A 288,358-nucleotide genomic window follows, 5' to 3' on the forward strand; every position below is an offset into this window, starting at 1 on the left:
GCTTCTTTCCCCTCCTCGTCCTGGAAGTTATGATGTCTCCCTGGAGTTGCCTTTTAAAATCCTTTGAATTTATAGTATCATGCTGACTGACCCTTTTCACAATAAAGCACTGCCTTGTATAAGATATTGCATCAGTCAAAATATGGGAGAAATGATAAGTTCTCATGGTCTGGTTAATTGCTGATTAAGTTACTTTTGGCTAGACACGAAAGATGTTCTTAAAGTCCCAAGTCTCCATTTTATATATTCTTACAAGCATACACGTTATTCACTTTATCTGAGCCTAAATAAACTGCTTACAAAAGTTAAAGGAACAATTTTTAATCAGAGTATAGCATCAAGTTAGTGAAGCGTCTGGGCTGTTGGTCTGGTTGGTTAAGTAGCAGAGGGGCTTCTTCAGTTTCAGCTGCTTTGATGCACTAGAGGGGCAACAAGGAGACGACCCCCCAAAACAGGAATGAATGGTTTAACAGGTGGAGGGAGGCCACTAACGTTTTTCCATCCTCATCTGTTTCTTCACTCGTTTTGCATTTGGCTACGGTCAGTGTCACTACTGGTAGCATGAGGCCATACCTGGACCCTACAGAGCTGGCACAGGTAGTCCAACTTCTCCAGAATGGTTGGTATATCAATACATGCCATTGCCAGAAGGTTTGCTGTGTCTCCCACCACAGTCTCAAAGGCATGGAGGAGATTTCAGGAGACAGGCAGTTACTCTAGGAGAGCTGCACATGGCCTCTTGTAGTAAGTCCTTAACCCATCAGCAGGACCCACCGCTATCTGCTCCTTTGGGCAAGGAGGAACAAGATGAGCACTGCCAGAGCCTACAAAGTGACCTCCAGCAGGCAGGCCACTGGTGTGAATGTCTCCAACCAAGCAATCAGAAACAGACTTCATGAGGGTGGCCTGAGTCCGACGTCCCCTTGTGAGCCCTGTGCTCACTGCCCGGCACCATGGAGCTCGACTGGCATTTGGCATAGAATACCAGAATTGGCAGGTCCACCACTGGCGCCCTGTGCTTTTCACAGATGAGTGCAGATTCACCCTGAGCACATGTGACAGACGGGAAAGGGTCTGGAGAAGCCGTGGACAACATTATGCTGCCTGTAAGATCGTTCAGCATGACCGGTTTGGTGGTGGGTCAGTGATGATCTGGGGAGGTGTATCTTTGACTGCCATTAGTATTGGGATGAAATCCTTGGACCTATTGTCAGACCCTATGCTGGTGTAGTGGGTCCTGGGTTCGTCCTGCTGCACGACAATGCCCAGCCTCATGTGGCGAGAGTATGCAGGCAGTTCCTGGAGGATGAAGGAATTGATACCATCAACTGGCCTCCACGCTCACTCGCCTGACCTAAATCCAATAGAATACCTCTGGGTGTGACATTATGTTTCGGTACATCTGACGTCGCCAAGTTGTACCACAGACTGTCCATAAGATCAGTAATGCCCTGGTCCAGGTCTGGGAGAAGATCCCCCATGACACCATCTGTCGTTTCATTAGGAGCATGCCCTAACCAGACATTGACAGGCAGGCATACAAGCACGTGGGGGCCATACAAACTACTGACTACGATTTGGATTTGCTGCAATGAAATTTTGGCAAAAAGGACTAGTGTCCTTAAATTCAGCTCTCTGTAGGTTGATAATTTTTATTTCCATCAAACGATGTGGCATCCATTTGTTCCTAACACATTACCATATCAGGCCATATCAGTAGAGATAGCCAACTGGATTTTTCCTCCCATTGAGATATGATGTGTTTTCAAAGTGTTCCTTTAATTTTTTTGAGCGGTTTATATGCATTCTCATAAACAATGACACTAAATGGTGCGACTCAAACCACTTACACCTGAACACCAGCAAGACCAAGGAATTAGTGGTGGATTTTAGGAGGCCCAGGCCCCTCCTGGACCCCGTGATCATCAGAGGTGACTGTGCAGAGAGTGCAGACCTATAAATACCTGGGAGTGCAGCTGGATGACAAATTGGACTGGACTGCCAATACTGATGCTCTGTGCAAGAGAGGACAGAGACGACTATACTTCATTAGAAGGCTGGCGTCCTTCAACATCTGTAATAAGATGCTGCAGATGTTCTACCTGACGGTTGTGGCGAGTGCCCTCTTCTACACAGTGGTGTGCTGGGGAGGCAGCATAAAGAAGAAGGACGCCTCACGCCTGGACAAACTGGTGAGGAAGGCAGGCTCTACTGTAGGCATGGAACTGAACAGTTTAACATCTGTGGCAGAGCGACGGGCGCTGAGCAGACTCCTGTCAATCATGGAGAATCCACTGAACAAGATCATCTCCAGACAGAGGAGCAGCTTCAGGGACAGACTGCTGTCACCGTCCTGCTCCACTGACAGACTGAGGAGACCCCACACTATGTGACTCTTCAGTTCCACCCGGGGGGTAAATGCTAACATTATTCAAAGTTATTGTCTGTTTTTACCTGCACTTTTATCCATCCATCCATCCTCTTCCACTTATCCAAGGTCGGGTCGCGGGGGCAGCAGCTTAAGCAGAGATGCCCAGACTTCCCTCTCCCCGGCCACTTCTTCCAGCTCTTCCGGGAGAATCCCATGCTCCCAGGCCAGCCGGGAGACATAGTCCCTCAAGCGTGTCCTGGGTCTTCCCCGGGGCCTCCTACCGTTGGACGTGCCCGAACACCTCACCAGGGAGGCGTCCAGGAGGCATCCTGATCAGATGCCCGAGCCACCTCATCTGACTCCTCTCTACTCTGAGCTCCTACCGGATGACTGAGCTTCTCACCTTATCTTTAAGGGAAAGCCCAGACACCCTGCGGAGGAAACTCATTTCAGCCGCTTGTATTCGCGATCTCATTCTTTCGGTCACTACCCATAGCTCATGACCATAGGTGAGGGTAGGAGCGTAGATCGACTGGTAAATTGAGAGCTTTGCCTTTCGGCTCAGCTCCTTTTTCACCACGACAGACCGATGCAGAGCCCGCATCACTGTGGACGCCGCACCGATCCGCCTGTTGATCTCACGCTCCATTCTTCCCTCACTCGTGAACAAGACCCCGAGATACTTGAACTCCTCCACTTGGGGCAGGATCTCTCCCAACCCTGAGAGGGCAATGCACCCTTTTCCGGCTGAGGACCATGCTCTCAGATTTGGAGGTGCTGATTCTCATCCCAGCCGCTTCACACTCAGCTGCAAACCGATCCAGAGAGAGCTGAAGATCACGGCCTGATGAAGCAAACAGGACAACATCATCTGCAAAAAGCAGTGATCCAATCCTGAGTCCACCAAACCGGACCCCTTCAACACCCTGGCTGCGCCTAGAAATTCTATCCATAAAAGTTATGAACAGAATCGGTGACAAAGGGCACTTTTATTACTCTTTAATTTAATATTGTTTTTTGTATCAGTATGCTGTTGCTGGATTATGTGAATTTCCTTCTGGGATTAATCTATCTATCTATCTATCTATCTATCTATCTATCTATCTATCTATCTTTAACAAGTTATACTTATTTTCCCAGAATTCCTGTCTCTTTTTTGCATACACCCCCAGAATTTGTATCTGCTTCTAAAATTTGACACTCCTGGAGAACTACCTCATGAATATTAATGAGCTAATGAGGTCATTTGTGCCTGTTTGCTATTTCAGTTACAGAACATTCTGATTACAGAATGCCAGTTTATGAGCTCTGAGGCATAATCTTGGTCCCACAGTTTAAGAGCCATTAAATAAATAATTCTAAAATAAAAACATTTTAGTAAAAGACACAAATTAAATATTACAAGTCATATTTAGCATACTTGTAAAAGGGCAATTTTCTAACAGCGTTACAAGTAGCATCTTGAAACTTGAAGGGCTGTATGTGCCCATAGAACAATGAACACAGATTGGATCTTGAGTGTCTAGAGATCAGGGGTTCTCAAACGCAGTCCAGGGAACCCTCTGTGGTTTCAGGCTTTCGTTCCAACCAGATTCACAATCAAGTGATAATAACTGATCTAATTTAATTGGCTGATCTTATTTATCTTCTTGTATTCTACATTCAGAGAAGCACAATACATTTTTATATTTATATAAAATATTTTGAATGATTTCTATTTTTTCAACTAGGTGCTTTGCCTCCTGCTCGCTTCCTTTGCCAACCCCTAACACCAGCACTACGCACCGTTGTGAATAAGGGGGCTGAATGCACCCCAAGGAGACTTAGTCGCTCCTCCAAACCTACAATAGGAAACAAAAATATTTTTTTTTTCACCTCCTCTTTGCTCGATCAGCTGCTGCCTTGCTGCTGCTGCCATGCCACATGATCTGCATCTCACACAGCACTTAAAAGCCTGTACAGTACCCGTCCCTTTGTCTCACGGCCTTGTCTCTCTTGTCCCCCAGACATCCTCAAACACTAGGCGATCTCTTTTCGCTGTTCCGGTATTTCACCGAGTAATATTTTCAGTTTGTTTGCGTTGATCTTTACTCTCATTTTTTTGAGAATTTCGAATTTTCATACTTCTATTATCTCTAACCTGCTCTGCATGTGTATCACGGGACTTGCTTCCAAAGGTTGTAAGTATGACGTAACTTGTCCGTCTCGCAGGACGTGAAAGTGTCTCTCTGTCTCTCTTAAAAAGATCATGTATTGTCGCAAGATTTGTTTTTATAATAGAGAGATATCTAAATGCTTTTTTTTTTTTTACTATTATTTTGACCTTTTTCTGTGTAGTTTGCTTCTTTCGATGTATCCTAATAATGACAATTAGAAAGAAGCAGAGCAGACACCAAGGAAATGGACTCCTTTGGTACTGTGTCTCTTCAGAGAATCCTTGGGTACCTCTGGTTTGACTTTGTGTTGCTCATGGAGTCCTGACAAAGGCACATTTCCTGCATTGTGAGGGAGCGTCAGTGATGGCACTACTGCCATGTGGCGCGATTCCCAGAGGGTGATCCAGCTCACAGGATTCTCATTGTTAAGGATCTGAGTGGCTGGACCAGGCCAAGGGGATGCCCACTTAACACCTGGCAGATAGAGGGTCATTTCCGAAGGGTGGGACTGGACCACATGTCTGCCTAGGGGGTTGCCAACCAGGATCCCCAGCTGTTTCGTCGTTTGGTGGGTGAGGCAATGCACTGTACCAGTGTAGGCTCCCGAACCTGACCTGAGAGCAGACAGCTGGGAGAACAACACTGCAAGCATCAGACTCTCTCATTAGTAAATAATGGATTAAATGAACAGGAAACCTGGAAAAGAACAATGAAAATCAGGATGAAAATATTGTTAAAAAGTAAAAAAAATACATTTCCCATATAACTGCTTAGTACATTTTAATAAAAATGTACCAAACTTAGTTTTGTAATTTTCACATCCATCCATCCATTTTCCAACCCGCTGAATCCGAATACAGGGTCACGGGGGTCTGCTGGAGCCAATCCCAGCCATTTTTACATTGACTCCAAAACACAGAAACTTGGTAATAAAAGATCACTTCATTAGGCTAGCAGTCCAGTTAAAAACCTGTAGCCACAGTGGGTCACCTGGACAGAGATTGAGAATCACTGGTCTAGATAAAAAGGTCCATCTTTATACAATACTTTCATAACCAGTTTTTTGTTCTCCTGGGAGTTTATTGGCAACCACCTGGCCGATTATACCCGAGGCTCTCTGGGCTATTTTTTTTATCTCCTTGGCATTAACACCAAACATGATTTGGGCTCAGAATTCTATGTAAATACGGTTAAGCCCGAGTCAGACTCAGCGTGACATATAATGATCTACTTTACAGTGTTAAGCCCACATTACTCTCTGCAGAGTATACAGCTGCCATCTAGTGAATGAAATAACATCATGCTACAATCAATCATGAATATTTCTCTGCTAACTCATCAATATTCATGAGTGTGGCACTGCATTTAACCAAAAACACAATAGCAAACAAACCTGTAAAGCTAATGTTAGAACAAACTGCAACCAAACCATAACTTGAACTGAGTGATGGGGAAGAAGATGTGAAGATGTTGACACAGGCAGAGAAACTGACATGTGTTTGGTAGATTCCTACCTGCCAATAATAATAATAATTATTATTATTATTATTCTTTGCATTTATATAGCGCTTTTCTCACTACTCAAAGCGCTCCAAGTATCAATGATGTTTGGGTTTAGAGTGCTGCTGACAATCCTGCACCTTCTCCTTACCTATTTAAGGGTAACCCTGTTGGTCATGATTATGTGGACTATTTACTCTTTGTTGATGATAATCTCGTGGAGAAAATAGCTGCTGACATTAACTGCTATGCTGAGCCGTGTCAGAAATGTCACAATAAACCATTTGCTTGTCACAGTTGCAGGAAGCCTGTCACTGCAGGTGACATATTGGTTTTATTCAGTCTCCTGATAATTCAGAGCATATCCAGAGGTGGATAGACCAGTTGTTGCAGATACCCATTTTCAGCAAAGTTATGAGTGAGTGACATTTTTTTATTCATTATGAAATACCTCTATTTTGTATAACAATGACTATGATGAAGCCAATCACCTAGCAACAAAACTATACAAATTATGGGATGTTTATCAGGTGATCATCAAACATCTACAGAAGGTGCATGTTCCCGATAGTGACATAAGTATTGATAGGTTACAAGGGAAGGCTGTCATTGATACAGTACATTGCACCCAAATGAGAACAATTTGGTATCAAGTTTTACAGTAAGTGCAAAGTCAACTCTGGGTACATCTGGACCAAGTGGGATAACAAGTACGGTCAATGCAGCGCCTTTACATCATCTGTGCTGTCACTGGTAGACCTGATTTGAGATCAGGCTTAAGCAATAGAAAAAATATTATTAAAAAAAATCAGTTTTAATGTCACTACACTGGTTACCTGTGTCATTCAGGATTGACTTTAAAATTCTGCTTATGGTTTATAAAGCCTTAAATAATCTCGCCCCATCTTATATATCGGAATGTCTGACACCTTATATTCCAAATCGTAACCTCAGATCCTCAAATGAGTGTCTCCTTAGAATTCCAAGAACAAAACTTAAAAGAAGTGGTGAGGCGGGCGGCCATCTGCTGCTATGCACCTAAAATCTGGAATAGCCTGCCAATAGGAATTCGCCAGGCTGATACAGTAGAGCAGTTTAAAACACGGCTGAAAACACATTACTTTAACACGGCCTTTTTATAACTTCATTTTAATCGTAATTTAACTTAATCCTGATACTCTGTATGTTCAATTTGTTCATAACAACTATTCATGGTGGCTCTAAAATCGGTACTGACCCCTACTCTCTTTTCTGTTTCTTTTTCCGGTTTCTTTGTGGTGGTGGCCTGCGCCACCTCCACCTACTCAAAGCTTCATGATGCTCAAACAATGATGGACGGATTAAAAGGCAGAAGTCTACGTGACCATCATCATCATCAAGCCCTTCCGTGAGAACCCTAAATCCAAAAGAGGACTGTTTCATTTATGTTAGGTAGAATGCCCAGAGGGGACTGGGCGGTCTCATGGTCTGGAATCCCTACAGATTTTATTTTTTCTCCAGCCGTCTGGAGTTTTTTGTTTTTTCTGTCCCCCCTGGCCATTGAACCTTACTCTTATTCGATGTTAATGTTGATTTATTTTGTTTTATAATTGTGTCTTTCATTTTTCTATTCTTTAATATGTAAAGCACTTTGAGCTACTGTTTGTATGAAAATGTGCTATATAAATAAATGTTGTTGTTGTTGTTGTTATTCAACATCTGCTCGAACAGTGCCTATATGTTTTGGTGACTTTTTCAAAGTATGTCACAGAAAGGACTTGCTCAAGCAGTGGACACTAGACAGTGTCGTGCATGAACGAGTTCAAAAGAGGGCGTTCATTGAACAAGCTCATCTTTCTAAGACTGCGGTGGGTTGGCGCCCTGCCCAGGATTGGTTCCTGCCTTGTGCCCTGTGTTGGCTGGGATTGGCTCCAGCAGACCCCCGTGACCCTATTCGGATTCAGCGGGTTAGAAAATGGATGGATGGATCTTTCTAAGAACGGTGAACTTGACGTAACGTATTTTCAAGTGAGCTCGTTCAGTTTTATGTGACATTCCAGATCTGGTTTAGGTTCAGATTAAACGTTTTGTCTTTCCCTGTGATGTAGGGGTGGAGCCGAATCCGAATACGGTATTCAGATAAGCACAAATAGTGGATTTTTATGAATATTTATTTCGTGCGAATTTTTTGCCATTTATTTGGATTCGGAAAAAATAACGTCAAAGCAAATAGGCCTTGTCTGTGTCTGCCTGCTTGAGCTTAAGCTGCACCTCCGCTGACTCGAGCACGCGGTGAAGCTCCGCTTTTAGGAAAACGTTGGACCTCGCAATGCATTTTAATATTTTTCCCCGTTGGACATGCTATATGTGACGCGAATTTTGACCGGCAGAGTAATAAGTTAGTTCACCTACACGCTGGTTTCACAGTCACCATTTGTGTTACACGGTTGGAAACAGAGCGGTAATTTATATACTTGCATCTATCTAATTTCTTTTTTGACCGGGAGGATATTACCATATATGGTTATAGGTGTTTGTTGCTGGGTATAACTCAATAAAGTGTATTTAAATTTTAAAAAGTCTTCATAATTATTGTATTTTATTCAAGAACGCTGTAATAGTCTAATATAAGGCATGCAAAATTAAAAAAAAATCAACTCATGGGTCATTTATTCGCACTCCTTAAAAAATACAAGATGAATTGAACATGAACTAGTTCAAAATTGAAATGGTGAACTATGAACGTGAATGTATTCATTTTAATCTGTGTGAAGTGAACGCTGAGCGACTTCTTGTGAGGTGTGGACTTGCACAACACTGACACTAGACATACCCTTCCTACTGTGATTATATTGATGTTTTGGCATATTTCTTTTACACGTAATAACATTTTTTGTTGTGAAAAGAAATTCAGTGCTTTTATCAATTTTTTTTTCGAGACGGACCCACAGACAGGCACACAGAGACTTACATTAATATTAAGGTGGATTCATGCATCATATTCATTTTGTACAAATGTACGGATCTGAATAACTGTCCTAAGATTCTCAGAACAAGAATGGGTGACTCTGATCTTTAATAATGACTTGTACAAAAACGCCCCATTTATTTAGTGTATTTCCTTACACAACAATTCTTTGCAAAAGTTGATTTGTTTCCAAGTGTAAGCTTGGGTGACCTAAGGGATCTCAGAGACCCCAATAGCCACCTGTCCCTGTTCCCTTCCCGATGGGTCATCTGAGGACATGCCCAGCCACTCCCTGATTACCACAACTCTGCCAAGTCAATAAGCCTCACACTTTGCATGCCAACAGGTGCTGGAGAAGAATAGGGGGCTCAGCCATCCCAAAGGAGAGAACAGGTCGCATAGGTGGGAAAGCGCCACGCTGCTCCCAGTTCCCTTGTAACCAGAGCCTGGAGGTCAACATAGGCAGCAGATCCAGTTTCTTTTCAGAGTGTAATGCAACGCGAGAGCTTTTGTTTAAAGTCGCCGGCTCCGAGTGCCGCCGTGTTGAATCTTTAAAGCCGGAAGCTACGCAGCCGCCTGTGCCAATTCTGACGTGGATGACCAAAAAAAAAACAGGTCACATCAGATTGACACCCCACCACACTGAAACTTTAAAGGTGCAAATTTAACTTCCAGTAGTGATTCTAACACTAACCCAACACCTTTACAAAGTCACACGTTTACTTTTAGGCTACCTGTTACTGCTCCGTTCTGAAACCAGTAAACAGCACCACCTGCTGGTGGCAGTAGGTAATGGCTAGCAGTAAGCGTCAGCCTTTCATTTGATGGCTTGTTTGAAGTACCAGCTCACTGAATGACCCAGACTGGGTCACTTCTTGCCATGGTTCCAACTAGAGTAATGTGAAGACCAGCTGTACTAAAGCATGGGGCAAGTTTACAAGAGAAAGGTGCTACATGTAATAAAATGCTTGCTTAGCACCAACAACTAACTGATCGCATGGCCCTGACTGAGTCAGTTCTTGTCTTGGCTCCAAACAGAGTAATATGGAAGACAGTCATACTAAAACATATTTACAATATGAAGACATTGTATGAAATTAGAACATTTATTCAACACCAATAACTGACTGACTGTATGACTCTGATTTAGTCGCTTTCTGCCATTCCCTGAGGGTGATCCAGCTTGCAGGATCCACATTGTTGAGGACCCAAGTGGCCGGACCACGCCAAGGGGATGCCCACGTAACATCTGGCTGTGGCAGATAGATGGTGGGACTGGACCTCGTGTCTGGCTAGGGGGTTGCCAACCAGAATCCCGAGCTGTTTCATCATGTGGTGGGTGCGGCATAGCGCGGTACCAGTGCCTGCTCCCCGACCTGACCTGACCTGCCATGGTTCCAGACAGAGGAATGTGGGACCTGGTTATACTAAAATATGTGTGTGTTAAGGATGTGGTCACCATTGAAAGGTGTTATATTGAATCAAATGTTCATCACTGACCACTGACTGAGTGAATGATTCTGACTGAGTCACTTCTTCCCACAGCTGCAAATACAGTAATAATGAAAATAGCTATACAATGGAGGATGGCACGGTGGCACAGTGGTAGCGCCGCTGCCTCGTAGTAAGGAGACCTGGGTTTGCTTCCCGGGTCCTCCCTGCGTGGAGTTTGCATGTTCTCCCCGTGTCTGCGTGGGTTTCCTCCCACAGTCCAAAAACATGCAGGTTAGGTGCATTGGCGATCCTAAATTGTGGGTGTGTGTGCCCTGCAGTGAGCTGGCGCCCTGCCTGGGTTTGTTTCTGCCTTGCACCCTGTGTTGGCTGGGATTGGCTCCAGCAGACCCCCGTGACCCTGTGTTAGGATATAGCGGGACTGACTGACTGGCTATACAATGCTTTGAGGCAGGGTCACCATGGAAAGGCACTATATAGCAGCTCCATATACGACTTTATCAGTATACTGCTGCTGGATTATGTGAATTTCCCCTTGGGATTAATAAAGTATCTATCTATCTATCTATCTATCTATATAGAATAAATGATTGTTTAATACCAATGACTGACTGTGACAACCTGACTTTATGCCATGCCTCCAAAGAGAGTAATACTGAAGCTGGTAATAATATGTGGGGGTCACCATAGAAAGGCACTTTATACAATGAATGAATATTCAATAACAATGACTAAGTGACTGTGCCATTCTGACTTTCTTTATGCCTTGACTCCAAATAGAGTAATATACAATTTGCCAATACTACAATGTGTGTGGGGTGATTGGGGGAGTCACCACGGAAAGTTATTACACACAGGGCTGTTTTAATGTATGGGTACACTGGGCAGTTGCCCGGTGGCCCCATGAACAGAGGGTCCCCATGCTAATCTATGTATGTTTTGACTTGCCGAGTGGTTGTGTAGGTAGGGGCACTGCTTTGCCCCGGGGCTTATAATGCTGTTAAGACGATCCTAATTACACAGATTGAAATCCTTGGTCAGCATCAACCACTCCCTTTACTGTATTAACATCACCTGCCATAGACCCAAATAAAGTCATATCTGGTTTCACTAAAACGGGGTGATGGGCCTCATGGAAAGACACTTTATAGAATAAAATAGTTGTTCATCATCAACAACTTTCTGACCGTGTGATGCTAATTAGATCACATATGCAAACCAGTTCTACTATGAAATGCAGAGGGTCACTGTGAAAAGGTGCTATATAGAATTATATGCTTCTTCAACACCAGCAACTTACCCGCTGTTGTTGCCCTGACGGATTCCCGTCACCTGCCAAGGCTTTAAGTAGAGGGATATAGAAACTAGTTACTGTTCAATAGTAACTTGGAGGAGAATTCACTCTGAAAATGTGTTTTATATTTAAAAAAAAAAGAACTAAGTTATCCGGTGCAAGCAGACCCGATCACATCCTGTTTAACCCTGTAAGTCACTTCATTAGTCAGGAGTTCAGTAGTAGACGTGTTTCCTCGCAGGACCACGTTCTATTCTATTATTTTCTTGTCGGAACGTTTCTTCGTGCGTTGGGGCTTCCACTCGGCGTTCTTTTACCGCCGCACTCGAGTCTTCGGTAGCTAATGAAAAAGAAAGAGGAGAATAAAAGAAGAACCGAAAGGGGAATATAGCAATCTTTTTTTGTATTTTTTTTTTTTGTTATTCCCCGATATAAGACGATGTGTCATTTGTTCAAACAGTAGGCACAGTGATTCGGTAAGCAGGACGTGTATGGCGCGAGCCTCGAGAAGTGTCACTTGTTGTGACGGTGGGAGGGGGGCGGTGGACAAAGTGGTCTCGAACGCGGTGCCGGGGACATTTCGCCGGTTTATTGTTTCCCGTCGTGATACGAGACTGGGCGTTACATTCAATGTGCTCAACTGTTTTTTTAAACACAAGGACAGTAGACACCCGATCGGTGTGGCCGATTTGAAGAAATTCGTTGACGATTGCGCCTGTAGTAAGAGTAACGAGAGGGATTTTCAAACCGAGGCGGCTCGAGCAGTTTTGCTACCCTGGGCAAAGCAGTAAAAGCAGGAACAATACCAGAACAGGTCACCAATCCACCATAAGGTGAAAACATACATACACACACACAGCTCTCACTCACTCACACTCGGGCACTATTGAAAAATTCAACTGATGTCAGCCTAAAAATCATGTAGTTGCCCAAACGTAGACACAGCAGAAAGTGGAAGGCATCATCAAGAGTGATGGATTAGGTACATACCATTTGGAGCTCCACTGCGTGGACATGAGTGCTGCTCCCTCATAGATTTGAGAATAGTACTGGGTGATCCAGATCTAATTATGCTGATCCAGATCGTTTGGATGATTTTGATTTATGCGGGGACGATTCCATTTCGGCGTGAAAAACGATTCTTCATGTTGTCAGTTCGCACACTTCTCGATGGTCCGGTGATTTTCTATGTAATAAAGTTAGTAAGTTATAGCGTAATGAAAATTGCATAACTAGATCTGGACCACCCTATACAATGGGTATATACTGTCCCAAAACAAGAGAGATTTTTGAACGATAAAGTACGTATACAAGCACGAATAGCAGGGGTAGGGGTGCTGGATGGATGAAAAACATGGAAGACAGGGCATTTATAAAATTGCAATAATACCGCATTGATTTTTATAAAGTAGTCCAAAAAAACCCAAACCCATGAAAGGTTACTTTTTCTCCTGTGGGTGCTGATCCAAAATATCCCGATTGACGCCTGACAGCACTGCTTATTGTGCCCGTCTTTGAACCCTCGTGAGCACAGGGAGAACAGAGAAACTCCACACAGGAAAGGGAACCCTGGTCTCCTTGTTGTGAAGCACCACTGCTCCTTTCTGCCACCCTTTTGTTTAGCACACGCAAAGTAACAGTTTCACTGGACTCTGTATCGGTGCATGCGCCCCATCCTGTACACAGGACAATAATTGACTCTAAAAGTGTAAAATCAGGGTTTGTGCGAATCCTGGAAAACCTGGAAGGTCGTGGAAAACTGAGTACTGTACTGTAAAGTCCTTGAAATTCTAACAAAAATGTAAATGAAAGGATAAGTTTGGTATCTCTCAACTCAAAGTTATTTCTTCACAAATGTAATATATATGCATTTGCCATACTAAATTGTGTTTAAAAGATGGCACTTTCTATAAATTTTTAAAATTTTCTCGCCGCTTTACAATGAAGGGTATGGGGCACAGAGGAAGAGCGTAAAAACGTACCTAATATGTCAAATTTTCAAGCCAAGACGCTTGTCAAGTATTAATTCACATCGTGCAATTACTTGCACATTGTAAAAGTTTATAAATGTCATTTTTTTGTGCAAAAAATACCAATATGATAAAAATCAGCCATTTTTAAAATGTAATTTAACAATTTGAGAATATTGAGGGAGGCGTGTGATTACTTACAGCAACATCTGTTTACAAAATTGTCTTAGGGAAAATACACTCTTAAGGGGTTCGATTTCAGAAAACACGTAGGAACTGGGCCGTATTAGCAGGCTTTTTTTTTATTTCTTGACTTTTGTGCATTTAATACTCCTGTAAAGAAAACAAAAAACACATCACTTAAACTAAAGCTGACCTCTGTAGGTTCCTATTTAAACCACCAGATGAACATGTACCTTACGGTGATGTTGACAGACTAGTTATAATTTTATCAAGCCTACTCCATAACATAGACGCTTCATTTAAATTTATAAAATACATATTGTGTTGTTCACCACCATCTATGACCTTCATTCCTGGCACGCTGAAAAAGTTCTCCACAGTTCGTCCCTCACTGGACTCCCCGAGGTTGTGTGCATCGCTTGGATGTTTTTTTTGCATTATTTGCGTACATGAGGTTGCGGTAAATAGGAATCATGGGTAAATGTTTAAAGATAGTTATACGTCCGTTTCATTGAGTTTTGTGATTATAGCATGTTCATCAATTTATGTTCTAAATCAGGGGTGTCAAACTCCTGTCCTGGAGGGCCGCAGTGGCTGCAGGTTTTCATTCTAACCATCTTCTTAATTAGTGACCAGTTTCTGCTGCTAATTACTTTTAATTAACTTGACTCAGGCCATTTAGTTCTTTCTTTTTTCCTTAATTAGCAGCCAACTAATAATGAGACACAAAACAAGCCGCTACATCACACAATATCTGAAAATAATGAAAGGTGAAGGTCTCGGTAAGGTTGATCTCTCAACTCACCAAAACACTTTGACGATGTTCTTATAAAAACAAAAAATCAACAGTTCTGGAAATGTCAGCTGTGGCAGAACGAGAGCACCAGCAAGCCGTGGAATTAAATAACGAGTTTAATTAACAGCAGGAATTGGCTTCTCATTAAGAAACTGGTTGGAGTTTGAAGCCCCAGTTTAGCTGGTCATCTGTTGGCTCGTTTCACGTCTCATTTCTGTTTGGCTGCATTTTAATGAGGAAAACGAATCAATTCAGAGGACTGAATCCTTCTAACAGGGTTACTAAAATGTGAATTAGCAGTGAAAACAGGTCACTGATTAGGAAAAGGGTTAGAATGAAAACCTGTAGCTGCTGTGGCCCTCCAGGCCCGGAGTTCGACACCCGTGTTCTAAATCATCTTACAGTACTTCATTTCAGTATCACATGGCGGCAAAACTCATCTTCATTCAGTCTCTGTTTCCTGGAGCTGTGAAGCAGCATTGCCAATCTCTGTGTCACCACCCTGCATAAAAGAGGAACTGTTGTCCATACATAGTCTGAATGTGCTGCTTGTCCTCTGGAAGTGAAGCCCACCTTGACAACTTTGGGCAGTGGCAGAAATAAAAGATTGGGTCACAGATCACATCCACACTGGGTTAGTTTAGAGGTGGACATCTTTGTGATGCTAAGAAAAAACTCTCAGACAAAGAAAGAATGGGTAAACTCGACGCATATATTGACAGGACTGGGACTGAAACCCAGTCTTCTGGAGCAATGAGGTGGCATTCATATCCTCTATGCACTGTACTGCATAGAAACAGCTATCGTCTATTCATTTTCTGAATCTGTCAGGGTCAAATGGATCCAAAGCCTGTCTTGAGTACAATAGGCAACATTAAGCAGGAATCAACCCCTGACCAGATGCCAGCCCCTCATGTTCGCTCACACCAGGCCAGCATAGAAGCACATTTCTTTGGGAAGGGATGAAAGCCCACACTGACACAGGGATTCGAACGTGCAGATTCAACACAGATGGTGACCAGGATTGGGTTCAACCACTGACTGTCTCTTGGAGCTGTGAGCCAGCATTTCTGATCACTGCATATAATCCAAACCGTCCATCCATTCATTCTGTGTATCTGTTTATTCTCTTTCCATCTTCACAGCAGCAGCCAGGAGGCAGAAAGCAGCCCAGTGTGGGATGCCAGTTCTTGTACCGCTCATTCATGCTTACACTCACAAATACCAACGAGTTAACTTTTCTTGAACATTTTGTATAATTTGGGAGAAAAATCCATACAGACATGGGCAGAAGATGTTATTGACACACGGATGATGACTGGGCTGTGATTCAAGCCCTGTTTTGTGGAGCTGGAAGATTGCAGCTTCTTTTAAAACCCGTTGGCTTTGTGTTTGTCTGGTGCTTTCCAGCTTGTTTTGTGTGCCTGTATATTTTGATACTTTAGTCCAGATTTTCTTTTTTTTTTTTTTTAAACATTTATAGTTGAGGTAAGTGAAACAGGTCCAGATTCATGTACTTGAGTTCACCCTATACACTTCTTCTTTCATTCCTTTAGGGGCCAGGAATGCTATCCAAGCTAGTGAACGGAGAGGATTGTGCAGTGTGGCCATACCTATGTTGATGATCAGGTGAGCCCTGGATGGTGAAAGGTCCGTCAGCAGCCACATTTGCTTAATACTGACGTTCTGTGGGTCTGGGACCACCAAACATAATGAGCGTTCTGACATTTAGAGTTCACGGTAAAGGTATAGGACAAAATGCTACCAGGGAAGGTAATCCTCCATCCGTTTTCTGAACCGGTTTTAACCATTTTAGAATTCTGGTGCCAGAACTCATTCCAGTAGCAGTTGACAAAAGGCAGTAACTAACGGAAAGAATGTAACTTTCTCAGAGGGCACGTTACTTCATCATCTAGTTCATCTCTGGTCTTTTCTTTCAACATATCACATCATATTCACCATCTTTTCCAAAGTGATCACTGCACCCATTCTCACTCACCCCGGGCCTCTTTATGGTGTACTTAGAAAATCCACTCTGAGCTGGCCAGCGTGTTTCCTGGACTTCTCCAGTTCAACTGGAAAACAAGATTAGAGTGAGAAATTAGTTCTGGTTCATGGACATAATTAATCTTCTTTGTTACTGGTATTTTTCTGCCCATGTTCATGCCCTCTTGATCCTGTTCAGGTTTATGTTGGTCTGAAGAATACTCTTAACAGCACACAGCTGCAACTTTGGATAAGGTGTCAGTCCATCACAGGGCATTCTTGCATACACATCAGCATTCAGTCAAACAGATCTTCATTAGAATTGCCAAAAAAAACGACAACACGTGTCTTTTTGAGATATGGGAGAAGTTGGGGCAGCAAAAGAATCCATGCAGAGATTGACAAGCTTTTGGGATGAATGGCTTATTCTCATTATAACTGCTGTAATTTAAAGACCAGGTTCAGTAATGACAGGCAAAATAATACTATAGATGGGCAAAAGCACATCTCAGCAGGACCAAAATCGTTACACAGCCCTGACCATGGTGCGTATTCATTGTAAGGCAGGGATCTCAATCTCCAGTCCTGTTGGGTCACAGTGGCTGCAGATTTTCATTCTAACCCTTTTCTTAATTAGTGACCTGTGTTTGCTGCAAATTAACTTCTTTTGAATTCAGTCAGTCAGTCATCATCCAACCTGTTATATCATAACACAGGGGTCCACTGGAGCCAATCCCAGCCAACACAGGGCACAAGGCAGGAACAAACCCCAGGCAGGGCGCCAACCCACCGCAGGGCACACACACACACACCAAGCACAATTTAGAATCGCCATTAATCACCGAACCTGCATGTCTTTGGACAGTGGGAGGAAACCCACGCAGACACGGGGAGAACATGCAAACACCAGGCAGGGAGGACCCGGGAAGCGAACTGTCCATTGTGCCGCCCCTTCTTTTGAATTCATTTTATTTGATTTGCTTTTGAAGACTCAGACCCCTTCATTGTTTCTTTTTCCTCAATTAGCAGCCAAACAAAATGAGATACGAAATGAACCAAACTGTGACCATCACACAATATCTGAAAATAAAAAGGTTGGAGGTCTCAGGAATGTTGATTTGCTCAGCTCCCCAAAACATTTTAACATTGCTCTTAGAAAAGTGAAGACAAAATCAGCAATTTTGAAAATGTCTGCTATTGCACAATGAGAACAGCAACAAGCCATGGAATTAAAGAACAAGTTTAATTAACAACAAGACTCGGTGCCTAATGAAGCAACTGGTTCGAGTGAAATTGGTTGGAGTTTGAGGCCCTGACTTTGTTGCTCTTCTGTCAGCTCACTCACTTCACATTTCATTTCTGTTTTAGAAAAGAAGTTGAAGCAATTCAGAAGAACAATGAAGAAATTCTGGGGAACAAATCTTAAAAAAACAAGTCAATTAAAATTAATTCAAAAGAATTTAATTATCAGCAAAAACAGGTCACTAATTAAGAAAATGGTTAGAATGAAAACCTGCAGCCAGGACTGGAGTTTGAGGTCCTTGTTGTAAGGCATGCTAACTGACACACGCACATTTACTCATAGATGTCAGTTTACTTTTAACAGCTAAAACGCACATCTCTAAAATATATAAATAACCCATACTACCTGACTATGCTGCAAATACACACAATGGTAAAATGAACTCGGAGTTTTACAGAGGCTAAAGCATATCTCAAATGAACCAAATTTTTCCTCACACTGAATAGTGTGCCATGCCATTGCACTCACTTTTACTCACACGGGTTCACTTTAGGTTTGCCTGTTAGCCAATGAGAAAACCAAAGTACCTGAATATGGAGAGAGCACATAAACTCTACGAGGTGTGACAGTTTAGTTCCTGTAACAGCCATGTATTGTCACCCCATGCTACAAACTATAGCCAAAACATTGGAGCTGTTGAAGAAGTCAAGTGTCTTTGAGTGGTATAAGAGGTTCAAGGAGGGATGAGAAGATGTGAATGCCAACGGCAGAAGTGGGTCAATGCTGCATGTCGTAATGCGCTCAGTGTTGGCAACTTCTTGTGTAAGAAATGATTACCAAATTGAATCATCTGCCCTGTTCATCTGACTTAGCCCCTTGCTTGTCTGGCGTTTCCCAAACATTAAAAAACTTCCATGAAAGGTCAGTTATTTCCAGACTTTTCTGACATCCAGCATAACGTGATAAGGAAGGGTATTTCAAAAATCGAGTTCCAGGTACGTTTCCAGTGATGTCAACATCGTCCAACCAAGTGCATAGCTGCACAAGGAGATTACCGTGAAGATGACAGTAGCTTTTCGTGCACAGATAGGCACACATTTTTTCTACAGGTTCATTCCAGGAATTAAATTGTCACAACTTGTACTTAGATGGAAACCAAGCCATAATGTGTACTTGGATCTCTGTAGATGTAAGGCTATTCTTTCCCATAGAAATTCTGCATGCAGTTGCTTTTGGGGGAAAAAAGTGTACCAGTTGGTCAGAGATGTATAGATATATGGGAAACAACTACACATACACAGCTTGTGTATTTCTCTCTGTGAATGTGTATGCTATTTATTCTCTTACAGCATACATCACAGTGTCAAAAACATTTCTGTCATAAAAGAAAATATGTAAGTTCAAGTTTTTGCAAAGAATTAAAATGCAGTTTTGCTCGTAAACTACAGCACAATAGAAATGAATGAACTTGGATAATGAAAGTGGCATAGAGGGATGCCTTTCTGATGCCACTATAGCTATCAGAAGTCATAAGTTCAGAATAAGTATGAATGCTTCCATTGGCCAGCCATCTTCCTACTATTTATATGAGAAAGTGTGCTCTTGCTAGTATCTTTAGTAACTGATTTACTTATTATAGATTGTGGATACTGAAATAAAGACAGAATAACACATCAGAAACAGTTGGGATACCCTGCTGACACTTATTTTATTTCAAGACAAAAAAAAAGTAAACAATTGGGGAAAAAAGTCTGCTTTTTTTAGTTATATATAGTTGTCTCTTACCTCATTGCTGATCACAGATGATTTCAAGCTTGGTATTTAAAAAGCTTATCTGACCAGATAAGGTGAGACTAGAGGTTGGGCTTGGCAGCTTCATGTCTCTTCAGACTGGTTGTAATCACAGGGAACCATTAACTCGCTGTGTTGCCATCAATGTTTTCCTTGGCTTATCCCTGTAGTCAGATTGTGAAAAACAAAGGTTATTCCATGGTATGTGACAATATATTGTCATTGTCACAGGGTTCACATGTGTCCCATGTGGTTAATTAGTTGTTTTCTCCCCAGTTTCATGTGTGTGTACATGCATGTGTATATCCATCCATCCATTTCCTAACCCGCTGAATCCGAACACAGGGTCACGGGGATCTGCTGGAGCCAATCCCAGCCAACACAGGGCACAAGGCAGGAACCAATCCTGGGCAGGGTGCCAACCCACCGCAGGACACACACACCAAGCACACACTAGGGCCAATTCAGAATCGCCAATCCACCTAACCTGCATGTCTTTGGATTGTGGGAGGAAACCGGAGCGCCCGGAGGAAACCCACACAGACACGGGAGAACATGCAAACTCCACGCAGGGAGGACCCGGGAAGCGAACCCGGGTCTCCTAACTGCGAGGTAGCAGCGCTACCACTGCGCCACCGTGCCGCCCATGCATGTGTATATACATACACTATATGTATACATTTGTATATACACTCTATATGTACGTGTAAAAATTAAACTTCTTTTTGTGTTCATAAGAATGACTAATGGACACATTGAAATCATTTCACTGCTTTTTGTCTGGCACCTCCTGATTCACTGCTACAAAAAAGCTGTTCAACTTGACTTGAAGTCTAATTATGCAAGACATCAAGCGTTTTGGGGTTCCCCGTATTTTTGGCCCTCTAGACCCCAAAATATCCTATTTGTAAGTCATTTTGGACCATATTTTGTGCACACAATCACGCCCTTATGATAAAGAGTAAACCAATAAGTGTCTTCTGCAAAGACATGCCACGTGAACCAACCCCATAGGTTCACCCCCTGATGCGATAACAAGAGGTCAAAGTTACTCCTTTTCACAAAACTTTGAAAAAACAGGGATCTTTAATATAAGCATATAGAATGTTTTTAGGTTATTTCAAGGTTGCTGATCATGATTATGACAATAGTTTTTTTTTTTTATATTTGATTCTTTTCTGGTGGTGCTAGCCCTCTAAGAGTCACTTGCAGAAGGTTAAAAATGTCAATTTTCAAAAATAAACTTGTAGGCTTTCACTTTAGATTATTTCAAGGAATGTATTATTTTTGTTTTTTGATCCTTTACTAGAGTTCTAACCCTCTATAGACCTCTATCAAGAGGGTGAAAAATGACAAATTTCTATGACAATACCAGAATAATTAGTTTTTAAACATTTAAATTAAAGCACACATTTTAAATATTCTGACATAACTATTATTATTTATTATGTACTTCAGCCTCATGAAGTAAATAATTACATTTCTTATGAACATCACAAATTAGGGCGGCTTACACTAATTCAGATTGTTCTTTTTTGCATTCTGTGCCAGCAACACTGGATGTAAGTGGGATCTCACCCTGTATTGGGTCCCATTCCCTCACAGTGCACACTCACTCCCACTTATATGAGTCCATTAACTTCAAAGTGCTTAGGACTGTTAATTATGTTGCTGTCACTTCTAATAAAATTTGCTAAATGTTTAATGCAGTCTGTATCACATTCTTTGTGGACACCAAAGCATATAACTGAAGGAGAACATGCTAGGTGCTAAAAATTAAAGGAAGTGCTTACACATATAGTTCTTTTTGTGGATTTCCCCTTGGGATTAATAAAGTATCTATCTATCTATCTATCTATCTATCTATCTATCTATCTATCTATCTATCTATCTGTTATATAGTGCCTTTCATATCTATCTATCTATCTATCTATCATCTCTCAATTGAATCATTTTTTTTAAGACAGTAGTTGTTAAGTATCTTTTAATATATTTGTTTTTTTCCCTTCCATAGTCCGAGGATGGCATCAGGAAGTCAAGAGAAGCTGTACGGCCCATCACTGTTGAATTTTTTTATCTACAATCCAAAGTTTGGACCCAGGGAAGGCGAGGTAAGATGACTTTTTTCCCATATGTTTGAGAGAAGTGTGAGTTGGCCTTACAGTGTAGCATGTGGTGTAGAGAAACTGCAGAACCAGTGTGTTTTAGATTGCATTGTAGTGCACACGTCCAGAAAGCAGTTTTTACAATAAAACAGTCCAGGTAAACCCACATTAGCCACTTTCAAATCTGTTTCCTTCTACTCTCTGCAGTCCTGGGCATTCTTTAGAATGAGACTCATTCCACTCTTATCATCCGCCAGCCATGTCCAACCACATCCTTTTCAACCTTCCCACCTCTGTGTACCTGCTCATTTAATCATCTAAGTGAAATTTGTGATCAGAGTGTTTTATAAGAAGAATCAAGAAAATTCACAGACTTTTATCATCCAATTAAATGATAGCAAGCACATTTTGTATATAAAGCTGTAGCAGCAGATCCATATTTTTTATAGTTTGGAATTTAAAAGAGGAATCAAGTAGAAATATTGTGTATTTTTAATCACCAGTTGTGCTGTATTTTGGTCATGCATGTGCAAAAAATGCAAAATCACAATTTCTGTATACCAACATTTAGTGGATCAACAAATAGGCATCTATCATTTTATAATTCTAATAACTGTGCCACTCTGAAAGTGGTTAACTTTGTTTAAAGATCCATCCATCCATCCATCCATTGTCTAACCCGCTGAATCCGAATACAGGGTCACGGGGGTCTGCTGGAGCCAATCCCAGCCAACACAGGGCACAAGGCAGGAACCAATCCTGGGCAGGGTGCCAACCCACCGCAGGACACACACAAACACACCCACACACCAAGCACACACTAGGGCCAATTTAGAATCGCCAATCCACCTAACCTGCATGTCTTTGGATTGTGGGAGGAAACCGGAGCGCCCGGAGGAAACCCACGCAGACACGGGAGAACATGCAAACTCCACCAGGGAGGACCCGGGAAGCGAACCCGGGTCTCCTAACTGCGAGGCAGCAGCGCTACCACTGCGCCACCGTGCCGCCCTTTTGTTTAAAGATGAAAACATAAAACTTTAAATTTTTATCCATCATATATACTGCATAAAATACAGACTCTGGAGATACAAGGATAGTAAAAAAAATATAGAAGTCTCCATTTGACTGTGCAGATTCTAGATCAAAAGTAATTTATAAGGAGGGGGTACTTAGAGTAAGTGGGTCCTTCAGTAAATTAGGAAAGCATTCAATTAATTTAGTTCAAGGAATTCTACGATATAATAAAATGGTAAGGTGCTTTTATGTGCCCTGTCCCTCAGAGCAATCTGATTGGTCAGTTTAGCTTTAGCGTGATTGGTCAGTTTGGCTTTGGCGGTGTAATTGAACCCGGAAGTGCAATTGAGTGAGACGCACACGGAGCAACAAAGGTGTAGGAGGCGAGCAAGGCACCTTGAAAATAATGACAGAGTTGTCGAACGCGATTCAAGAGAGGTTCAGACACATGCAGATACCATAAAAAGGTGCTGAAGCTACACATATGACAAGAGATAGCAAGCATTTTTAAATTTATTATATTAACTGTCGACATGGTTAGTATTGTATAAATTGAAGTATAAGGGGAAATCAAAAAAGTAAAGGGAATTTGAATATTATGGATGTTCGCAACAACTTATGGGTAGTTTGAACACACATAGTACAGCGTGTTGATGCCAAGGTTAACTGAACATGGATGCTCTGCTGCGGGATTGCACTATTGTTGTACAACACGCCATAGTGAGACTTCTTTGGGCAGAGGGAGTGAAGCCTACTGTATTTTACCAGCTGTCAATGCTAAATTAATAGACCATGCCATTCATACTGGGTTTTGAAAGTACAGGTGTTGGTTTTAGAAGAACAATTTAAAAATGGAAAATTTTAAAATGTTAATATTTCTTATTAAGTGTACAGACAGTTTTACCAATGAAAACTTTTTCATAGATAGATAGATAGATAGATACTTTATTAATCCCAAGGGGAAATTCACATAATCCAGCAGCAGTATACTGATACAAAGAAACAATATTAAATTAAATAGTAATAAAAATGAAAAAAATTCAAATAAATTTAATGTTCGCATTTACTCCTCCGGGTGGAATTGAAGAGTCGCATAGTGTGGGGGAGGAACGATCTCCTCAGTCTGTCAGTGGAGCAGGACAGTGACAAAAGTCTGTCACTGAAGCTACTCCTCTGCCTGGAGATGACACTGTTCAGTGGATGCAGTGGATTATTCGTGATTGACAGGAGTTTGCTTAATGCCCGTCGCTCTGCCACAGATGTTAAACTGTCCAACTTTAATCCTACAATGGAGCCTGCCTTCTTAACAAGTTTGTCCAGGCGTGAGGCGTCTTTCATCTTTATGCTGCCACCCCAGCACACCACCGCGTAGAAGAGGGCACTCGCCACAACCGTCTGGTAGAACATCTGCAGCATCTTACTGCAGATGTTGAAGGATGCCAACCTTCTCAGAAAGTATAGTCTGCTCTGACCTTTCTTACATAGAGCATCAGTATTGGCAGTCCAGTCCAATTTGTCATCCAGCTGCACTCCCAGATATTTAAAGGTCTGCACCCTCTGCACAGTCACCTCTGATGATCACAGGGTCCATGAGGGACCTGGGCCTCCTAAAATCCACCACCAGCTCCTTGGTCTTGCTGGTGTTAAGGTGTAAGTGGTTTGGGTCGCACCATTTAACAAAGATTTAACAAATTTAACAAATTTCTTAAAGAGTTGCCCCAATTGTTATTTATTTATTTACCTGAGACACCAATTTCTTAACTGAAATGGTATGTGATTGGAACCATAGATAAATTACCAAGCAGTGTGGCGGAGAATTGGACTTTAGGGACCCTCAAAACTCAACTTGGTGTTATTTTGGAGAAATTAAGTGAAAAGCAAGTTTGTTGGACGAAATGTTCCTGTCAAAAATGTTCTGATGTTCTAATTATTTGCCATATTTCTGGAATGGGTGCACTATTAGGTGAACTGACTCTCTTTGTGCCACAGGATGAGTCAGTGGTCGGGTGCATACTTTTAGGGTCCTCTTTGGTAACCCAATGCATTGATAATTTTGTTATTCAAGGTTTACACCAAAATGTTTCTCTTGCTACTTTATTTTTAAGGAAGAAAAGAAAATTCTCTTCTATCATCCCAGTGAGTTGGAGAAGAATGAAAAAATCCGCAATGTTGGGCTCTGTGAGGCTATTGTACAGTTTACAAGGTAAAGCATAGAGAATGCAGAGAGCAGACTGCTGAGCTTTTTTTTTTTTGATGACTTTTTACTTGTAGATGTTTCACACCACTAAACCTTCCTAGATGGCAATGGTAGCAGTATTAGTATTATTATTATGCCTGCAGTGCTAGAAGGAATGCTTTCTTGTTGGGCCCTTTAGCAAGGCCCATAACCTGCAGTTGCTCCTGGAGCGTTGTACAAAAATAGCAGACCCTGCACTCTGACCCCAAGCCTTTCTCTCTCTAAGTTGGGGTATGCAAAAAATGCCAAATTCCTAATGCAAGAAATTGCATATGACAAAGAAGGTAAAATTAGTATCACAAAAGGTATTTTGGAGATTGGGTAATTTTGTTGTTAAGCCTAAAATGTGCTAATTTTGTATCTGATATTTCTAAATGAATCTTTCTTTTTCCCACACAGGACTTTCTGCCCTACAAAACCTGCCAAATCCTTACACACCCAGAAAAACAGGCAGTTCTTTTTCGAGCCAGAAGAACACTTTTGGATGGTCATGGTATATATATTTTATATATTTTTAATTGATTTCGTTTTCCTAAGAAGACACTTGAATTTAATCTGGCGAGTTGCGCGGAGGCTGCTCCTGTTGAAAACCTTTACCATAAGCTTATACAGTCTTCCAAGTCTGTACATTTCTATTGTAGCGAAATAGATATGCAGCAATTTTACTGGAATGGCTTGCTTCCCATTTACCAGCATTTTCATTATAGCAGGTAAAAAGATTCTAGTCATGTATGTTCTTTTGCCTATATAGTTCAGTTATTTTCAACCCAGCAATTGTGGCTTTTATTTGCATTATAACCAGTTCCTTTTCTGATGCTCTATCATACACGAATAGGACAGTTGTTTCTACCTTTGTCCAGTTTGAACTTTAACAGGCTAAAATCGTTCTGGATTATATATTGTGTCAGTGGTTGAACTGACCTTGTAGCTCTTAGATATATTGCTCAACACTGTAGCTGCTTTTCACACATAATGCTGTTTATTGTGATCAGCCACATACAGGTGCCGTCCTCCCACATGTTTCCTTATTTACTGTTGATGTACAGTATATGTTTGATGGTTAAGTTACCACAAGTAAAAAAGCCAGCTTATCTAAGAAAATGCTTAAACTATATTATGCAATTTTATAAGATAAAATTAAAGATCATGCTAAACTAGGCAGACCTCACTAAGCAATATGTATTTCTACTGACTGGGCAACAGTCAAGCAGGAAACCTAAGCTTCATCTTTATCTGTTTAATTAACATTTTCCAAGTTTACCCAGGTTGGCAATTGCTTGAGAAATCTTTTTCCCTCCAATCTCTTCAGCCCTGGGTACCCCTAGAAAGAAAATTAAGTTCATTTGGTATCTAAAACAACTGCCTCTGTCACCCTCCAGAACAGGATTGAAAGGATTTAAATGAATTTCCTACAATGCTGAAAACACTTGTGCCAATAATTAATTCCAGCAAAATAAATTATTTCACGGAATGATACAACTGCTTCAGCTATGAGCTATTGGCTAAATTCATTGCAGGCCAGGTGGTGCACCTTAATCGCTTTTTGGTTATCATTAAGCCTCCTGAGAGGTGTTGGGTATGTACATGTTGTTCATTGTGCTTTCTTTCAATAAAGAATTCTGCAGGCTGAATCCCCCTGCCCTGCTCTGGTCAGGTATTGTCTGTCCATTGTGACTCTTGACATTCTGCTCACTGTCCCGCAGTTGGTGTTTTATAATAGGCACTGCTTATCCAGTCATTGCTATGACCCACTTTTTCTACAAAACATTGGCAGAGAATCCCCCAAAGTATTTCTGTACACAATTGATATAATTATAACTAAGATCTGATTTATCTGCTAATCTGGACAGGATTAAGCAGGCTTAGAAAATGATATGGTACGGAAAAAAGTTTCAATGTTTGTTTAGGAAATTGAGGGATGTCATTCAGTCAATCAGTCAGTCATTTTCCAACCCGCTATATCCTAACACAGGGTCACAGGGGTCTGCTCGAGCCAATCCCAGCTAGCACAGGGCTCAAGGCAGGAACAAACCCCCGGGCGGGGCACCAGCCCACCACAGTTCACACACACACACACACCAAGCACACACAATTTAGAATTGCCAATGCACCTAACCTGCATGTCTTTGGACTGTAGGAGGAAACCCACGCAGACACGGGAGAACATGCAAACTCCACCCAGGGAGAATGAAGGGAGCAAACCCACAGGTCTCCTTACTGCAAGGCAGCAGCGCTACCATTGCGCCACCGTGCCGCCCATTGAGGGATGTACTATACAGTGGGTATGGAAAGTATTCAGACCCCCTTCAATTTTTCACTCTTTGTTATATTGCAGCCATTTGCTAAAATCATTTAAATTATTTTTTTTCCTCATTAATGTACACACAGCACCTAAGTATTCAGACCCTTTGCTCAGTATTTAGTAGAAGCCCCCTTTTGAGCTCATACAGCCAGGAGTCTTCTTGGGAAAGATGCAACAAGTTTTTCACACCTGGATTTGGGGATCCTCATCCATTCCACCTTGCAGATCCTCTCCAGTTCTGTCAGGTTGGATGGTAAACGTTGGTGGACAGCCATTTTTAGGTCTCTCCAGAGATGCTCAATTTGGTTTAAGTCTGGGCTCTGACTGGGTCATTCAAGAACAGTCACAGAGTTGTTGTGAAGCCACTCCTTCGTTATTTTAGCTGTGTGCTTAGGGCCATTGTCTTGTTGGAAGGTAAACCTTCGGCCCAGTCTGAGGTCTTTAGCACTCTGGAGAAGGTTTTTGTCCAGGATATCCCTGTACTTGGCCGCATTCATGTTTCCCTCGATTGCAACCAGTCGTCCTGTCCCTGCAGCTGAAAAACACCCCCACAGCATGATGCTGCCACCGCCATGCTTCACTGTGGGGACTGTATTGGACAAGTGATGAGCAGGGCCTGGTTGTCTCCACACATACCGCTTAGAATTAAGGCCAAAAAGTTCTATCTTGGTCTCATCAGACCAGAGAATCTTATTTCTCACCATCTCAGAGTCCTTCAGGTGTCTTTTAGCAAACTCCATGTGGGCTGTCATGCATCTTGCCTCACCTCAGTGTGTGGAGACAACCAGGCACTGCTCATCACTTGTCCAATACAGTCCCCAGGAGGAGGAAGACAGACGCGCATTTCCTTGTCGATCATTTGAAGTCTCTCGCGTTTCTTAGACTTCATTTCCGTAAGTGTTCCGTTATCTGTTTTTCTAACATAAAATATATTTTTTTAAATATTATCTTTTTAATCAACCAAAAGTTCAAAAAAAACTACCAATTTTAAATATTTTACAAAAGTTTTCGCGGTGCCCCTAGAAAAGCGCACCGGTTGCCTGACAATGCACTACTAGGTATCTATTTTTCTTTTTTTATGTTATATTTCTAGTTTAAAAACATGCCCCTAAATGTAATATGGGCTTCTCCTCAGGTGTATTTTTGTTTTCCAGGTTGTGAAAAATCCCATGATAGAAAGACCCAGCAAGGGTGGAAAGCCAGTTCTGGAGTATCAAGAGGAAGAAATGCTGGTGAGCTGAACATTAATTTGTTTACTGTGTTTAGCAGGCCTAATTTTAGGCAGAATGCTTCTTTGATTATTTAAAGTTCACAGTCTTGCTCGCCATTAAGGGAGATTTACTGTCTACATTGTAAATATATGTTAAAGAGGTTCACAATGAAACAGGCAGTTATGAATAAAGTAGATAATGAGTTTTGAAAGGAAGAATGGGTGTACGTGAGATTCAAGATAGAATGGGAAGTATTGAATTAGATGTTTGAAGAATAAAAGTTTCAGAGAAGCCATTGAGAAATTCATGATGGTTGTCAGAATATAGGAAAAAGGTATGAAATTCAATGATACTATGTTGATGCAGTGTGAGCTTGATTTTTAGATTTGTCATTGTCTTTTGGAATTAGGCCATTCTGACATGTCTTAGAAGGCTTTTCTGTTCACAGCATCTTCCCTCACATATCACCATGATGAGAAATGCTGGATTAACTGGTGACTATAAACTAGATGAGTATCCATTAGTGTGAGAGTACCCTACAATGGTGATAAACTAGTGTCACATTCAGGGTTGGCTCCTGCTTTATTCCAGTTCCTTTTCTAACGCCAATTGTGTATTTAACCTAAAAAAGTGGATTTAAAAAATGAATTACTGAAACTTTTAATGCTTTTTGACTTTGGTATCGATACCAGATATTGAAGTGTAATGTGCTGTGGCTGTTATTATAATTTAGTTAGAATGTCTGTGTGTAAAATGAAAGCAGATATGGTACATTACAAGAGGCCTAAGGCTTTTAATGAAGTTTCTTCCATAGCATGTGTAATTTTGAATCATTTCAGACATAAACTGGTTCCACTGTGACTGAGTGAAAAGCATCCAAGAGAATATAACCACCATCTTTATGGTTACCCACTTTATTATCAATGATATCTTTTTGATTAATTATATATTTTATTTAAATGTAAAATCAACATATAAAAACCTTCTTGCACTGTGAATCAATATGACTATGCTGATGTCTCCTTGGTTTATTTGTCTCCAGGACTCAGTATATGGGGCTGTGCTGCAGCAGTGCTATAACATGTACAAGGTAAGCTCAGGCACATGTGTCAATTTTTATCTTCAAGCAAAAATAACTAGACTTAATTTATTGTTAATTGTTACCCTTGTTGCCTAAATCATTGGGCCTAAAGGTTTTGTATATTTCTGTGTACTGTATGCCTTAAAATCTTCAGAGTTGGCCTGCTGACTCTTGAATGTCTCACTACACCACTCTCAGTTAATTACTCAAATACTTGACTCTGTGGTTTCCTATCTCAATTACCCTTTCCTAGTGCTTGCTCATGGGATTGCGTTAGATTTTTATTTTAAAACCATAATAACATTCCTTCCTTTCTTTATTGATTATATTGTCACTCCTAATCTGTTTTTGGCCATATATTATTCTTTCTTTTGCAGGTTGGAGCTATTGTGCAGCATGCATTCTCTTCTTTGTAATGTATTTATTCCAGTAATTAGAATGATAGTTACTGGAGGCATTTGTTTTTGTATAACATGTCCTTAAAGGAAAGTTAATCCTTATTGAAATACTGGCAAATTTCTGTTTCTTTATACTGAAGGATAAATTCATGAAGTGGCAGAGAGAGAAAGCAGGTGTTATTTTCACCCTGCAGAAATGTATTCTTTGCCAAACCCCTTTGGCATACATTTAATACACATACTGCTTCTTGTGAATGCAATAGTACTTACAAATAAAGTCTCTGCAATTTTATTTTCAGATGACTTTAGGTTTCAAAGTTAAGTTATATAAATCTTTTAACATTTTGAATTGTCAGGAGTAATGAAATATCATTATGCAGTCTTAAATGTAAAGCCCACCATAGTATAAAATGTGTAGTCAAAATATAACATAAAAATTGCATTTGACAAAAACAGACTGTACTGAACACACACAAAAGCAACACACATATACACACACACACACACACACACACACACACACACACACACACACACACTAGAGGGCTCTGCCTCTTGCTCACCCACCCCCGGGTTTGGTTTACTGTTATTTTCATGGGAATTGTTACATATGCATTATTTTCACTTTTACTTTAAAACTTTTGTAAAAACAATACTTGTCCAGCCCCGGGTGTGGTTAATTCTCTTTCTCGCAGGACGTATAATGTTGCTTGCGTTGTGAAGAGGGGGTGGGTTTTCTGAACGCACGCTAAGGAGATGCTGTCAGATCAGCTGCTGGCGGGCTGTGTGTTCTGCTTGTCGCGCAGCGCGTTGATCATTTAAAATCCTGTACGGTACCTGTACAGAAGCAGTCGGATCATCTGCTGGCTTGCTGCTGCTGGCGAGCTGCGTATTCTGCTTGTTCTGCTTGTCGCGCAGCTCGTTGATCATTTAAAATCCGGTACAGTTTCTGTACAGAAGCAGTCGAATCATCTGCTGGCTTGCTGCGTCTTCTGCTTGTTGCTTGTCGTTGTTTTAAGAGCTGGGAGCGCATGAAGCGTGTCTGCCAAAAGCATTCCATCAACTGCTAGGTTAGATGTCCGTGAAGTTGTTTTAAATGTTGTCTCACTGCCTTGTCTCGCGTGACGTTAAAGTGTCTCTCGTGGGGCATCAAATTGTCTTCCGAGAAGATCATGTTTTGTCGCCCTCGTCTCCCTCTCAAGATTTTTTTTATAATAAAGATATATATGTGGACTTTTCTGAAGGCAGAATGGGGTTCTACCCAGTACTAGATAGATGGACCTAATAAAGTGGTTACTGAATGTACGTGCACATACATATCTATGTCTTCTTTTTTTTTTTTTTTAAATAGTAATCATTCTCTTAAAATATCAATTTGAACTGTTTTGGGTTATCAGGCTCACGATGTTTCTGGTGGAATACCACAAAGGTTAACAGTCTGTTCTTCATTAGCAGCATCCTGTCTATTCTCTCTCCAAGAGCAGGAGAGATATAATAAAAATAATTACCACAATTAATAAAATGTAATACGAGCAGCCACAGCTGCAGTTGAAACAAGGTTATGCTGTGCTAAAATCTTAAGTCTTAACTTAAGTGCTGGAGCAGGGGAGGAATCCAGACTGTATCTAAAAGGCTCTGCTGTGTGCACACTTGCACAATCATTCTATCAAAAAGTGCTGCTTCCTTCTCTATTACTCCCCAAAAAACTCTGGTGTAATAAAGAACAGCAAATGTTCTGAATAAACCTCTTCACCACAATCTGCATATAATAAAATGTAGCTTCGAAAAAAAAAAATGCACGCAGTTACCTACCAGCAAAAGAGAACACAGCGTTAATATATAGAAACATTTTAGCTGTGCGTTCCATCCATTATGCATTATGCTGTGGTGGGGCCTTTCCTAACAGGGCAGCTATAAACCATTAACAAGTGTGCTAGTGAAACTGACTTCAGAGTAACTGTTGAAACATGGGCTACTTGGTAAGCATTGCAACATTTTTGGGTGAGTAATTATTTGAGTTACAGCAATTACAGTCTAAAAATTAACTTATTTTCATTGTAATATACAGTCAGTTCTCAACTTTTGCAAAAATTATGTTTCTAGGAATTGATGTGAAAGTCAAAGATTCTAATGTTAATAAATTGAATCTATGGATGATGGGGCTTAGGTTCCTATAACTACCAAAAACTGAAATCTTGCTCAAAATGCACTTTTTTCCGTAAAATTATTTTTAATACGCACTTTTCAAAACACAGTAACCACAAAATAACCCATAAAATGCAGTGCAGAAAATACAGTTGGAAACATGCAAAATATTTTTTTTCTCACTAGTTGTCTAGAATTCTGTGAGTATTTGTGTTAACATCTCAATTGGGAAAAAAAAAAAACTTGTTTAGGTCGCAGCTGTCAGAAGACGCCTACTTGTAAGGTCGCAACATCACCTCCGGCACTGTCCTTTACAACTGGCTGATGGCATTGGAGATACTGAGGGAGGCACTGGCTTGAAATACTACATTAGCAATGTCTTCTTTGTGTGCCTCTTAAGATTCTTAAGGTGTCAGGTTACGGCAGCATGACAGAGGCAAGTTGATATTTAACCTTCAGGCTGCAATTGATGAGGGGATCAGCCAACATTTCAGCATGAAGTTTATCGAACACCTTCATTTTCTTACTAAGCTCCGTCACTGACCCTGCATGCTTGGGCTTAGAGCCTGAAGGAGTTGCACTACGCTTTGGGGTAATAATTTCAAGACAAAACAAATGCACGGGGAGCACTTTACTCTATAACAGTAGGGTGAACAAGACTGGTGTAACACCTTGTGCATCGCGCCTCTCATTTTTTTTCTGTACTGTGCATAGTCGCAAATCCCACAAATGTATGAGGTTGCCAACGCAAAAGTAAAAATGAGGTTACAAATAAAATTGCACAGATGCACAAAAGTTAAGCACATGAATGCTAAAGACGGACTGTATATAATTGCTTCATCTAGCACATTTTGTTATCCTCACTGTAATTGCACCCTTATTAACTAATGAAATTAATGATCATTTGATCTAAGTTTAACCTCACTTTCTGAGCAATATTCCAAAGAGAAATGCCTATCATATGAGTGGAACAAATGTGGACTGTAGGGTGGCTAGTAGTGCTGCATCTAATGATTATTTTGATAGTCAACTAATCGTTCAATTTTTTTAATTAGTCATGATTATTTCATGCTTGACTATTTGATGCCTGCGACCTATGGTTGCACATCCTTATTTGTCAGTACTTGGCGTCCAGGGGTGCATTAACCCCCAAGTATGTGTGAGTTTAACGGTTAACTATCATTGTCAACGATTTTTTGTAGTCTACGTCATCGATTACGTCGACTAATTGTTGCAGCCCTACTAGCTAGGCCATGTCATCAGGCTTTTCACACACTAACCCCATCTCAGTTCCTTTGCTTTACTTCATTCTTAGTTGTTCAACGGGAGATTCTCAAAAGCAATGGATGAAGGTGGTGTGGCTCTTCTCAGGGAGCGGCTGGAGAAGTTCTTCTACAGAGTGAGTCCTTGCTTATCTCTATTATCTGACTTTCAGGTCTTCTCATAACTGTTCTTGGCACTTGGGTCCTCAGATGGAAGTGTGTTTGGCAGAGTGCAAAGTATTAAAATAAAAAAGATGTTCATTAGCTTTGTTTTGTATGCACAATATTTACAGTGTTGCACAAAATACTATACAAATCATGCTTTTTTTGATTGTCAGTGTTCTTCAAAATTCACTATCTGTGCAAGAAAGGTTAAAGAGATTATTCATGAAAAGTATGGAGGGGAACACGGGCAACACAAACCAACAAGAGCAGTAGGAATTGTTTACCTCTCAGAGTTTAGTGCAGCAGGCAGCGTCGCATTACGTTGTAACTTTATTCACCTCATGAAGGAAAGCTGACCACATAATTACGGTTTTAAATAATTCAAATCCCAATAAAGGGAAATCCCCTGTCAGTCACTACTCAGTCCTACATCTTTTTCTATACATTTTCCAGTAGTCTATTGCTTTGAATTAGGGTGTTGCCAGCCTGCCTTATGTGAGTGAGAATGGACTACTTGTCACAAGCAGGCGCTCTGGTTGAAAGATAAAAAAACAAAATGTACAGATCATAGGTTTTACAAAGGAGAAGAATCTGGATACAATGAAACTGTTTTATTTGCTTAATGGTACACCGTTCAGATGGATACCATTTATCAGCTCTTTCTTTCCTTCATGCTTGAATGCTTGAGAAATGTATGATACTGTGAAGGTGGTTATGGTTCATTTATTTAGATTTCTATGATTTTTTTGTTTTTTGGCAGATGTGTAAAGCCATACTCTCTTTGTCTGTTTTTTAAAGAAACACCCAAAAATGATAATATACACTTTTATCTGTTACTTGCCTTGTGTTGTTTGTGGTGATGGCAGAGACAAATGTAATCTCATGTTTTCATGGAGAACAGAGATCACAAAGCTTATGATACAAGAGTCATTAGTAGGGGGCTGATACTAAACAATATTAAAATGTTTATGATGAAAATCTCAAGTTACTATTGCCACATAATCTATACATAAGATATCTAGTCATATACTCAAAATGTCTAAAATGCATGCACTTTTCACTAAAATGTTGTTACTTCTGGGAAAATCAAAGCCATGCATGAATAAGAAGCTTGTTCAAACAGGATCAAACGTTTAAAATGTAGACAGGGCTCTTGACCAATAAATGAGGATGAGAAGCAGATCTTCAGTTCAAAAGCATCAATGCTTCTGATTTTCCAGAACTATTTATTTAACCATACCTAAGCAAAAAATTAGTTTGCTTTGGACTTTACGAGAACATGACTGGAGAACTCACATGCGGATTATGCAACACGAGTAACTAGATATATTTTTTTCATGTACGTTTTAACATTGTTTGCTCTTGTTCAGTATTGGAATTGAAGCCCATTGTAACATAAGCTTTGTGATCTCTGTTCTCAGTGAGAACGAGACAACAAAATTTTTTCTTGAACACAAACACAATACGTAAAATAGATAAAAAAATATATATGTAATTTGTGGAGGGCATATTCCTTTAACTAGACATTTGTTGAGCCCATAATTCTTCTAGACTTGATTAGTTTGATCATTTATGGGTTTCTGTGCCTGGGCAATTCCCTATATCTTTCACATAATCCATTTTGTGGTATTGAGTGAACCCTGAGTCTCTGTGAATCCCCAGATCCATTGCTTTTGAAAAATAATATATTAAAAAGTTTTATGGTGTGTATAAGTAGTTGTGATTGTCACTTTCAGTTAATTCATTCTTCTGTTTACTTTTTTGCCCAGTACTTGCAAGCTCTACATTTAGGATCATGTGACCTCCTGGATGTGTTTGGTGGCATCAGCTTTTTCCCTTTGGATAAGATGACCTACTTGAAGATCCAGTCCTTTGTAAATCAGATGGAGCAAAGCCTGAACTTGGTCAAATACACTGCCTTCCTGTACAACGATCAGCTAATCTGGTAAATGGAGGGGGTGGGTTTTTTGTATCTGCACTCCGACTATACCTGTTACCACTACTGCATGAGTGAGCTGGGTGTGAGTAGTGATTACATTTTCTGTTTTCGGAGGGGTTCACAGTAACCATAGCAAGATACAAAGTGCACTCTCTGTGCTTATTCATTTATTTAATTGTGTGGGTATTGCCAAGTATTTGGACATTTAGTCCTTTAATCTTTATGCGATATGCCAAACCTCTCCTCAGAATTAAATAAAAAAAACTTCTTCCAGAGATGATCTAATGGATACTTTATAGCTCAGTATTTTGATTTCAAGCATCAGCTTTATATTTTGGATTACCCTGTAAATTATATGAAGAGGTGGTACTGACTTTACTAAAGCAACACTATTTACACACAGATCCGCAGCAGGACTGGTAGACTAGACTTTTAGACCAGTCCGCATTCCACATAACTGGTGTGTAAATTCAGGTCTGATTGTGAGAGTATAGGGTGGTCCAGATCTTATTATGCAATTTTTTTATTATGCTATAACTTAAGTTTATTACATAGAAGATCACCCAAAAAATCACAGACCATTGGGAAATTTGCGAATTGACAACATGAAGAATTGCCTTCGCGCCGAACTGGAATCGTCCCCACATAAATCAAAGTCATCCAGATGATCCGGATCTGCATAATTAGATCTTGACCACCCTGTACTGTATGTGTATGACCCATTGTTCAAGCCTGAATGTACACGTGACCAAATACTAGTGTTTAACAGTATACAGAATTACATTTAGTGTATTAATTATTTACTTGACACTTCTATCCAATGTGAGACACAAATAAAAATGTATCAGCATTTCACAACCTCTGGGCTGTGTAGGCATTGCAAGTGGGCCACAGCCGACCCCTGACAAAACTCCTGAACCATGTTAAGGGAGACCGTATTATTGATGAGGCTCTCTGGCTTATATTTGAATAATCATGGAAGTTTTAGATCACTCTTTGTCTGCCCACTCCTTTAAATAATTTTTCTACGTTGGAACCTGCCACGAAAAAATAGTTCAAAGGATAACTGAGGCCCACAAGCCCCTCCAACAAAGCCGAAGGCCTTCAAGGTGGCTTAATGTTTGTTGGCTGGCCTTTGAGGAGACACATCTGTTGGGAAAACAAAAAAGTTGCTTGCCTTATTTTCCCATAAACCACCATGCCTCTTGCCAGAGCAATGTACCGAAGAAGATGATAAGGAATATGCAATAAGTCTTTGTAATATATTGATAATTAAATGCAGTTTGTCAGAAACAGGAAGCCAACAAATAACTGTCTTTCTTGTGTTAGCATCTCCTCCATATTATTTTTCACAGAAAACCCATGGTCACATGACTAAACTTGAAAAATAAAATGAGCATTCAACACAGCTGGCTGCATTTGGACTGCTCAATTAAGTGATTTGTCCGCAAGTGTGACCAAAGGAAGGAATCAAATGAGTTAAAATCGTTTGAAAATCCTGTAAGTCTTTCGGTGGCTGTGTTTGTTTACGTGTGCAGATTTTCCTCCATGCTGAAAACACATTCTTTCAAGATGACTGACATTTCTAAATTTGGATATTCATGTGGGTGGCCTGAAGTTCCAAGCAGCGGGGAGTCTGGCTCTGGCCTTGCACTTCTACTTGGTTCATGGCATGTCTGTGTGTCACAGGTCACTCATGGCTACCTGTATTTAGCAGCTACATGCCATACAGATAGTCTTCTTGTAATTCTAGACTTCATGAGTTCAGTTTTAAGCAGTCGTACCACTTCAAGCTTTAAGGGTTTTGTGAAGTGTGCATGGCCCTCGTTGAAAAGTTAAAGCTATGATGTCCAAACTTCACGCCGCAGATAAAAACAAAATTTGAAAAATCATCCTTCACCATTAACTAATGGAAGGCTGCCTTAGTAATAATTAGAAATGGTGACTATTTTGCGTTTGTATGTCCAGTAGATTTATACAGTATATATATTTTTTCTTCCCCATCTCCTCCAGGCCTGGGAGTGCTGCTTAGGGACTGCAGGGATGACTTTGTGCCATTGTCCTTAATGCTCATCCTTATTCCAGACAGTAAGGGTCTTAATTGCTGTTTGTAGAGAGTTCATTTGAGGGTTAAACCAGGCAAATGGTTCTGCGTTCTGCTGTTTAACAATTTGCACATGGTTATTTTTATATTTTTTAATTCTGATGTGTCCGGCACATGGTGCGATTTTATCAGTAAAATATTTTAGCCCAGTACTGTTAAAATAATGTGTACTGCCCTTATTTATATGAATTGTATTTGGGGCACAGTTAAATGATTACTGTTTTAAATAAATATAAACCTTTTAATATACATATACAGATCCAGCAACTGTGCCAAATTTCATTCAGTTTGAGCAATTCATTTTTGAAATAGATTTGTTATCTGTTAAAGAGAGGTAATAGAATAAACTTAAAAATATTTGATATCTCTTATCCTATGTGTACCTTCAGCGTTCCTCCTACACCTTTCCTTGGTATCCTTGTGTGTCTTCTCGATTGCATTCCTGTAACACCTCCTTCTCCGACTCTGTCATTTCAGGGTTCCTTGTTCACTTTCCTATCCACCTTATGACAGCCACCAATGGCAGACAGGTCCCTATTACCCCCTGCAAAAACATCCTCTAAATTCTTCTTAAACACTTCCCATCTTTGGTGTGGCGACTTGGAATGCACTTTATTAGTGTTTAGTAGTACCTTACTCGTTTTGTTGTTGTTTGAATGCTCCCTTTTTGTAAAAAAAAAAAAAAAGAAAAATTGCAATCAGGAACTGAACTTTGCACCCCTAATGTGTTGTGGCATCACCCCTACAACTGACCATTCAGGCTAAAGCTAAGCTGACCGATCAGATTGTTCTGATTGACTGGACAGACACACACCCAAACACAGAAAGTATTGTTTTATTATATAGTATGTTATCATGTCCACAGTGTTTGGGCACAAACTTGCTGTAACACAAAATCAATATCTATGTAGAGCAGAAACTGCTATTTGACTTATTTCTCAAAATAAGCAGGTTTGTATCAACTTGATTTTAGTAATAACTGTGCCAACGGTAATTTAGATTGAGTGATTTTTTATTTTTTTTTTTGAGTTTGTGTTCACTCGCTCATATTCTCACACACAGACATCACTTCCAAAAGTGGACAAGCCATGGTCAGGGATGCCTTGTGAACTTGCTCATTACTTTACATTCCCTGCATGTATATAGTGTATTGTAAAGAGTAGACACAACAACTTTAAAGAGTTGGGGCACCACCTTGGTTACCCAATATAATTATAAGGACTGAAAACACAAAAATACACAAAACAGGCTGCGGATGCATCTTTTCAGATGAGAGCTCAAAAAAGAACTGAAGCCAACATAGCCGGGTTCCGGGTTATGTGGTGACTTGGCAGGAAAGCGTGGGTCCAGGAGGGAGGAAAACGGAAGTGATGTCTTCAGGGGAGAGGCAGTCTTCTGTTCTGTGGAGGGAGAAAAAGAGGAGAAGGTATTAGTCCATAGCACTAACCCCTACTTCAGTGGTTGACTACCATCACCAGAGACCTTAAGCTGCCTCCCATGTACACATGTGTGACAATCTATATATATAAAATTCTTTTTGCCTTTGAAACGGAAATTACGTATGACCACAGAACATATTATAATACAGGAACTAATCACTTTGTTTGTGAACGCCATTTTTACATCATCTTTACGAATTGTTATTATTTGTGTGAGAGTTATTTTACTGATATTGAAAAGAAGTAAACACAAACTTGCCGATCTATCCCATAGAAGTGCGCCCTGCATCGCCCTCTCCCAGGCCACCTCTCTGGACTCCAGCACTGAGCCGTCTGCCGCCAGGCGCGTTCTGACAGAGAAGTTTTATTTATTCGTCCAAGTGACTGTTGCAGAAACTGCCATATTCTAACTTTTTTTTTAATTGGCTGTACTTGATAGTAGAAGAGGTGAAGAAAACAGCTTTGTGACTTTGTACTTTTTAACTGCACCGAGCTGCAGAAGACCGCCTTCAGCGGCGAGGGGTCGTGACAACAAAGTGGACGTTGGAAGGTGCGGAATGTCGGGCTGCTCTGCCGGGTCGACAGCTTCGCAGTTTCGGGCAGCGTCCTCTCTTTTCGCACCGTTTGTGACACTTCAGGTGCCGTGTCAGCTCCTTGAACAGTGGAAATCTTTGTGAATGAGTATAATTGGCACCATCGAAGCGTGACTCTCTTGGTAAATTGCGGCGCACGGCTACTTACTGTCACTTATGGTAAGTTCGGGTCACTAAAACCCCGCAACATTCAAGGTTGCTTTTGTGATGAATTCTTTTAAGAAGATGGAGGGTTTACACCTAAGAATATGTACCGACCTCTTCATGTAAAGTATTGGACTTGGGAATTGTTTGGACCTTCTGCCCGTTAAGCACGGAAGGGCAGCGTCCACATTTCTCAGAATAATTTTTCTCTTAAATCACAGGCACGTAGTACAAGGTTGTCAAGCACTGCAGTAGTACTCAATGCATCTTTACTTCTTAAATGTTAATATTTCACTGTTTAATAATTTATACACTTCTTATATATCATTCAAATTCTCTTATGGAAATGTTTTACTGTTTAATAATTTATACACTTCTTATATATTCTTTAAATTCTTTTATCAAAATGTTTTACTACTTAATAACTTATTTAATAAATACTACATTTTATTTTTTTCTCTATATATACTGTATATACACTAACACATACACTATGTGTGTGTCATATATATATATATATAGTGTGTGTGTATATATATATATATATATATATATATATATATATATATATATATGACACACACACACAGTGTATGCGTTAGTGTGTGTGTATCTACAGTATATGCAATGAGTGTGTATATACTACTACTACTTCTTTATGCACAGCTGTGTTTTTTGAGCCACAGACTTAAAATTTGAAATACAGCTTTTAGCTGAGGCAGGGACAGCTCTGATCGAAGGAAGTGGCTGTTACTCCACAGGTCACTCAAATCTCACAAAGAATTGGGATCACCAATCAAATTAAGTCTATAGACAATAATTTTTTCCACACACAGCAAAATTTGTAAATAATACCTGGGCAAAGATGGTAAACAGAAGCAAATTAGCAAGTTGTAAATATATAATGCTACTTTTGCAATTTTAGATTCTTTCATCCAGAAGGTAAATCTGGAAGTACTGAATTCAAAGAGGGATAAGGGTAATGAACTTTGGTAATATATAATTGGTAATTACTTTTTAACCTATTTAGTTTTCAGTGTTCTCATGTATTCAATGCTAGGTAATTCAGTGAATATATACCGTATGTATATAGGCCTACCTACAGTATTTGTAGGGAAAGTAAAATATGACAAAGTAACATTCCTCCTGCCTCTGTTCAGCCATTCAGAGATTCTTGCACCGCTATACATTACTGATCTATCCATTGTCTAAACTTTCTTGATCTGTTCATAGAGGGGAGCTGGGGTCTATCATGGCAGCTTAAGGCCTAAGGAAATAAAATAATTCAACTCTGTTGGTGTTCCAGTTCACTGTACATACTCATATTGAGCCAGTATGGAGTCTCCATTCAACTTTAATGTGCACATCTTTGGAAGTGGGAGGAAGACCCCATGCAGACACAGTGGGAACATATAGTGCCACACAAACAGTTTGCAGATCTGCAATTTGAACTTTGGACTCTGTAACTGTGGGACAGTAAAACTGAAAATGATGCCAATATACTTCTGCATATATTATTATTATAAAACAATAAAATTCTGAAACAAACTAGCTTTGCCTCCCATCTATGACAGGATGAAATCTAAGTATTCAACAAAGATCTTGACATTAACAATTGCAGTGCACCTGCAATACCTCTGTTATATGCCATTTGGTATGGGGTTCATAAAAACAGGGTTTGTGATGTGCCTACTGGAATGACAAATGCAGTGTATTTTATTACTAAAAATTCCTGTGATGCGCCATCTGTTGGAATCACAGAGACATAGCAGCCAGACAGACACACAAACACTTATCCTTTTATTAAGGTGTATGTTCTTTGATGAACTTGTGTCTTGCCCAAGGTTGTTTCCTGCCTTACATCCAGTGCTGCAAGAAATGAGCCTGACTTCATGTGAGCCTAAATAGGATTAAGTGGGTTTAAGAAGAACATTGACTGGTCAGCATTTAAGTGCACCTCTCACCACTAATTTGTAAAGTGCTTTCAGTTTATGTACAGTATACAAAATTCTTCTCAGACTTCGCAGGTCCATCAGACATAAGCACCTCACTTGTAGTGACCCAGACTTTGTAGTCAGCTGATTTTGTTCCCAAGTCCCATAAAAAGAATTTGGGATTCCAAACAGTCGGCCTGAAGCTTTTTGCCCCGTTGTCTGTGTCAAGCTTATGTACACTATGCTGCCGGGCACATCTCCTTGGGCATGCTGTGAGTCATGTTACTCACACCAGAAAAACAGCCGAATTGCTGTAATTCAAACCTGGTGGTGGCGGAGGGGCTTCTCAGCTGTGTTTGATTGTTAGGTGCGTTTATTGACAGGCCACAGCTGTCTGTCGGGTCCAGTATCTCTCAGCCACAGGGTGTCATTTTAAAGTCACTAAAACTACTTCCTTCTTCTTATGTGTGTGGCAGGCAAGGCACCACTGTGTAGTCAGCAGTGCCATCTTTATTACAGAAGTGCTGGGAGTGGACAGAAGCATCAGTAGTTGTGTATGGTGTGTATGTGGCAACTTTTGTTCGTCAGATGCTTCTAAACCTTTTATTGTGTGCGTAAAAGTATTCATTGAATAACCAGCTCAGTCTGCCTTCTCAAAATGTTTAATTCATAAATACTAAAAGAAAGCATTTCAATGTGACTTTTTTCCAAATTGTTTTAGACTGGAAAAAGACTATTTGGCACATGTTTGTATTACCCTGCTGAAAACGGGTGAGGGAATAAAGGCATTAATATTTTCAGAGTGTTGGCATATGGATCCACTTTCCCATCCCGACATATTAAGAGTCTCTCTCTCTTCCTCTCTTTAAGTCAGTCTCTCTCTCTCTATATATATATATATATATATATATATATATATATCTTTTCTCTCTCTCTCTCTCTCTCTCTCTCTCTCTCTCTCTCTCGTTCCAACTGATTTCCCAATCAGTGAGTCATTTTAATTGTAGTTTGTCTCATTGTTTAATTCAAGGGGCTTTTTTTCAGCTCTTATTTCCGCATTTAGAAAGAGCCATAGTGTGAGATTTGCATTCTTAAGAAAAATAGAAATATTTGCATTTTTTAAAGTTTTTGTTTAGCACATGCCTATTAATTTACTTTTTTCTTTTTAAGTTTTCTCCCTCACTGTGTCCTGATAGTGACAGTTAACAATGAGTGGAGTAGACACAGGTGCAAATCACTCTGGATGTTGAGAAGTGGCAGCCACACTGTTTGACCTGAAGTTTGTTGATACCTGGCCATCACTCCTATATGAGCTTTATGGACATTCCATTCCAAATTTATGCCCATTAATATGGAGTTGGTCACCTCCTTTGCAGCTACACTCTTCTGGGATACATAGCCACAAGATTTTAAAGTGTGTGAATGTGTGGAAATATGTGCCCATTCAACCAAAAGTGTATTTGTAAGGTCAGGTACTGATGTTGGATGAAAAGATCTAGCTCACAATCTGAGTTCCAATTCATCCCAAAGGTGGTCAGTAGGGTTGAAGTCAGGGTTCTGAACAGGCCAATCAAGTTCCATTGTGTCTTTATAGACCGGGCCTTCAACGCAGGGGCACAGCCATGCTGGAGCAGAAAAGGGCCTTCGGCAAACTTGACAAAAGGTTGGAAGCACACAGTTGTCTCAAATGTCTGTGTATGCTGTAGCATTAACAATACCTTTCGCTAGAACCAAGGGGCCTACCCCAGTCCCCATTAGCCCTTCTCCACCAAAGTTTACAGTGGGCACTGTGCAGTCTTAAAGGTAGCATCTAAACCCAGATTCATCCATCAAAGTGGCAGATAGTTAAGTGTAATTTATCACTCTAGAGAACGCATTTCAGTTACTCCGGAGTCCAAAGGCTTGCATACTGCTGATTGGCCATGGAAACCCATTTCGTGAAGCTCCCAACATACAGTTCTTGTGCTGATGTTGCTTCCACTGGTAGTTTGAAACTCAGTTTTGAGGGATGAAACAGAGTACAGAGTAAAGGTGATTTATACTCACTATGCACTTCACCACTTGGCGGCCCTGTTCTGTGAGTTTGCATGATCTACCACTTGGTGGGTGAGATGTTGCTAGTAGGCAATTCCACTTCATCATAACAGCACTTACAGTTGACCAGGGCAGATCTAGCAGAAGAGAAGAGAACATTGGCATTCTGACTTGTAGCAAAGGTGGCATTCTATGGCAATGCCATGTTTAAAGGCACTGAGCTCTTCAGCTGAAACACCTGAACTCAATCATTGTGAGGGCAGGAGGTGTCTTCATGCTTGTGACCATATAGTGTACTTCAGGGTCATAGCTTCTAACTTGGTCATAATAACCAGAACACCAGGAAAAGCTGAATGAAGATTAGATTAGATTAGATTAGATTCAACTTTATTTTCATTGTACGGGTACAATGAAATGCAGTTTAGCATCCTACCATAAAATGCAAATAGTACAGTAAGGTGCAATATACAGTGGGTAGTACATTAAAGTGGAATAGACAGTAAGGTGCAATAAGGCAGCATTAAAATGAGAATATATATCTATATGATATTGAATTTACAGGTAGTAGTATATACAAGGAAGAGTAAATAGATATGATAATAGATAGAAATATTTTTATATGCAGACTGTATATATTTAAATTGTGGAAAATATACATAGAGTGCAGACAGATGCTATTGATATTTAGAAAGGTCAGCTATTGAATGGTAACGGTTGAGAGTTCAGAATCATGATGGTCTTGTGAAAGAAACTGTTTCTGAGCCTGGTGGTGCAGAACTGAAGGTTCCTGTAGCGTGTCTCTGATGAAATGAGGGCAAACAGTCCATAGTCTGGGTGTGAGGCATCTTTAATGATGCTGCAAGCCTATCGCAGACACTGTGTATGCTACAGGTTAGCAATAGTCGGCATAATGACGGTGATGATGAAAATCTGAACACTAAGGTAAAAAACACTAAATTATTTGGGCATGTCATATAGAAATCCTTGTTACATTTTCATCAAATTTAGCAGACCCAATTTTTAAATTTCTTGGTATCGAGGCTTTCATCATTTTGTGTCTACTCTGTACATTGTTAATTGTCATTATTAGGATACAGTTACGGGCGCAAACTCCACCGGAAAAGATTAATCAATTGGAAAATTACGAACACATAATATGGCAAAAACACAGTATTTCTAAATTTCCAATGTACAGTATATACTGATAATCTCGTGCTAAAAGGTAATTTCTAAATACAGAATAAGAGAAGGAAAAAAATTATTTTAATAATAAGATCGTTTAGAGGGAAAATGAGTATCTGATTTGGAAACTGGTTGGGAGAAAGAACAATTTGGAAACTACTGCTCTATAGACTTTCATTTTCTAAGGCAGACATTGCCCATGGTTATTACAACCAGCCAGCTGGGTTTTATATTTCTCATTATTTCTTGTCAACAGGAGTGGACTGGAACAAGATGACATGAGAATCCTGTACAAATACTTGACAACGTCCCTTTTCCCACGGCATTCTGAGCCTGAGGTAGGGGTGCACTGTTGTGGGCCTTGATGCTCATACACCAAGTTGTAATAAGAAGTCAATTTTAAAAAATATATATATATATCAATGTTCCATCTTCTCTCAGTTGGCAGGACGGGATTCTCCAATGCGATCAGAAATGTCAGGGAATCTTCTTCACTATGGAAGGTAAGGAAGAGGCGTATCATTTTTATCTGCTTTTTGGCATTCTGCTAGTCAGTTATGGATCAGCTTCCCTTCAGACGTTTCTTGTGGCCTGTTTTCTTACACTGGATTAGTTGTCAGTTTTGCCTGCAATGCATTTTCTCCTGATACCAATTAAATCTAATTTGTAAGTGCTTCCTCTTTGTTTTCCTGAAAAGCTGGCTGGAGGGTATCTGGTGGATATTTCATTCATTGTTTGCCATTAACGTTTATACTTTACTGCTGTAACAGCATTAGTTGCATTTAATTTCATCAGGTAAAGCCCATGCAAATGAAACATTGATAGAAACAACCAATATATCAAATCTACTCTCTCTCTCTCTCTCTCTCTCTCTCTATATATATATATATATATATATATATCCTAAGCCTAAAAGTGCAACGATTTTATGTCACTTTTTTTGGCACGCTTTAGATCAGGCTTATTTTAAAACCTACATATATATGTTTGGTATCATTCTTTTCAGAATTTATCGAACTTTAATGTGATGTTGTTAGATTCTCAGATTCTTATTCCGTTTTTAAATTATATACTAAAATATCAAAAAAGTCGTGCATCGAGCATAGTGGACCTCAGTTTAACAGGAATACTCCAATCGGTAAGAGAGTAAATATTTTATTCTCACTTCATGATTTTTACTCTTTTAAATAATAATTAATTTTTCATGATTTCGTGATTTTGACTCAGATAAATAAAAATATTTATTTTGTACATTTACACATTTTACTAATATTCTGGCCACAACTCGGGGTTGACCCCGCTAGTACCAATATAAAACATACAACAATAATTATCAGTTCCCAACAGCCTGCAATACACACTAGACATATTCAGCATATTGGCATAATCTAGGTAGTTTGGTTAAGATATAACTCAAATCCACATTGTCCTGCATCCCCGTGAATTAATAAGTACAAATCATAAATGTATCTCCTGTAGCCGTGGTGTCTTAACTCTTTTAGGGCTGATGTCGACTTTTGTCAACAAGAGGGGTTGAGGTTGGTGATCAACTGTAAACGGTGACAAAACCCACCATTATGTTTTAGTTTGACTCTCTTTGCTAGAAGAAAAGTTAGCTTGGTTGGTCTGACTGAGATTCCCTGTGCTTGCATGAGTAGTGAAGAGCAAACAACAGCAAAAATGGTATCGTCATTTGGCAAGAGAACAAAATGAAAATACTCAGTGGATGACGTTTTGTAAATTAAAGAGAACAAAATGAAAATACTCAGTGGATGACGTTTTGTAAATTATCACTGAATTGGACTCTGACTTGTTGGACTCCAATTTTGATGCAAGTGATCTGGAGATGGAGATCAAAAATGAAAGTGAGGTATCCGCATCAGCTGACCGGTCCCCAGCTGATTGTGGTGCTCAGCACATACCTGTAGCTGATACACCTATGGCAACGTTTGCCTGGGTAGACCGTCACTTATAGGGTAGACTGGGTAGACCGTCTTGTTTATTGACAAGAGGTACAAACCAGATTGCATTGCACTGCGACTGTGACTTCCGCTACCACCCCTGCCATGCAAAGTCAACTTGGCAGCCAGCCATGAGTGGCTCAAGCCACAAGAAACAGCAAACTGGTGGCCATTGCACACAGCAACAGACATTTTATATTGATTTACATGTGAAACTGTTGCTTTGTGTGCTTTTCAGAAAACTGCATTTCTTGGAAAAAAATATTCAGCCCTCAAAGAGTTAAGAGTCAGCTCGATAATTTCTTTCATTCCACTTAAGCCGATGTCACATTGCACAACTTTTCTTGTAGGACATGTGATTTTTGCCAATGGTAGTGGCTGATCGAATTGATTCATCACATCAGATCACGTGACTGAAAATCACAGCACATGTCACATTTACCAACTAGGTGCTGATCTTCCAGCGCTGTCATCCTCGCCTCTTTTTCTGACAGCCAATAGCTTTTTGCCTGACAGAACAGCACTTCACAAAGGGTTAACAGATGCAGCGACTACAACAGCAATCTCTGCCCTTTAATTATTTTTTTCCGTTCTATCATGGTATGTAAAATCAGACAGGTCAGCTTATCCTCTGTTTGTGTGGCTCAAAACACACATAGTCTTTACCTCGCTACTACATTCTAAGCAATGTACTTCCGGATGAGTATTCATTGGTTCATCTGGTTGTCATTTCTCTTGCGTACACAGCCCTCCCTTTCCGACTAATGAGAATATCAAACAGGTTTGATTTTATCCTATCTAGTCACAGATTAGTTGGTCTCTGTCTTTAGGCACATTACACTAGGAATTGTCTTCACAGGAGTGCGCCGACGACCGGGTAAGATTATGTAAATGAAGACTAAGACTGAAAATTGCTGGAAAAGTCATCTTAAAACTGAGTGAAGAGATGTAATTCACAGCTGGGGTGCCATTACGGCAATGTGATTAGCATTGCTACCCAACTCCTGGCTGGCCTGGGAATGCCTCGGGGTCCTCCAAGAGGAGCTGGAGGAGGTGGCTGGGGAAAGTGAGGTCTGGGCTTCCCTGCTTAGGCTGCTGCCCCCGCGACCCGACCTTGGATAAGCGGTGGATAATGGATGGATGGACCCAACAGATGCAGTGCCCTGGATTTGATTTACTTGCTCTATAGTCGTCTATGTAGAGTTTTCATGTTCTCCCTGTGTCTGTATGTTTTTTTTGTTTTTTTTTTTCTATGGGTACATCGATTTTACTCCCACATCCTCAAAGATGTCTAGATTAGGTTAATTGTCAACTTCAGACTGGTCCTATATGAGTATGAGTATGAGTGCATATGAATCAGCCACATGAGTGATTGTCACTAGTGCAGTTTCCAGACTCAGAACTCCACAATACTGAATTAGATTAAGTAGGGTCTGAGATTGCTATCTTATGATTAGAACACTTTTTATGTTTCTTCTACTCGCAGCCAGACTGAATTCAAATTAAATTTGTAAATGCAAAATCTGTTCTGGTAGTGTTGATTGAGGTGTCGTTTAAATGCATCCCCCTCTTTGTCCCATGCACTTAACAGTGTTCTTCCTCCCTTATAATTAACCTGACCCTAACGTGTTTATGCCTTCTCCTGTTTCACTCGTACTGTATTTGAGAAGAACGGTGTGGCAGAAATGTGTTCTCGGGATCCCCCAAACACTTTGATTACAGTAAACGTATTTAGAGGGACAATACAAACAAGTTGGTGTTTTTTTACAAACTTGCGTTAAAGAAAGTATACGCTTAGAGAAGTCAGCATTAAAAATATATGTGTTTTTCAGGTAGCATCTGAAATCCTTCTGGCGTAATTGTTCATAAAACAATAGGAAATGAGTAGCACTTAAAAAATCCACAGAAACACCAACAGCATCCGCTCAGGGCTTTAGGCATTTAAGTTGTCCATTGAATGGGAATAAGCAAAATAAGGAGGTGAGTAACAGACAAATAAATTAAGCCTGTGCATAGCTGGGAAAAAAAGTCAGCCATCAGAATATTCTTCTAAAAAAAGATGTCACAGGGTCACGAAAGAAAGAGTGAAAGGTGTGTGGTGAGTTTAGAAGGGGAAGGCAAGCGAATATCATGTCTGAAATGAATATTTGGAGTCTTGATTATTTTACCTGGAGCAGCGGAGGCTAATACTGTTGTCAACTTTGTAAGACGGCAGAACTAACAGAGGCTTTGTGTTTGCATATAATCAGGTTTCTCACGGGACCGACAAACCTGAAAGATCCAGAAGCAAAATTTAGGTTTCCAAAAATCTATGTGAACACAGAGAATGGTTATGAGGAGCTCCACTTGATTGTCTACAAGGTGAGTGACCATTACATGTACATTAAGTTTGAGCGAGACTGTGACTTTAAAATGAGTTCAGCAAGAACACAGGGACACAGTTGGAAACTTGTTAAGGGTAAATTTCGCACAAATATTGGGAGGTTTTTCTTCACACAGAATCTGTGGTTGACACATGGAACAAGTTTCCAAGGTCCATCAGGTTTTAGTTTAGGTAGCGACTTTCACAGCTCCATCTTAGAGTACTTTACAGAATTAAGCAGAGTTCTGCACAAAGCAATATGTGGAGTGTAATACTATTGTATAATAGTGCAATGTAGAGATTCTGGGTAGAGCCCATGGATGTCAAGATGCTGAATTAGTCTAAAAATGCAATTAACAGAGAGTGCATTGCGGTCACTTGGCTGTAAGGACTGAAAAACGACATAGCAGGATGCCTGATTGCAAATCAGTCGCCTTTAAAAGAATTAAAAAGGTCAGGAGCTCTGGAAATTCTTCACTTTTAACTCTTTGAACCTGGCAGGCTGATTTTTGGGCCACCAGAATAGCAGTATATACCTGATATAGCCCACCTATCTACAGTCATAGCCCCGCTTGGCTTGAATAATGGCCTGCGCATATCTGTTACGCTTACGCCATTCTGCTCTCTAAATCTTGCAGTCTGCTGCCATAGAGACATATTCCTTAAAGGATACTGTACCTCTCTGCCATCATAACTATGTTAGACTATGCACATAATATACCTCTTACTAGTTATGCTGTTACACTACTAATGCTAGTTACACTGCTGTTCGTTTGGGTGCAGGTCAGCTTTGTTTTTTCTCATAGGTTTTGATGAAGAAAACTGAAAAGATTTCAGCTGTACTTTAGCATGAGGGCAACCTAAAACAATAGTTTCTTAGAGTGCGCGGAGATGTATGAAGCAGGCAAACAGAGCTTTTGCCCTTCTTCTCCATTCCTCCCTGAGTTCGCCTTAGGACACATCTGCGTTACTGTGTGACAGGTGTACCACCCCAGTCAAAATCCATGGAGCGGGCTGCTCTTGCGCCCGAGGAAGTTCATGTGATTAACGCCAGAAACGAGTGCCCTGCAGGGAAGGGGAGACAAGTGCTGATTGATTGGAAGATATTGAAAATCATGTGACGTGTTCTTGTTCATTGCTAAAAATCATTCTGAAGCACATCACTCAATAGTGCAGCTTTGGAATTAGGGCCGAACAGTGGACCGTAGAAATTGATGAGCACTCCGAGACTGAAAGTGATACAGCTTGTTCTATAGTATCAATCTGTTGTTATAACATCGTGACTTATCATCATAGATTAAAATTTGACTTTTATAAACCAAAATTTTTGGTGTATAAAATTATTGAAAATGGCTGTAGAGGAGGCTATGGTTATAGTGTCATAACTCTGGGGAAGACCGAGTTCAAAGGGTTAATATGTTGTATTGATTTTAAGTACTATTTTACGATGAATAAATTAGAAACATGATGCAGTACTACAACTTATTCACATCAGATCAGCTTTGAAGTTTATGACTAAAGTAGTCTCAAAGACAGACCGAGATAGGAATTAGTGAGTTTGGACAATGAAGAGATGAATGGATAAATAATTAAAGACACCGCTATCAGCCCAGTAATTTCTTCCCCATTCGGGTGGTGATTAAATGTCTGTGACATGCGGCTTCTTCATTTACCTGCTGTTGTTCATAGAGAGCTATTTATGAATACACAAATGTACTGCACTGGGTTGGCATCCCCTCCAGAGTGGGTACCTGCTGCTGGGTTAGGCCTGGCTCCTTATGACTTTGACTATAAAAACAGCAAGCTTATTAAGGGATGAATATTAAAAAGACTGCTTGACTTGAGCTGCATCTGATGTTATTGAAAACATTTAGAAAATTTGAAATATTAAGAGCACATATATTGATGTATGTGTGAAACTAATTTCCATTATTATTTTTAAAAAAATGAATACTTAAAATAGTTGCTTTTAATATAAAAACAATAGAATGAATATTTTGCCATTTCAGAAATTATACCCGCAATATTTGTTCTTTTGAGATGTACTGTACATATGTATCCTGATATGTCTTCCTTATTTGCCTGAACAAGTTTTAGCGTGCACACCGTATATAATTTCTGTGACTCATTAATACTCCGTCTCCCATGTCTCTTCCAGGCAATGAGCGCTGCTGTGTGTTTTATGATCAACGGTAAGTTTACACAACAGGTGTTAATATTTTATCAGCTGCCACATCGAAACAGAAGCTGTGGGTGTGCCATCGCACTCAGTTTACCTCCAGAGGTGTTGACTTCTTTTTAATTTTGCCCAGCTTCCACATCAGGTATCATAAGAACACATCTTTTTTGGCAGATGATAGGGGATTTATATCTGAAAATGGCGAAGATTGTGCAGGTCATGTTGTCTACTGTTGATGCAAACAACTTGGATGATTTTCTCTAAAACAGAAAAAGGCTACAAACTCTGGTTGTTCCTGATCATTGCAGAGAATCAGTTACACATCACCTAACAGAATAATGTAGTGTAGGGGTGCAGTCCCGGGTCTCCGTGACCCATTACATTATTGTGTGTCCACTGGTGCTTTAAGTTACTAGTCTCCATCTTCATTGAGTCCCCATATCTCTTCACATATTCAGTATATGTAAGTAATGGGCTCTTGGTTTCTATGACTTAACACGTTACAGAGTTTTTAAAAATAAAAAAAAAAAAAGTGTGATACAACAACCCCCCAAGGTGACGTTTCATATTATTGTTTTGTAAAATTATAGGGCATCCAGTCACAGTGGCCCCTCACGTTATTAAGTTGTATAGAATCCTCATTTTTAGTGACTTTTTACATCAAAAAGTATTCAAATTTGGTTCTATCCACAGTCTTTGATCCGTCATGTTATTTTTGAAATGCCAAAGGATGGCCACTTCCTGTTAACTTTTCAAAATACAATGCCGAGAAGCAAAAGGCCTTAAGTGCCTTTGACTCTTCACATTACTTGAATATAAAAGTACAAAGCTGTTCAGTCCCGGTGACACTTAAAAGTTTTTTTTAGCAACACCCAAACCCAACCCCATGTGACCCGTCATATAACTGAGATAAAGACTCCTAGTCCTTTTGACAATTCACATTAAAAAGGATGGAAGAAGTGTTGTCCTGCCCAAGATTCTCTGAGACCTTTTGCATTATTAGTCTGCAGATATTGGGTCCTTAATCATTTAGAATCTTCATCTTATTTTACTATACGAGTACAGCACCCCAGCTCCTGGGACCCTTCATATTACTTGTCCAAAGAAGCATTTGGTGGATTTATCCTGTGAGACTTCACATTATTGACACAGAGACTCCCAGTTCATGTGACCCTTCACCATTCCAAAGTATACAAGTGTGGTCACACTCCAGGGTCCTCTGTAACCTTTTGTATTATTAGTCGATAGATACAGTAATGAGCCTTGGTATTTTTGACTCTTCACATTCTATGACCATACTGTGCTAAGTACTGTGCCTCAGTTCAGGTGACTCTTCATGTTACTGGTCCATAAGCAAAGGATGCTTGGGCTGTGTGAGACACCATATTATTAAAATATAGAAATAGAGGACTGCCCAGTTCCTATGACCGTTTTCCTGAAGAGTGTATGAAAGTGAATTCTCTCCCCTCACATTCCATCTGTCTCTTCACATTACAGAGTCCCTCCTGGTAGGACCCACTTCTGCCCTGTTGAGAGACTAAGTGTCATCATTCTCTGTTTTAGCCACAGCCGAGCTGACGCGGGAGTTCTGTGAGCAGCTTGACAACCTGGTTGGGCCCCGACTTACCCTGCTGGCCTCTGATATCTGTGAGCATCACAACATCAACAGGAGGACACCTGGGTCAGTGTCTCTTACAATTTTTTTTTATTGTAGCTTCCCCATTGCTTTAGGTATCCATTCTACAAGTGGTTCACTGAAGTATTTGTTCTTGTATTTTCATCTGCATATAAGGAACGCCACGAACAAAAGAAGACCATTCTGTCCATCAAGCTTGGGTGGTTAGTTGCCCCAGTGTCTTTTTAAATGTTGTCAGGGTTACTACCTTAACACGTGACTTGGTAGTTTGTTCTAGATTCCCATGATCCTTTGTGTGAGGAAGTGCTTCCTGGATTCCCTGTGAGAGCAATTCTCTTTCATCTCCACTAAGTGTCCGAAAATCTATTTTTTAATTAAACCCTTCTGCTGGATCAGATCAACTGATCCTTTCAAGAACATAGATGACCTGAATTAAGTCAATATGGAGAGAGCTAATGGGTTGAATTCCCTTAGTCTGTCAGAGGAAGACATGTGCTTTAGTTTAAGTCAGTTCTGACAAGAACCAGCCATTCAACTCAATAAACATCATCAACCCCACCTAATTTATCCAAAATAATATCGACTTGAGTTTTGAAGGTCGCTAAAGTCCTACTATTTGCTAACGTGTTACATATATCTCTGGTTTACTGTGGGAAGTAAATCTTTATTAGAAAGTTTATGAAAAATGTCCCCTTATCAAATTTCCATTTTGTATTTTTGTTGAAGAAATTGCTTTGAAGTAACTGCCCAGATTCACTTTACTAATTCCCTTCACAATTTTAAATACTGTAATTATGAATCTCTTAATCTCCATTTGCTTAAACTGAGAAGATTCAACACCTTCAGTTGTTCCTCCTCACTCTCTACCCTCAGTTTGTGAATCAGCCTAGTTGCTCTTTTCTGGGCTTTCTGTTACTGCTGTTGTGTCTCCTTATTTTTTATTTGAACCCCTAAGCTCCACATAGTTTTCCATGTGAAGTTTCACTAGTGTGTCATATACCAGGGGTCGCCAACTCCAGTCCTGGAAGACCACCATGGCTGCAGGTTTTTATTCTAACCCTTTTTTTAATGAGTGCCCTGTTTGTGCTGCTAATTAACCTCTTGTGAATTTATTTTAATTGACTTCTCTTTTAAGATTTGTTCCTCTGAATTGCTTCATTCCTTTCCTTAAATGGCACCCAAAGAGAAATGAAATGTGAAGTGAGGGAGCCAAGAGAAGACCAACTAAGTCAGGGCTTCAAACTCCAACCAATTTCACTCCAACCTATTGCTTAATTAGGCTATGATTGTTGTCGTTAATTAATCCCAATTTTTTATTTCTGTGGCTAGTTGTTGCTGTCATGGTGGATTAGCAGGCATTTACAAAACTGTTGATTTTCTCTTTTCTAGCATTGATAAAATGTTTTGTGGACCTGAGCAGATCGACATTCCTGAGACCTTCACCTTTCTTTATTTTCAGATATTGTATGATGGACACCAGTTGGTTTGGCGCATTTTGTATCTCATTATTGTTTGGCTGCTAAGTAAGGGAAAAGAAACAATTAAGGGGTCGGAGTCAATTCAAATTAGTTCAAAAGAAGTTAATTAGGAGCAAAAACAGGTCAATAATGAAGAAGTTGGTTAGAATGAAAACCTGCAGCCACAGTGGTCCTCCAGGACTGGAGCTGGCGACTCCTGTCATATACCATAGTTCATAATCTTCCTGAGTTGTATCTCACAAATCAGGGATTAGATAGATAGATAGATAGATAGATAGATAGATAGATAGATAGATAGATAGATAGATAGATAGATAGATAGATAGATAGATAGATAGATAGATAGATAGATAGATAGATAGATAGATAGATAGATAGATAGATAGATAGATATACATACATACATACATACATACATACATTATTAATCCCAAGGGGAAATTCACATAATCCAGCAGCAGTATACTGATACAAAGAAACAATATTAAATGAAATAGTAATAAAAATGAAAAAAATTCAAATAAAATTAATGTTAGCATTTACTCCTCCGGGTGGAATTGAAGAGTCGCATAGTGTGGGGGAGGAACGATCTCCTCAGTCTGTCAGTGGAGCAGGACGGTGACAAAAGTCTGTCACTGAAGCTACTCCTCTGCCTGGAGATGATCCTGTTCAGTGGATGCAGTGGATTCTTCATGATTGACAGGAGTTTGCTTAGTGCCCGTCGCTCTGCCACATATGTTAAACTGTCCAACTTTAATCCTACAATGGAGCCTGCCTTCTTAACAAGTTTGTCCAGGCGTGAGGCGTCTTTCATCTTTATGCTGCCACCCCAGCACACCACCGCGTAGAAGAGGGCACTCGCCACAACCGTCTGGTAGAACATCTGCAGCATCTTACTGCAGATGTTGAAGGATGCCAACCTTCTCAGAAAGTATATTCTGCTCTGAGCTTTCTTACATAGAGCATCAGTATTGGCAGTCCAGTCCAATTTGTTATCCAGCTGCACTCCCAGATATTTATAGGTATGCACCCTCTGCACAGTCACCTCTGATGATCACAGGGTCCATGAGGGGCCTGGGCCTCCTAAAATCCACCACCAGCTCCTTGGTCTTATATAAACCTAGCATCAGTTAGCTTTTCCATGGATTTCTCTTTCAGTAAACACTGAAATGATTCCATCTAAGTTTCATTTTTACAGCAGATCTGCAGTAGCACAGCAAGAGAAAATGGGCTCTGCTTGGCTGAACTAACTAGACTGAGGCTACGTCCACACTACTTCAGTTTCATTTAAAAATGGCATCTCTAAAACGAAAGCGATCACTGTCCACACTAGCTTTGTCATCTCATTTACCAAAGTATCTCTGTCCACGCTCGAATGTCAATAGACGTTCGCCAACAGTGGATGTGCACGCATTGGTAGAAATGTCCTTGAAAGGATGGTAACAAGATGTATTGCAAAACTGTAACAACTGGTAAATTATTTGAGCTTATGCTTGTATGCAGCATTCAAACTGTACAAAAAAGCAATTTAGATGTCAGCAGCCATACCCACCTGCACTTCAGTACAGGACATCCACCTAAAACTAAGTTTGTACTTGGATAGGAGACCGTTTAGGAGAAGCTTGGTTTGCTGCTGGATGGGGTGTTACCCTGTGGTCTGAATGTGGACCACAATGCAGTGCTGTAAAGATGTCATCGTCCTTTGGATAAGACTTAAAACCGAGGTCCTGACTCTCCATAGTCATTAAAGATAACTGAGCATCTTACAAAAAGTGTAGGGTTTATCCCAATGTCCTGGCCCATCACAGCCTCGTCCATTATGCCCCCCTAATCATCCCCGGTCCCCAACTGTCTCTCTCAATCCCTTCACCGCCTAATACTAATGGATGGTGAGCATACTGGTATAATAATGGCTGCCTTCGCATCATCTGGGTGGGTGCTACACATTAGTGTGTTACTCTCTGTCTGTATATCACATTGAGTAGTGAGAAAAGCTTTATATAAATGTAATAAATTATTATTATTATACAGGAAAACAATACAACAGGCTCCATAAAAAGCAACTCCTATTTGTCTACTACATTGGAGTATTGTTTTCTTCTGTGATAGTGACCCGTCTGGGAATTAGACGACATAATGAGCAGTATCCAATCAGGGAACTGTCACATAATCATCCATCCATCCAACCATTTTCCAACCCGCTGAATCCGAACACAGGGTCACGGGGGTCTGCTGGAGCCAATCCCAGCCAACACAGGGCACAAGGCAGGAACCAATCCTGGGCAGGGTACCAACCCACCGCAGGTCACATAATCAGTACAAATAAATAAGAGTGTCATTAGAGACTGCATTTTTAAAACTTTACTTTTCCGCATTGCAACGCCAAGCCGTTGCTTTCAGAAGCGTTTTCAAAAGCCTCAGTGTTCAGGGCTTAAAAAACACTGGGGTAGTGCATTTGTAAATGAAAACATAGTGTGAATGTAGCCTAATAAATTCCTGTGCTTATAAACACATATGTAGATACATTATGAGGGCCACAAGCCACTGAGTAAAGTAGTAATTGACAAAGAGGCACCATTTTGGTGAAAAGGTTATGTTGGTGTGTATAAGAGCTAGTCAGTCTGGTTGAAGTGCGCATGTTTCTTTAATAATTACACTACGTTGATTGACTGGTAAAAGAAAAAAAAAATGATATTGTAAAATAAAATTCCTAACGTGTTCACGTTCATAAAATGTGGGTGAAAATGTCTGAAACCCAATGGTAACAGGAAGAGTGTGGCTTGTAGTAAACTCGCTCCTACTTTGTACGTTACCGTCCCCCTCGCACTAAAGGTATCCTCGTCCTTGACATTTCCCTTCCCCTTCATACAGGACTTCACATGTCCCCTCCAAGAATAAGCCTGGCCCCAGCTAAGGTCACCTAAGCCCAAACTGACCTGAAACCATCAAACTGTTTTTCAATCCCACCAGGTCTGTGTTTGGGAAGCCAGGCTTTGCAAAAGTGGGTGAAACTGCCGCCATGGCTTTTTGAGTCTTGAGTCTTAGTGAAGTGCTGGGTAGGAACATGCAGTGTCCCCATGGGATTCTTTGAGGGGTCAGACAAGAGGAAGGTGTGTGAAAATCACAGGGCAGCAGACCAACAGCAATGAGGCCACACTTCAGATCTCAAGATTCTGTAATTTGAGTACCTTCCTTGGGTGGACGGATGGGCGTCTCGGGCTGAATAAGTAATGTCACCTAAGGCCCCTTTTGTGTGCTATACAGATCAGTGGGACGGTGCAGCCTGGGCCCCAGTGCCATGTATTAGTTCCAGCTGACTGATTTATTAATGGCTTTGTGTCTCTCGCTAAAATGAGAGGCGCGGCTCATCTTACTGATTAACTCGCACTCAAATTTTAATGCTGGCTGACGTTGATGAGCCCCTCCGTGGGGGAGGTGACACGTGCCTTATCTTTTGTTCAGTTCTATCAATTTATTTATGGACCCAGTTTAATTTTTGTTTGTTTTTGTTTTCTTCTTTTTTTTTTTTATTCCTCCCATCAGGCTAGAAAAGGAGCCCCATTTTAAATTCATCTACTTCAACCATATGAACCTGGCAGAGAAAAGTACCATCCACATGCGCAAGACGGCCAGCGTCTCACTGACTTCTGTTCACCCGGATCTGATGAAGATCCTCGGAGATATTAACAGCGACTTCTCCAGGTCAGCATTCTTCTTGCTGTTGATCCATATTATGATGATTTTTAATAGGCTACCACACCTCACACCTTCCTCAATCAAGACAAACCTGTGCCTGCCAAAACCACCACAGAGCGAGTTACACTGCTGCTCTGTATCCCATGAAGCACTTCAATTTTTTAACACTGTTGAAGAGCACAACTTCCCTTGCTAACATGGTATAAAATACAAGCCTGATGGTGCAGTGGATGAGCATTGTTGCCTCACTGATTCAGTGCCCTGGGTTCAAGTCCAGCACTCAGTGTTGTATCTGTGTGGAGTCTGCCTGTTCTTCTGTGAGTATGTGTAGATGTTCCTCTAGTTCCCCAAACCCATACACATGCACTTTATATTGACTGGTATTTCCATATTGGCACTCTGTGAGTGTGTGGACAAATGAGCCTTTTAATGGACTGACACCCCATCTGATGCTGCTAGGTTAACCTCCACAGGTTTGAGAGTGTTAGAAGATGAATTAGAGTGGTGAGCTGGGCCATTTGGACATCACTCTTCTGGGCATTTAAAGTTTGTAGCGTTTAGGGAGGCAATAACTGTTACCCTGGGCTTGTCTTCTGACCTGTTTGACTGATAACCCCATCTGGGGATGGTTGTTGCACCCATATCTGTTGTTCCTGAAGAGTAACAGTGGTGTTTGCAGATTCACTCTGCACCTGCATGGGTTTTTCTTCGGGGTTCCCTTTCCATGTCCAAAAATGTGCAGGTTTGGTTGTTTTGTGATTCAGATTGGGACCCTGTATGGGTGGGAGTGAGTTGGCCCTGTGATAGACCAGCATTCTGTTCCCTGCACATAGTGATGTCACAAGACCCTGTGACCCTGATTTGGATGGAGCGATTTGAGAAGGATAACCAATCCCCCCCCAATATTGGTAAGAGGCCATATCACATACAATTGTTTTGGTTGGTCCTAATTGATTTGTCGTGAACTCGCACCATGAAGAATCTCAGATCGGAGATTTGTGCTGTAGTAGTTAATGCCAGTGGCCAGTTAGGAACCATGCAACATCTGGCTGAGATGAAGTCTTCCTAAATGGAAAGCTGCTGTAGTCAGCTGTGCAGAGACCATTGCTGAACTCTGCAAGTGGGTGTGCTTCCTGGTGGCATCAGCAGGTCTTGCTCTCTTTCAGCCCTTTCACCTTTACTACACAGCGTCACCACTACACTCCACCCATCCACAGTGCAAATCTTTGTACTCAGATGCTTCATGATGCGAGTCCACAGCAGTCCACTTGGTGTTGAGGAGGGGATATACTCGAACTTTTGGTGGGATGGAAGCACTGCTAGGGTTGTCACCTGTGGTACACGCACAAGACCAGTGCACCAGTGGGGACAAGTTCTGCTGAGACGTTAAACCTCAACATTGATGAGCAAACAACTCTAGAGGTGGACCATAGAGGAAGAATGATGAGGGAAGCAGAGCAGTGATGTCTCTCCTGTTGGACAAGAAGACACTTGGTGTCTCTTGGTGCTGATGCCAGTCAATATTGGTAAAGGCTGATGGCAGTCAGTGTTACACCACGGGTGGAAAAACAACAAAGTCGAACCCAAATGTGCAAAGAGTGGTTAGTTTGTTAGCCATTTATGCAGGGGCACATATGCACTCACAGTGACAGAGGTGGTTGGCACTGGCACCTGTTTAATGTTACCATCCACATTTTTGAAGTTTATTGTAGAGCTGCATGTGCTTTGATGAATAGTTAGGGACAATTAACAGACAGACTGGCACATACAGATACATTCGCTGGGGGTCCTGCACCCCTAAACCCTGCGAATCGTCAGGGTTAACTAATTATTAGCATTCTGGTAAAACATTTTTTTTTTATTAATTCAGTACTGATAGAATAAATTTTACCTGGTGAATCAGATAACCAGTATGTCGCCTACTCCAATACTGACTGGGCTTAATTTGGAAGGTGGCTTATTCAGCCCAGAAACAACTAGAAAGTGTCTACATAGAGATGGTCTTCTCTGTCTTCACTCATCACTGCTACACTACATATTTTTCTTTTCTTTATTCTTACTCATCTTACCAGGGTTGATGATGACGAGGAAATAATTGTCAAGACGATGACCGATTACTGGGTGGTTGGAAAGAAGTCTGATCAAAGAGAACTGTACGTTATTCTGAATCAGAAGAACGCCAACTTGATCGAAGTAAACGGTAAGCAGCCAGTCCGTCAGACCGCACAGTATTTTCATTTCCCATCAGCCTGAGCACATCCCCAGATCAGCTCTTATTCTGAATGCAGACTTGTGTGCCAGCCAAATACTGGCAGGCCAGACACATCAGGAAATCAACACCAGTGTTTGACACGGCAGGCATAGCCAGCGCACAGTTTATTGTCCGGGCCATTCTATTATTTGGCTGCAAAACTTTAAATAGAGGAAGTCACCTCTGCATCTTTAGGTTATAAAGAGATGGAGGGCATGACCAGTAATTGTTTAATAAATTCTTTTAAACATTGTGCAGCATAATGTTGGAGGCACCTGGGCTTCAGTTTTTCTACTAATATTAGTGTTTAGCAAGGGTGTCCCGGTCATGCAGTCATCACCTCACAGATCCAGAATCCTGGGTTCAGACTCCACACCCTGATGGTGTCTGCCTGGAGTTTCTGTGTATATCCTGTGCCTGCATGGATAATGCATAATAATAAAAAAAAAAAGGGGTTTGCAAATTGGATCCATTGTGTGTTGTCAAATGGACCCTGCAGTGGACTGGCACTCCATTTAAGGTGCCCAATGATGCCAGGTTAGGCTCCAGCCACTCTCGTCCCCTGAACTGAATTAAACCTTTCCAGAATGTAGCATTTATTTTAGCTGTTCAAGCATCCCTCACATACAGTTAGCTCCATAAGTATTTTGGACAGTAATATCATTTTCATAATTTGCACCACCACAATGCATTTGAAATGAAGCAATCAAGATGTGATTAAAGTGTACACTTACAGTTTTAATTTAAGGTGCTTTACAGAAATATTGTTTGAGCCATTTAGAAAAGGCCGCCATTTTTATACATGGTTCCCCCATTTTGAGGGGATCAAAACATATTTGGACAAACAAACATCATCATAAATATAACAATCATTTTGAATACTCGGTTGAAAATCCTTTGCAGTTGATGACTGCCTGAAGTCTGGAACCCATGGCCTTCTCCCACTGCTGGGTGTCCACCTTACTGATGCTTTCTTTGCTAGGCCTTTTACTTCAGGTGCTGCTTGTTCGTTGGACTTCCTGCCATCAGTTTTGTCTTCAGTAATGTGTGTCCAGTTGGGTTGAGGTCGCTTGATTGACTTGGCCATTGAAGAATATTCCACTGCTTTGCCTCGGTTTGCTGCCGCAGTGTGTTTTGGCTCGGTGTCCATCTCTACTGTGAAGTGTCGTCCTGTCGGTTTGCAGCATTTGGCTAAATCTGAGCAGACAGTACAGCGCCCTCTGCACTTCAGAATTCATCCTGCAACTTCTGCAAATATTCACATCGTCAATAAACACCAGTGACCAACTTCCTTTGGCAGTCATGCATGCCTATGACTTAACACGGCCTCTACCATGTTTCACAGATAATATGGTGTGCTAAAGATCATGAGCCATTCCTTCTCTTCTCCAGAACTTCCAAAACTGGAACTGTTTTTTAAAAATATGTTCTAGCAAAGTCTAATCTGTTCTTCCTCTACTTGAGGCTTACCAGGCGTTTGCACCTTCTGGTAAACCCCCTGTCTTTACTTTCATGAAGTCTTCTGTTGATTGTAGGCTTTGTCTATGATAGGTCCAACTCCCAGAGAACATTGGTTCGGCTAAATGTTGTGAAGGGGTTCATTCTTCACCAAGGAAGGAATTCTGCAGTTGTCTTCTGTTGTCTTCTAGACCTTCTGGTATTACTGAGCTCACTAGTGTGCTCCTTCTTTTTAAGAATCTACTAAATAGTTGACTTGACCACTCCTGGTGTTTCTATGTGTATTGACTCAGGCACCGCAGGGAGTGGCAGCCTTTCCAGCAGCTCCGTGTACGACTTTATCTTTCTGCCTTTTTCTGTATTTCACTGATCACTCCTATTACTTTCTTTCATGAGGACTCGTTCCCTGGACACTTTTTACTACATGTGAATTTCCCCTTGGGATTAATAAAGTATCTATCTATCTATCTGTCTATCTATCATATAGTGCCTTTCACATCTATCTATCTATCTATTATATAGTGCCTGCCTATCTATCTATCTATCTATCTATCTATCTATCTATCTATCTATCATATAGTGCCTTTCACATCTATCTATCTATCTATTATATAGTGCCTTTCATATCTATCTATCTATTATATAGTGCCTTTCACATCTATCTATCTATCAATCATATAATGCCTTTCACATCTATCTATCTAATTATATAGTGCCTTTCACATCTATCTATCATATAGTGCCTTTCACTCTGTCTATCAATCATATAATGCCTTTCACATCTATCTATCTATTATATAGTGCCTTTCACATCTATCTATCTATCATATAGTGCCTTTCACATCTATCTATCTATCTATCTATCTATCTATCATATAGTGCCTTTCACTCTATCTATCATATAGTGCCTTTCCTATCTATCATCTCTCTAAAAGGGTTTGTTGTGTTTTCTCTGCCTAATGATGGCCTGTTTTTACTTGCATGGACAGCTCTTTGGACCTCATATTGAGAGTTCAGAGCGACAGCTTCGAAATGCAAATTCATCACTTGGAATAGAATACAATTTATTTTTCTATAGTCCGAAATCACACAAGAAGTGAAGTGCTGCAATGGACTTTAACAGGCCCTGCCTCTTGACAGCCCCCCGCCCCCAGCCTTGACTCTCTAAGAAGACAAGGAAAAACTCCCAAAAAACCTTGCAGGGGCAGTTCAAAGGGAAGACCCCTTTCCAGGTTGGTTGGGCGTGCCGTGGGTGTCAAAAAGAAAAAGGGGGTCAATACAATACAATACACTACGATACACAGAGCAGAACAAATCAACTGCAGACTTTGTACCTGCTTCATAGTTCATGAAAGGATGAGGGACCTGCTGACACCTGGCTATGGAACAGCCGGTCCGTCAAATGTCCAGACAATGAGGAGACCATGTATTAAAAATGGCTGTCATTCCTAAATGGCTCATACGATATTCCTGTTAACCCCTTTGACTTAATGCTGTAAGCCTACACTTCAATCATGTGATGATTTCTTCATTTCAAAGCCATTGTGGTGGCTTAGAGAGCCAAATAATGAAAATTGTGTCCCTGTCCAAATACTTCTGGACCCGACTGCAGGTGAGCACTGGTGCGCTCCGCATACAGCCATTTTTTTATCCGTTTTTCTTTTTCTTTTTTGCTTTGTTTTACAGAGGAAGTGAAGAAACTTTGTGTGACACAGTTCAATAACATTTTCTTTTTGGACTAAGGACCACGACCGAGCGTAACTGAGCTAACACTTTGACGTCTGTCAAGGCGGCCCTTACTTATTCGCCTCTTGCAATGCAATAATTTACACAAAAGGCCGCTGCAAGCTGCACTCATTTTGCATTTTTCTTTTTTTTTTCCCACTACCTTCTAATAATAATAAATTGAAATATTTTCATTTCATAGAAACAAATTCTTTTTCTAAATTATGTATGTAAATATTTATCAAAATCCAGTAACTGTTACAAAGAAATGTTTGAGTAGATTTTTCTAAACAGATTAAAAAAAAAAATCAGGTAAATTGGTTGAAGAGAATCGGAAGATCAACTTTGTAAGTTTACTGTATTTATTAAATTAAAGCCTCATGTCGTCATTATTGGATTTTTTTACATTACTGAAAATAAAAACATCTTATGATGGACTCGTCATTTCTGCCAAACGATAGCAGGTCGGCGGTCTGAGAGCTTTTTTTACTTTCCTTACATACAGTAGACACCCGCGGTACGTGTAGGAAGAGACGGTGGGTTTTCAATGAGTTCAGAAATTTTACACACCCCTGAACACAGTTGGACCGCTTTTGAAGGGACATCAGGAGGTAAGACTTTGAGCATCATAACTCCGAAACAAATCGCTCAATCCAGATGAAGCCTGCAATCGCTGTTAGCTCCATAAAATACTAGACGCCCACAGCAAAAGGTCTAGAAACAAAAAAGCCGATTTCTGTCTCTCTGGCAGGTCCACACTGTTCAGCGCGTTCATTGTCACCATTTACAGTGCGCCATCTGTTGGAATGTATTTTGTAATGCATGTAGTCATAAAATTCATTGTTATTTTTCATTCCAACAGATGGCGCACTGCTGTTGATTCTGAATAAAATGGCTCCAGTAGGTGTGAATTGTATTTTTTTGTTTTTTTTACACATTTGTGCCCCCACTTTTTTTGAATAGAGTTGACCCTACTGTTTTAAACCACCTAAATTGGTTTTACGAAAAGAAAGTCAGATATATCTTTTTTTGTTTGTTTTTTTTTAATGGCGTACCACATTTACAGGTCGATTCAGGTTGGTCGCTCTGGCTGGTCCACGTCGTTCAGCGTGTTCATTGTCACCATTTACGGCGCACCATCTGTTGGAATGTATTTTGTAATGCATGTAGTGATAAAATGCAGTTATTTTTTATTCCAACAGATGGCGCACCTCACACATTAGCACTGCTGTTGATTCTGAATAAAATGGCTCCAGTAGGTGTGAATTGTGTTTTTTTTTTTACACACTTGTGCCCCCACTTTTTTGAATAGAGTCGACCCCGCTGTTTTAAACCACCTAAATTGGTTTTACAAAAAGAAAGTCAGATACGTTTTTTTTTTTGTCTGTTTTTTTAATGGCGTACCACATTTACAGGTCGATTCAGGTTGGCCGCTTTTGATTGGTTATCATAATGGCAACACATGGCAAACAAAGGAGGTGGAAGGTGGGCTGAAAATAAAACCACAAATCCTCCAGTACTGACGTACTCCGGCTGTTTCAAGGTTGCATTTCTGCCCGCGGCCGCTCTCCTCTGCCATGTGTCACAGTTAAATAAAATGGTCAGCCACCAAAGCACTTTATTCTTTTAACCCCCCACCCATATATATATATATATATATAAAAAATAAACTTCTAAGCCATGATGGCCCCCCAGTCCCACCCTCACAAAATACAGTCCTAAACTGCAGTGTTAGTGAAAGGCTGACAGTCTTCAGAGGTTTCTGATCACGTCAAGATGGATGGACAGACTGACAAGCCCTCACTTTTATATAAAATATGGACCCTCTTTTTTTTCGTGCAGTTGTTCGCCACAGACAGGTTTGGCTTGTAGTCCTGCTGCGCAGAGCCGCCGCTTATTTTTTCTTTTTCTTCCCACCAGGTGGGCTCTTGGTGTGGGTGAATGACGAGCTGCCGCTCGAGTCGCCTTCTTTAATGGTGTCTGAATTGGACTTGAGTGCCTCTTCAGGGACCTCGGAGACGGGGGCTTGAGTGTCCTGAGTGGATTCTTCCGCCGCCTCCTGACTGAGATTTTGCTTCTCCTCCTCTTCGGTGGCTACCGCCGCCATTGCCGCCTCTTCCTCCTCCTCTGCTGCCGCCGCCGCTTCCTCCGCCTCCTTCAGCGCTTTCTCACTGCCCAGGGGGAAATAGACAAAGAAAACCGTCAAGCGCCGGGCACAAGGAGCGATGCCCAGACATTGGTGCTGTTTGGTACTGAAGGAGAGCCAATGCAAAATTAGGGGGTCTGCAAGTGGGCTGTGGCCCGGTTTGTGAAAGGTGCTACAGTGGGTTCAGTTCAGACCCCTCGTCTTACCACACACTTGCTCGTGGTGTAGATTTTAAATGTATAAATTTGACATTTTTGCCCGTCAATCTACACTTGGTAACAGCAGGTTTTCAGAAAGATTTGCAGATTTATTAAAAAATCCAAAACTGAAATCTCTCCTTCATAGAAAAGTATTTAGAGCCTTAACTCGGTACTTTGTAGAAGCCCCCCATTTCCAGCTTTTAGTCCTCTACAAGCTTTGCACCCCTGCAGTTAAGCACTTTTAGCACATTCTGCCCGGCAGATCCCCCTCAGACTCCGTTGGACTGAATGGCAAGCGTCTGTGAACTGCCATCTTCAGGACTCTCCACGTCCGTTCTGTGGGGTTTGGGTGGGCCACTCCAGCGTTGTCTTAGCCGTTTGCTTTGGGCCATTGAACCGTGTCCTCGGTGAGGTGGCATGGACTCTGACGCAGGTCTACTTCAAGTCCCTCTCTGTATTCCTCTCAATTCTGAGCGGCCGCCCTCTCCCCTGCACCCCCATAGCACGATGCTGCCACCACCATACTTCCCCGTAAGGGTGGGATTATGCAGGTGTTGAGCAGAGTGCCTGGTCTTCTCCAGACGCAGTGCTTGGAGTTCAATTTTATACCAATCAAGCCATATGCCTTTTCACTCAAGGATGGCTTCTGTCTGGCCAGTCTACCATAAATGGCTGACTGATGGGACTGTTTCTGCCAGGGGTTGTCCTTCCATCAGGTTCTCCCATATCAGCACAGGACTTCTGAAGCTCTGTCAGAATGACTATGGGGTTCCCGGTCACCTCCCAGACAAGGCCCTTCTTATCCTGTTACTAAATTTGGTCAGTTGGCCAACTGTGCTAAGAGTCCTGGTCATGTCAGACGTCTACCATTATCCCGATTATCGAGGCCACTGTGTTCCTAGGGACGCTCAGAGCATTAGGAGTGGTTGGTTGCCCTTGCCCTGATCTGTGCCTCACCATCAGTTTGATGACGGGGGTCTGCGGAGAGTTCCTTGGACTTCATGGCTTGCTTGTTGTCCTGACATGCAGGCGTGACATGTGGGACCTTCTATACACAGGGGCACACGCCTGGTTTTCTAAAGGATGTGTGCCTCAGGTGGGCTCCATTCAAGTTCTAGAAACATCTCAAGGGAGAATTAAAGGAGACAGGATGGACCTGAGCACAAGGTGGAGTGCCACTTCTAGGAAGGAGAGACTTCAGTTTTGTATTTTCTTAATAAATTTGCAGACCCTTTGGTAAACATGTCACTTTGTCATGATGGGTAATTGAGTGTTGACTGATGGGTAAAAATGGCACATTTCTCCTTTTAAAATGAAATCTTCAACAGAGTAAAGTGTGCAGAAAGCGGAGGGGTCTGAAGACTTTGTCTACCCACTGTATATAAAGTAAGATTTGTTTGCCACCAGCCCCCCGTTTTTTGTTTTTTTTTTATCATGCAAGTGATTTGAAAGACCCAATCATTGTCTTAAGTTGGGGAAGCAAAGACCGCTTACCCAGGTGGTCCTGGCCAGCCAGGGGGAGTTGGTGTCCCACCTACCGTGCTTCCATCTCTGCTTTTTCCTCGGCTATCCTATCGAGGGCCTCCTGCCTTAACCGGCTCTCCTCCGCCTCCCGTTTTAGAAGCTGGAAGTAGTCGAAAGTTGGGAAGAGCTTCTTAATAAAGAAGTCGTAGGTCTGACGATACCAGCAGTCCAACTCGCTCTCCTGCGTCTCTGAGGTCTCTTCAGCTGCGTCGAGAAAAAAATAAAAGAACTGCAGCGGCAACCAAACTGCCGGCTCGCGTTTTACCTCGACACTTTAACCAGTTAGACCAGGGGTCTCCAACTCCAGTACTGGAGGACCACCGAGGCTGCAGGTTTTCATTCTAACCCTTTTCTTAATGAGTAGCCTGCTAATTGACTTGTTCTTGAAGACTCGGACCCCTTAATTAGCAGCCAAACAATAATGAGATACGAAATGGAGCCAAAACAACGGGTGTCCATCATACAATATCTGAAAATAAAGAACGAGGAAGGTCTCAGGAGTGTCGATCTGCTCAGGTCCACAAAACATTTTGATAGAAAAGAGAAAATCCACAATTTCAGAAATGTCTGCGAACGCAACACGAGAGCAGCGACAAGCCACAGAATTAAAGAGCGAGTTTAATGGACGACGAGAATCGGCACCTCATTAGGCAGCTGGTTGGCGTTTGAGGCCCTGACTTAGTTGGTCTTCTGTCGGCTCCCTCACTTCACATTTCATTTCTGTTTGGGTGCCATTTAAGGAAAGAAAGAAATGAAGCAAATCAGAGGAACAAATCTTAAGAGAGAAGTCAATTAAAGTGAATTCACAAGAAGTTTAAACGGGGCACTCATTAAAAAAAGGGTTTAGAATGAAAACCTGCAGCCACGGTGGTCCTCCAGCACTGCACCAGGGGTCTCCAACTCCAGTCCTGGAGAGCTACTGTGGCTGCAAGTTTTCATTCTAACTCTTTTCTTAATTAGTGACCACTTGTTGCTGCTAATTAACCATTTCCCTTGAATTGAATGGACTTTTCTTGAGACTCTGACCGCTCAATTGAGTCTTTTTTCCTTAAAACATAAATTTGATGTGACGTGAGCCAATAGATGACTAACTAAGGTTGGGGCCTCAAACTCCAACCAACTTCACGTCATTCAGTTTCTAAATTTGCTAGTTAAACCCGTCATTTAATTCCATGGCAGTCATTTCCAAAACTGTTGATTTTCTTTCTTAAGAGCGCTGGCTGTCAAAATGTTTTGTGGACCTGAGCGGATCAACATTACTGAGGCCTTCACCTTTCTTTATTTTCAGTTCTTGTGTGATGGACGCAGGTTGTGGTTTATGTGTTGGTTCATTTTGTGTCTTAACATTGCTTGGTTGCTAATTAAGGGGCCCGAGTCTTAAGATGTGCATCAATTAAAATTAAGGCAAATTACCAGCAAAATCTGGTCACTAATTAAGAAACGGGTTAGGATGAAAACCTGCAGCCATAGCAGCTCTCCGGGCCTGGAGATGGAGACCCCTGGATTAGACTTTCCTCGAGTACATTTACAGTTCGGATTGGTTTCAGTTCCACTGTCATTTCCCAGCTCCATTAGAGAATAGAGAACAGAATCGCGGTATGTATCACCCAGAAAAAAGAGCAAGGGCGGTTAAAAAAAAAAAAAGTTTAATGTTAACCTTCTTGAGATTGGCGGTTACTTTAAATTAAAAAAAAGACAAAAGTTTCAATGCTGGACATTCAGAAGGACAATCCTGACCTTCCAAACCTGCTGGGATGTTTTGTGTGAGGTGACCAGCGGGCGTGGGCCGTTTCGTGACGGCATACTGCCATCTGGTGGGCACTGCTGAAAAGGCGTATCGGTGAACTTCTTTCTGTCTCCACTGTTCTTTCTTTCATATACAGTAATCCCTCGCTATATCGCGCTTCGACTTTCGCGGCTTCACTCTATCGCGGATTTTAAATGTAAGCACATCTAAATATATATCACGGATTTTTCGCTGGTTCGCCGCTTTCTGCGGACAATGGGTCTTTTAATTTATGCTACATGCTTCCTCAGTTTGATTGCCCAGTTGATTTCATACAAGGGATGCTATTGGCGGATGGCTTAGAAGCTACCCAATCAGAGCATGTGTTACATATTAACTAAAACTCCTCAATGCTATAAGATGATTCCCGCGTGGCGCTTGTTTGCTTCTCTCTATCTTTCTCACTCTCTCTGCCTGACGGAGGGAGTGTGAGCAGAGGGGCTGTTTGCACAGAGGACACGGACGCTCCTCTACAAAATGCCGCTTTATCGCGGTGCTTCTGTATACTTAAAAGCATGTATTGATTTTTTGATTGTTTGCTTTCCCCTCTCTCTCTCTCTCTCTCTCTCTCTCTCTCTGTCTGACATTCTCTGCTCCTGATGGCGCTCTTTTGAAGATAAGATATGTTTGCATTCTTTTAATTGTGAGAAAGAACTGTCATCTCTGTCTTGTCATGGAGCACAGTTTAAACGTTTGGCTAAAGGGTGTTATTTCATGTCTAGAGGGCTCTAATAATGTTAACAGGGTGGGAGAGTTTATAAGGGCTTAAAATATATAAAAATAACCATACAAACATATGGTTTCTACTTCGCGGATTTTCACCTATCGCTGGGGCTGGAATGCAACCCCCGCGATCGAGTAGGGATTACTGTACTTTATTAATTCATTCATGACATTTATACAGGATAGTGCAGGGAAACGGGAAATTTTGGAACGAGGTATTGGAGACCCTGGGGTGTCGGCAGCTGTTTGGGACCAACACGACCTCGTTTAGGACCCCTCGCCATTGGCAGTGGCGTAGCTCGAGTTCATGCCACTCGGGGCGGGGCTTCAATTTGCCGCCATCTAACATATCTGAACATGTTAATCAATTTAAATAGAAAATTAAAATGACGTCAAGGACTTAGACTCCATCTCTACAATACAATATAAAATCATTTTACAATCCCTCCCTTTCAAAGATCCAAGAGGACACTGGGAAAAAGATCTCTCAATTAATATATCAGAAAAGGAGTGGAAAGTAGCAATGCAGAGAATTCACTCGAGCTCCATATGCGCAAAGCATACAATTATACAACTTAAAATTATATATCGAGCACATCTGTCTCGACTAAAACTCTCCAAAATGTTTCCAGGGCGAGATCCAACCTGCGAACGTTGCAACCAAGTCCCAGCCTCACTGGGTCACATGTTCTGGGCCACGTACACCAAATTAACATTATTCTGGACAAAAATTTTTAATTACCTTTCAGACAGCCTTGGACTCACAATCCCTCCTAACCCATTAACAGCTAGATAGATAGATAGATACTTTATTAATCCCAAGGGGAAATTCACATAATCCAGCAGCAGTATACTGATACAAAGAAACAACATTAAATTAAATAGTAATAAAAATGAAAAAAATTTAAATAAAATTAATGTTAGCAGCTGTGTTTGGGGGTCTTCCAGAGGGGCTTAAAGTGGAGAAAGACAAACAAATTGTGATTGCATTCACTACACTCTTGGCACGCAGACTTATTCTCATAAACTGGAAGAACCCAAACTCTCCTCTTTTAAGTCAGTGGGAAACTGATGTGTTATATTATTTGAAATGGGAAAAAATCAAATACTCAGATAGAGGATCCGTACAGACTTTTTTCAAAACATGGCAGGATCTGATCAGTAATATTTTAAAATAAGTTCATCAAGCACAGAGAATTTATTAATTTAGGTATGTTTACAAGCCTTAAATTTAACGCCGTTTGGCTTGCTCTCTCTCTCTCAGGGGTGGGGATCGATCTGTTCTTAACTCAATTCTTCATTTTATAAAAACTTGATTGCTTTGTATGGATTGTAATAAAATTAATAAAAAATAAAAAAAAAGTGACGTATAGAAAAAAATGAAGCTACATTTTGCATAGATTTGTAAATATATAGAGAAACAGCAGAGAAAAGCCAAACAAAATGACCCCTTTTATTGGCGAACTAAAAAGATTACAATATGCAGGCTTTTGAGGCAACTCGGGCCCCTTCGTCAGGCGAGATGTAATTCAGAGACTGGAGTCCCCTGAGTTTATATGCACACAACTAGGACAAGAAACAACATTTTCTCAACGTTCATAATGGCTAACAGGGTACGACACTCTAGTACTATAGAGAAACGGTAATAATTTATCACATGTAATTATTTAGGGGTGGCACGGTGGCGCAGTGGTAGCGCTGCTGCCTCGCAGTTAGGAGACCCGGGTTCGCTTCCCGGGTCCTCCCTGCGTAGACTTTACATGTTCTCCCCGTGTCTGCGTGGGTTTCCTCCCACAGTCCAAAGACATGCAGGTTAGGTGGATTGGCGATTCTAAATTGTCCCTAGTGTGTGTTTGGTGTGTGTGTGTGTGTGTGTATGCACGCCCTGCGGTGGGCTAGCGCCCTGCCTGGGGTTTGTTTCCTGCCATGAGCCCTGTGTTGGCTGGGATTGGCTCCAGTAGACCCCCCCATGACCCTGTAGTTAGGATATAGCGGGTTGGATAAAGGATGGATGGGTAATGACACCACACGCATTCTTGTCAAAATGCACCTATGAACTGTAGTTGAGGCTGAAATGAATTATTAAATAACTGCAAAAAGTGCTCCCATAATAAAATAAATTTGAATTTATGGAGGGCCTTTCACGAACCCAAGGTCGCCTTACATCCATCCATCCATCCTCTTCTGCTTATCCAGGGTCCTCCCACAGTCCAAAGACATGCAGGTTAGGTGGATTGGCGATTCTAAATTGGCCCTAGTGTGTGCTTGGTGTGTGGGTGTGTTTGTGTGTGTCCTGCGGTGGGTTAGCACCCTGCCCAGAGCCCTGTGTTGGCTGGGATTGGCTCCAGCAGACCCCCGTGACCCTGTGTTCGGATTCAGCGGGTTAGAAAATGGATGGATGTGTGTAATTATTTATAAGCATCCACTAGACAAGACTATCGTATAGACGCTGCACTGAGAAGCCGTGTTCTGATTATCAGTTTCATAAATTTCCGCTGCGAAAACCAGAAGCAGTGGTGTGCACAAGTGGCAGGTGGGGATGTTTTCTGCACAGAGCAAGAACGCATTCGGATTGACGACGAAACGAAATACTAAATTGTAAATTCATTGTTTATCTTGCTAGAAATTCTTATCGGTGTTTATGCTCGTTTCTGTTGTCACCTCATAAATGTCAACTGCTGTGTCTGATGCCATCTCAGAAGGACAGCCTGAAATTCATTTTTGAAGCATTTGTGGATAAAAATCAGAGACTCTGACTTTCTTCATACATGAGTGATATTTTTCCGAACCCTGCTGCTTACACACGAATTGCGCTGAGCCTTTTGGCCAATAAGGCCGTTCCCAAACATGTGCCGCCCTGCGCTTCACAAGTTGTAATTCATGTTTTATATTAAGATCTTTAACATGGCCAACAGCCCAAACCCTACCTGTACTCGGACACGGGACCTCAGGCGCCTGGCCTTCCCCCAGTGCGGGCATCGACTGCACCAGGACGTCAGCACCTCTGTCTTCCGGTTGGCCACTGGCAGACTCTGTGCCCACAGAAGCAGACTGGCATCCGCTGCTCCGGCCTGAAGGCGAGAGTGCAATGAGGTGTGTGAGTACTTACATGAAATGATCTGCCATGCTCCAGCCTCGCTTGTCCCCGCTCTCCCCCAAGTGCGTCCCCCACCCCAGCCACACTGTGGCCCTCCTCTCGCCTGTTGTTGCCGAGTCTGGACTGTGAAGGTCCTTCAGCTCCTAATCTTCTCCACTGAGGTCTGCTGGCCTCTTTTCTTTATTTAATTTAACCTTCACTGTGGCCGTTTGGCTTCCAGTGTAAGTGACAGCTATTGGTGCCACTGCCGTTCCTCATTTACACTCTTCAGCGGGGTCAGTGTCTCAATTGTATTTGTAGGCAATGTGAAAGGCGCTATATATAAAAACACAGTAACTGGCTGCCCAGGCAGGCTCAACAGTAACCTCATCCCCTCTCCACCCGAGCCAGACGTGACACTTACGTTCGTTGGACTCCATTTTCTCTCTCCTGGACGATCGGACATGTGGATGAGTACCGGCAGTTTTTTCAGGTGTAGAAGCACTAGGCAGACGGGACTGAAAAAACACACACACAAAAAAAAAGAAAAGTTAGAATTGAATTTTGGGCTGCAGACACGCAGAAGAGCTGACCAAACTGCGAGGGCCTGGCCTATAAATCAGGTGCCAAGGGTAAAAATGGCCGCTCCAGACCAGTAAGAGTAAAACTGACCCGACTGGCAGAGACGACCAGTATTTGGACGAAGGACCATCAACAGGTGGCACCACTGACTGCCCTTGCAGGAAATTACAACCCACAATACCCCATGAATTTCTTCCCCTGTTTGCACATGTGGCACACTCCTTCAAAGATCAAACTATGCAAATGACCCACGTGGTCCTCCACGGCCAGCAAAACAAGAAAGGGTCCCGCAAACCTGCGGCAAGCCTCCATCTTCCAGTAAAGCCCAGACAGAGAGAGCCTGAGTGTACACCACGCCATTTTCAGGAGCTGCAGAGGTGGCCAAGGCCAATCCTAGCAGCACTGGCACGCAATGGGACCATTTAGACCCGTCTTGGGGTTGGCCTTGAAGCTGGCATCACCCTACACAACTTTTCAATGCAGCATTTAGGGTGGGCAAGCACTACGCGAGTTTATGACATCAGGGGTTTGGTTGCCTTCTCACACACTCGCTGACTTGTTGGTACTGACAGCAGTCCTACCTTATATGGTTTTATGGGCTCACGAAAGACCTTCTGAGCAAATTCTTGAATGGCGAGACTGAGGGTGCCCACACAATTTGACGCTGTGGAGAACGATGCGATGTTTCATCCACATAGTGACTTTTGTTTTGTACAGTAGGCTGAACACAGCTGAGCTCGCTATCAGCACTAATCTGAATCTCTCGTGGCTTGCCGACTACGCTACTTATGGTAGAAACGCAAATTCACAGGGCCCTTATTGTCACGTGTACAAAATCCAGTGAAGTTCTTACTTGTGCGTGCTACACAAGACCGCTCTCCAGCTCCGTGTTTTAGGGTCAGCAGTGGACTTTCTTTTTCACATGACTGTAAATATGGCCTGATGTTTGTTACATTATATCACTTTTATCTAAAGACGAACATCAAATCTCGATACAGTATGTCCACAAATGTTAGCAGAGAAAAAAAAAAAGACATATCATGGGGTGCACTTACTTTTTCACAAGACAGTTTCTTAAGTAGGAGACACTTTATCACATATTCCAGAACACCAGAGTAACATTTAGGTGCTCACCGGCTACTGAGCAGTTACCTGACCGCCTGACATCTTACATCCCATTGGAAATTCCGTCATTTAAGGTGTCATAAAGGAAACCATCAGTGACGCGTGGCATTGGTGGAAGTATGGACTGTGCTGCCCCCTTGTGGGGAAACCAAGCCTCACAAGAGGTCTAATGCACCGACCAGCATGCATGCCTAAGCAGTAACTACAGCACACGTACTGGAGATGAAATGTGCAGAACACAGCTATGGGTGGGCGGTGGGCTGGCATACAAACTGTGCCCCTCAGTACTTCAGGGACTTTTCTGTTTTTTTGTGTTTCAATATGGCAGTCCAATGAGACGGTGGTGCAGTAAACCCAAGATGGTGGGGCTGTGTGCCGGTGTTTCTGGCTTCTTCGGCTCCCTACACGCCCCCTATTGGCTGATGGGGGTCCTTTAGGGCAGGCAGTGCTTCTGGTGTCGTGACCCACTTTTTCCCACTTAAGTTCATTCACAACCGCCCCGTTTGGACCCTCCTTGGACACAACCAATCCCGTTTGTGTATCAAGCATAATTTTCGGGGGTTGCCTTTGTTAAATCGAATGCAATTGGGGGTGGCACTGAGCACAATTGTCAGAGCAGCAGCCCACCACCACCCACTACCATTATCCCCAATCGCAACTTGTGAATTATTATGGGCTGTCTTGTCTTTCACGCTAAGCCAGCACTTCTGCTATTGGTCCAGAATACCCGCCAGCCCCCATGGTGCCTTTGCTGAACGTACCCCGAATACCTGCTCGCTCAGGATGCTATGGCCAGTTTCGGGGGGCTCCGGCCCCTCGCAGGTTTTCTCCTCTGTGGTGACTGCGGTCGTCATACTGCTGCCAGCACTCCCGAGTGCCTCCAGCTTTCCAGTGCTCGGAGCGCGGACCTCGGCGCACACCAGCAAAGTCTCGAAGAATCCCAGAAAAGTGACCTGAAGAATAAAAAACAAGCAGGGGGATTAGATTAGCGCACTTGACATGTGTACGGACCCCGGACCGAGAGGAGCATCTCTCTCCGACTTTGGTGGGCAAATCTGCCATATCACAGGTGAGGATTCTGGGTGTAAAAGGCCCAGGTGGTCACTATCAATAATGGACACTAATATTGTGGCAGGTGACTTGTGGAGCAGTGGTGTCAGTCCAGGGCACTGGAGGATGATGGGAAGCGTGACTGAAGTCCCCCATGCCTGTAGGGGGCAGCAGAAACACTTGTCATCTAATGTTTGTGTAAAGTGACAGACAGTAGACATCAGGACTGCCAGCTCTGCCGGGAGATGGAAAGTCCCCTTTAGCTTAGCTGGGTGAGCTGCCACTTCAGATTTGGTGGCCCCGGGTTCAAGACGAGACTGTCCATGTGAGGACGTAAGATTGACTGAGGCGAGACCCTGCTTTCCAATATGGGATGTCGGTGGCCTGGCCCCTTACGGCAGAAGTCCCAGCTTACAGAGATGCATGGGGTCACTGGAGGAGTTCTTAACACCCAGGACTTGGTGCAGCTCCATGCAGGAACTTCAAAGGTCCATTTGTGTGTGACAAGCGTACAACTGGCAGGAGGAGGAGGAGGAGGAGGAGAAGTGGTAGCCAAAGAGCAAAGGACCAGAATAGAAGTGGTGAGCAGGGCAAGGCGGTCAAGTGGGCTGTCCAGATGGCCTACCTGGTGAACCACGAGTGACCTTTGGTTAGGTGGTCCCAGAGGGCTCTATGACTTTTTTAATAATTTTGTTCTAAATATTTTCACACTCTCATCCCCTAAACTGCAATACCTTTCTGTTTATTACATTTCTGCTCTCATAAAACCTTTTGTTTTTTACACTCGCTGGCCAATTTATCAGGTACACCTCTTCAATTGCTTGTTAAAGCAAATATTTAATCAGCCAATCACGTGGCAGCAACTCAATGCGTTTCAGCCTGTAGACCTCGTCAAGACCACCTGCTGAAGTTCAAACCGAGCAACAGAATGGGGGAGAACGGCGACTGAAGTGACTTTGAACGTGACGTGGCTGCTGCTGCCAGATGGGCTGCTCTGAGTATTTAAGAAGTTGCTGGTCTACTGGGATTTCCACACACAACCATCTCCAGGGATTACAGAGAGTGGTCCAAAAAAGGGAAAACACCCAGTGAGGGGCAGGTCTCTGGTGAAAATGACAGAGGAGAATGGCCAGACTGGTTTAAGCTGACAGAAAGACCACAGGAACTGAGGTGTGCAGAAGAGCATCTCTGAACACACAACAAACATATCAAGCCTTAGAGCAGGTGGGCTACGGCAGCAGGAGACCACAGTGGGTGACACTCCTGTCAGCTAAGAACAGGCCACTGAGGAGACAATTCACACGGGCTCACCAAAATTGGACAACAGAAGATCAGAGAAACGTTGCCTGGTTGTCTCGATTTCTGCTGCAACATTCAGATGGTGGGGTCAACAACGTGAAAGCAGGGATCCATCCTGCCTTGTACCAACAGTTCAGGCTGGTGCTTGTGATGCTGTGGGGGTATTTTCTTGGCACACATTGGCCCCTCAGTACCAATTGAGCCTCGTATAAATGCCACAGCCTATCTGAGTATTGTTGCTGACCATGTCCATCCCTTTATGTCCCCATTTTCTGATGCCTACGTCCAGCAGGGTAACGCGCCATGTCACAAAGCTCAGATCATCTCAAACTGATGGCTTGAGCATGACAACGAGTTCACTGGACTCAAATGGCCTCCACAGTCACCAGATCTCAATTCAGTAGACCACCGATGGGATGTGGTGGAACGGGAGATTCACATCATGGACAAATCGGCAGCAACTGCGTGATGCCATCATGTCGATATGGACCACAAACCCTGAGGAGGTTTTCCAGCACTTTGATGAATCGGTGCCATGAAGAATGACGGCAGTTTTGAAGACAACGGGGGAGACCAACTGGGTACTAGCGAGATGTACCTAATAAAGTGGCCGGGGAGCGTGTTTGGCCAACTTGGCTTTCATTTGAGTCGCGGGTCCCAGCAGGCCACACCGTCCACCCAGTCTTTGGCTTTTACTGCCAGAGTCCGGACAGACAGAGGAATGAGCCCAGCAGGGGGCACCACGTCATCCCCCCACACTCACTTAGAGTCACTTTTTTGCCATCATCTGCTACTATAAGTGGCCATAACTTCATTGTACAGTCGATCCTCAGCATTTGTACGTTTAAAATTTCGACTCGATTTTATCGATGTCCTCAACTTTACTTTTGCATTGGCAGCCGCACACGCCTGCGTTTTCTGTTCTGCCGTTGGCTCGCTCGGTCGCAGTCTTTGCCATCCTAAAAAAACGAGGAGCTGCGGCTTCCTTATCAACGTCTCGGGGTCCGCAGGCAGTCGAAGGCCCGGGCACAACCGGGGAACTCGAGGAGCTGACTGGTGAACGACCCGCCTGTCATTCTGATTTACAAACAAGCGGGTCGTCCAATAGGTGACAAGTGTGGGCCGGCACTCTAGTCATGTGACATTCAGATTGGCCAATCCTGGTCAGAGAACGTTGAATGGGGCTGTCGTTAAATGGCCTGCCTGTCAAGTTTCACACGACTGAGTCTTTACAAACCGCAAGAAATAAAAACACTGTGGTGGGCTGGCACCCTGCCCGGGGTTTGGTTTGTTTCCTGCCTTGTGCCCTGTATTGGCTCCAGCAGACCCCCGTGACCCTGTAGTTAGGATATAGCAGGTTGGATAATGGATGGATGGAAGAAAGAAAAACATCAGAACTTCGTACGGGGCATGCAACGTGGCACATAAGCGCCGAAATGCTGAACTTTAATTGCTGTGGTAAATGAAGGAATGATGTTCTGCAGGTTTTGAATTTTGACTTATAGGTTGGCACTGGGGGGACCCACACACATGGGGGCCGAGCTTAAAGAAGGAAATCCAACAGTCAGTCTAAAATGATGGCATGCGGACATGGGGAGAACATGCAAACCCCACACCGCCGGCAAAGCAGCCGAGAATGGAGCCGGAGTCCGAGTGCTGTGCCGCCTTGCTGCCCTCACATGGACGTGCATTGAATTATCGGCCACGTTTCAGATACAGAATGCCAACTCCAGACGTGGCTTGGCCGCAGTTTAATGCAGCGCCACCATCGGTGAACACGAAGATCCCATCACTCGCTTGTTATGGAGCGTAAGTCCTACCTCAGCCTCCAGATTGCTGTACTCTCCATTATAAACGCTGGGGATGTCTTCAACGATGATTTCCACAAATCTCTTGGGCGTCAGCTCTGGTGTGAATAAATCGAGGTCCTGCGAGAGGAGAACAGCAAAGCGGACTGGTGAAGAATGGAAGGCAAAGACACTGCTGCCCTCGCTCTTAAAAAGCAAAGATTTGATGACGTTTGTTAATACGAATAACACAGCATATTGAGAGGGGCGAAGTGCTCATCAGCACAACTGTATATGAGACACTAAAGCAATAATCTCCTAAAAGTTAGGGAGTGCAGACTACAAACAACAAACAGCCCAGGATGGGGTGCCCTGCCAGGCGGTTACGGGACCCGCTCACTCGGGCCAATCACCAGTTCACACAACTTGCACGTGTCTGGGGATGGGACAGGCGAACCAAAGTACCACCACAAGCACAACGAGGGCATGATGCCCTCATAAAGACAGGACTTGATCCACGAGGCACTGATGCTTACTGCTGCTCCATTGTGCCAGTCGGGTATAACTTACTGGGAGCCGCTGAAATGATCTGTCAGACACGTTAAATTAAAAAATGACACTGCCCTCTAGTGGAGAAAAAAAGAAGCTCCTCCATTGGACCAGGCTGTTACATTAAGGAGAGTTGAAATTAAAAACCCGTTACTGCCCTCTAGTGGAGAAGAGGAAACATCTGGTAGATTTCATTCATTCTGCTGGACTAAAAATGCAATATTTTAAATTAAAAAATGATACTGCCATCTAGTGGAAGAAGAAACATCTCGTAGATTTCTATCACCCTGTTTGACTAAAAATGAGGTATTTTTAAAATTAAATTTAAAAATAAGTTGCATCTTTGCCTGAAGAAGGGCCCTGAGTTGCCTCAAAAGCTTGCATATTGTAATCTTTTTTGTTAGCCAATAAAAGGGGTCATTTTACTCGACTTCTCGCTACAATCATAATGGCTAACACGGTAGAACACCCTAGTCTTTAAAATTTTTTAAAATGCTACCACCATCCAGAGCAAAAAAGAAGCTCCTCCATCGTGCCAGTCTGTTACACTAAGAACAGTTGAAAGTAAAAAACACGTTACTGCTGTCTAGTGAAAGAAGAAACATCTGGTAGATTTCTTTCGCCTCTTTTGACTAACAACGCTTTATTTTAAATTCAAAAACTTGTTACTGCCATCTAGTGGACAAATAAAAGCCATGCACAATATTTTGCTCCCATTACAGCATTCCAATTTACAGTTCAAAAACATGTCTCATCCACCTTGTGGAAAAAGAAAGATAGGATTTTTTTTTTCCTTTTAAGACAAAACATATTTGAAGTTCACAGATGTGTTAATACCACCAACACAAAAAATAAATAGAAAATCCGGTCAACCTGCTCCCATTTAACTGACTGTGCTGTATTTAAAATTCAAACACGTTACTGCCATCTAGTGGTCAAGCAATGATCAGGTACAGTACCACAGTAGTTCTATGTTGGTTTAATCAGGATGCTAAATTGGCCTTGATATGTTTGTAGGTGTGGGTGTGGATGTTGGGGAGGGGGGGGTTTCATCATATGATGGACTGGCGCACCCCCACCCCCAAACCCGAGACTATTCCTGCCTTGTACCCGATGCTTGCTGGGTTAGGCTTCAGATGTCCTGCAGGCCTGCTTTGGACAACCAGGCTTAAGAAGATGGATGGATATTTCAAACACATTACTGCCATCTAGTGGACAAACAAAGATCAGGTAATTCCCCCATTCTCAACCTCCCCAATTACACTAACACAGTAGTTCTAGGATGTGTGAACTGGTGATGCTAACCTGGCCCTGACGTGTGTGTGTGTGCTCACCCTGACATGGACTGGTTTCCTGTCTATGGGTGGTCCCTGCCTTGTCCCTACCGATAATCACTCAGAAAAGCTCCAGCTGCAGATAATTCCCCCGTTCCTAACCTCCCCAAATACACTAACACCGTAGTTCTATGATGTGTGAACTGGTGATGCTAACCTGGCCCTGATGTGTGTCTGCGAGTTCACCCAGAGATGGACTGGCGTCCTGTCCAGGTGTCATTCCTGCCTGATGAATACTCAGATAGGCTCCAGCTGCCCCACAGCCCTGCTCTGGATTAAGAGGGTCTGGAAGATGGATGGATATTTCAAACACGTGTTACTGCCATCTAGTGGAAGAAGAAAAATCTGGTAGATTTTCTTTCACCAGTTTGACTACAAATACATGCTATTGCCATCTAGTGGACAAATAAATACTAGGTACATTTTTTTCCCTCCAATAAACTAATTGCTGCGGTGGGCTGGCGCCCTGCCCAGGGTTTGTTTCCTGCCTTGTGCCCTGTGTTGGCTCCAGCAGACCCCCGTGACCCTGTAGTTAGGATATAGCGGATTGGATAATGGATGGATGGATAAACTAATTGAGTTTATAGTTCAAAAGCATGTTACTGCCATCCAGTGGAAAAAGAAAGCTAGGGATTTCTTTTCTTTTTCCATGATAACAGGCAGGTTCATTTTTAGGATGATTCTAAGTTGGTCCTGATGTGTGTGTGTCTGTGTGTGTGTGTGTGTGTGCTCACCCTGATATGGACTGGTGTCCTGTCTATGGGTGGTCCCTGCCTTGTGCCCACCAATGATCACTCAGAAAGGCTCCAGCTGCTCCACAGCCCTGCTCTAGATACGCGGGGTAGGAAGATGGATGGCTATTTCAAACACATTACTGCCATCTAGTGGTCAAACAAAGATCAGGTACTTTATTCTCTCACCACTCAACTAATAGAGCAGTTCTAGTTCCAGAATGTATTACTGCCACCTAGTGGAGAACGATCCATCCATCAGTTTTCTTCACCCATTCATTCCATTACGTTGTCACGGGGTGCCGTGCCAGCGCACATCTTTGCAGTGTCAGATACAGGACATGCAGCAGTCCTAGATATGGACACCGGGGTCACTTTGGAGTCATTGAGCCGATTCAGGTGGATGCCCTGCTGCCATCTAGTGGCGAAGCAGTGAAGGACAGATGCTATCTCCAGTGATCAGCCCAAAGACAAAATATTCTTTGCAGTTTTAGGGTCAAAAATGGAATTTTAGTGCATTAAATGAATAGAAGAGTAGGTGACACTCACCCTGAGCAGCCACATGAAGTCCCTGATGCGTATGGAGTCCTTCCTCCACGTCGTGGAGCTCTGCTCACACCAGGCCCTGTAGATCTCCCAGCACTTTTCAATGTAGTTGACAGCAATGACGGTGTGCTGGTGATTTTTAAAAAAGCTGCCTGTGGCAGAAACAGAAAAGAGCAGCCAGGAGAAGACTAGGGAAGTGGCTGCCACCAGGATGCCCACGTATTCCCCACACGTCCCACTACTCACCTTCTACATGCTTTGCTTTCGGAAGGACGTTGTCCTCCATTAGTTTAGAGAAACAGGAAGCTAAAACGGCACTGGGACCGCTGCAATGAGACAAAAGGTGACAGTCACGATTCTCGGCAGCGGAGCAGCAAAGCACCGAGTCCTAGGTGACAACGGGGTGGCAGCAGCAAATGACCTCCGCACTAGAGCCAGTGGAACTTTGAGAGCTCTGTGAACCATCTTCAAATGGAACGTGGCTCAGTGGCTTTGTGTGACCTCAACACTGTAACCAAAGTGACCTCAGAACTGTGGCCTGGCAGCACAATGTGCCCTCTGCAGTGTAGTCCAATGCTGGCAACCTGACCAGGGTACCATAGTCTGATGTCTTTATGTGAAGTCATCCCCGTGGCTTGATGGCAGCGTGTCACCTCAGCACTGTGGCCCGATGACCCCGCAGTCAGACAGCAGTGTGCCACCCCCTCACTGTGGCATCGACGGGGTGGTTTGCGACGTGCTGTACTGAAATGGCAGCGTGGGACCTAACGTAAGCGCCACACCTCACAGACTCAGCAGCCTTGTGTGATTTCTGTGCCAGCCACTCGCTGTAGCACTGCCACCTAACCTGTGTGTGTTGCATTGTGTCTTGTCTGTCTTTTGTGTGCTTTTCGTCACTGCCTGGGGGGCTTCCTCTCAGATTCGGGTCAGGCTGTGATTGTTGGCATTGGGTGGGATCTGGAAGGCCGACAAAAACACAGCCAATGAAGGGTCGGAGCGGAGAATTTAAAATCGGCGAGAAGGAAATGACCGGGAGAAGGAATAGTCATCGTGCGTTGCAAGGGAAAATAGAACGGACACTATCGGCGCAGAGGGAAAAAAAGTAGAAACGTCTCGCCCGGAACGCTGGGACGACGTTAGTGAGGTGGCCACCTGTGCGCCTTGTTTCTTTCTTCCTTAAGACTGTCCTTAGGCTTGGATTGCCGATTTCGGAGGGTGAGATCTGTGACGTTTTTTTTAGCGCCGTCATCCATCTTCCCTCGATCCCTTCCCAATCTGATTGCCCTCATCACACAGTTCTCCTTCCTTCATGGATGATAACCCTTTGGACTGGATTTGTGTAAATATATAGATATATAAACTGCTCAAAAAAATTAAAGGCACACTTTGAAAACACATCAGATCTCAATATGGAAAAAAAAAAATCCTGCTGGCTATCTCTACTGATTTGGACTGATATGGTGATGTGTGAGGAACGAAAGGATGGAAATGAAAATGATCAACGAACAGAGGGACACCCCGAAAATCAAAGGGAAAAAATGATGGGGCAGGCAGGCAGGCAGGCGAGTCAATTTCATGGCAGCAACTCCAAATCGTACTCAGTAGTTTGTATGCCCGACAATGTCCTAATGAGATGGTGTCCTGGGGGATCTCCTCCCAGATCTGGACCAGGGCATCACGGAGCTCCTGGACAGTCTGAGGTACAACCTGGTGGCGTCGGATGGACCGAAACATAATGTCTCACCCAGAGGTGTTCTGTTGGATTGAGGTCAGGCGAACGGTGGGGCCAGTCAATGGTGTCAATGCCTTCATCCTCTCGCAAACACAAGAGGTCGGCCATTGTCGTTTACCAGGAGGAACCCAGGAGCCACTGCACCAGCATAGGCTCCGACAATGGGTCCAAGGATTTCCTCCCTATACCTAATGGCAGTCAAGGTGCCATTGTCTAGCCTGTAGAGGTCTGTGCGTCCCTCCATGGATATGCTTCTCCAGATATACCATCACTGACCCACCACCAAACCGGTCACGCTGAACGATGTCACAAACAGCATAATGTTCTCCAGGCCTCTCCAGACGCTTTCAGGGTGAACCTGCTCTCATCTGCAAAAAGCACAGGGCGTCTGCCAATTCTGGTATTCTATGGCAAATGCCAATCGAGCTCCACGGTGCCCACTAGAGGACGTTGGGCCCTCAGGCCACCCTCATAAAGTCTGTTTCTGATTGTTTGGTCAGAGACATTCACACCAGTGGCCTGCCTGCTGGAGGTCATTTTGTAGGCTCTGCCAGTGCTCATCCTGTTCCTCTGGTGGGTCCTGGTGAAGGGTTAAGGACCTTCTACGAGGGGCCCTGTCCAGCTCTCCTAGAGTAACTGCCCATCTCCTTGCATCTCCTCCATGCCCTCGAGACTGTGCTGGGAGACACACAGAAAACCTTCTGGCAATGGGAGTCACATATTGGAGAAGTTGGACTACCTGTGCCAGCTCTGTAGGGTCCAGGTATGGCCTCATGCTACCAGTAGTGACACTGACCGTAGCCAAATGCAAAACGAGTGAAGAAACAGATGAGGAGGGGAAAATGTCAGTGGCCCCCCTCCACCTATTAACCCATTCATTCCTGTTTTGGGGGTCGTCTCATTGTTGCCCCCTCTAGTGCACCAAATCAGCTGAAACCGACGAACAGGCCCCTCTGCTACTTCACTGAGCCGATCAACAGCCCAGAAGGTCCATTGACTTGATGCTATGCTCTCATTCAAAATGGCTCCTTTCATTTTATTGAGCAGTTTATATGTGCCAATCCTGAACAGGGGCGTCTTTTGTATATTTTGTATATTTTGTATATATAAGTCACATTGAGAGCTTTTGTGTATATTTATGAGGGGTTTTCAGGGACAAAAAGGGGGAATTTGGTGTGTTTTAGGGGAGCGTCTATGTTACGGGATGGACAGTTGCTTAAGAGACAGTTAAAGGGGACTTTATTGTGTTTTTACTGCTGTAGTGAGTAAAAAGTGTGCCACTGTTCAGTTAAAATATATCAATGTTTGTGAAATGTTCTCTTCTGTTGTTCCATCAATGTTTCCTTTTGGTTTTGTCATTGCTAAGCTTTGAGGGCAGAACTGGCAGAACGGTCAGGTCCAGCGTGTTAATAAGAGTGTAGCGTTGCCCTCTTTGAGCCCAGCGTAATTGTTACAACGTGTCCACCCTTTCTCTGCCCGTGTGAGCTGTGCCCGCTTCCCTCTCACCTGACTACTTTGTGATGGAGGTGGTAAGCCAACACCACTATGTGGCTCAGAAACGTCCTAAACAGCATGGGATCAAAGGGCGAATGCGTCTCGTCCACTGTCTGGTCATCTGTTAGAATGAAAAAGAAAAACAAAATGAAAAGCAGGTGGCAGTGGACAGCGGTGGCAGTCTGACCTCCCGCACATGGCGGACATCGCACCATAGAGTAGCCTGTCGAGCTCCTGAACAGTCAAGCCCAGGCGGTGGATCCCACAGTCTTTGAGGAACCTCCAGAACTGCAGCCTGATCAGCAGGAAGGTGTTATCCGGGGAATGTTCGTAGCCCAGCCTGCTGTAGACGCCGTAGATCTGCCGCAGGTCTGTGATGTGCCTCAGAACAGCAAACTCAACCTGGAAGGGTAAAGGAAAGGGACAGGCGTCCAAGTGGGCAAGGGGAGCGGGTCATCTCTGCTGTGAATGCCAGGAATAGAGGGGGTCTGCTGGTCACCTGTTTCATCTCCTCTCCCAATCTGTCATCAGGCAGGGCTTTGAGCAGCCCAGATATCTCCAAAGCAATGTCGGACCCCAGGAGCGAGGGCCTGTCCATTATCCTTGGCGTTTTCTGGGTGGCTTTCTCTGAAAGCATCAATGAGGACCCCAATACATTTTCACCTGTGCCAAAGATGGACAGTTTGAGAATGATGTGTCTCACGAGTCATCCCTACTGAAATGAACTCTCCAGGAGGGCTCCTGTGATTTAATGACCTGTGGTGGCTGCCACCATTAATGCCACAGAGCCCGCAGAATTTCCTCTTAGCCTCCCAGCTGCTGGCAGCCCACTGACTGATAGTAGAGAGGTCACCATAGCCGCTATAGAGAGCGTTACATTTTTTATGTACACATACCATCTTCTACTGGTGATCTGGTGCGTATGCCACTGATATCCGGGGTGTTTATCCCATCGATAGAAAAGTTGGGGAATTCAAGCATGCGGTCTTCAACAAATTCACCCTCAAATAGTCGGCCATTTTTGAAGACAAATTTTCCCTAAAATTTGGAAAAAAAAAAAAAAATGAGTCACCATCCATCCATTATCCAACCCGTTATATCGTCATTACAGGGTAACGTGAGTCAGTTGGAGCCAATCCCAGCCAACACAGGGCACAAGGCAGGAAACAAAACCCGGGCAGGGCGCCAGCCCACCGCAACCAATTTGTAGCAAGGCCAGATAACTTCTGGACTGTCGGTCATTTTATAATGTGGCCGGGAGGGTGTCCATAAATAGCCCTTCAGGCACCTTTGAGGACTACCCACTGCTGGGAGGATCCCGTCTGGTAAATATTCCAGCTGCCAGCGTCATGTTACCATAACAACCAAGCGGGATTTTGGCAGGAAATTTTTCTTTTTAAGGGGAAAGGCCGAGAGAGGAAAGGAGGAAAAAAAAAAAAAAGAAGGAAGGAAAAGGCTGAAGGCAGGGAGGCAACTATCTACACTTTAAGAATCGCCAGGATCTGACGTCACCCAGGGACATCTGCCATTTGTGGGTGGCCACCCCCAGGGTCGGCTTTAGGCTCGTGGCGACCCTGGGCAGAGAAAGAATCGGTGGCCCCTTCGCCCGCCAATGTCAATATGGTATCTTATGCACGGCGGATGGCCAAGTCCATTGCAGACACTGCATAGTCGCCTCGTGCTCTTGACACAAGCGTTTAACTTATGATAAAGTTCATGATGGCTCCTTCCCGTGACGCAATGAAAGCTCCTGAGCCGCCTTTCTCTTTCGTTTCGAATAACCAGATTCGTGTACTCGAAATCTCTTCATTTTGCTTAGAATGGGTATGCGAATGTCTTGTGTCCCCTATCCGAGTTCCGACCAGATATTCACTATGACTGTTGCGCCAACACTAATACTTTATTAAAACTCGGTGAAACATTAACTTGTAAGACGACTCGCCCACTGGCACTAACTTCGCTTCAGCTGTCAGCTGTGTCGTTATTTTCTCTTTCTGTTTTATATTCAATACATATTGGCGTGGCGGCCCTGTGCAGGTGCCTGTGCCCCTGCCACCCCGAAGTAATAATTAGTGTGACGAATCCCCAAGAAGGGCGGCACGGTGGCGCAGTGGTAGCGCTGCTGCCTCGCAGTTAGGAGACCCGGGTTCACTTCCCGGGTCCTCCCTGCGTGGAGTTTGCATGTTCTCCCTGTGTCTGCGTGGGTTTCCTCCCACAATCCAAAGACATGCAGGTTAGGTGGATTGGCCCTAGTGTGTGCTGGGTGTGTTTGTGTGTGTCCTGCAGTGGGTTGGCACCCTGCCCAGGATTGGTTCCTGCCTTGTGCCCTGTGTTGGCTGGGATTGGCTCCAGCAGACCCCCGTGACCCTGTCTTCGGATTCAGCGGGTTAGAAAATGGATGGATGGAATCCCCAAGAAGAGGCTCCCGTTTGGCGAGTCGGACTCGTGATTGAGTTTCTTCGTGACAGCCAGCGGGGAAGCCTCACGCTTCCTCACGCCATCCTACAGTAGGAACTGAACTGCAGATTTCTTCTCCGTATATATGGACTACGTCAAATCTTTCTTTTTCTTTTCTCTGAGAACAATTCTTTTTTTTATTTTTCTTTATGTCAGTGTCAAACTGGGGGTTAGGATTTGGCCGCTGGGGAGAGCGTCTGGGGAAGGGGGTTCACAAATGAGCACTCAAGTAAATGTAATCAGTGGATTTCTAGATATTAACCAGTTCCACTTTCTTCAGATTTTTTTTTTTTTTGTCAGATATTTAAGGGCGCACGTAGGGGACAAGAGGGGCCGAGGACCGAATATGGTAATGCTATTTAATCCTTCAAATACCGTCTCGGGTGGTGAAGTGTAGAAATCGTGTTCCTGTATTGGGCGACTGCTACAAATGAACCCGACTGGCCTGTATGGGAAGTGAAAGGAGCATCCAGAAGAGCAAACCACACATACAGTTACTCCCCTTTTGCCCTCCTGAGATCTCTTGGAGTAGTGAGAGAGCACCGTTACCACCATGCTGCCCACCTGCATACGGTCATTTCTTACACATTTGTAAAGTGAAGCCAAAAGCCTTCTGTTCCATTTACCTGGCCGTGCTTTTTGTTGTAACGCCACTCCCCGTCGTAGAGCGTCCCGTTGGCGTAGTAGAACTTGCCGAAGCCGTGCCGAAGGCCTTGCACAAACTCGCCCACGTACGCATTCCGCATTGGGTACAAGGAGTCAGGCGTCCGCACCAAGAACCACATGTGAGTCCCCTGGCCGTGCTGCGACCCAGAAAAGAAAGAATGAAATAAGCAGGCACCTGGGACCGAACACTAGGGGTCAGCACAGCTTGTCGTACCTGGATGCCGTTGTCCCACTGCCCACTATACTGGTCATGCGTTGCCAGCCACTTCATCGTCCCCTCCCCATGGCGCACATTGTTTTGCCATTGTCCTTCATAGATGCTTCCAGACTGATACCTTGAGAGAAGAGAACAAGATGATGTTAAACGTTTTTATTAAAAAAGGTCACAGCTGACCAGGGTGCTTCATCGGTAGAGCTGCTGGTTGAGAAGGGGGACGAATCTGAGCCAAAAGAAACATCTCCTCGTACCGTCTGGTGCCCCAGCCCTCCTTGATGTTGTTCACCCAGTCTCCTTGGTACCAAGAGGTCTTCTCACGGTTATAGTACATGGTGCCCTGAAAACAAAGAAGAGTGACGTGAGGGCCCCAGAAAAAAAAAAGGAGGAAGTCACACAAGGCGGACAGAAAACATTCCCAAGGAACAGCAGGCTGAAGTGGCAAACAGGTCACAATTCACAATACATTTATTGATTTCCATATTTGTTTATTCTGTACGAAATATTCCTCCATATCCATCGGACTGACAGCAAACGATTTCCATGGTGCTAAAACTTAAATTTTGAAGTTTTTGTTTTCTGGCACAATTAAGCAGAAGCCTGAATAGCTTTAAGGGGCTTCGCCTGCCCATTGTTATCTGATTAACTCGGCACATTGATACTCGATATTGAAGGACACGATATCCGGAAACTTGGACGAGGACAGGTGTCACATGCCAATCTACACCCCTCTTAAATAGTTCCTAGTTGATGATGATGCACACAGTGAACACATGGGGGCAATGCCAACCCATTAAGGCAATATAACCAAGTGAAGCCAGCGACAAACTGGCAACAAAGGCGATACAAAACAAAGCATGAAACGTGCCAGACACGAAGAGCGGCTGGAAATTATGAGAAAAGCTGGGGGACTGTAATACCAGTGTGGAATGAGAAAAGATTTTAATGGGCAAACTGGGAGAAAGAAACAAAACATCGAAACCGAGAGATCAAACAGAATTGTAGCCAAAGCTCAGGACTAAAATCGAAGAAAGTCAGAAACCATTTTTTTAACAAAAGGTTTGTTATTTAATCGTAACGATGAGCTCCCGGGTCACGAACATGAGGGACATGCCCACTAGCGATGGGGAAAAGCCAGCCAAGCAACAGGAGCAAAACTGCAGCAACCCACAAGCACATAAGAGAGCCAGCGGAACGAAATAAAATTGAACAAATGACAATAGTGACAGACGAGGGTGAGACGCAGCTACTAACTTCTCTTCGTCTCCCAGCGACAGATTGGAGGAGGACCCTCTTAAGTTGAGTGACACCCCCTCCACTTTGTCACGGAAGTCCCGCCCCTGCTGTAAAAGAAGTAACGCAACCGGAAGTCGGTGTTCATTCAACACACTGCGGCCATTAAAATAACAATCATTAACAATCAGTGATTCTTTAACGTGGTGTTGTCGCTGTTACACACGACCCCGTACTGCCTCTTTTTTCCTCAGAACAATAAATTAATAAAATGACGTTCAAACTAAAAGAAACATGAGAGACTGTCTTCCTCAGTAGAGTCAAAAACACTCAAACTATGAAACATTCCTTTCCAGTGTTTGTGCCTTTTATTGTTTTTGAATTATTTTTCAGGTTTTTATGACATTTCTGTTGTGCTTGTTTATGAGTTAGTAATTGTGTCCTGTAACTTTCAATGTTCTGATACTCTTTGTACTTTGTGGGTGGAGCCACCCTGACATCACCACTCCCGAGCCATTTCTTGTTCTATGTGGGTGGAGACTCAAGAGGTGGCCACACCCTGATGTCATCATTCTTAAGTAATTCCTCCTACTTTATAGGTGGAGCCACTCTGAGTCACCCCTCTTGAATCATTCCTTGTCTTTTGTGAGTGGAAACCCAAGAGGTGGGACCACTGTGACAAAAGCACTTGAGTAATTCCTTGTTTATTATGGGTGGAGCCACCCTGATGTCACTACTCCCAAGATGGTCCTTGTTTTTGGTGGGTGGAGACCCAAGAGGTAGGGCCACCCTGATGTCACCACTCCCAAGATGGTCCTTGTTTTTGGTGGGTGGAGACCCAAGAGGTAGGGCCACCCTGATGTCACCACTCCCAAGATGGTCCTTGTTCTTGGTGGGTGGAGACCCAAGAGGTAGGGCCACCCTGATGTCACCACTCCCGAGATGGTCCTTGTTCTTGATGGGTGGAGACCCAAGAGGTAGGGCCACCCTGATGTCACCACTCCCAAGCTCTCCCTCTTGTTATTTAAGTCTGCTGAGAAGGCTCAGGAGCAGGAGATCATTGGGTTTGTGTGGAGTGTTTAGAAGTACTGGAAGTTTGTTGGATTCTCTGGTTTTTAATTACTTTCTGCTTTTGGATTTTGTTTTTTGAAACTTATTCACTTAGAACTGCCTAATACGGAAGAAACTTTTGAGTATGTTGCTGTTGTTTTCTATATTGTTAAAGACAGTAAATCCTCACTATCATCAGATTCCGTTCCCATAGAAGCATTTATCCGCTGTTATAATAGTGTAAACTATTTTGCAACACCAGTGGTCTAATCGCACTTATACGTACAGAAGATCCTTGCAGCAGGCCGTGTGATGTGGCAGAGATGGCCACAAGGGTGTTGTATTCAAGGCCAAGTGTAACAAAATAACATTCTGAGAGGCCTATCCTGCATAAGCGATGCACGAGACTGAGCAGTAAGAGGTCTGTGATGACCTTAGATGTCCTGGGCTGTATGCTTTCCACACTGAATGGATCAATGCGTGTCTGTCCTGCACCACAAAGCCTGGATAAGCCGTTCAACCCCACACATGATGGTTGTAATGGTTTACCATGATTGAGGAATTCCCAGCAAGCGTGGGTCATAAGCTCTCATTGATTAAGTCCCTGCCCTTTGTACACACCTCTCATTGCTACTACTGGCTGGAGGTCCTTGGATCGGCCCCTAATGCAATCGATTGATGGCCTCTGGCGGAGCACTGAGAAGACAATCAAACTGCACTATCTAGAGCAAGTAAAGGTCGTAACAACGTGTCGATAGATAAACCTGCAGAAGAATCATCACTGAGTCCATTTTACCCATAGGATCAATGCTTCTGTATCACCTGTTGGGGGGGGGTACAAAAATGTAACCCCTGCTGATAAATTTACAGTCAGTTCTCATTAAAGATTCTTTCTTTGCCCTTTTGTGCACAAGCCAGGGGTTTATGGTAATCCCCCTTTTCCACAACAGGTTGAAGCCTGCAGGTAGATTTTCAGGGCAAGCTGACTCTGAAGTGAGATGTTTCAGGTGCTACATGACAGGACTTCAGTTTGGGATCACTGTACCAATGGGCAGCTCCACTCCGAGGCTGCTAGGAGAAAGAAGACGAGACGCTGGATGTAAAAGCGTGGCAGGAGATCGTGATCGTCTATCGTGTGTGTTATTACATGGCTTTCAGTGCAACAACAAAACCATTCATTTGGAGTACAGCTACCCGTATCCTGGAGGACAGCAGTTTCTCCTGGGTTGGTGTCGTGTCCAATGCCAGCTTGTTCGTGTGGTTTTGTCAGGTCTGGAAGCTGGCAGCATCCACAGAGCGAACTCCAAACATTTGTAAATCATCAACACCCTTGATGGACTGTCCAGAGAAGATCCTGGCCTTCTTGAAGACCACTTGCATGATGTTTGTCACTCCTAATTGTGACAGGCACAAACCAGTTGCTGCTCGTGCGATTTAGTGGTATATCTCGAAGCCTTAGATTTCAATAAAACTGTTGAAGAAGGGTCACTGAAATGTTGCATGCAGGGTCCTCCACATCCAGAACAGTCTGACACACATAGGAGGTGCTGTTGCAAGGAGGGCACCGACTATAAAAGTCCTCCTATGCTTTTGATTTTATTATGTTTTGACTATAAATGGTGGCACTTCACAGGCAGCTTAGCCCCAACCCATCTGTTTTTTTTTTTTGTCCATTTCTCTTATTGCTTACCTTTCCGTGCCGTTTGCCACAAACCCAATTGCCGATGTATGAGACTGGCTTTATGCCCCCAGTGTACGTCCCCAGTCCGTGGCGCATTCCATCCTTCACCTCCCCATCGTAGATACTGCCGTCCAGCCAGCTGTAGATACCCTGTCCCATCGGGACGTTCATCACAAAGTCACCCTGTAGGGCACACAAAGGCCAAATTGGTCAAAGGGTTCCTGTATTGCAAGTGGTGGTCCAAATTGGAAAAAGAGAATCATGTGTTAAGTTAAAGAGGGTCAGTACCCTGCTCTCCTGACCTCTGACCTCTAAAAACAGAACTGGGAAACCCTACCATTCGAGAAGAGAAAGAGATGGCACAGAATAAGCGGTGTGCAGCACTGAGCCGAGGTGCCACCTCTGTGTGGAAAATAGAAAATACATTTATAAACATGGATCCAGCACTAAGGGGACTGTCCTGTTGCGAGTTAAACCCTCGTCAGTCGGGGGAAGAGGCGGCTGTCTGGTGACCAAATTCAGGTCTTCAGATTTCTCAAAAGCATCCATAAAGTCGATCCATCAGAAACCGCTCAATAAAATAGTGAATTGGGTACTTGGCGACACCTAGTGGAGAAGGGGAATCCACCCAGCTCCTCCTCATACAAAAGATTGTCAGTCATTACCCAACCCGCTATATCCTAACACAGGGTCACGGGGGTCTCCTGGAGCCAATCCCAGCCAACACAGGGGGCAAGGCAGGAACAAATCCCCGGGCAGGGTGCCAGCCCACTGCAGGGCACACACTAGGGACAATTTAGAATCACCAATGCACAATGGGAGGAAACCCACGCAGACAAGGGTAGAACATGCAAACTCCACGCAGGGAGGACCCGGGAAGCGAACCCAGGGCTCCTTACTGCGAGGCAGCAGCGCTACCCACTGCGCCACCATGCCACCCACAAAAGATTGTGAAAATCTGAAATAATCAACCAACTCATGGAGACCTCAATAGGCTTAAAAAAGCATTGAGATGGGATCAGCTGAGCAACTGGCCAGCCTGATGGAGAGAAAAGGTAAGTGAAGTTACAAGAAGTGGGACCAAAAAGAGGCTGTTTTTTTCTTTGTATTTTACTGGGCTTTCATAAAGTCTTAATGTCTTTATGTTGTGTCTTTCAGACCTATCCATCCATCCATCCATCTATTATATAATGCCTTTCATGTCTAACGATCTATCAGTTTCATATAGTGCCTTTCATTCCTATCTATCTACTTTATATGGAGCCTTTTGCATCAATTTATGTCTATCAATCTCATATAGAGCCTGTCATCTATCAATCTATCCCTCCATCCATTATCCAAACCGCTATATCCTAACTACAGGGTCACGGGGGTCTGCTGGAGCCAATCCCAGCCAACACAGGGCGCAAGGCAGGAAACAAACCCCGGGCAGGGCGCCAGCCCACCACAATCTATCAATCTATGTACTTCATATAGTGACTTTTATGCTTATCTATTTTTGTATTGCATTTCACATCTGTCTATCCATTCCACTTAGTGCATTTCAAACCTATCTACCTATTTCATAAAGTGCCTTTCATGCTCATCACCTATCCCAAATTGTACTTTTCATTCCTATCTATTTCATACAGTGCCTTTCACATCTATCTACCTATTTCATATAACGCCTTTCATATTCATCTACTTATTTCATAGAGTGCCTTTTATGCTTATCTGTATCTATTTTGTATATTGCCTTTCACACCTATCTGTCTTTTTCATTTAATACCTTTCATGCACATCTATTTCATATAGATCCTTCCATGCCTATATCTTTGTAATATAGTGCCTTTCATACCTATCCATCTAAAATCAATATTCAATTACAAAGAAATTAATATATCTATTCTTAAACACCTGTTAATTTCATATAGTGTCTTTCACATCTCTTTATGTCTGTCTGTCTGTCTCATACAGTCCCTTTCATGCCTATCTATCAATCTATTTCATATAGTGATTTTTATGCTTCTCTGTCTAATTCTTGTAGTGTCTTTTACATCTGTCTAGCTATTTCATATAGCACCTTTTATGTTCATCTATCTATTTCATATAATGTCTTCCATTCTTGTCTATTTATTTCATATAGATCCTTCCCACACAGATACCTTTGACACCTATATATGTCATATAGTGCATTTCATGCCTATCCAACTATCTAATCATCTACTGTATATATAAATCAAACTATATCATTCAAGTTCATTTCGTGCTCATCCATCTTTTTCATATAGTTTCTTTTATGTTCATCTGTTTATTTCATGGGCGGCACGGTGGTTCGCTTCCGTTCTCCCCGTGTCTGCGTGGGTTTCCTCCGGGCGCTCCGGTTTCCTCCCACATGCAGGTTAGGTGGATTGGCGATTCTAAATTGGCCCTAGTGTGTGCTTGGTGTGTGGGTGTGTTTGTGTGTGTCCTGCGGTGGGTTGGCACCCTGCCCGGGATTGGTTCCTGCCTTGTGCCCTGTGTTGGCTGGGATTGGCTCCAGCAGACCCTGTGTTCGGATTCAGCGGGTTAGAAAATGGATGGATGTAATTATTTATAAGCATCCACTAGACAAGAATATCGTATAGACGCTGCACTGAGAAGCCGTGTTCTGATTATCAGTTTCATATATTTCCGCTGCGAAAACCAGAAGCAGTGGTGTGCACAAGTGGCAGGTGGGGATGTTTTCTGCACAGAGCAAGAACGCATTCGGATTGACGACGAAACGAAATACTAAATTGTAAATTCATTGTTTATCTTCCTAGAAATTCTTATTCTTGTGCCCTGTGTTGGCTGGGATGGGCTCCAGCAGACCCCCGTGACCCTGTATTCGGATTCAGCGGGTTAGACAATGGATGGATGGATGGATGTTTATTTCATACAATGCCGTTCATGCCTATCTATTAATTTTATACAGTGCCTTTCAAACGTATCTATTTCATATCATATGTGCCATTCATGCTCATCTACTTCATATATTGGTTTTCATACCTTCTATTTATTTATTTCAGATTGAGCTTTTCATGTGTGATAGCGGCCCATGTTAGGCTCTGAGCAGAAGGTGAGCCCCCTGGGTGTTGAGGGCGCAAACTGCACGTGTGAAGTGAGGCAGGCAGCGCGGCTTAGGAGTATCGAAACACGGAAACCACGTCTGTAAAGTGCCCTCAAACTGTTATATCAATCACAAAAGCAGATGACGTCCACTTTTTACTCCTCTTCTTCATCTGCCTGCTCTTTTTCTTCTTCCTCAGCGCCCAGCGCTCGCAGTAGTGAAAGCGTGTGAGTGCTACGCCCCCTCGTGGCCGGAGTTGTAACTAAAGACAACATGACTTGAGAGATTCCCTTCACTTTCCAGAGCTCATATTGTAAATCCAGAAATAACTGTAGTAAAACTACGAAAAGGCACTCTATAAAATAAAGTCGGTGCAACTAATAGAGACTATTGATACACCCATCTCACCCCCAGATAATATTTAGGCAAAATTATGTAAACCTGAGCAACCCCATCTGACTGGCCTTGCACACAGCCGCTCTGCTCATTGACCCATCACCTCATATTTTGTCCCATCACTCCAGGTGAAGGAGCCTCTTCCGTGCATCAGACCCCCAGCTAACGTCCCCTAAAAGGCAAGCACAGAGGAACAGGTGAACAAGGCGTGTCCTACTGGAGGGTCACCAACACACGTCTTTATGGAGAGCAAATCCCACCTGGTATGTGTGGCCACCCTGGAACCAGGCCGTTCCTTCCCCCTCATACAGTCCACGTGATATCCCGCCATCGTAGCTGCAAAAGGCAAAGGGAATTACATAAACTTGTATAGTATCCATCATGAAAGGCGCTATATAAAACAGTGTAATTGATACTTTGAGAGTGTATACTGGGAAATGTCCGTCCATCCTTCCATTTCCTAACCTTCATGTCTCTGTTCAAAGCAGGAACCAAACCTGGACTAGATGTCAGTCCATCTTAAGACAGACTCCAGTCCACATCCACGCTTGATGTAACAATTAACCCACATCAGTGGCTTGAAAATGAATGAAGATCCACACTGACACAGTGTAAAAGTGGGAACACCGGAAACATGAAGGCAGCGTTAACCGCTGCACCGCCCATGTGAAATGCAGTCCCCAAAAGGTACAGGCATTCCAATTCAGGACGTAAAAAGAAATGCTAGAGGACCCAATCAGGGGCAAGAGGCTTACCGCTCCACGATGAGCTGGGAGAGAAGGGGTTCCTCCGAGAGCTCCCGTGGCGGTTCTACCGGAGGCGGCACAACATCTGGCGGGGACTCTGCAGGGCCGACCGCAGGCTCCTCCTCCTCTGGGACGGACGGCGTCAGCGGGAGCCCCGACTCCGACGTCACGCTGACGCTGCTGTCCAGAGCTTTGCCGAGTGGTACCTCTGGGCTTTTGTCCTGTTTCTTCTTCTTGGCTCCTTTTGCCATCTTCTCTAGACGTTAAGGATGGATGCGAGTCGGCAGTGATCGTCTAGATAGTTCTTCTTCAAGTCTGTTGAAAGACTGAAACGAGGACAAAGGTAAAACGTAAAGAAATGAGAAACGAAGACCTAAACAGCACGTTTTAAGAGGGAGTGGGAAAGGACGGCATGAAGAGTTCTTCCTAGGTGGGAAAAAACAGAACTGGATAATCAAGCACCCAGATCAATGCCAGCAGGAGTGCATACCAACCGAAATCTGGCATACGACTATGAAAACTCCACGGTTACAGAATACGAGAACAATAAAGGGATCGAGCGAGTCACCAGCAGAACTACATCGTGTCAGGACCTTCCCTCACATCTATGATGCTGACAGCGATGTTGACCACCACCATGGCACCGCTTTCCCAGCTGGTACCTCTGTTGGACAGCAGCTTTCCAGTTCACATTTGCGCATGCACTAACTTGGCTGTGGCCCCAGAAGACCGGACACAAATCGTGGCGGCTTGTTGACTTGAAAGAATAGCGTTATTGGTAGTAAATGATTGCTAAATGTTTTAAATATCCATTCTTTTACACACCTGTCTGGAATCGAACGATTTAGCTCGCAAAGGCGTGAAAATGCACTGTCAGTTTTTATGCAGTTCAGTCTGGAAATAAGCTGCCAGGAAAACGTGAAGCCGCACATCAGTCCGCTCTCTCGCAATAGCGACACAGCAACAGCTCCGTTGCCAAGGAAGCCCAAACAGGGCTCGAGTAAGAGGCGTCCAGAGGGACAAACTGCACGTGAACGCGTTTTCCGCTGTTTACACTTTCATTATTTTGGTATAAAGCAAACAATCTAAAATGGCAGCTTACGATTTCTAAATTATTTTATTCCGTGTCACGTATTTCCCAACGGCACATCGTATCGTACTTGTGTGCCTTTGAGCCCCTTTTATGCACTCAAAAACTGTGCGCGACAAGGACCAAAATCAGGAAGAACGCGTTTTCTTGGTATTGCGTATTTCAAATTGAAATTTTATAATTATAATAGAGTATAATATTTTTATAACATTATAATTTACCGGTAATTATTCCCAAGCTATATTTGATAAATCTATTAAATTTTTTTATAGAAATCCAGAAATTTAATTGATAATTAAACCTACTGAAACCTATTCCAGTGCAGTTCAAGAACTAGGATTGCGTTGCGTTGTGGTTAAGGCTTTGGACTTCAAACCCTCACGTTGTGGGTTCAAATGACAGTGTGTGACCATGAACAAGTCACTTCACCTGCCTGTGCTCCACCTGGAAATGTGGAACAAATTGCATCTCAAATGTTCTAATTAAATGTAAACTAACTGGAACAGGACATAATTTCATACAACGCACGCGTCACATGTCCACCTGAACCGCCAGTGAGGAATATTCACTAAACATTGGACTACATCTCTTTTAACTCTGAGGGAATGAAAATTGAATGCCAGTGGTGAACAGCCAGACCCCACACAGAAAATGTACGTAGTGACCAAGCCATCATGAGGAAACACAATGCCAACTGCATGTTACGCTTTCACATAAATGATAATTAACTGCACCTCCCAAATGGCATTCTGTGTTATATCTGATGAAAATGCACATATTTTTTTTACTTTATGGATTAAATTAGCGAAAGCAGATACTGCTTTAAATGGTAGCACAGTGGCACCGAGTTTAGCTAAATGCCCCACAGGTCCTGTGGTAGAGTCCCATATTGCTTCACCTTTCAACATGACAATGCCCTGAAGCACACAGCCAAGACAATGCTGGAGTGTCCTTGAGTGGCCAAACCAAAGCCCAGACTTGAATCCCGTAGAGCATGTGAGGAGACGCCTGGAGATGGCAGCTTACAGATGCTTCCCTTCCAATCTAATGGAGTTTCAGAGGATCTGACAGGACGAATGAGACACACTGTCCAAATTCAGGTGTGCAAAGCTTGTAGGGACTCACCTGAGACGAGTCAAAGCTGCCAAAGGGACTTTTACAAAATACTGAATTAAGGGTCTGAATACTTCTACTGTATGAATGAGAGAACTTTCTGAAAACATGCATTCACTTTGTAATTATGTGTTAATAAGTGTAGATTGATGGGCAAAAACAACAGGTTTATCTATTTAAAATTAAATCTACACCATAAAAAGTGTGCAGAAAGTGAAGGGGGTCTGAGTACTTTTGAATGCATTGTAAAGAATGAAGAAGGTAAAATGAAGAGCAACAACATCTGCTGAGCGTCAGGCGCATCACCAATTAATACAGGATCCAGAAAACACAAACAAGAACAAAAGAGAGATTTGTATTGACTAGCACTACCCTTGGAAAGTTACATCTCCAATGTGATCGCCATGAAGCTTTAATTTTTCATGGCAAAAACAATGCACTGTCTTGCCAAAACAGAAAAGTTCGGCTTGCTCTGTATGAACCCACCATGTGTATTTGAGGTTCAGAGGTCCACATGTTTCCTGATAGTTATAAAAAACTGATAAAACACGAAAATCTACAATTACAGAGTTACCAGGGAGCTCAAGAAGATGGCACAACACGACGCCCAAAGAACGCTGAGTAGGTATTGAGGCGAAGGTATCGAGGTGTGTAAATCGCCACCGAGTCCCACAGTCTGCCAGACCTCACGCTCTAGAATATGTGTGTGGCAGTATTAACCAAGTGCATGCTGGGACTAAAGGGCCTGATCTCCTCTGAGAGCCTCGGCTGACTAATGAGGAGTCAATTCTCTTTTTTCTCTGTCAGTCAGAGAGCCATGTGGCCCACGTAACTGGCTTATTGGAGAAGAGCATCAGACACCAAGCTAGACTCGCTGGCAGTCTTTTTTTATACTTAGCATGTTAATAAGCAGAATAAAAAAAGCTTAACTTCTTTAAATCAAATCGTAACTTAAGAGAAACCAAAGGTTCAAGTTAAATAAGGAAGCCTGTTTTGTACCTTGTAACCCAGCACAGAACTAGCTGATCATAGCTAAAGTGTCGGTGTAAGCACCTCTTAATAGTTGTAGGTGCCAGGGAGGAAGGACAGGCATCCTGTCTGGAATAAAGAATGGATTCTTACCCGGGCATGAGGCCATGATGGATGAACTGAACAAAAGGGCATGCCAGGAGCAGTTCATTTCCACAAATGATAGGTGGCAGTGTTCCTCATTGCTAAACTCGATTAACTCGATGCATGGAAGTTGCAGTCTGCAAGTGGAGACGCTCACAAAAAAGAACTGCTTCAGAAAGTGGCAAGAACAATGGGCTATGTGTGTTCAAAGAGATGGGGAGTAATTTGAGGGGAGGGGGGATTAACAGCAACGTGTCTTTTACTGTAACACATTTTGTTTTATTTGAATATTCACCATATTTATTTTTTTTTATCACACCTCGTAATTTTGTATTTTGTTTTTCAAATGCAGTTGGTCACTGATGGTGAAAATGAAATTATTTCCATAAAGATAACACCAAATCTTCAAATCGCACTTCAAACTACCTTAAACTGAAAAGTTGCTCCAGGGGGCGCTGGTCAATGCCTGACCCTGCATTCTGACCCCCATAGGTCATGCAAATAGACAATCTGCCCACCCCACCCCAGATTAACAAAGTATATCAGAGCAAAAAAGTAATACCTGATTGTACGATGTTCCTTCTTCTCTCTTTTCCATAGACGCTATTTTGCAAATTAACAGGAGTTAAAGATTATTTAAAAGCTTGCCATGAACAGAAGTGAGGCAGACAAAGGTTCAGAATAACAGTACAAGACACAAAATAACCGTCTCTCATACAGAATTATGAAATAAATTAATTCAAAAATGAAGAAGGCAGGCTCAATTATGGGGTGCTGGTGGTAGTGGCATAGGACAGAATGACAGCCATTATGAACAACGCTGCACATCTTCCCTCTGACACAACAGCACGGAGGACTTTCAGCACCTATGGCCAGAGGCCTTTATAGCGCCTCACTGGGGCTGCTCTCCTGTCTTAATTCAAGTCACAAGTTTTTTTCTTTTAGTCATTCTGCTGTGTATACGAGGGTTGTTGTTGCTCTTATATTACTTAAGTTTCAGTAAATGATATTTTTCCCCATTGAACTGGGGTCCCCAACCTGAGGAACTTCAGAGGGTGCAACCAAGAGGAAGGCTGTATCATGATTTGCCAAAATTGAGTGACGTGCGTTGCCTGACTTTATTGCCGTGCAATCGGTGTCTTGCAGCGTGCTGTCATTTATTAGTTAGTGTTCCTATTCTGTGATATGAAAAGAATAAAGCATTGCATGTGCAACTGTCACCTGGGAATCAGCCACAGAAATGGCTGGTTTATGCTGTGACAGAAGCATTTGTAAAGAAGAATAACTTTTTTTTTTGTTAAGAGAACAGATTTTTTGGAGTTTGCAGTGATCCAAGAACTTGGTCTAGTTTCGGTTTCGGTGCAAGCCCTGATCGTGAAACGTCACTGATTTCAAGATTTGGTTGACAGTTTGGACGGGTTAAACAAGGGGGACAGAATTGAATGCAACACCTGCTGCTGATTGCTCAGCTCAACCTGTCCTGCTGGCGGTCCTGGTAGCAGTGCAGCAATTTTAACTTTGTGGCACATCTGCTTGCCAACCATTCTTGGTGCACAGGTCAGACTCCTGAAAACCTGCTACAGCACAGGAACAACACGCCATTTGCTAAAGGAAGTTCATTAATTAAAACTCAACAAATGTACATTTTGTTTTTGCCCATCATTTGAACAGGTTTTTACTAGTCACTGTGTAACATTCTAGTCAATTAAGACGTTTCCTTTGTTTTACTGTATTAACATACTAACGGATGAACCCAAACACATTTTAATGACAAGTCATTTATTGTAAAATGTAAGTTGTAATAAAACAAAAGGACACCTTCAAACTCTGCTTTGTGCTCTTTAGCGTCCAGTGGCAATGAATCATTTTGTTTCAAACCAGTCATTTCCAACCAGCAAAATAAAGAATGCAAATTTAAAATCCAAAAAACTGGACTAAAGAGCTTCTTCCCCCAGAAAAACCCTGAAGGATGCCAAAATGTCTATCAAGGCCTACTGTTTGCTAAAAAGAATGAAAAAGAAACGCTCATTTATGAGGAAGCCGGATGGCTTCACAAAGCAAACGAGCAGCTTCATTCCACCTGGTTCACTCCGTGCAGATCATGTCGAGGTTGGCTAGATGTCTCATGGTGGGTCGCCCATGGGGGCAGTTCCAGGGATGTTCGATTTCCCCCATGTGTGTCACCAGTTTCTTCATCTCGCTGGCACTGAGTGCAGTTCCAATCATCACCTGGCAACAATGGAGGGAGAAATGGGACTCAACAATCAGAAATTCTCTAAAGAGAACATTCAACAAGGATCGGCTGTTGGGCACAAATTTCTGAGAAATGATTTCTGGTGGTTTGTCTTAATGAAGGCACAAGTCCTAGCAATCATCTGAAAATTAGTTTTACATTTAAGTTTACACAAGTCAAATGAGACCAAGTTCAACAGGTTGAATATTTTTAATTGCCTGTGGGTGAAAACATGAAGCAGCCCACCAGTCTTGAAAATCACCTCCAATTACAATTAACTGACCAGTCATTTCAACATGAGGCCACACACAAGCACACCCTCCCTCAGAGTCAAGGACCCCTCTCAAAGGCATACTGAACCAAACTGAGATTACAATTACAAACCGGATTCCAAAAAAGTTGGGACACTAAACAAATTGTGAATAAAAACTGAATGCAATGATGTGGAGATGGCAAATGTCAATATTTTATTTGTAATAGAACGTAGATGACAGATCAAACGTTTAATCCGAGTAAATGTATCATTTTAAAGGAAAAATATGTTGATTCAAAATTTCACGGTGTCAACAAATCCCAAAAAAGCTGGGACAAGTAGCAATAAGAGGCTGGAAAAAGTAAATTTGAGCATAACGAAGAGCTGGAAGACCAATAAACACTAATTAGGTCAATTGGCAACATGATTGGGTATAAAAAGAGCTTCTCAGAGTGGCAGTGTCTCTCAGAAGCCAAGATGGGTAGAGGATCACCAATTCCCACAATGTTGCGCAGAAAGATAGTGGAGCAATATCAGAAAGGTGTTACCCAGCAAAAATTGCAAAGACTTTGCATCTATCATCATCAACTGTGCATAACATCATCCGAAGATTCAGAGAATCTGGAACAATCTCTGTGCGTAAGGGTCAAGGCCGTAAAACCATACTGGATGCCCGTGATCTCCGGCCCTTAAACGACACTGCACCACAAACAGGAATGCTACTGTAAAGGAAATCACAGAATGGGCTCAGGAATACTTCCAGAAACCATTGTCAGTGAACACAATCCACCGTGCCATCCGCGTTGCCAGCTGAAACTCTACAGTGCAAAGAAGAAGCCATTTCTAAGCAAGATCCACAAGCTCAGGCGTTGTCACTGGGCCAGGGATCATTTAAAATGGAGTGTGGCAAAATGGAAGACTGTTCTGTGGTCAGACGAGTCACGATTCAAGTTCTTTTGGAAATCTGGGACGCCATGTCATCCGGACCAAAGAGGACAAGGACAACCCAAGTTGTTATCAACGCTCAGTTCAGAAGCCTGCATCTCTGATGGTATGGGGTTGCATGAGTGCGTGTGGCATGGGCAGCTTGCATGTCTGGAAAGGCACCATCAATGCAGAAAAATATATTCAGGTTCTAGAACAACATATGCTCCCATCCAGACGTCATCTCTTTCAGGGAAGACCCTGCATTTTTCAACAAGATAATGCCAGACCACATTCTGCATCAATCACAACATCATGGCTGCGTAGGAGAAGGATCCGGGTACTGAAATGGCCAGTCTGCAGTCCAGATCTTTCACCTATAGAGAACATTTGGCGCATCATAAAGAGGAAGGTGCGACAAAGAAGGCCCAAGACGATTGAACAGTTAGAGGCCTGTATTAGACAAGAATGGGAGAGCATTCCTATTTCTAAACTTGAGAAACTGGTCTCCTCGGTCCCCAGACGTCTGTTGAGTGTTGTAAGAAGAAGGGGAGATGCCACACAGTGGTGAAAATGGCCTTGTCCCAACTTTTTGGGATTTGTTGACACCATGAAATTCTGAATCAACATATTTTTCCCTTAAAATGATACATTTTCTCAGTTTAAACTTTTGTTCCGTGATTTATGTTCTATTCTGAATAAAATATTAGAAGTTGGCACCTCCACGTCATTGCATTCAGTTTTTATTCACGATTTGTATAGTGTCCCAACTTTTTTGGAGTCCGGTTTGTATAATAAATCATGCTTTATAATCTTCACCACCCAATTCTATGACTTCAGTTTAGTTTGTTCGTTACTTTAAGTGGCACTGTGTGCTGTTGTGCCACTGGACCAGTGTGCTCTGCTCAAATCCTGCACCTGCTAGCTCTCCCAACACTGACATAAATTCTCGAGTTTTCTTCCAAAATCCCCAAACAGGTTCATGTCAATGTGGGTGTGTGACTGAACCTTGTGTTGGACTGGCACCCCATCTAAAGCTGGTTACAGTTCTATACCCATTGCATCTAGGACAGATCACATGTGCCATATCCCCCATCTTTGAACAGTGCATTATTTTCTATATGTTACATTTGAAGGGTGGCACGGTGTTATAATAAGTTTGTTATAATATTAAGAATTGTGTCACTGTATCTGTTTTAGATCTTTGTCAATGTATTTTTCATTATTCTCTGTGTAACATGCCATGAAGAGCTGAGCCAGGTTTAGCATAGAGTGTCAGCATTCAGAAGTGCTGGGCCAAGCAAAGCATAAAGACAGACAGGGACAGCTGGAAGACTGAGTTGTAAGCCCTAAAAAGGACTGAGTGTTATTTGAACCGACTGTTTGATGTTCAGCACAAGTTTGTCTGCCTTGTTTGGCCACGTAATGGGGGTTTGGTCGTGTGCAAACAATATAAAAGACGCTGGAACTTTGCCAACGTTGAGAAACTGAGTGAGTGGAAGCAATTGACTCAAAAGCCACCTCCGTTGTGACAAAAAAAAGCAGTTTCTACACGACCGAATCCCCGAGAAAAAAAGAATTCTTCGGTGAAATGAAGCTGACTGGTTTCTCCTGTCTGTACAGCAACGTAAGCCGCATTAAACAAGCTAAGTATATTCTGTCTTTTCTGTGACTTTGTCGCCGCCTATCGCTGAAAAGAGGGATATCGCCGTTATTATTTATAAGTATTTAAATAAAGGTTTATTAAAACGCCGCAATATAAAAGAACATATTTCCAAGGAGCTAACACTCCCATCGGAAACACACAGTGGCACAGTGGTAGCGCTGCTGCCTTGCAGTAAGGAGTCCTGGGTTCGGAGTTTGCATGTTCTCCCCATGTCTGCGTGGGTTTCCACCGGGTACTCCAGTTTACTCCCACAGTCCAAAGACATGCAGGTGAGGTGCATTGGCGATCCTAAATTGTGCTTTGTGTGTGGGTGTGTGTGTGCCTTGCGGTGGGCTGGCACCCTGCCTGGGGTTTGTTTCCTGCCTTGTGCCCTGTGATGGCTGGGATTGGCTCGAGCAGACCACCGTGACCCTGTAATTAGGATACAGAGGGCTGGATAATGGATGGATGGATGTTATATTTGGTTAAGTGTCACATGGCTGAACGAGTATTGGAATTCAGCCAGGAAGATAAATACATCCAGTACACGGCACAATGAATCACAACAGGGCAATTCATTTTTTCCATTCAATTTGGGCACAGGTGTCTGGACTGAGAAAAACACCAACATGTTAAGTGCAAGTGCCAATTTCACACCCTCCTTGAATTCAGACAGTCGCCTGATTCCACTCATTTTTTTTGCCTTAAGGATGCCATGGGTGTCTTGATGCTGCTCAGCATTTGGAACAAATAGCCTGCCATCATTTCAGAGGCGAACAGACTAAGTACCCAGATGGCTTTAATATTTATGAGTAGGAGGAGCCTATTTAGCCCGTCTCATTCCTTTCTTAACTTCTTTCTGTTCTTGAAGGTTACACTATGACAGATGAAAAGGAACTCTAAATTGTTAGAAAGGAAAGAAAAGGAAATCAAGTCCACTCTTTGAATGCAGCTAACAGATAAAAAGAAACGGGTGATCCTTGGTGAATTTCAGTGATCGTCTGAGAAAGTGTGCGTGTCAACTCCACCTATCTAACCGGATACCCACTGAATCGTATTATAGGGTGGGAAGCTGTTGGAGCGGACCCCAGAATCATCAGGAACAAGGCCATTCCATCTTAAACCACATTCATGCATACGTCCACACTCGCTCATAGGGTGGCCAGTATTAACGCAAACATGTTTGTGGTTTGAGAAGGAAAAACCCGTACAGACATGGGGAGAGCTTGCAAATTACACACAGATGGGTACTGAGTGAGAATTTGAACCCGGATGGTTATGCCAGAGTATAAGCTGAGGGACAATTCCACCCTATACGTACCGACTTGCGGCAAGCTCTGGAGGCAAACATCTGCCGCACTCGAGATGGTCGGCACATCACGCCAGGGCAGTCACTCAACATGAAGATCAGTTCTTCAATGTCTGAAGGGCCAAACGTCCAGTTCTTGCTGGTAGGAAGGCGTGTTAACTTCACTCTTTCCATGACAGGAGCTTAAAGAGAAAACAGTGAATATTTGTACTGACGCTTTGTAAATTCAGGAATTTCGGTTTTCAAGTGGCTACAGATTCAGTTATGAAAAGAAACCGACACAGTCACTGGATCACACAGGAAGGCCAGCACTGAGCCGAGGAAGGAAATGGACACCTTCTGATTTTTTTTAACCTGTAAGTCACCGGGCCACAGGGTTACTTTATGGGACATACTGGGATTCAAAAGCCAAACTGGCAGCTGCCAGGAATCAATGTCCTAAACTTATGGTGCACATGACCACCTCGTAGGAAGGTATGGAGACAAAAGAATATCAGCTAAGCGCCCAAGATGTTGATGGTGACATGGGAGTCTGCTTGTTGTACAGGTGCATCTCAATAAATTAGTATATCATCGAAAAGTTAATTTATTCCAGTAATTCAATTCAAAGAGTGAAACTCATATATTATTATAGATTCATTACACACAGAGTGATACATTTCTTTTCATTTTGCTGATTATGGGTTACAGGTAATGAAAACTCAAAATTCAGTAACTCAGAAAATTAAAATATTACTTAAGACCAATACAAAAAAAAAGATTTTTAATACAGAAATGTTGGCCCACTGAAGAGTCTGTCCATGAACACACTCAATACTCGGTCGGGGCTCCTTTTGCATGATGTGGAGTGGCATGGAGGCGATCAGCCTGTGGCACTGCTGAGGTGTTATGGAAGCCCAGGATGCTTTGATAGCGAGAGGCCTTCAGCTCGTCTGCATTGTTGGCTCTGGTGTCTGTCATCTTCCTCTTGACACTACCCCTTTAGGTCGGGCGAGCTTGCTGGCCAATCAAGCACAGTAACACCACGGCATTGTGAGCAGGTGCCAAGTCCTGCTGGAAAATGAAATCAGCATCTCCATATAGATGGTCAGCAGAGAGAAGCATGAAGTCCTCTCTACAATGTCCTGGTAGATGGCTGGCTGTGCTAACTTTGGACTTGATAAAACACAGCGGACCGACACCAGCAGATGACAGGGCTCCCCAAATCATCACTGACTGTGGAAACTTCACACTGGACTTCAAGCAACTTGGACTCTGTGCCTCTCCACTCTTCCTCCAGACTGTAGGACCTTGATTTCCAAATGAAATGCAAAATTTACTTACATCTGAAAAACAGGACTTTGGGCCACTGTGTTTTATCAAGTCCAAAGTCAGCACAGCTGTCTTCCAGCACATTTTATAGCACTTCACGCTTCCATCTGCTGACAAGCTTTATGGAGAAGATGATTTCATTTTCCAGCAGGACTTGGCACCTGCCCACACTGGGGTATGGAAAGTATTCAGACCCCTTCAATTTTTCACTCTTTGTTATATTGCAGCCATTTGCTAAAATCATTTAAATTAATTTTTTCCTCATTAATGTACACACAGCACCCCATATTGACAGACAAAAAAGAATTTTTGAAATTGTTGCAGATTTATTAAAAAGAAAACTGAAATATCACATGGTCCTAAGTATTCAGACCCTTTGCTGTGACACTCATATATTTAACTCAGGTGCTTTCCATTTCTTCTGATCATCCTTGAGATCACCTTCATTTGAGTCCAGCTGTGTTTGATTATACTGATTGGACTTGATTAGGAAAGCCACACACCTGTCTATATAAGACCTTACAGCTCACAATGCATGTCAGAGCAAATGAGAATCATGAGGTCAAAGGAACTGCCTGAAGAGCTCAGAGACAGAATTGTGGCAAGGCACAGATCTGGCCAAGGTTACAAAAAAATTTCTGCTGCACTTAAGGTTCCCAAGAGCACAGTGGCCTCCATAATCCTTAAATGGAAGACGCGTTTGGGACGACCAGAACCCTTCCTAGAGCTGGCCGTCCGCCAAGCTGAGCTACCAGGGGAGAAGAGCCTTGGTGAGAGAGGTAAAGAAGAACCCAAAGATCACTTTGGCTGAGCTCCAGAGATGCAGTCAGGAGATGGGAGAAAGTTGTAGAAAGTCAACCATCACTGCAGCCCTCCACCAGTCAGGGCTTTATGGCAGAGTGGCCTGTCGGAAGCCTCTCCTCAGTGCAAGACACATGACAGCCCGCATGGAGTTTGCTAAAAGACACCTGAAGGACTCTGAGATGGTGAGAAATAAGATTCTCTGGTCTGATGAGACCAAGATAGAACTTTTGGCCTTAATTCTAAGCGGTATGTGTGGAGACAACCAGGCACTGCTCATCACTTGTCCAATACAGTCCCCACAGTGAAGCATGGCGGTGGCAGCATCATGCTGTGGGGTGTTTTTCAGCTGCAGGGACAGGACGACTGGTTGCAATCGAGGGAAAGATGAATGCGCCAAGTACAGGGATATCCTGGACAAAAACCTTCTCCAGAGTGCTAAGGACCTCAGACTGGGCCAAGGTTTACCTTCCAACAAGACAATGACCCTAAGCACACAGCTAAAATAACGAAGGAGTGGCTTCACAACAACTCTGTGACTGTTCTTGAATGGCCCAGCCAGAGCCCTGACTTAAACCCAATTGAGCATCTCTGAGAGACCTAAAATGGCTGTCCACCAACGTTTACCATCCAACCTGACAGAACTGGAGAGGATCTGCAAGGAGGAATGGCAGAGGATCCCCAAATCCAGGTGTGAAAAACTTGTTGCATCTTTCCCAAGAAGACTCATGGCTGTATTAGCTCAAAAGGGTGCTTCTACTAAATACTGAGCAAAGGGTCTGAATACTTAGGACCATGTGATATTTCAGTTTTTCTTTTTTAATAAATCTGCAACAATTTCAAAAATTCTTTTTTTGTCTGTCAATATGGGGTGCTGTGTGTACATTAATGAGGAAAAAATTAATTTAAATGATTTTAGCAAATGGCTGCAATATAACAAAGAGTGAAAAATTGAAGGGGTCTGAATACTTTCCGTACTCCACTGTACTGAGATGAAGGACTCAAGGCCTGGCTGTCTCATGTATACTTATCTATTCATAAGCTTTGTGTATTTAAATAAAATATAATAAAGAAACATAATGGTGAGATGGCTTCTTGTTGGGATGCTTAACCTTTTCAACAACTAATTCATTGGCATGCATGGCTACCTCTAACAGACATAACAGCTGGCCTGGCACAGGGAAACACTTATAAGACAGTAGTGAGCTGGGAACTCCCAGGTGTTGGCCTCTTTACTCAGTGGCCTGCGCAGGTTCTACTGACTAGTGGCTGACTGCTCTTCTCCAGTAAAGCTGTTACACTGATCACCCTCATATTGACTTTTGACAGTTTAAAAAAGGTGAATTGTCTCCACATCTCCCATGCCATAATGTATCCACCCAGACACTAACTGAAAGGCTCAGGGATTAGTGACTTTTGATCAAGCTGAGCATTTCTAAGCATTCTAGAAAAGACAGCGCTTCTCTACTTACCATCCTCTTCAATCACAAAATCAAATCCATTCTTTCTGAAGATTTCCAGGTTATCGATCAGTACATTTTCATTGATGGCAGTCAGCTGTAGTTTCTGAGGCCTATACAAAACAAAACAGTATTAAAACATCTGCAGCAGCCCTGGCATCACTACTCTTTTATGCACCCAACAAATATGCAGTCCACAAAGGGCAAAAGTGTCCATCATTTGAGATAGTCAATGCCAGGGGTTATTGTACTGGAAGTTACAAATCAAAACAGATGGAGTCACTTATGCTGTTTGCTCATGGGCACCTGATTCACTTACACTGACCTTGTCATTCAGTCTTTATCTCATATAGCAGTGGTCATAACATTTTCTCTTTTCTCCAACAACCCAATTTTGCTTATTGCATGTCTTTATGACCCGTAATCACTGCGGAACAGCAGATGATCATTATCCTATTCCTGCTTGTGGTGGGTTTCTCACCTTGAAGAGTCACGGCCAATCGTTGGTGCCCTGTTGGCTCCCCATGGAGAGATCTTCGACTGGTGTCCCTTGGAGAATCACAAGGCTTTTCTCAAATCGTTCATGACCTTTAACATTCAGTACCAGTAAAAGTCACAACTCAGTGCGACCAAATTTCAGACATGACGATTTTGAGTCGCAACCCATAGTTTAAGAAACACTGCCATACAGTAAATGTTACAGTAAATTCATCCCAAGACACCTTAGGTATTAACTCTTTCAGGGCTGATGTCAACTTTTGTCAAAATTTAGGAATAGAGAACGGTAATCAGCTGTAAACTGCAACAAAACTCACCCTTACATTTTAGTTTGACTCTCTTTGCTAGAAGGAAAGTTACATAGGTTTGTTGATTTAACCTCGATTCCCTACGCATGCATGAGTAGCGAAGAGCAAACAACCTCTAAACTGGCACCAACATCTGTCGAGAGACCAAAGTGAATGTGCAAAGCAAAATACTCCATGGACCTTTTACGTAATTTCGTTGAATAGGACTCTGACTTGTCGGACTCCGAGTTTGATGCAAGTGATCTGGAGATGGATATCAAAAACAAAAGTGAGATACAAGCATCATCTGATCGTCTCCAGCTGATCGTGGCATTGAACATTTTTGTGCAGCTGATGTGCCTACAGAAGCGTCTGCCTGGTAGGACCACCACTTCTGATGTCAAAAGGTACAAACCAGATTGTGTCACACTGCAACGCCCACCACCCCCACCTGCTGTGTGAAGACAGCCAGGCAGCTAGCCCACTGTGCATTCCTGCTGACCATCGAGGTGCCCCCATGCAGCCACTGCTGCCAGAGATGCCGAACATATGCCAACAGCAGCCACAGCACATAGCAACAGACGTTTTATGTTGACTTATGTGTGAAACCATTGCTATGTGTGCTTTCAGAAAACTTTCAGAAAGAGTTTTTTGGAAAACATATTCAGCCCTCAAAGAGTTAAGAGGTGTTCACAGTTGAGTGCATTGTCAAAACTCTGTACTCATGAGAGGGGGATATGGGTGACTCAGTCTCAGCCTATCAAACAGCTTTTTTACTCACGCGATGAGCCTCTGGCCCTGAAGAACAGTGTGCTGCTGAAGCATCTCAAAGTTATACTTTTCATCTGTGGCATGCTGGTCAATCATGAAGATATCCGAATTCAGCTTGGTGACAATGAAACCCAGGTTAAACTGTCCGATGATCTCCATCTTTTCAAACATGTCTTTGCTGTGGGCAAGTAAAGGAAAGACAAAAAAAAAAAAGGAAGGTTTAAAGAAGCTTGTTACCAGAAATGGAAAACTCCACTGCCACCTAATAATCCCATACTGCTCATAAATTTAAATCATGGATTTAAATGAATATGGTGGCCTTGATTGTCTCATCTGTGCCTTTGTATCCATACAGTCAACCCTCACTTCAATTGTGAAATTCATACAACTTACACTAATGGTGCCATCTCCAATCATGCATTTCCCAGCAAGTTCAAACGTTTGACCATCTGTGGTTGTTTGCTACACTGCTAGCAGCCATACCTCCTGCACTTCAGAGCAGGTGAGCCTCCTGAAGATAAGTAGCATTTGGCTGGGAGACCATATAAGAAAATTTTGGTTTGCTGGTAGAAGAGGTGTTGGTGAGGTCATCAGGAAGCGCTTACCCTGAAGTCCATGTATGGATTCCAACGTCCCAGTGTAGTAACAGGGATGCTGTGCTGTAAAAAAAAATTGCCGCTGTCCTTTGGATAAGACATAAAGCCAAGGTCCTAACTTGCTGTGGTCATAAAAAAGACCTGGGAATTCTTTGGAAAAGAATGTCCTGTCTAAGTTGCCCACCACAATTAGTCATGCTGGCCCCCTAATCGTCTCTCTCAGCCCTTCACCACCTAATAGATAGTGTGTGGTGAGCAAACTGGCACAAGAATGGCTGCCATCTTATTATCTGAGTATAGATGCTACACATTGGTGGTGGTTAAAATGGTTCCCCCCTGTCTATTCTATGTAAAGCACTTTGAGTAGGTTAGAGAAGTTCTACATTCATGTCATTAATTATTATCATTACTCTTTTACTGTTTCGTCTGAACACAAGCCACCAGAGGAACCAGAAAATACGAAAACATAACTCCAGTTCTCAAGTCCTTACACTGGCTCTCAGTTGGGCTTAGGGCCGATTCTCAAAACCCTCCTTTTAACTTATAAAGCCTTAATTGGCCAAGGACCTGATTACTTACCCGAACTTATCATTACTTACAAACCAGGGCAAACATTGAGATCTCAAGATGCTGGCCTGCTTGAGATTCCAAGGGTTGATAAAAGTAACAGTGGGAGGTCGGCGTTTTAGTTGCAGGGCCCTGAAGTTGTGGAATGGCCTACCTGCTAATATTTATATATTAAGAGATTCCTCTTCAGTCTAAGCTTTTAAATCCAGGCTGAATGTTAGTCATTCATACAGAAATATAAGTCATACGATATTTTTAAACCGTTACTAACCCTGCTCAATTCTGTTTCTCCTCTTGATATCTGGATGTGGCACTTCTCTACTGCCAGGCTGCTTTCCTAGTTATGGAAAAGTCATCCTGGATAAAGAAGCGTTGGAATCAAGAGATGGAAAGAGTCTCCCATCAGATTGGACGGTCAGTACATAGTCCACTATAGAAAACCCAGGAGGGGGTTGGCGGGCCAGTTGATCACGGACTCCCAGACAGTGACTTTGTTTTTGACCTTCTCTTTTAAAACATCAGTTCTGGAGGGTGCAACTGCCTACTAATGTTGTGATGGTGTTGTGTATCGTATATTGTGTTGTTTAATTGTATTTACCTTGTTATGATTATGGATGGAACACCAAGAGAAATTCCTACCAACTATGATGCTTGGGAATAAATTTCAAGTTCAGTTGAATTCATTCTGAGACAAAAACAAAATGGCTTGCAGAACATAAGCCTTAATATTAATAGTGCACATTAATAGATACATTTCTATTATTTGTGGCCAAGTCATGTTGTAGCTCACCTGATCTCCTTCTTCAGCTCCTCCTCAGCAGTCTGGTTCTCTGAAGGATTGATCTTGGCCCTGAAACGTCTATACATCTGTTTCTCTTCTATGTTGTCCTTCTGCTGTTGCTGAAGCTTCCTCACCCTTGCCATCAGTTGTGAGAATGAAAAGTGCAAGGGGACCACCTTCTTTCTCACGTTCACTGGCTCATCCACTTTCAGCTCCATCTCACCCGGAGAAATCTGTTGATTTCCACCACAATGAATGTCTATTGCACACTCCGGTTCAGGAGAGAGCTGCTCATGCTTGGCTCGTTTAGCCTGAGGACTTTCACAGCCCCTTTGGGGTGAATAAGAGATTATCCATCCATCATCACCATCTCTTGTATTGTGTGTTTGAGGAACATGTATTTCTGGAGAGTGTGTAAACGGAGGTTCTTCTTTCATCTGTAAGCTATCTTTGGATGAGGTCTCTTTAATGCAGACCAGCTCCTCCTTGTTCAACAATTCAACCTTACCGGTACAAAATTCAGAAGTGCTCCAGTCTTTAGTAGGATCTGTAACAGCAGCAAGATTCAGTACCTCCAGCTGCTTTTCTGGCTCTGTCCTGACTTCTTGATCTTTTAAAGTACTTTGGACACCTGACAGGATAGGACTTGAGGTCCGTGAGCGCACAGATGCCTGGAAGAAAGAAAGTAGCTTCTTCTGCTGATCAGACTTCTTTGCCAGTGTGGCCCCGGCACGGTTTTCCACAGGAGCCTGATGAAGTGAGAATTCTGCTCTCAGTCTGGCAACGCTCATCAGCCTCTGCTTTTCTGCTGGAGACCTGGGGGCTGATTCAGCTGGTCGTGGTCCAAAATCTTCAAGCTCTTCAGACCCCAGCTCTTCAGAAGCCACTCTCTTGCTAAATGCTAAAAGGACAAAAGGAAAGTAAATCAAAAAATGCCCCATTTAATAAGAGGATTCAAATGGCAAAGTGTGCTGCCAGCAATCCATGAAGGTAATGGAGATAAAACTTTAAGATCAAGAGAGTGAGACCAGCAAACCCAAGACAGGCCCCATGGAGCATCCTTGCTAATTGAGGTCAAACCTTATGACACTTGCACTTTAGGATTTGCCCAAATCCTTCTCAGCTTCTTTCAATTGCTGCTCTTTATTCTCACCACCCTTTTTCATCACCACTACCAGGGAAGTCAAAAGGTGCCTCCATCTTGATCTTCTCTATATTTATCATGTTAACTCCGGAATGAACCCACCCCATTCCTTCAGCGTGATTGCACTTAATCTGGAAAGTTTATCTAATTTAAAACTGAGAAATCGTATGCCATGAGGTCTTCACATAAACGCTTTTCTCTCAGTCCCATAAAAGACAAACCTCTAAATTTTGGCAGCCCCAGGATTAACAATCCCTACCATTTAAAATATAATATTTGACTACTAGCAGGACAGCTGTACCTGGTCCATCCATATTGAGACTAATCTTGTTAACACCAGCCTCATAGATGGCAACTAGGGACGTCTTCAGCGTTGCCAGCAGCAGCTTCTCCTCCTGCAGCAAGATCTGTCGCTTGTCTGGAGTGACGTTCACATCCACACAGTCTGAAAGTGGCATAAAGTACAAGCAGGGTTTGTTCAGCAGCTAGACACGACAACAAGAAGGCACAAACACACCTCTGACTCATATTTTTTCTCTTACCTGAGGCCACCGATACATTGAGAACTACAAAAGGGTATTGGTGACGGTTGTACATGTGGTAAACCTCATTGACTATTTTGGCCACCTGTGGAACACAGGAGTAAGATGTACGTAAGGTTGAGAAATCATGTCTTGCACCAGGACAACAAAAGGGAAGCACAAAGTTAGATTTTCATTACCATTTCTTAATTACAGGCTTCTTTGTGTACCTTTTATCTCCATCGCTTTATTTCAAACAGAGATCACCGCAAGGTGCTACGTGTCACTTAATTAAACTTAACTTATCCCAGCCAGGTGATTCAAATACAACACATCTTATGGACAACTTAGCTGATTATTCCCCATTACTGGCGCTTGGCTTTTAAAAGTAGTGATGTAGTAACATGCTCTGCATAGACGGAGAACCCAATATAAGCACTAAAATCTCATTGCAGTTCTGACACAAGCCACAAGCAACAGCCTTTGGTAGGCAGTGGGGTGAAGCAGCTAAGGCAGTGGAGTTTAAATGGCAAGGCTGCCTGTTCAATTCCCAACTTTGTCTCACTATGCAGCCCTTAGCAAGTCATTTAAGGCATTTGTGTAGTCACATGCATGGGGACAGAGCCTCTTGAACAGGATGCCAGACCAATATAGGGCACACACCCCATTCAGACTCAGACATTAGGGCCAATTCAGACTCATCAATTAGCAAAATCACTTATTAACAACTTTGGAGGAGAACGTGGGCTCAGAGACAGAGCTTAAAAGCCTCTTATTGGCCACAGCGCTTTTGTCAAATAAAAGCTTTTAAATATTAGGGCAGAAAATTAACGACTAATTATACCTTCTACAAAATAACTGGTACCTGAATGCATTTTACACATGAAATGTGCCATTTTGCAAAAAGGGTGAAGTTAGTGTATAGTATATTTCAGAAGAAAAATTGAGAAAACCTGTAATAAAGTGCACAAGATGCCATAATCACAGGCACTGCCCTGTTCCTGCTTCAAACACAATCAATTCCGGTCTACTCACCTCTCATTACGCAACATTCCCTCATCCACCAACATACAAGTTACCTTATTTTTCAGTTTAAAACACTAAGTTACAATATGGTGGTGCAAAATCACACCACGGGGCGGCACAGTGGCACAGTGGGTAGCGCTGCTGCCTCGCAGTTAGGGGACCTGGGTTTGCTTCCCGGGTTCTCCCTGCATAGAGTTTGCATGTTCTCCCCGTGTCTAAGTGGGTTTCCTCTGGGTTCTCCGGTTTCCTCCCACAGTCCAAAGACATGCAGGTTAGGTGCATTGGCAATCCTAAATTGTCCCTAGTGTGTGCTTGGTGTGTGTGTGTGTGTGTGTATGCACACCCTGCGGTGGGCTAGTGCCCTGCCTGGGGTTTGTTTCCTGCCATGAGCCCTGTGTTGGCTGGGATTGGCTCCAGCAGACCCCCCATGACCCTGTAGTTAGGATATAGCAGGTTGGATAAAGGATGGATGGGTAATGACACCACATGCATTCTTGTCAAAATGCACCTATGAACTGTAGTTGAGGCTGAAATGAATTATTAAATAACTGCAAAAAGTGCTCCCATAATAAAATAATTTTGAATTTATGGAGGGCCTTTCACAAACCCAAGGTCGCCTTACATCCATCCATCCATCCTCTTCTGCTTATCCAGGGTCGGGTCGGGTCGCGGGGGCAGCAGCTTGAGCAGAGAGGCCCAGACTTCTCTCTCCCTGGCCATTTCTTCTAGCCCTTCCGGGAGAATCCCAAGGCATTCCCAGGCCAGTCAGGAGACATAGTCCGTCCAGCGTGTCCTGGGTCTTCCCCGGGGCCTCCTTCTGGTTAGACATGCCCGGAACACCTCACCAGAAAGGCGTCCTGATCAGATGCCCGAGCCACCTCATCTGACTCCTCTCGATGCAGAGGAATAGCGGCTCTACTCTGAGCCTCTCCCGGATGACTGAGCTTCTCACCCAATCTTTAAGGGAAAGCCCAGACACCCTGCGGAGGAAACTCATTTCGGCCGCTTGTATTCGCGATCTTGTTCTTTCGGTCACTACCCATAGCTCATGACCATAAATGAGGGTAGGAACGTAGATCGACTGGTAAATTGAGAGCTTTGCCTTATGGCTCAGCTGTTTTTTCACCACGACAGACCGATGAAGAGCCGATGCCTTACATACAGAGTAAAAAAAAAAAAATTACACAGAAGACAAAAGTTCATAGAAGAGGAAAGTTTCAGCTGAGATTTAAAAGTGGAAAAAGAGAAGCAAACTCGGAGAGACCAAGGAAGAGAGTTCTAGAATTGAGGGGCCATAACACTGAAAGAGCTGCCTCCCAGGGTGAAGAGTCTGGTGCATGGAACAATATGGAGAACCTGAGCGAGCGACAAGAAGCGTAAGGAGCTAGTAGCTGAGTGAGATTATGTACGGCTTTGAAGGTGAGAAGCAGAATCTTGAATTTAATCCTTGATGGAACCAGTAACCAGTGAAGCTGGGAGAGAACAGGAGAAATGTGAGGGTGAGGACTCTGGCTGTGGAGTTCTGAATGTACTGTGGCTTCTGTGTAGAGTTTACAGGGAGGCAGAGGCGGGCAATGATGCGGAGATGATAGAATTACATTTTTGGACAGAGTCCTAATGTGTAACTCAAAGTTAAGTGAATCAAACAAAAGGCCAAGATTTCTGACAACAGGAGCAGGTCTGACAAGTGCACCATCAATAGAAACAGAGAAGTTGGCTGTCTTAGAAAGTCAGCAGTTTGGACCTAACAGTAACACTTTTAACATTTTTATTGGCAATAAGTTTGAGAAAGCTATTTTTCATCCATAACTTAAGATCAGTGATGCAGTCAGTGAGTATGCTGGGAGGTGAATCTGTGTATCGTCTGCATAACAGTGGAAGTTATGACCATGTCTGCAAATAATCTGACCCAAAGGAAGCATATAAAGTAGAAAAAGTAATGGCCCAAGGAGTGAAACCTGAAGGACACCACACGACACAGACTTATATCGGCCGAGTGTGACAAACTGTTGCCTATTACAAAGATATGATGTGAGCCATTGAAGGGCTAAGTCAGAGATCCCTACAGCAGAGAGACGTGACAGGAGGATTTCATGATTAACAGTGTCAAATGCCGCACTTAATCTGCAGACCGGAGAAGATCATTAACTACACAGAGAAGAGCTGTCTCAGTGCTGTGCTGTGTGCGAAAGCCAGACTGAAAAGGCTCGTGGAGTGTATTGTCTAGAAGAAAGGCATGGAGCTGTGTAGCAACCACGTGTTCTATCACCATAGCCAAAAAAGGGAGATTAGAGATAGGCCTGTAACTGGAGAGAGAAGAAGAATCCAGGTCAGGTTTTTGAAGGATTGGGGTAACTGCAGAAGTTGTTAGGGCAGTAGGGACAGAACCCGAAACGAAACATGCATTTTGTCAATGAGGCAACAGGAATGCTAATTATGAATGAGCGTGTCTTAAGCAAAGAAGTGGGGGGCAGGATCAAGCAGACAAGAGGAGGAATTAGACATATTAATAAGTTCAGAGATGGTGAGAGAGTCAAAAGGCGAGAAACAAGCAAGTCTTGATGATGGAGATGGCAGATCAGAATGAGTGAGTGAATGAGGTGTGGAGGGGAAACTGATTGACTTGATCAATTTTGGTATCAAAGAAATGTAATTGCCATCCTCTCTGACCTTGACATCACTGGGACTGCTCTCAGATCCTATTGTGTGTCACAGCGAGGAGAGATGTCAAGGGTGCATCAAGCAAGCACGGGTGGCCCTAGGATGAGTGTTTTGCCTTGTTCTCTTCTCTCTATACACCTTCTCACTAGGCCCCACCACCATGTACCAGGGTTTCTCTAATCAGTGCTATGCCGATGATATGTATTAAGTTCAGATCCATAATGGTTGCCTATCGAGTGGAAAATGGGTCAGCAACTCCATACATGTGGACGCTTGTGGGTTCTATGACCCTTCTTATCCACTTAAGTCTGCTGAGGAATGATGTCTGGTGATGCCAACTCTGTGTGGTATCAAATCTTAATCCAGAGTATTTTCATTTGTAGCTCCTTGCTAGTGGAATGAGCTGCCCACCTCCATTTAAACTGTTGACTGCCTCAGTGTGTTTAACAAGTGTTTGAAGACTTTTGTTCTGTGAATTTCCGTCTAAATGAGAATGGCTTCGATAGGTTCTTGTAAACTAGTTTGTAAATTGTTCGGAGCTCTCCACTTGAGGTGATCAATTGTGTAAGCTTATATTGTAACACTTCTTCCAGAACAGTCCATCACACTGATGGTTTACTCGATTATGTTGACCCGTTTTCAAAATCAGCTTCTAAAAATGTCTGATAAGCAAATAAATGTAAAAGTAGTTGAAGATACAGATGTGGGATAGTCTAGACATGATCCAATAAAACAAAAAATGACTGATAATTGCCTATCCCACAGATTAATGATCTACCTTAGAGGGGTCACAAGGACGCTGGTTAATAAAGAAGAACTGTCTGTCTGTTGTGCTTCTTCCCACACCATGCTCCACCCGAGAGACAAAACCTGAAATGCTGACAAATATAAAAAGTCTTTTGATTACAAGGCATCTTCTCAGATTAAATAATCATAAAAAGGGTGCAGTGTAAGATATGAACACTAACCTGTACAGATTCTCTGGGATGGCACTTGGGTCGAGCCCATAATCTTCACAAACAGACTCACTTGGTGGCAGCTGGTGAAATGGTATGATGCTCTGTAGCTGAAACACCACAAGAGTTCAGATGACACAGTCCTGAAAGGACCCGACTATTATTAAAGCCGAGTGAAAAATAAAAATGTGTTGAACATTACCTGTTTGGGACCAAACACTGCACTGATGTTGTCCTTCAGGTGTGGGCTCCCACTCGTACACAGCACCATGTTCTTCTTACCAGCACCCACCTGGTTTGTACAGCTGATGCGCACATTTGTGGAGATGATACAGTAAGCCTGCAGTACTTGAACCATCTTGGCATATTCCTGACGGAGACATAAAAGTGGGCTTTAAAATAATACAACATCTCATCTTCTCATATATATCTACAACATTTTACAAAATTAAATATGGCAGGCATAAAGTCACTTCCAGGCATAGGAATAATTTCTGTCCATTTATCATCACTTATGACTATCTGTCTTTGGGTGCAAGTCGACTTATGACTACAAATGGAGAAATAAATCATACTGACAAAACGGTTAATTGATGGATTCATTCCTATAACAACAGCTAGAGAATCAAAAACTAGTAGAGGTAGGTAACATTTGTGATAAATAACTTAAAAAAAATGAAAATAGGTAAGCACTCTGTGAAAACAAACAAGTCATTCAGGTTAGGTTGGGGAGCATGCACTGCTACAGCACATCGCTGCACCCACCACATGATGTAACACCTTGGGATCCCGGTTGGCAACCCTCAGGCAGACACACGGTCCAGTCCATCATTCGGAAATGACCATCTATCTGCCACAGCCAGGTGTTACATTGGTGTCCCCTTGGCCTGTTCAGATGCTTGGGTCCTCAACAATGAGGGTCCTTGTGAGTCGGATCACCCTATGGGAATCACGGCACATGGGCGTAGTCCCGTAACTGACGCTCCCTCACAATGCAGGTAATGTGCCTCATTCGGGACTCTGTGAATGACACAAAGTCAAACCAGTGGTACCCAAGGATTCTCCAAGGAGGCACAGCACCAAAGGAGTCCAGTCTTCGTCTCAGGTCACTGGATAGCATCCATGTCTCGTAACCATATAGCAAGACAGGAAGCACCAAGACTTGGATCTTCATCCTTTTGGAAAGATATCGGGAGCGCCACACACCCCTTTCCAGCAAACAACAAACACCCCAAACATAAAATAACAAAAGCAATTAACAACCACTAAGCAAAGATGTACATCAAAAGAATTCCAAAAAACAGAAGAAATACTAAAAACTGTACAAGGAACTTACTGTAAGCTTGAAGTCACTGAAGACCATGGGCCGACAAGACCATTTAAAATAAAAACAATTGAATGAAACAACCTCATGGGATAGCTGTATAATTACAGTTGTCAGGTGAGAACACAGAAGACACGGTTAGTGTGGAGGCAGTTCACCTCTCTTAGCGAACTAGAATGAATTTGTAGTTAATCAATAATAACAGCTTATTGGAGAAAAGCATCAAGGAACTATGGATTACCAACAAGGATTTCTGATCAGTTTATCAGAGATACTTTCTTTTTAAAAATGACAATAATAATAATAGTAAATAATAATAATACATTTTATTCATATAGCACCTTTCCCATGCTCAATGTCCAGCTTTGACAAAAAAATTAAAAAAAAAAACTTAAATTCCCTAAAATCTCCAGAGACATTACTTGTTTCTCTAAAATGTCCAGCAGATTAAAGAACTTAATTGTTTGCAACATAACCTTCCTCTCGCCTAATGAACTATTCTTTTCTTATCAGACATTAGTGTAAGCACTGTTAAAATGAGGAATCCCAGAAAGCACTGCATAGTTAATATAATGTTCCTGACATAACTTTAGTCGGCTTCTAAAGAAATGCACATAGGCCCAAAAGCCTTGCAATAATAGTAATAATAATAATACAATTTCTCTCACACTGGTGATGGACAGGAAATGCAAGGTATGGCCATAGCCATAGCGAAAGGTGTGTCAAACATACCTCTTAATCTCTGCTCTCCACTCATAGAGATGAAAATTGGACCGATAAAGTTTTACAGTTGAGGTAGACTATTTTCTTCAAGGTCCTAGTGCCTCTTAAATCCTTATACAGCTGTGCTTCAGGTTACGGCAAATACACAGATATGAACAAGCACATAAAACACATACATTTTTTTCTTTTTAACTGCCTTTCAAAATAATTTTCATGTAATACCTTATAAAAAAGGCAAACAAGCTTTGACACAGATGAATACATACCAGTCGTCACTAACAGTGAGGAGTAGAACTGAATATTGTGGACTTTGTCAACATTTGGAGTCATTTTGTGTTTTTGTGCACATGTCATTGCGTGAAACCAGCAGCACACACAGCCTCACAGTAGACTGTCACAGGAAAGCATCTCAACTGGCAGCTGGCTGATTTACTGAGCAGTACAAACCACTCCCTGGAATCACTGATGTCCCAGTTACGCATCATCTCAGGGAATACAGCTGCTTGGGGGGTGAGGTGACCCAGTAGGCAATCCCTCACTAAAGACAGTACATGTCGCTGACACTGATGTAGCCAGTAATACAGTGGTGTGAAAAACTTTTTGCCCCCTTCCTGATTTCTTATTCTTTTGCATGTTTGTCACACAAAATGTTTCTGATCATCAAACACATTTAACCATTAGTCAAATATAACACAAGTAAACACAAAATGCAGTTTTTAAATGATGGTTTTTATTATTTAGGGAGAAAAAAATCCAAACCTACATGGCCCTGTGTGAAAAAGTAATTGCCCCCTTGTTCAAAACTAACCTAACTGTGGTGTATCACACCTGAGTTCAATTTCCATAGCCACCCCCAGGCCTGATTACTGCCACACCTGTTTCAATCAAGAAATCACTTAAATAGGAGCTGCCTGACACAGAGAAGTAGACCAAAAGCAACTCAAAAGCTAGACATCATGCCAAGATCCAAAGAAATTCAGGAACAAATGAGAACAGAAGTAATTGAGATCTATCAGTCTGGTAAAGGTTATAAAGCCATTTCTAAAGCTTTGGGACTCCAGCGAACCACAGTGAGAGCCATTATCCACAAATGGCAAAAACATGGAACAGTGGTGAACCTTCCCAGGAGTGGCCGGCCGACCAAAATTACCCCAAGGCGCAGAGGCGACTCATCCGAGAGGTCACAAAGACCCCAGGACAACGTCTAAAGAACTGCAGGCCTCACTTGCCTCAATTAAGGTCAGTGTTCACGACTCCACCATAAGAAAGAGACTGGGCAAAAACGGCCTGCATGGCAGATCTCCAAGACGCAAACCACTGTTAAGCAAAAGAACATTAGGGCTCGTCTCAATTTTGCTAAGAAACATCTCAATGATTGCCAAGACTTTTGGGAAAATACCTTGTGGACTGATGAGACAAAAGTTGAACTTTTGGAAGGCAAATGTCCGTTACATCTGGTGTAAAAGGAACACAGCATTTCAGAAAAGAACATCATACCAACAGTAAAATATGGTGGTGGTAGTGTGATGGTCTGGGGTTGTTTTGCTGCTTCAGGACCTGGAAGGCTTGCTGTGATAGATGGAACCATGAATTCTACTGTCTACCAAAAAATCCTGAAGGAGAATGTCCGGCCATCTGTTCGTCAACTCAAGCTGAAGCGATCTTGGGTGCTGCAACAGGACAATGACCCAAAACACACCAGCAAATCCACCTCTGAATGGCTGAAGAAAAACAAAATGAAGACTTTGGAGTGGCCTAGTCAAAGTCCTGACCTGAATCCAATTGAGATGCTATGGCATGACCTTAAAAAGGCGGTTCATGCTAGAAAACCCTCAAATAAAGCTGAATTACAACAATTCTGCAAAGATGAGTGGGCCAAAATTCCTCCAGAGCGTTGGAAAAGACTCATTGCAAGTTATCGCAAACGCTTGATTGCAGTTATTGCTGCTAAGGGTGGCCCAACCAATTATTAGGTTCAGGGGGCAATTACTTTTTCACACAGGGCCATGTAGGTTTGGATTTTTTCTCCCTAAATAATAAAAACCATCATTTAAAAACTGCATTCTGTGTTTACTTGTGTTATGTTTGACTAATGGTTAAATGTGTTTGATGATCAGAAACATTTTGTGTGACAAACATGCAAAAGAATAAGAAATCAGGAAGGGGGCAAATAGTTTTTCACACCACTGTATGTGCGACCCAGCAGTAAGCTCTCGCACAGTAGGCAGCTGGATCCATAGCTGGCCATTTATCGGAGTCTGTGTGTACAAGTGAGCCCTGCAATGGACCGGCATGCTGTCCAGGGCAGGTCTCTGCCTTGTGCTCAATGCTGTCAGAAGAGGTTCGCACCTCCACAACTCTGCAATGAATAATGTGGTCATCAGAACGTTAAGTTATATATATGAAAGAGAATCAGCCTCACCTTCTTGATATTTCTCTGAAACTCCTTGTGTCTCACAGGCAAGGACTGAAAGAGCTGCTGGATGGTGACAGTAGTGCCCTGCTGCCGGGGATGTGGCAGTTTCTGTGCGATTCTTCCATTATGGTCAAACACCAAACGTGTGCCCACTTGAGAAGACTGATGACAGGTCACAATGCTAAGGTCACTGAGATAAAAAAATAAAGAGAAAGAGAGAGACTAAAAGTAAGCCTGTGTCTAAGCGGGTGCAACATACTTCCATTTGTACAGGACAAAACTGGCCGCTGTTTCTTTTTTTTTTTTATTCTCACCAAGTTTTTAGCCAATGTTAATTCTGCTTTCTAATTATAATTATTTAATCAATTCATCTTCTTGCTTTTACTTGGAGGCATGGAACCAGAGATGAGGATCCTATAACCATGTATTTAGCATCCCTCAGCCTCAGCAGTGGAATCAGATCTCATATCTGAAGCGGGTTCAACTGCAGACAATTCAGCAGATTCCAACAGGGTGAAAAACTTCCAACTTAGGGAACAATGGGGGTTTTTTGGTGGGGTTGAGCAAGGGTGCTACAGGAAGTGGATTACACGCTTCAGGAGACTCTGAAGTGCCTGACTGGGTTGTAAGTTTGAGCTGCTTACATGGAGGTACCAAAGGTGCCAGCCAGATGGTAAAGGACGCAAAGACACCACAACCCGATCTCAGCATTTAACACTAGAAATGGCACTCAATGATCAGTAGAGACAAAGCAGTCAGATGAGGTTATTAGGGGGTCCAATACCTCACAGGTGAGAAAGCAGAAAAAGAGCACGGTGACTCCTCAGGAATCAACCGAGGTTATTTCATTTGATTAGGACACTCCAGATACTAGTGAAATATTTAGTGTTTCCCAAAATTCCTTAAGGATTTCTGCAGAATGGAGAGTTGTGATATCTGGAGTCCACCACCCACGGACACCTACTGAATTGAGAAATGGTTAATTAGCTTCCAAAAAGTAAAGACGACCCCCGTGTGTTTAATTGCCAGATTAAAATTATCCTTGCTTGCTATGACCCTGTTAATGAAGGTATGGATCAATTAATGACAGCTGTGATAGGAAAGGCATCTTGGGGAAGAATTAAAAATTAGACTGCTAGTAGTCAGGACCATCCTGCCAGGGCAGATCATCTACCACAGTATGAGGCCCACCATCATCAACAAGATCCTGTTAGGTATAGGTTTACATTAGAGAAGGTGGGGGTGAAAACTGCTAAAGTAGCTGCCTATCTACCAAAGTGTGACTGGTCAGCAGTAAGAACAAAAAAGAGGATGAATCGGTTTTTTTAATTTTGGGACAGGTGTAAGGAGAATTCTTAGAAAAATACTGGCTTGAAGGTAGAAGAAAGATGAGACACTTTTTGTGGAAGTTTATTTAAATGGGCTACTTCCAAAAGTTACACAGCTGACAAACCATCATGTGTATGATTGGCCAAGTGCCAGCGGACATAAAATAAAAAAAATGGCTAATCATTTTTATTTTCAAATTAAGGATAGATAAAAAAAAATAAAAGCCCAGGAAAATTTCTGGGGACATCCTAGGAACATGGTTGGAAAAGAAGTGGCGATAGAAGGGGAAATAATGATTAAATATGACAAGGCACAAAAAGGAGGGAACTTTACAGATAAATACTAACAAAAGTAATCTTTGTAGTAATAATGGAGATTTTCTTTGTGGTGACCCTGATCATTGTAGGGATGAATGTCCAAAGAGGGGTAAACAGTCTTTTAATGGAAGAAACCAGGGGACTGTGGGGTTTTCAGGTCTTCGTAGAAATGCAACACCTTCTCTATAGACAGCTAACACCCAGGGACCCCCATTTAATTTCATTCCTTTCACTTCTGTAGAAGTAGCAAAATTGTTTGTGCTTACATGAGGATGTATACTGAGTACTGATCAAACTGCCAATGTCTATACTTGAGTCTCGCTATGCATTTTGAGTTATTTGCGATCTTGATACACTTTGGTTTCTGTAGCCGAGGACCAGACTGCCAAGGTCCCCGCCTTCGGCCACCACCCAACTCACACTGCACCCCACCTCATTGGCCCCTCCCATAGGTGGTGAGCCCATGGGAAATCCTCCGCATCGAGAGGAGTCAGATGAGGTGGCTTGGGCATCTGTTCAGGATGCCTCCTGGACGCCTCCCTGGTGAGGTGTTCCGGGCACGTCCAACCGGAAGGAGACCCAGGGAAGACCCAGGACACGCTGGAGGGACTATGTCTCCCGGCTGGCCTGGGAATGCCTTGGGATTCTCCCGGAAGAGCTAGAAGTGGTGGCCGGTGAGAGGGAAGTCTGGGCCTCTCTGCTCAAGCTGCTGCCCCCGCGACCCGACCTCAGATAAGTGGAAGAGGATGGATGGATGGATAGATATACTTTGGGAAAAATTTGGGTTTTTGCCAAATTCATTGGGATCCCACATAAAGCACATCCTCCTTGTTAATAATCTTTTAACTTCTTTCTTCCTCTTTAGCGGTCATTGAAAGTGCAGCACACACTGGTGCCTCCGATGAGCTGCCTAAAGGAAATTATTTGGCTGATTTTTATGCCAAACAAGTAGCCTCAGCACAGGATGGGCCTGTCATTTTAGCCCTTCAGATGACTCAACTGTCCATGATTTGTAAACATTCCAGGCTGCTGTGTCAAATGCTGAAAAGCAGGGTTGGTTGAAATCTAATTATGCACAACGCCCAGGTGAACGGACTGTGGGTTGCCCCTGATGGCCACATGGTGTCGCCATAGTCACTACTTCCGTGCTGAGCATTAACAGTACAGCTCCTCTCAAAGGTTTCAAAGAGAGACATGGCTGCATTAATTAATCAGGTTTGGTTAGCTCCAGGGTTGGCAATCCTAGCTCAACACTACTATGGCTGTTGTGTAGGGCATCTGCAAGACAATGTAAATAAAATATTGCCAACATTTCACAGAACCCTTTAGTATATGTGCCAAATGACTTTTATCGAAATGAGAAAACAAACAGGGTTCAAGTATGAGCTGGTGTTTGTGGATAGGTTTTCTAACAGGGTGGAGATGGGAGCATGTAGAATGGCAGACTCTGCAGTGGTTATAAAGTTCTTTCTATAGGAAAAAACTCCATGGTTTGGATTAACATTCATGCTGGTCAGTGGCCAAGGAGTTCCTTTTGTAATAACTAGGGGGCTTTACCCCCCGGTCCACTTCGCTCGCCCACTCCGAAACCCATAGGCGCACTGCACGCCAGCCACTTCACTTCTCTGCCACTCGCGTTGCTTTGAACATCTAAAAGTCTATACATTGTGAGCTGGAGGGCTGATCGCGCCCCAAATAGAGACAGACGCCCCTGGGAAAACCACAAACCCTGAAACACTGACTACACATTGCTCCTTATCCTTGCACTATAACGCGTAATACAAGCCTCGCGCGGTACTCCGCCGACTTATAAGCCTTGCGCAGCGCCTGTCAGTTTGGGAATTGATTGTTTGCTTTTATCTCTCTCTGCTCCTAGCGGAACTGTTATATCTGACTTGTCATGTCATGTCTCTGTGCAAATCTGTGACCCAAGCGTGACAACATCAGCTGTCCTTTTGTCTCACGGGATGTTAAGGTGTCTCCGAGAAAATCACGTCTTGTCTCCTTCCAAGCCTTCCAAGTTTTTTGTTATAATAGAGAGATGTTATTAAGGACTTGCCTAAGGGACTTCAAACAAAGCAAATTCCACATTACAGATGCATTCTGCTGGACTAGTGAAATGCAAAAATGGAATCATCAAGAATGAACATGGAACAAACAGTGTGTGCAGAGACGGGTCTAAAGTGGCTAAAAGCTGTGTCGTGACCAGGGCCGTTTAAAGGAATTTGGGGGCCCCAAGCAAAATGGACATGGAGGCCCCCCGCACGCACGCACGCACGCACGCAAACGAACCACAGCATAGCCATAAAATTTAAATTCACTCACACTTTATAGAAATAAAAAAGGTTTACAGTGCAAATACTGCTGTTGCATATAAAGTGCATAAAATTTAAACATTTTCAACAATTGAACATTTGCAAAAAACACAACTGTACCATAAAATCAAATATACATTAAAAAAGTGCACAATAACTAAATCCATGCTATATAAATAAACTTTTTACTGTTAACAAACAATGAAATTATAATTAAATGTTTACTAATTATTAGTAGTGCTGTGAGTCGACTACCAATGCTTAAAAACATCCCAAGCTAATGTTTGATGCACAGAATTTATTGTGTGGTTTTCCTAAATAGATTATCACAGTGGAATAGTTAGTATAGCATGCTATGCCACTTTCATCAAAACCTATTACAAAGCTATAGCAATGTCATGTCATTTATATATGATACATAAACATATTTCTGCTAGCCTACCTGCTGCAAAATTGCACCATTTGTACAAGACAAGTCGAGCTATTTTATGTGTGTAATTTATCACTTACCACTTTCTTGTTTTTTCTTATCCTCCTCTTCCTTTCTCTTCTTTCTTTTTTGGCTTCCTGAAGCATAATTCCGCTTCATGACTGCCGAGGAAGTTTTGTATTTTGCCGGCAGCAGAGATCGCGTGGTTGGCTGGCTGCTGTCAGCGAGGGGGGCCCTCTTGAGGGGGATCCCGATAACAGTGTCATTGCACTTTACTGCATTCACTATCAACGGGGCGCTCACACAGTTTGTCGCTGCATTTTATTCTTAACCAGTCGTTGTCTTGGGGCCCCAGGCCAGCTCGGGGCCCCAAGCAATTGCTTGGTTTGCCTGCCTTGTCGCGACGGGCCTGGTCGTGACCCTTTAATGGCCATAAGGGGTACCCCAAACAGAAAATCAGGACTTTCTCCTTATGAAACTTTACTGGGTCAGGATGATCAGCTTCAGAGCCACTCACTGCCAAGCAAATGGATGTTTATTTCATGACTGAGCAAATGCATAACTACTGTAATACTTTAATAACAAAAATCGTGAGGCCTGCTTATTCACAGGGAAACGCCACCCTTCCAGAACCTCCTCAAGAGGTTTGCAATCCTAACTCACAGGGTGATTATTCTGTACTTGAATGTTTTCCAAAGAAAGAGTTCCAAGGGAGGGCGGCATGGTGGCGTAGTGGGTAGCGTTGCTGCCTCGCAGTTAGGAGACCCGGGCTCGCTTCCCGGGTCCTCCCTGCGTGGAGTTTGCATGTTCTCCCCGTGTCTGCGTGGGTTTCCTCCGGTGCTCCGGTTTCCTCCCACAATCCAAAGACATGCAGGTAAGGTGCATTGGAGATTCAAAATTGTCCCTTGCGTGTGCGCCCTGCCTTCCTGCCTTGCGCCCTGTGTTGGCTGGGATTGGCTCCAGCAGACCCCCGTGACCCTGTAGTTAGGATATAGCGGGTTGGATAATGGATGGATGGATGGATGGAGTTCCAAGGAATCAGTAATTCCTGACCACATTCAAACTTGTTAGTCTGACAGCATGGGCTCATGAGTCTCATTGTCACATAGTTTCTGAGGATTTGCTTTTACCTATCACCACTCTACCCACCCCATATTTTGATCTGCTTGCCCCCTGACCCTCCTCATGACATTAAATAAGCTCGTCCTCACAGACCAGAGGAAAAACATGTCTGGGAAAAGATGTTTTTGTCTTATTGCAAGGTTGGTACGCCTTACTGTCATTGGTTAAAGAAGACTAAAGTCATGTCAAGGGAGCGACATTAAGTATGCAGTGTTTTATGGGATTTCTCTTTGTTAAGAGTGCTTGTATCGATGTCCGCTAAGAAGAGTGTAGTACATTAGGTCAAATCTAGGCTAGGATATAAAGAAGACGATTCATCATTTTACTGGACCGTTACGGAGTAATGTTTCTGCTGCAGAAAACTCCACCCAAAAATGACGTTAGTAGTCAAAAAAAACATTTTATTCGGCCATCACTACAAACCACATGAGGTAATTAACATACAAAATAATGCTTATCTAGTGTTATTTGGTGCCTTTTCAATATCCTGCTTAAGTTATGTCATAAAATAAAGGGCCTTTGATTAATAAATCAGAAATGCTTGTCAGCATGTTATGGCTCCTTCATGCCTTTCTCCAATAAAGCAGTTACACTGAATGTCTTCATATTGGTTCTGTTCTTTAAGAAAGATGATTTGCCTCCACAGGACACGATAATCTCTCTATTATAAAAGAAAATCTTGAGATGAGACTATTGCCAAGAGATTTTTTCAAGTCCCGCCCTCCTCTCAACCATATTCAATCACTCCGATGGTCCTCTCACCTCTCACTCGTGTGAATGCTTTTGACAGACACAGTTCCTGCTCTCTCAGCTCTTAGAAGTTTTTATGTTTTCCTCACTTTAAGTTCCCAGTAAAAGAAAACGTATGTCCAAATCCTATTAAAGAATTTCATCACAAAGGGTTATCAACAGACAAAATGAGTACACGGGCAATCCTAGCACCGAGAAGCGATGAAGTCAAATGAATTAACGCAAAAATTGTCCATCAACTACAAGACAAATTGGTTAAATGTGTATCAATAGACTGCTGAAGCAGTTGGTGCTGATCATGCGGAAGATGAAAACATCAACTTACAATGTCACGAAGAATATCAACAACTGTTAACACCGTCCGGTCTTACACAGCAGGAATTACTGTTGAAAGAAGGATGTATCACACACCCCATCCCAGCGACCTCATGACCTCCCTATGCTCTCCCAATCCGTCTACTGACTTCATAGGAAGAGTCACATGAATGTCACTGCCAAGGTAAGCAAACCTCTCGAAGAGGTAGACACTCTCTCCGCAAAACAGACACCATAAATTTACATTATACTATATTAAAAAAAATATTTCAAAACCCCAAAAGTTGTTTAATGTGACTAAAAATCATGACACTATAGTACTATTGTCAGGTGTACAGAGCACAATGAAAATCTTACTTTCACTTCCAACCAACATGTCACTCTGACGCCAAGACAAACAAAGGTGTATTATTAAAATACACAACTTCAATTTATTACATAAGAAGGTAAACACTATAGAGCTGTGTCAGGAGATTAGTTAGAAACCTACTAGGGAGTGGCAGGATGCATTTCTAAAGAGAGCCTCAGAAGTAATTACTCCAAGGACACACAGCTATGGAGATGACAGCGGCAGGCGTCTAACGGATTGAGTAAAGATCAGAGTTCTGCCACTGTACACATGGCCTAAGGCTGTCTATTATGGCGGGCAGGCTACATGGCCATGGCCCTTTAAGAATATTTGGGCTTAGGGCTGAAAGGTGACTTAATAAACCCAGCTCTAGTAGGGTGGCTCTGGGACTTGCAGGTGGTGTTCCTAGCTCTGGAAGTGACTCCTGCCAAGGAGTTAAATGTTCCATCTTGACAGACCTCCTCTTAACTCGGATAAGGAAGGGAAGGCAAGTCAAGGCGAGGGTTCAGCTGGCAGGAGGAACTGAGGCTGGAGGAACTGAGAAAGTAATGTAGATAGTACTTAGTATAATACCGAGGTAGGAAATGGGCCAGGCACACTACATAATGGACAGGGTGAAACATGGATTTTGTATTGCTTTTTACTTATAATTTATTTATAATATACTTTGAACCCCCTGGTGTGCATTTTAAGTTTGAAAACGACTTCAAAGCTCCAGCCTGTAGCTTTCATGTCGATCTTTTGCACAGTTGAGTTTTCTGAAAGTATTCATAGTATTTCGCATTTTCTGAGAATGCACCTGAATACCAGACGTGTCGATTTTGCAACGCGACTTACATGAGAATTACATTTTTTTTTCCTTTTCAATGGATGTTTTCACACTGTATGCCATTGGACAGGACTGGTCCGGTTTTGATGTCACTACGTTGGTTACCTGTGTCATTTAAAATCCTGCTTATAGTTTACAAAGCTTTAAATAATCTGCTTCATTTTATATTTCGGAATGTCTTACACCTTACACTCCAAATCGCAACCTTAGATCTTCAAATGAGTGTCTGCTTAGAATTCCAAGAGCTAAACTTAAAAGAAGTGGTGAGGCTGTTAAGCACCTAAAATCTGGAATAGCCTGCCAATAGGAATTTAAAAAGCTGCTAAAAACACGTTACTTTAACATGGCTTTCTCATAGCTCCATCTTAGTTTAATCCTGATGCTCTGTATATTCAATTACAGTAGAGTCTTGCTTATCCGACATAAACGGAACGGCAGAACGTTGAATAAGCGAAAATGTTGGATAATGCAGGTGTTAAGAAAAAGCCTATTAAATGTCAAACTATGCTATAATTTTACACATTGTGAACCTAATAATCATGTTTTACAACAAAACAACAGAATAAATTAACTGAAAAAATGAACTTACAGTTACAGAATTGTCTGGAGTTGAATACAGTATGTACTGTACTTAAAAAGTTCAGTCCGGTGATGATTTAAAGACATTTTTGATCGTAGTCTGCTTTCCTGACGAGTGCTGTTTCTTCGCTGTCAAGTCTCGCCATCTCTGCAGCATCATTATGTCGATTCCTGTAGCTTCTTCTTGTTGCTTCATGTAATTAATTGCAGTTTCTAGAGCCTTAACTCCGTCACTCATATAGTCAACATCCGTACGAGCGTATACTGTTTACTACTGCGTTGTGACTGCGTGTGTGTGTGTGTTTGTGCTGTGACGTGCGAGTCCCCGTCTTGCACCCGAAAACTCAAAGCAAAGTCTCAGTACTTTTAGCAACAGCAGCGTTATTCATCTTGAAACAGCAACAGCACGGTTATTTATTGTAGCGGGATCTGCCATTCTCCTATACACAGACACAGCAGTCAGGCAGGGTCGGGGGGAAAGTAACACTGTGCCCTGCGCATTTATAATGTAACTTGTTCCTTGTATCACCCATCGATGGCAGGCACTTATAGCATGTCCGCGATCTTTTCGGATTGGCCTTCATAGCGAAATGCTACAGCGCTGGGAGACTGCGATTGCTTCGGGTTGCTCTTCCGCGTGTCGTCCCGTTGGGTGGAATCCCACAAGAGTTTAGAAACTCACTCACACCAGCCATGATTCTTTTCAAAGGTAAAGTGCAGGTTAATTTGCTTTATTTATTTTTACTTTACATTTTGTATTAATCATTTTTATATGAATAGTTTTGGGTTGTGGAACGAATCATCTGAGTTTCCATTATTTCTTATGGGGAAATTCGCATTGATATACTGTACGAGTGCGTTGGACTGCGAGCACATTTCCAGAACGAATTATGCTTGCAAACCGAGGTTCCACTGTAATTAGCTGCGGTAGAGTCGGGAGCAACAAAAAATAGACTACGCTCACGCTCGCAACTTGCAGTTCTTGTTGCCGATTGATGCATTTTTTTTTGTTTTTTTGGTGGGACGTCGGATAATACAGAATGTTGGATAAGTGAAGGTAGGATAAGCGAGACTCTACTGTAATTATCATTTCTATTCATGGTATTCATATTCAAAATCCATACTAACCCCTACTCTCTCTTCTGTTCTTTTTCCGGTGTTCTGTGGTGGCGATCTGCACCTCTTCCACCTGATCAAAGCACCGTGACGTCCCTACATTGATGGACTACAGTAAAGGCCAGAAGTCCACTTGACCACCCACCATCATCAAGTTCTTCCATGAGAACCCTGAATACCATGAGGACTGATCATTTATGTTGGGTAGAATGCCTAGAGGGGTCTGGGTGATCTCCTGGCCTCTGAACCCCTGCAGATTTTATTTTTTCTCTCCAGCCATCTGGAGTTTTTTTGTTTTTTCTGTCCTCCCTGGCCATTGGACCTTACTTTTATTCTTTGTTAATTAGTGTTCCCTTATTTTAATTCTTATTTATTTTGTCTTTTTTCTCAATCTTCATCCTGTAAAGCACTTTGAGCTACACTGTTTGTATGAAAATGTGCTATAGAAATAAATGTTGTCGTTGTTGGTCAATATAACGGTCCACTATTTTATAAAATGCTTCTCTCTCATTCTGCATTAAAACATGAGCTTAGCATATTTTCTCGACCCCCACTACAAAATACATCAGGTAAGTAAAAAAATTAAATCATTTCTGGATGAAGTATTTGTTTAAATCCAAAGCCTCTAGGCTAGTTTACAAGAAAAGACGAGTACCTCAATGAGCAAAGTGAGCTGAGTGCCTCTCCTCTAAACCCAAACGTCTCAACGTGAATAAGGTCAGAAAACTCCTGCAGCTTAGACGTGTGATGCTTCAGAGCTAAGGAAGATAAAAAAAGAATTAAAGAAAAAATTATAAAGGAACCTGAAATATTTACCATATCGATATCTGCAGTTAAGAACTGCTGATCGTGATCTCTTCAAGAGTTTACTCACTTAAGCCTTCAAAATTATCCTCATGCACACCACTTCCATTGTCCGAGACCTCAATAAGTTCAACACCATAGTCTTTCAGTTTAACTTCTGAAAAAAAAAATGAAATGAAATCCACCCTTGATACGCCATTTGGACTCTTGACCAATCATATTCACTGCTTTTCCTTATATATTTGAATTACAAACAAGGCGAAACAGAGTGTGAGGTCTCGTGAAGGCCCCACAAAGCAGGCAAGGGCTTTCATTAGCCAGTCCAGGCCCAAACTCCACAAGCAGGCTTCATCCTGCACAGGTCTAAAATGGAACCCTGGCCTTTCCTAAACTATACAAAAATACCCCTTTAGGCGAGAGGAACCATAAAGCACCCAGCTAGATGAGACAATCCACAACTTGAATCTTTACAAACAGTTATTATGGAAAAATAAATCAATGAAAGTATCAAAAAAAAAAAGGCAAAAAGTACAGGCTGAAAAGGATGTGATGAAAAAGGTAACCCAGGGCAAAATCCAATAAGCAAAACCCAAGGACAGACACGAAAGTCAGAAACAGCAAAACAAAAAAGAGCAATCCTCACAGATACTCCAACAAACTCAAAGGGCCACTGCCGAGCAGTAGTGACATCAGGGTGTCACCACCACTTGCTGTTGGATCCACAAATACAAGGAATGGAGAAACATTTAAAGATACAGTATAGTGGGAAATCAAGTAAAATGACACCTTTTATTGGCTAACTCAGGGGTGCCCAATGCGTCAATCACGATGAACCAGTAAATCGGAAATGAAGTGCAGGTAGATTGTGTTGCATTCAAAAAAAGATTTTTTTAAACATTAGTCCTCCCTATATACTCCTCCCTATGACATTTGCCACTTGATTGACATTCAGGGCGGCCAGTCTGAGATCTCTTCTAACACACTGGTCATCTCGCACTCACGATCAAACGCGCAAGCTACTGCAAAACTCCGGCTATCTAAGTGACCTAGTTAGCCTTCCAATTTATATCGACTAAAGAAGGGATTTAAAAAAAAATTTGTTGGTTACGGGCTGGATGTGGAATCTGAAGAGGATTTTTTTTTTTTTCACAATGTTACAGTCGAAGTGCGTTTGTCTGATCTGTCAATCTATCATTGCGATTCCAAAGAAGGAAAATGTGGAAAGGCACTTTCGAACTGTTCATAAAAACTACGAAGCTGACTTCCTTCCGAAAAGCGATCTGAGAAAGAGAAAGGAGAGGGAACTAAAATCGCAGTTAATCGGACAAGCCGTCATTTTTCACTCGGCTGAATTCAAAAGCAAAGGCAGACACACCGAAGCTTCGTTCCGGGTGAGTCACTCGATCATTAAGCATAACAAGTCCTTCCAAGATGGAGAGATGATAAAAGAGGCCTTTGTTGAGACAGACGGCTAGGTAGAAATTCCTGCTGAGATTTCCAGACCCCTGGCCGGAGAAAAAGGAGTTTTTCCTTGTCATTAAACATGCAGAATACAAGCAACTTAATAACGATCAATGGCCGCTAGACTTGGCATTTTTTTTTCCCGATCTGACCAACATGTTGAATGAGCTTAATTTAGAGCTGCAATGAAAAGAGAAAACCAATATGGTCAATATGATTAGCTCAGTTAATGCTTTCAAAAGAAAAATGCAACATCTGTCCTTAAAGCTGAAGCGCCTTGATTTGGGGAACATCCAAAACCTCGCGTCAGAGCTGGAGACGCAATGGAAGGCGTGTGTGCAACTTGACAGCATACGCTACACAGAGCAGATTGACTTTGACAGACGGTTTCAAGACTCAGCTTTACTTGAGCCAATCGCTACATTTAAGTGCTATCCATTTAGGGAAGATGTTGAACGTGATTCACCCGCATCAAAAATTGCAACACTGTTTCACCTAAAACTCCTCTACAGCGGAGGACGAGATTTTGACACTACAGGATGACATTCAGCTGAAGTCTGGGGCTCTTGGACAGTTTTGGAACTTAAGTACCCAGACATGAGGAAATGTGCTGCCTCCTTGACTGCATTATTCAGATCTACTTATTTATGCGAGTCAGCCTTTTCCCACATGAAGATTATTAAATCCAAATACTGTAGTGACCATAAATGTATTGAATTGTTATTGTGCCATAAGGGTTATTCAGTTATGCAAGGTACAACAACATATATTTTATGTATAAAGTATACTCATATTTTATATATATATATATATATATATATATAATTTTTACTGTAGGTCGATCATTTCAACCTGGTCACTTTGAAAGTAGCTCGCAAGCCCAAAAACTGTGGGCACCCCTGGGCTAACTAAAAAGATTACAATATGCAAGAAGAAGAAGCCTGATTTGCCCTTGAAAGCTTGCATATTGTAATCTTTTTAGATAGCCAATGAAAGGTGTCATTTTGCTTGACTTCTCACTACATCCATAAAAGTGAACATGTTACAACACCCTAGTACTAAAGATACAGTATATAAGCACTAAACAATAAATAAACATAACAGTAGTGGCCCTGAGGCTAGGGATCTGCACCAGTTTGAATCCTGTAAAAAGTACATGCTCCCAACCTCCTCTAATAAAAACAGAAAATACATGAAAAATGTGATGAGTACTTCAAAAACAACAACAAAAAGGAAAATAAACACAAACCATGGATAAAAACAACAGTCACATACTTCACACATCATAAGTTATGCTAAGATGCAACACTAACCGTTCATTTCTCGAGAAAAAGTGAAAACTTAATCCTAGTTATCAAAGCAAAAAGTTAATTTTTTTGGCAATTTCAACAAAAAAAGTAAACATAACCACAAGATAACAGCTTACAATTCCTGATTCAGAATTTTCAAATTCCTATCGTTCCACAGCCAGGACACCTGTAACTACAATAAGCAGGGAGGAAAATCAGAAAAAAACATACAAACCAATATTTGTAGCACCAGCATCAATGCTGTTCTCCACCAATTCCTTGACAGCTGTAGCCAAGTTCAGGACCACCTGTCCAGAGCAGATCTGATGCACCGATTGACGGTCAATGGGTTTGATGACCTGGGCTGGGCCCACCCTGGAAAAACGATATTCAAACATAAATCACTGCTCATTTTCTAAAGCAGATTTCACATATTTAGGGATGCAGGAAGCTGGTGTGCGGACTCACAACAGCAGTAGCTGGTAAGCAGGAATAAATCCTAAACTGGAGCCAACCAACAGCATATCTTTGGTTTAATTCAGGGAAACCATCGGAAAACAGAGAGAAAAAAACAACTAGAAATCACATCAGGGTGCAACAACTGAGACCAGGTGATGCCACCTGCTAAACCATCAACTGACAATTCTTCATCCATCCATTATTTTTCCAGACATACCTCCTGTGACTGCTAGGATAGGCTCACCTGTCCCGCGATTTTGCCTTTAGTTCGATTGTCACATAACCGTCACATAACATAATCAAGGAGGATCACAAACTCCCCAATGTTTGAATGAAATTCAATGTTACAATTTCTTGTTCTACACTGCCGTACTGTAATGTCATCACAATATATCGGGCTAGCACTATAATGATATGTGACAGACAGTAGGCCCCTCGAGTTAAGGTAACACTTTTCTGTTCAGGACGCGATTTTTTTAAGTACTGTACTGTATTGCTGTGCACAACGTAAGAAATCGTTTCATTTTATGAACTGGAAAACTCCTTTCTACAGTGCAGGGTAGACGCATTCAGCGGGGCCGCTGATTAACTCCATCTCCTCGCGAATCTTAAACGGATGAAGGGCGACGTGCTGACAATTAGGTGGAATATAAATACAAAACTCACGTGTCCGACTCCATCGGAGCTAACACATGTGCAACGACTCCTATAATGGCACGTCGAATCGGCTACGCGGCACCGGCAGACACAACGTCAACATGAAGAACGCTGCGCCCGCCCCGTTTGCAAAGAACTGTTTGCAAAATTTTCCGCCAACAGGGGTTTGTTTCCAAGTGCGCCTGCGCAAAGAAAGCGAACCCGGCGTGTTGCTTTCTGGGAAATGGAGTCAAATCGTGAATAGTAAAATATAGGTCAAAGCTATTCAATTGCAAAGTCAGTTGTGTCGATTTTTTGCAAACCAAGAAATTTAGTTGGCCCAGACATTTTCAGCTGCCGGAAAGCAGCATGTAAAAACAAATTTTAAATGAATGTACTGTAAAACAAGTAATGTTTATTAATTGTTTCCCTGACATAGGCATATCAAAAACTGCATAAAAACAATAAAAAGCTATAATTGAAAAGAATGTGAGTTAGTAGCAATACTTTTCTTCCACTTTTGAAATAAAAAAATAAACATTTTGTTCATATCTGGCCTAGACACATCTCAAAGTGCATAAAAAGAAAATAGTGCACAGTATTAGCGGTAATATTTGTTTCCCTTTTGAAATAAAATAACTATTTTGGTCATATATGACCCAGGCACATCACAAAATACATTTAACAGAATAATAAAGAACCATCAATGCTATCAAAGCTATCAGTACACAAACCCGTAACACGTGATAACAGTGACTAACACACATGAGTCCAACATCTACTGCACACTGAGGGACCACTGGTTTGTTTTAAAGCGATGACTTCTTTTGTAAACAAGGAACTGGCGGCACACATACGTTGAATTTGGATCACGTTTGAGTTATTGTGAAGGTATATAGAGGTCAGGTGTCCCAGCGCCACATGTTTAAAATTTGAATCCGACAAATCATCAAGTATAGTATTAACCTACTAAGAGGTAGGTGAAGTGATGGCGAAGATGGTAGGGATGAGAACAACGCCCATACGCATGCGTCACACGGCTGCCTGCGCCACATGTTTAAAATTTGAATCCGACAAATCATCAAGTATAATATTAACCAGTAACAGCAATACACTTGACTTGAGCATTCCTAGTTTTCATCCTTTTTCTATATACGTTTCATTTGCTCAGAGGTTAATACGCTTGCTGCTTCCTGAGCAGCTCTTCTTCTCTCCACCATAGCAGCCCGCTGCTTCTCTTCTTTCGTTGACATCTGTTCGCGTTAAAACTGATCAAGTCAGTGTTTGTGTTGCAATTGCTTAGTAAGTTTTCTTTAATTTTTCACTTAAGCTGGCACTTAAGTGTTCAATCTGCCTCAAGAATTATTTCAGGTATAAAGAGGTACAGTAGGTGAAGTGATGGCGAAGATGGTAGGGATGAGAACAACGCCCATACGCATGCGCCACACTGCTGCCCTGCTGGCCGCTGCCGAGAGTTGATTCTACAATAAAATAAAATAAAAATAAAAAGAGGAATAAACTTGGAGGTCAATCGTCACCTTGAAAGCGGATATTAGACGTCACGTAGTGTATGTACCACATTTCAGGTCAATAGTTCAAACGATTTGCAAGCTACAGGTGATTTAAAGTCCTGGACAAACAAACGGACAGTCAAGGTAGCGTATCATATATAAAGATTCTTTGCATTTATATAGCGCTTGACTCACTACTCAAAAAGCTTTGCAAACTTCAGGTATGGAAGACCCGGGAGGCAAACCCAACGTTTCCTTACTGCGAGGCAGCGGCACTACCATTACACCAACTGCCTCACAGTATGGAGACCTGGGTTCTCTTCCCGGGTCCTCCCTGAGTGGAGTTTGCATGTTCTCCCCGTGTCTGTGTGGGTTTCCTCCGGGTAGTCCGGTTTCCTCCCACAGTCCAAAGACATGCAGGTTAGGTACACTGGCAATCCTAAATTGTCCCTAGTGTGTGCTTGGTGTGTGTGTGTGTGTGTGTGTGTGCGCTCGCCCTGCGGTGGGCTGGCACCCTGCCCGGGTTTTGCTTCCTGCCTTGTGCCCTGTGTTGGTTGAGATTGGCTCCAGCAGACCCCCGTGATCCTGTAGTTAGGAAATAGCGGGTTGGATAATGGATGGATGGATGAAGAATATTAACCACAGGATAATAACCAGCACGACATTATACAAAAACGTTATGCAGTCCTGCAAAGCAATCAGTGCTTAAATTAATTGAGTTTTAAAGAAAATTCCAAACTTTTTGCATGCTTTCATCAAATGCAATCTTCCTAATTCGTTCTTTGCTTTAAATGTCAATGGCTGATCGTCATCCTCATAACAGCCATGAATCTGCGTGTGAGTTGGGAGACAACCAATTGGATGAAGAGAGGTGTGGAGGCGGTGCTTGTCAGTAACGAGGCTCTCATTAGAATAACAATTAGATTCATTTGCCAACACCCACCTGATGAAACTGGAATATAACTGGGACTCGGCACACAACTGATTGTAGAAACATTTAAGATGAATTTGCTGCTATAATTTGCTGTCATGGCCGAGGTACTATGACAAAAAAAAAAATAAAAAAATCACAGTATTGTAGACTACTACCACCACTTCCAGATACACAACAACGCGTTGCATTGTGGGTTGACTGTTGCCAGGCTACTCAAAGTATTACATTCATGGTCTGTACTACTGTTGGAATTTATGAAGGCTCGCAAAATGTGTTTTTCTCGCTTTTTCTCTGAATTTCTGACGAGACCACGGGCTGGACCAGTGGGCCACTCAGAGGTTCCTTCTGAGTTGCAGGCCGCCATTTTAACAGGCCAGGTATAGAGAAATGAGAAGCGTTGCTTTTATAGTATAAAATATAATTGTCCATTTTTACTCAACCTTCCGTTATAATGCATAATAGCAATAAGACTGTGAAAAGCAGAGACAGCTTTAGGGGTGTGCGGGGCCGAGTACTTCTGTCCTTCCGTCCCCATGACTTGGGAGTACTTCCGGGTTATAATAGAAGCAACAATCTTCATGTCTCCCTGCAGCATCCCCTGGCGGCACCCACGGTATCCAGCAGGGCTGTGAAGCTGAACTCCATTTTCCATGATGCCCTGCTGGAATCCAGGGCACCTCCATGTTGCAGGGAGGACTCCATCTAGCAGCCTGGATGTATTGGCCGGGATAAGCTGCCGGCCGTCTCTCACACCAGTTACTCGGTTTGGCCAGATGACTAACTCTAGGAAGACTCCAGGTGGTTCCAGACTTCATCCATTTCACAATTGTTGAGGTGCTCCTGGAGACACTCAAAGTTTTAGAAAGAGTTTTACCCCCTTGCCATGATCAATGCTTCACCACAGAGGTCTACAGAGAGTTCCTCAGACTCCATTGGTTTGGTTTTTGCCCTGACATGCTGTGTGAATTGTAGGATCTTCTATACACGGGGACAGGAGAGCCTTTCTAAATGATGTTCAATCAGTTCAGTGTGCCACAGGTGGGCTCCAGTCAAGTTATAGAAACATCTCAAGGAGACTTAAAATAAACAGGGTTCACCTGAGAACAATTCGGAGTTCCAGAGCAAAAGGTCTGAACCCTTCTAGAAATGAGCGATTTCACTTTTGGATTTTTTAATATACTAGAGGGCTTCAAATCCCCCCCACACCATGGGCCTGTGCTATGCGCCAACCACTTTGCTTCTCTGCCCCTCGTGTTTGTGGATTGCACTTTCACCAAACACCAAATTTTCTCGTGGATAAATTTCGTGGAGAAAATTCTTCTCGTGGAGAAGAAACATTAGTTTTCCCAGATGGCAATGCGAATTAGACGATCTACAAGACTCCAACTTAAAGTTTAAATCTGAACAATATATTCAATCTCTTTTCACTGTTCCGTCATTTCACCGAGTAATAATTTCCATTTATTAGCGCTAATGTGATCTTTACTATCATTTTTTGAGACTTTTGAATATTAGTACTTTCATTATCTCTAACCTGCTCTCCATGTCTACCATGCCAATGTTTTTGAATTCTTTATGACTTTCTACTTTGTCATCTACTCTTTGTCTTTTATTTCCGGCCCTGGGCATGGTTAAATCTCTTGTTGTAAAGTCTCGTTTTGCGGGACATGAAAGTATCTCTCTGAAAAAGTCACGTGTCTCGTCACAAGCTAAAAAGTCTTGTCTAGTCCCAGGATTTTTTTTATTGTAATAGAGAGATTTACACACGTTGTAATAAAAGATGTTTTCACTTTCTGACTTTGGGAAATTGAGTGTACATTGAAAAACAAATGACAATTTTACCATTTGAAATTAAATCCACAACACAATAAAGTGTGTAGAAAGTGAAGCTGACTTAATACTGGGTCAGAATCCACTGTATCTCAGTACCAAACTGGTTTAACATTATTGATGATAACAAACCAGAAGGGATGGCGGTTCATTTAGAATTAGCAGGATCATTACTGAGGAACTTGGACAGCTCACAGGCTTGGGCAAATTTGCGGCTGGTGAAATATAATATAAATAAATGTATTATACATAGGAAGTAGAAATGTGAGGGTTGAAAACACAATGGGAGGTCTGAACCTTCAAAATACACCTCAGGAGAAGGACTTAGGAGTCATAATGGACTCGTCACTACCAATTTCCAGACAGTGATCAGAAGCTTTAAGACGGCTAACAGAATGTCAGGTTATATAGCGCCTTGATGTGTGGAGTGCAAGTCCAAGGAGGTTATGCTGAAGCTTTATAACACACTGGTGAGGCCTCATCTGGAGTACTGTGTGCAGTTTTGGTCTCCAGACTACAAAAAGGACATAGCAGAACTGGTAAAGGCCAGAGAAGAGTGACCCTCTCTGCTAGCCATCTTCCAGTTCCACCAATATGGAAGGTTGGACACTTCCTAGAAGAAATGCAGTAAATAGGATTTTTTGACTTTCAGGAGGCCCATCGTTTAATACTGAAATTACCAGAGGGACCAAATACAAGGGTACTGTTAGTGACATATTTGCAAGTGACACCGCAGCTCCTGTTACAGATCAGGGTACCTGGTGAAGAATGTGGCTCTCCTCTGTGAAGCAAACTTTCTATTGGTTAGATGGTTGATAAAAGGAGATCAAGGGAGGGTTAGGAAAAATGACTTCTGTGGAAGGATGGAAATTTTGCTTGATGACCTTTGGAAGAGATACGAGTGTTAGGTTGCAATGGGAGGACCAGCTGGATGTAGGGTTCATTTTATTACTGGAGTTCATCTCATAGTGGATGTTAGTATGTCTCTGGTTTGATTGAGGGCCCTATCCACAGCATGAGGAGGGTATCCTCTGTCAATGAAGAAACTCTTCATTCTGAGGGCTTCATTACAGAAGTGCTGCGCCTCGTCACTGCAGAGATGGTGGAGTCTAAGGAACTGTGTTAGAGGGTTGAGAATTTTTAGTGGACCAGGGAGGGATGAAAGGAGCTATAGAGAAGGTAGGTGTCTGAGTCCTTTGGTGTGTAGTATGCTGCATTCCATTTACCTCGGAAGTCGGATGTTGGAGCTGGAAATGACATCACACCTGAGTCGGCTGCATTCCAGTAAGAAATGTGAAAAACCAGTACGGATACGTCCAGAAAAACCATTCTTGTGATTGCTCTATTGGAATAAATAACAGCAGATACCAATGCATTATGAAGTATTCTGGGTATGCAAACACTGTAGCTACATGTGCACAGATAGAAGTACGGTGTTTATGACTCATATAATGAGACATAAATAGACAGAAGTTCCAATAAACAGTATAATACTACAGCTTTCACTAAAGTTTGTGGTGTACGTCACCATTTTGGATTGACATCATGATCTGGTATTGGACAAACCCAGACTTGACAGACCAGCTTCTGACCAGTCTCTGAGTTGAAAATCTGATTTATGGGGGCATTCCAGTTGAAGACTCTGACTTCCTACTTCAAATGGAACACACCAATAGACAGAGGTTTTACATCCTGGAAAATTAGTAGAAAAACTTACTGATAACTAAAAATAGTGAAGTTATGGTGGAAACGTTAACTGTAAACCTGTGACATGAACGGAAACAAATACAATCAGTAATGCATTCGTGTAGCTGGTTTCTGCAAAAGAGTATGGCTGCAGACCTCCAGCGGCAGACCCCCGTGTGGCTGCTCTAATCATACAGTCTGAGGCAGCACGAACACAATCGTTGATATATCTTCAGTAATTGTAGCTGGCTTCTGGAGCAAGGAGCAACAACACCAGTACAATCGTTGATATATCTTTTAAATAATTTCGATAAATTCAGCTAACACAAACTGTAATCAACTGTAAAGTTTTACAGTTATTTGAAAAGTGAAGTTGTCTCCGTTTGCGAAAGTCGCCGAAAATCAGACAGAACTACAGTTCCCAGGAGTCATAGCGAACGCGACCGGTCGAGCCGGCAGCACAGACGGAAGAGGCGGGTCCTTATCCCTGTTCTCTTATTGGTTTCTTTTTCTTTACGCCGACAGAAGCCGGCCTTGTGCTGTGGCTTCGTGTCAGGAGGGAGAGTTTTAGTCAGAGATTTTAACACATTATTAATATCATATAACTGATTAATTTCCAAAGCGAGTGAGAACATGCCGATGTACCAGGTAAAACCGATCAGCGGGAGGGAGATTCATGTTGACTTGCCCACCTGCATGTACCGGTTACCGAATATCCACAGAGACGATGGCGATCGCGACCACGCGTTTCAGGTAACGTACACCGGGGGGAGCAGTGCTTAGTGTCACAGAGGCTATGGTCCGTTGCTGTAAAAGTACAGCTCGGAGGTGACTACACTTTACTTAAGAGCAGACTGTATAATTAGTGTTCGGTAGGAAAATAATCCTCATGTGCCGATGGTATCCTGCTGGATTCCAGTTTTCCGGCCATAATGAACAATTTTTCCTTTTTTAGGCATCGGCGCTTGACCCAGCAATGTTAATTCTGTATCATCCTGGATGTGTACTTTTATCTCCGTGTGTTTTCCATGTTATCCATGTATGTGGTTTAAACTGACGTGGCCTGCTGCCGCGATTGTTTCTGCTTCACAGAGTGTTCCCATCCAAAATTAGCTCAGTACACTCGTGTCCTTTTCCGACGCACCATCTCGACAAGTACTGGTAACAGGTCTGGATTTCAATGTTCGAATTCAAAATACCCTCTCCAGTAAAAACTGCAGCTTGAAATGCATTACAATTCGAAAAACTCCCCTTAGTTCCGATCATTATTTCTTTCCCCGGCTCAGAGGTTCAAGATGATATTATGGAAAGCCACTTAAGTGACATCGGGCGACAAGAACGAAATCAACCATGGGCGGGGCGCCACTCATTTAGTGCGACGGGACAAATCAAACTGCACGGGGGGTGTAGGCGGTTAATCGGAGCTCCAAGAGGAAAGCCCTCCATAACTGGGATTCGAATTCCGGTGCCTGGAACCGTGAGATAGCATCACTAATTACTGGTATAAATTAAGCAAAATAAAAAAAAAGAAAACGGCAGGAGAGTCGGAGGGCAAGCTGAATGAAGATCAGCTTATTAATTGCTAATCGATCTGTTGATGCAGTGTTTCTCGAGAGTTTTATTGTTATTGTCTATAATGGTAGTGAGTCGCGGTGGGTCTCTGCTCCGACGACCGCGCTTAATTCCCCGCATCCACCATAGGGGATTGCTGTAGAATCAGCAAGAGGGACATCCCACCCGCTCACGATCGAGCTGAAATTGCAAAGGGGGGCTCTAGACCGCCCGACCCTTAAAAAAAACCCTGTTGGCGCTGCGAAGAAACTTATTTTTGGGAGTGCATCGTGGCACCAAAAAGGCTGAGAAACACGCGTGTTGACAGATTCTGATGCAATGATGTGAAAGGGGGCCCGAGGCGTTATGGAGGATCACGTGGCAGGAGAGATTCGTTAGGACGACAGGCTGAGTCAGTCTGGTTTAACTCTTTACTGGCTGAAAGGGCTTTAATACCCCACGGATTCATTTTTAAACCCCCTAATTGGGCATACGATGGGAACCAGTTCTTTCTGGAGGGCCAGTTCATAACAGGGCACACTCACTAACAGCACATTAAAGGATACGTCTGGTATTTTTCAAATGGAAGCCATTTCTTCACAATCGTGGCATTTACTGTATATTCATTTGTCACGTGACATTGCGTTCAAAAGTGAATTACATTTTAACTAATATCTTGCCAGCTTATGGATTCCAAGTGTGAAAAATGAATTGAAACCTTACCAAATACGGTCACTTTGAAGTAGCAAAGATTTCAGATTAAGAAAAGGTGCCTTCCATGTTTGTGAGGCTTGTATGGAAAGTGAAAGTAAAATGGATTATGGAAATAATGCATTTTATCACCGATTTTCCGGCACGATTTTCTTGAGGTGAAGATAAGCTTTTTACTTGCTTCTCTGCTTGCTTTGGGTGAATTTATGAACCCCAAGCTATATTCGGTTTATTATTACACTTTTGTTGGTTGGTTGGTTGGTATAAAGGAGCCCCAGCGGAGTTTCTTGACACACTTCTCTTGAAGAATATGTTGGCTGAACGTCTTCGATGCTGGTGTGCCAGAGAGAGGATTTTTTTTAATATGCTTTGTTAATCCCTGAGGAGAAATTCTTTTCTCATGTCCTTATAATAATTAGCAGCCAAGCAGTCGCCATACCACATGCGCTTCAGAGCAGGTCACCCACCTGAAGCTAAGTCTGTTTCGGCCCAGCCAGTACTTCGATGGGAGACCATCCATCCATCCTCTTCCGCTTATCCGAGGTCGGGTCGCGGGGGCAGCAGCTTAAGCAGAGAGACCCAGACTTCCCTCTCCCGGCCACTTCTTCCAGCTCTTCTGGGAGAATCCCAAGGCGTTCCCAGGCCAGCCGGGAGACATAGTCCCTCCAGCGTGTCCTGGGTCTTCCCGGGGGCCTCCTCCCGGTTGGACGTGCCCGGAACACCTCGCCAGGGAGGCGTCCAGGAGGCATCCTGATCAGATGCCCGAGCCGCCTCATCTGACTCCTCTTGATGCGGAGACCATCTAAGAAAATCTTGGGTTGCTGCAGGAAGAGGTGTTGGTGAGGCCAGCAGAGGGCGCATACCCAGTGGTCTTGAATGTGGATCCCAAAGCCACCAGTGCAGTGACATGGACACCGTGCTGCCAAAATGGTGCTGTCCATTGGATGAGATATAAAACCGAGTTCGTGACTCTTAAGACGTTCCACGCACCCACCGGGATGGGCCACCTCAAGTTGGGACCCGAGTGCTGCCGTGCAGCGGGTGATGCCTCAGCACCACACCAGTTCCGATCCCCAACAGCCTCATTGGCTCACTGGCGGTTTCCAGGGATGAGGCTCCTGAGGGCTTTCCCCCATCACTTTCATACTACGAGTAGTGTGTCCGTCTGTGGAGGTCTACTTACCTTGGCAGTGACATTCATGTCTCTGGTGACTCTTCCTATGAGTTCAGAAGGTAGATTGGGAGGGCATGAGGGGTCATGAGGTCGCTGGAAAGGGGTGTGTGGTGCTCCTGATATCTTTGCAAAAGGACAAAGGTCCAAGTCTTTAGAGTCCTGGTGCTTCCTGTCTTGCTATATGGTTACGAGACATGGACGCTGTCCAGTGACCTGAGATGAAGACTGGACTCCTTCAGTACAGTGCCTCTTTGGAGAATCCTTGGGTAATGCTGGTTTGACTTTGTGTTGCTCATGGAGTCCTGAATGAGGCACGTGACCTGCATTGTGAGGGAGCGTCAGTTACGGCACTACAGCCGTGTGGCACGATTACCCGAGGGTGATCCCCCTTGCAGGACCCTCATTGTTCAGGACCTGAGTGGCTGGACCAGGACAAGAGTAGAGCGACATAACACCTGGCTATGGCAGATAGAGATAGAGGATCTGGAAGATAGGACTGGACAGCATGTCTGCCTGAGGGGTTGCCAATCGGGTTCCTGAGCCGTTTCACCGTGTGGTGGGTACAGCAATGTTTTGTACCAGTGCATAGCTCCCAACCTGACCGGTCCTGACTCTGTGTGGTCATAAAAGATCTCTGGACATCCTTCATAAATAGTAGAGTGTATCACAATTTCCAGGCTAAATTGCCCACCACAGCCTAGTTCTGGCCTATTTCTGGCCCCTTTTATCTCTAATTGGCTTTCTATCTTCCACCACTTTGCCACCTAACAGTTCATATGTGGTGAGTTTACTGGTGCAAAATGGACAGGCATTGCATCATCCAGGTGAATGGTGGTACACATTTGTGGTGGGTGAAGTGGCTGCCCCCTCAGTGAAGCACTTTGAGCACCACATAAATGTAAAGAATTATTATTATTACCAGTTAAGAAAGTAGAATGAAATCCTATAACCACTGTGGCCTTCCAGGATCGGAATTGGGCACCCCGCTATAAAACGTTTTGTTGCACGTCAAGTCAGGTTTAACCGTAATTGCATTGAATTTTGTGCCCGTGTCACCCTCAGGGTTCACTCCAAGGAGGTTAGTGACAGAGGACACCACAAAGTTGGTCAGCACAAGCCTTAAGAACTCGAGGACTGACTCCATGTGGTCCTGCGGCTTTTCCGGTGTGTAGCCTCCTCAGTTGGTCCACAGTTATGGACGGGGTGGGCTCCACCCTTGTCATACTAGTTTAAGTGGTAGGAGTTGATGATGGTGTGGTGGTGGGAGATTGGGTAGAGTGGTCATTGTAAGAAGGTGGAAGAAGATGGGAGAAATCTATTACAAAATGGAACTCGTATATTCATCCATTCTTTCACCCTCCCATTTTCTTGCTAGCTTACCCAGTTCCTTGTTTTGGAGTGCCAGTGTCTATCCTGGAAATGCTGGAAGCGAAGCAGTAACCACCCATACACAAGGCACCAGTTCACCGTGGGGCGCATTCACTAATCTACCCACATTTTCTTACTGAGTCATATGGACGTGAGGAGAATAAGCAGACTCCACACTGGCAGTGTCTGCACTGGGGTTCAAATCCAGAACTCCGGAACACCCGGTTGATGTTAAGACATGTTGAAGACACGGTGTGGTTACCTCCAGCCGTCCATCCATTCAGAGCCCACTCTGGTCTCTTATTCAGTTCTCTGGTGCCTTCAAGTTTGCTCAGTCCGAGTGAGCGGAAGTGTGTGTGTGTGTGTCTGTCTGTCTGTCCACTTAAAGTGTACAGTGATCAGGACCCAAGATGCATCTTCCCATCCATCCTTTTTGAACCCACTTTTTCTATTTCATGGAAGCTAGGACCATCTTAGATTAATGGGCATCTCCACCTTGGCCTGGTTAAAGTGAATTTTAAACTGGTGTCGCGTCCAGAAGTCACACTAACTTTGTCCTCAGTGCTGCTGAGATGGACACTGCACCAGATAAACAAGGTCACTGGGTGGCCGAATAGGCCAGTTTTTAATAAAAATGGAGGGTGCTTTTTATTTGTTTTTATCTGACTCCTTGTTAGACTGGCATACGCCACTTGAAGTTCGTTTGCACTAAAGCTCATCCTATTGGGTGGTTTACAGGATGCAGAGGCTGATCCTGCTGTGAAGGCCCTGGAGGCCCGTCAAGATGAAATCATGAGACGCCTGTATGAGCTGAAGGCAGCTGTAGAGGGGCTATCGAAGACCATCACCACGCCAGACGCGGACATTGACGTGGCACACCTCTCCGAGGTAGTGAACAGTAAGCCACTGGCTGGGACGGCTGACCTGGACATTTTGTTGGGGAAGGTAAGTGTGTCATGGTGGAATTTGATATATACACTGTGTGTAGGACCAAGACATTAATACGTAATACGTGAGTGTAAATGAGAGGGAGGTCAGTGGAATGGTGAGGATGCAGGGAGTCGAGCTGGTGAAGATGGATGGGATCAACAGTCCAGAGTAATGGGGATTGTGAAAGAGAGTGCAGGCAGGGTGGAGAAGAGTGTCAGGAGTGATTTGTGACAGATGGGCATCAGCAAGAGTGAAAGGGAAGGTCTACAGGGCGGTAGAGAGACCAGCTGTGTTATATGGGCTGGAGACGGTGGCACTGACCAGAAAGCAGGAGACAGAGTTAAAGATGCTATGATTTACGTTGGGTGTGACAAGGATGGACAGGATTAGAAATGAGGACATTAGAGGGTCAGCTCAAGTAGGATGGTTGGGAGACAAAGTCAGAGAGGCGAGATTGTGTTGGTTTGGACATGTGCAGAGGAGAGATGCTGGGTATATTGGGAGAAGGGTGCTAAGGATAGAGCTGCCAGGGAAGAGAAAAAGAGGAAGGCCTAAGAGGAGGATTATGGATGTGGTGAGAGAGGACATGCAGGTGACGGGTGTGACAGAGCAAGATGAAGAGGGCAGGAAGATATGGAAGAAGATGATCCGCTGTGGCGAACCCTAACGGGAGCAGCCAAAAGAAGAAGAAGAAGAAGTATAAAAATGTAAAATAGCAGCCTCCACTTGGGCCCTGACCCTTTCAAGAAGGGTGAACACAGAAAATAAGGGAGATGGTAAGGATGCCCACAAGAGAAGGTGTCACAATCTGCTTAAAATTACAAAAGAGGGGCTCTGTCGTATTGACCCAACTTCTTGTAAACAGCTGAGACCTTAAGTTTACACACACCTTGGCTATCCTAATACCCCAACTTCACACGCCTCACGTTACCAAACGATTCGTGTGTGAGGTCAGTTAGTGTGTGTACCTACTGTCATTTCCAAAAGAGCGTTTAAGTGATGAATATTCTGGGTAGCTCTTGTCTTGTGTGGTGTGAAACTCCTGCAGTACCCAACGGCCCCCTCTTCTTCTCCGTGATCCGCTCCCTCGTCTGACTCTATAATGACCTGCTTAAAAAAAGAATGTGAACGAGCCGCCAGACAGCCCGGCCGCAAAGGGAATCCGAGCTACTGACTGTTTGGACGTAGCCAGTATTGTACAGCATGCAGCCTCCTGTTCCCACCAACAAGAAAAGCAACTAGCAGAATGAAAATAGAAATTAAGGCATATATAAAAGTAAAGGATAAGTTTGGTATTTTTCAAGTCCCACGTTATTTGTACACAGACATGCTACATATGTATTTGCCACACAAAATTGTGTTCTAAAGTTGAAAACATGTCAGTCTGTCATTTCCCAACCCGCTATATCCTAACACAGGGTCACGGGAGTCTGCTGGAGGCAATCCCAGCCAGCACAGGGCGCAAGGCAGGAACAAATCCCTGGGTGGGGTGCCAGCCCACCGCAGAACATTTTTTTAACTTTACATTATTTATCTTACCCACACTGGTGCCTTACTCTGGAGGCTATAGGGCATGGACGAAAAGCTGAAAAACGTAACAAATGCATCAGGGTTTCAAGCCAAGACAATCGTCGAGTATTGATCTGCTTCTAGTGGTTACCCACACCGTACAAAATTATTTATACATGTCAGTTTTGAAAAAAGAACAACAATATTAGGTGATTTAGCCGTTTTAAAAGAAGCCAAAACTCTGTGTGTGTCAGCCTGAGAGCCTGGCACCACCACAGTTAGGGTTTCCTCTCAAAAGACCAAATCACAGTAAACGTTGTGTGCCACACGGTTGATTTTGTTTAGATTTGCGTCTGTATCTATGAGAGAACACAAGCAAATATAAAACATATTCTTACCTTGAGGAAAACTGTACTTGCGAATTTCCGGATCCCTTTTGTTGTCACAAACATGCATCAGAACGTTTTTAAGCTTTTGTTTTCAGGAGGTGTTCTGTGCTCCATAGACTCTATTATGAGGTGCCAATGTGGGCAAGTTATTTTTTTACATTTATAGAAAACACTTAGCTTGAGAACACAATTTTGCATTTAATTAAATTGTGTCTGCTTTAAGACGAAGGGTTTTTAAGTAATCAACAGAAGTTGGGACACCTGTGCAAATTGTTTGCTTCAACTTGAAAGGCTTCATTTACTTGAATTGCTGCAGAACATCTGTACGTTGTAACCTACTGGTTGATCCCTGAAGGAGGCCTATTTGTAATACAGTGGAATCTCGAGATACGATCACCTCTGTATACGAGAAATTCAAAGTATGAGCGAAAAATTCGGATCTAAATACAAGCATTGGCTCACGTAAAGAGCCACGAGCCAGGCTGTGGTTATGCGTGACGCGTTTCCCGATCCGCCTCGACTCGGGGATTCACCCAAGCTGACGCTGCCAGCCCGTCCGCTCACTCAGTGTTCCTTGTTCTCCCGTAGCGCGAGGATCTACGCGTTTGTGCGCTTGTGATTTCGTTGTTTCGCTGTAGCAGTTCGCCATATAAGCGTATACAAAAATATCGTGGACAAGTAGACGGAGAATAGGAGACGATTGCCCCCAAAATGGGAGAGAGATAAGGAGAGACGCGCACGAGAGAGAAGAACCATCAGCTCAGTTATGATCACAACGCTCAGCAGACAAAGTGTATCCATACTACTTGTATTGCAAGACATCGCTCGTTTTATCAAGTCAAAATTAAAAAATTTAGCTTGACTTGCAAAACGCCAAGTTACTTGCAAACCGAGGTTCCACTTGTATATATTATTTATCAGTGTTATTTGGTAGGAAAATCGATTGTTATGTTGATATTTTTGGGGGTGCGGAACGGATTAACTGGATTTCCATTATTTTCAATGGGGAAGTTTGTTCTAGATATGAGAAATTCGCTATATGAGCTCAGTGCTGGAACGAATTAAACTCGTATCTCGAGGTTCCACCGTATTCTGAAATTTCCTTTTTTTTTCAGTTTTTGGTAACGTAAATTTTAAATTTAAGCCTCTGGCAGTTTACTGCTTACCTTTTCAACATTTTGGGTCATGCATTGCATTTCAGTTGATTACATTTGAAGAAAACCTAAGGTGTTCTAAAACCTTTGACTGGTAGTGTACATGTAACAGAAACATTCGTCTCCCTTCTTTGTTCTAACTGTCAGAATTATGGAGCTCTAAGGGACATCGTGATCAACGCCAACCCCTCTCACCCGCCCCTCTCCCTCCTCGTCTTGCACTGCCTGCTGCGTGAGCGCTTCCACGTGCTGTCCACAGTTCACGTGCACTCATCTGTGAGCAACGTGCCCCCGCACCTCCTGGCCTGCTTCGAGGAACAAGACAAAAACCAGTCGAGACACGACTTCCAGCTGGGCTTCACACTTATTTGGAAAGACGGTAAGCGCTGCTGGGCGTAAAGTGAGTTTCTGTATTGATATGAAACCTTGTTTTTAGTCTTGTGGTGGAATTCCCAGCACTGGTCATGTGGGGGGAGTCATTGTTACCCATTGGTTTTCTGTCTAACCAGGGTGTTCCATCAGGGGTCAACATCTCACAGCGTGTGGTGGGTACAGCAATGTTCTGTACCAATGCATAGCTCTGTTCTGTTCTCTCTGTGGTCATAAAAGATCTCTGGACATCCTTCATAAAGAGTAGAGTGTATCTCAATGTCCAGGCTAAATTGCACACCACAACCTAGTCATTCTGGCCCCTTAATCATCCCCTGTCTCTAATTGGTTTTCTATCTGTCACCACTTTGCCACCTAACAGCTCATACGTGGTGAGTGTACTGGTCCAAAAATGGCTGGCTTTGTATCATCCAGGTGGATGCAACACATTAGTGGTGGCTGGAATGGCTTCCCACTCAGTGAAGTGCTACATAAATGTAAAGAAATATTATTATTAATACTACTACTAGTTAAGGAAATTGTTAGGATGAAAACCTGTAGCCACTGTGGCCTTCCAGGATCAGAGATGGGCACACCCTTCCTCGAGGGTGATCCGGCTCACAGGACCCTCATTGTTGAGGAACCGAGTGGCAGGACCAGGCCAAGGGGATACTCACGTAACACCTGGCTGCGGCAGATAGAGGGTCAAATCTGGAGGGTGGGACTGGACCGTGGGTCTGAGGGTTTGCCAACCAGGATTCCGAAGTGTTTCGTTGTGTGGTGGGTGCGGCAACATGCTGTACCAGTGCATGCTCCTCAACCTGACCTGGTGGCATTTCCATGTTCCATTACTCTGTTGAATGTAAAATGAAGAATGGTAGACACCAAATACTTCTGTCAGTTTCATCGTAGTTCAGACAAAATTGTTACGTATTTATTTTTTAAGTTGATGGGTACCAGTAGTTTTGTCCATATCTAAATGAAAGAAATGGGATTTTAATTTTAGTACTAATATTTTTTTTAAGTGGGCCCTTTTGCTCAAGTGTCCTCATTTTCCTCCCATTTCTTTTCAGTGCCAACACCTCAAATGAAGTTCAGCATCCAGAACATGTGCCCAATCGAAGGGGAAGGTAACATCGCCCGCTTCCTGTTCGCTCTGCTCGGGCAGCAGCAGGACCCGATCACAGCCACTCTGGTGGACAGCTGGATTGACATGGCCATCTTCCAGCTGGCCCAGGGGAGCAGTAAGGAGAAGGCTGCAGTCTTGCGGACCATCAACGCTGCCCTCGGCCGATCGCCCTGGCTGGTGGGAGCGCACCGCTCACTGGCTGACATTGTGACCTGCTGTGTAGTGTTGCAGGCTGCCGGTCCTGTGGCCATCCCTGCCAATGTTCAGAAGTGGATGAAGTCGTGCGAAAACTTGCCAGAGTTTAATGGAGTGTACAAACTGTTGCAGTGAGTATGGGTAGGAGATTCAGGTTTTCTTTTTGAAGAAGAGATCAGGTTAAGGAGGGGGGAAAAAAGGGACTTTACCACGTGCCTACTTGACCTTGTTTGTTGCTGATGCAATGGAAAATACCCATAACACCAACCCACTGCCACCCTAATAAAAGACATCTTTCAATGTTACCTGTTGGCAAATCAAGTTTGTGTGTTTCATTTTCCCGAGTGCACAAGACATGGAGGACTTGCCATGTAAACTTGGCTCCTGAAGATCTGGCTGACATCTCTACATTTCATGACGATTTCAATAGTTGATAGGAACCCGGGCTTTTTACAGCACAGGCTTACATAGCTAGTAGAATATAAAAAAATGTCCTACAATGCAGACTTTCAATCGATGTACATATACTGTTTACTGAAAGGAGACATGGAAGACTCGCTTATTAATAATAAAAAATCTGTACATTTCTTTAATTACAAGTACAAATTTTACAATTCGTCCCACTGGCCTTTTACACATATGCTGTATGTACTGCTTGATTTAAGATGAGACCATCTTTGAAAGTGTAGTTTCCTCCTCTGCGTTAAACTGGCTTCTCATAAGAAAGCTGATCTGTTGCCGGAGCTTCACAATTTCTTCTTCTTGGTCTTCCACCTTCTTTTGTAAGGTCTGAATAACCTATAAAGCAAAAACATATTGGAGTTTTTAGAGCACTGACTTATTCCGTGTTTTATATTTATAATAAATTAATGTTACATGTAATTATAAAAAGAGCTGGTCTTACCTCTGTACATATTTTCACAAGGTAGGCTGACAACACTTATTAGTCAGAATAGTATCTTACTGTCGTATTTTTGGCCTAACACTGCCATTTTCACTTTATGCAGTAATCTCACCTCTTTGGCACTGTGGAAGAGTTCACTCTGAAGCAGCTGGGCAGCACTAGGCCTCTGCAGGGGGTCCGGGTTTGTTAGCAGCTTTATAAACGTAGCTAGGCCTGGCCATTGCTGGGTAAATGAATCCTGAATGTTGCCTTCACGCAGTTCTGTCAGAGTCTTGATTCTCTCCATCTCGGTCCGAAATGGCTGGAAGAGTTCCAGCGCCATGATACCCACGCTGTACATATCGGACTACAAAGCACAGAAGGGAGGTTGAGATCCAGAATGTCTCAATTTGTATTCATCCACCCCATTAAAAAAATTAAGTTGTGTAGGCTCACCTTGGAATCATAGTGAGATCCTCTCAGCTGCTCAGGTGCAGCATAAATGTACGTCCCAACTCCTGATGTATGTGAAAATTCTGGAGATAAAACAAACACACTAAGTGAATACAGGGCACCGCACTTGAATGTTGCAGGTTGATAAAGGAAGAAAAAAAAAAAAACCACACAATTTCCTACAGTCTTCCATGATGTCTACAGGTTTATAGTGGTATAATAGAGACAGAACATACAAGTCAATCAGACTTAATCAGCTTCCAAAGTGACTCCCACATGTGACAAATTGATTTATTTCAAACCTAACTGACAAATGTACATCTCTCTATTATAAAAAAAAATCTTGAAAGCAGACGAGACGTGATTTTCTCTGAGAAACACTTACACGTCCCGTGAGACAAACAAATGGAAATTATTACTCTGTGAAATAATGGAACAGCGAAAACAGATCAAATATATTGTTCGGATTTAAACTTGAAGTGAGAGACTTGTACAGTGGTGTGAAAAACTATTGGCCCCCTTCCTGATTTCTTATTCTTTTGCATGTTTGTCACACAAAATGTTTCTGATCATCAAACACATTTAACCATTAGTCAAATATAACACAAGTAAACACAAAATGCAGTTTTTAAATGATGGTTTTTATTATTTAGGGAGAAAAAAAATCCAAGCCTACATGGCCCTGTGTGAAAAAGTAATTGCCCCCTGAACCTAATAACTGGTTGGGCCACCCTTAGCAGCAATAACTGCAATCAAGCGTTTGCGATAACTTGCAATGAGTCTTTTACAGCGCTCTGGAGGAATTTTGGCCCACTCATCTTTGCAGAATTGTTGTAATTCAGCTTTATTTGAGGGTTTTCTAGCATGAACCGCCTTTTTTTCAATTGGATTCAGGTCAGGACTTTGACTAGGCCACTCCAAAGTCTTCATTTTGTTTTTCTTCAGCCATTCAGAGGTGGATTTGCTGGTGTGTTTTGGGTCATTGTCCTGTTGCAGCACCCAAGATCGCTTCAGCTTGAGTTGACGAACAGATGGCGGACATTCTCCTTCAGGATTTTTGGTAGACAGTAGAATTCATGGTTCCATCTATCACAGCAAGCCTTCCAGGTCCTGAAGCAGCAAAACAACCCCAGACCATCACACTACCACCACCATATTTTACTGTTGGTATGATGTTCTTGTTCTGAAATGCCGTGTTCCTTTTACGCCAGATGTAATGGGACATTTGCCTTCCAAAAAGTTAAACTTTTGTCTCATCAGTCCACAAGATATTTTCCCAAAAGTCTTGGTAATCATTGAGATGTTTCTTAGCAAAATTGAGACGAGCCCTAATGTTCTTTTTGCTTAACAGTGGTTTGCGTCTTGGAAATCTGCCATGCAGGCCGTTTTGCCCAGTCTCTTTTTTATGGTGGAGTCGTGAACACTGACCTTAATTGAGGCAAGTGAGGCCTGCAGTTCTTTAGACGTTGCCCTGGGGTCTTTTGTGACCTCTCGGATGAGTCGTCTCTGCGCTCTTGGGGTAATTTTGGTCGACCGGCCACTCCTGGGAAGGTTCACCACTGTTCCATGTTTTTGCCATTTGTGGATAATGGCTCTCACTGTGGTTCGCTGGAGTCCCAAAGCTTTAGAAATGGCTTTATAACCTTTACCAGACTGATAGATCTCAATGACTTCTGTTCTCATTTGTTCCTGAATTTCTTTGGATCTTGGCATGATGTCTAGCTTTTGAGGTGCTTTTGGTCTACTTCTCTGTGTCAGGCAGCTCCTATTGAAGTGATTTCTTGATTGAAACAGGTGTGGCAGTAAACAGGAAATTGAACTCAGGTGTGATACACCACAGTTAGGTTATTTTTTTAACAAGGGGGCAATTACTTTTTCACACAGGGCCATGTAGGTTTGGATTTTTTTCTCCCTAAATAATAAAAACCATCATTTAAAAACTGCATTTTGTGTTTACTTGTGTTATATTTGACTAATGGTTAAATGTGTTTGATGATCAGAAACATTTTGTGTGACAAACATGCAAAAGAATAAGAAATCAGGAAGGGGGCAAATAGTTTTTCACACCTAATCCGTCTAATTTGTGTTGCCATCGGGGGGGAAAAAGGAGTGTTTCTTCCCAATGAAGAGGTGTATCCGCAAGAATTAAAAGATTATAAAAAGTTGGCACAGTAGACCTGCGGTTAGAGATAATGTAAATACGAAAATTCGAAAGTCTCAAAAAAAGAATAGTAAAGATCGCATTAACGCAAACAAACAAATTATTACTCGGTGAAATAACAGAACAGCGAAAAGAGATCAAATATATCGTTCGGATTTAAACTTGAAGTCGGAGACTTGTAGATCGTCTAATTCGTGTTGCCAGCGAGAATTAAAAAGATGCCAAAAACGCTGGCGCTATGAAGTCCTGTGAGACGGAGACTTTTAACATGAGATTCTTTCAAATCACGCCATACTTACAACCTTTGGAAGCAAGTCAGTGAATTTTGCCATTAGATTCTGCTTGTAACTATTTTCAAACAAGACCATGGTTATCTAACCTCAGTCGTGTGAATGCTTTTGTCAGACACACTTCCTGCCCTCTCAGCTCTTATCTCTTTATCAGGACAATAATTTTATAAGTTCTAGATGACACGTCAACGACTAAGCGAAGAAGAAAGAGCATGGACAAACATTCAAAAGAGTCATTTTATTTATTAGAGAGAAAGAAATGATATTCACTCACAGGCAGATATACATTGCGTTGTCACAATGCAAGTCCAAACACAGAATCAAAATTCAGCGCGATCTTGAAGAAAAGTTAATTCCAAATATTGTTTTTACTAATGTTTTTAAGTAAAAGTGAAAATCATGCATATGTAACAATTTCCAAACAAATAATCTCTTTAAATTGTATATCCGGTTAGCCAAGCCTGGGGGTTGGCGAGCAAAATGAGCAGGGGGCGGAGAGCCCCCTAGTAATTCTAAATTACCTAGTTGTGTTACCCAGCTTCAACTGGGAAATTTACTAAGGCTTGTTCAGTTTGTTCCTAAGGCTTCAGTACTAGGGTGTTGTACCATGTTAGCCATTATGAATGTAGGGAGAACTAGAAAGATTACAACTTTTATTTATATAGCACATTTTCATACAAAAACATGTAGCTCAAAGTGCTTTACATAATGAAGAATCTGCGGTGGGTTGGCACCCTGCCCAGGATTGGTTCCTGCCTTGTGCCCTGTGTTGGCTGGGATTGGCTCCGGCAGACCCCCGTGACCCTGTGTTCGGATTCAGCAGGTTGGAAAATGGATGGATGGATGGATAATGAAGAATAGAAGAATAAAAGACACAGTAAGAAAATAAAATAAGTCAATATTAATTAACATAGAATAAGAGTAAGGTCCGATGGCCAGGGTGGACAGAAAAAAAAACTCCAGACGGCTGGAGAAAAAAATAAAATCTGCAGGGATTCCAGACCATGAGACCGCCCAGTCCCCTCTGGATGCAACATGCAAGCTTTTGAGGCAACTCAGGCCCCTTCTTCATTAAATCTTGCCTGAACAAGGGGCCTGAGTTGTCTCAAAAGCTTGAACATTGTAATCTTTCTAGTTAGCCAATAAAAGGTGTCATTTAGCTTGACTGCTCACTAAAGCTTCAGAAAGTTCCATTGCTATGGGAAACACCCTGCATTGTTCCCGTTCCAAAGAAGACAGGTGGCTCTTCACCTAATGACTACAGACTAGGGGTACTTGCATCTCACATCATGAAGACCTGTAAGAAGGCTGGTCCTGGACTATATGAGATCTCTTGAGGTAGACCACCTAGACCCACTGCAGTTTGCCTATTGGACAAATTAGACTGGAGTAGAGGATGCAATGATGTATCTGCTCTACAAGGCTTATTCTCATCTGGACAAAGCTGGCAACGCTGTGAGGATGATGTTTTTTGATTTCTTCAGTGCTTTCAATACCATCCAGCCATCCCTGCTAAGGGGTCAGCTCAGAGATAAGCAGGTGGATGAGCTTGTGGTGTCCTGGATAATGGAGTATCTGTTGGGCAGACCTCAGTTTGTGAGCCTCAAGGGCTATGTCTCTGATGCAGATGTGAGCAACACTAGAGCACCATAGGGACCTGTCTAGTCTCTTTCTCTCTCATCTGTACACTTCATATTATAAATATAACCCCAGGTCAAGTTACTTGCAGAAATTCTTAGATGATTCTGCACTTATGGGATGTATTGAATAAGGGAATGAGGCAGGGTATTGGAGTCAGGTGGAGAAGTTTGTTTCTTGGTGCAAAGAAAATTGTCTGCATCTTAATATCGACAAAACCAGGGAACTGCTTATTGACTTTTGTTGCACCAAAGAGCCTCTATTTCCAGTCGCCATTCAAGGAGGGGATGTAAAGGTGGTCGACTCCGACAAGTACTTGGGGGTCCACATCATTGACTGCTTGGACTAGTCTCGGAACACGGAGGAACTACAGAAGAAAGGGAAGAGCAGGCTCTTTTTTCTTAGACTGCATTCCTTTAATGAGGGAAGTGACATCCTCGACATCTTCTACAACTCTGTGATGGCCAGTGTGGTGTGCTGGGCTGGTAACATCACTTCAAGAGAGTCCCACTGAATCAACAAGCTAATTAAAACAGCAGGCACAATTATAGGACACACTCTCTGGAGTTAATATAGGAGGACAGCGCCAATATGAACAATGCTGGACACCCTCTCTCTGTGACACACTGACAATGAGGACTTTCAGCCAATCAATTATTCAGCAGAAGTGAGTCAAGAAACACTATGGGGGCTCCTTTATACCAACAGCAATACACCTGTACTGTGCCTCACTGTGACTCTGACAGCCAAATCAGAAGTTTTCTTTCTTTTCTAATTTTCTTCTTTGTTCTGACCAAAATGTGTGTGTGTGTGTGTGTATTAACTTATTTATTTACTTACATACATATCTACCTATTTATGGATTTATTTATTTAAAGAGCTTCTGTAAAAAGCCAAATTTCCCCCTGGGGACAAATAAAGTTCTGTCTGTCTATCTGTCCTTGTACTTTGGCATGAAATTGCCTTTTGATCATTCATTTTGCCGTCATTTGAAATGCACTTTTATTTTCTTTTAGCACTTAAGAATATTTTCTGAGTCCAGGTGTAAACCAAATACTAAACTTTTAATAGGCCCGCTATGTCTTCAAAAAGAGATAATTGGATTTTTTCCACTTTTGCTGGATATTTCAGGTAGTTCGTAAATTCATTTCATTGCACAGCAATATGGATATTTAACATTCACAGAACCTATAATAATTTCTTTATTAGATCCATAAGCAATGTGTGAATTAACATTAAGCCCATCATTGCAATTTTTGAGCCAAGGCAAATAACTTTTTTGACCTACTTGTCAAACAGAAGTTTCTCCATTCATATCAATACGTTATGCGGTACATTCAGTAGCGGCTGCCTTGCTAATTTCTGCATGTTAATACGTGTTAAATGAAATCTGCAAGTCAATTCCTTTTGAGATTTTTTTCCTGTATATGTATCAACTGGAACTCTGTTGCCCTCTGAATATTTTGTGCATATTAAGTTACAGATTTTTTAAATTGATTTCATCTGATTATCTATATATTTAGTACGGCGCTTACATTTTATTATTTTATTAGTAGTAGGGGGCTCTGCCCTGCTAGCCAACCCCCGGGGCACTACACGCTAGCATCTTCGCGGATCTGCCGCTCACATATGGAGAAGCGGATGTACAATGTAAACAGATTGTCATTTTCATGGAAATTGTTACATATGCATAACAGAACTATTTTACATTACAGCGAGTAATTAACCATAGTAAAAAATAGTAAAACATAACAAATTGAAAGAAAATTATGTTTCATGTTGCGTTAGAGGTATTTGTTGCGTTATACGTTTTTGTTCTGTTTGGCTTTGAAATTAACACGCAAATACTTTTTAAACTTACACTTTTACTGTAAAACTTCAATAAAAACAATTTTTTTAAATTAACTTTTCATCAATATTGCATTGAATTTTGATTCCGTGTTTGGACTTACATCGTGACAACTTAACGTATATCTGCCCGTGAGTGAATATTGTTTGTTTCTCTCTAATAAATAAATCGACTTTTTCAAATGTTTGTCCCTGTGATTTGTTAATTGTTATAGCAAAAGCTATTCTAACAGGAAACTGTAAACATTTTAATACGAATGGCATATCAAGATCTCCTTTGGTGTCTAATGTTATCCATGGAAGATGTACTACATTACCTTTCTTGTCGCCTGTTATGATACATCCTTCTTTCAACAGTAATTTGTGCGGTGGAAGACCGAATGGTGTTAACGGTTGTAGATATTCTTTGTGATATTGTAAGTTGATACTTTCATCTTCCACACGATCACCACCAACTATTTCAGCATATTCTATTGATATGCATTTAACCAATTTACCGTGTAACCGATCAACAATTTTCACATTTTTAATTCGTTTGACTTCATCATTTCTCGATGCTAGGATTGCCCATATACTCATTTCTTCTGTTGATAACCCTTCAGAATGAAATTCTTCAATAAGATTTGGACATAACAAGTCTTCTTTTATTGGGAACTTAAAGTGAGGAAAACATAACAATTTATAAGAGCTGAGAGCGCAGGAACTGAGTCTGACAAAAGCATTCACACGAATGAAAGGTGAGAGGACCATGGGTTTCGTTGAAAATGGTTGAGAGGAGGGCGGGACTTGAAAAAATCTCTTGGCAATAGTCTCGTCTCAAGATTTTATTTTACAATAGAGAGATAATTTTGAGATAATTTGGTCACATCGGATAAGCAAGAAAATGAATTTGATTGTGATGTTTGGTGTAAGCAATTTTAAGTTTGAGCAAAATCCACAGTAGTAATAGATTTGTAAACATCAAAATATTAAACCCACTTCTAATGGTGGAGTCAGGCCTGCTTTTCAAAACTGCTGCATTTTCAATCTTGAGCCAGCGTGATAAAAATTCTGATATTCCTTACAACACAAGCAGCTGGAAATGCCGTCCAATTTTTAAATAGCAGTATGCGTTAAGTTTTCATGCTCACCGCTAGACGCTTCAGTGGGAGAGGGTTCTTCAGATTCAAGTATGAGATCTTTGCAGGCAAGTCCAAAATCTCCAATTCTGACGTGACAGTCGGGACTGTGAAGGAAAATGTTTCTGGGCTAGAAAAGACACATAGAAACACACACCAATAATCACTGACAGAATAACAACTGAGGGGCTGTTCCTCCGATGGAACATGGTAGGAAAAACTGAGCACTCGTGAGCTTTCTCTTAGGTTTAGGGATAAAAAAAGACAATATAATTTAACACGTTGTCCCCTCAGATCTTAGAGCTGGACCTCAGAATGGACAGTAGATACTCATATCTGCAAGGACAAGGCCAAGCATCACACTTCAGTCACAATCCATGAAATCAATAAGACAAGCTCGCAACATAATCAAGTATAATGTGAAATTGGTCTCTTGCACATATCAACAACCATGTAACAGTCACAAAATGCAGAAACCATTTATGACAGAAAATGTAATTTCTTAAAAACCTGAACTTAATAGAAAGTAGTCTAACCAAATCTGCACACTGCAGGGTAATCAAAACTAAGAAAAGGCCCTTACAATTAGGTTGTTAAAGCATGTCACTATGAAGCTATAACTCCTTGATCTTCACATAGGACCTTTAAATTTCATTACAATGTTGAGAACTGGTTTGGCTGCTTCTTACTGATTAGAATTCATTTTAAGGCTGATGGCAGCACGGTGGTGCAGCTGCCTCATAGTATGGAGACCAGGATTCGCATCCCGAGCCCTCCGTGCGTGCAGACTGCCATGTTCTCCCCATGTCTGTGTGGGTTTCCTCCCACTGTCCAAAGACCATGCAGGTCAAGTGCATTGGTAATCCTAAACTGACCTGTGTGTGTGTGATCAGTGTGTATGATTGTGTGTGCCCTGTGATGGACTGGTGCTCTGTCTAGGGTTTGTTCCTACCTTGAACCCAGTGCTAGCTGGGATAGGCTCCAGAGTCCCAACGCAACTTTGTTCAGGACTAAATGGATTAGAATATGACTGACTGTATGGCTGGTATACATCTTTCTTACTAGAATCAAAATAATAGACAGATATTTCAACATTTTTCCCCAAAGAAAAGGTGCTTGTGCAATGGGATTGAAAGTACTTGATAGATAGCATTGTTGCAAAAATACATTTTTAAAAAACTGACCTGACGAGGGATAGTTTGGAATTTGGTCACCTTCAGTTTTCTGGGTAGTGGTTTTCACCTGTAGCATTTTGCTACTAAAAACAGACCTGAGCTCTCAAAGGCAAGAATAATGTAGTTTTTTTTATTTTTTCCCTCCCAAACATATATGTGTAATAAAAAGGAATAAACATTCTAACTTCACTTAGAGTTAAATCAAAGCCCTGCAAAGGCAAACCACCCCTGTAGCAGACTGAAATTTAATTCTCTCAGCCCTGACAGTTGATCTGGAAATCTCAGACAATCAAATAATAAGATCATTTATCTATTCACTTTTTGAATGAATTTTGCCCGGTACAGAATGGATCCATTATTCTGTTAAGCTTCACTGAAAAAAGGCAACATGGAAGGCCGAAGCTTTTAATTATATACTTAGACAGATGTTTTTGTCTCCAGCGCTTTGTACGTGAAATTTCTTGCAGTAATCATTATCCACCTATAATACAATTTACTGATGTCTCTGCTTGTACCCCCTTAAAAATACTGTTCACATACTGTTATGGTATTGGAGGGATTCTATGATAAAAAGAAATTATACAAGGTACCTTCAAGTCTCTGTGCATGACTCCCCTGGAGTGAATGTAATGCACCCCACAGAGAATCTGATGGAAGATGCTCATTGTCTGTTTAGTGTCAACCTGGCAGTACTGGTCTAGGAGTCAAAACACAGATAAGCGGTAATTATTCTTTGGACCCCAACAAACAGCACACTCAGCAGCAGACAAGAAAAAAAAAAAAGAAACGTTAACTTGTTTTAACATTTACAATTTTTTATTTCCTTCATTTATTATTTTTTCATCCGGCTCCCTGCAAATCATCTAAAGGTAAGAAGTTCTTGTACTGAATAGACAGCTCTTTCAGTGTCTACTACTCTGCATTTTAAATAAATCCCTCCTGTGGGATGAAATTTTAAACATTTTCCAAGGCTACCTTTCTCTTTCTTGCATTGCACAGTTGGTCTCAAGGACCATACGGACAAAACAGACTACTCTGGAGCCCAAAATCTTGACCCTGGGGTCCCAGTGTTTTTTTTTTTCCCCACCAAAGTGCCACCTGCTTGTTCTGAGTAAGAGAAACATCTGAACAGACTGAAGCCAGACTAGCAAACAAAATGATGAGAGCTTAACGTTACTTACCTGGGCAACATCGCATGTTCATTCTATCTACTGTCACATAAAATGGAGTATTGTGCGCTTTTATAGGGGGGCCTGATCGAGACTGGAAGTGCCGCACCACACAAAGGTGAATCAAAGGGTTGTTGCTTAACTCCTGCTTTGTTGGCTTTTCCAAATAATTGAAGCACTAGGAACTGTCCACCTTGAACTAAGGTGACAAGTCAGACATGACAACATTGATGTTTGCAACCCAGCAAGGAGTTCCCACAATTTTGGAATCCAATCGGACCCAAAAAGAACAAATGCTCAACTTACGAGAGCAGGGATATCAATAGAGAGGATGATGGGTGGGACAGCTAGCAATAACAGACATACCATTTGAAAAACACAAACATTTGCTTTCCTTAATCCATTCTACAAAAATACCCAGGCGACGGCGGGTACTTTGGCTAGTATATACTGTATTTATTTACGTGTATATATTAACTTACTCAAGTGTGAAACCTCTCCATCTTGTCTTAAATTCCTCTTCAAAATCCATTCCTGTAAAGAAGTCTCACAAAGCTGCATTTGAATGTAAAGCATGAGAGGAATTTGCACCTTTAAACAAGAAGAAAAAAAAAAGTCATCCCTGGTTATTCTAAACTGTGGTGTGACATAATAAAACAGACAGTTTGCACGAGGATGTGGTCACTACCTCCGAATTTCTGTGTAGGCACATCTCCTTCTGAGGGCATCTCTCTGTCCATAGTGTGCTGTTATCTTCAGAAAACCTTTCCCAACCACCTTCCTCCAAATGTGGTGTCTCTCTTGCATTCTGGATGGCACTACTCTCTGCCTTGCGAGATCCAATGTAGGTGCATGGAATGAAGTCTTCGGTGTTCAACGCGAGGTTTGGGCAGCGTCCCGACAAAGACAGCTGCTTAATCTTCAACTGCTGGGATTCTATAAAGTCCACCAGGCTGTTCTGCTGCTTTTCAGAACTGGGTGAGACTTCTTTATTACCTGAAGGACTGCTCGTGTCAGCAAAGACAACCGAGGAGCCACTATAGCTGGAGTCCACACTGCAAGGAAGATGAAAGTAGTATCTCTGGCATGTTTTCCCATGATCACTCATGTACTATTTCATTCTAACTTATAGATACACTGCTTTCCCATTAACTGGATCAAGAAGTTGCTTAAGATGTTTTTAATAACCCATAACATAAGAACATTTCAGGAGACACTGACTTGGCAAAATCTAATTGTAATCTTGTCCAGAAGAGGTGTGCTGCTGATGGTTAGTTTATTTATTGTTCCTGAAATATCACTATCTGAAACCCTAACCCCCTCTGTATTTAGACCAACAGACATCAATGCATGAGACTTCAGTACTAGTGAAGTGATCTGGGGCATTTTAAAACTTTGCTTGGTCTATGTCCTGGACATAAAACCCACCCTGCTTACAAAATACATGCAGAAGAACTGATCAAGGACATGACAAAAAATAATATCACACATAAACACAATTTCCATGAAATCCCAAAACACACCTCTGGCTGGCCTATGTGTTTCATCTTGTGATTATGAAAACAAGAAGCTTGTTTCCATGAACACTTTAGCTTACTTGTGGTCCAATGGCTTCTCTAAAGCAGGCAAGTTGGGATTAACTGGAGCAGCACCTGCATATTTTATAAAAGAGAGACAGGTCCTAAAATTACAAACAGAGAGTCATTCTGGATTCTGGCTTAATGACGCCAACAGGCAGATTAAGTGACATTACTATGCACTACGTGATTTTAAAGGAATACTCCACCTAAAAATGATGTTTAAACAAATGTTACTTACTCCACATAGTTTGCAGCACTGGCCAAGAATACCATTATTATTTTTTTTAATCTTATGTTTTTGTGGAGAAATTACATATTGAATATTCAAACTCAATGGGGCCCTGTGGTAACCAATTCTGGAAAACAGCAAATGATGTGAAACATATTCATGGAAAAAACGAAAAATAATTCTTGAATAACTTGTGTCACATATTCCACATGTCCGATATCCATATGAGTGGTCAAAACACTCAAGATGTATGTATTTTTTGCTAAAATATTATTAACAGTTATTTACTGACAACTCTACATTGAATGTCAACAGGAAGGATGTCATTCCCACAATGCTGTGCATTTGAAACAAAGACTTGAAGTAACATTTAAAAAAAATATATAATTTTTGGGTGGAGTAGTCCTTAATTATTATAAAACCTGATAATTACAGGATTTGTAACTTTGGAGAAATAACAGCATTGATTTAAATTCCTTGCCTACCTATGTTGAATGATAAGATGTCATGCCTTCACATCTTTCATTGACAGCAACTCAAGAATGTTAATTTTAAGAATCAAAATGTATGTATAAATGCAAGGAGTATAGAAGAAGGATATACAAGTGCCTACATTTTTTTTCCAAGGATTTTATGTATCAACAATTTATGTCTAGAAAAACACTGAAAGTACACTTTTATGGAGACAGGTATGTTTTATATGAAACATGCACGGCACATGAGAAATCACAGAAAAGTGATAGAGAATATGGCTAGCCTAATGCACGTAAAAGAAGACAAAAGGCGTTCTGCAGTATCGTTTTATATTTAGACAGAAGAACTACTGATAGTGAGGGTATGCAAAGCAAAAGACTTGCTCCAAAACACAATGTACTTTGTATTTCGCAGGAGTGGTGTGTTAAATGCAACACTTCAGATAGGATCGCTAGAGACAGGAAGAGAGAAAAGAACACGGGGCTCCGTGAAGAACACATTCAGCAAAAAGGTGCTCTACAATTCTCAGAAAGCCTACTTCTACATTTGAATGTTACAGGGAAGGATATAGTGTGTGACTGCTGTAACAAAGAGGGCTTCATTTATAAACCAAAAGGGAGATAGGAATGAAATATGTCCATTATGGTCAGAGAGGAAAAAGAGAAGCAATGGACAATCGGCCCAGTATGATCTATCAGGTTTTGGCTTGCAGGGATGTGTCTCTGTGGTGGCATGTCAAGGGAAGATGGACTGTGCAAACTTCATCCATCAGTCCATTCATCAATTAACTTTACTTACAATATAAATATTGTATCATTTAGAGCTTTTGAAGTTACAGAAGAATAAAACTCATATTCAGAACACTTTGTCAGGGTTGGTATTCAAGAAAAGGGGAAAAAACAGGAATCTCCATTGTGTTGCATCAAGACACAGTAAAATGTTTTGTGTCATAACCGTGACTCTGTACAATATGTTCTTCCCCTTTAAATCCCAGACAGCATTTCTCATGTACGACACGAGCAGGTAGAGGCTCACCGTTGACAGCTGATGGTTGAACGTGCTCCATCCATGCAGTGTGATAGCCAACAATATTGGCATTTAGGAGACTCGCCAGCACCTTGACTTCTCTGAGAACCTGCAATTATACGAGAACAAAAATGTAAGTAATTTGAACAGATCAAAGTTCTCATTTTCTTGATCAAACATTATTATCCCAAAATGTAAAAGTTGCTTTTCATTTTTAATTTTTAAGATCATCTAGATCATGGTTTCTTAAAGTATGGGTCATCTGATATCTGAATTTGAGTCGCGCCGAGTTGTGAATCATAATAGTACTGAATTGGAAAAAGCTGCCAACATTTTGTGGAATGCCATGGGCAAGAGGAGGCCGCCAACCCATCACCAGGAGGACTACAATCAGCAGGGTTACTCCAAGGGGGACTCTCCCCACCCCAGGATGACTATCAGAACTGATTCTACAAGGGGGATGGATCCCCTGGATGTCGCACCACAGAGATTGTGGGCCGCGATGTTGCAAAAAAAAAAGCAAAACTGGGTCCCGAGAGCCTCGCAGTTAGGAGACCCGGGTTCGCTTCCCGGGTCCTCCCTGCGTGGAGTTTGCATGTTCTCCCCGTGTCTGCGTGGGTTTCCTCCGGGTGCTCCGGTTTCCTCCCACAATCCAAAGACATGCAGGTTAGGTGGATTGGAGATTCTGAATTGGCCCTAGTGTGTGCTTGGTGTGTGGATGTGTTTGTGTGTGTCCTGCGGTGGGTTGGCACCATGCCCGGGATTGGCTCCTGCCTTGTGCCCTGTGTTGGCTGGAATTGGCTCCAGCGGACCCCCGTGACCCTGTATTTGGATTCAGCGGGTTAGAAAATGGATGGATGGATGGGTCCCGAGAAAAAACGTTTAAGAACCACTGCTCTAGATTATTCCTCAAAATGTGAAATATCTATTACTTCCCTCTTTGCCGATGCCCACTTCTTGCTTAATGCCTGCCTTTCTGCAATTTATTTAATTTCCTACTTAAGCAAATCTTACATGTCTGCATGTAGTGATCTGAACCTTTTAATTTGTTTCAAAATGACCGGTTCAATTTAAGTCAGATTCTCCCAACATTTGTCGCTTTTGTCCAATTGTGAATTTAAATAAAGAGAATCTGACCTTCATACAGTCTTTTCGGGTTGCCTTCCTGAAAGGAATTTTTTTCACAGCATAAAATTGGCCATCCAGCTTGTTTCTCACCTACAAAAGAAAGACGTATTACAGCCAAGCAGTTACATTTTCACATATTTTTCACACTGTGCATTAAAACAAGAAATACAAAAAGTGACATTTAAAGGAATAAGCATTTGTAGCAATTATACACACTTGCTGCTAGGATGCTGTGACAATCACAGGCCTTACCTTGAAAACTTTCCCATAGCTTCCTTTACCAAGCCCGGCAAGCTCTTCAAACTCAGTGAGATATCGAGAGGTTTGAGCTCTAAAAAATCCTTCTATTGTCCTATAAAAATGCAAAGTAAAGAAAATTATATTTCCCCCTATTATAATATCTTGCTCACCTAATGAGGAAGCAGTATTTAATGACCAAAAAAAAAATGAGTACACAAACCTTGACATATGGCTTTGAGCGTCAGCACCAGTTCCACGCTCCTAGAAGAGATAAGTGAGAGGCTCAGGGCAGACAGAAGAGGAAATGCAAGAATACAGAATGGTGAGCACAGCAAATACAAATATGAGCCACCTGGAAAGTGCCACCTTACCTGTGGAGACAGAGTGTTGCTGGCAGCCTGTAGCAACTCAGCAAATGCCCGGTTATGCTGCAGTCTCACAGTGCTGAACTCGTCACTGTACACAAATGATGAAATGAGGTTCATTGAAGCCAGCTTCTGGCAAATCACTGCAAAGTTTACAAGGAAAAACGAGTCAAACACAAACACTGTATATCCCCTCACGTGGACACCTATGCCATTTCTTAAGATACTATGCTTAACATGCATTACAGATAAATTAATGGAAGGAGTTAAGAATAGGATTGAGCAACACCTGGCAAGAACAGTCAGCATGGGCACAGAAGAGAGAGGTCGTTTTTACCAACATGCTGGAATTCTATGAGGAAGCAACAAAAGGATACAACCAGAGTGGAGCATATGAGATTATTGATCTTGACTTCCAGAAAGCATTTGTTCAGGTGCCACACGAGAGGATGGGCATCAAACTAAAAGAAGTGTGAATTCAGGGTGTAGATGGCTGTAGAAGTGGCTCAGACAAAGGAAGCAGAGGGTGATGGTGTGAGGAACCTCATAAGAATTAGCAGATGTTAAAAGTCGTGTCCAGCAGGGGGCAGTACTAGGACCGCTGCTATTTTTAATAAATATACATGATTTAGGTAAGAATATAAGTAACAAGCTGGTTAAATTTGATGAGGATACCAAGATATGTGGATTGACGAGAATCCATTGAATCATCACAGAGGGACTTGGACAGATGACTGGCTTGGACAGATTTGTGGCAGATGAAATTTAATGTCAGTAAATGTAAAGAATTACACATAGGGAATAAAAATGTTAGGTTTGAATACACAATGGGAGGCCTGAAAATCGAGAGTACACGTTATGAGAAGGATTTAGGTGTCATAGTTGACTTGTCACTATCAACTGCCAGAGAGTATTCAGAAGTCATCAAGAAAGCTAACAGAATGTCAGGTTATATAGCGCCTTGATATGTGCAGCACAAGTCGCAGGAGGTTCTGCTCAAGCTTTATAACACACTGGCGAGGCCTCATCTGGAGTACTGGGTGCAGTTTGGGTCTCCAAGCTACAAAAACGATATAGCAGCACTAGAAAAGGTCGCAACTAGGTCGATTCTAGGGCTAAAGGGGATAAATTATGAGGAAAGATTAAAACAAAAGAGATGAAGAGGAGACATGACTGAAGTGTTTAAAATTACAAAGTGAATTTGTACAATGGATTGAGACTGACTTTAAAATGAGTTCATCAAGAACACGGGGACACAGTTGGAAACATGTTAAGGGTGAATTTCACATAAACATTAGGAAGTTTTTCTTTACACTGCACACCATAGACACGTGGACTAAGTGAGCCAGTAATGAGGTAGAAAATAGGACTATAAGAACTCTCAAAAAAATCGACTTGATTTTATTTTAGAAGAATTAAGTGGATAGAAATGGGTCAGCTCTGTTGGGTATGGCCTGTTCTTGTCAAATAGTTCTAATACCACTTTAAAAAATGTTGCCAGCCTAACTTCCCTGTCTGTTGTATGCTCTTTTCATTAAGTCCACAAAGTTATTTCGAAAATAAAAAAAAAGAAAATCTGAAACAACGAATAACTAAATACTGCTATGCTTTTCCTTCTAAATCCCAAATAACTACTGCAGTATTTAAAATGTGCAACATATATGGCAACAGATTGTGGTTCTAAAAATAAGCAAATTTTTAACGTGTTCTGTTATCATTTTAAAAGTAGCCCAGAGTACTATTGTGCACTCTCCTCTGCAGTGTTTCCTGGACAAATAACCTAAATCCTGCCAATCAGCACAATAACTTTTTCAAATGTAAAAAAGGATACAGTGCCTTTGTATTCACCCCCTGCAAGTTTTCAGCATTATTTGGTTATATAACATTGCATCACCATGGATTTAATTAGGTTTTGTTTTTTTGTTTTTTTTAAATACAAATCAGCTGAAAAATATTCCTAAATGTCAAAGTGACAACAGATCTCTGCAAAGTGGTCTAAATTAATTACAAATATAAAACAAAAAGTAATTGATGGCTTAAGTATTAACCTATCCATCCATTATCCAACCCGCTATATATCCTAACTACAGGGCGAGTGGGGTCTGCTGGAGCCAATCCCAGCCAACACAGGGCGCAAGGCAGGAAACAAACCCTGGGCAGGATGCCAGCCCACCGCAGATATTATATTATATTATATTAAATTATATTATATTATCCAACCTGCTATATCCTAACTACAGGGTCACGGGGGTCTGCTGGAGCCAATCCCAGCCAACATAGGGCGCAAGGCAGGAAACAAACCCCGCACACACACACACACACACACACACACACAAATCTACACACTAGGGACAGTTTGGAATCGCCAATGCACCTAACCTGCATGTCTTTGGACTGTGGGAGGAAACCCACGCAGACACAGAGAGAACACGCAAACAACAGGCATGGAGGATCCGGGAAGCGACCCCCAGGTCTCCTTACTGTGAGACAGCAGCACTACCACTGCGCCACCGTGCCACCCCTTAAGTATTTACCCTCTTTTAATAGGTCACACCAAACTCATCACTGGTGCAGCCAACTGGTTTAGCCAACTGGTTTCAGAAGTCACAGAGTTAGTTCAGTGCAGACCACCTGTCTGGGGTTTCAGTTCACTGTAATATAAATGAGGATGCCATGTGTGGAAGGACCAACTTGTGTGAGTCGATACTGTGCATTAACCTACACAATGAAGACAAAGGAACACTGCACAGATGGTAAAGCACAAGTCATGGGATGGAGACAAGAAAACGTCAGTCACTGAATATCCAGTTAAATCAATCATTAAATGGAAAAAGTAGGACACAGACATAAATCTAGGACAGGCTGCCCACAAAGACTGAGTGATCATGCAAGAAGAAGCCGCAAAGAGAACTATGAGACCTCTGAAGGAGTTACAAGCAACAGTGGCTGACATTGGGGAGACTGTGCAGACAACAATGGTTGCCTATGTGCTTTACAAGTTGCTGACTGAATTCTAAGGTACATTATATAATAAAGGGAGTAAAGGCAGGTTTTTAGTCTTGATTTAAAAATGTTAACCGAGTGTGCTTCTCTTAAACATAATAGCAGGCCATTCTAAAGATAAGGTGCATGGTAGGTAAATGCCCTGTGACCAACTGATTTTTTCTTAACTGAAGGAATGACCAAAAGACCAGCATTAAGAGAGCGAAGAGGGTGTAGTGTGTGTGTGTGTGTGTGTAGGGTAATTAGCTCAGCTAAGTAAGGTGGTGCAAGTACAGGACACTCTTTATATGTTGTGGCCATCAGAGTGCGCACCAGCTCCTCAAAACACAGACACAGGAACACACACGGCTTTATTGTGAGGTAGGAAATGCTTTCCTTTCGTTCTCCACCACCAAAACGCAGTACAAAGCACAATATAATCAAGCACACAGCGATTTGCCTTCACTCCTTTTTCTGTTTCTCTTCCTCTCGCTGTCTCTTTCCACCTCCACTACTCTTTCAGGAAGCTTTGTCCTCCACCTCCCAACTCTGGCTCCTAGAATGGAGGCAGGCTCCTTTTAAGTGATCCCTGGAAGTACTTCTGGTGTCCTGAAGGCTTGGCCTGGGAGCTCCTCCATGTAAGCCTGGAGCCCCAGTGAGTAGGGCTCCCCATTCCCCATAGCACCCAACAAGTTTGAGTTACACAACTCCAATTCCCAGGAAGCCCTGTGGGCAACCGTGGCGCTGCCGCAACCCAAGGGGACTGCCATCTATAGCTCCGGGGGAAATAATGCCCTACGCACACTCACTCCCCAGGTCCTTCCATCACGGAGGCGTCCCGGCTGTGTAAGGGCCATGGCCGTCATCCGCAACGTTAATACAAGAATTTTAAAATCAGCTCTTGCTGTACTGGTAACCAATAAAGAGAAGCTAGAATGGGTGTTATGCGCTCAAATTTTTTTTGTTTTTGTCCAAGATTATGACCTCTAGTATCATAGCTAGGAATACCAGAGAAAAGGGGCAATACGATAATAAACTCTAGAAGAAATAAATGCATGTATTAATGTTTCAGCATCACGAAATGACAGGATAGATCTGATTCTTGTAATTTTCCTAAAAAGAAAAAAATGCTGTCTTGGTAATAGTGGCAAGTCCTCTACTGACCTTTGAACAAAGCACGGGAGCGCTGGGGGTCCTTCTCATAAACATAGCACAAGTGCTCCAGCAGAGAGCCAAGAAGCAGCTGGTTAGGAATTGCAGCAGAAAACTCCTGAATTGCCGAGTACTTTTTGCCTCCCATGATGATGTGGCAGTCTTCTGACAGATCAGTAGCTGAAACATTAGAAGGAGACATTTGCAGAATATTAGTACTTCTTGCCACATAGAAGGATGACCTTCTGTTCAAGGTTCAGAGCCAAGTCAAACATTATGCCATATGAGGTCAACTTATTAAGTCAGTCCAAAGTGACTGCATGTGTCAGCTCTGACCAAAACCTCAGTTCCGTCTTAATAAAAATGGAAATTGCCTATAAATATGAAACTCAACAGAAAAGTGAATTATAATCAAGCACATTGAGATTATCCCATTACTTTCTTTTGCATCATCAAGATTTCTTTATTTGTCACATACACCGTTATACACATACAATGTGCAGGGAAATGTCAACCTGGCGCACTACTCACGATTATGCAAAAGAGAGTGGAAAGATAAGAAATGAAGAGAAAAAGAAAAGCAAGCAAGACTAAAATAGAAAATAAGCACATCTGCCATTTACACAACTGAAATATATACATTTGGTGTTCTTACCATCTTTCAGAATCCCGAATAACAGGCTAACAATTTTGTCCAAATCCATTCCTAGGACAGCACAAGTTGATCATGTCCCCTCGGTGTGGATAAATAAGAAGTTACAAGGATAAAAACGCTGATCAGGGTAGGAAAGAGAAAAATACGAGGAGAAGTCGAGCAGCTTGTCTTCGGGTAGTTCCTGGCTCCCAAGCACCATTTGTTTATGCACAGGCCTGATGAGGTAGGGTGTTGCCAGTGTGTCACTTATCTCACGCTGCAACTGGCAAATGCTGGTGTGCGATGGGCAGGCCAATTTATGTAAACAGTTCAGCTTAAGGTAACCCTAGTTTTATAATGGACTCACTATGGTTCAGAATGATACACTTCTGTTATTTAAATACAGGTGCAATAAATACAGGTTCTCAAGAAATTAGAATATCATCGAAAAGTGAATTTATGTCAAAATTAGATCATTTTCAAATGTTAACTAATTCAAAAAGTGAAACTCCTATATTATATCAATTCATTACACACAGAGTGATATATTTCAAGCGTTTTATTTCTTTTCATTTTGCTGATTATGGCAAAAATTCAGTATCTCAGAACATTAGAATATCCATGTTATAAATTCTTGGTGTCCCAATTTACTCAGCTAATGAACCCAAAAAACCTGCAAGGGGGTCCTGAGCCTTGAAATGGTCTCTCAGTCTGTAGGCCACACCAGTGGCGTAGCGTGGGTGTCAGCCGCCCGGGGCGGAGCAAAATTTCGCCACCCCCTTATTTAGGTATTTCAATTTAAAAGACTAAAATATACAGTAATTCTTTGCCACCCCTGCCGCCCCTACTACGCTACGCCACTGGGCCACACAGCAGACTGCTGACTTGACCGTTGTCCAGAAGACAGTGTGATGAATAAAGCCACAAAACAAATTTCAAGAGTTGGAGAATTGCCCCCGTATATTGCAATATAATTAAGATAAATAAGATGATAAAAATTATCAGACATTCTACAAAATGGTAGTCGAGATGGTTGCTTTTACCACACAAGAAAATGTCTACAGGAAATTATTTAAACAGGAAGTGAAGTCAGGAAGTGAAGTCAGGAAGTGACATCATCATCGGTAGCCGGAGGTGACGTCATCAGTGGAGGACCGGAATGGGCGTCATGATCGCAAGCCGGAAGTGACGTCATCATCGGGAGCCAGAAGTGATGTCATGGATGAGGAAGTGGTCGAGGAGCCATTTTCAGAATTACGGATTGTTGCAGGTAAGTTTGAATTATTTGTCTTCTTTAGTTCTAAAGGGTCAGAAAGAGAGGCATCAGTACCACACTACAACCCTCCATCTGGTAATAATTCGCTCACCTCTGAGCTTGTTGACTGCCTCCAAAGTGCACGTGTGTGACAATAGTGATTGACACCCTCCTCTACCCACCAAAGGTCACTGCTAAAGAAGTTGGCGCATCACAGAGTGCTGTATCCAAGCATATTAATGGAAAGTTGAGAGAAAGGAAAAAATGAGGCAGAGAAAAAGGTGCACAAGAAACAGGGATAAGCGTAGCCTTGAGAGGATTGTGAAGCACAGCCCATTCTAGAATTTCAAGAGCCACCATACACAGACGTGTGTATCAAATGACGTGGGCTACAATTGTCACAGCATTCCTTGTGTCAATCCACTCCTGAACCAGAGATGATGTCAGAAGTGTCTTACCTGGGCTAAGGAGAAAACGGACTGGACTGTTGACAGTCCTCTTTTCTGATGAAAGTCAATTTTGCATTTCATTTGGAAATCAAAGGTCCCAGAGTCTGGAGGAAAAGCGGAGAGGCACAGAATCCAAGTTGCTTGAGGGTCCGGTGTGAAGTGTCCACAGTCAGTGATGATTTGCGGAGCCCGGTCATCTGCTGGTGTCGGTCCGCCGTGTTTTATCAAGTCCAAAGTCAGCACAGCCAGCAGCCTACCAGGACATTTTAGAGAGCACTTGACGCTTCCCTCTGCTGACAAACTTTTTGGAGATGCTGATTTCATTTTCCAGGTGGACTTGGCACCTGCCCACACTGCCAAAAGTAACAATACCTGGTTTAATGACCGTAGTGTCACTGTGCTTGATTGGCCAGCAAACTCGCCCGACCTAAATCCCATAGAGAATCTATCAAGAGGAAAATGGGAGACACTAGAGACAACAATGCAGAGGAGCTGAAGGCCGCTCGCTATCAAAGCATCCTGGGCTTCCATAACACCTCAGCAGTGCCACGGGCTGATCGCCTCCATGCCACTCCACATCATGCAAAAGAACCCCCAACTAAGTATTGAGTGCGTACGTGGACAGACTTTTCAGTAGGCCAACATTTCTATATTAAGAATCATTTTTTTATTGGTCTTATGTAATATTCCAATTTTCTGAGATACTGAATTTTGAGGTTTCATTACTTGTAGGCCATAATCAGCAAAATGAAAAGAAATAAACGCTTGAAATATATCACTCTATGTGTAATGAATCGATATAATATAGGAGCTTCACTTTTTGAATTGAATGACTGAAACAAATTAACTTTTCGATGATATTCTAATTTATTGAGATGCCCCTGTATGTAAAGCTACACTTTGTTGACTTTTCACCCACTGCCACCAGGAGTTGGCACCAAGCAGCCCTGAGAAGGGAAAAAAATGGGTACTGAAAATATATTGAATGAAAATTACTGCACTCAATGGCAGGGGACAGACAGACCAAATAGGACTCCAGTCATAGAGAGGATCACTCACTGGTGATTGGACAGCCCAAACAAATGCTAGTGACGGGACACAGGGGTCCTAACTGAAATGAAAAATGAAGCAGGAGATTCTACTGCAGCAGTAAAGTGGAAGCGAGCTGGAATTGGACTCATTAGAGGCTTGCAATATTTGTTCAGGTTGCTGGATGACATCAGGTAAACTCTAGAAGGGACAAGTGGGAACCTACCATCTGCAAAATAGGGCAAGTCGCCTTTGAGGTCGTCATAGGTGCCCTCCTCATTTAAATATAGAGTGGTGTCACGAGTCAGCTGCGCACACTGTAGCTTTCTAATTTAGGGGCTCCATAAATAAGGAGGAATGGAAGGAGAACCGAAATAGCAGTCTTATTATGTGGCTTAAAAGGGGCTTCCCGTCACGGATAGAAGTGGTGTTAAAGGTTCAACTGAAAAGGAATTAACCCAGACAAAGCACGGAAGGAAGCATAACAGAAGCCTGGGTTTTCGATGGCAGGGAAGCAGTCAAACCACAGGGCAGCTGCTGAGCAGCAAATTTGTATTCGTCTTTATGTTTTATTTTATTAACTAGCCACGGTAACTCTCACAGACAGGTAACTACTACTTATTCTTCTTTCGGCTGCTCCTGTTAGGGGTTTCTACAGCGGATCATCTTCTTCCATATCTTCCTGTTTTCTGCATCTTGTTCTGTCACACCCATCACCTGCATGTCCTCTCTCAGCACATCCATAAACCTTTTCTCCTCTTGCCTGGCAGCTCTATCCTTAGCATCCTTCTCCCAATATACCCAGCATCTCTCCTCTGCACGTGTCCACACCAACGCAATCTCGCCTCTCTGACTTTGTCTCCAAACTCTCCAACCTGAGCTGACCCTCTAATGTCCTCATTACTAATCCTGTCCATCCTCATCACACAAAATGCAAATCTTAACATTTTTAACTCTGCCACCTCCAGCTCTGTCTCCTGTGCCACTGTCTCCAGCCCATATAACACAGCTGGTCTCACTACCGTCCTACAGACCTTCCCTTTCACTCTTGCTGATACCAGTTTGTCACAAATCACTCCTGACACTCTTCTCCACCCTGCCTGCACTCTCTTTCACAATCCCCATTACTCTGGACTGTTGATCCCAAGTATTTAAACTCATCCATCTTCACCAGCTCTACTCCCTGCATCCTCACCATTCCACTGACCTCCTTCTCATTTACACTCACGTATTACGTATTAATGCCTTGGTCCTACTGACCTTCATTCTTGTCCTTTCCAGAGCATTTCTCCTCCCTCTGCAGGGTCTCAATCTGCTCCCTACTCTTCTTAGAGATCACAAAGTCATCGGCAAACATCATATCATAAAATCTCACTGACAGGTAACACAGGACTTAAAAAATGTTTATCATCTCTTACCCTGTGTGCACCGTCAGCGCCTTTCCTTTTTATTTGCATGTCTGAATGGCTCTTCACCGGTGCTCCCTCTCTCAAGTGTGTTCCTGTAAAGGCCTGCTTCTTATACTCTGTCATCATTTTTGAGGGAGCCTTCTCGCCTCCTGTCTGGTTTTATACTTTCTGTCTTTCTAAGCGACTCTCTCAGAGTGCCTCCTACACCATTACTCCTCTTAGCGTGTCTCACGCTCACACTTCCCCACCCGGCAAGTCACCAAAGCCAAACTGACCAATCAGATTACTCAAGAGAGACTCGATACACAGACCTTGCTGTTTTATTACATAGCAGAGAGGTTGGAGAGTACTGCCACGGATTGGCCTCAAGAAGAAATGAATCCTCAGTAAAAATCTGGCTTTAAACAGAGAGGAAATGCTGATCTAGCACATTGCCGCACCCAACCACATGACAAACCAACGCAGGATCCCAGATTAGGACCAGAGTGCCAGCCATGTAACGGGTGACACCTCAGCACCACACTAGCTTAGATGGAATGGAACAGTGGGAAGTTTTTTTTATGATGGCCGGAGTGCCAATTCTGCCACCAGCCCCCAAGTTTTCCTTACAGTTTGGAGGGCCAACATACAGGGCTGGATGCAGATTAACGTCATACCCAGGATGGAGCAATTGCAGGTTAACAGTCACCTATGGCGTTTACGGGATTCTGATTGCCAGGGCAGACCCCTAGCCTTAGAGCCACCACTCCGCCCAATAAATAAAAAATGATCATGTTATGACAAACATCAGAGCCCTCTCAAATACACACACCAGAAAGACTAAAAAAAGAAGGAAAACTTCTGACTTGGCGGTCCCAGTGAGGCATTAAACGGGCATCTTGCCGTTGGGATAACAGGCTCCCCGTAGTGTTTCATGACACACTTCTGCTGAATAATTCATTGGGACTGTGTCAGAGTGAAGACTGACTGATGTGAAGCACTGTTCATAATGGCACTCAGTTTTGTCTCTAGCAGGTCCGGAGTGGGTTCCATAACCGAACCTGCTTTTCTACAACCCCAAATCAGAAAAAGTTGGGACGGTATGAAAAATGCAAATTAAAAAAATGTATTAATATTAAATTATTTGTTATATAATTTGAAATTGGAAAAAATCAAATACTCAGTTAGAGGATCCGTACAGACTTTTTTCAAAACATGGCAGGATCTAATCAGTAATATTTTAAAATAAGTTCATAAAGCACAGAGAATTTATTAATTTAGGTATGTTTACAAGCCTTAAATTCGACTTGCTCTCTCTCTCTCTCTCAGGGGTGGGGATCGATCTGTTCTTTAATTCAATTTTTCTTTTTGTAAAAACTTGATTGCTTTGTATGGATTGCAATAAATAAAATAAAATAAATAAATAAAAAATAATAATAAAGAAAATGCAGCGATTCTTAAAAGTACTTTGACTTTGATTTCATTGCAGACAGTATGAAGCCAAGATATTGCATTTTTTCTCGGCTCAACTTCATTTCATTTGTTAATACACATCCATTCTAGCATTGCAGGCCTGCAACATATTCCAAAAAAAACAAAAAAAAAACAAAAGTCGGGATAGTAAAACATTCACCACTTTGTAATGTTGCCCTTCTCTCTCACTACACTTAAAAGACATTTTGGCAATGGGAAGACCAAGCAATGAAGTATTTCAAACAACGTTCCTCAAAGGGATTTGCACGTCTCTGCAGTGCTTAATAAATAGATAGATAGATAGATAGATAGATAGATAGATAGATAGATAGATAGATAGATAGATGAGAACGGCACGATAGATAGATAGATAGATAGATAGATAGATAGATAGATAGATAGATAGATAGATAGATAGATAGATGAGAACGGCACGATAGATAGATAGATAGATAGATAGATAGATAGATAGATAGATAGATAGATAGATAGATACTTTATTAATCCCAAGGGGAAATTCACATAATCCAGCAGCAGTATACTGAACCATTAAACAACTCAAGGGCTGTTTTCTTAGGGCTGGTCTTAATAAAACAAGGCCAAACTTTGGACACACGAATTTCCCTTCTTTCAAAAGTAAGGAAAGGAAAAACAGAAAGTGAAATACGAACATTTCATTTCCACAAGCGAATTGTACTATTTTGTTGAAAACACCAGTATATGATTAGATGAATGATGTGTGTTGATCAATGGACACAATGTATATTAATTACTTCTGAATGCTTTGAAATCACTTTAGCTTTTCAGGTTTTTTTTCAGTCTGGCCCCTCCAGTCTCAAAGGTATGAGAAAACCCCCACATATGAAATACCACTCAACGTGTTCTGATGTCCAGTTATGCATGATGTCAAACGTTTTGGGGATCCACCTCTATTTTTGGTCCTTTAGACCCAGAATCCTACATTGTTTTGCTGTGATCTTCGCCGAGTCAATGGAGGCTCTGATCGGGGCTCTCGAGAGACTGAGTGAGGGGTCAGAGTGTCTGGGCTTACGAGTGTCCTGATAAAAACCAACAGCCAGGCCTTTAATGACCTCTTGAGCACGGTCATCAGCAGTGTGTCTGTCTACAGAGAGAGTGTCGACCTCGTCGAGAGGTTTACTTACCTTGGCAGTGACATTCATGTCTCTGGTGACTCTTTCTGTGAAGTCAGTAGACGGATTAGGAGAGCAGTGGGGGGTCATGAGGTCACTTTGAAGGGGTGTGTGGCGCTCCCGATATCTATGCAAAAGGACGAAGGTCCAAGTCTTTAGAGTCCTGGTGCTTCCTGTCTTGCTATATGGTTGGTTGTGAGACACGGACGCTACCCAATGACCTGCGATGAAGACTGGACTCCTTTGGTCTCTCTCCAGAAAATCCTTGGGCACCATTGGTTTGACTTTGTGTTGCTCATGGAGTCCCAAATGAGGCACGTGACCTGCACTGTGAGGGAGCGTCAGTTACGGCACTACGGCCATGTGGCGCGATTCCCCAAGGGTGATCCAGCTTGTAAGATCCTCATTGTTGGGGACCCAAGTGGCTGGATCAGGCCAAGGGGTCGCCTGTGTGACACTTGGCTGCAGCAGATAGAGGGTCATTTCCGAAGGGTGGGACTGGACCGCGTGTCTGCCTGGGGGGTTGCAAACTGGGATCCCAAATGGTTTTGTCGTGTAGTGGGTGCAGCAACACAGTGTACCAGTGCATGCTCCCTAACTTGACTTGACTTGAGACCCAGAATACTCTGAATTTTTAGGCCATTTGTGGACAATATTTTGTGCAGGAAATTACACCTTTATGAGTAAACCTATAAGTGTCTCCGGCAAAAATGATTAGAAGGACTTGAAGTTTTGTGTGCCACATCAACCGACCCCCACGGCTTCACCCCCTAATGGGATACAAGGGGTCAAAATACACCTTTAGACAAAACGTAAAAAAAAAAAAATTGGGATTGATAATATTGGCACGTGGAGTGTCGTTTTATGCTATTTCAAGGTTACCGATCATAAATATGATCAGATTTTCGACATTAGATTCTTTACTGGTGGTCCAATCCCTCTAAGAGTGAGCTTGCAGATGGTTAAAAATGACAAACATAAGCATGTGGGACATCGTTTTGGATTGGGGTTCTCGATTACAGTCCTAGAGGTCAGCAGTGGCTACAGGTTTTCATTCCAAGTCAGTTTCGTAAATAGAAGCCAGGCCTGACAGATCACAAAACTCGATAATTAACAATTTGAAGGCGGGAGTTGACTTATGGCAACACATACTGGTGAAGGCGGAGGTAAACAGCTCTAAACATCAGCAAAACTCGCCGTTATGTTACAGTTCAACTCTCTTTGCTAGAAGGGGAGTTCGCTTCATTGATATGACCTCGAATTCCTGTGCGTGCGTGAGTAGTGAGGAGTAAACTATGTCAAGAATGGCATCAACAACTGGAAAAAGAGCAAAGCGAATACACAAAGCAAAATATTCAGTAGTCAACATCTTGCGCATTATTGCGGAACTGGACTCTGACTAAGCGGACTCTGATTTTGATGCGAGTGATCTGGAGATCGAAAACAAAATCGAGGGACCTGCATCAGCTGATCAGTCCCCAGCTGACTGTAGTGCTGAACACGCTCACGTAGCTGACGTATGTACGGCAATATTTGCCTGGGAGGGTCACCCAGACACAGATCCGTGGGAGGTAAGCTGGTGACCGGATTTCACCCTAAGATGCAGCACGCTAGTGGCAGTGACGTGCGGTGAGGTTCATGGCTGGTGACTCCTTCAGAATGACATTTACAAAAATATATGAACCCAAAAGAGTAGCTGATTCACTATTCAGCTGGCAACATGCATATAGAACTACTGGTTATGTTTCATATCTCATCAGCATTCTTTACACACACATCGGTAAGGCGCATATTTGGCAAAGAAAGAACGTTACATTTATATCGGCGAGAGAGGGCGTATTTGCTCCTCATCTTCCATGAGTTCTAAATTTGCCGCTGCAATTCCACAATTCATACTCATTCAATACAAATTAAAGTACTGAGTGGTGTACAAAAAAACTGGATTTCAATTTGACCCGAATTAAAATATTTAGTTTTTTTTTAAAAAAAAAGCTTTTTATTCTGATGCTTTAAGCAATTTTGATACTTGTGTACTAAATGAACGGACGGCATGACAAAGGAAAACAGAAGTTTTTTGATAAATTCATAACATATTTATTGGGATATAAAAAAAATATAGAGACATTTACAGAAATTGGAATAGTACAGTGGTACCTTTGGTCGCGACCCAAACGGAATTTCCCCATAAGATTGTATGTAAATACTATTAATCCGTTCCAGACCGTACGAACTGTATGTAAATATATATTTTTTAAGCACAAAAATAGTTAATTATACGATAGAATGCACATGTAATAGTAAACTAAATATAAAAACATTGCAGAACACTGAGAAAACCTTGAAAAACTGAGAAAACTAACATTATAAGAGTTTGTGCTACACCGTTACGAACCGCTCGCTGTAAACACTTTTTTTATGAGATTTAAGCACAGGGAAAAAAATTAAATGCCACTTCTCTTGCGAAACTTTTCAAACCATCCTCTGCTGGCTTTAAATTCCTCACCTTCGCCACACGAAGAAGAATTTTTTTTTCAGCAAATCACCATGAATCTTCCTGGCTTTCTTGCATATGATCACCTCGCTTACCTTATCCCCTGCAAGGTATTTCTCGTTCAACCACACTAGCAACAGTTGTTCTACCTCTCCCAGCACTTTAGGCCTCTGCTTGGTTGACATTGTAACTCCTTTTGCAACATCAGCTGCTTTGTTAGGCCCTGAGCACACGCAAACAAAAGAACATGGAAAACGAAGAATGGGAAATCACTGGCACTTACTAACGCGCATAGGGAAACTGGCCGCCAGTTGTTTCTTTTCGCCACCAGAGCGTGTGGTCGTGAAGAGATGCAAAAATTTTGGCAAACTTTTTGATCGTAACCCGATCTGTACGTGTTCGGAAACGTTCGTGACCAGACGTTCAACTTCATACTTACAGCATCCAAATATTCATTTCTGAGGTTGGAAAACTAGAGATACAAAGGCCGTGGCTGTTCAATAAAAGGATAACATGAAAAATAAAAGAATATTTTATTTAAGGTCAAAATTTGGTTTTTAAATATTGGATTGTTTTTTCTTAGTCTGATCCCATTTTGTTATAAAATTGAAAACCGTTTATGGTCTTACCTTTATTTGTAAATGGAGTCCATGCGCCTATCCTTCTCCACAAAAATCTCCGTCATTTTCTTCTAAAAGTCCTCCTTATTTTCCTTTAGTTTTAAAAATCTTCCATTTTGGCAGTCAGTCAGAATAAAAAATAAAAATAGACGGACTGCTGCAGCGCACTTGACTTTCTGGCGCTTCTGCATAGAAGAACAGCAGCAACGAGCACCTGTTGGGCTCCCAAGCGCCCCCTTCAGGGCGGCACGGTACTGTCTGCCTCACCTTGTACCTTTTCACTGCGGTTTTACATCCGATCAGCAAGACTAAATATGTCACAAACATTCATTAACACTAGAATTACCAGAGCCTACGAAAAAACTCGTAGGTCCGTCCCACCTTAAATCGCTTCTTAAAACCGTTCTCACCTCTCCGTCAGCGTCTTTTGTTAATCTAAATGTGCTGATAAAAGAAAAGCTGCAAGTAGCCGGCTATTCCATCCCCCCAATGACTTAGAACGTGCACAAACTTCTCCCAGCTCATGCCTTGATTGATTATCTGGGAATGAAGTGGAGTTTTAGAGTGGAAATAATAGATCATTATTTGGAATACTGTACACGCATTGCAAGTGTGTTCTGTTTCTACAGTAATCCGTGTAAACACATTTTTAAAACAAAAACGTTTTTCATATTGTAGTAGTAAATGACAAAATGTAAGCATAAACTATATAATGTATGAAGCCTGAAGTCCAAATATCAAACACTTTCACAAAAAGTGAAGAAAAAATAAAGCAAGTTACAGTAGGCGGTTGATACGACAGCTTGTGTGGTGCAATGCTAAGAACTGCTGATTTCCGATCCGTGCTATATAAAATCATCACATTCAAATATCAACAATTCCCACACACCCTTCCTACATTCACGACATGTGTACTTGTTGCAGTGTACACAGCTCTCTGTGCTATGGTTCCTATTACACTGAATGAGCACCTGACATTGTACTTTCTTCCCTATATAAATAACATTTGAGTATAGCGCGTCTCCAAATAAATCACATTTGAGTTATAGCGCTAACCTTTACAATTATCATGCATTTACACTGGCTCTTACAGACTGACTGAAATCAAATGTATGTTTTTATTCTACAGGGTGGGCCATTTATATGGATACACCTTAATAAAATGGGAATGGTTGGTGATATTAACTTCCTGTTTGTGGCACATTCATTAGTAAAATGGTTGGTGATATTAACTTCCTGTTTGTGGCACATTCATTAGTATATGTGTGGGGGGAAACTTTTCAAGAAGTGTGGTGACCATGGTGGCCATTTGGAAGTCGGCCATTTTGGATCCAACTTTTGTTTTTTCAATTGGAAGAGGGTCATGTGACACATCAAACTTATTGGGAATTTCACAAGAAAAACAATGGTGTGCTTGGTTTTAACGTAACTTTATTCTTTCATGAGTTATTTACAAGTTTCTCTTTGTTTACAGCCATTGACATGTCGCACAGGTTAACACGTGAGGAGCGGATAGAAATTGTGTTGATGTCTGGTGAACGCAGTAACCGGGTCATTGCAGCAGATTTCAATGCAAGACACCCTACGAGACCACCCATCTCCCATGCTACAGTTAGCAAACTGCTTGCTAAGTTTCGTGAAACTGGTTCAGTGTTGGATTTGCCAAAATGTGGACGCATGAAAACTGTCACTAATGAAGAAACATCAGTGGCTGTCCTAGCTTCATTCAGCAAGAGCCCACAGCGTAGCACTCGCCGCATGTCACTGGAGAGTGGCATTAGTCGAACATCCCTTCGGCGGATATTAGCTACTCACAAATGGCACCCTTACAAACTCCAGCTACTGCAGCATCTCAACGAGGATGACCCAGATCGGCGCACTGAATTTGCAGAATGGGCAAAACAAAAATTGGAACAGGACCCTCAGTTTACGCAGAAGATTTTGTTCAGTGATGAGGCAAACTTTTATGTGAATGGTGAAGTTAACAAACAAAACCACCACTATTGGTCTGACACTAACCCACATTGGATAGATCCCTCCAAGACTGTTGGAACAAAAAATTGATGGTATGGTGTGGTATATGGGGTACAAAGATAGTGGGGCCATTCTTCATCAATGGAAACCTCAAGGCCACTGGATATGCGAAATTGCTACATGATGATGTGTTTCCCTCTTTATGCACTGAAGCTGGCACGTTCCCTGAGTTTTTCCAGCAAGATGGTGCACCACCACATTATGGGTGTCAGGTCCGAGCATTCCTAGATGAACAGTTTCCGGGAAAGTGGATTGGTCGTGGGCCAGTTGAATGGCCCCAAGGTCTCCCGATCTGACCCCCTTAGACTTTTATCTTTGGGGTCATCTGAAGGCAATTGTCTATGCTGTGAAGATACGAGATGTGCAGCACCTGAAACTACGGATACTGGAAGCCTGTGCTAGCATTTCTCCCTGGTGTTGCTATCAGTGTGTGAAGAGTGGGAGAAGAGGGTTGCATTGACAATCCAACACAATGGGCAGCACATTGAACACATTTTATAAGTGGTCAGAAACTTGTAAATAACTCATGAAAGAATAAAGTTACGTTAAAACCAAGCACACCATTGTTTTTCTTGTGAAATTCCCAATAAGTTTGATGTGTCACATGACCCTCTTCCTATTGAAAAAACAAAAGTTGGATCCAAAATGGCCGACTTCCAAATGGCCACCATGGTCACCACCCATCTTGAAAAGTTTCCCCCCTCACATATACTAATGTGCCACAAACAGGAAGTTAATATCACCAACCATTCCCATTTTATTAAGGTGTATCCATATAAATGGCCCACCCTGTAGAACAGTTCAGTACATGCAATATTATTTGAAAACGAACAGCGTCAGATCGGGCGCATATTCAAACCCGATCTGACGCTGTTCGTTTTCAAATAATATTGCATTAGTGCGGTGATTATTTTACATATATTGTCTCTTTCATTCATCTTGCGGTTTGTAATCATTGTTTTTTTTAATCGTGTTTTTCCCCGATCTTGTCAGTTCGCACATGTTGCTGTATGGTGGTGTTTCTTTTGTACTCCAGGACATGCAGAGGACAGAATAGTACGGAGCAGTAAGTTCAGCGCTATATGCAATCAGACAGACAGAGAAGGCACTAGATATATAACACTATATGATAGGCAGACAGGGAAGCTCCTATATAATAATAAAATTACTGTTATTACTATATAGATAGACAGGGAGTTCAGGCAGGCGGAACGGCGAAGGTTAAAAATAAATAAATTTTTTCTCCAGCGGGGAATCGAACTCAGATCTCCTGAAGTACAGCAAGTCTGCTGCGCTCTAAGTGACGAAAGCTTACCAGTACGTCACGGAAGCTGTTGTAAAAGTCTTGGACCTTTTATGAAAGTGTTTATTTTCTCTTTGGCTGTCAGGCTTCACACATGTTATAGTTTATGTCTACATTTTGTAACTTTTATTACTAAAATATGAAAAAGTTTCTGTTTTAACATTGTGTTTACACAGATTACTGTAGAAACAGAACACACATGAAATGCGTGTGCTCCAAATAGCGATCTATTATTTCCACTCTAAAACTCCACTTCACTCCCAGATAATCGAGGCATGAGCTCGGAGAAGTTCATGCACATTCTGAGTCGCTGAGGGGATGGAATAGCCGGCTGCTTGCAGTTTGTTTTTATCGGCACATTTACAGGACAAAGGAGACTGACGGAGAGGTGAGAACGGTTTTGAGAAGCGATTTAAGGTGGGACGGATCTACGAGTTTTTTCGTAGGCTCTGGTAATTCTAGTGTTAAAGATATTAGCCAGACTGTGGAAAGTCAGGTGTATAATAAACATGTCTTCAAACATTATATTGGCGACATACAGAGAGACAGCAATGGGCACGAGCCAATCGCAGACATCATCCCCGTGTGTGAGGGAGAGCGCAGTCCGGGGGGAGGTGAGGCTCGTCGCTGCCGCACCTCACATTTCTCTCCTGTATTTGAAAAGGAAATTCAGCGATTTTGACTATAAAAATAATCAAAATTATTGGAATCATACAGAAAACAAATTTATAGCACAGACCGGTGGACAAATTTATTTAATGTTATCATTATTAGTTTTTTTTTTTTCATGATGACCTGACAAAAAATTTGTAATTTTTTTTACAAATAAACATCACAAAGACAAAGGAACTGGTTGTGGACTTTAGAAAACAGGCTCCTTTTCCCACCCCTGTCACCATCAGAGGAACTGATGTTGAGGTGGTTGAGGACTACAGATACCTGGGGGTACACATTGACAGTAAACTGGACTGGTCCAAGAACACGAAAGGGCAGAGCCGACTTTACCTGTTGAGGAGGCTCAGGTCTTTCAATGTCTGCAGGAAGATGCTGACTATGTTCTATCACTCTGTGGTGTTTTTTGCAGCTGTGTGTTGGGGCAGTGGGCTGAAAACAGCTGAGGCCAACAGGCTGAACAAACTGATTAAAAAGGCTGGCTCTGTCCTGGGTGTCAGACTGGAGAACCTGGTGGAGGTGTCTGAGAGGAGAATGCTGAAAAAGCTTCTCAGTATCATGGACAACCCCTCTCACCCCATGCATGCCTCCTTGATGGGTCATCGGAGCACACACAGCAAAAGACCCATTGCCTCCAAGTGTAGAACCGAATGCCACAGGAAATCTTTTCTACCTGTGGCAATAAGACTGTATAATTCTTCCTCATTCTGTAGGTGATCCTTCTCATCATCACATGCTGCTATCTCATTTTTTTATAGCATAAACACTAGCCACTTTTCATTACCACTTGCACTAATAATCTGTAATTTTATTACATCTGTTATAGTTGTTTGTTGCTTTGCACAAATTAGTTAGTTATAGTTATTTGATATTTTGTTTAGTTATTTAGTTATTCTGTTTGCACTATTATTACTGATTTTTTTAACTCTTTATTGCCTTATCTTTATTTCTCTTGTTGCACTGAGCATGTATATGACAAAAGAATTTCCCTCGGGATAAATAAAGTTCTTATCTATCTATCTATTTATCTATCTATCTCCCCTGACCGCAAGTCCCTGGCTAGTGGACACTACGGATTACAAGCCATTCAACGACTTCAAATAGTTTTTTTTCCAGAAAGTGCCTTTCAGCTTCTGAGTGATGAAACTAACAGGTACAGTATGTGAGGCTCATGGGATATAAAACAGAGTGACGTGGATCATAAATCTTTATTTTATGTTAATTTATGTGTGAAATCGTTGCTTTGTGTGCTTTTCACTGAGTCTTTTGGAAAAAATATTCAGCCTTGAGCCAAAACAAAAAAAATATTAACTAGCCCCCAAAGAGTTGATTATATGTCTTGTTTGTGCTTTCCATCTTCCAAGACAACTTTCCAACAACTTTACGCACATGTTCTGTGGTCCTCCCCTTCTCTCTCGTTTATTTCCAAACATTTTATTACCCCCAGACACTTCATGATGTGTGCACACCGGTTTACACGGACACACGTTAGCTGGAAAGCTGGTGGCTCCTTTGTCATTTGCATCTCATTATTAATTGATGGCTGGTTAAGAAAACAGCCGGCGATTAAAATGGAAATGCAACAGTTTAAAAACTAAAATAAGCAATTATGGGTTCTGAATTGTAACAAGCAAGTTACCTAAAACTAACCAAAAAAAAAAAAAAATAAAATAAAAGTTGTGCTATTAGTAAATAATCAGGCTCTAAATAAGAACCTGGTTAAGGGTGAACACCTGCAGCCACTGTGGACCCCCAGGGCAGTAACCGAGTACCCCTGTTTTAGACTATTTCAAAGTCAGTGATGATGACTATGGGGTTATTTTTAATCTTTTCCTTGAGATATAGCCCTCTATGAGCCTCTATTCAGAGGCTGGAAAACGAAACGTTTCTATTACAAAATTAGAATATTTAGGATTTAAACATCGAAACACTCATTTAAATATTACAAATATCTGACGCAACGATTACTGTTTATTATGTACTTCTGCCTCACGGAGTAAATCATTACATTTTCAGGAATATCTTGAGCTAGAGCGGCTTCCCCTAATTGCAGACGTTTTACATTGTTAAAATTACTACAGTATAATAATAAAATTAAATGCCAAGCATTCAAATTGCAAACAAAAGAACGTTCGATAAGCATTTCATTGCGTGTCCGTTTTGTATTTTATTGTTACTGTAATCTGCACAAGGTGCCTCAATCGGACAGTTGTGCGCATCGCTCTGTGACAGCTGCTCGATATATGAAAGCACTAAAATAAACGTTTAACGGAAGTCCTAAATAAAAATGAACTTCTCGCGAGTTCCCGTAACAAGTGCGGACCTGCGAAGAGAAATCTTCACATAACTCGTGTGGCGAACGATGTTCTCGCAAATGTGCTCAGCACGGAGCCCATCCCCGTCAAAGGCCCCGAAAGTTCTCCAGGCAGCCCTCCTCCCCTTGCTTGAGCGCCACACTCACTCACCGTCAAAGTGCGGCTCGTCGTCCTCCGGGAACCTCAGCTTAGGCGACACTTCGACACTCCTCTCGAGGAGCCGGTGGCGAACTGACACTGACGGAGCTCTAGGGGCTCGGCTGTGCTCACCCATAACCGTCCCCCTTTCCAGATCCAATGTCAGAAATTGTGAAAGTCACGGCATTGCCAGTGCGCACGAAGAGGTAGCTCAATATCTCACACACACACAACGAGCGGAGCGTCAACTGCTAAGGCAGCCGAGCGCGTGCGCGGAAGTACCGCCTACTGTCTAGGGACTCTCTGCAAATCGCGTGTGTGGTGACATCCGTAAACTGTTTGGCTTTTTCATTTTTGTTAGTGAAAAACTTTACATCCATCCATCCATTTTCCAACCCGCTGAATCCGAACACAGGGTCTGCTGGAGCCAATCCCAGCCAACAAGGCAGGAACCAATCCCGGGCAGGGTGCCAACCAACCCGCAGGACACACACAAACACACCCGGGCCAATTTAGAACCGCCAATCCACCTAACATGCATGTCTTTGGAATGTGGGAGGAAACCCACGCACACACAGGGAGAACATGCAAACTCCACGCAGGGACCCGGGAAGCGAACCCAGGTCTCCTAACTGCGAGGCAGCAGCGCTACCCACTGCGCCACCCAAAAGCCTTACCGGTAATATAAAAAGTAAATAATAATGTCATGTCGTTTTCTAACATGCTTAATCCAGACCAGGTTCACTGGGGGAATGCTAGAAACTATCATAACTAGTATATGCCACAAGGAAGTATAGAAAAATGTAGTCTTAAAATTGGAAATCTATGTGTATTAGAAAAGAATTATAAGCACGTGAGAAAAGTAAATACTATATTTTACTAAGCATTAAGATATAAGAGTTAGAATTAAAAACACTTATGCCTACATATTTTTTATTATTCTGTACTAGGGGGCTCCACCCCCTGCTCACTTTGGTTAACTGGATATACAATTTAAAGAGATTGTTATTTTCATGGGAATTGTTACATATGCATTATTTTCACTTTTACTTTAAAACTTTAGTTAAAACAATATTTGGAATTAACTTTTCTTCAGAATCGTATTGAATTTTGATTCCGTGTTTGGACTTACATCGGGACAACGCAATGTATAACTGCCCGTGAGTGAATTTTGTTTCTTTCTCTCTAATAAATACACCGACTTTTTCGAATGTTTGTCCCTGTGATTTGTTAATTGTCATAGCAAAAGCTGTAAAACTGTAAACGTTTTAATACTGTGGTAGATAGGGGCCGCTCTCGCTCCCTTGAACCCCTGTCCACGACTCCAAACACCAGGTAAAAGTCCTCAAATCGACTTTATTCAATTGCCACAGTGTACAAAGCACACTCTCTTCCACAATACTCATATAAATCACTAATACTAACAATAATCACAAATACTACAATCCTCCAGCTCCCAGACGCGTTGCCACCCTTCCACCCAGCTCAGCTCGCCGTCTGGGAGCTCCCACAGTCCTTTTATACTCCCTGACCCGGAAGTGTTCCTAGCCAACAGTCCACAAGTCCTTATTCCTTCCAGGTCAGGGTAAATAGTACTTTTTTTTCAACCCGGAAGCCCATCGCTCTTCCTATGACGAACTTCCGGGTCATAGGACACGAAGAACTCTTCGGTCCTCCCTGCAGCTCCCTCTCGTGGCCCCCATGGCATCCAGCAGGGCGGTGCGTAAAAACTCCAATGTCCGTGATGCCCTGCTGGTCTTCTGGGGACCTCCTTGCTGCAAGGAGGGCTCCACCTGGCGGCTTGGGGAATATTGGCCGGGATAAACGACCGTCCATCCTCCACAATACGAATGGCATATCAAGATCTCCTTTGGTGTCTCATGTTACTCACGGAATATGTATTAAATTGCCTTTCTTGTCGCCTGTTAAAATTTTACATGTTAGACTAGTTCGACCAATTTTTAATACAACTAATCTTGTTCCATTGCATAGTCCATCACTCATAAATAACTACCGCAATGACATTACGATACGTCCTTCTTTCTACAGTAATTCGGCCGGTGGAAGACCAGACAGTGTTAACGGTTGTAGATATTCTATGGGATATTGCAAATTGATGTTTTCATCTTCCGCATGATCATCACCAACTGCTTCAGCATAGTCTGTTGACTAATTTAATCAATTTGCCGTGTAACCGATCGACAATTTTCGTGTTAATTCGTTTGACTTCATCGTTTCTCTCTGCCATATTTTGATGAATGGGTGATTCTAAACTGGATCTTCGTAAGTGTGTGTGTGTGTGTGTGTTTGTGTTCATAAGCAAGTCTTTTAATGGATTGGTGTCTGTCCAGGTTAAGTGCCGGAATGCACCTGATGACCGTGGTTTTGTTTGAAAATAGTTGTAAGTATGGTGTGACTTGAAAGAATCTTAGGGTAAAAGTCTCCGTCTCGCGGGACTTCCTTCCAAAAAGTCACGTCTTGTCACAGGATTAGTCTTGTTTCATCATAACAGAGAGATGAGCTAGAGACCACCAATAATTCATTAAGTCAAAGGTTAGACGTGCAGGAGAGTTAGAGAAGGAAGACAGGGAAAGTGAACTCTTTGGCTGTGAATTATAGTAACTATGGCCGAGCTAGTGGGGAGTAATGATAACCCTTGTCAAACAGAAATAATGGACAGTGAGGAGTTTGAGACCCCCTTAGCTAAGAAATATTGGTAGAATTAATTAGAGGCCAGATTAGAGCAGTGAAAGGTGTCACACACGTGCGCATGGGAGGCAGCTAAAGGGCTTGAGTGAAGGCAGTTCGGAGGCATGCCGGGGTGTAGCAGAGTGTACTGACTCTTTTTCTCCCTTGCCTGTAGGCCATCCCCGGGGGATTTCACCTGGCTCTCCTGACATCACTTCCGGGACTGAGCCAATGGAAGTCGGCCACACCAGCTCCAGTCCCTCTGATGTCACGTCCGGCTATGAACCAATGGTGGAAGACCACGTGCCAGATCCATATGACCTCACTTCCTGTCTCCCCCTTTAAAACCTGCCCCTTTTCCTTTGTTTCCTCAGTCTTGTTCTGGACTCAGTTGAATGCACTTCAGTGCTGATTGTTTTGATAAAACGACCTTTTGCAGCCAGGATACCACATTATACGGGTGGCTGCCCCAACTCTTTATCTGTCCATGTCTCGTTCTTGTGACAAAGGATAGGAGTCAGATGAGGGCTATGATAAGAATTGTAATAAATGTAAGAGATGCCTATGGCTGCATCTGTAGTGGGTCTGTATATGCGCCATACAATAAATCTTGATTCTGCTGCCTGTCCTGAGACTCCAAGTGCCTTCACTGGGGCTGAGGGTGCCACGCCAGTCTACTTCTACAGCTGCAACAAACTAATAGTCCATCGTAGGGTGAAAAGACACACTCTCTCTCTCTCACACACATACACACACACGCACACACCAAACACACACTAGGGCCAGTTTTACATCAGCATTCAGCATTCCCCTAAACCGGAGTGTCTTTAGACGGTGGGAGATATGAAGAGAACATGCAAACTCCGAGCAGGGAGGACCCAGGATTCAAAACCCAGTCTCGTTACTGTAAGGCAGCAGTGCTATCGACTAAACTGATTAATGTCACAAACAGAAAGGAATCCTAATAAAACCCTGATTGTTGTTGTGCAGAGCAAAAAAAAAGAAAAGAGTTAAAGATCTAAAAAAAATCAGGAGTGGGCTCCCCTCAACTTTCTCGTATACTGAGATAAAGGAAAAGGTCATCAGAACCACTTCCAGTTGTGCAGTATTTCTCAAATATTATACCTCTTTGTTTCTCATCATAACTATTTGATCATATTGATGCCCAATCATTTATCTTTATTTATAATCAAACTTTATATTAAAATGACATTTTCAAACTTAAGGAGGTTGAAAACAGCGGTGGAGTGTTTACATCATTACATATGCATTACCTCGATTACGTGCAAAGTACCTAGAAACATAGAAAAAGTGTTAGTATTACATAATATTGGCTGCAATAAATTGCTATAGGTAAAACTGCATTTAGCCACATTTAATTATGATAATGATGGTGGAAATTTAAAAAAATCACATTACTAGGGGGCTTTATCCCCTGCTCACTTCGCTTGCCAACCCCCTGGGCCTGCACTACGCACTATCCTTTTTGGCAGTTCTGCCACTCACGTATGGGGATGTGGATGTACAATTTTATCAGATTTTTATTTTCATGGGAACATATGCATCAGCGGCACGGTGGCGCAGTGGTAGCGCTGCTGCCTCGCAGTTAGGAGACCCGGGTTTGCCTCCCGGGTCCACCCTGCGTGGAGTTTGCATGTTCTCCCCGTGTCTGTGTGGGTTTCCTCCCACAATCCAAAGACATGCAGGTTAGGTGGATTGGCGATTCTAAATTGGTGTGGGTGTGTTTGTGTGTGTCCTGTGGTGGGTTGGCACCCTGCCCAGGATTGGTTTCTGCCTTGTGCCCTGTGTTGGCTGGGATTGGCTCCAGCAGACCCCTGTGACCCTGTATTCGGATTCAGCGGGTTGGAAAATGGATGGATGGATGGATATGCATCAGCGCAATGTATAACTGCCCGTGATTAAATTTAGTTTCTTTCTCTCTATTAAATAAAATGACTTTTTCAAATGTTTGGCTCTGAGTTTTGTTAATTGTCTTTGCAAAGCAATTCTAACAGGATACTGTTAACGTTTTAATACGAATGGCATATCAAGATCTCCTTTGTTGTCTAATGTTATCCAGAGAAGATGTACTACATTGTTTTACTTGGATACATCCTTCTTTCTCCAGCAATTTGGCCAGTGGTTGACCAGAGGGTGTTAACAGTTGTAGATATTCTTCGTGATATTGTAAGCTGATGTTTTCATCTTCTGCGCCATCACCACCAACTATTTCAGCAGTCTATTGATACGCATTTAACCAATCTGCCGTGTAAGCGATCGACATTTTTGGATGCATTTAACCAATTTGCTGTGTAACCGATCATCATTTTTGCCGTTAATTCGTTTGACTTGTTTCTCTGTGCTAGAGGACCGTGGTCTTGTTTGAAAATGTTTGAGAGGAGGGCGTGACTTGAAAAAATCTCAAGGCAAAAGTCTCGTCTTGCGGGACTTGGAAAAAATCTCTCTTCCAAAAAGCCTCGTCTCCGAAAAGTCTTGTCACGTCAAAGGATTTTCTTATATAATAGAGAGAAATGTATTTGTTTTTGTATCAGTATAAATATTTATACAAAATTTGAATCATCTATCTGTAATTATAATCATAGTTTACTTGAAAAAAATCGCAAAAGTATTCAGTTCAGGCCTAAAAGTTGATAGGATTCCTTATTTTTGATATAAAGCAGGTGTACAAAATCTCATTGACCGACGTCAAAGCAACAGACATAACTTCAAAAACTGTATTTTCAGACTCAGAAAGGTCTAAAACATCAAGATTCATTTAAATCTCGAGGTTGAATTTTTTTCACAATTCCTATACTTTCTCTATACTACGTATATGAGAAAGTGACAAGACAAGGGAGGGACAGGTTATAGCTACGTATTGAATATTAAACCAAAATCTCATTCTTGATCATCAAAGTGGCCTCTTTCCTGTAAAATAATAGTAGCAAAAGAAGAAACAGTTTACGTTAGAAGACAGGAACATTAATGCTGAAATGGAGGAGCTTCCAGCTGTAGGCTGTTTAGAAGTCAGACATCCACAACTTTCTTTCTGAAAGTCTTAGGGGGCCCTTTTGATCTTGGCATGATGACAACAGACCATCGTGACCTGCCGTTTGAAGGAGACAGTCAGATCTACCTGCATTTTCCCAAAAGGAGGTTCTAATGATTGACACCTGACTGTAATTTGATAGATTTGAAGTGAGAATTGTTGTATTTCAACCAGGGTTCCTCCTTTGGCTGGGGTTCACGTGCTTGTTTTTTGTCCTTTTTGTTCATTGCCGTGTATTTTATTTATGTTAATGTTACTTTTGTTTATTACTTGATTTATTTCTTATGCTTGTGTTATGTTCCTTGTGTTTTATGAGTGGTTCCCCAAGAGCCGGGGGCCACTTGCCTTTTGTCCTCAGCCTTATAAAAACAGGGGCAACACTCAGTCCCTTGCGGTTCATTTGAACGTGTTTAGGAGTTGGTGAATGTTACTCTGTTATTAGCTCTCTGTTTTATTGGTTTATTGGATTTTTGACCTTTTTGCTCTTTTGCTTGACCACTCTTTGGATTTCGGATTGGGACTTTTTTCACCTTGGATTGCCATTGCTGTAGATGTACCACTCTCTATTTTCCTTCACCGAAATGACATTGCAAACACAGTTCTAGGTCCAGATATCAGCTTTGAGTTTCTTCCTCCACAGCTGCTCTGTAAGGCCTCTATGATCTGCTTCATCCTTTACCTACAGTCTTTTCACCAGCTCTGCTTCACGTGGCTCACCTGGGGCCGGTGGCAGCTCGATCTGCCACACTCTTCTCCACCAGCTACCACGTGGACGGACTTCAGCAAATGGAGAAACGGTGGTGGCACTGCAGAGGGTGGCAGTCTCTCAGTGGTCTCCTGTCCTGCACTGATGCCGCAAGTGACATTCCAGGTCCTTGACCTCACAATCAGCTCCAACTATACCTCTGAAGAGACTAGAAAGTCCATTTTAGATTTCCACAATGCTTTGCTAAATCCCACTCCTGACACCAATGTAGTGCACAGTGCCAAAATGGATTCTTTGCTACTTAGATGTGTCTTTAAGTGGCTCATTATCCTTAAAAAGGACTGCCCACAATTGTTGCACTTATGTCACTTTGCAGGTTTGCTGGTTTTATAGGCAGAAGTTGAGTTTAAAGTGCTTTTGTTTTTGCTTAAAGCCCCTAAATGACCCGACTCCTCCTTACATCTCAGACCTTCTTTCCAGATGTTTCACCACCAGGTCGCTCAGATCCTCTTCTTAATCTCTTCTGGTGGTACCACCTCTCACTGCATACATCGGACCTATTCAATGTCTGCCCCCAAAAAAGCCAATGCCATACCGTCTGATGTCAGAACCGCTCCTATCATTCTGACATTTAAATCACGTTTCACATTTTTAATCTTGGTGTTTGGGAATGCAGTGTAAAGGATTTGTTTACGATGTCCGTGTTAGTCTTTGGTTTGTCTTTTTGGAAGACTCAGTCTAGTTATTGATGTACTGCAACTTTTCATTGCGCTTAAACTTTATAAACTTCATAAACTTTATTAATCCCATGGAGAAATTCAGATGCAAACAGCAGCAGAAACATAAAAAGCAAAGATACAGATATGTGAGACAAATCATACAGCCAACCAAATAATCAGTAAGTAAATAAAAATAAACTTAACAAGTACATCAGATGAAAGTCGAATTGCCTGATAACAGTGGGCAGAAAAGAGAGTTTTAAAATGGGCCTGTGGTTAAAATGCTGTAAGAGAGCCCCTCCTGGAGAGGATTTTTCATGATGGAATCCAATTTTGCAATCATCCTTTTTTTCACAGCAGTGCCCAGAGTTCTCTCTGTGATGGAGCAGGCTTTCCTGATAAATGTACTCGGGCAATGTGCTTCTTTTGAGCTCCGGAGACTGCAGTGTAGACCACCACACTGGCTACTATGGACTGGCAGAACATTCAAATGACCCGAGCATCCTCAGGAAGTCCAGTCTACTTTGGCCCTTCCTGTCCAGCGCCCATTGTGCTGTCAGACCAGTCCAGTTTGTTCATGTGAACCCCCAGGTACTTGTAGCTCTGCACCACTCCCACATCCTTCCCCTGGCTAGTGAGTGGTCTCAGAGACTTATTGGCACACCTGAAGTCCACCACCACTACCACTTGCTGATGTTGAGTTGCAGGTTGTTGTCTCAAGACAAAGTCCTCCACATCCTTTCTGCACTCTGGTTCATCTCCATTATGAATGCAGCCTATGATGGATGAGTCACCTGAAAATATTTCTTATATGTGATTTTTCACGGCGGCACGGTGGCGCAGTGGTAGCGCTGCTGCCTCGCAGTTAGGAGCAGTTCGCTTCCCGGGTCCTCCCTGCGTGGAGTTTGCATGTTCTCCCCGTGTCTGCGTGGGTTTCCTCCGGGCGCTCCGGTTTCCTCCCACAGGCCAAAGACATGCAGGTTAGGTGGATTGGCGATTCTAAATTGGCCCTAGTGTGTGCTTGGGTGTGTTTGTGTGTGTCCTGCGGTGGGTTGGCACCCTGCCCAGGATTGGTTCCTGCCTTGTGCCCTGTGTTGGCTGGGATTGGCTCCAGCAGACCCCCGTGACCCTGTGTTCGGATTCAGCGGGTTGGACAATGGATGGATGGATGATTTTTCACTCTGTACAGAAGTTTGGTCTTTGGTTGCCCAAAAAAAAAAACCAAAAAAACACAGGCCTCCAGCAGCCTGCTTTGAAGCTGCTCATTTGGATGATGGAATGCCAGCTTATGCCATGGGTGGCTGCAGCTTGTCAGCACCATTTCAGTATTATGAAATGTAAAAATAAATAAGCAAAAACACAATGATACATAAGCATAATCAATTCAAGTTTTAATGAGGTGTGCCGCCCTGCGAACATGTCTTTTTTAGAAATGCATATACCCCTTCAGTAACCATGGTGGAAATAATAAGAAAGAGAAACATTGTACAAATAAAGGTTATATTTTAAACTGCAGCTTTGGCTCCTAATATACATTGCAGTATAACCCCAACCTTGGTTCATGCTTTACTGGGTGGTGCAGTTGCTCCAATCTCTAAGAGTGTGACAGGACTGCTCATGCCAGTGCCAGTTCATTTCAGGGCACACTCACGGTCTCACACACACATCCACATTTTCCAACAGCCTCCTAATTTTCATTCTATTTGCGGACTCTATTCAACAATTGACCAAAAAACATTCTTTTGCAGAGAATGCATGTGGACAATGCAGTTAGGGTGGAAAAATGAGGACTAAGGTGGCTAGTTGAATTGCTTCCTCAATGTCATCAAACAAAGCTCACAATTCAAAAAGACAGCCCATGATTACATACAGTACTATTTTTAAACCTTGTTAATCCAGTTTGCAGTTTAAAGTGTGCAAAGCATTATCCATTGGAATGTCCACGAACACACACACCGAATGCGTCTTCAAGCATGGTTGAGGAAAACCAAAAACCGTCAATGTGAGAATGCGAGATTCGAGTCCAGAGCGCTTGATCCACAGTATTCGTCAGTCAAGTGACACTTTTCAAAATATCCACTATTTGCCCACGCTCCCTCAACTCCCCCACCAAGCAGCATAAGGCCGGAGTTTGCCGGCTGGCCGTTGATTGGAGAGCTGAGCGGTTTGCGGAGTCGCACTTGTGCACAAACTCTGTCAGACAGTCATTTTAGTATGGAAGCGCACGTTTTGGAAACTCTCACGGTACCGAGATGTCATGAAAGCTGCCTAGGAACGGGTTTTCGCGCCGCAGAGATATGTGCTAATTTTATGGGTCTTTGGCTCCTGTTCCAGACTGTTCACCCTGTCTAGTTCAGCCTACGGAGGAGGACGTCAACGCACCAGAGCTGCTGTACACGAACACACTAGAAAAGCTTTTTTTTCACTCCCCATAAGCATTAATTGAGGAGGAAAAAAAGTGGACAACGACGAAACAAAATACTCCGAGGGTTTAAGTGGTGTCCTCCAGAGGCATCAACTTCCTTACTCGCTCCAGCTGTGAAATATGAGACACCAGGATGTTTGTCCATCAGCCGGCCGATGCCCCAACGTTCAGTCCATCCTGCGGCTGCTTAACCTGGCACGGAAGGGGCGTGACCGACCTACTGCGCAAGGCGGGGTCCCGGCGCCCCGCCTCTTCCTGCAAGGTCTCGCGTGAGGGCTAACCCCGACAGTACCCGGATGTACTCTCTCGCAACTACGTCATTGTTCATCGCCGGTCGCCCTCGGCACAGCGATGGATTGATAGTGGCACAATAAAAGCAAACAAAAACAAACAGGTAAGATAAAGGCTGGGCAGGGCAGCGGGCTGAGTAGGCTGTGGATTCAGGGCGAAGAGACAACGTTGTAGACGGCACGCGATGTTTGGGTTTCTTTATGTCCTTTCCCGGTTGCGTTTTTGACGCCCACTGCTGTAAAGCCGGCGGAAGCCAGTCGTTAGAGGCTCGTTTGGGCCTACTGGCCACTTCGCTGGCCGCATCGAGTCCGCTTGCCTTACCTAGCGCTCTGTTTGCGCCCCGCGGGAAGCATTTGGGGCCAAACTCGCGGGACGTGGTGCAGTTGGCGCTTTCCCTCCACTGAGGCGGTGGAGGCCGGCCTGTACCGCCCCGCGTTGCTATGGAGTCGTTGTTTCGAGTCTTAACGGCGCGGGGGCGCTTAGCTTCACACTCCGGTCGAGTCGAGTGGACCTTTTTGAGCGGGTAGGGGTGAACCCCCCGCCCTTTGCCTTCGAGCACACGTGCCCATTCACCCCACTGGTGGGCGTACATTCTGTCTGACAGCTGCCGTGACGTCACTTCAATTTGCATGAATAAAGACTGGTTTTTGATTTTACACATATCCTCGTTTATTGGGCGTTCAAGCACAAAATGATTATTCAGAGTAGAGTGTAATATTGCAATTTTTGTTATTTCGTTGCTGTAATGAAGAACGCATGGGACCCTCAAAGTAATCTTAACTGTAAGATGATTTATCCCAGACAAGTTACGATCATCTGGAACTTTTAGGATAACGTGCATCACGTATCAGTAGAGTCGCATATTTGTTATCTGCTTATTTGATGTGGCAAATGTTTTAAAAATAGAAGTTATGAGTCTGAAACAGTAAATGTGGAATTTATATATATATATATATATATATATATATAAGAGCTACAAGTACCTGCGGGTTCACATAAACGGGAAACTGGACTGGTCTGACGACACAGAGGGGTCGTGTATTTTAATGTATGCAGCCAACTGCTGGAAATGTTATCAGTCAGTATTAAATAGTAGATCGTTCAGCGCTGTGGTGTCCCGGCAAGCATCTTGAGCCCAAAAGACACACAATGCCTGAACAAACATACAGGAAAGCCTGCTCCATCATAGGGTTAACCCTGGACACACAGTAAGCTGCTGTGGAAAAGAGGATGGTGGCAAAACAGGAGGCCATTAGGTATTCGACAGGGATGCCCAATTCCCCCTAAGCTGTTCATACTGACCACTCAATTACTGGTGCTTATCATCCAAAATGACCCCGATCTACAAGGCATAACCATTTTTGACAAAGACTATAGAATCAGTGAATTTGCGGACGATACAGCTCTGTTTTTAAAAGACAAATCCATGGTAGTTAAAATCATGATTAGAAAGGAAGACACCAACATCTGTAATCGTATTGTCGACGTGAAGAGATCTCTTAGTCGTTGGCTGACCAGAGATATTACTATATTTGTTAGAGTCATCCTTTCCAAAGCTAAAGGTCTATCCAAATTAATTTACTCACGTCATTCTCTGTATGTCTCTCCCCAAAACATAAAGAAAGCCAACTCAGTAATTTTTCAATTCCTATGGAAAAATAAAATCCACTATATTAAAAGATCACAGTTAGTAAAAGATTAAAGGGTTGTGTTAAAGCCTTAGACTTCAAATCAATGGTAGGAACTTTTAAGATTAACTGACTCGGAGCTTGTTTGTCACAATCTGATTCCATGTGGTTTCATATACCCAGATCTATTTTTTTAAAATTAGGAGGAATTGAGTTTCTATTAAAATGCGACTTTGTGATTAGCAAAATTCCTGTTAAATCATCTAGTTTCCACAAACTGATCCTTTTTTTCTGAAAAATGATATTCACACGCAACTTTTCTCCCCACATGTTTACCCTATGGAACAACAGATTGATAACAGTTAATAGAAAGTCATTATTTAATAGAAACTGGTTTAAGAGTGATATCTTGTTTGTAACTGATTTGCTGGACACAGAAAGTAATCTGCTACATTATTGGTCCTTTTTGAAGAATTTTAAATTAGGTTGTACTAGGTTTGCCAGGCAATCCCATTGGCATAAAGGCAGTTAATCTACAACATCATGTTATATTCAGAAGTCAACAAAGAGTTGCCAAACTTAAAAATTTGAAATTGTAATCTAAATGTAATAATAAGGTTATTAGAGCAAATTTGAAATCTATTCTTTTCCATGATTTTATCTCAGGAAAACGTGTGCAAGTTTTTAATGGGGATCAGTCAATTATGGAAAAGGCTTTTTCTAAATTTGTTTTCCCAAAAATTAAAGAAACACATTTCAAGATAATAATATATACCTGGTGGCAGAATTTTTAAAAAGAAGATTTACATTTGAGGTGGACCTGTGCTCTTTTTGTGATTCAACTTGTGAAACATTAAAACACTTGTTCTTTTCATGTACTGTTTTGGCTCATTTTTTGTTAGAAATACACAGCTGGTTATCTCTACATGGATAACTTCTATCCATCTGTCTCTGATATGATTAATATTGTCATTCTCTTAGGTAAATACCATATACACTGTAGTATGTGGAGAAATAGCAAACCATCTTTTACATGGTTCATTAATGATTTGAAACAATACTTCCTATCACTTAAGAAACTGAAATCCATCAAATCTGTAAGAAGGATTTATGATAACACGTCTCATTTATTACTGTTTTGATTTATGCCTCCTGTGTCTTTTGGCCTGTTCTCCCTATTTGATATCTTGCACTATTGTGTACACTGTGAAATTTATCTAGCCCCACTGTACTGTGAATGTTATTTATACTTTTTTGAATGTTGAATTTATATCCTCTACGAGAGTTTTGTATTGTGTTGTGTTTCATTTGGTAATAAAAAAAAAAAAAACAACAAACAGGAGGCCATCAAGACAAATTGTTTCCATCCCTTTCTGCGGGGCGCTCTCTTGATGCAGTTTTAGCCATGGGCTAATTCCTCTGTTGTGTACAAAGAAGCACCCCAGGAAAAATTTTCTACCCGCTTTAATCAGGCAGTTTAGTGTTCTAAATTTCACAGCAACTCGCCCCTACGACTTTCCAAATTAAATGCTGATACTCTTTAGGTTCATTTTACAGTTTCTGCACAGTAATATACATTTATTTATTGACTGTTTGTATTATTTGTCCTTTGAGTCGGTATCTTTTTTTATGATTCTGCTGCTATATGCATCTGAAATTCCCCTTTGGATTAAGAGATTTTACATTTTAAAATTAAATCAAATCTAATGAAAAATCATCCACAGTAGTACGATGGCAGGTTTTCTTTATTTTCTTCATAGTTTACTTTGAAAAACTAACACTAAAAATACAAACAACTTTACAGGTCTTAAAATTTGTGGTTTAATGAGACTAAGAGCTGTCGTGGTTCAACACAAAATGCATGCATTTAATATACAATGAGCAGGACCAGTACACCAACAGATGTACACCAACAGATACCTGATCAGTGAGCTATCAACAAGCGTCGTTCTGCTACAGTCCAAAGATTTTCAAGGTAGCTGAAAAGACATTGCAGCTGTCCTGTGACCCTGCCCTGATTAAATGGGTTAAAGAAGTGGATGGGTGGTATGGAAGTAGGGACTCTGGATTTTTAGGCAGTGCCATCTTTCCATATGTTATTAGACTGTTTATGCAGCTGTAAAATTGCCTTTTGATTAAGCGTAACTGAAACATTTATTCTTTGTCCCCCCTGGCCATTGAACCTTACTCTTATTCGATGTTAATGTTGATTTATTTTGTTTTCTTATTGTGTCTTTCATTTTTCTATTCTTTAATATGTAAAGCACTTTAAGCTACTGTTTGTATGCAAATGTGCTATATAAATAAATGTTGTTGTTGTAAATAAGTGTTTAAATTAATTAATACCAATCATTATTGTTTATACTTATTATTTGGCTGATGCCTCTCTCTAAGGCGACTTCCGATATTTGGGATACAATTTCTTTTGTTTTTTTTTTTTTTTTCTCCTCTTAATTGGGCATAGGCAGGGTGAAGTGACTTTCTAATGGTCATGCAGTGTCAATAGCAGGACTTGAACACACATCCTCAGGGTTCGAAGTCCAAAGCACTTTGTGATGATTTGGTTTGTGAGGTGTCATCTAAAATAAAGACTTGATTGACACAGTTATATAAGTGAAATTTGTGTTAAATTGGCAACTGACCATTTGGTGCCATGGGTGTTTCTCTTGTACAGTTTATTTAATCAACACCAAGAGCAGAACTGTTGAGGACATCTGGTGCCAACTACAGATACCAGCTGTAGACTACGTATATAGAAACCATTAGGATCTGCATCGTGGATGTTTCAAACCATTTTGAGTCACACATAATGGTAAGCATTATTTTTTGCTGTTTGTTATTTAGTTGTTTGCCACCAGTAAATCGGAGAACAATAAAATGTTCTCAATTTTTAGTTGCTGTTTTAGTTAATGTTTTTATGGTATAAGAATCTCATTTTTTTCTGTTTCCTATGGCATTATCCACTACTGCCACCCGTTCACCAATACAACAGTTTATCATTAAGATAAAATGGAGTTGGGATTTTGTGTATCTGCAGTTTTTGACAGATCTGAATTTTTCCATAGCTTATGTGGATTTGATTGTGTTCGGTTTAGCTTTCTGAAAATCCTAGAGAGTTCTTTTGGTTTGAAAGTAAAGAAATGTACACATGTACAATGTCAAGGTTTTTTAAAATTATTTGCTTAGTCTAAGACAGGTAGACAAATGTATAAAGTAGTAAGAAGAAAAAATACATTTAGCAACACCTCATAAATGCAATACAATGCAGGTTTGGTTTCTAGTGTTTACATTATTTGAATCTCCAACCTTTGTTAATAAAACAGATCTAAAGTTGTCCACTCAGTGACATTCAATGCAGAGTAAAAAGGGTGTATAGATCATACATAGGGGAGTTGACATTTAAAAGAGTACTCCATACAAAAAGATTTTTTTTTTATTATATATTATGGACCCCATGTAGTTTGCAGTGATGGCTGACCGAGGAAAGTTTTTGCTCTCATGTGTTAATGCAGAATGATAGAATTGGCATCTGTGACAACCGTGCTGGAAAATTGCTAACGTTATCTGAAAGTTCTGGAAAAAGGCTCACGTTAATTGTGTGTATCTACATTTGCGCACACAATTGGATAACTTGACAGTGTCCCAAACACTTGTATATTTGCTAAAATATTGTTAAATAAACTGCTTCTGGTAAACACTCCCATGAACTGCCATTAGAGAGAGATATATTTGTAGCAGTGAGCCACAACAGGAGTACTTCAGGATTATTTAATGGAAGTCTATGAAACTGCACGGGTGAATTGACCAGCTGCTTAGGAAGCATCTTGGATACACACAAGTACGAGGCAGATTCTCTTCTGATGATGTCTTCTTTTGCTTTTCGTAATATACTTTTAGTTTTACTTTTCTCTCTTTGCACACTTTTTGTTAATATCATGTGAAGCACAGTGCCAGCCAATGAATAAGCTGTTGCTGGACTGGACGTCTGACCACTGAGTGAGGCGAGGAGGGAAGCCTTCAACTGAAATGCTGGGGTGCAAATAAATGCATTCCGTTTTCGTTTACGAAAGTGTTTTCTGGAAGTGGTATTTAACAATATTTTATTAAAATACTTGTGTTTGGGACGTTGTGATCATACATCTAATTTGAGATTTTTTCATGGACTTTTTGAATTTGTTTGCTGTGTTCCAGTGCTGGTCATAATTGGCCCCTGTTGCATAAGAATTTTTTTTTTTTATGTCCGTTCTGCATACCACAAGCATAAAATTTTTTCTCAGCCATCACTACAAACTATACACTGTGTGCACAATTATTAGGCAAGTGAGTATTTTGACCATATCATCATTTTTAATGCGTATATTCCAACTCCAAGCTGTATTAACTTGAATGCTTATTGGATTTAAGCACGTCAGGTGATGTGTATTTGTGTAATGAGGGAGGGTGTGGCCTAAGGAGATCAACACCCTATATCAAGGTGTGCAGAATTATTAGGCAGCTAGTTTTCCTCAGGCAAAATGGGCCAAAAAAGAGATTTAACTGACTCTGAAAAGTCAAAAATTGTAAAAAGTCTTTCAGAGGGATGCAGCACTTTTGGAATTGCTAAGATATTGGTGTGTGATCACAGAACCATCAAACATTTTGTTGCAAATAGTCAACAGGGTCGCAAGAAACGTGTTGAGAACAAAAGACGCAAATTAGCTGCCAAAGATTTGAGAAGAATCAAACGTGAAGCTACCAGGAACCCATTATCCTCCAGTACTTTCATATTCCAGAGCTGCAACCTACCTGGAGTGCCCAGAAGTACAAGGTGTTCAGTGCTCAAAGACATGGCCAAGGTAAGGAGGGCTGAAACCCAACCACCACTGAACAAGAAACATAAGTTGAAACGTCAAAACTGGGCCAAGAAATATCTGAAGACAGATTTTTTCAAAGGTTTTATGGACCGATGAGATGAGAGTGACTCTTGATGGACCAGATGGATGGACCTGTGGATCAGTAATGGGCACAGAGCTCCACTCCAACGTGGAGGTGGGGTACTGGTATGAGCTGGTATTTTTAAAGATGAGCTAGTTGGACCTTTTGCATTGAAGATGAACTCAAAATCAACTCCCAAACCTACTGCCAGTTTTTGAAGACACTTTCTTCAAACAGTGATACAGGAAGAAGACCATGATTTTTATGCAGGCCAATGCTCCATCACTTGCATCGAAGTTCTCCACTGCGTGGCCAGCCAGTAAAGGCCTTAAAGATGAAGGAATAATGACATGGCCCCTTCCTCATCTGACCTAAACCCTATCGAGAACTTGTGGGCACTTCTTAAACGCTAGATTTACGGGGGAGAAAAACAATACACCTCTCTGAAGAGTGTCTGGGAGGCTGTAGTCACTGCTCCACAAAAGCTGATCGTCAACAGATCAAGAAACTGACAGACTCCATGAATGGAAAGGCTTATGACTGTTATTGGAAAGAAGGGTGGCTATATTGGTCATTGATTGATTGATTGATTTTTTTTGAAATGTCAGAGATGTTTATTTGTAAATTTTGAGGTGTTTGTTTATTATTCTCACTATAACAGATGAAAAGAAACAAGTGAGATGGGAAAATTTTCATTTTTCCTTTAGTTGCATAATAAATCTGCACACTAATAGTTGCCTAATAATTGTGTGCACATATGTATTCCCCTGATGATGTTCACACTCACATTTCCGTTGTGAAACATTCAGGTTTCAGGTTTATTAACATTTTGGATTGACTGATAGCACTGTGTTTGTTCCATATTAAAATTAATCCTCAAAAATACAACTTGCCTAATAATTCTGCACTCCCTGTATGGGGTAAGTAACATATAAAAAAAAAAAAAAAGTTTTTGGGCAGAGTATCCCTTTAAAATGTAATGTTGCATGTTTTGTGTTTGATTTAGCAGTCCACCCCCATACTAACAATGTCTTATTACATTTACTGATATTTGTCGTTAATAAATTGTATAAATAGTAGATTGCAGTCCCTTTGTTTCATTAACTATCCCTGGTAAACTTAAAAGGTGCTAATTAAAAAAATAAATAATTAAAAAACCTTTCTTATTTTAAATATAGTTTTTTAGTAACTCAAAGGGAAACTTTATGAACCCAAATGAATACTTTTGTTTAATTTATGTAATTTTATATATCAACAATTAAGTATTTGCTTAGCTCAGATCTTGTAATTGTGATTTTTATAAACATGCTCTTAAAGAAAAAGAGGGAACATGGCTTTTAGATATTGAAATACCCATATGGTATTGTTGCAGACCTCGGTAGGAAGGCCTGGGGTACGCATGACATCCACACAGAAGCCAGCATGAGGATATAGATTCTGGGAACCTTTTTCCTTGGCATCTTTGCAGAGACCCCAGCAGGAGGGCCTGAATCCCGGGATCTCATGGCATCCTTAGCATCATCACCAAACTCAGTAGGTACGTACGTACGCCTTAACCATGGACTATTATGATGTTCTTAATGACTGCGGTGTGTATGATTAGCCCCAAACTTTTGTCAATTCTGCTCTCTTTTTGCTTCTTTTTCCGTTAAGAAATGAAAAATGACGATCATTGACAAAGCGGATGAGACTGCCGACTCAGAGTCTGACCAGTCTCAGCACGGCCGTTATTGTCAGTTTTACCAAAACGGGCTGTCAGGCCCACAGACTCCCTGTCCCCCTGCCTCTGGAGCAATGACTTCAATGTCTGTGAGCTGGGAAACTGCATCATCTGCTTCAGAAGTTCCCACTTGCAGACCTACATCTGCTGGACCAATTCCTGGAGCCGCTGTGTACTCAAGCATCCATAAGGATCAAGGTAAGTTTTAAATGTAGACCGCAGTATTGGGAAGGACTTTGTCTTTATTGGAATTCAAGTTTAATTTAAGCCCGGGCTGTGCAGTAAACTTCTGCTATGGCTGAATCATGTTAATCAATTGCAAGCAGACACAGATACTAAATTTTAATTGATCTGTAAGCACAGAAGTAGGTTTGCACTTTATTAATGGCAAACTGTCGATGCTTAATGGTTGGTGTTCGTCCTGCTAGTCTATTTCAAGTTTTAGACCAGTAGTAGTTGGAATGCATAAGGAATATCTATACAGTACATTTATTCCTTTCTAAAATTCATTTGATTTCTCTTTAGGTGTGCTTTAGATTTTAAGCGTTAGTAGGACAGAAGGGAATCATCTTTTTTTTTTTTTTTAATTACAGTTGGTAGTTCAGTGTTCTCCTTAACATCATTGGAGGCATATCAAAACTGTAAAAAAAAAAAAAGAAGACGGGGGCAGTGAACTACAGTTGTAACAATATTTATTTTTGCAGGTCTGGACAATGGGGATGGAATCAGTTCTCCCAAACTAGTTCTCTACCCTCCTGAGAAGGTGGTCTTGAAATGGAAGCAGGTACACCGAGTGGGAGCAGGCCTCGACAACATTGGCAATACCTGTTTCCTAAATGCAGCCCTGCAGTGTCTTGCTTATACAGCCCCTCTTACGAACTACTTGTTGTCAAGGGAGCATTCTAGGACATGTAAGTGTGAGCACTGAGGCACCCGCCTCTCTTGTTACCAACGAAAGCAAATTTCTTATTTTAGTCTCTGCCTATATCATTTATCATTTTATACCTGTGCTTCTAACTCTTAAGAAGGGGCTTTTACAGTTTTATTACAGTTTTACATTTATAAAGTAGTATGCTGTAAATAATACAACTCTAGGCAACTGTAATTCCAGTCTATTTTCTAAATCTTTTTGTCTCTATTGGCGTCTTTTTATCTTTCTGCAAATGAATGATAATTGAGCATTTGAATCTTGGCATATTTAGAAAACAAGATCCAAGTCTCAGGTTACTTTGAGGTCTTAAAGTATTAAAATCTCGGAGCCAAACTACAACATTGTGTTTTAGAAGAATATTCAAAGTGGAGGAGCTGCTTTTGAGGTTGTTAGGCTTAGTTTGTTTACATACCCTGAAGAAAATCTCTTTTTGATGCTCTTTTGAAGGTCATGAATCTGGAATCTGCATGATGTGCAGGATGCAGAAACACACAGTCGAGATCTTTGCTAACTCCGGTAACGTTGTTAATCCCCAGGACATTGTTGACGATTTAAAACGTGAGTGTTACACAAACGTGTTTTAATCTTTTTTTTTTTTTTTTTAAATCATTTTTTTGTTTCATTACCTGCAATCACTTAACCACACCACCTTACCATGCATTTTGATTAACTTTCTTTAGTGATTAATTTAAAATGATTTATTTTAACCATCTGTTCTTTGATTAAATATTTCTTGAGGAACATTTGTGTGTCCCCAGTTAGGAAATTAGTTTTGATACCCAGAGGAAGTCACTTAACCTGCCTGTATTAACATTGTTAAAGTACAGTATGTTACAATTGAAATACACTGTACCTACAAAGCACCCTTAGAGACCATCCTATATAGAAAAGTGCTGATAGGATAAAGTGTTTATTTTGCTATAATAGTTAAAAATAATAAAATAGCATTTATTACTGTTGTCCTTATGCAGCTTAAAGTGGTAGTGTGACTTATTTGGAATTTATTTTATTTTCAGGTATTACAAAACATTTTCACTTTGGTGCTCAAGAAGATGCTCATGAATTTCTCCGCTATATTGTGGATGCAATGCAAAAAAATTGTTTGCCCTCAATAGAGTAAGTATAATTACTCTTGACGTACAGTGCATTTTAGGGCAGGGCTGTTCAATTACAAATTCAGTTGGGGCAGATTTTCATACTAAGCTTTAGCTGGGCCAGACATTTTCAGCAGCTGGTAAGCAGCAGGTAATAACAAATTTTAAACCAAAGCAAATGAATGCATTGAAAGAGAAGTAATTTTTAGTCATTGTTTCCCTTTTAAATCTGGTCACATCTGACACAAGCGCATCAAAACGTGTATAAAAAAACAATAAGTAGCTATAATTTAAAAGAATCTGTGATAATAGCAATGCTTTATTTCCACTTTTGGAAATAAAAAAAATAAACATTTTGCTCACATCTGACCCTGGCACATAAAAAAGTGCACAATATTAGCAATAACATTTGTCTCCCTTTTGAAATAAATATTTTGGTCATATAGTAATAATTCTTTATATTTACATGACGTTTTTATCAGTATACTTCCCACGTGGGATGTGAACCCATGATCATTTTTATGAGAGGCAGCAGGGCTCTCTCTCTCTCTCTCTCTCTCTCTCTCTCTCTGTATGTATATATATATATATATATATATAGAGATATATATGACCCAGTTGCATCACAAAATGCATTTAACAGAATTAAAAAATAAAAAAAACTATCAAAAATATCGGTGCACAAACCCATAACGAGTGATAACCATAAATAACATTCATGAATGCAGCATGTATGGCACCCTGACGAAACACAGATTCGTTTTAAATCGCCGCCTGTGTGTTGATATTGAGATGTGTCTCACTACTGCGTGGGCTGTGGGGGTGGAGTCTTGGGGGAGGGCACTTTCTGCAGGCTGAGGGCACCTTGCTAGACAGAGCTGAGTGATAGGATCAGGGTGAGAGGGGAGCGAATCGTAAAAGAGCAGGAAGAGATTCCTCCAGAGAAGCGACTCCTTTGATAGGTTTTCACAGTATCATAGACTGCTACCACTGCTTGTATACGCACAACAATGTGTTGCATTGTGGGTTGAATGTTGCTAGGCTACGCAGAGTATTGCATTCATAGTCTTTACTACTGTTGGAATTTCTGAAGGCCTGCAAAATGTGTTTTTCTTGGTCTTTCTCTGTTTCTGGTGGGACCATGGGCTGTGCCCACTTGGAGGTTGCTTCTGGGCACATGCGGGCTGCCATTTGAATTGGCCAGTTTTAGGGGATTGTACTGTTGATCATTTGAAAGGTTGTTAAATGCACAGACAAAAACCATAAGTTGTCAACTAATACTGTATTGGCTTGGTGTTAGAAATTTGTATTTGTAGCACATGGTGTGATTATCTGGTGCAGTACACAGATAGACAGATTGATGGAACTTTGTTCCCAGGGGAATTTATATATATATATATATATATATATATATATATATATATATATATATATATATATATATATATATATATATATATATATATATACACACCAGAATGACTAAAAAGGGAAATAATTAAAAAGTAAACTTCTGACTTGGCAGTTTTAGTCACAATAAGGTAATAGAAAGGCTTATTGCTGTTGGTATAAATTAGATCCAGTAGCGTCTCTTGACACACTTCTGTTGATTGAAAGTCCTCAGTGTCAGTTTATCATGGAGAGGATGTGCAGCATTGCCCATAATGGCACTCAGTTTTGTTTTAATTCTTTCCTTGGCTATTCCCTCCAGGAGATCCAGGGTGTGTCCCATAACTGAGTATGCTCATGTAATATTAGCTTGTTGATTAGTAGGTTCTCTTTTGAAGTGATATTAGCCAGCCCAACACACCACAGCATAGAACACCCCACTGGCCATCACAGAATTAGAAGACGTGAAGTAGTTGGTTCAGAATACAAAAGGGATGGTGATGGTGCTCCATCCATGTTGGAAGAAGAAGCATCTTTGTCAAACATCCACAATCTCAGCCAGTAGGACTGGACCAGCAGTCATGCCAAAGATATGACTCTGTAGTGTAGTAAGAAAGGGCTGTACATCTGTATTATCAGGCAGCTTCTTTTTCCATCTCCTTTATCACTCATGACATGGAAAAGATAGGCAATAAAACTTCTGACAACTGCCAAGCACTGATCACTGTCTTTAAGTGGCTGACATAAAATAGATATATAATTTGTAGAAAGGTAGAGTCCTTGTGTAATATTGTATTCTAAGTCTAAAGATGAGTATAATGATAAGGTCACATGGCCAGGGGAACAAGGATTAAAAAAAAAACAAACAAAACAAAATGTGCAATTTGTTCAAATACCAAAAGACCATCCAGCCCCCACTGAGCTTACTACCAAACATAAATGTTCTTAAGTCTCTTCTCATTGTTTCCAAGCTTTAACTCTTCAATGCAGTGTGTCTGATGGACAGTTCTAGAATCCCTCTTCTTTCGAGCATCACGTTCACTTGATTACATTTCCGGTTCATTTTATTCCACATTTATTTGTCTACATAATAAATACTACACAAGCTAATGTACTTGATTTTATATTATTGCACAGTACAGTTGGTTGTATTTTATTGTCAAATCTTCCACTGAGTGATTTCCTGATATATTACTAAAGTGAAAATTACATGGAACTGCTGCATGAACCATTCCATACCGATTTTCATTTTGTGTTAGTAGTTCTCATTGTTCAGAAAAAATTGTGTTATTTTGCTTTGGCTGTTAGGAAAAGATGTGTTTTGTGCCATATCCCCCTCATTATTTAATCTTAAGTTATCTTTGTTTTTTATGGACTTACGTTGGTCAAACTGACACGTGAAAATCAACACTTACAATGTCTTATGTCATGTAATGCTGGTTTCTTCATGCAGGGCCTCATGCATTTCCTCCTGAGTGTTGCTTCTACTCAGTTATCAATAAAAGTAACACTTAACTCATCTTCTGCAGTGAAGCTGTCAGTTTTGATTTTTTTGGTTGTACACATTGATTTAATTAACGGTTGTTGTCTGCCAGTATTTCAGTGTTTACCTTGTAACTGAATGTCTTCTTTCAGCACTCTCTAAAGAATCAACAGAAGTGTGCATTTTAATAATATGTAAATAATCAGGACTTTGAACATCCATTTAGCCTTACATTCTCTTTCTTATTTTTAAGTTGGTTTTTGCCAGTAATTATTTTTTACCTTGCAATTTAGATGTCCTCATCTAACTCACTGTAAAGACTGAGCTGAAGTGTGGATTTTAATAATATGTAAATAGTCATGACTTTGAACACACATTCCTTAAATATTTGTTCTTATTTCAGATGCCTTGCTGGTTAAGATTCTCAATACTTTTTTTTTTTTTTCTTTGTTGCAAGTTAATGGTGAACTACTGCAGCCAACAGTGGAATATTTAACTTTGTTCCATTTTCACATGTTTATTTATCGTGCATTTTTTGTCCTTATTAAAATATTTTCAAAGAAATGAAAGAGTAATAATAATAATGAATGAACAGTATTGTATTGTATCTATTAACACAACCGTATGTTGATTTAGTTTTAAAAATATATAAGCCAGTAAGATTTTATAGTCTCTTACCAGCTGTGCTACTCATCTAAGACGAGTTGAAATCTAAGTGATCAACTTAGGCCTCAGCATCAATTTTTGCAGTGTTGTATGCTATTTGGTATGGGATTCGTGAAAGCAGTGTTCATGTTTTGTGATGTGCCATCTGTTGGAATGATACATGCAAAGCATTTTATCATTAAAAATGTTGTGATGTGTTAGGACCGTGCATTCGGGACATAGAAACTTTGAATTCAACTCCGACTACTCAAGTTATGGTGCCACTGACTCTGACCCCAACACTTCAGTTTGTAATTAGAGTGATATATTTATGACTTTGATTGAATACAAGGCTTCTCATCACTTCCATTGTGAATCATCAGGCAATTTTTTTTAGTACTCTTAACTTATTAAAATTTGGATTTAAAGGCTGTAGCAATGCAGGTATAGTTTTTTTTATAGATATATTTTTTAAATAATACTTGAAAAATTAAAAAAGAGGCTATGTTTCTGCCAAAAGGCCAGAAGATAAATAGTTTGATGGAATTAGTGAAATCAGAAATTTTAACACATTCTATTACAATTTACATATATTTGTCATTGGTACATTTTTACCAACTGCAATAAACTAATAATTGCTTCAGACTCTTGACTCCACAGCCCTGGTTTGTGCCAACTTTTGGAATGACAGAGACATAGCAATTAAACAGACGTAAAGACAGACACACTGTCACAACTACCCTTTTATTAAGGTGGATACAGCGTTTTTGCATTTTGTTTTTAACCATTAATCAGTTAATGCTGTCTTAAACTGGTCTGCCCAAGTCACATTTGCTTACAAGTTTTAGTTTTTGGTCTGACCTCCCTTAAAAGATTCTCTCTTGAAGTAGATGCAGTCGTAGTTTTCAAGATAGCATTTCCTTTGATTCTAATTCAGGCTGTTAAAATCATCATTTTATGTAGTCTTCATGTTCATTTTTTTATTCAGATGCTGCTGGTGTAGGTGGTTTTGAGACGGTTATGTTAAATTTATAGTTTTAAGTGTTAAGTGTAAAGTTTACCACATGCTACACATGACCATATTGCAAGGCCCAGTGTGTGTTTTCCATCCGCCCTATCATCTGATTAGATATGAGGTCTTTATTTTTTGAAGATTAACACACGTCTTACTTAATGTGGCTTGTGTGACCCTTGCACAGGAATTTGGATCTGAAACGGGCCTACTATGTAGGTGACTGTGTTCTGTCCCACTCTTAAGTTAATATTTGCCTTTACTTAGTGTTGTTTTTTAACTGGCCAGAGCACTGACAATTCCTTTCTGCTGGTTCTTTTGGAGCTTATTAATGTTATTAAAAATTGAAAGTGAAATGTCAGAGCAGTTTCAGCTCCTCTTTTTAAACTGGTGCTATTCTGGATTTATTGATTGCATGCACACTCGAAGCAAAAGTGCCTGAAGTGCGTAAAAGCTTTGATTCTCTGTGGGTACTGTTGAACATTTTCCAGTCTAGCCAATCTTCATTTCCAGTTGAAGTACATTAAAGCTCATGTTTGTTGCTTCAAGCATTCCCATCTTGGATTATTCATGTACTTTGAACTTGATACATATAAACCTTAAATCCTCGCTGTGTGTTTGAGTCTGTTCTATAGATAGATTTTATTATTTGATAGAAGCTGAAGAAGCTACTATATGCAACACAAGTTATGGGTTACCCAAACAAGAACCCCTGCAGTCAGCCCATTTAAGTATTGTTCTAATATTTACGGTACTTTTTAGTGTCTTTTATTGGCTTGGTGAACACCTAATGGATCTAATATCGAGTTTGAATCTTATGTCTGCAGTCTTTGTGTGGAGTTCACACAGTCTCTTTGTCTCTTTGGGTTTTTCTTCAAGTATACAAGTTCTCCCATTTCTTCCTGATGGCATGCATATTTGGTTAATTGGTGATTTGAATTTGACCACAAGCTAGTGTAGGTGTGGGTTTGTGTGCGAGTGGGCCCAGCAATGGACTGTCATACTGTTCAACGATGGTTCTTGCTTTGAGAAATTGCTTACATTATTCTGAGTTTTGCACAGATGAAAACTGCTAAAAACTATATGACTAGTTCTAGGAACAGCTGCTAGTTTTTTACTCCATTAAAACAGTGTTGAGCCTTAGTAATGTATGTAATGTGCTCTCATTTAGGAGTTGTTATGGAGAGCACTTGCTCAAATGTACAGTAGCAGTTTTGAAATGTACAGAATGCTCTTGGTGCTTTTTAGTAAAGATAGGGAACAGCTTCTGGTCCAGTTCATGGTAAAATCCATTGGGTTTTGGATCACTTGCTCTGCTCCTCAGTACCATGGATTACTAGAGATCATTGGCTTTAAATCTGACTTCAGCTGGCACTAAATATGGATCAGAAATGAATTTGAACAGAATGTCCAGTTTCCTAAGTGGTGTGAACCTGCTGCACAACTTCTCCTACAGTTTTCAGCTGCCTATGCTTGTCAGCACCAGCTTTATTATGGTATTATGGAAAGAACTGTCCATTTTTAGCTGTCTTACCAGTAAGCCGAGATTTGTCGAATGAACACACTGCATCAAACCATTCCTATATTAGAATTTCAGTTTCCCTGTCAATTTAAGGTTCCAGACATACTATCCATCCATCCATCCATTTTTCCAACCTGCTGAATCCGAACACAGGGTCACGGGGGTCTGTTGGAGCCAATCCCAGCTAACACAGGGCACAAGGCAGGAACCAATCCCAGGCAGGGTGCCAACCCACCGCAGGACACACATAAACACACCAAGCACACACTAGGGACAATTTCAGATCGCCAATGCACCAAACCTGCATGTCTTTGGACTGTGGGAGGAAACCCAGGCAGACACTGGGAGAACATGCAAACTCCACACAGGGAGGACCTGGGAAGCGAATCTGGGTCTCCTAACTGCGAGGAAGCAGCGCTACCACTGCGCAAGCAAGGTCAGAAATCCACCTGATCTGATTTCATTTCTATGTGCAAGAAGTTTTCCAGAGGACATTGTCATGGCAGTGTAAGTGACAGCTAATGACCTGTACAAAATGTTAATGTCAGATTGAGGTTTACCCTCAAAAATGAGCTTAGTTAGGACTAATTATGGTGGCTACAAAATTTTTAATTTGATTGGCCTTGTAGTTCATGCAAAGTTGCTTGCTTGCTTTCTTTTAAAACAGTAAAACTTTAAAAGGCAGCTTTAGATTATGGGCAAATTACAGTATGTAATTTTTTTTATTGCAGATTGGATAGACATTCTGAAACAACAACAATAATTCATCAAATATTTGGAGGATACTTACGCTCAAGGGGTAGGTGTTTTTTTTTTTTTTTTATACTTGGATGCTATAAAAAACATTTGTTACAATTGTGGATTGAATTATAGAAATGTGCCAACTTGAATGAAACCATAAAAAGCCTGTTTCATCTTGCCTGCCCACAATCTGGCTCACTGTTCTTTTACCAAGATTAAATTCTGCTACTAATTTCAGTAATTTCAGGGATAATTAACATGACCATGGGGTTCTAGCCGAGTTAAACAAATTATGCTTTTATTTTGTTTTTTTGTTTCTTGGTGGTAACCAAGATTTTAGCAGAAGGTGTATGTTTGTAATTTGCAAATTTTGCATTCATTTTTGTATTTAGTTTTGCATTTGATGGATTGCACAGCACTCTGTCAGTCCTCAGCGAAGAGCTCTGTACATAAACGGGTACATTATTACTGTTACACTATCCTCTGTATTTAGCATAGTTAAAATTTGGAGGTGGGGTTTTGTCTGTGAGCTTTCCTTTATTTCTAGTAGGTAGGTTGTCTTTTCATTAATTAATATACTAATCTTTCCTTGCTCTTTATTTCCAGTTAAATGCATGAATTGCAAAGCAGTGTCAGATACATTTGAGCCTTACCTGGACATTGCCCTGGAGCTTAAGGTGAGTGTTCTTCCTTTGACAGTTTCCATATTAGATTGGGTTTTTTTCTATAATTTGCTTGAACATTCCGGTTGATTTTGCGACTTCTGTCATTGCAATATGTATCATAGTTTGGTTGTGGTACCAGTTTATATGCATGAATTCGAGAGACACACAGCGAGCTGAGGGGAGGGGGCCGGGGCCCTCCACACTCACGTGCCAGCCTCAGGGCGTTCCTTACCTCCATTTAACTAACAAACGAGAGAACTACTTAACAGATTTAGATAGGTTTTTTTCCCTATAATTTACTTGAACATTCCAGTTGATTTTGTGACTTCTCTCATTGTGGCTTGCAGGAGCGAGATATTCAAGCTAATCTGAGACAGAGGGTGGGGGCCAAGGGGAGGAGGAAGGGTGACATCAGGAGTGGGGAGCCGGGCGTGGTCCTGCTCACTGTCCTGTTTCACTACTACACGGACGGAGCCGCGGGGGACGGCTAATATATATATTGTGACGGGGCTTGGTGTCCTTACCTAGCCGGGACGCCCCTGCACACTATATTCAGGGGGAACAGCCATGGACGTTGCAATACCTCCCCCTGAACGCTAGTTGGCCACCTCCCTGGGGGTGGAACAGTCTCTCGGGTTCCCGCAGGGCATCCTGGGAATTGGAGTTGGATGCAGCCCTGTTGGGTCCTGCAGGTACCGTCAGGGGGCACTGTATTTGGGACTCCTGAGCCCGTGTGGGCAGCCAATCCGTCATATCCAGAAGTGCAGCCGGAAATCAGGGATCAAGCACCTGGAGCACTTCCGGGTGAAATATAAAGGGAGCCAGCGACCACCACTCAGAGGCCAGAGTCGGGTGGAAGGAGGACGAAGCTTGGTGAGGAGTGGTGGAGTGAGAAGAAGAGGAGAAGAAAGTGTTTATTGTGTGCTTGGGACTGTGTTGGGCTAGTGGGACACGGGGAAGACGTGTCTCACAGCTGAAGAAAAATAAAAATTTATTTAATTTTACACGTGCCTCCTGTGTCTAATCTGTGTCGGGTCGGATGCTATATAGCGTCTTTCTTACAATATATATAATATGTGTGTGTGTAGTTGGAGATCCACAAAGGGAGAGAATGAATCAAGTATCAATAGTTTTTATTCCTCAGCTTTGAAGAATCAAAGGTAATAATGTATGTCTAATCATTGTCCTCTGATGACGGCTCCTGGCAGGAGCTGAAAGCTCAGGAATAAAGACTACTTTATGATACGTGATTCATTCTCTTCCTTTGTGGATCTCCAACTACAAATATGCAAACCGTATCACAGACCTTCGTTTCCATATATATATATACAGTATATATATATATATATATATATATATATATATATATATATATATATATATATATATATATATATATACACATACACACACACACAAATTGGGTGCCTTTTATAGAAGACTAGCCATGTGCACCCAAGTACGTTGCGCATGTTAAAGTTGTCTGTGAAGGGCTCCCTGTTTAAACGCGGCTGCCAGTCGTGAACTGGGCCCTTCGTCGCACAGCATTATGATTTTTACAAGGGAAACAAAATTAAAAAAGAAAACCCTTGGACATTGATTCGATAGGAACGGCCCACGCGGAATCACTATCCGAATCGTAATTATGTGGTGGTGTAGGAGCATTTCTGTTTCTGTCCGTTCACAGTCCGTCTCGTTTTCAGGACGCTGTCGTTTCCTCTCACGATGTCTTCTCAACCTTTCTCCAATCTCACAGGTTGCTTTGTGGCAATCCAAAGAGTAAGGCAGTATACACGGAGCAATGGTTATAAAAGGGGGACACATAGGTATCCAGGCTCTTTAAAGCATAAATAGAGATCACTTCACTGACACGTGAGCAAGACACGGTACAAATGTGAGACGCGCAGCACTCGCCAGCTACAACGTAACACTAATAATTTCCAGAACGTGCTGTTACGTTGTCATTCATTTTACCCAGTGTCTTTCTTTCATTCATATGTTACGTAGGCACGTACGTTTTATCTTCGGCAATCTCATTCTCTAATCAGCGTAACACTGTCCACCACCCCTTTCGTTATTCAGGCACATCGTTGACATCCGTGAGTAACAACAACGTACTAAACTGGAAGGTGGTCTACGCATTTGTGGAATTCACAGACAAACAAAGATCAAGATTTAAATGAAGATCTCTTCAGTTAATTTAAAACACAACAATTTGTTTAGTTTGAATGTCTGTGTTTTGAGGTGTGACTGGAGTACCACAGTCTTCAGTAGTGTAAGCCTGGAGGAGATTCTTAATGCAATGCCTATATTTAGCTGTCTCTCTACTGCCATCTAGTGCTTCTTCTTCTAATTCATTCATGGACAAACAAAGATCAAGATCCAAATGAAGATTATATATAAAGATGTGTACTTATCTACTGACAAATAACACTGAATATTGGTCTGGCTAGACTACAGTCTTGTTTACATAAACATTAACCTAATCAACATAGATCTTTGTCACCAACCTGTCACAATGTCAGGGATATGTGTGCAAAGCAGAGACCTAAGCAAACATGCTTTTCAGTGGACTGTATCCTACAGAGCTCAGAGAGCCTATGGTCCGAAAATTAGTTCAGTGTGGTATAGTGGGTCTGTGGCTTAAAAAAAAAAAAAGGGCCAGTTTTAAATCCATAAAGCCGTGTCACTCTCCATGGGTGTGATTGCATGACCACGGGGAGTTAATGAGGTAGTTGGGGCATTCTCAATTGCTTCATTGGCTTCCTACGGCGTGTGATTAAGGTGCTGCACCCACGGAGACGTGAGTGTATATATACAGGTTGGGACAAGGAAAGAGGGAGAAATCAAAAATGGGAGAAATCAAAGACGAGATAATTGAAAGAAATGAGAAAAAGATCGAAAGAGTTTAAAAGACATGAAAGGCAGTCTTAGCAGGAGGATCTGGCCACCTGAAAGGAGGAAGCAGTGCAAGCTGGGGCCCCGTTAAGGAGCATTAGCTGTTGCACTCTTGGGGCTAGTTCGCCCCACTGAAGTGAAGTGTGGTGAGCAAGGCAGGTGCCCTCCCTAGGCTTCCGGGGTGTGACCTCGTGAGCGCAAAGGAAGAAGGGAGGAGAGCCGAGCCAACCTCGGAGGCAGCCAAGACTGAGGTCGGTCGAAAGGAGCTTGTGGCTGCTGAGTGTCCACCGGCTACGCGAGCAATGGGTGAGCCTTGGAGAATGAGAAGGAGGTGGGCTAAGATCAGGAGGTGTTAGTCTGCATTTTAACCTTGGATTTTTTATGGATTTATTTATTGATTAGTTTTATTCCCACTTTTCATTGGATTTTTATGGATTTATTTATGTACTTCTTTTAGAACACTGCACAATTGTCAATTTTGGTTTTACTTTTGTGTTGACTGGTTGTTAATAAAAGCACTTGAGCACTTTTTCCACCATCCTCTGGCATCATCAGAGAATTGTCCTCATTGGTCAGCACATCTCGGTCATAACTTTCAACAGTGTTGGTTCAGCAGACTCCCATGTGGGAAGAGGGAATCAGTAGGGGACCGGCATTGTCACTATCAGTATCATCAGATTTTGACATTAAGACATGCTGTCATGTATTTCTTTTAAATAAGTATTCTAAAGTCACTCTCTCAAGGGTTCCATATATAAATATATTATACATTTTAATTCAATAGATCCATGGGAGAGTGGCAAGTGAATTCTACTTGAGCCACTCTGACTAGACAAAAACTTTCCTAAGCTTATATAGCCATAGATAAGAAATGACAGGCAGAGAACAAGTTAATCATCCTATAGACTGTGAAAAGTAAAAAACCTTATCATTTGGTCGAGCCTATGCCATCTTTGGGGTGAAGCTGGAAAAAATGCTTTCTTCTGTAATAGCTATAATATATATATATATATATATGAGAGTATATATATTTATATGTAATTTCCTTGACAAATGCCCTAATAACTTCTTTCTTGATCTTACAGTCTGCTCAGAGTATAATGAAAGCCTTTGAAGAGTTTGTCTATCCTGAACAGCTTGATGGAGACAATGCTTACAAGTGCTCCAGGTAAGTAGGAAGTGTATTGGGTGTGCGTTAGCAGACGTCATCTCTGAAACAAGCTGGAATAAAAATGAAGATTCTTTTCTCCTGTGCTTCAGCTATGCCTAGTGTGTGTGGCACTGAAACAAAAAACGTGCAGGTTTTCCTATTCCACCTTCTATACCAGAGGTTTTGTGACTACCCAGCATGATTTCATTTCAGTGAAGTTTGTTGAACCTATGTTATTTCCCATGCTTCGACTTGTAAAATCTGGCAGCTTGACTTTAAAGACAACTCTGTTAACAGACAGACTTAATTCCTAGTATTTGGATTTTCTGATCTTTCTTTTGTTGTAGGTTTTGGTTTCCACTCCTCTTTTATCACCAGTTACTTCCTTGCAACATCTCACTCCCTGCATATCATATTTTTTTCAAATTTTTAAACTGAAGCTTTACCGCACTTGCATTACTCTAAAGTTTAACGGTCCTGTTTTTCCATACTGTAGGTGTAAGAAGATGGTAGCAGCCTCCAAGAGGCTCTCAATCCACAGAGGTGCAAATGTCTTGACCATCGCTTTGAAGCGCTATGGTGGAGGAGCTGGTGGGAAGCTGGGAAAGGTATGTAGAGGTACCTAAAACAAGCATTGTCCAGACATGTAAGAAGATTATACTCCATCTTTAACACCACGGAGACACTGATGAGTTGCTGTGTTTTGTTTTTTTTAAGCGGTAATTAGCTGCAGATATTTTGAAGGTCATCATGTCTTAAATTAAATTATTACGTGGGAGAAATACTGTTCAAACTTACTTAGAACATTTAATTCATTGTAGAGCAGGGGTGTCAAATTCCGTTTCATCGAGGGCCAAAAAGAAATCTTTATTTTGAATTTAATATTGATGTTAATCCCTGAGGGGAAATTGTCTTTTCATATGACCTTTAGAGGTAAGAGTGCAGGGTCAGCCATCGTACAGCACCCCTAGAACAATTTTGAAGTTAAGGAGTAGGATCCCCTCGGGAATTGAGCCGGCAACCTTCCAGATACCAGTGCAGATCCTTCGCCTCAGAGCCACCACCACCACTCCGCCTATACACCCAATGCAGGCAGGAATATGTCACACAACTACTGCCATGTTTTCTTTACATGTAAGACATGCAGCTGCCTCTCTGCCTGTTACAGTTGTATATTCTTCCTCCTGTTTTTCTTCAAACTATCTTCGCTTTTTCTCAGCTTGTCTGTTTTTTTTCCCAGATGCTGTGGCGTGTTAGCCACTAGCAGCCACAGGACCAAAATTATTATTGAGTGAAAAAAATGACGTCAGTGCTTAAAGTCGGGTGAGAGCGGCGATTCGGACACAGAGAATTTGTAGCTAAAGCAAAGCGTATCTGTTTACACCTGCATTGACATCCATCACGATCAGCTGCCAATTGACCACATTTAAAACAAAAAAAACAGGTGTAAAGGTGATAGTGACAAATGACGCAGACTACGTTCAGAGCTGATCTGAAATGGATTGCAATCACAATTTTTATGACTAGAAAAGTAAGTGTTTTATTTATGTAGATCCAACAGTCGAGTCACGGAAAAGACAAAAAGAGTCATGTAGGCAGTTGCAGTAGTCGGGTAAACTGCGGAAGGGTGGCCAGCCACAGATGTGTGAAGTCACAATACCGTCTTCTTCATGAGATGGTCACGTAATGCTAAAATATTAAAGTTCTTTACAGCAGTGTGACACGTCACCCTCTTTTCTCTTTTTCTTATTGGGTCAATGTGAGTGGCCAGTTTCCATTGTAACTACAGGTTTATGGTTGGTCTGCTGTGCATAACAGATTAACGAGTGGACACTGGAAGTGCATTTTAATCCCAGGAGTAACTGTAAATTACACACGGGTACAATCTAGACTTGAAATGCTGGCTAAGGTAGTCTTTGAGTAAAGTAACAATGACCCTTGGTCCTTATGCAACGCAATTTAACAACATCCAACGGCTGGATCTGGCCCGCAGGCTTTGTGTTTGACACCCTTGCTATAGCGGCTAAAATCCTTACTAAAATTGTTTTCCAATTCCTGTTTTATCTTGATTACCGTTACTGAATAATAGATTATGATTGCTGCAACAATGTTTCTCTCAGTATTGTATTTACAATACACTCACTCATCTTACTATTAGACTAATGTTAAACGTCTCACTAAATAACGTGTTTTCCATTTCCTTGTGGCTATAACATTGCAGAGTGTGTGTTGTTGTTGCATTGAACCACAAGATCAGTTTCTGCACATACCAAGAAAAATTAAAAGTAACCTTGCTGTACTGGCGAGCTGGAACAAACCCTTGACAGGGTGCTAGTTTATTGCAGGGCAAATGTGCACACGTATACACAAACACGTACACGTACACACACACACGTACACACACACACACAAACACGTATACACGTACATGCACACACACGTACACACACACACACGTATGTACACACACACACACACGTACACATACACACACACACACACGTACACGTACACACACACGTACACACACACACACACACGTACGTACACACACACACGTACACATACACACACACACACACACACGTGTACACACACACACACCAGGGCCATTGTTGCATCAACAGTGCACCTGACTTGCATTTCCTTGGAGACAGTGGGAGGAAAACCACACAGACACGGGCAGAACATGCAAACTCAATGCAAGGAGGCCCCTGGAGCCGAATCCTGGTCTACTTATAGCGAGCGAGGCAGCACTGTGCCACCATGCCGCCTGCACTGCATGTCCAAATAGGCAAAGGATGCTTATAAAATCTCAGGGAAGAAATCAGAAGTTGGTAAAACGAAAGTAGCTCTTGTCAAATTAGTAGTCTGTTCCTTTTTAAAAGTACACTTTGGTGTAATAAACACTTTTGAGGGTCAACATATTTAGTTTAGTTTGTACTTGTCACATGAACAGAGGCCAGTTAAATTCTTTCTTGTGTGTTTATTCCACACGTTGCATGTTGCCACACTTTACAGCACCATGATCAATGATTATAACTTATTAAAAATGGGCATAATCTTGAAACCTTTGGATTTTTCCAAAATGTTATTTATGATGTTCTATGTTCTATGGTGGTAATAGTTTTTTTTATTTATTTTATTGAAATCACACAACATTCCATACAAATTAATCAATTTTTACAAAAATAAGATTGAAAACAAATCAATGCCCACCCCTGAAAAAGAGAGCTAAGCCAGCAGAGTTGAACTTAAAGCTAGTAAAAATAAGTAAATAGATGAATTAAAAAGGTAATAAAAATAAATGGAGAAGGAAAAAAAAAAGTGGAGAGAATTTGCTTTCTCGGTGCTTTACAAGCTTATTCTAAAATGTTATTGATTAGATTCTGCCAGGTTTTGGAACAGTTTTGCACAGATCCTCTAAGTGGGAATTTGATTTTTTTCCAGTTTCAAATTGTACAGGGTGGTCCAGATGTAATTTTGCAGATCCAGATCGTCTGGATGACTTTGATTTATGTGGGGACGATTCCAATTTGGCGCAAAGACGATTCTTTATGTTGTCAGTTCACACAATTCTCGATGGCCCAGGATTTTTTGGGTGATTTTCTATGTAATAAACTTAATGAAAATTGCATAATTAGATCTGGACCACCGTATATATAACATCAGTTACCCACTGACTTAGAATACATGAGTTAGGATTCTTCCAGTTGAGCAAGATAAGTCTACGTGCCAATAGTGAAGTAAAGGCCATTCCAGTTTGTTTGTCCTTCTCCACTTTAAGCCCCTCTGCGAGCCCACCAATCACAGCTATTAGTGGGTTAGGAGGGATTGTGACCCCAAGGCTATCTGATTGGCATTTAAAGATTTTGGTCCAGAATGAAGTTAATTTGGTGCAGGTCCAGAACATGTGACCCAGTGAGGCTGGAGCTCGATTGCAGCATTCACAGGTTGGCTCTTGCCCTGGAAACATCTTAGACAGTTTTAGGCGAGAGAGATGTGCTCGATATTTAATTTTGAGTTGAATAATTATATACTTTACACATATGGAGCTAGAGTGAATTCCCCGCATTGCTGCCTTCCGCTCCTTTTCTGAGATGTTGAGTGAGAGATCCTTTGTTTTTTTTTTAAATTTAAGTTTTGTTTCCCTGTTGCACAGTGTGTTACGCTAAAATATTCAGAAGGTGATCTCTGCTCAGTTTTACTGTGACATTCCATTGGATGTCACAACCAATGAGACAAGGAATGCTTTCACTCAACACTTTGCTCAGATTAACATAAATTGACAAATAAATCAGGCCATCATTATGACTGCAGAAGGTGCACCTAAATGAGGTGTCAAACCTGAGGGCTCAAAACACATCTTAGCCCATTTTATGTATGAAAATGCGGGGACTAATAAGACTTCTTTTTTCTTTTCTTTTTTTTTTTAAACACAGGATGTTCGATATCCTGAGCTGTTGGATATTCGGCCATATATGTCTCAGAGTGTGGGAGAGCACTTGCTGTATGACTTGTATGCTGTGTTGGTCCACGCAGGAACAAACTGCAACAATGGACACTATTTGAGTTATGTTAAGGTAAGAGCCGAGACAATAAAAAATGTATCTTTCCTATTCCCACTAAGCCTTTCCCAAAACTACACCTCCTTATTAGTACCATTTTGATCCTGGAATCGGGCAGCTCCCTAGTGGCAAAAAGTTTAAAGAACTACTCCACTCAAAAAAAAAATATTTTACTACCCCAGTGGCCCTTAACTCTTTTAAGGCTAATTATTTTTTTTCCCCTTTTGTACTGGGGCTGAATATTTTTACAAAAAAAAACCCAATGGTTTCTTACATAAATCAATTTAAAATACTTATTTATGAGAAATGTCACTATTGTTTTATGTTCCATGAGCCCCCTACAGTATGTAAATCTATATACTTATTACACGCCTGTTTGTCTCATCACTCGTAAGAAGACAGGAACTTTCTAGAAAAAAGAAAACCAGCTTGAAGTAGTCGAGTGGCGGGTAATCCATGGTGCCCACCAGCACGCCGTGTCGTTTGATGAAGTCCAGTTGTCAGCTTGCCTCCTACAGATCTGTGTCTGTGTCATCTTCCGAGGGCGAATGTTGGTGCGTCAGCTGCACGATCAGCTGATGCAGGTTCCTGTATTTCATTTTTGATCTCCAGAACACTTGCATCAAAATTGGAGTTTGATAAGACAGAGTCCAGTTCAGCAGTAATGAGTAAAAAATAAATAAATAAATAAATAAAATATACGCAAGGAGTATTTTGCTTTGTGCATTTGCTTCGTTCTCTTGCCCGATATCGATGCCATTCTAAATGTTGTTTACTCTGCGCTATTCCCACACATGCAGGGATTCCATGTGAAGTGAACAAGTCTAACAGTCCTTCTAGCAAAGAGGGTCTATCTATAACGTAACGGTGGGTTTTATTGATATTTACAGCTTTTATTTTTGCCCTCTGCCCCTGAATGTCGAATTTAGTCGACATCCGCCCTCAACCCCATGTTTCGGCAAAAGTCGACATCCGCCCTAGAAGAGTTAACCTGCAATCGCTCCGTTTTGGGTATGATGTTAACCTGCATCCAGTCCTGCAAGCTGTCAATTAGAAAAAGCTAACGTTACTCGTTTTTGCATAATCCACATGTCAAGTCATCCAATCATTTGCTTGCAAAGTTCGAAGCACACGTGTTATTATGTAAATATCGTTAAATAAACCACTTCAGTTAAACCGCTCTGGCGACAGAAAATCGAACACACTCATATGTGCCTAAGCATTTGAACTGTAGACCCCCCTCCTGTCATTACAGTTTAGTTGCCCAGCATTGATTCACGGCGAGACCCTGAGTGAGTTGGTTTTAACATTCCGATGCTCGCAATTGTGCTGTGCTCTTGTGACTTCTGAACCAACTTTATAAAAATATCCCTTAATGTCTGCTGATACTCTTAGTAATTTCTTCAATGAAAGAGAGAGTTTAAGTAGACAACAAAGATCCCAAAAGCTGCCATGATGTGTCTGCTTCCTTGCGTAGTCCCAACAATTTACAGGAACCCCTCTGATGTAAGCACTGATTGGGAAATTGTGTGTGTGTGTGTGTGTGTGTGGTGGGTCTGTGGGTGGGTGTCAAGTTATGCAGTAGAAAAAGGTGTTGACATTTGCCCGTACCCCGCTGCTGTTGCGTTTTCACCACTTGAGTCTGCTGTGTCTGCAGCCATCTGACCCTTGTTATGTTTTCTCTGTTTCTCTCACAGTCTTGTAATAACCAGTGGTACTGCATGAATGATGACATTGTGACAGCTAGTGACGTCCGAACAGTGCTCAACCAACAAGCTTACATACTTTTTTATGTCAGGTAAGAAGCATGGGGTCAACAGTTGACCAAAATCTATCTAGTATACAGTACAATTTTATTCATTTATTTTTGTGCTATCGACACAACCGACACCGCGATTCATTCCGGGCCATTGCTCCTCCCCTCCGTACTCACCAAGAAGACATTCCAGGGGTACTAATTGCTCGCAGTCCATTTCCTTTTGCCATATCCTTAACTTTGCTGGCCCCCTGATAACTGGTGTTCTTCAGATCTTTTCAGAGCTGTGTCTTTCTTTGCTGTTAGGTCATTGGATACGAAGAAAGAGCGTATTATCCATTCAACACGCCAACCTGGGCAGGCAGTCTCGTGCCCAGTGGTCAGCCAGAGACTGGATCGAAGCAAACAGTCATCAACAGGTTTTATTGGACCTCAGCTGCCACCACACATGGCTAAGGTGAGCTTTTTGTGGAGACCTACTGTCTAACGTTTTCTTATGAAAGTATCGATAATGAGGAGGGTCGGAATGTAATCGCCACATTAGGCCTGTCATTCTGTATACGTTTTTGGGGGGATCCTCAGCCTCCCATTCAAAAAAAGTCTGATGAAGGCATCTCCCAAAAACAAACTACTAACTACAAGAACTTGAACTGATTAATGGACGTTTGTAAGGAAGATCTGTGGATTGATGTTCCCCTCTAACTCGAGCCGTAGACCCTTTTATTCATATAATTATTAAGTTCAAGGAATTACTAATAGTCTTACTTTGTATTCCAGAATTCCATGTACCTAAACGGAAGCAGCTCTCTCAAGGAAGTCCCCTGCGGTTCCAAAGCCAGCACTAGTAGCACCAGGATAAACCGACTGACCTCTGGCTTACCCTCTTCCTCCTTCCAGAACTGTCAATTGAACAAAGCAGTCAGCATCCCGACACCGAAAAAACCAAAGCTGACATCCCACATGGGCCAAACAAAGCCGATGCAACCAGCTTCATCCCACCTCAACTTTCATAACAGCCCACTGGACAACTTGTACCGACCTGGTCCTTCCTCTGTCAACCAGTCTCCGTTCGCCTCTGCAAAGTCTACCTCAAAAGCTACATGCACTGTGACACGGGTCAGGGACATGTCTGACAACAACAACAACCTTGTAGTGAACGGCTCTCGCAAGCGCAAGGCCAACTGCCTGGTCCCGTATATGGAGGACTCCTCCGATTCTGATGAGGATCCCAGCTCACGCATGGAGAACGGAACTCCAAATGGAAACGCAGGAGCCACCTTGCCACCCTCAAATGCTGCTTGTCCGTCTTTGAACTCTGAAAACGCCTGTTCTGGAATCCCGTTCTGTAAGGGTCAACTGAACGGTTCTGCCATGCTGGACGGCGAACGCAAGGCTGAGGCTGCCAGCTGCACAGTCGTCTCTGCAAGTCACACACAGAATGGCATACAAGAAGCGAATGGCCTCGGCCACCTTGATGAGGTAAGGCATTCCAAGTGGGCCTGGGTGTACTGTCCTTGAAAATGATACTTGAATACAAGACGGGTGGAAATCTGCGTGAATGACAGCAATTCAGAAACAAGCAGCTTTAAAAATTTCGGTCAAAATGGTTTTTTTAAATGTTGCAGAATCTTGGCCAAGCCCATAGAAGCAACATGACGAAATCTCATAGCAGCTCCTTACGGTGCAACTGGCACATAGTGGCGGCCTCCATGAAGTGGGTATCTGAAGGGCGGCGGGCTTTTCCCAAAAGGCAGGAGTTTCTAAATCTCATGGTTTTTTGAAATGTGATGTCAGTTTTCATAAGTGGAATATTTTCATAACAATAGCCCCAAGTCCACTGACCTTATTTCTTCAAACATTTTGCCGTTACTTAGTGGCACTGTCACCATACAATAGGACCAAAAACCTGTCCACTCTTAAAACTGGCCAACACCAATCTTGAGCAAAAGCTAAATGCAAATCTTGTTTCCTGTCACTTTTCCTTAATTAATATTTTTGTTGGACTCATTCTGATATGTGCATTTCAAACCGGAGGTGTACTTGCAGAGATAGGATTAGGAAAAAATCGGAAAGTAAATTGTGGTTCTCTGTACAGAACCCAAAAAATTACAATAAATAGCCCTAGCAATAAACTGAGATGTAAAATGCCAACGTTAAAAAGTTCACTTGAGCTGCCGCATGGCCACACTTTCTGATGCTGCAAGTTGGCAATCATCTCAGGGCGGCACATTTCACTCTGCATGAGTCAGTACAATGAACAAAAGAACAAAACTCCCATTGTGCGCATACCATAGCTGATTCTTTTGGGGTGGGTGGCACCTTTGTGTACCACCCCAACCCAACCCTGACTAAACCCTGCCAACATTTCAAAACTCAACCAAATGAATGACTGAACTTTAAGACAAAGAACACACAATTCGGGATGAACTGTGTGTTTTGGCAAATCATAAAAAATGAAACCCAGTAAGGGGGGGTCGGTTAGATTACATTAGATAGCACTTTAGTTAGGTTGTTTAGCTTTTTTTTAATCAAATAAATAGATAAAGTGAAAGGCACTATATGATAGATAAAGTGAAAGGCACTATATTATATGATCGATAGATAATATGAAAGGCACTATATAATAGATAGATACACACACCGGAGTGACTGCCAAATAACAAGAAGATTAAAACGCTAAGAAAACTTCTGACTTGGCAGCCCCAGTGAGGCGCTATGCAGGTATACTGCTGTTGGTATAAAGGAGCCCCCGTTGCATTTCTTGACACACTTTTGTTGGCTGAACGTCCTCAGTGTTGGTGCATCAGAGAAAGGATGTAGAGCGTTGTTCATAGTGGCAATCAGTTTTGTCTTCATTCTCCCCTTTGTTGCGACCTCCAGGTGGTCCAGAAGTGCCTTCTATAACTAAGCCTGTGCTTTTGATCAGCATGTTGATTCGGTGGGCCTCTCTTGACATGATGTTACCAGCCCAGCACACTACACTGGCCCTCACAGAGTTGTCGCAGATATCAAGGATGTCATTTCCCACATTAACGGAACACAGTCTCCTAAGGAGAAAGAGCCTGCTGTGCCTTTTCTTCTATGCTTCTATAGTCCACCCTGTCACTAATATGGAACCCCAAGTACTTGCAGGAGTGGACCACCTCTACATCCACTCTCTGTAAGTAGCCACCGGACACAGAGGCTCTTTGGTGCAGTGAAATTCAATAAGCAGTTTTGTGGTTTTGCTGCAGACCGTTCTCTCCCCATGACTCCTCTCCTCTGTCTGATCCCACTTATCAATAGATCCCATGAAGTGCAGCATCCTCTGAGGATTCCTGCAAGTGACTTGACCTTCTCTTATATTTTTAGTCAGAGGTGTACAGAGTGAAGACAAAGGAGACCTCGGGCCTGTTCCTGGTGGTTGTCCAGTGTTGCTCACATATATATCAGAAACACAGACTGTTTGTCTTAAACATCAATTGTCTGTCGGGTTTGCATCGAAGTGACATGTAAGTCAGGTTTTAAGGGAGATGTGCAGCAGGCTACACCGCTGAGTATAAAGTATAAATCGGCTTTTAGTTGCACACTGTTGCCCAGTAAGATCTTTAAGGCTTCTTTTTGTCTTCCACAGCCTCACTAAGGTGCTTATTCATCTCTGTGCGGTGTGGCATACTTATGATATGCCCGTGAAATTCTATGTGAATATGAGACCTTCATTTGGTCCTATCAAGCATTCATTAAGGATATTCGAGCCTTAAACTAAAGTATGCAGTACTGAGAGACGCGTCCTCCATCACTTAGTGAAGTTACTTTAGGAGGCCACATTACAGGAAGGACCAACGCCACGGTGTTACTGATACTTCTGGGGAAGTTTGTTTTAAATTCAGTGCCGTTCAGTTAGATTGGGTGTTTGAAGGAAATCAAAACCATGGTGTACAAAAAAATAATCTGGGGAATGACGAGGACCTGTGACTGCTTAAAGAAAAAAAAAGGCAGAACATTTACAGTAAAAATGATTTGGTGAAGGTAAACTGTATTTTTTTAATGTGTGTGTGTGTATATATATATATATATATATATATATATATATATATATATATATATATATATATATATATATATATATATATATATATATATATATATATATATATGTGTGTGTGTGCGTTGTTATAATTATTATATTTTTTTATTTCAGTTGCCTCCAGCCTGCAAGGGAATAGCAGACTCCATTGAGGACATCACAGGCAGCGTGCTTAACCACGGATGCAGGTAAGGGAGGTTCCCTCCTCGCAGTCTTCGGGCATCGTGAAATTCTGCTGGAATGGCACTACACAGTCCACCTAATCTGACACCCCCTGTGATTTCTAGACATGTTAATTGACAGGCTCAGGGGACAAGATCAGCAACTGCAGTCATCAAGTTTGATGTCCCCTCCGCCTACAAGCCATGTAATGCGCCACCGGCTGTCAAGAGTTTTCAGAGCTCTGAGTTGAGTTGGTTCATCTTCCCACTTCAGTGTGTAGGACGATTTGCAGAAACACAAGTTTGCTGTTGATTTGCTACTCGATCTGCAAAAAAAGGCAATTAAAGATCGAGCAAATTAAATGTGCATCTCTTGGCTGCTATTGCAATTTAGTAACGATAAAGGCATCTCTGACTGACCAGGTTATATGGTTTTTTACTTTACACAATGGACTAAGGTGGAATGGCCGTGTTATCTCACAAGTCAAGAATTTGAGCAACAAGGTGTAATTGCAGACTGCAGTACATATGAGGCCAACATCATGAAACGCCCTCAACGTCAGTCCGTCACTCCCATCGCATTAGACCAGGGGTGCCCAACTCCAGTCCTGGAAGGCTGCAGGTTTTCATTCTAACCCTTTTCTTAATTAGTGATCTGTTTTTGCTGCTAATTGAGTTCTTTTGAATTCATTTTAATTGACTTGGGTTTTAAGAAATGTTTTCCTGAATTTCTTCCTCATTCCTCTGAATTGCTTAATTTCTTATCTTAAATGGCACCCAAGCAGAAATGAAATGTGAAGTGAGGGAGCCAACAGAAGACCAGCCAAGTCAGGGCCTCAAACTCCAACCAATTTCATTCCAACCAGCTGCTTAATGAGGTGCCGATTCTTGTCACTAATTAAACTCGTTCTTTAATTTCGTGGCTTGTTGCTCCTCTCATTGTGCAATAGAGGACATGTCCGACATTGTGGATTTTCTCTTTTATAAGAGAAGATCAGCATTCCTGAGACCTTCCCCTTTCATTATTTCTAAATACAGTATGATGGTCACAGTTTGCTGGTCTTGTTTTGGCTCATTTTGTATCTCATTATTGTTTGGCTGCTAATTAAGGAAAAAGAAATAATGAAGGGGTCTGAGTCTTCAAGAACAAGTCAATTCACATTAGTTCAAAAGAAGTTCATTAGCTGCAAAACCAGGACACTCATTAAGAAAAGGGTTAGAATGAAAACCTGCAGCCACTGCGGCCCTCCAGGACTGAGTTGGGCACCCCTGCATTAAACTCTGGTTAGCATTGCGGTTAGGGTTATCTGACTCAAATGGCGTTTCGTGACTGGCGTTATGGCCATTACCTGACCTGTGTCGTTGGTATTTGAGCCTGCGGTTAGACCCTTCTCACTTTGAGTAGCTTTCTTTGTTCCAGTTGTCCGATTCCAAGCCCCGAGTTCGCTGGGCATTTACATGGAATTTCAAACTCGGAAATTTGCATTCACCATCTGTCTGGTAGCAGCACGTGAACACAGCCGTAGCTTGATTAGCCTGTAGCTGCCTGAAGCCCCTCCAACAGGGCGTGAGATGAGCTTAGTGATTTCTGTTCTCTTTACCAGGATTGTGCAAAGACTGACATCCACAAATTCTTTTCTTGTTTTTGCAGCATGGAAGACTCCAAACCCAGTCTCCAAGCCCCAGGATCTTCCTCAGAAGCAGAGGCTGCAAACTCGACGGTTGAGAACAAGATGATTCAGAATCCGGAAAATTATTCGGCCGAGAGTTTCTGCAAACTCGGTGTAGAAGCTGCAGGAGACAAAAGCTCAGTGGCAGGCGAACAAATGGGCATGAATGGTTCTTCTAATAACAGCTGCTCCCCAGGCAACACTTTATATGTTAATCAAGTTGAAAACACACAAGCCCCCCAGAGACAGTGTGAAAAGCTGCCTCTGTGGCAATCTGAGAGCCCTGGGCTGGCTAGCCATCCCGAAAAATGTCACAACGGTGATGTTCAACTGAACAGGAATGACTCTGTGTCACTCGTTCATTTACAAGTGGACCCGGGTGCTAATGGTGACAAGGTAGGCCAACACAAAAAGCTAAACCATGTCATCCATAGTGGCATCGACTGCACCGGTGATCACTTGCCGATTGGCCGTGCTGCAATCGATGCTTCAACGGGGAGCAAGGCGTCTTTTGGAACGGAGATGCAAAGTAAAGAGAGTATGTACTCGGTGGCTTTCTCCATGGAAAACAAAGGCCAGTCGCCATGTAATATGGGCAGGCCTTCATGCAAGCAGATGGACAAATGTGACCTGTCAAGGCTTCAGGATGCCCACATGGCAGATCGCAGCAAAGTTGGAGTGATGAACGGCAAGAGCCCTTGTCAGACGCCAGTAGCAACCTTATTCTCCAAGGACAGGTTTGTCCAAGAAAGAAGCCGGAGAAGCCGTGACAGGTCGAGGAGCATTGGAAGGAGCCGACTGTCAGAAAGAGACTGCTACCCTGTGTGGAGAGATCGCCACCGAGAAGGGGATCGTGACTGGAGGTGGGACAAGTACGGCTATCGTGACAGGGAGGCCTACCACTGGCCCAGAGGCCACTACCATCACAACTCTTACAGAGACTGGCCTCCGAGAGAGACTTACTACTACAAGCCACGGTGGAACGAGGAAGGCCGTAGGAAGGACAACGGTTACAATGACTACGTGAGGCCAGGAGGTCACCACCACAACACGTACCACCATTACAGTCGTAGCCGGCAGGACTCCTGTCGGTCACCTCCGCACACCCCCTTCAACTCTGAGCGCTTTCAGGACAGACACGCTTATGTTTTCGGCAACAGGAGTTCAGAGCACGGCAGGGAGTGGTCAAAGCATAGCCGGGAACGGCCGGAGAACAGCCATCTCGGGCACCGGCGGCGGCACGACAGCAGCGACAGCAGCAGTGACAGCAGCAGGGACAACTTGGAGGGCAGAGGTGAACGGCGGAGTGGCTCCCCAGAAGAAAGGCGACTCAAGAAACACAAGAAGTCAAAGAAAAAGAAGAAATCAAAAGATAAGCAAAGGAGTCGAGAGCACCGGTAGGTCTGAAAGGGGGGGACCCCACCCTGCGGACCTGGCGGGCGCTTTGAGTCCTGGCCTGGCAGGAGAAGGTGGTTTTTTTTTTTTTGTTCTTTAGATGGTGTACGTTTTTATAACTGTAACAAAACTCTCCGAAAAAGAGAGAGAGAGAGAAAAAAACACCACTAGAATGCAATTCTGTAACATTACATAGAGGTTGAAATAACTGTGATTTCACCTGGAAAGGGTTAAACCTGAAAAATGTGATTTTATATAAGCAAATTAATGTTTCACAATAACACTGAAAATGTACATTTTTATCAGGCTGGATAGAGAGCCTTGTGAAGTGTTTTATACAATGTAAAAATACAAACCAGAGAAACTTTGTTTTATTTAATATTTTGTGTTGAGTCAGAAAGAAAAACAAAAAAAAAAAGAAGAGGATCGTGTTTCCATCCCACATGTGGACAGACCACCACTGTCAAGAAATAAAAGCCAAAAAAAAAAAGGGCAGTCATAAAAGCAGGGGTCTTGGCTTCTGCCTGAAAAAGAAAAGGGGGAGAACGGACAGACGGACTGAACAGGGGAACACGACAAAGACTGCGTCCAAGAACTTCCTTCCAGCAGGCCAGGTGCGTCAGGGTTAGGCTTAGGGATTGCAATGCCTGCAAAGTGCTGTTCTCCTTTCTCTCGAGCTGTAAAAAGGAAGTCGTTTTCTGCCCAAAACACAACTCTGTAAATAAAAAGATGTACATACTGTATGTTCTGAAACGGGGCAGAAAATAAAAGAGGGGCGTTTGATGGTGCTGTTTCACGCCTTTTCACCTCCATTAATTCCAACGGACAGCGTCGGAGGAAAATGATTTGAGACCTACAGTTTAGTGAAGCCTAAGTGACCCTCACTTTACATAGAATCACTTTGGTGTGCCTATAGAGCACCGTGGGGTGATGTGCAGAATGAAACGGTGCTCTTTATAACGTATTCATAACAACATTTCCATGTCCATCTTTGTTAGCCAACAACTTTTTAACGTAACCTTCTCAAATCTATTTAGCCTGAGGGGCTGACAGAAAACATCAGAATCACAATCTGGACGAGAAGAGGCCGCTCGGCCCAACAAAGCTTGCCACCCCTGTCCACTTAATGATCCTTCCAAACTAACATCAGGTTGGGCTTTGAAAGTCCCCAAATTCATCCCGTCTACAGTACCACACAACGTGATCACTTATTCCATGTGCCTGTGGCTCTCAGTGTGAAGAAAAACTTTATAACATTTGTGTGAAATTCAGCCTTCAACAAGTTTCCTGCCATGTCCCCGCGCTCTTCATGAACTAATTTTAAATTCACCGTCTCGATCCACTGAGCATTGAGGAAGGAAGCCAGGAAGACATGGGACGTCTCAAACTGACTGGTGAGTCACGAAGTTGGTGGCCTTTAACCTCCTTGCTGTTCACCCCAAAGTGGCTCATGGGCGGTGGAGTCTATGCAATGACAGTTAAGCCCAAGTGTCTCTTGTGGGTAGTCGTAGTGTTCGCAAGTAAACGGTTATGGCTGAACACACGCGGGCCAGAAATCTGCTGCCATCTTGTGGATAAAACTGCATTCTGCTGCACAGAAACTATGACTATTTCTATGTGTTTTGCAATATGGTAACTCATCAATATGCAAGAGTGGGCTTGGAGTCAACCAAAACACACGTCTTCATAATGTCCGAATAAACTGAAACTGAACCATCAGCTGAATGAAGTCAAAGTGACGATTACGCGAGTTGGTTATCAGACATTGACAAGGACAGTCAAGCTGATACATACGCTCAAACTGCTGTGATAAGCCTGGTGAATTTGTTCGCATGAAGCTTCAGCTGTGGCATAAAGGTAAAATGACTACAATCAAATGAAAGACGTCTGCTACCCGAGTACCATTCACAGTGCAGAAACTCTCAAGGGTCATGTCAGGTTGGAGGGGGGCATATGTGAAAGTCACTAAGCCTTGTGCTCTGGCTGCCTGTAATAACACAAGGGGCACATCAATCATGCGGATCAGGCACTGCCATTCTGCCATCTCATGTGCAAGCAACAAAAAAAAAAATGAAGACAAGTGCACAAAGCAACACAACTCACGGATTGTGAGATCGGGCTTGTGTGTTGCCGACTGTCTGAAAACACGTCACGTGAAGAACAGTGGACAGCAGACAGACCTTCCCTACTTTATTTATGTTGACGTCTTCTACGTTTCTGTTACACGTGATAACACTTTTTCTTGTTGAAAAAAATGTCAACGTTTTTGGCTTGTTATTTCATTTTAACACTAAGGGGACTACGAAGGATGCGGACGGACGAGATGTTAGCTAAACAAGACAGCCTGATGGACTGAACTGGTCACCTCCCGGTTGTGTTAAGGCACTGGTTTCCTAATTAGAAGACGGTTCTTTCCGATAATGAAATGTAGTATTTAACTGTATGACTTGCTAGTGCTTTTATTCATCCAATGCAAACTTCAATTCCATTGTAGAGCAGGGGGTCCTGAACTCACGGGCCTGGAGGGCTGTGGGTTTTCACTTTAACCAATTTCTTAATTAAAATCCATTTATTTGCTTGTAAAAAATTGTTATTTTAAGCTTCCTTTTAGTTAAACTCGCATGACACTCCTAACCCGTAATGTAATGTGGCCTGTTGTGTTCTTGAGAGTGACTCCTGAACATGGTCAAGTCACGTCACGTTCTTTTCTGTCCGGCTTCTTCGGACTTACCGGTGCGACAAACCCCCACGTATGAGATATCACTTGACTCGATGTCTGGTTATGCAAGATGTCAAACATTTTGACCCCTTTGGCCCTCTAGACCTAAAAATCCCTTGGCCATTACTGGACATAGTTTGTACCAGAAATGACACTCTTATGTTAAATAGGAAACCAATAGGTGTCTTCAACAAAAATGATCAGAAGTTGCGTGTGCCACATTAGCCAAACCCAGAGCTTCAAGCCTAATGGGGTGTTTTTTCGTTAAATTTACTCCTTTTCACGAAACTCTTGGCAGTTGCAACAGCGCTAAACCTGTAAATATGGACTAAGAACACATTGGCGTGGGATCAGGCTGAGCTCATAGCACACTGCAACGGAGCCCCACGCATTCAACTCAGATTTTGAAGGGAATGGTGTCGTTTTCTTACTCCCCCCTTTAGTGTGCGACTTCTGGGGAGAGGAGACGGTGACTCAAAGGCACCATTGTGGACGGACTTGGTATGAAGAGAAACATTTCCGACCTCGCGGGTCTCTAGTGTATGTGCCACCTTGGCGCTCCTCCTCGCTTAGTAAGCTTTTTCTCCTCAAACATTTCACCATTAGTCCTATACTCTTAACACCCCTACCAGAACTGTTCACCAGTTTTCCCGTAAAGCTCCCACAGTATTGCCTGCAATCCCAGTACAAATTAGTTTTACTCCGAACCCAAACCCACAAAACAGAGCAGCCAGCCAGAGTGGCGATTCCTCAAATCCACTCAACTTGTTTTATTAGCTTCCAGTCCCTGATTTTACACAACAGGTCTCCGTCATTTCAACACAACACATACGATTGCTGCCTTCCGCAGCCGAGTCCTGTAGGACAAGTAGCCCGGGCTCAATGGGATCTCGGGGAGCAGTGACACGACATTAGGCCAATGGAGATACCCCTTGGGGTTGAGGTGCCTTAGAGATTCTTACTATAATGAGTGAGCACGCCGACTCCTTTGTTCCAACGCTCTACGGCCTGTTAAATGAACAAAAAGGACAGACGTGGTGTATTTTGGTATGGTGCTCCCATAAGCACATATATGAGGCGCCCCACCATAACAATACATACCCAATGCATTGGCTCTTTCCACCAGAATGGAGATCCTCACCACTTAGTATCATACGCATTTCTCCACACTCAGCACTGCAGACACAAACATAATAAATACTGACGTGGCCGGGGTCTGCAGGAGGTGGCCACCCCAAGACGTTGTCTATCAGGATTTACAGAGAGGCATCTGCCCAGTACAAGTGCAGAACACATGCATTAATACACAACTGAAAAGCTGTACAATATTTACATATAACTTAAAAGAAATTACACCTTTTAACATGTCGTAGTACATGAATTAAATATACAATACTGCCAAGGGCAGGCTTTGGCAGCTCGGAATGCTAGCAACACCTCTCCACTGCCAAGCTGAAAATGGAGTGAAGAAATGGAAAGAGAGGATCCAAGCGTCCAGTTCAGCAGATCCTGATGGGAGAGCCTCGTTCACTGGCTTCCTGGTACACGTCAGGCCAGCTGATCCAAGCTGTTGCTGCTGCTAAAGGGGGATCTACAAGGTCCTGGTCGAGCAACATGGCCCCCAACCCATCCACATCCACCACTGCTGTCATGAAGGAGGGGATGAGGGTTGCTTTTTTTGTTGTGTTTTTTTAAGAGCACTTGATGCTTGTTTTCAAAGTCCTTCAGATTTCCTGCACATGCAGACATTTTCTCGCAACAGTCCTTGGTAGAGGGACAGGGGGAATGCAACGTCAGTTACCCAGCCCCACGGTACTCGAGGCAGACGTGCAGGATGGACAGCTCGATTTCTTCCTGTCACGTTCAAACTGCCTGGCATGGGCCAACACTTACGCGGACACCCCTGTACCTCAAAAAAAAAAAAGGAAAAAAAACCAGAACGAGCTGCTGGTCTCTCCTTTTTTGCCACCATTATTTTTTGTTGGCGATTCTCCTCTTCCTTGTAGCCAGCATATCATAGAACGGGTCCCTGCTGATGCTCGCTCTGCAGATTAACAAAGGAGAGACAAAACAAACACCTCAGAGTGCAGTCGAGACTCACGGAGCGGACGAGCAGCACACACACACACTCTCTCTCTCTCAATCAATCACACACACACACACACACACACACACACACACACACAGTCACTCACTCGCTCTTACCATTCTTCTTCTTGCCACCAGGGGGCATCAAATTGCAGCTGTTAAGTTAGCTCAGAATTTAAACACACCAAAGGTTATGTCACCTTATGCCACCCATCCAGTGGTTTTTGGTCGTAGACTCCATTTACAGAATCTGAGCGCGGGGTTTCTTGAAACTTTTTTTTTTTGTTGTCACAAGCCAATGTTGCCCCTTTAGTGTCTTCAAGACGGATTCCTTGTTGAACGACCAGGTGATTGTCGGAGCACTTTCCACCTTGGAGAATCGTGGACGATCGTCAGATTCTGTGTGGAGAATCGTGGACGATTTTGTATACAAGTTGGTTAAAAATTTTGTATGTCTTTATTTGTAAGCTAGACATACCAATTGTAATTTTAATGTTTCATTAGGCTTGTTGTACTAACTAACCAAACCCAGAAGAGTCTTTTAAGACTCGGGATGTGAAATTTATTGCAGGGTTGAATAAGTTGACTCAAACTGTTTCGGTAAGGGTGAGTTAGTGCAGGACATTCTATTGAGACGTCCCTCACAGGAAGGCCATAAAACTACCCAAACAAATGGTATGCAGCACTTGAGAGCAGGTGTGAAAAGGCAGTGTATGCACCCACTGGTCTGAAGTACGGTTCTTTGGGATTGATTTTGGGTCAGAGGCCATTCTGTACCATGATGCCCTGTTGGTCTAAAGATTTGGACAAGCATGTATAAAGTTGGTCTCTTTACCCCTCTCTCTCTCTCTCTCTCTCACACACACACACACACACCATGGCTATGATGAGAACACACTGAGGAGCACATCTCGGCAGCCATACTGAGGCAGGCACGCCGCCTGTCCTGAAGAAACCTGATAAGAAACGATTTGACTTGACCAGAGACATTTGAGTAACTACAAGTCTGTAGTTACAGAAACTACACATCTAGCGTTTATCAGGTTGTACGGATGCCAATAATCACATGTACACCGCTTCCTTATTATTTTATGAATATTATCAATAATACATTATTAGAGTATGTAACTTAAGTCCTGCTTTTTCTTTTACTCTAATTATCAGATGTAGAAGGGAAGGTGGGGAGACGTGCTTAAGTACAACACCTTAGAAACAGGGGTAGGCCTACGGGATTTGAGGCGTCCTGATAAAAATCTACACAATAAAAAATACAAAAGGGAAAGAAGAGTCACAGAGGACTCAGATAAGACATAACAATGATCACTGGGGGATCGCTTAATCAACCCACCGTGACCCACCTTGCAAATCCTCCGTTAACATCAACTTGCAACTCAACAGTGGCGTCCAAATAATTTAAGAAATCCAGTCTTCGCTAGTCGGAGGCTGTCATCAGCACACTCCTGTGAAGGCCAGTTGTCTATTCTAACATGCCTGGCAATTCACTCCAACTACGCTACGACTCTATCTAACAAAATTAAAACAGGTTTGATTTTGTCTTTAGTTGTAGAGATGGACTGTGCGTGCATGAGAGCTGACAACCAATGAATATTCATCAGGATCCAACAAGGCACAGAATGCAATGAGTAGGAGTAAGGAACACAAAACCTCACAAACAATATAGGGTGGTCCAGATCTAATTACACAATTTTAATTACGCTATAACCTATTAAGTTTACTAGCAAAATAGTCGCGCTTCGCAGCGGAGAAGTAGTGTGTTAAAGAAGTTATGAAAAAAAAAAAGGAAATATTTTGAAAATAACACAACATGATTGTCAATGTAATTGTTTCGTCACTGTTATGAGTGTTGCTGCCATCAAGGATTTGATTATCATTATTTCTTTCAATCAGGTTCGTATTTGGAGGATGTGTTGTGTTCAACTTACATTCCGTGTTTGTCAACCGTTGTAAAGATAACAGGTTTCCTTCATCGAAGTGTTCACTACCCAAATCGCTACTCGTGAATCTAAGATATTTAACAGGCATTCCCAGTATTAACTTGTGGATTTGCCTGCGAATATTTAGCGGCATCGTCTCTATGAACTTGTGGATTTGCCTGCGAGTATTTAGCGTCAGCGTCACGAAGTTGTTTCCATCTAGCTGCATCAGAAAATATACCACGATGTCTGACACGCCTCCTTTTTACTGTTTTCTCACAGCTTGGATTGCTGCTGTCATAATCGGTTTGAGTTGCATGGTTTGTTTCAATTACGACAGTATTTGTAGGACTTGTGTTGAAGTAACATTCGCCATCTGTCAAGCGTTATAAGCATACAACCGGCTTCATCGATAACTTTGCATCCAGCTTTTGAGAGTTGAAACATTCATAAACATCAAAGTGTCCACTACTCAAATCGTCACCTGTGAATCTATGATGTTTAAGAGGCATTGGCGGTTTTCCAAAGGTGTAAAATATAAATCCATTTCGGTACACTTGAAAGGGAAGACTGAACAATTCAGTGGCAGCCATCAACTCACATGCAGAACCATAGGTGAAGGGCTTAAGCATTTCACTCTTCTAGTGCTCCTGTGTAGTCTAATTATCTCCTGTACCATCATCAGTCCACACCTTGAACCTGTCCCAGTCATTCAATACATAGGACACAATGTTCCTCCGGATATCAAGAGTGAGCCTGATATGGCCGTGCAATATGTAACACAGAGAATGGAAAAGGCAGGCGGCATCTATGGGCATGGAAACCACTCGGTAAGTGACAGTTCTTTGATCGATGGTGATCACCTCGATAGACCTGTTAATGGGGGTACGGTTGGAACGGTAAAGGAAATGGGTACCTGAACAGTAAACTAAGTCTAAAATACCTACACAATAAGTATAAGCGTAATAAACAAACAATAAAACAGCAGAGAAGCTGTGGATTAAATAAAAAGGCTGCAGTTATCAGCAAGGAGACAGAAATACCGTGGTGAAGCAAGGAAGGGAATGAAGAGACCAGAGCAACGGACGGCCTTTAATGGGCAGGCAGCCAATTACGTGGGAGGCGTAGGGATGGGGGACCCAACGCCGCCTCACACAGTGACTGAGCTGCAGGCTATGAAAGTATATATGTATGTAAGTAGGATTCAGTTATGACCATTACGCGTAGAATTTCGAAATGAAACCTGCTTAACTTTTGTAAGTAACCTGTAAGGAATGAGCCTGCCAAATTTCAGCCTTCTACCTACACGGGAAGTTGGAGGATTAGTGATGAGTGAGTCAGTGAGGGCTTTGCCTTTTATTAGTACAGATTACATAGAAAAATCCTGGACCATCGAGAAATGTGCGAACTGACGACATGAAGAATCATCTTCGTGCCGAGCTGGAATCGTCTCCGCATAAATCAAAGTCATCCACACGACCTGCATAATTAGATCTGGACCACCCTGTAGAGAAGCACATCTGACTGACGTCTCATATATTAAGAACCACAACATAATGTGGATGGGGTAAATGTTGGGGTGCAAAGGCAAGATTGTGGCTGAAGTCGCCACATCTGTTAACCCTCTGTACAGCTCTGGCTCCATCCGGCAGAAAGACAAAGGGGTGAGGATGACTGTGCAGGAAGGTCAGCACGCAGTTGCTAAATTTGACACGCCCAATGATCTATATTCATGCAAAGTGACACAGCCCAGCACCGAAATCAGCAACCGCAGTCCACAAGTCTGAGATACCCGTCGACTAGAAGTCACATTGGCTTTCAGAGTGTATCAACCTCTCAAAACGACAGTTTTTAAAATTCATTCAATATACAGCACACAACTCTCTCTCAATTTCAGATTCTGATGAATAACAATTTCTAAATATACATTTTATTTACACTAAAACAAAACATGTAAACATATTATGTCTAGAAAAACTATGAAGATGATCTGTCAGACGAAGAAATACAAAGAGGTGTGGGAATGTGACAAGTAGCTTAGAGGGAGAGACTGATGACTTTTTAAAAATACACGGAGAAGTTTCATGACAACGTTAGGAACCAATCTAACCAATCCAGCTGTACTATCTAATCGGCTTCCAGTCTTTGTAAAATGAATTTTGTACTCATGTTTCTCAAGTCAGCCCCCCTTTGCAATAATTCCTGTGTAACATCAAAGGACCACAATAGTCCTTGCCCTGAGCTAATTTTTCATTGTAGTTGATGGTGGACGTTTGACATTGCTATCCGACTAGACTGGCTTTATGTATGTTCATTATTCATTATAATGCAGCTTTACATTAAGTGGCCCTCTAACTCTTGGATTTAATATTGCAGCTTTCCTTCATTCCCAGTGAGATACTTCAACCATGATGTTGTGATCGAGTCCCTTAACATGATGCAGCTTTTTGTAAAAGAGCAGGCTGACAGTCTCTGTCTTAAAGTCTTGAATGTCTATAGTTTACCGTGTCCTCACTGACCACCTAACTCTTCTATTATTATTATTATTTACTTATTTTTCTGACGCATTTATCAAGGAGGCTTACAGTGTTTTTTTTCTTTTTTTTTCCTTTTTTCCAATTGGAGCACAGACGGGTGAAGTGACTTGCTTGTGGTCACCCAGTGTCCATGGTGGGATTTGAAGCCACCACCTCAGGGTTTGGATTGCACCACAATGGCTGCCTTCTAACGCAGCTCTAAAGTTTCATTAATGTTGTTCACCAGCGAATATCAAAAGCAGCTCTTCTAGTCCAAGCTTTCTTGTTAAAAGTCCTGCTTTGACATATGAAACTCAATACCAATCCCCCAGCATTCAGCTCTGTCAATTGTTCCATGTCAGTCCCTGTTCACTTAACCTGCACAATGGAGCACATACTCTTCTGATTTTGTCAGACTGTCATTTAATTTTAGTCAACTCTTCGCGTCTTTGCCTCATGTGTAGCTTCAGAAGCTCTTTGACTTCATGTCTGCCTGGACATTAACTATTTTACAACTATTTAACAATTTTTTTACTTACCACATGTAGTTTGTAGTGAGGGCCAAGAAAAAGTTTTAATCTCATGCTTGTGTACATTTCTGATGTAATAGGGTTGTATGGTGACCTATGCTGGACAACAGCAAACGTTATCAAAAACATCATGTGTGCGTCATAATCCACGTGTCAAGTCATCCAGTGGTATGCTCACTACGTCCTAAACATTTTTTTTACTAAAATATTGTTAACTAAACCACCTCTGGAAGACGTTCTCGTGAATGAAAATGACACATGCTAAGAAGGGAGTGAGTATTTGAACTGTAGACACACCGTTCACGTTTATTTTCATAGTTTCAGGATAATTTAGCAGCAGTCTCCAAAACTGCACGGGTGAACTGACTTTCTGCTTGCTGAGGCGTCACAGATATGCAGGAATATGAGGCAGATTCTCGTCCTTCAGGCCTGTCACACTGACATCACATGTGATGAAGACCATGGAGTGGCTGCTGCTTCACCACCTGAGGGTACAGGTCCGCCACGCCCTCGACCCTCTGCAGTTTGCATACCAGGAGAAGGTGGGAGCGGAGGATGCCATCATCTGCATGCTACACCGATCCCTCTCCCACTTGGACAGAGGCAGTGGTGCAGTAATAATTGTTTCTGGACGTTTCTAGCACCTTCAACACCATCCATCCTCTACTCCTTAGGGACAAGCTGACAGAGATGGGAGTAGATTCATACCTGATGGCACTGATAAAGCTTTCCCTTGATTTCCTTTGCCTTTTAATCTTCAGTTTTACACTTCCCTTAGTGCACTTTTTTTGCTGATATCATGTGATGTGCAATGTTAGCAAATGGGCTGGACTCCTTACCAACAAATAAGGCGGGGAGGCAGGTCTACAATCCAAATGTTTGTTCGCTTCTGAGTGTGTCCCATTTTTGTTCACATAAGCGTTTTTCTGGAGTGGATTATTTAACAACATAGTTTTAGTAAAAAAAAAAAAAGATTATTTGTGACATTGTGAGCATACCTCTGAGCGACTTGATAAGTAGATTATGCGATTCAAGTAACATGAGATTTTTTTCATGGACATTCTGATATTGTTGCTGTTGTCCATTGTTGGTCGCCATAAATCCCTATTACATCAGAAACTCTGTGATCTCCATCCATCCATCCATCCATCCATTATCCACTGCTTATCCGAGGTCGGGTTGCGGCAGCCTAAGCAGAGAAGCCCAGACCTCCCTCTCCCCAGCCACCTCCTCCAGCTCCTCTGGGAGGACCCCGAGGCATTCCCAGGCCTGCCGGGAGATATAATCTCTCCAGCATGTCCTGGGTCTTCCCCGTTTCGAACTCCTCACCCTATCTTGAAGGGAAAGTCCAGCTACCCTGCGGAGAAAACTCATTTTGGCTGCTTGTAGCCGCGATCTTGCTCTTTCGGTCACTACCCAAAGCTCGTGGCCATAGGTGATGGTAGAAACGTAGATCGACTGGTAAATTGACAGCCTCACCTTTTGGCTCAGCTCTCTCTTCACCACGGCGGACTGTTGCAGAGCCCGCATTACTGCGGATGCCGCACCAATGCGTCTGTCAACCTCCCTCTCCATTCTTCAGTCACTCGTGAACAAGACCCTGAGATACTTGAACTCCTCCACTCGAGGCAGTAATGTGTTCCCAGCCCGGAGAGAGCATTCCACCCTTTTCCGGCTGAGAACCATGGCCTCGGATTTAGAGGTGCTGACTCTCATCCCTGCCGCTTCATACTCGGCTGCAAACCGCTCCAGTGAGAGCTGGAGGTCACTGTCCGATGAAGCCAACAGAACCACATCACTCGCAAATAGCAGAGACGAGATTCTGAGGTCACCGAACCAGAACCCCTCCGCTCCTTGGCTGCGCCTAGAAATTCTGTCCATAAAACTTATGAACAGAATTGGTGACAAAGGGCAGCCCTGGCGGAGTCCAGCCTCAACAGGAAACGAGTTTGACTTATAACCGGCAATGCGGACCAAGCTCCTGCTCCTTCTATACAGGGACTGAATGGCTTGTAACAACGAGCCTTGTACCCCGTACTCTTGAGGCACACCCCACAGGATGATTTGAGGGACACGGTTGAATGCCTTCTCCAAATCCACAAAACACATGTGGACTGGTTGGGCAAACTCCCAAGCCCCCTGCAGGATACTGGCCAGGGTGTAGAGCTGGTCCAGTGTTCCACGTGATCCCCATTCTTTACAAAAACATGAAATTTACAATTTTTCTTGGCCATCACTAAAAACTAAATGGGGTAAGTAAAAAATAAAAAAAATATATAAATTTTTGGGTACAGTATCTCTTTAAAATACCTTTTAAATATATAACAAAAGTCAGAAAAAGGAAAAAAGTCCACATTGTCTCTGCAAACAGCTGAAGGGGATCTTACTTACTATTCTCCTCTTAATCCAAGAAAGGTACTTACATTGAGACCTACCTAGTATGAAATTTAATTCTGATATTTAAATGTTTTCTAAACATTTCATGAAATAGTAAAATCTTTCACTCTTAAAGGGATTACATTTTTAATTTTGTAATCTTCAGGAATCTTGTTTGATGACTTTTGTTTTTTTTCTATCAGTTTCAAAATGGTGTGCACTGTACAAAAATGTTCAGGTTCATGGGGACTAGAGCCTATCCTGGAAGCACTGGACTCAAAGCAGGAACCTTTGGACAGAGTGCCAATCCACAGCAGGCACCAAGTCACCCAGCGCCAATTTTTGATTGGGGTGGGAGGAGGGGGTGTTGGGCGGGTGACTAGTGTGCTTGAAGGAAATCCCACTGAGCTATTGGCAGAATATGCGAACTCTACTGATGACAAATGTGCATTGAGTTTGAACTCAAGACACTGAGTCCATCAGGAGTACTAACTGCTGTGCCACCATAAATTAAATATAGATAATAAAGAGTAACTGAGGCGTGTTATCTATGTTGAATGGTGAAGAAAAAATTAAATGAGTCAGCTCAATGATATTAGCCAATGGGAGAAGAAATGCTGACATGACAATGCACAGGCTAGTTAAGATTCTACCAGCCTGATTCCTAGCAAAAGTTTCTCAGATGATGGGTGAAAAATGTTGAAAAGCATCAGTGGATGATTTTTATACAGCTATGCATACAGCTGATTTTTTTTAACTAAATGTCATAAAGTTCTGTTGTATAAAGTCTTGACTGTAACAGCAAAAAGGCAAAGGAATAAGCAGTGAACTAAATATGATAAAAAATATACGTTGCATATTCATTCAAATACACAACACTACACAACATACATATATTTTTAATTATATTTACTTTCCTGCTCATTCTTTTTTCTATTTGGTGCTTTTGAAAATAAACAGATGAGATTTCTACCTATAGCCAGGTGACACAGCCATGACTTTAACAACAGCAGGATGTTGACATTTTGCAAAGAGGTGACTGCACCAGTACTCAGCTGAAGCTATAGAAATGAGGATTACTGGAGTGGAGTGGGCATCAGCCAGTAACTTCTGGGTCTTAAGTGCTCTGCTTACTTGATGGACTTTATCCACTCCTCTTTCTCGTCTGGCGTTGGAGCAGATATCCGATACACCACATGATTGCCCTCCACGACCCTTCCATCAGCCTCTGTTTTACATGCCTTGATTACCTGGCCCTTGTGGTTTGGATTATGAAGTTCAAAACAGTTCTGAAAATTAATGAACAAAAAACAAAATTCAGAAATTAATCATTAACAAAGCAAAAGATAGAGATCTCTGGGTATGTGCCTTAGTTCTTATGTGCAGCTGCACTAACAGAAATAACAGCAGCCAATACTGACTGCACAGAAGCCTCCAGGAAGAGGCGGGTAGCAGCATAAAGACCCAGCATGACTACCATTATATATATTATAACATATAAAGATTATGTTTGTGCATAGAACATTAAGCGACTTTGCCTTTGCAGTGCTGTGATCAGTGTGATCTTCCATTAGTAACTAATTCATTGTTTTCCAGTGCTATACCAATAGTGTAACTTAGAGAAAGGAGGTAAGAGAGAACTAGTGGAGCCCCCATTTCGAACTGAACCCATCCAATCCCCTTCTTCCAGTTGGTAAAGTATGTGAACTGATGAAGAGGCACAGCGCTTGGCTTTATTTATTATGTTCTTACAGGCTTCCTGGGATCCTCCACTTCCCGGATGCTGAGATTTTCCAGAGGGATAATTCCTCTTGGTTCCTTATCCTTGAGAAACACAAAAAACACCAGCATGAAATTTAAAAATGCATTACAAAGTCATGTTCTACTGAAATGAATTACAAGAGACAACCTATATGGAATGCTGCTGGAAAAGCACTGCTCATTTACAGTACATTGTATGCTCAGTCATGTAGTTGACCGGTTTTAAAAGGACTACCAGCTAATGAAGCAGCTTCTGTAAAATACATCAGCAGGGTGATGGCGTATAGTGGCTTTTACGACGGCAACAACCAATGCTATGTAGTCTAGGAGCCCATTAATCATTCTAACCAACTGAAACCTTGTGATCCAGATCAGTTCAGATATCATGCTGTCACAGGTGCTGCCAAGTTGGGCTGGATATTATAAAACACTGCGTGTAAATACCAATATTTTTCCAGTGTTCACTGTATGTAACAGCATTTATAACAGGCAGTGGATATTATGAAGAGTTGTATAAAGTGTTTCTGGTTGGGGTCTACCAGTAAATACTATGCAATATTACTGTCAAGTTTAAAAACATTTTAAAAGTATTTTAATACCTTGCATACACACATAGCCATATTAAATGTATTCTTTCTTTCACTAACAATAGGAGCCTTGAATAGTCTGATAGATGGTTCTAGATATGTTTGTGATACAAGAAAGAACAGGGGCCTTACATGTGATTACATCAAATATAAGAGAATACTTGTGCACTTACTTACAAACAAAATATAAAGGATTTTTTTTGCCTAAACAGTGTTTCATTGCTCATTTACCGCTCCTTCCAGTGATTTGGAGCTTTTCTTATATAGTATATTTTCTTGCTTTGAATCAATCATCAGGCCAAACTGCAGAAAGTATTTATTATATTGTTCACAGTCCAGCAAACTTGTGATTTTTTGGCACAAAAAAAAAAAAACAGCAAGCATTCTATAATACCAACATGGCTTCAAACAACAAATGAATAACAATAGGAACAAATAATGAAAACAAGGTCAACAGGATCTTTTTGAAGAAGTATCACCTAACATATACCAGAAAGAGAAGCTTACCGTCGTGTATTCAAAATAGTACAGACAGTTATCTGTCAGGATGAACCACCGTCGCTTCCATGTCTTCACACGACCCCCTGGGAAAGAAAATGAGATTGTTAACTCTAGGGCCAATAATGCATAATTCAAGAAAATGATAGCAGCAACATTAAGTATGGTCAGCTGGAGCCTGGTCATTACAGTCATTTGGGAATCCTACAGAACAGAAATCCTAATCCTTTTTCTAACGAAACTCAATTTAGGCATGACCCCATAATGAGCTAGGATGTGTGGTTGTGAATTCTATGGGGTATTACTAGCCACGTTTGCACGGACTGATTTTCCCTTCTATGTGAGTGCATCTTTTTGTCAGTCTATTATTTTATGCACAACCTACAAAAACGTGATAATTAGGTAGCCAAAGGAGTTGCAGAATTCACATTTATTGCCAATATTTTTTGTGTACCCATCACGGACTGTACAGTCATATACATCAAGACAGGGATGTACTGTGGGAGCCTTTAAAACAATCTGCACACTACAAAGATATAAGCTTCTCATGGGACAAGGATTGGAGGGCTTTGGGTGCTTAGGTTGGAGGTTCCCTGCTGACATTTTTAAGATACCCATGTAAGTAAACACTTGCAACTCTGCAAATGCAAGACCATTGGCATCAAGCATGTGGAAAGGTAGTGGAAAAAAAAAATAAAAATAAAGCCATCTACACTTTACATTAGGGCTTTCAAATCAAAGACACTCAGTCACAAAAGTGACTTTGACATCAACTTATTTGCACTTTCAAGTTCATTTTCAAATGGTTTCCTTCAACCCACAGGTTAAAAGTCGCTGTTATAAGCCTGGTATAAAATGTGTAATCTGATATAAGTACAGTGGGTATAGAAAAGAATCCCCCCTTTCGAAATCTTCCCATTTTTTTGCTTTACAGCCTTAAATGAAAACACACAAACCAGCTTTACTTACTCAATGCAATCTGTAACATCCAAGTGAAAGATATCACAGCTACAGTTCAGAAGAATTTTAAAAAATAAAAAAGAAATACTGAGATGAATAAAGGATCACCCCCCTCCTAAACTCAATCAGGTGTAAGTGACCATAATTTCTGGCTTCCTTCCACCTGTGGTCAATTATAATGAGTGTGATTAGTGAAGCTGTTCCTGAAGCATTCATTTCCTTGCTTGGCAGTGCAACTGACAGCAAACACCTGACTATGGGTGGCAGGCCTCTTTCAAAGGATCTCAGGGATAGAGTTATGGACAGACATAAGGCACGAGATGGAAACAAAAACATCTGAAAGGCTTTATCAATCCCAAGGAGCTCGGTAAAGTCCATAATAAAGAAGTGGATCCAGCTGTCCCTCCAAACTGGATGGAAGAGCAAGGAGGAAACTGGTAAGAGAGGCTACCAAGAGGCCAAAAGTCACTTTGAAGGAGTTACAGGATTTTATGGCAAAGAGTGGTCATTGTGTGCAGGTGACAACAATTTCACAAACACTCCACATTTGTGGCTTGTTCGGGAGGGCCACACTTCTCAAGAAAGGCACATTTGAGCTTTGCCAGAGTGCACCTTGAAGATTCTGATGCCAAGTGGAAAAAGGTCTTCTGGTCAGATGAGGCCAAAATTTAACTATTTGGCCCCAATACCAATGCAGCTCACCAACCACAACACATTATACCTACAGTAAAGCATGGAGGTGGCAGCATCCTGTTGTGGGGTGCCTGGGGCTCTCATTAGGATAGAAGCAAAAATGGATGGGGCAAAATACCATCAAATTCTTGAGGAAAACCTCTGCCAGAAAGTTGAAGATGGGCAGAACGTTCACCTTTCAACATGACAACGACCCAAAGCACACAGCAAAATTGACTACACAGTGGCTGAAGGAGAAAAAACGTGAATGTCCTGGTATGGCCCAGTCAGAGCCCAGACCTAACTCACACTGAAAATCTGTGGAAAGATTTGAAGATAGCAGACCACCAACGCTCACCCTCCAATCTGACCAAACTTTGAACAGTTCTGTAAGGCAGAGTGGGGGGTGGGGGCAAATATTACTCAGTCTAGATGTGCAAAGCTGATACAGAAGAATCCCAACAGACTCAAGGCTACCATTAAAGCAAAAGGTGGCTCAACAAAATGACACTGACATTGGGGGTGGGGGATCCTTTATTAATCTCAGTATGTCTTGTTTTTGATTTTTTAGAATTTTTCTGAACTGTAGCTGTGATATCTTTCACTTGGATGTTATCGGTTTCATCGAGTAAGTAAAGCTGGGAAGAAATATTTTTTGTGTGTGTTTTCATTTAAGGCTGTAAAGCAAAAAAGGGGAATATTTCGAAGGGGGGATTCTTTTCTATACCCACTGTATATGACATATAATGAAGGCAGTGGGAAGCACGACTCAAAACTTAAAGATCAAAGAGTGCTCAAAAAATGGCATTCCAGTCCAAAACTGGGCAAAACAGCCAATAGGACAAAAATGAAAAAATGACTATTTTTTGGTTAACCGGAATATTTTACATTGCTCTTCAGTTCTGATGTCCCACAGGCTCAGAACCAAAGAGTATGTTTGAGCAAATTGCTAAAAATTATACTAATACTGAAATTTATGGCTACGCCTGCCCATTTTTTTACCATAATGTCCAGGAAATTTTTCAGATTTGTACACACAATTTGTATGTCCACACTACAGTAAAAGTGCTGTTAAGAATTCAACATGCAAAAATGTTTATAAAAATAAACAGCTGCTTTTCAAACCAAGACATTTTACATATACAAGGTATGAACATGAATAATGCACAAAATGTTTATGCTGGATATAAAGTTTATACAGTTGAAAACATTTCACTGTATTGTATTCCATCAAGTTGTTTTGCTTTGTCAAGCTTGGCAAGAAAATAAAAAAAAAAAAATCATAAATGTCAGAAGCAAATTTCGCCAGTAAGGAGACATGGTGGAGGATGGGATGTGTGCTGGTGAATGCATGGAAACATCCCATCTCCTCTTAAAAAAGATACAGCAGTAAATGACCCAAAGCAAAATGAGACAGAAATGTACGTATGGCCAGTGGGCTCAGTGACACCTACTGGAAGGGACAGAATGAACTGGACTAAGCAGGAAATGGAAAGCAGCAAACTTCAAGCAACTTAATTTCTCTTTGATGTCACCAGTTGTAAGACCTTCCTTACTTTTATTTATTTATGACAGCTACTGTATGTGAAGAGAACAGAAATGGAAGGCATTCCTCCATGGTTAAAAATGTTAAAATCCTCTGTCAGACGTGCCGTGGGGTTATCTTGGACACAAACATCTTTTTGTTAAAATGAACTCTTGTGACATCACAGTGGAACTACAAGTGTTGCAGTGTGGTAAAAAATAGGAAACCCCCAACCCATTGGACAGAAACTTGGAGACAGCTGATGCAACACTTCTGCTTAGCTCATAAACCTGCTGACCTGGCGATACAGCTGACCTCCAGAGTGAAGGCAGTTACGTGCAAGGCTCAGTAGTGCATTCTTCAATAAATAAACCAAAAACAAAACAAACAAAAAAAAAACAGACAAACAAACCAACCAAGGATGAAAAGGAAAAACAAAGAGGATGGGGGCTGGATGCCATCTGAGTACGTACCTCCTAGTGTAGAGTAAGCAGAGACAGCCAGTCACAGAACAGAAAGGTGAGAGGTCATAGGCCATAAGGAAAACAAGAAGGCACATTTAAACCACTTCATAAAAACAAGCAAGAACAAAAACAAACAAAGAGAAAGTCACAAAATAATATGGGGGAAAATAAAAGACACACAGAAATATCAAACCACAAGAGAGGTAAGCAGACTGCTTATTTTTGAGGAGGGCTGTCTGGCGAAAGAAAAGCACATGATCATTAAAAAGGGACTAAACCAGGTTGAGTGTTTTTAGCTTTTGAATTAGTAAATGTTAAAATGGACATAGAGAAATGGAGTGGGGTCCCAGACTACTTTGGGCCAATCAATGTTTGCATTTTACATTGTGATGTCCTATTTATATTCCTTATCGTAAGGAAATTGCACTAAACTACATTTTTTAACATCAAAGCCTTAAGATTTTAAAGGAACAAAAGCAAATGGAGACCTTGGTGGGGTTACTTTGAACTACCAATCAACACACTTTCTGTGGAGGAAAACAAAACATGTTGGGCAAACGAAAATAACGTGAAGATCAAAGCTGCTACAAAAGAAAACAAAGCACTATAGACCTACTGTATTACCTTTTTTTTGCCACAAACAGAAATTTGTTTTACGGGCAAGTGTGAACTTTTCTGTCGCTGCAGCTATGTCTTCCAATGTGTGCTGGTCTATCCTTCTCCTCAGCACTGAATGAGCGTTGCAGGAATCTTACCAAGCCAAAAACAGGTTCAGTCTACTGGAAAGTGGCAATGTGCGTGACTGCTTCAGTCACGTCAGCTTAAAAAAAACTTTACCTAGCTAGCCTTGATTAGTAAGTGCCAAACAAAGAGATATGATGGTTTCCAAAACTGGAAATATGCTTGTGTGCCTTTTTGACAGCAGAATAATGTGACAACTGCTTTTAATTTTGCCCTTATTGTCTTACTTTTGTCCTGTTGTGATCATACTTTGCATGGAGTGTGGCTCTAGGTCTTGCCTGTGTCTTGGCTTTCTGTAGATACTTTCTGTAGACCAAGTGTTCTGCACAAAATTACCCACTTGGAGGTTTTGTTATAAAAGGAAGGAAAACAGTCTGGGCATGCATTACCATCAAGGCATTATGGAGACATCCTCATAGTGCAAATGTTTAACATAAATCAATTGTCAAGCCTACAGTAACTTAACCAATAACTTAGTGACAATGTACATAATGTGTAAACCTGTATTAAACTAAATCATCTGGACAAGTTTAGCCAGCAAGATCAGTCATTTGTATCGCAAACCTTAATTTGAATTTCTTACAAAGAGAAAACTGTTCCTATGTCCTAGAGTTATTTATCTTTTTTTTTTTTAAACTACGGCCCGCTGAAAAGTGCTGAAGGCCCTTGTGGTGAAACATTTGGAGACCCTTGTCCTACACTATCCATAGGATAATCCAGTTTATAAATCTTCATAGGTAAACCAAACAGGCAGAATGTGCCACCCTCACCCTCTCAAATGCCTGGTTTGGTCTCAATTTATAGGGCTGATCAAAGCTGCTCTTCTCTCATAGCCTACTTTTTCACTCTTTTTCCAGCCAAGAAAGTTTTATACACTGCAGCACCTTCCTCCTTTAGAGAACATCCACAGTTCGGATGTGGGACACTCAAATGAAAGTGTCAAAAGATGTCAGAAACCAACAAGACAAGGTATTGTGACAAATACATTATTGGCTTTAGATTTCACACTTCTCAGCATTCACTAACCAAGTTTCAAAAGCCATCCTTCTCTATCTGGATTGAAGAATGTATGAGTTAAGTCATTCCCATCATCCTCAGGAATTTTGAATGGCTCATTTTTGATGCTTTCATATAAGTTCTGTACAAAGAAGAAAAAAATAAATAAATGTCTGAAGTCTTTCAAACATACAACTCTGATATGTCAAATGTATGTTTGTAAAGTAGTACACACCCGAAGCAGCTCCTCTGGGAGGTCACCTCCATTATTAATCCCTCGGTTCATGGATATGAACCGCTCAACTGCAGGCTTGTCTTTCACATTCGGATTGTGCAGACTTGTATTCAACATGATTATTGCAAATGAGAGAACGTAGCATGTATCTGAAAGAAAAGAAGCCAAAAGGTCACGGCCATGGTAACTGCTGACAGGTGCTTAACAGCAGAACACCTTATCTTTGTTATGGTTGGTTTCAAAGGTACACAAGCACAGTATGCAAATAGGATGTCAGCACACTGTAGAGTCTCAAAAGTAATTAAATGTAAGCTTTTGTATTTGTACATATATATCAAAAAATGTATTTCTTGTATAGCCCAAAATCACATAAGGAATGCCTCACTGGGCCTTAATAGGCCTCATTTTTTGACTGCTCCCCAGCATTGACCCTCTAAGACGACAAGAAAACCCCTGGCCACCAAAAATAAATACATAAACCTTTTAAGGGAAAAAAATGGAAGAAATCTTGGGAAAGGCAATTCAGGTTCAGACCCCCTTTTCAGGTATGTTGGGTGTGTAATGGGCATCAAAAAATGGGGGTAAATACAATACACAAAACAGAACACAAATAATCCACAGAGCTAGATTACCAATCTATCATGGGCTCCTCAGAAATACAATACAATAGTACTAACCAGTACAGCAGAGTAGAGTAAAGGAGTAGATAGATAGAACTTTGTTTGTCCCCATGGATGAAATTTGGCTTTTTAAAGAAATAAATTTATACATACATTTTCTTTCAAAATACATGTATGACAACCTGTCATTCATTAATTATTTATGACACTTTGAAATTATAAACCTTTCAAAACAGTTGTATTTAGGTAATTTACATAGTGCTTTACCAGCTGAATTTTATCTTACATGTATTATATACATAGACACACCCACATACATGCTACACTGTTAACCCTGGCACTGCTGTTATCAATCCAACACTTATATATGGGGCCAAAAAAAAAAAAATGAAATAAAACCCTTAGAGTGTTTCGATGATCTAAGAGGGAGGCAGACCAAAAGATTCCCAGAATCAGTCAGTAGCATGGGATTGGTTATCCCGGTAGGTATTGAATGCCTATAGTTTTGGTTAATCAGTCTGCCAAGTGGCATCACGTTTATTTGATTGAGTGTGCATTTCTGACACTTATTCTACAATTGTGCACATGACTTTTTTTTCTCCAAGTTAGGGACAGAAAAAAAAAGGTCAGGTTGAATTGAACATCAAGACAATGATGATTCTGTTTTTCAACACTGATAGACTTGTTCAAAAGTTTGTTCCCTATGAACAGGCTGTTAATCAGCAACACTATACTGAACTGCTGAGGCGAATGTGGTTAACTATCAGGAAAAAAAAAATGTCCGGGAAGCAGTGGCACATGCAAAACTGAATTTTGCTCCATCACAGTGCACCTGTACACAGTGTATTTTCAGTTAAAGAGTTTTTGATAAAAAAAAACAATATGGTTGTTGCTTTGCATCCCTCTGAATTCACCAGATTCTGCTCTCTATGACTGCTTTTAGATTCCGAAATTAAAATTGATTCTGAACAGAGGATGATTTTCTACTGTGGAAGAAATCCATGAGGGAAAAAAAAAAAACCACACACAGTAGGCTATAGACATAATAACAGAAGATGAGCACAGGACATTTTCCAGGAACGGAAGGAGTGACAGGACAAGTGTACTGCATCTTAAGCAGAGTAATTTGATAGTGACTGAAAGATGTGTAATAGTTTTTTTTTTTAATTATTTTTATAAAACATGTCTGGTAATTTTTGGGTTCCCCTTATACTGTATTTTAACCACCTCTAAATTTTATACACACACACACGCGCACGGACACACATACGTGCACAAGATTTGAACCTGTAGGTGAATGGGACTGATTTTGCAAGTGGTCAAAGACTAGCTACTCTAAACTAAAAAATGTGAATTACAGGTTTGTAGAATTTGTGGTTTTGAGTGTATTCTTCTTGTTTGAAAACCAAGTCAACATGTAAGCCTAAAACTGCAAACATCATGCTATCAAAACAAACTGCTAAAGAACTGCATTTAGAGTTTTATTCGCCTAGTAGTCAACATGTGCCAGGACTAATCCTCTGCCAGTGTCAATGATAGCACAATATCACATTTTTGTGGTTTACTGCATGCATGTTAACTTGCTGTAAAATGTTTGACTTTGTCATGCAAGTTTATATAAATAGAGCAACCTACCCATACACAGATCAAATATTTTGGGGGCTCATGTCTGGTTCTGCTTCCGAGCTGTGAAGAGTTTTATTAGATTTTGTTTTTTTGAAGGCTCCATTTTCTTTCTCCTCAATTACTGAATTTCTTTGGTGTAAGTTATTTTTGTCTTCAGCACAGGCAGTTCTCTAATTTAGACCAGGCAGTGGCAGAGCTCTCACAGCTGAAGCTGTATTTTGAGACCTGTTGAACTCACTGACCTCCACTAAGGGGAGTAAAACCTACCCATTTGTGCTTATATTCAGCTAAAGGCAAACAGTCCTTCACTAGTGTGTGTGTGTGTGTGCCAGAATTCTTTAACACATTTTGAATAATTCATTTTACTTAGTATGTACAGATAGGTCCATAAATATTTGGACAGAGGCAACTTTTTTCTCATTTTGGTTCTGTACATTATTACCACAATGAATTTTAAATGAAACAACTCAGATGCAGTTGAAGTGCAGACTTTCAGCTTTAATTCAGTGGGTTGAACAAAAGATTGCATGAAAATGTGAGGCAACTTAAGCATTTTTTGAACACAATCCCTTCATTTTAGGGGCTCAAAAGTAATTGGACAAATTAAATAACTGGAAATAAAATGTTCATTTCTAATACTTGGTTGAAAACCCTTTGCTGGCAATGACAGCCTGAAGTCTTGAACTCATGGACATCACCACATGCTGGGTTTCCTCCTTTTTAATGTTCTGCCAGGCCTTTACTGCAGCGGCTTTCAATTGCTGTTTGTTTGTGAGCCTTTCTGACCGAAGTTTAGTCTCCAACAAGTGAAATGCCTGCTCAATTGGGTTAAGATCAGGTGACTGACTTGTCCATTCAAGAATTTTCCACTTCTTTGCTTTAATAAACTCCTGGGTTGCTTTGGCTGTATGTTTTGGGTCATTGTCCATCTGTATCATGAAATGCTGCCCAATCAATTTGACTGCATTTAGCTGGATTTGAGCAGACAGTATGTCTCTGAACACCTCAGAATTCATTCAGCTGCTTCTGTCCTGTGTCACATCATCAATAAACACTAGTGTCCCAGTGCCACTGGCAGCCATGCACGCCCAAGCCATCACACTGCCTGACTTCACCGTGTTTTACAGATGATGTGCTATGCTTTAGATAATGAGCTGTTCCACACCTTCTCCATACTTTTTTCTTGCCATCATTCTGGTAGAGGTTGATCTTGGTTTCATCTGTCCAAAGAATGTTTTTCCAGAACTGTGCTGGCTTTTTAGATGTTCTTTAGCAAAGTCCAATCTAGCCTTTCTATTCTTGAGGCTTATGAGTGGCTTGCACCTTGCAGTGCACCCTCTGTATTTACTTTCATGCAGTCTTCTCTTTATGGTAGACTTGGATATCGATACGCCGACCCCCTGGAGAGTGTTGTTCACTTGGTTGGCTGTTGTGAAGGGGTTTCTCTTCACCATGGAAATGATTCTGCGATCATCCACCACTGTTGTCTTCCGTGGACATCCAGGTCTATTTGCATTGCTGAGTTCACCAGTGCTTGCTTTCTTTCTCAGGATGTACCAAACTGTAGATTTTGCCACTCGTAATATTGTAGCAATTTCTCGGATGGGTTTTTTCTGTTTTCGCAGCTTAAGGATGGCTTCTTTCACCTGCATGGAGAGCTCCTTTGACCGCATGTTGTCTGTTCACAGCAAAATCTTCCACATGCAAGCACCACACCTCAAATCAATCCAGACCTTTTATCTGCTTAATTGATAAGACATAACGACGGACTTGCACACCTGCCCATGAAATAGCCTTTGAGTCAATTGTCCAATTACTTTTGAGCCCCTGAAATGAAGGGATTGTGTTAAAAATCCATTAGTTGCCTCACATTTTTAGGTAATCGTTTTGTTCAACCCACTGAATTAAAGCTGAAAGTCTGCACTTCAGCTGCATCGGAGTTGTTTCATTTAAAATTCATTGTGGTAATGTACAGAACCAAAATTAGAAAAAAGTTGTCTCTTTCCAAATATTTATGGACCTAACTGTATATATAACATTAAGCTTTAATTTTTGTTTTTATTTATTTTATTACACATTTTTATAATGTTACTGCCTTCTTCATATTTCCAAAGAATCATTTGCTTCTTATGTACTGTATAAAAAAAAACCTACATTATATTTATTTGAATAATTCAGGCAACACATTTTGTCCTCAAGTGCAATTAAATCAACTGTGTGCAAACAGACAGATTAAAAGTAAGGGACCAAATAATTCATGTTTTTGAGGGCTTGATGATTACTTGAGTTTTGAAAATATTTTAATACAATAACTTTGTTCTGACTACTTTGTAATGTTCATAACTGTTTGGTCTTATTTACTCCTTACTCATCTCTACATCTTGTGTCATGTTTTTCTTTGGGCTTTTCTGTCAATATCCCTTCAGATTCTATTGAATCTTAATGTGCCTTCTAGTGCAGCTGCCTTTACTTTTTGTTTCAAAAGCAACCAGTATCCCTTTTTTTCTTTAGTTAATTATTACAGTCTGTTTATGCTAAACACACAAATTATAAGCTCTCTCAAACAAACATGTTTTTACATGTACAGTACATAATTCAAAATTTGTAGAGTACATAATTTAGTTTACCTGTTGACTGGAAGACCCCAGGATTACACTGGCAGTACCTTGATGCAAACGCTTCCATCATGCGGTCAATCTTTTGTGCTTCACCAGGAAGCCGAAAGCTCCAGAGAAATTGTCTGGGGACAGGCACTATGGTTAGTGTTGTACTGGCTGTTTTCTCTATTTTCCCACATAACAAATAACTCTCTTATCCAAAGTCACATTATTCAAGACCCACACTAAAAATACTGAATCTCCACTTGTTATTTCACATAACCGTTGCCCCTTAAGTCAGCTACTCACTTTCTTAAAAAAAAAACATACAGTATATGTATTTATAAATAAATATTTACCTTAAGGCTTGAACAAGATTGAGGTCAGCAAATTCATGGAGCTCAACAAAAGCTTGTAAGACTTTTATATTAAAGTCATCCCTGTGAAGCAAAGACAATCATTTCACAAAACATGAATGCAATCATTCATTTACCTCAGAGGCAAGACCATCTACTTCAAGGGTGGGAATTGCCGGACACCACGTCATTCAATGTGATTACTATTCAATGAGACACATTTAAAAGCATGACCTTTCTTACTGTGTGACCACTTACTGCTTTTAAAACAAAATCATTGCTATTCAATGAGAAAAATAACGTTCTGAATTTAATTCATTCACTTCTTATTAACTGAATACAATAACAAATGGAAGTGCCAACTGGTAACAAGATTTTTTTGGTTTAAATTAACATGCATTTCAGCACACCCTGAACCACTTAAAATACTATAAAGGTGTTCCAATTACTAGTGCATTTACAGCACCTTCCTCACTAGTTTTGAACACTTTGGGAGACATGGCTTATATAAATAAATAAAAAAACTAAAAAAAAAAAAAAACATGTTTGATTAAGAACCTGCTCTGCAAAATCTAGCACCATTTTAACGTCTGCCACAATCAAATGTTTTTGATCTGTATTGTGCCTGGATATAATTTAGTTAAAATACACATACATGCTAAAGTATTATGCATGGGAGTTAAAAATGTTAGAGCTGAATATACAATGGGAGGTCTAAAAACGTAAAGTACACCTTATGAGAAGGATTTAAGAGTCATAGTTGACTTGTTACTATTAACTACCAGACAGTGTTCAGAAGCCATTAAGAAGGCTAAAAGAATGACAGGTTACATAGCGCCTTGGTGTGAAGTCCAAGGAAGTTATGCTCAAGCTTTATAACGCACCGATTGAGGCCTCACCTGGAATACTGTGTGCAGTTTTGGTCATCAGGCTGCAAAAAGGACATAGAAGTGCTAGTAAAACTCCAGAGAAGTGCAACTCGACTGATTCCATGGGCTACATGGAGATGAGTTGTCAGGAAATATTAAAGGAGATTAGCCATTTTAGTTTAAGGAATAGGAGATTAAGAAGAGACATGACTAAAGTGTGCAAAATTATGAAAGGAATTAGTCCAGTCCATAGAGACTGTTGTAAAATGAGTTCATCAAGAACATGGGGGAACAGTTTGAAACTTGTTTTTAGAGTAAGGTTTTCTTCACAGGGAGAACTACAGACGCATGGAACAAGTTGCCAAGTAGCGTGGTGCACAGTAGGACTTTAGGAACCTTCAAAACTTGAGATGTTATTCAGGGATAATCAAGTGATTAGGACTACCAAGCTTTGTTGGGCCGAATGGCCTGTTCTTGTCTTGATTGTTCAAATGTTCTAAAATATGTTTTCAGCATTCACATTATGTGTGAGTTAGAGATTACATGGAGAGGGTGCCACTACCTATGTATATTATTCTTGTGTGTTAAGATCAGGGGGTTTAATTGTTGGCCATTGGTTGATTGGCTCAGTATAGGGCTCTGCTATTTGTTTCTCACCACCTATGTATGTGGTTTGATCAACTCGAGCACAAGTGAATATTATATATATATATATATATCAAGTCAAGTGCTAGGGCTGCTCTAAAAGACTGGTATTTACGCAGGCTATGTTATGCAAAATGCGTCACATTTGTGTGTATTTATACATATGTAATGTTTTAAATGCTTACTTTCTGCATTTTGTTGTTTTCTAAGTTAACCTTCTTAATTTTTATCATATTTTTTTTCCAAAACTAAAAAAAAATATATATATTTTTGTCTGTTGTTCAAAGGTGCATTGCTCTATTTATCTCATTTTCCACATTGTACCATTTTTTTATGTAAAATGTTTTGTACTATGCATATTTTCCAATTCTTTCTTAAGCCCATATAAAAGTCCACTTAAGTGACAATCCATTTTTTTACCCACCCTTGCCCACCTCCAAATAAGCAATATATAATTCAAAGGAACAAGCAACATGTGGTTATTACACGCTATACAGAGTTACAAGTACATTTACTGTTCTGTGCAGACAAGCTAACTTTATAAAGAAGGATTACACAAATACAATTTGTGTAGCATATCCTGCCTGGTAGGAAAAAAAATGAAGGGAGAGAATGAATAATGCAGTATATACTGTACAATATAGGACTGGTTTTAGTTCTGTCTGGAAGAAACAACACTTTGGGTTAAGAAAATCTGAAACCCAAAAAAACTCTAAATTATAAGAGGCTTTTTATGTATGCTGCTGCCTAGAAAAGGTCAATCCATGTTAAAGGTGAACTGAAATAAGTGAGATGTATGAATTTAACGTCTTGACCTTATCAAATTTCTACAATAATTTGATGACTACATATATCTGTTTTTTTGTTAAACTGGTTACTTGTGGGCTGCTACAGAATGAGGATGTATGTTGTTCTTTTGTTTCATGTGTGTATTGAAGTTTTATTTGGGTTACTTTCATATCAAACTCAATGCAAATGATGTTGGTATGGCACTGGCGTGAAGAATATGTCAATTTAAAAGAGAAACAATACCAATTCCAATAGAAGAATGTCACTGTATTTTAATATTTTTGACACCTTGTACTTACCGTTCACCCAAATAATCTCCAATCACAGTTTTATTCAGACCTTCACCTTTATATAAGAACTGAGCTATATCTTCTGGAGTGTTTTGCAAAAGATCATTTTCAAGGAGAAACTGGATCCCCTATAAAGCAAAATAATACATTAACAATATTTATGATTAGTTGCATGTGCCCAGATATACTTGCAAGTTCACGCTATATTTAAAGTCGCTCTCAAACAGATACATATGACCATATACACTCAGTGAAAAGGTTATCATGGGATTGCCTTAACAAGTTGCCACTGCACTAACAATGATAAAAGATGACTTAAACTGTGACAGAACTCCTGAATACAAGTTAAGGGCTGTGAACTTGTGTCTTTTTGGTTTATTCTGCCCTTTACATTTTTAAATGCCAATGCGGATTTTTACACAATTCGCTCCATTGGGGAGTATTAGCCGCTAATAAAGTTTCTGTAGTCGCCAAATGGTGTCCAAACAAAAAATCTTTTATATTAAAATCTATCCAGACCAAATATCTATATTATATCTGATAATTCAAATTGAAAACTTCTCCTCACAACATATACTGAAGCACTTTCTCCTTCTTGAATTAAAAATAAACAACACTGTATGTTTTGTAATGGAGCTAAAGAAATTGTACAAAAAAATAGCAAATCTTTCTGTATTTTATTTTGTTCTCATCCCTACCACCTTCACCATCACTTCCCCTACCTCTTCATATCTTAAGTCTTCAATCTGCCTCAAGAATGATTTAAGTGCCAGCTTAAGTGAAAAATTAAGGAAAAATTACTAAGTAATTGCAACACAAACATTGACTTAATCAGTTTGAATGCGAAAAGATGCAGACGAAAGAAGAGAAGCGGGCTGCTAAGGTGGAGAAAAGAAGAGCTGCTCAGGAAGCAGCAAGCGCATCAACCTCTGAGCAAATGAATGGTAAACATACAGAGAAAGAGCATGAAAACTAGGAATGCTCATGTCAAGTGGATTAACTAAACGTTATCATTTAGTACGCCATTACTGGTGTATCAATAATTCAACAGAACATTTCTAAAATATGTTGAGGTATCACTGCATTAACTGAATAACTTGCCATGTTTTTCTATATGAACAGGTGCTTTCTTTCCAGAGTCTTGCATTTGGTATTTTAAACGCTTGTAGATAAACGTTGCTCCTTATAGTTAAGTGTTAGTCTTTTATTTATTATGAATGTTACTTTAACCTACACAACATATTTTTAACTTATCTGCTTTAAACTGCATATTCCAAGACTTTCTATAGTTTAAGTTTCTTGTCATGTGTACACAGCACAATTAAACTAGCATGTCACTTCAGAACAGATGACAATAATGACATAACACACACACACAAAAATGCTGTTCAGTAACCTTATGACCTAGAAACAATATGTGAATCTACTGTTCCGAGTGCTAACGGTCCTGTGCCATTTGCCAGATGGAAACAGTAAGAAAAATCATTGTGCAGGATGGCGGAGATCTTTTAACAATTCTGTTTGCCTTTTTAAGACAGCAAGTGTTATACAGGTCCTAAACAGATTCTATTTTAACACTATGAAACATGGTAAAAGCTCTATAATGGAAAATATATGATTTAGTAAATATTTCTCAGATTTGAATTTAAGACTGCAATAAAAATAAAGCACATGGAATTCTCTTTATAGAATAGACTATGGCAACATCTGTATGTGCTACTTTTATAATATTTGAACTTTCATAAAAAAGGTTTCATTTAAACGAATGCCACAAAATACATTTCATTTACATCAACAACTGCATAATCATAAAACATATCATTTTCAAAATATGCACTTTAACTGCAGGCAATTGCAGCACATCCCATATGTGCAGGGTATGCTGTTCAAAACACGTGTGTGTTAAAACTACAGGTAATATTGCAGCTGTCAAACAAGATGACAGTAAGCTGCTTACTTTGTACTGTTGGTCTTTCTTGTCAGGATTTGTTAATTTAACATATAAATCTTATACTTTGGCTAAAAATGGTGAGAAAGATTAAGAACTTATTTCAAAAAGAAACCATATTTTCTGATGAACCTTTTTATCTTTTATGCAGTTTGTTACATTAACGGAAGCTGTACTGGCTCTACAAATTGCAAAAAGCAATAATCCAAGCAATCACTGATCATTTTTAACACCTGACTATAGTCTTTACTATTCAAAAATATTATAAGAACATGTATGTGTCCATTTAGTATCTTTAGCATAACTCAATCTTTCAACTTTGCTTCTTGAAACTGCATTTTCACTTCCAGAGTGCCACCCTTCATTGGAATGAAGGCACACCTCAACTGAAGTTTGAACTGAGTATCATAAATGGGGGATTTGAATGTTTACATTAAGGTAAAACTCAGGAGGTAAATGCAGGAGGTATTTATACATTGTATCATATATATAAGCATGTTATATATATATATAAATAAATATATATATATATATATATATATATATAAATAAATATATATATATATATATATATATATATATATATATATATATATAGTGCAGTAGAGCACTTTAAAACACTGCTGAAAACATATTACTTTAACATGGCCTTTCTATAACTTCAATTTAATTTAATTTAACTTAATCCTGATACTCTGTATGTTCAATTTCCTTATAATAACTACTCATGGTGGCTCTAAAATCCGTACTGACCCCTACTCTCTTTTCTGTTTCTTTTTCCGGTTTCTTTGTGGTGGTGGCCTGCGCCACCTCCACCTACTCAAAGCTTCATGATGCTCCAACAACGATGGATGGATTTAAAGGCAGAAGTCTACGTGACCATCATCATCATCAAGCTCTTCCGTGAGAACCCTAAATCCAAAGAGGACTGTTTCATTTATGTTAGGTAGAATGCCCAGAGGGGACTGGGCGGTCTCATGGTCTGGAATCCCTACAGATTTTATTTTTTCTCCAGCCGTCTGGAGTTTTTTTGTTTTTTCTGTCCCCCCGGCCATTGAACCTTACTCTTATTCGATGTTAAATAATGTTGATTTATTTTGTTTTCTTATTGTGTCTTTTTTCTATTCTTTATTATGTAAAGCACTTTGAGCTACTGTTTGTATGAAAATGTGCTATATAAATAAATGTTGTTGTTGTTATAATCAAAAATAAATGGCACTTTTGCAGTGATTAGTAATGAAAAGGAAAGCAAGAAAATATCAGTAAGAATTAACCACAATATAAACCCATAATAGGCGAAGAACAAGGTGCATTAGTCTGTTTAGGATTTGTTTTTTATTTATGACATTTCTCACCTTTTTGGGATCCATGTTGAACTTTTTTCTCCCCATTGCAATTTGCTTGTTTCTCTGGGATGTTTTACTGCAATTTAGACAAGATACGTCATTAGGTGCCCAACCACAGAACTCAAAGAAATCTGAAGTTTCTGTCTTGAAATCATTTGTGCAACATCTAAATCCCTGTTTCATTAAGTGTTCAAGTTGCACGATGAGCCTTTTTGCTATTTAACAAATGGGAATGACAGAATAGAATTTTAATTAGATTATCTGGGAAATTCTTTTTAATTTACAAAGGCTAATAAGGATAAGAAGTACAAACTATCAGGCTACTTCATTCAACTTTGTTGTAATGTATTAGCCTTATTATTAGGATGACTACCTACTGAGGTATAATACATACAAGATAATTTAGCATTGCCAACTAAATAACTTTTATATCTGGAAAAGGAAGAAGTAGTGATAGTCACAGACACAACCTCACATAAAGAACATCATACAAATTTGCAGAGATAACCTCCCTAGAGTCTAGATCTGAACATACAACCAAATCACTGTCAGGCAGCAAGAAGAACTACTGTTCTAGAAATTACATTTGCAATTATAATCATTATGATGATTCAAACAATAGAGAGTCCATAGCATAGCATTGTGATTTAAAGTGGGAGATAAGTAAACCTGGAGAAATCAATACAAATTATTGGCAAAAATAATTTTGACAATTCTAAAGAGGAGGTTTATAAAATGTGCATATTGTGGCACTTGTGAATATTTCACACAGATATACTGATCCATTTCATCACCTTCAGTGAATGAATCAGTTTTGGACAACAAGAAATAGCAGTTATGAATCTCACCTCACCTGGAAATGCTTTATAATACTTACTCTGCCTTCAACTTCAAATACAGGTAGTAGGCAGACTATAAAACATACACTTTTAGGATGAACAGTATAAAAAATCTAAAGCAAATATTTAAACATCCTGTTCAAGTTATTTAAAATGAAGACGTTCTGAAACAAAGGGTGTAGCAGGTAAAGCATGCGCTCATTTCCCAGCTGTGCACCGTCCTTAAACAAGCAATTAATATCAAGAACACTTGCAGGACAGGCATGCTATTTGTCAAAAGGAAATTTAAGATAAACAGAATAAAATACAAAGCATTTATTACAAGGCCAAATAAATTTAAACAATTGCATCCAATCTCCTGCTGTAGCTCACAGCTCTAAAAGTAGCTATTAGGCGTCAGTTAACATATAATTAAATTAGTTTATTCTGTTTATCCTAATGCAGTGATTTTGCTCTGAGTGCTTACATGAATTTAAAAATACAGCATAGCAACAGCACAGTACATAACCATACATTTACATGCATAAACACCCGTATCAAGTGAAATAAACAAAAAAAAAAAAAAATCAAGCTACATGATACCAACCTCTCACCCACACAGGTCAGATGCTCAATTTCCGTCATAACTTCTGCAATCTCAAACTTCAGCCTCTGAAAAAATAATCAAAAAAGAGTGAGTTTGGTAAACAAAATATTACAAAATAAGCTTTCACCCATACCACAAGTACACTGTGTTAGTCTGTTTGGAAAACACATTCAATGATGACTAATTTATCACTGCCACATTAGAATTAGTAAAAAGTAAAACAATGAAACTTCAAATACAAACTCAATTCTTAAATAGTTTAAAATATGTATTTTCAGTTGTGTATATCTACCAGCCAAGTAAAAACAGAGGCTTGTTTTTATTTATAACAATACTACCACAAATAATTTTCCCTTTACAGACAATGTTCAAGACCGTGGACAATCTCATCTTGGGAAGGGCCCATGCCAAAACTTCTCAAATCCATTTTGTAGAAACCATCACCTTGGGCCTTTCTGCTTTTTGGTTTGTTGGGTTCACATATACAAGGTTAACTTCCTATTACAAAATTAAACCAAAAAAGATGTAGACCAGATGGTGGCTCTCTTTTCATCTTAGTCCTTAAGTGACACAGTATGGATTTTTTTTCTTACTTCTTCAGAGCCTACCAAAGCAGGTCCCAATTGTAAACACCTTTCAGCATTCATCATCCCCTTAAGACCAGCTGCAGTAAATGTCAAGTATGGTAAAGTCTCTTTACTTCACCATCAAAGGACATGACATTAAGACTTACTAAATGCATTTAGGGAGCTGCATGGTGGTTCAGTGGTTAGTGCACTCTGCAGCACTCACGGAGAGTCTGAACCTTTGCCTACAGGTTTACTTTGTTGCCCAGTCCCTTAGTGCCACAATCTTATTCCAACAACCCCAAAGCTAAGAATGTCAGGATAATGAGTGAGTACTATTTAGTTTTGTGTGAGTTACTGTGTCCCTTAGATGCCATGGGTTAGCTCCTGCCTTGCACCCAATGCTACATGTCTAGCCCAGACTTCTTATGACTCTAAGCAAGTTCAAAATGGATAGACAAATGCATAAAGTTGGAAAACCACCCTAAAATGTTAAACTGAAACAATAAATTAAAATGTTGATTGTTGTACCTCAATGTCGTCCATTAGCTCTTTTTTTCTCCTTCGTATATTTAACAGTTCTTCTCTCTCTTCCAATGAGAGGTCATCAGGCACTGCAGACATATAACAAAAGGAAAATAAATGATTACTACCGCTTAGTGCACAAACTAACATACTGGCTATTCACTTTATTCACAGGAAGTTATGCTTAATTGCTGGAGGGTGAAAAAAAATAACAGCAAAAAATTAAAGAGCTAGAAGGTGTGGAAAGTAGCCCAGACACAGACAGGCAAACATCGATGGTTTAAACCCAAGCACACGTTTATTATACAGTACATTACTTATTTACAAGTAGCCCGCACACAACCCAGTGCCCCTGCACCAGTCACCCTCAAGTCCAGGGCCTTTCACAATAATGCCTCTTCTCCTGACCACCTCCACTCCTCTCCACCGACCTCTGTCTTCTCCCACCCGACTCCAGCTATAAAATGGAGGGAGGCGGCCCCTTTTATGTTCACCCAAACGTGGTCCAGTTGCCTCCCGATGAACTTCTGCCGGCACTTCCTGGTATGGCGGAAGTGCTGGCTGAGCACCCAGAAGAACTCCGGGTGTCCCTAGTTTTCCTTCCGCCAGGACCTCTGGGTGTGGCGGAAGTGCTGACGTCCAGAGCTCTTCACGCATCCGGGCGCCCCTTGGCGGTGACCACGGGCCCCTATGGGGTTGAGCTTCTATGCTCCGTTCCCGTGGTCCCCATACCAACCAGTGCGGCTGCCCGCTTGTGGTCCGGAGGAGGCATAATCCCTCTTCTGGTCCTTCCGGCGTCCCAGCTGGGTACTGCCCCCAGCTGCTCACCACACAGGAAAAAGTAAATGTTCAAGCTTTTGTTCAATTTGTTCAAATTGCAGAAAATAATCTCTTAGGAAGAACCTGGAGTGTCTTAAAGATTAAAAGTGTAGGTGGTAGAAAAAAGTGGAGAGATAGCAAAAAAAAAAAAGGAAATTGATTAAATCCAGAAAGTGTGAAAGAAATGGGGACAATAAAAGGGTAATCAGAGGAGAGAAATGTGAATAATAAAAGGGTAGCTGATGCAGTAGTCAAACATTAAGCTGAAAATAAAGAAAAATGACATAAAACATCTATATAACCATCACAGGGGAAAAGGGCAATACATAAGAAACAACAGAGGAAAATGTTGTTATTTTACATGCTTATAGAAATATCCACACAAACATATACAATGTAGTTAATTTTAATTTAAAGACCATAAATCACGGAATGAACTTTAATGAGGCTGTAACAGATACTCTCCACCTTCTGGTGCCTTCTTTGCCACTTTCAGCTTTCACTGTACGCCCAAATTCTGTATTCCCCATTGCCTTCTGCTTCAAGAGTAAAATACCCGCATTGTGATGCCTGGCACTAGCAAATCACTGCCTACTCAGTTGTCCACAGCCAGTGAATGGAAATCCTCCTACTCACTTCGTTAAATGCGTGAAATGAAAAGTGGACCTATTGAAAGGGTGCAGTAGTGAACAATGCCACTAATGTGTCCAGAAGTCTAGGGCAGATACTTGAGTCTCCTTGTTCAAAATGTGGCTCACATGCTATGGAGTGAATTACATCATGTATTAACATTGGAAGGCCAAGGCGGCAATACCGAATTTCAAACAATAACATCATTTAACACCTGAGCAGGCAGAATTTTTCCCCTACTCTGGGAAGAATTCACACACGCAAGGAAGTAAGAGCCAAGCAAAACAGTACTCAAAGGCCGGGCAAAAAAAAAAAAAAACAAAAACTAGAAAATGTAAATCTCACTGCAGCTAAAGGGGTACGTACGTGTTACCACCCAAACAGCACAATGTATTTTAAGAAGAAATCTTGTACACTTATAGACATTTCATATAGATGCAAAATTATGCCATATTTGAAGTCTTACATTGGATGGAAATCTGCACCTCAGTAGCTATTAATGCTGCATGGCATACTTAAACACCGTTTGTCCAATTAAAATATGTTCAAGGGGCTATAATGACAAAAAATTTATGTTTTAGGTTTAGGGCATCTATCATAAAAATACACAACAATGCCAAAAGAATACATTTTTAAAGACAGGGTGTCTATTAGAAAAACAGGCGTTAGAGATGTTAGGTTAAAACCAAGCCACCACTAGATGGCATCATATAATTTTCTGATGAAGGAAAAGAAATACTTGAGACCTGGCCTAGATAAATAAAGAAAAGTAATTCCTTTATTTAAAAAAAAAAATCAAAAAAATACCAGCTGCAAAGAGGTTTAAGGCAATGTACATTTTATCATCTCTCTACGGTGAAAGGTCTTATGCTGAATAACAACAGACATTTTCTACACTCTTGAGCCTGGGGGTAATCACAAAACTAGGTAGTGTGCTAGCATATGTTGCCATTACCCTCATTTTTTAAATAAAGGTGTTCTGTAAACCCCTTTCAAAGACAGCTTAATCAGGGTGAACACTTTTCACACATTTGGCCTCAGACATAATAGTCTAGTGCACCTTTTTTTAAATGTTTCTTTTTTCTCTCCTTCTCTCAAGAAGCTGTGTTTGCTGTCTTAGCACTTTTTTGTCTGAAGGGGCACATGCGTTACTCTCCTAACACAGTAAAATGAAAAACCCCACGGCACACATACCAAAATGGCTACCAAGGCAGAATCTTCAACTCAGGCATTCATGCAAAGAATTTCACTGTACTCTTTACACAAGACAATGCTACTACTACTACTACTACTATGTAAATTAATGCAAGGCTAAAAAGGAATACCATATCATGTGCTTTAACGGCTGTGCCAAAGTATTTTCACTAATGAGCAAAGTTACAAATAGGGAATGCTTTAGACAGACGTACACACAGTCGTGGAGATGCTTGTTTATACTGACCAGAACTCGGGTAATGTTTCAGATTTGATATTTAGCACTATCTCACATATGCCACAGTGTCTTGGATACTTCCAGGTCCAGAGCTGGTGGCTTCAAGATGGTGCATTTTTCAGCTTACTTATTCTTTCCTTGTGCTGGTGACTAAGTTGACTCAAAACCAAACAACAGTGCTGGGCAGCAGACTTCCGTCGTCAGTGCCCCATCACTCACTTTTGGGGTTTGCTTACATAACCACTAAACTCAGACTGAATGTCTCACTAAACGGCCACATCCATACGAAGCACTGAACAGTGAGGCTCCTCAGCACTGGCCTGACAGTTAACCCCTTAGCCAAGGTGTGTCACTCTCATTTAAATGTGTATCTAGGGAACACTAAACTCGTCACAGTTCACCACTCTTAACTTTTTTTCTAGTGTGGTCTGCCTACTGATTAGCACCTGAGGGGGAGAAAATATTTTAAGACATGATATACAGTAAGTAATAAATGAATCCTCGACAGACATGATTAAAACCCCTACAGACAATTACGAAGCTCTCCTACAGGAAGGAGAAACCCTATTAAGGGCACTCCTGTGGGTACTGTATTAAGAATGCATTATTCAAGAATCAACATAAAGAAACAAATTATACATTATATATTTATTTGAATATATTCAGATATGGATTACATTCAGGTGAGCACATGTACAATTTCAATTTGAGAGGTACATGACAATAGCCAGGAGAAGATTTACTTGATGTTTTCATAATAGATTTGTAACATTTATGAATATTCTACAGATAAAGAAATTTCCTAAATATGTACATGCTTATCCAAGTGTATGGTAATGTTAGAGAAATAAAATGTGTTGAGCATATGTTGATACGGTCAAAATAACCAATTTTTCCACCCTAGACAAACAAATAATTTGCAATATGTAACCTTTCCAAAACAAAATGTACCACAGGAACACTAACTTTAATGTTACCATTAATCAGTAACAGGAACTTTGAAGCACAAACATTTACAAAAATCTCTTAAAACATTACTTTTCTTCTTCCAGGGAATTTCAAAGAAAACAAAAATCAAATTAGAAACAGTACAATATAACAAAGCAGAAACAAATACTAAACTACTGCAGTGAATTAGTCCTTGTTTCAGCTAGTCTATCCCAAGAAGCTGATTTTGTATTTAAGTTAACAAAATTGCCTCGAATTATTGTTTTATCTTGTAGTGTCTTTGTATATTTTTTTTATGTAGCACTTTGAGGTTTACTACAAATGTAAAGTGCCTTATAAATAAAATGAATTATTATTATTTTAGGTAATTTGCCCCACTCCCCCACAAAACCCCCAAAATAACTTTTTTTAGCCGTCAGAATAATCCTTAAGAGCATAGTTTGTCAGTTTACGACTCTTAAGAGACATGTGCTGGTGGACCTTATGGTTACTTGAGACCACAACAAGGTAAAGCCTGGGATATCAGTGGTGATACCACCCATCCATTTATTTCCTGGTTTTCTTTCTTTTGCAGTAAAGACCCTTGAAGAGCTGTGTTTTACCATGGACACAGCATCTCTCAATGGGAGGTTCGTCTAGCACAGGGGTGGGCAATGTTGGTCCTGGAGAGCCACAGTGGCTACAGGTTTTCATTCCAACTCAATTGCTTAATTAGTACCCAATCCTTTCCAATCTCAGACGTTATTTAATCTTACAGCTTGTTACTCTGTAATGCAAGATTCTTATATCGCAGATTTTTCCTTTCCAAGGAAATGATTTTTGAACCTAAAACAATTTTTAGTCTGTCACATTTTTCTATTAAGTTTCTTATTAAATCAAACAGTGCAGAATGAACACACACACACACAGATATAAATGGAAACAAACTAGGTGGAGAACTTCTGGCTGCTTTGTCATTTAAATCTTACTGCTAATAAGAAGCCATTAAAACAATGAATGCAGCTGTTTAAGATTGAAATGAGCAATTAAGGGTAGGGAACCTTAACAAGAGAGACCACTAAAATGAAGCATCAAAATGTCACTTAAGCAATAAGAGCTTCATCAGCAATAATTGACTTCTCATTAAGAAACAGGGTTGGAAGAAAAACCTGCAGCCACTGTGGCTCTCCAGGACTGACATTGCCCACTCCTGGTCTAGCACATCATCCATCCATTATCCAACCTGCTTATATCCTAACGACAGGGTCACAGGGGTCTACTGGAGCCAATCCCAGCCAACACAGGGCGCAAGGCAGGAAAAAGACCCCGGGCAGGGCGCCAGCCCACCACAGGGTCTAGCACATCAGTTCTAAAGATTCTTGACTGCATGTCTGAGGACTGCTTTGGACTTTGTCAGATGAGACAAGGATTAACAGAGGAAACTCAGGCCGAAACAAAGAAAATCTACAAAGACCGAACTGAACCGCTCTAAAATTTATAAAAAGCTACAAGTTAGTTCTTAAAAGCCTTCCACACCTGGTGTCCCTTCAGGTATTCTCATCTTGTGTTAGATCAGTTTGTAGACCACCACACACATTAAGTGCTTTGGAGATCGCCTTGAAAAAACCTCCTGTAGTGCACATATTTACTATACAAAGCAATTGTCACAGCATTACTTGCCAATCATGCCTAGACTGAACAGTAAGAGGAAGAGGAGGAAAAAAAAAAAACACAAACACACAGCACATACAAAGACCGATGATTCCTCCATACTGAACATTTAATTGTGTCAACAGATTCTATTATATAAAATTGTTTTACAGTACTGAACTTTGATTCATAGAGCTCAGTTGCTTTGAATATGTCTTTCTCATTCTTTTTAATATACCCTCTGGAGTCAGCGCCTACTGCTCCCTCCCCGAATTCCTTTGTCATATTTTACCACCTCAAATATGGATTGAAGTAATTCTCTCTTTAATGGTCTTTCTTTACAAAACATCAATAGTCTATTATAGGGTCAAAATACGTCTAGCTGCTGAAGCACTGTCTTGGATCAATCACAATGGTCGTATACAGTACGTTTCAGGTCAGATAACAAATCACCTAAAAAACTCGGCTATCAACGTAGAAAGGCATCAATGTGACTTACCTTGCGTTAACTTAGTACTTTTTCTGACACTGTTATCGTTGCTGTCGCAAAGTTTCCCTACACAACGGCTTTGACTCTATGAATCTGCCCTTTTTTTGCCAGTTCAAGATGCTTAATGAATTTGAACGCTTGAATCAAGGCCGAAGAGCCTTCTTGCAACTCTTGCTTTCTTGTACTGCTTGCAGGCATTAATAATTAGCTTAAAATAAATTAAATAATTAACTTAAAAATTAACTCTACTATATTTGGTGAGATATACAACTCCTCCTGGTTCAAATGAATTCTCACACAGTACAGCACTCTTGATTATATGAGGTTATCAAGCCGATCCACAAGTATGTCAATGCAGCATTTGTGCTTTGACTTTTACTTGTATTTTTTTTGTCAAGATTTATTTTGCTGATGTAAGCTGTGAAGGGGGGAGGGGGAGGATGTGTGTCAAATGAAGATGGAGATATACTGAATATGCAATATGATCACCCCGTACATCACCTAGGCTGCAGACTGCAGGCTTTAGTGGTTCTGGGATGTTTACCATGAACAGGTGCGTCCCTGTAAACACAAATTCAGCCAGTTACATATTTACTCTGGGAGGCCACACAAGGGCCGACAAGGTTGTATAACTGCACAACACAGCTGAAAGACTCTTCCTGGCAACATTCACATGTAAAGATACGACAATTATAGCATAAATTGTGATAGTGTGAATGAGTACTATCATGACCTATATCTGGCATATCATCTTATCTCTCAGTAACATTAGCATCAGTTTCCATAGCATGACAAGGAGGAGGCACAACCAGTGGAAACACAGACTGAACTATAGCTCTTTATCTCAGTGGGTCTTGAGATCAAATGAAGGCTCACTACATGATTTTCATAAAGAGGAAATGCAAAAAACTCTTTACAGCTGCTGGCAATGTTGCCTCTTAACTATAAAGTACATGGTCGTCAATTTAGTCTGTATGATTGACTGTTGTGTCAAAAGGTGCTATATAGGCATCGACCCAACACAAACTGACAACGGAGGCACAGGTATAAATAAACAAAAAGATTTTTTTCTCTTCAGCTGGGGGCCACGTCTTCCCTGTGTCCCTCAGCCCTAACACAGTCCCAAAAACACACCAAAAAGAAAAATACCCAAAAACACACTCTACTTCCTCCACTACTCCACCCAGGTGGCGGCGGCAGCGTTGTCGTCAGCGTCGTTGTCATCCTCCTCCTCCCTCTGGTGCCCTGAGTAGTGGCTACAGGTTTCTTTTGTAGCCCTCCCGGAAGAGCTCCAGGTGGTAATTGGCCTAATTAGGCTGCACTTCCAGGTGTGGCTGCATTCCAGCCCACAGAGGCTCATTAAGCCGTGCAGCTCCTCTGGGTGGTGGCCACGGAGCCCAACAGGTCTGAGTCCTGAAGTTCCATGCCTGTGGCCCCGATATAACCCAGGAGGGCTGCCGCCACGCATTCCGGGGGACATTATATGCATCCCATGGCTGCTCCCCTGGTCCTAGTGTCACAGGGGTGTCCCAGCCGGGCATTGGTCCCAACTGTCTGCCACACTGTGTAATGCAGAGGAAGTTGGAAGTCTCTTAATCTGTCAGTACTCTTCTTGTAGAAACACTGAAGTAATTGCTCAATAGTTGTCAAGTGCAACTCATTTTCTAAAAACCTCTCGACCTCAAACGTAAACACGATGTAGCAATCCATTTTCTGAAGCCACCTTTTTCATTCTAAGTGCCAAAAAAAAATCGACATGACTGAAAAACGAATGGAGATAAGAGATAATCTGTTTTAAATAAGGGGTGATGGCAGCTCTCAGGAAGTACTGGAAAACAACCAACACATGATTCTCAGCACTTCCTTCATTCCAAAGTTCTAATAATAGCAAATTATGAATGGTGATGCGATTCCTGCAGATTGTGACAGTTCACTTAAGAGTTTTAGTAAGTGTGGTTAACCTAAAAGACATATTTTGAGAGAAATGTACACTCACTCACATACAGTACATTTATATTTAACAGTTTCTCACTGAGGCAGCACGATGGCACAGTGGTGCTGCGGCTGCCTCAAGAGTAAAGAGACCAGGGTTTGTATCCTGGGTCCTCCCTGCATGGAGTTTGACCGTTCTCAAATCCCCCCCATCCCCATGTGTCAGGTGGACTGGAGATACTAAATTGGCCCTAGGGTGTGGTTGGGGTGTGTGTGTGGTTTTGACTTGTCCAGTGTTTGTTCCTGCCTCACACCCTGTGCTAGCTGAGATTAGCTCCAGAATCCCCCACGACCATGATCAGGACAAAGCAGATTATAAACCTGGCTGAATGACTTTCTTATTGAGTGTTTAGACAAATAGAAACTTACAACACATGAACACAATCCTAAGATATCCTGTGTGTAAGTCCTGTTTTCCTAAAATGTTATGTTTCCTTTTATTTGAAGATCAGCAGGCAGCTTAAATGACCATGGCTGACAAAACTTTAAGGAAAACACAAAAATGAAATCTGAATAAACAGAAAACAGGAGCTCAGAGAGGCAGAAAATGGGACAAGACTTAATCTGTCAGAAGGTGATGGTTTAAATATTTTAAGCAGATACCTTTGCTGCTTCTGTCTATTTACATGCAAATATAGTTTTTTTGCTTATAAAGAGGCCAGGCAAGACCTGTATTTTACTCCACCAGATATTTTACTTCATTTCTATGTTTTTATTCATTTCTACATCTTTTCCAAACATTTTGAGCAGTATCTTGTTCTGTTTGTGAATTTTCTTCTTGTAGATGTAACATGCTTACCTTTACTCTGCAGCAATGAAAACACAGAGCTCAACAAGCTCTTAAGCAATTATACAGTTCTAAGGCATTATTACATGTTTGGAGCCGTACAAACAATGCTGTTGCACACACAATCTTTGTTTCTTTAAATGCATTCCACCCAATTGTTTCCCTTAAAACATCAACATCTTGTTCTAATGCTATCAACAGTTAACTAACAAAGCTCCTGAAATATCGCTAGCTAAATGCAGCACTAACCTTCATGCAGCGTACCTCAAAATGTTCTTCCTACTGTCGGCTAACGAATTTATCCACTTGAATGTGCTGGATGTGTACTGAATTTGTTGCCTTGGCTAAAACCATCTGCTAAGTCAAAACAATTGATATTTTCAAAACAAATAATAATGGGAACAGAAGCATTGTCTAATCTGGTCACTAAATACGAAGAGGGTTAGAATGAAAACCAGCAGCAGCAGCAGTAGCTCTCCAGGACTGGAGTTGGAGACCCCTGGTCCAAACAAACAGTACACCTTTAATCACAACCACTGGACCCTTCTGCCACATGATAATACATACACATGCCCTGTACTGACAGATTATATAGGAGTGAATTAAGACAAAAAGGAAATATTTTATCTCAGCACCTAACTGTATAATATTCAAACTCTTGTCATCAATGTAGTAATATCAAGAGCATTAAAATTAATTAAGATATCCAAGCCACAACACCACTATGTCAAAATAAATGTCCAAAAATCTATATAAAGTAAAACACAATGTAGCATAGGATGGATGTTGAGAGCATTGGGAAATACTGGCATTCTCTTCACTGGTAATTATGTCTCATTATTGCCCCAGACATGAGGGGTGAAGGGTCTTGAACTGCTATAGTGGCAGCACATTTTTTTTGACAAACGGTAACTGAAGTAATTTGTGTTTTTCAAAATCCTGTTCTTGCATACCTGTATCTACATTTAAAAGACCTTGCTGGTGTGACTTCTCACTTACTCTAAAACAGAAGGTCAGATTTGCATTGCTTTTAAGATAACACATACTGTACTTAAACTGATTAGTCAGTCGGTCATTTTGTAACCCGCTATATCCTAACACAGGGTCACAGGGTTTTGCTGGAGCGAATCCCAGCCAACACAGGGCGCAAGGCAGGAACAAATCCCAGGCAGGGCGCCAGCCCACGGCAGGGCACACATACCCACACACCAAGCACACACTAGGGACAATTTAGGATCACCAATGCACCTAACCTGCATGTCTTTAGACTGTGGGAGGAAACCGGAGTACCCAGAGGAAACCCACACAGACAGGGGGAGAACATGCAAACTCCATGCAGGGACGACCCTTAAACTGATTATTTACAGCCAAATCATTTTTTATTTCACTGGCAATAACATACAGTGTCACTCACATTAGTGTATACTCATTGGTAATTAGCTACTTTATCACACCTTTAAGGAAAAAATGATTTTGGTCCAACTCAAGCTACGTCCAAACTAATACTTCATTTTTCAATTAAAACAATCTTGGTCCACACTAGTGTTTTCACATTGTTTATTAAGATGTCTCCATTCACACTTAAACAGCTGAAAACGCAATGATGTAAATGTTCACCTACACTGGGAACACAAGCACCAGTAGAAAAATCCTTGATGGACAGTAATGCCAAAGGCCAAGGAATTTATCGCAAGCAACTAGTAAATTATTTTCCTTTTGCTTAAGTATGTGGAATTCAAATTGTACAACATTTAGCGATTTATACATTTAGATACATATAGGTAAGTAACACAACAAGCGCCAATTAAAAGCAACTCTTCTATGTCCAATCAGGGAAAAGGAACATAATAAGCACAAACAAATAAGACTGCGATTAGAGTGTGTTTTCTGAAATGTTTTTACCCGTCCACACTACAATGGCAAGCCGGAGTATCAGAAGTACTTAGACTCTTGTGAAAATGTCAAAAGTCTCCATTTTTCAGGGGTTAAAAAGGCTGGAGTAGGACAAACAAATTGTGATTGCATTCACTACACTCTTGGCACGCAGACTCATTCTGATAAACTGGAAGAACCCAAACTCTCCTCTTTTAAGTCAGTGGGAAACCGATGTGTTATATTATTTGAAATTGGAAAAAATCAAATACTCATAGGATCCGTACAGACTTTTTTCAAAACATGGCAGGATCTAATCAGTAATATTTCAAAATAAGTTCATAAAGCACAGAGAATTTATTAATTTAGGTATGTTTACAAGCCTTAAATTTTACGCCGTTTGGCTTGCTTTCTCTCTCAGGGGTGGGGATTGATCTGTTCTTAACTCAATTCTTCTTTTTGTAAAAACTTCATTGCTTTGTATGGATTGTAATAAAATTAATAAAAAATAAAAAAAAAAAGGCTGGAGTAGTGTGGATGAAAGATGAAAACAGAATCCACCGTTTTCATTTTTCTTTTTAATTCAAAATGTAGTTGTGTGGACATGGCCTAAAGAGAAAAAAAAAAGTCAAAGTAGTCATATCAAAAACAAGACAAATTCTATGATCAATATCTGGCAGTCTATTGACAAAAACGAAACCCAGAAAGTCCAATTAACTCTGTGAAGTAACTTAATCTCCATGTGCTACTGGCTTAAATAATTTTTCCACCTGGGATTATTGCTACATCATAATTTTATGTCTACTGCTTCTTTTTTTGTAGTAGTGCTGCTGCCTCGCAGTAAGGAGATCCGGGTTCACTTCCCAGGTCCTCCTTGCATGTTCCCCCCCGTGTCTGTGTGAGTTTCCTCCGAGTGCTCCGGTTTCCTTCCACAGTATAAAGACATGCAGGTTAGGTGGATTGGCGATTCTAAATTGGCCCTAGTGTGTGCGTGTGTGTGTGTGTGTGTCCTGCGGTGGGTTGGTGCCCTGCCTGGGATTGGTTCCTGCCTTCCACCCTGTGTTGGCTGGGATTGGCTCTAGCAGACCCCCGGGACCCTATGTTCGTATTCAGCGGTTTGGAAAATGGATGGATGGATGATTAATCTTAGAAGTATTTTAATGTTACTTTGAGACATCACCAAGGAGGGAGTTAATTTTATGGTGCAGCACAAGACTGACCAACAAGCTTTTTCAATCCCTCCACCCATCCATCCATTTTTTTGACCTCACATTTTCTGGTCTAGGTTCAGAGTTCAAACCAGTGTTCTCATAACACCTCTTTGCCTTTTTAACCACCTAGTTCTGAATCAAGAAAACCTGCAGAAAAGAGGCCACTAACTCCATATTGAAGTGTGCAGTGTTACAGGGTTTTATTTAGCTTAGAGAAAATCAGATTAGTAGAGAGATGGTCAATCAACTGTATACAGTCCTGTCACCAAAAGAAGCAGGTCCACTGTTAGTAATTTAATAAGGGAAACCAGTGAAAATCCTGTAATGGTTGCAAGCAAAAGCAGTTTGACTGCAATGTGGTGTCATCACCTTTCAGGAAAGTCTATCATCTATCATCAGTTACATAGGGTTGCCAGCAAAGGAACAGGTTAAATGCAAAGCTCCTGCCCAAATCAGTCTTACACATGCACATTTTTAGTAAAAATAGCATATATCAGGACTACTTCTAAACCTACAGAGCACCACTATTTATAAACGTTTAATTTTTCTTTCTATTTTCACATCTGAAAGCATTGGTAACCCACTTTTGCAGAAAAGCCACTGCTTCCAAAAATAGGAAGCAACATTCATTAGAATATCTTTGTTCTCCTAGGCATGTAAATTTAAAGGGAATACCATCTTAAGTGTTTGCCAGGCAGACAGCTACAGCTTTGAATGTCTCGATGCATGCTCAATAATCCAGGTAAAGAAATTCTAGAAAGTTGATTCTGTTCATCTGGACATAGGTCCCCGTCCCCCGATACGTTTCATCACTTAAAAGTGACTTCGTCTGAATCATACATCGGGGAAACCAAACAACCACTGGCAAAGCGGATGGCACAACACAGAAGAGCTGCCTCATCAGGCCAGGACTCTGCAATCTATTTACATCTACAGGACAGTGGTCACTCTTTCAGTGATGAAGATGTGTACAAACTGGACAGGGAGGAACGCAGGTTTGAGCGAGGAGTCAAAGAGGCCATTTACGTGAAAAAGGAACAACCATCTCTGAACCGAGGAGGGGGCTAAGGGTATATCTTTCTCCATCTTACAACGCAGTGATTGCAGCCATTCCCCAACTCTCTGTGAATGGTACTCATGGCCATTGATCAATGGACAATTTGCATATCATTGATCACACGGTCCATTGTTAGTCAATGGTGCTATTTCGGTCATTAGGCCAAGGTACTGTTTATAAGGTTGGAGAAACCTGCAGTCAACTGAGACTGAGGAAGACACTTAGTTTTTTCCTGATACATTTCATCACACATCTATGTCCAGGTGAACAGAATCAACTTTCTAGAATACAGCTTTGAAGGTGTATATTGACTACAAAAGGTTTGTGTGACCAGCAAGCTCATTGTCTCCTAATTCTAAACAAAGCCATTGAGAAAAAGAAATGCAATCCAATCCACACAGTGGCCACCTGGAGAGACTGTGAACAGAAAGAAACCCCCATAAAGGGTCTAACCATACAGGTTAGCAACTGAAACTGTGAAGGCTAATGCAGGAGTTAAACAGTGAGGAACACTGTAACAGCACTAACCGCATCAGTCCCATTCAGTTCACATTGCTCTTAATCCTAGCAGCAGTAAAAGGATAACATCTACTTGATTTGTTTTAATAAAACTTTGTACAGAGCTCTGCAAAAATATCAGCTGGAATTATGTGGCTTCATAAGTCACAATCTGAGATACTCAGCTCTACAGGTTTGCACAATCATTTTTGTGGTTAAGATGGCTACAAGCAATTTGTAAGTACTGCTACGTATATTCTTACCCAGGTATGAAACTCAGTGACAAATGTGTTTTTCACTGCTGAATAATTTAAGTTATGTACAGTCATAGTGGCACAAATTGCACTTGGGGTTGTGCCAATGCATGAAGGGTTGTTAATCCAAAAGTTTCCTTTAAAACTCAGCACAGTGAATGGACACTTGTTTGAAGAGCCCTACTTCAGGCTGTAATGCGTCTTTAAGATGGCTGCAGCCGACAATTCATATATTATAAACAGACAACAACAACATTCTCTTGGATCTTACCCTAAAGGCTTACTGGTCAGATAAATATACAGTATCTTCTCTCTTTTAAGCAATGAATGTGAAATTAAAGTTACACATAGGTGCACAGCACCGTTTCCAACTAAGAATTCAGGGAACTTACAAACTAAGGAGAACAATACAGAATTCATTATAGTTCTGCTTTCTAGGCCTATAAAAGGAAATATACCAAAATGACAGGTTTACAAAAGAAATATTAAATGTTAAATATCTAAAAATAAATCATTTAATTAAATCACACATTTTATCTTGCATTCCTTTGTCTGGCAAAGTTTTTTTTTTTTTTTTTTTTACAGAAATTTATCCTTACTCAGCTTAAGGATTACATCAGACAGGTCTACAGATTACTGAGAAAGCTTCCAAGCACCACAATTCATTTCTAAAATAGTATACTATTATACACCCAGCAGTTACTGTATTCCCTACTCCCTTCTTAGGCGGAGACTGAATGGGGGGCTTAGTCTTGAGATGAATAAAGAAACAAAAGTCTTTCTTTCTTGTAACTGCAATTCACAGACCCATGAAGTGACAGCACAGCAGAAAATGAACAACCATCAAAGCCATCACGACAGGATTGCTCATTAGAATAATTACAGGAACAAAATTAAGCTGGACAGTCGATGCTTTTCTGGCATACAAATGTAATTATAAATACCTGTGAACTAAGTCATATATTCACGGCTACTTTAAAGATGATAAAAATATCAATGAATAAGCTAAAAATGCCCTAGAGTGAAAATATTGCAGCTTTGGGACTCTATCTGAGGAACTTTCAAAAAACTGCTACTATCGCATAAAATGCCAAAAAGAGCTGACATTAAGCTTTTTCATGATATTGGCATAAGATCCTCAGTGTTGATAACAGCAGATGACTTCAAGGAAGTGACAAGTTAAGAACATTTTAGTTCATTTCAATGGATATCCACTAAGCAATATAAAAGGGCTTGGGAGTGGAAATTTCCTAAATTTGATTTCTTGTAACTTTATAAAAAATGGTCTTAAAAGAGCTAACAGCTGACACACCTGATCAATTGTGAGATATTTTCCCATTGAATAATTTTTAGTTTGTGTGCAGTACCTTGGGCATTAATATGTGGCACATTCACAAAAGACAGAAAGCACATGAAAAGGGACATCTGCTTATACAATAAGGCCCGGGATCAAGACCATTAACTTCTGTGATTAACGGTGAAAAAAACATAGAGAGACATGAAGTCCGCACATATTATAGGTGTGCAAACGCTTCTCATCTCCATGACACAAGAAGACTGTGCAATGACATCAAAGAGCAGAGCAGAATATTTACACACAGCTGTTACCTTTAAAACAGGACTTCATGAGCAGCTAGAGCATCCTGATGGCCTGCTAACCATTGTGATAGAGGGCTGGCAGCTCAGCTGGGACGTCCAAAGAATGGACAGATGGGGGAAGGCCTCCCCCAGGACACTAGATGGCGATTTCCCTGCAGCATACCGGTGCCCAGGATTCCCGCAGGGTACCATGGGATATGGAGTTTGGCTTCACAGTCCTGCTTGGTACCGTGGGTGCCGCCAGGAGACGCTGCAGGGATACACAGGGATTTTTGCTTCCCATATATATATAAATAAAAAAATAATAAAAATAAATAAATTAACAGTACATGCCATCCTGTTGCTTCTATCCAAGGAGCAGGGTAAAAATATGACTTGGGCTCCAAATCTTAATCCCACTTAATGGCTCCACACTGGCAATACACTATTCTGAAAACAGGCAATAAAATCCGGTAGACAACATTGCCCCTCTTTTTACTGATGAGAAACAGTTCAGCATCCTTTGTTCCCAGACCCTGATTAATCTAATTAAGTCAAGTCTCTGCTTTCTTACTGACAGGAATCACCTAACACTATGTTTACATTACAAGCCTCATTGCTCTCAATTCTGATTTTTTGCTTAGATCGGATTTGCCTGTCTTGATGGTTTACCTTCGTAAGTGCAAGTGACCCGAATCAAACTGTAATGTGAAGGCATCTGTCCTCCAAAATGGCACACAAGCGCACATTGATATGTTTGTGCACGAGTCACCAACAACGAAAAGGTTTGATTTTTGAGAGGACTCATGGTATTAAAACCAATAAACTGGACGAGCTGGTAGCTAGTGTATGCATTGCATTTTGCTCTGGAGGATGGCAAACAGTTTGTCAGCTGTACATGATTAGGTTGAGAAGGCCAAAAAAAAAAAAAGACACCCAGACGGTTAGCTTTTGCTGTTTTCACAGCTATTGTTGGCACTGCTGAACTAAGAGGTGTGTGGGTATAAGAAAAGAGCCAGGAATAGGGCCGTGACTGTTGACAAGGCTTTAGCTCTCCTCCAACGTTGTTTTGTCGCACTGCTGGTGCTGGCTGTTGACAGCAGTGCTCAGCCCAAGCATATAGGCAAAACACACATGAATTCCGATCTGACCTTTCTCATTCACGTTGTGTGACCATGAATCGGATATGTATCTGATCTACGACCACATATGAGAGTGACTCAAATGATTTGAAAACATTGGATTTCTGAGTCCACAGAGTTCTGAAAACATCAGATTTGTGTCACATTAAGGCAAAAAAAAACAAAAAAAACAAATAAAAATCTGAGTCACTTCAGCCTCTTAACGTCAACGTAGCCTAATTGAGCAACTCCCCTTGTATGGGTTTCAAATATATGTCTCCTACTGCTGCCCCACGTAGACACAGATTTTTCTAATCAGATACAAGGTTCAGCCAATGTCACATTACGTGACTTTTCGTCAAAAGGTATTTTGGACTTGCCAGACTGCAGTTGCTGATCTCACTGTCAGGCCATGTCAGTTTCCACAACTGCAGATCACTAGACATGCCAAATTAGACGAATGAATGCCGACCTTCCAGGACAGTCATGCTCACCCCTTTTTGTGACAGGCAACAACATGCTGCTGGACAGAACTGGTGCTGTTCAATGGGTTAAACAGGTACCACGTGTTCAGCCTCAATCACTGCCCTTTATCCATTCTCTTCTGTTTGTGAGGTTTAAAACACCCGCACTCTTTATTCCTTGTACTCCTCATATGTACTGCACTTCCGGATGAGTGTTCATTGGTGGTCAGCTCTTAT

General features: G+C 41.7%; 7 protein-coding genes across 19 annotated transcripts in view; 3 read left to right on the forward strand and 4 right to left on the reverse strand.

Annotated features, from left to right (window-relative positions):
* The first annotated feature begins 12,025 nt into the window (after window positions 1–12,025).
* Window positions 12,026–64,186, forward strand: ccz1 (CCZ1 homolog, vacuolar protein trafficking and biogenesis associated). Of its 2 annotated transcripts, XM_039773880.1 has the most exons (17): window positions 12,026–12,196; window positions 16,226–16,298; window positions 21,704–21,800; window positions 24,917–25,014; window positions 25,447–25,540; window positions 28,504–28,581; window positions 29,603–29,650; window positions 33,500–33,583; window positions 35,381–35,556; window positions 45,237–45,318; window positions 45,422–45,483; window positions 49,191–49,302; window positions 51,462–51,495; window positions 53,046–53,163; window positions 58,140–58,298; window positions 60,365–60,492; window positions 63,688–64,186. In XM_039773880.1, the coding sequence occupies exons 2-17, from the start codon at window positions 16,285–16,287 to the stop codon at window positions 63,741–63,743; spliced, it is 1,440 nt and encodes a 479-aa protein (XP_039629814.1). In that variant the 5' UTR covers window positions 12,026–12,196; window positions 16,226–16,284; the 3' UTR covers window positions 63,744–64,186. The 2 variants fall into 2 exon arrangements, with proteins under 2 accessions (XP_039629814.1, XP_039629815.1); XM_039773881.1 differs by lacking the exon at window positions 16,226–16,298.
* rsph10b (radial spoke head 10 homolog B) lies at window positions 38,850–98,348 on the reverse strand. Of its 8 annotated transcripts, none has more exons than XM_039773878.1 (20): window positions 97,749–98,008; window positions 96,933–97,249; window positions 96,438–96,513; window positions 96,281–96,349; window positions 92,721–92,894; window positions 89,002–89,087; window positions 88,748–88,868; window positions 88,494–88,670; window positions 86,307–86,448; window positions 85,910–86,073; window positions 85,623–85,812; window positions 85,423–85,531; window positions 82,431–82,510; window positions 82,188–82,336; window positions 79,058–79,165; window positions 75,650–75,841; window positions 73,606–73,699; window positions 73,033–73,176; window positions 43,811–43,935; window positions 38,850–39,054 (listed from the first exon to the last, which is right to left on the reverse strand). In XM_039773878.1, exons 2-20 carry the CDS (start codon window positions 97,172–97,174, stop codon window positions 39,031–39,033), a joined length of 2,466 nt encoding a protein of 821 aa, XP_039629812.1. In that variant the 5' UTR covers window positions 97,175–97,249; window positions 97,749–98,008; the 3' UTR covers window positions 38,850–39,030. The 8 variants fall into 8 exon arrangements, with proteins under 8 accessions (XP_039629812.1, XP_039629810.1, XP_039629811.1 ...); XM_039773876.1 differs by lacking the exons at window positions 38,850–39,054; window positions 43,811–43,935; window positions 97,749–98,008 and adding exons at window positions 65,098–65,897; window positions 67,611–67,800; window positions 98,026–98,348; XM_039773877.1 differs by lacking the exons at window positions 38,850–39,054; window positions 43,811–43,935 and adding exons at window positions 65,098–65,897; window positions 67,611–67,800 and having other exon boundaries at window positions 75,659–75,841; window positions 97,749–98,005.
* Window positions 98,349–102,001: 3,653 nt separating this feature from the next.
* pms2 (PMS1 homolog 2, mismatch repair system component) lies at window positions 102,002–138,715 on the reverse strand. Its single transcript, XM_039774970.1, has 15 exons — window positions 138,577–138,715; window positions 137,687–137,826; window positions 134,772–134,858; window positions 134,553–134,655; window positions 124,453–124,636; window positions 120,186–120,353; window positions 119,996–120,093; window positions 119,806–119,905; window positions 115,362–115,446; window positions 115,121–115,264; window positions 113,685–114,576; window positions 111,742–111,909; window positions 110,188–110,288; window positions 106,616–106,785; window positions 102,002–102,468 (listed from the first exon to the last, which is right to left on the reverse strand). Exons 1-15 carry the CDS (start codon window positions 138,588–138,590, stop codon window positions 102,325–102,327), a joined length of 2,598 nt encoding a protein of 865 aa, XP_039630904.1. The 5' UTR covers window positions 138,591–138,715; the 3' UTR covers window positions 102,002–102,324.
* A 6,290-nt stretch (window positions 138,716–145,005) lies between these two features.
* aimp2 (aminoacyl tRNA synthetase complex interacting multifunctional protein 2) lies at window positions 145,006–155,291 on the forward strand. 2 transcript variants are annotated; one of them, XM_039776453.1, is made up of 4 exons: window positions 145,006–145,260; window positions 150,050–150,256; window positions 153,441–153,672; window positions 154,736–155,291. In XM_039776453.1, exons 1-4 carry the CDS (start codon window positions 145,141–145,143, stop codon window positions 155,119–155,121), a joined length of 945 nt encoding a protein of 314 aa, XP_039632387.1. In that variant the 5' UTR covers window positions 145,006–145,140; the 3' UTR covers window positions 155,122–155,291. The 2 variants fall into 2 exon arrangements, with proteins under 2 accessions (XP_039632387.1, XP_039632388.1); XM_039776454.1 differs by having other exon boundaries at window positions 145,006–145,155.
* A 202-nt stretch (window positions 155,292–155,493) lies between these two features.
* eif2ak1 (eukaryotic translation initiation factor 2-alpha kinase 1) lies at window positions 155,494–192,105 on the reverse strand. 2 transcript variants are annotated; one of them, XM_039776451.1, is made up of 15 exons: window positions 191,862–192,105; window positions 174,910–175,077; window positions 170,770–170,906; window positions 170,619–170,659; window positions 170,411–170,510; window positions 170,168–170,248; window positions 169,040–169,139; window positions 167,319–167,373; window positions 166,410–166,776; window positions 166,204–166,312; window positions 165,143–165,249; window positions 163,390–163,507; window positions 156,326–156,405; window positions 156,003–156,236; window positions 155,494–155,784 (listed from the first exon to the last, which is right to left on the reverse strand). In XM_039776451.1, exons 1-15 carry the CDS (start codon window positions 191,983–191,985, stop codon window positions 155,647–155,649), a joined length of 1,959 nt encoding a protein of 652 aa, XP_039632385.1. In that variant the 5' UTR covers window positions 191,986–192,105; the 3' UTR covers window positions 155,494–155,646. The 2 variants fall into 2 exon arrangements, with proteins under 2 accessions (XP_039632385.1, XP_039632386.1); XM_039776452.1 differs by lacking the exon at window positions 191,862–192,105 and adding an exon at window positions 175,553–175,811.
* Window positions 192,106–201,140: 9,035 nt separating this feature from the next.
* Window positions 201,141–237,514, forward strand: usp42 (ubiquitin specific peptidase 42). Its single transcript, XM_039775011.1, has 17 exons — window positions 201,141–201,830; window positions 206,030–206,167; window positions 209,642–209,806; window positions 209,923–210,187; window positions 210,694–210,900; window positions 211,368–211,478; window positions 211,937–212,036; window positions 218,797–218,864; window positions 219,413–219,483; window positions 223,455–223,537; window positions 224,016–224,127; window positions 227,962–228,102; window positions 229,785–229,885; window positions 230,150–230,300; window positions 230,621–231,322; window positions 234,024–234,097; window positions 235,722–237,514. The coding sequence occupies exons 4-17, from the start codon at window positions 209,932–209,934 to the stop codon at window positions 237,139–237,141; spliced, it is 3,597 nt and encodes a 1,198-aa protein (XP_039630945.1). The 5' UTR covers window positions 201,141–201,830; window positions 206,030–206,167; window positions 209,642–209,806; window positions 209,923–209,931; the 3' UTR covers window positions 237,142–237,514.
* Window positions 237,515–240,596: 3,082 nt separating this feature from the next.
* cyth3a (cytohesin 3a) overlaps window positions 240,597–288,358 on the reverse strand; it is a 65,142-nt gene continuing 17,380 nt past the window's right edge. Inside the window, exons 2-14 of one of the 3 annotated variants that reach the window (XR_005636195.1) lie at window positions 271,346–271,428; window positions 270,249–270,313; window positions 268,833–268,899; window positions 265,539–265,657; window positions 262,940–263,020; window positions 262,611–262,723; window positions 257,738–257,886; window positions 257,532–257,644; window positions 252,154–252,232; window positions 251,051–251,122; window positions 250,433–250,587; window positions 240,956–241,898; window positions 240,597–240,862 (exon numbers count right to left, since the gene is read on the reverse strand). Coding sequence is in view for 2 of the 3 variants with exons in the window: in XM_039775012.1 (XP_039630946.1) it covers window positions 241,826–241,898; window positions 250,433–250,587; window positions 251,051–251,122; window positions 252,154–252,230; window positions 257,533–257,644; window positions 257,738–257,886; window positions 262,611–262,723; window positions 262,940–263,020; window positions 265,539–265,657; window positions 268,833–268,899; window positions 270,249–270,313; window positions 271,346–271,428 (1,166 nt within the window). In the remaining variant the exon portion in view is untranslated. Of the gene's footprint in view, window positions 241,899–250,432; window positions 250,588–251,050; window positions 251,123–252,153; window positions 252,233–257,531; window positions 257,645–257,737; window positions 257,887–262,610; window positions 262,724–262,939; window positions 263,021–265,538; window positions 265,658–268,832; window positions 268,900–270,248; window positions 270,314–271,345; window positions 271,429–288,358 lie in introns of all 3 variants that reach the window. The other 2 variants (XM_039775012.1, XM_039775013.1) reach the window with 2 other exon arrangements.

This window comes from Polypterus senegalus, chromosome 13 (genome assembly GCF_016835505.1).
Source record: "Polypterus senegalus isolate Bchr_013 chromosome 13, ASM1683550v1, whole genome shotgun sequence".
NCBI lineage: Eukaryota > Metazoa > Chordata > Cladistia > Polypteriformes > Polypteridae > Polypterus > Polypterus senegalus.

Bases quoted from the DNA above. Each gene is read 5' to 3' on its own strand.
- ccz1 (XM_039773880.1), top strand. The intron at 25,015-25,446 runs GTAAAGCATAGA...TTTCCCACACAG, and splicing joins GCTATTGTACAGTTTACAAG to GACTTTCTGCCCTACAAAAC. The intron at 28,582-29,602 runs GTGAGCTGAACA...ATTTGTCTCCAG, and splicing joins ATCAAGAGGAAGAAATGCTG to GACTCAGTATATGGGGCTGT.
- rsph10b (XM_039773876.1), bottom strand. From the start codon at position 97,174: ATGGCAAAAGGAGCCAAGAAGAAGAAACAGGACAAAAGCCCAGAGGTA. The intron at 73,700-75,649 runs GTACGTTCAGCA...GTGTTTTTTCAG, and splicing joins TGAGCGAGCAGGTATTCGGG to TCCCGTCTGCCTAGTGCTTC. The intron at 73,177-73,605 runs GTAAGTGTCACG...TCTCGCCTTCAG, and splicing joins GAAAATGGAGTCCAACGAAC to GCCGGAGCAGCGGATGCCAG.
- pms2 (XM_039774970.1), bottom strand. The intron at 134,656-134,771 runs GTGAGTAAACTC...TATCTTCCTTAG, and splicing joins GGATAATTTTGAAGGCTTAA to CTCTGAAGCATCACACGTCT. The intron at 111,910-113,684 runs GTGAGCTACAAC...ACTTGCCCACAG, and splicing joins GAGCTGAAGAAGGAGATCAG to CAAAGACATGTTTGAAAAGA.
- aimp2 (XM_039776453.1), top strand. From the start codon at position 145,141: ATGCCGATGTACCAGGTAAAACCGATCAGCGGGAGGGAGATTCATGTT. The intron at 150,257-153,440 runs GTAAGTGTGTCA...TCTAACTGTCAG, and splicing joins TGGACATTTTGTTGGGGAAG to AATTATGGAGCTCTAAGGGA. The intron at 153,673-154,735 runs GTAAGCGCTGCT...ATTTCTTTTCAG, and splicing joins CACACTTATTTGGAAAGACG to TGCCAACACCTCAAATGAAG.
- eif2ak1 (XM_039776451.1), bottom strand. From the start codon at position 191,985: ATGGGTGAGCACAGCCGAGCCCCTAGAGCTCCGTCAGTGTCAGTTCGC. The intron at 170,660-170,769 runs GTAAGGTGGCAC...TATCTCTTCTAG, and splicing joins GCAACACTCTGTCTCCACAG to GAGCGTGGAACTGGTGCTGA. The intron at 169,140-170,167 runs GTCAGATTCTCT...GTATAATTGCAG, and splicing joins CCCGAAAAGACTGTATGAAG to GTTCTCAGAGAAGTCAAGGT.
- usp42 (XM_039775011.1), top strand. From the start codon at position 209,932: ATGACGATCATTGACAAAGCGGATGAGACTGCCGACTCAGAGTCTGAC. The intron at 211,479-211,936 runs GTGAGTGTTACA...TTTTATTTTCAG, and splicing joins CATTGTTGACGATTTAAAAC to GTATTACAAAACATTTTCAC. The intron at 230,301-230,620 runs GTGAGCTTTTTG...TTTGTATTCCAG, and splicing joins TGCCACCACACATGGCTAAG to AATTCCATGTACCTAAACGG.